At 43.9% G+C, this 252,353-nt stretch overlaps 10 protein-coding genes, 1 long non-coding RNA gene and 1 pseudogene across 20 annotated transcripts; 8 read left to right on the forward strand and 4 right to left on the reverse strand.

Moving 5' to 3' along the window:
* The first annotated feature begins 5,059 nt into the window (after positions 1–5,059).
* Positions 5,060–29,337, forward strand: MTCH2 (mitochondrial carrier 2). Its single transcript, XM_027837872.1, has 13 exons — positions 5,060–5,222; positions 11,307–11,391; positions 11,581–11,687; positions 18,494–18,520; positions 18,746–18,817; positions 20,408–20,465; positions 20,733–20,784; positions 21,225–21,284; positions 22,556–22,649; positions 24,610–24,657; positions 25,442–25,509; positions 27,528–27,603; positions 29,126–29,337. Exons 1-13 carry the CDS (start codon positions 5,136–5,138, stop codon positions 29,210–29,212), a joined length of 921 nt encoding a protein of 306 aa, XP_027693673.1. The 5' UTR covers positions 5,060–5,135; the 3' UTR covers positions 29,213–29,337.
* Positions 29,338–47,821: 18,484 nt separating this feature from the next.
* C1QTNF4 (C1q and TNF related 4) lies at positions 47,822–49,030 on the forward strand. Its single transcript, XM_027837665.1, has one exon. It carries the CDS (start codon positions 47,822–47,824, stop codon positions 48,836–48,838), a length of 1,017 nt encoding a protein of 338 aa, XP_027693466.1. The 3' UTR covers positions 48,839–49,030.
* Positions 49,031–49,478: 448 nt separating this feature from the next.
* On the reverse strand, positions 49,479–53,552 carry FAM180B (family with sequence similarity 180 member B). The gene is made up of 3 exons (XM_027837880.1): positions 53,269–53,552; positions 51,954–52,024; positions 49,479–51,611 (listed from the first exon to the last, which is right to left on the reverse strand). Exons 1-3 carry the CDS (start codon positions 53,453–53,455, stop codon positions 51,210–51,212), a joined length of 660 nt encoding a protein of 219 aa, XP_027693681.1. The 5' UTR covers positions 53,456–53,552; the 3' UTR covers positions 49,479–51,209.
* Positions 53,553–54,518: 966 nt separating this feature from the next.
* NDUFS3 (NADH:ubiquinone oxidoreductase core subunit S3) lies at positions 54,519–60,560 on the reverse strand. The gene is made up of 6 exons (XM_027837744.1): positions 60,302–60,560; positions 58,561–58,658; positions 58,115–58,264; positions 56,930–57,055; positions 56,707–56,826; positions 54,519–54,757 (listed from the first exon to the last, which is right to left on the reverse strand). The coding sequence occupies exons 1-6, from the start codon at positions 60,558–60,560 to the stop codon at positions 54,590–54,592; spliced, it is 921 nt and encodes a 306-aa protein (XP_027693545.1). The 3' UTR covers positions 54,519–54,589.
* Positions 60,561–60,695: 135 nt separating this feature from the next.
* On the forward strand, positions 60,696–64,403 carry KBTBD4 (kelch repeat and BTB domain containing 4). Its single transcript, XM_027837663.1, has 4 exons — positions 60,696–60,727; positions 61,053–61,670; positions 62,192–62,298; positions 62,796–64,403. Exons 2-4 carry the CDS (start codon positions 61,082–61,084, stop codon positions 63,654–63,656), a joined length of 1,557 nt encoding a protein of 518 aa, XP_027693464.1. The 5' UTR covers positions 60,696–60,727; positions 61,053–61,081; the 3' UTR covers positions 63,657–64,403.
* A 119-nt stretch (positions 64,404–64,522) lies between these two features.
* PTPMT1 (protein tyrosine phosphatase, mitochondrial 1) lies at positions 64,523–70,487 on the reverse strand. The gene is made up of 4 exons (XM_027837664.1): positions 70,095–70,487; positions 68,595–68,675; positions 66,029–66,220; positions 64,523–65,075 (listed from the first exon to the last, which is right to left on the reverse strand). The coding sequence occupies exons 1-4, from the start codon at positions 70,266–70,268 to the stop codon at positions 64,911–64,913; spliced, it is 612 nt and encodes a 203-aa protein (XP_027693465.1). The 5' UTR covers positions 70,269–70,487; the 3' UTR covers positions 64,523–64,910.
* Positions 65,082–67,125, forward strand: LOC114024618. The gene is made up of 2 exons (XR_003566930.1): positions 65,082–65,272; positions 66,527–67,125. It is a non-coding gene; the product is annotated as an uncharacterized LOC114024618 (long non-coding RNA).
* A 6,664-nt stretch (positions 70,488–77,151) lies between the features above and the next one.
* Positions 77,152–190,122, forward strand: CELF1 (CUGBP Elav-like family member 1). 6 transcript variants are annotated; one of them, XM_027837854.1, is made up of 15 exons: positions 77,152–77,195; positions 131,644–131,683; positions 167,607–167,794; positions 169,572–169,654; positions 170,128–170,176; positions 170,624–170,758; positions 171,077–171,156; positions 171,480–171,641; positions 173,957–174,032; positions 179,153–179,281; positions 179,696–179,809; positions 180,292–180,477; positions 183,499–183,642; positions 183,865–184,031; positions 187,242–190,122. In XM_027837854.1, the coding sequence occupies exons 3-14, from the start codon at positions 167,617–167,619 to the stop codon at positions 183,990–183,992; spliced, it is 1,464 nt and encodes a 487-aa protein (XP_027693655.1). In that variant the 5' UTR covers positions 77,152–77,195; positions 131,644–131,683; positions 167,607–167,616; the 3' UTR covers positions 183,993–184,031; positions 187,242–190,122. The 6 variants fall into 6 exon arrangements, with proteins under 6 accessions (XP_027693655.1, XP_027693656.1, XP_027693659.1 ...); XM_027837855.1 differs by having other exon boundaries at positions 179,699–179,809; XM_027837858.1 differs by having other exon boundaries at positions 173,969–174,032.
* Positions 159,294–159,921, forward strand: LOC114024731 (annotated as a pseudogene).
* Positions 190,123–196,080: 5,958 nt separating the features above from the next.
* RAPSN (receptor associated protein of the synapse) lies at positions 196,081–203,190 on the forward strand. 2 transcript variants are annotated; one of them, XM_027837847.1, is made up of 8 exons: positions 196,081–196,352; positions 196,842–197,180; positions 197,735–197,893; positions 198,006–198,104; positions 198,256–198,378; positions 200,865–200,918; positions 201,335–201,534; positions 202,293–203,190. In XM_027837847.1, exons 1-8 carry the CDS (start codon positions 196,161–196,163, stop codon positions 202,363–202,365), a joined length of 1,239 nt encoding a protein of 412 aa, XP_027693648.1. In that variant the 5' UTR covers positions 196,081–196,160; the 3' UTR covers positions 202,366–203,190. The 2 variants fall into 2 exon arrangements, with proteins under 2 accessions (XP_027693648.1, XP_027693647.1); XM_027837846.1 differs by lacking the exon at positions 202,293–203,190 and adding an exon at positions 201,794–202,053.
* A 4,424-nt stretch (positions 203,191–207,614) lies between these two features.
* On the forward strand, positions 207,615–216,835 carry PSMC3 (proteasome 26S subunit, ATPase 3). Of its 2 annotated transcripts, none has more exons than XM_027837907.1 (12): positions 207,615–207,747; positions 212,093–212,176; positions 213,323–213,448; positions 213,819–213,923; positions 214,033–214,095; positions 214,358–214,495; positions 214,845–214,988; positions 215,146–215,294; positions 215,666–215,762; positions 215,987–216,132; positions 216,444–216,525; positions 216,638–216,835. In XM_027837907.1, exons 1-12 carry the CDS (start codon positions 207,721–207,723, stop codon positions 216,746–216,748), a joined length of 1,272 nt encoding a protein of 423 aa, XP_027693708.1. In that variant the 5' UTR covers positions 207,615–207,720; the 3' UTR covers positions 216,749–216,835. The 2 variants fall into 2 exon arrangements, with proteins under 2 accessions (XP_027693708.1, XP_027693707.1); XM_027837906.1 differs by lacking the exon at positions 207,615–207,747 and adding an exon at positions 211,635–211,734.
* Positions 216,836–223,224: 6,389 nt separating this feature from the next.
* Positions 223,225–231,135, reverse strand: SLC39A13 (solute carrier family 39 member 13). Of its 3 annotated transcripts, XM_027837908.1 has the most exons (10): positions 231,052–231,133; positions 228,919–229,230; positions 227,436–227,549; positions 227,015–227,139; positions 226,431–226,532; positions 226,237–226,326; positions 226,034–226,084; positions 224,982–225,114; positions 224,660–224,759; positions 223,225–224,320 (listed from the first exon to the last, which is right to left on the reverse strand). In XM_027837908.1, exons 1-10 carry the CDS (start codon positions 231,116–231,118, stop codon positions 224,245–224,247), a joined length of 1,170 nt encoding a protein of 389 aa, XP_027693709.1. In that variant the 5' UTR covers positions 231,119–231,133; the 3' UTR covers positions 223,225–224,244. The 3 variants fall into 3 exon arrangements, with proteins under 3 accessions (XP_027693709.1, XP_027693711.1, XP_027693710.1); XM_027837910.1 differs by lacking the exon at positions 224,982–225,114 and having other exon boundaries at positions 231,052–231,135; XM_027837909.1 differs by lacking the exon at positions 226,431–226,532.
* Between the last annotated feature and the right edge of the window lie 21,218 nt (positions 231,136–252,353).

The following is a 252,353-nucleotide window of genomic DNA, read 5'->3' on the forward strand; positions in this document are numbered from 1 at the left end:
ATTCATTTTAGATTGTCCTCATCCCTTCCATTCTTTGGTGATGATAGCAGATAGTGAAAAGGGGGGGAGGATCCAGAATCACAGTTTTTGGACCATTTGTAACTTGGCTGTTGCTACTCTAAATGAGAGAATATAACCTAATGACCAAGTGTACAGATTACTGGAGGAACTAAACATATCAATCTTCATATTCTCACTGTAAACAAAACCAGAAGTTGTAATTAAATGGGAGAATGGCTCATAGGTTCTCCTTAGAAAAGCACTTAAGGAAACTAGACAAGCTGGTTTTATTCTGCATCCAAAGACAGTAAGACATCACTTCATGGGACATGTTGTCATCTTACTGCATGTTATATAAGTTTTTGCAAAAAGACTACCACAAAAAAAATAACTGCAGTTTATGCACCAGTGTCTTATACATGGTGCAGAAATTCTAATAGAATTCAACAAGTTTCCCTGTCCCCCAGTCAAATCAATATATACTTTGGTATTTGGTAACTTCAATGCAAAGGCAGGCATAGGTGAGAAATGTATATGGGAAAACATGCATCAGGAAAAAGGAATGAGAGAAGTCAAAAAAGCCTCACACACATCATGACTACTTCAAGAAAATAAGCAGCAGGCATTTGACAGCATGGCAAGCACCTAAGAAGGTCCAAGAAAATGAAATTGCTTATATTTTAATAGACAGGAAATGACATTATTGGTATAGAAGTCCTACCTGAGTGAGCTATCTGGACATAATCAGCCCACCTACTTATCAGAGCAACCATCAAAATTGTTACAAAGCTAGAAAAATCAAAATGAGACAAACATAATGGCACACAACTTAATCCTGCTGTATTCAAACAAGCTACTGATAATGAAAAATGGATAGCAGATAGAAAAAGGATATAAATAAGTCTCTAACAATCTCATACAGAAATTTAGCTGATATAAATCTACTTCAATAATAAGAAGTACAAAAGATCTTTGAAAAGCATCCTAGTCAACAAACAATTTACTTGCCAAGAAGAGAGACCTAGTAGCCAAAGGCAATACTGGTTTAGGCTACAAACTCACTTGTAAAATCTAATAGAATAGGATGCGGGAAGATCACGTGTACTATCATCTCTGTTTTAACTGAGAAAAGTTATGGAGAAAGTAAAATTAGTTTAGAGAAAGCTCAGAAAGTGATCCAACTTTCCAAAAAAGTTGGATCCAAAGTTATCCCAAGGGCATTTAAGGATGAAAATGGAAGGACAAGAGGGGAAAAAAAATTAATATCTGAAAAGTTTTCATTACAAACTGTCATCATCATTGTGGACAGCACACTTGGATTCTAACATCAAAGTCCCAAACGTATTCCTAGAGTAGAAATGTCACTAAAGGGAACATAGATGGGGAAATCAGACATATCAAAACTAAGGGTTTTAGATATTAAAGAAGAAGATCTATGTTAGAAGTGACACACCTTTGAAAGTGCTGAAGGATCAATTCACATATATCTGAAGGGAAGGAGGGAAACGTAGTTGAGGTATAGAAAAAAAATCCTAGAACTTATTGATACAAAAAAAAAAAAAGAAAGAAAAAGGCAACTGAGAAAACGTCGGCTACCAACCTAAATGTGTACTTTCCCATGTATATTAAATCTCCAGGAGCCTATTCAACACATACAGTTGAAGGCATCCTTGATGGATGCCTTGATGAGGGCATTAGCAGAGTAGAGACAGGCTTTCATGAGCAATTTTACACAGCAAACCACATCTCCACTGCCATAAAATTAACACAGAGATAGGAAGATTACAAGATCTCACTGTACTTGATGATTTTAAAACATTATTTGACCTAGTAAAGTCAGAGACTATTCTACTACGATCTCCCACCCATATGTCAAAATTACTGTACTCAAGATACATAATTTTATTTGCTAATGTTCTGTTGTTACAGCTTTAAAGGAATCAACTACTGCTAAAATTAAAACCTTGATCATTAATATCACAATCTTTTAAAATGATCATTAAAAGCTTGTCTGCTGATGACTGTTAGGAACTACACAGAGAACTGCAGACTGACAGTATGTACCTCTTAGACTGACATTATCCACCTCAGCACAAAATAGTCTATATTAGCCAACTATAATATAGGACAAATAGGTCAACAGAATGGAGACATAAATAGAAACACAGAATAGAGTATTTATATCATATTTACTCCAAAGCCAAGTACACAATGGAACGGAGAGGCAAAGGAATGAAATCAAGGACCTCTAGGTTTGGACAAGGCAAATTCAGAAAAAAACGGACACCTACTTTGGTCAGTCTGGAACAACATAATGGAAGAAGCAGAATGAAGTATTACCTGCTAAGCTGGGGGTTCTTAACCTTTTTAAAAAGATATTTTGAAACTCTATTTTAATATGATCGGTTTCATCTGTAGCCTTATATGTAGCCTTTACATTCAAAAACATGATTCTGAGTAGGGGTTGCCAGACTGCCAAAGGGGTCAATAACACAAAATAAATGAAGAGTCCCTGATCTAAAACTCTGTCTTCTGAGAAGACCTTGACTTTGAAACTGTTGACCTTTCTAGAAATTTTCTTTTAGCTGACTTCATGGTCACTTCACTATCCTGGTTATCATACTTGTCTGAATGATTCTCTTATAGCTTTAATTGGCTTTTTTCCCTCCCCTTGCCAAATAAATATGTGTTGGCCAAGTCAGGCCTCAGTCATTGTGTTTTTTTCACTCGCAAGGTTTCACTTGTCACCTCTATGTGGGTAATTCCCCAAAACAGCCTTGAGCAGCTCTGACATCTAACTAGAATACCTGCTTACCATCCCTTTCCTCAAACTAGTTAGCTATGGAAGCAAAATACATGGAGTCAACATTATAGAATACTGCCATATAAACCTCAGCTGCCCTTTTTCACCTTTATAAGAGGCTCTGTACCCAATTCAGCACTCAGTAAACATTCAGTGAAGGAAAGTGTGGATTAAATGGCAGTCAAGGCCACAATGGAGAATCCTGAAATTTGGAGTAGTACTGGTTCAGTACTATATTGTTTGGGGGTCTTGGCCAATATCCTGGTGATGAGCCTCTCCAGGCCTAAGCTGTTCTTAAGACAACAGTCTGGGTCCATACTTGAAGACAGTCTAGCTCAGTCAGCACCCTGCAGTCTGGGAACCCAGGATCACTTTCACAACACACTAGGTCATCAAAGGACTCTTGAGGGGATATTGCCAGGTATCTTGTTTTTTGCGTTTTAGTCCCCTATCTCCAATTCTGGGGAGCTCCATAAACTCTGCAGAGTGGGGACCAAGCCTTCTATTTCTCTTTCCTACAACAGTGCTCAAGATAGGGCTGAGAACATGAAACAGACAAGAAAAGGCTTTTACAGTGGAGGGCAAATGGGGGAAGGTGAGAGGGAACGAGTGAATCTTATTCCCATAGGATTTGGCTTAAGGAGGGAATAACATACACAATGGTGTATGGAAATTTATCTTACCTTACAGGATAATAAGGGGGGAAGGGGACAAGAGAGTAGGGGGTTGACAGAGGGGAGGGCAGATTGGGGGAGGGGATAATCAAAAGCAAACACTTCTGAAGAGGGACAGGGTCAAAAGAGAGAATAGAATAAATGGGGGGTAGGATAGGATGAAAGGAAATAGACTTAGTTTTTCACAACAGGACTACTATGGAAGTGTTTGCATGACTATACATCTATAACCTGTATTGAGATGCTTGCCTTTTCAATGAGGGTGGGTGGGGAGGGTGGAAAGGAAAAAATTTGGAACCCAAAGTTTTAAAAACACATGTTAAAAACAAAAAAAAAAGAAAAAGAAAAAAAAAAGATAGGGCTGAGAACATGGGTTACTATGTGTCCATAAATGATCCTGGGGTGCTTGGTCAACCAATCACAGTAACACATCTAACCGACCTTTTCAACCTTATTTCCATTATTTCCTCTTTATATTACTACAAAACTGGATGACCCACTGTTTCCCAAAGTTGACACATCATTTAACCCGTTTGGATCAGGTCCCTCATCTGTGCAGCTAAGTGGCAGGCCTAGAATCAGGAAGATCAAAGTTCAAACAGGTCAGTGGCTCACTAGCTGCGTGACCTTGGCCAAGTACTTGTGTGACTTCCTCACGCCTGTTTCTTCATCCCAAAGAGGGACACGTGTGGTACCTTCCTCCCAGGGTGGTTGTGAGGATCAACACTTCGGCTACGTAAACACTAGATTTCTGGATATTAGTAAGCTCACGTGATACTTCCCTTGCTCCCATCTTCCTAGCCTAGGCCATCCACTGCGAACCTCTCACCACCGACGGCCTCGGCGGCCCCAAAGTCCCGAGTTCGACTCCCGCCTCAGACACTGACTCACTTAACCTCTCGGCCTTGGCTGCTCGCTTTGCCAAGGGCTAGTGAGTAGCATCAGGAGGCCCTGCTCCGGGCTCCGCAGCCTCCCCCTCGGCCCCTGAGGCTCGCGTCCTCAGGCCTTCTCCTGACACGGGCGGCCTGGGGCAGCGGGAGGAGCTTGCCTCTCGCCCCGCTCCGCGAGGTGAAAGCTCCCGCGTCCCTAGCTTGGCCGAACCCTCTCCCGCCCTCAGTTTGCACAAGTGTGAAATGGGAGCAACACAGGCCGCGCCTGCGCCCAGCGCGGACCCTCGAGTAAGCCCACGGACTGATTCCGGAGGAAGGAGGCTATCTCTGTGATTCTCCGATGGTGAGGGCTGGGAGCTGCCGAAGGACGGTCAAGAGCAGCATCCCTCAAGCTTTGTGGGCCTTAGCTGCCAGCTTAACTCTCCCGCCAGGGCGGTTCCGGCTCCTCCTTCTCCTTTGACCTCGTCCCGCCCTTCGCTGCCCCGCCTTCTGCCTCACCGGAAGCCTGGGGCGTGGTCAGACCCAGGGGGCGTGGTCAGGCCGCGAGCGCGGCCCTGCCCCACAGCCCTCGCCTCCTCCTCTAGGCCCGCGAGGCGCTGCCGTTTCTTCGGGTCTGCGCGCGCGCCTCCGCCGCCGCTCGCGGAGGGCGTGCGTGCGCGCTCCGCGGGTCAGTGAAGCCGCCGGCCCCGGCACGTGACCCGGGACCCGGTCGGTCGGTGGCTAGGTCCGCCCGTCCGCTAGTCCGTCGGTCCGTCCGTGGGTGCCATCATGACGGAGGCGGCCAGTCAGGTGCTGCTGGGCTCGGGCCTCACTATCCTCTCGCAGCCGCTCATGTACGTGAAGGTGCTCGTACAGGTAGGAGGAGCCGCCGCCGCCGCCAGCTTAGTCCCCGGCCCGGGCCTGCTCCGAGCACTCGGCGAGGCTCGGGGCCCCGGTCTGTGGGGCCGGAGGATTTCTTGACTCATCCCCTGGTTCCCTGGGCCCCGAAGGTCCCCTCCTGTGGCCCGAAAGTCAGTTCTGAGGGGACCTTGCAAAGTGAGACGGGACCGCGGGACACGCGGCTCTGCCCGGGCCCTTCCCTGCGCCCGTCCTCCCGGGCCTCCTGTCCGCTTCTTCTCCGGCCTCTTCTCCCCTTCCCTTCTTCTCCGGCCTCTTCTCCCCTTCCTTTCTTCTCCGGCCTCTTCTCCCCTTCCCTTCTGCTCCGGCCTCCCCTTCCTTTCTTCCCCGGCCTCTTCTCCCCTTCCCTTCTTCTCCCGCCTCTTCTCCCCTTCCCTTCTTCTCCGGCCTCTTCTCCCCTTCCCTTCTTCCCCGGCCTCCCCTTCCCTTCTCCGGCCTCTTCTCTCCTTCTCTTCTTCTCTGGCCTCCCCTTCCCTTCTTCTCCGGCCTCCCCTTCCCTTCTTCTCCGGTCTCTTCTCCCCTTCCCTTCTTGTCCGGCCTCTTCTCCCCTTCCCTTCTTCTCCGGCCTCTTCTCCCCTTCCCTTCTTCTCCGGCCTCCCCTTCCCTTCTCTGGCCTCTTTTCTCCTTCCCCTTCCCTCCTTCCCTTCTTCTCTTGTCTCCCCTTCCCTTCTCTGGCCTCTTTTCTTCTTCTCCTTCTCTCCTTCCCTTCTTCTCTGGCCTCTTCTCCCTTTCCCCTTCTCTGGCCTCTTTTCTCCCCTTTTTCTTCCCAGCTCCACTTTTCCCCTTCCTGTCCTTCCTCCTCCTTCTACCCTCCCTCCCTGGCCTCTATTTTTCTATTTTCTCCTCCTTTCTTGGCTCCCCCTTTTTTCTCTCCCCTGGTCTCCCTTTTCCCTGTTCTTCCCTTTCACTCTTTCCTTTCTGGGCCCTGGAGTGTCTAAGCCTCAATTCAGGACGTGTGATCAGTTCTCTCCTCTCCTTTCCCCTTCCCTCCTCTCTTCAGCAAAATAAGTGCTAAAGGGATATTTCCAAGATAACAACAGACCATGGGACATAGTTATGACTTGAGACGAATGTATTTCATGACTCATTCCTGATCCCCTCCCCAACAGCCCCAGTGTGGTTCAGTCCCCTTTCCCATTTTCCCCTCCTCCAAACCTTTTTCAAACCTTTCTCTGCCTCCCTTCAGTACAAAAGTGCTAAAGTGACTTGACATTGCACGAGGAAACACAGATCCATGGGATATTGTTCTAACTTTGTAAACCAGTAAAATACAGTCTTTTGGATTTCCAGTTGAGTGTCTTGATTCCTTCAGACTCAAAAGAAAGTTCCCAACTAAAGGGAAAAAGCTTCCTCTTTGCCTCTTTCCATCCCCTTCCTCTGCCTTTCAACAGAAGTCATATCTACAGTAATCTTCACAGTTATTGGAGGGGAAATTGGTAGGATTTCTTTGGGGCTGCACTGGGGAGGTGTTGTTTCTTTTGCTGCTGCTATTCTGTAGCAGATTTTGGAACCAGATACCTAGTTAGACACAAGGAGCTCATTCAGAAATGATAATAAGGTGATTGGGAAGGGTTGCTGAATCAAGTTTAATCAAGTTTCTGAAGAAATCTGTTCTGAGGTTCTGATGTGGGACCCCATGTGGCTCATGACAGGATGAGCATCGCCTAGAACTAAAAAAAAAAAAAAAAACAAAAAACCAAGTTGTTTGAAAGCTTTTCGCTAAGTTTGAGTGAATTGATAAATTCTTGTAAAATAGTTTTCAAATGGTATTCTGCATTTATAGAATTGTTTACAGTAATAGGCTTGTCAACATGCAGATTGCCTCAATTGAAGCATTAAATATTTTGAATTTTTTCCCCAAAATTTCTCCTTCGCTGATGCTGCCCAGCACTTATTGCTACAATTGGGATCCTATGGCGTTACTTGACACTGTTTTTCCTTGGTTCTCCTCCTACCTGAGTGTTTCTTCTCAGTCTCCTTTGCTGCTTCATCGCCTCTGTCAAGCCCACCAGTTGCATATACCCTGAGACTGTCATGCAGACTGTCATTTGTGTTCTCAGTTTTTCCTGCACTCTCACTTGGTGACTTCATCAGCTCCTTTGGGTTTCATTGTCATTCCTGTACATGGACAGATCTATATACATGCAGCCCTAGTCCCAAGCCTGTCCAGCACTGCCAACTACTGTTTAAATATTTCACATTAGCTAGCCTACAGGCATATCCAAAACAGAACTCGTTTTCTTTCCCTGCCTCACCCTTCTCATGAGCACCTCTTTTATTGTCAAGGGTACCACTGTCTTTGTAGTCTTCAAGTTCAAAACTTTGATGTCTTCAACTCCACACTCTTGCTCACCCCTCATATCCAACCAGTTTCCAAATCTTGACATTTGTGTCTCCACATCTCAAGTGTTGCTTGCCTTCTCTCTTCTATCCCGTCCACCAGCCTCATCACCTTTCTCCTAATGCTATTGCAGTAAGTGTCCTAACTGATCTCCCTACCTCAAGCCTCTCCAAACTGCTGTATATCCCCATACATGCCCCCACATACACCCAACTCAATAAATTCCAGCGACAGTAATTAGAAAAATGCAAATTAAAGCAAATCAGAGGTTCTACCTCACAACAAAGGAAAATCACAAATGTTGAAATGGCTTTGGGAAAACATACACATCAGTGCACTGTTGGGGGAGCTGTAAATTGATATGGTCTTTTTGGAAAGTAGTTTGGAACAATGCCCAAAGAGTTATTAAACTGTGTACAGTATACCCTTTGACCCAGTAATACCACTAGGTCTGTACCCCGAGGAAACAAAGGCAAGAGGAAAAGGTCCTGTATGTACAAAAATATTTGTAGCAGCGCTTTTTGTCGTGGCAGAGAGCTGGAAACTTAAGGAAGGGCTCATCAATTGGGGAATGGCTGAACAAGTAACAGTGCATGAATATAATGGAATGCCGTAAGAGGTGAATGAGATAGTTTCAGAGAAAGCTAGGAAGACTTTTATGGACTGCTGCACTGTAGTGAGCAGAATCAGGAGAACAATTTCTACCAAAACATCAACATTGTAAAACGAAGTTTTGAAAATTTTAAGAACTGATCAATATAGTGATTAATCAATCATGATTCTAGAGGATCAGTGATAAAGCATGCTGTTCACCTCCTGACTTAGAGGTGGGAAACAGGTACAAAATGAAACACACATTCTTGGACATAGCAAATATGGAAACTTCTTTTGCTCGATTGAGGTTATTATAGGGATTTGGTTTTTCGTTTATTTCAAGTAAGGGAGAAGTATGTGTGTTGGGGGGGAATCTTGATAATTGAAAAAAAAATAAAATTGGGGCAGCTAGGTGGCACAGTGGATAGAGCACTGGCTTTGGAGTCAGAATGACCTGAGTTCAAATTTGGCCTCAGACACTTGACACTTACTAGCTGTGTACCCTGGGCAAGTCACTTAACCCCAATTGCCTCACCAAAAAGCAAAAATAAAATAAAATAAATTCCATTGATTCCTTATTCCTATTAGGATCAGATAGAAACTATTGTGCTTGGCATTTAAAGCTCTTCACAACTTGGCCTTTCCTACCTCTCCCCTTGATAAACCAGAAAGTCTAACTGTAATACTGTTTTTCACACAGGAAACTTCGCCTCCATTGTCTGGGCCTTTGTACTAGCTGTTCCCCCTTCATAGAATGTTTTTCCTCACTATCCACTTCTTGGAGTCCCTGGTTTCCTTTGGGACTACAGCTTAAGCAATATCTTCTACAGAAGGCCTTCCTCAATGGCTTATTAGTTAGTGGTTTTTGTATGTCTCTTGTATATACTTATATATTCTTGTTGTCCCTGTTTGTAGAGAGTACCAAGGTGGATGGAAATGGGTCGTTTTTGTCTTTATGTTTCCTGACACTCAGAGAAGCGTGTGCTGTATGTTGTAGGTACTTAATATTTATTGCTTACTAGTTAGATTTGACATAACTGATAACTCACATTAAGCTCCAAAGTATACAAAGTGCTTTCCAAGTTAGAACAAATCATGTTGATATTCATACCTCTTGCGAATATGAACTTGAGTTCCATGGGTGATACTGGAGAGAATCAATTTCAACATTCTTTTGCTTAAGCTGAAACTAATCCAGATTGTCTGTCAAAAGTTGACATTTAGATTCCACAGTTTCAGAGTTTGTTTGAACCAGTAGGTAGATTCAGAAGAAAAGATTTGAACTCAGCATTATCTTTGAAACTTGCTATATACAAAATCACAGAACATTTACAACAGAATACTATGTAGGTGGAAGTGACAGCAGTTTGCAGTATATTTGCTAGCAGCTGAGCTAACAGAAAGGCCTTGGAGGCCCTCTCTTGAGGTTGGTAGCTTCTAATTGACATTCATGCCTCTGGAATTAGAACATTACTAACCTGGATTTTACAACATTTGTGTTGCTAATTTTCTCAAAAATTTGGTGAAATTCTAAATTATTGGTATTTATTTTTAATATTAAATTTTATTGATGTCTTTGTTTTTACATCTGTGTATCCAAACATATTCCTCTGTTGCTTATAATAAATGATAGAAAAAGAATAAAAGGAATTCAGGAAAGCCAGCCAGCACATTAACCATGTCTGACATTATATATGGGGTATTTTATACCCATAGGATTCCCACCTTTGCAAAAAAGGGAAAGATTGCATATTTTCTCTTCCTTTAGTGGGACAAGAGTGGTCTTAATAATTACACAGTGTTCAGGTTTGGTTTTTATTTTTGTGTCCATTGTTGTCCTTATATACATTGTTGTCTTACTTCTTTCAGCTTTATTCTCTGCATCAGTTTATATTCCTCTCATGCTTCTCTGAATTCTTCATATTCATAGTTCCTTATAGTTCAGTAAAAATCCATTACCTACACACTAGATAAGTTATTCCAACTTCTAACAGGGCGTGTCTATTTTATTTGTATTTCTTTGCTTCCACAAAAAGGGTTGCTATTGTTGTAGAAAAGACTTTTATTTCTGTCTTTGACCTTGGGGGAAAAGCCCAGCTGTGGGATCTATAGGTCAAAGGATATGGACATTTTAGTCACTTTCTTAGCATATGGTAAAATTGCTTTCCACAACGGTTGGACCAATTTACAGCCCCACAATTGTTATCTTTGTCATCAAGTTGGTTATGAGATGAAACCTTAAGGTTATTTTGATTTGCATTTCCCATGTTCTTAGTGATTTGGAGTAGTTTTTCTTATAGTTGCTCATTATTTTGTAATTCTTATTTTGAAAATTGTTTGTTTTTATCCTTTGACTACTTATCCATTGGGTAATAGTATTCACTCTGAAAAAAAAAATGCTTTGCTGTACTTTTAGGGAGACAAAAATATTTAGCAATCATGATAGTAGAAAATGAGACCCATAGCCCACAGTCTATTTCCTCTCAGTAATAATCCTTTTGGCACTTTTTAAAACTGAACAGATTACAGAAGTGAGATAGTAGTCCACATTAAAATTACCTCCTCTACCTCTGGTCACAATCTGCCCTTGAGGTTTTGTGGCTGTGAGTCTAGTCAGTTTTACTGTCTTGCTCATTGAATTTGAAATTCATGCTCTCATTTCTCTAGTTGACTTAACAGTTGTTTTTTGTTTATTTTGGGGTTTTTGGTTGTTATTTCAAATGCAAATGACTCTCCAGATTTTCTTTAGAGACTCATTGTCACATTTTCTGAAGTCCTGTGTACTTTTTTTTGTGAGTCAAGTGGGGTGAAGTGACTTGTCCAGGGTCACACAGCTAGTACTGTCAAGTGTCTGAGGCCTCATTTGAAATCAGGTCCTCCTGACTCTAAGGCCGGAGCTCTATCCACTGCCACCTAGCTGCCCCAGTGTACTTTGTTGAAACAAAATTACTTTCCCTCCCGTCTAAAGTGCTCCATTACTGGTTAGAAAAACACACATCTCATCTTTAGTTGTATAGCAGCATTCAAACTTAGTTCTACTCTTTTCAAGGCCATGATAACATTTGTTTTTTTTCTTTCTTTCTTTTTTTTTTTTTAAACTCTTGAAGGTGGGATATGAGCCTCTTCCTCCGACTTTGGGAAGAAATATTTTTGGGCGTCAAGTCTGTCAACTCCCTGGGCTCTTTTGTTATGGTAAGTTGGTTTTATTTACTTTGAGATGGCTGGCTGTGAAACTTTGTTGCATGTTTGTCAGCTTAAGGGAGTAGAGGGTAGAATTTAGAATTCCTGAAATGATCATGAAGATTCCCTTCTCTGAAATTTTTTGTGTATAGGTAGTAATCCCTTCAGGTTGTGATCTAAGTATTTGGCTTATTTTCTTAGCTCAACATATTATGAGTATCGATGGAAAAAGTGGGCTCTTTAAAGGCTTAACTCCCAGACTGTGTTCTGGAGCCATTGGAACTGTGGTCCACAGTAGAGTTTTGCAGGTAAGTGAACTCAAAAACAATTTTCACATATATGTAAACAGCCTTTTTTATATAACTTATGTTATTGATCCAGTGGAGACATTGTTATGTGTATACACCCTGGGGATATGTTTTTAACCATGACCTTTTCCCCTTTTGAGTTTCTTCTGCCATCTGTTTAACATTTGTATGAAATATCTATTCCCCTTTTCACTTCCAGTGACTGAAAGACAGTTATCCACTGGAGAATAGCTATCTGTCTTCTATATTTAATTTCCCTATGTATCTTGGGTATTAGAAATGAAATTATAGATCATAGATTTAAAGCTGGAAAGGACCTTAGAGGCCATTATTTTACAGACGAGGAAACTGAGCCAGTTTAAGTTATTTGTCCAGATCACAGGGCTAGTAAATATGTGTAAGGTGAGATTTGAAGCCAAGTCTTTCTGATTTCAAGACCAGTGCTTTATCCACTACTCCACACTGCCTCCGCAAAATACTAGATGCATAGTTGTTTTTTCCCCCGTTCATGCAGTCCCTCTGCCGCATTGGTTTTGTTCTTGCAAGAACTTTTCAATTTCTTTGAATTTAAAATGATGTAATTTATCTTTTGTGATCACTCTTGTTTAGGTTAGAACAAATGGTAGTCAAAACCCTAAAAGATGCTTGATGTAGTTCTCTTGTACCATTTTCTATGGTGGGTTCTTTGATAGTCAGATTACATTTGCATTTGGGACTTATTGTGGCATGTGTAGTCATAGGTTGGCCTAAGTCTAATTTCTGCCAAATTACTTTCCAAGTTTTCCAGCAGTTCTTGTTAAAAGGTGAATTATTCCCTAAGTAATTGATATTTTCAGATTTATCAAACACTGAGTTAACTGAATTCACTTTTTCCTGATTTTTCTTTATCTAGTCTGTTCCTCCCAGGTGAAGAAACTCCTGTTGCCAGTGTAGAGCAGCAGTGTCTCTCTTCAGCTTCTAGTCTTAAAGAATTGCCTAGAGTACAGAGTGGTTAAATGTCCAGGGTCACACAGTATGTGTCAGAAATGGATCTTGAACTCAGGTTTTCCTGACTCCAAGACCAGCTGTCTCTCTACAATATCACATTGCCTCTTGGTGATTATTTCTTTATAGTAAAATTTGAGGTTGAAAGGTACTATTTCCTCCTTCATTGCTACTTTTTTCATTATTTCCCTCAAGAGTCTACAGCTTCAAACTTCAGTTCCTCCAAATGAAATGTATTATCATTTTGTCTAGATTTGTAAATTGTTTCCTTGAGAGCTTAATTGGTATAGCAGTAAATCTGTCCACTTAACTGCCATTTTTTTTTAATATATTGACCTGGGCCAATGATAGCCAATGAGTCGTCCTTTAGGTATTCAAGTCATTATTTCTTTGAAGTATGTTTTGTAATTGTATGTATCTATGTCTTGAGTGTGCCTTGATAGATAAACTCCCAGATATTTTTGTATATTGTAAATATTTTATATGTAGATATTAATTTTATATTTTAATTTGCTTGTGGAATTTGTTACTATATTGAAATGCTAGTGATTTGTTTTATATTCTGTTTCTTTATTGAAGCTCTTAATTGTAATTAGTTTCTGTGCTAAAGTTCTCTGGAGTTTTTGGAGCAAACTGTCTTATCAGCAGATAAAGATGGTTTTATTTCCTCTTCTATAATTTCTTTTGTCTGGTTTCGATTACATTTCTAGAACTACAGTGAATAATAGTGCGGAAAGGCTGTATCTTTGCTTTATTATTGCATTTATTAGGGAATTGGTGTTTTCCTGTTGCAAATAATGCTAGCTTTTGGTTTTAAATTCTTTTTATCATAATAAAAATAGCTTATGCTTTGCAGGGATTTTAGCATAAGTGAGTGTGCTTTGTCAAAGGCTTTTTCTGTGTCTTGATGTAATTGTGTGTTTTAGGTATTTTGTTTTTAATATTATTAACCTAATTATGCCAATTATTTTCCTAACATTGAACCATTCTTTCATCCCTGGTATAAATCCAATTTTATCATGAAAAGAGAGGGGGAGAGAGAGAGAGAGAGAGAGAGAGAGTGAGAGTGTGTGTGTGTGTGTGTGTGTGTGTGTGTTTGTGTGTGTGTGTGTGTAGCACACACATGTAGCTATAGTCTTTTCACTTGGATTTTGTTTAAAGATTAAAATGTAATTAAAATGCAGTTAAAATGTTTAAGAAAATAAATAAAAATATAATAAAACAGATAATGTTAGTTTGTGGTTTTCTAATTCAACATGCAGCCCCACAGAGATCTATATCTATTTGAGTTTGACACCACTGCCTTAGATGATGGCCCAGTTAAGTGTCAATGTGGTCAGTGTCCAAGGCAGCGTTGGCATCAGGGAGGAAGAAAAACCTCTGGTATCAAGTAATTTTCAGCCTTTACTGTTTTATACCTAGACCACGCACACATTGAAATTAGGCCAGAATGATGCAAATAAATAACTTTCTAAAAAAGGAAAGTCCAGAAATAAACAGGAATTTTTAGACAGTCAAACTATTAGAACATAATCTAGGGAAAGAAGAGCAAGTTTGACAAGAAACCATAACTCCAGTTAATCTTGACATTTTTCTTTCATCTCTGGCTTCTGTTATTTACCTTCCTCCAGTTCTTATGAGGTAGAGGAGAAAGAGGACTGACCTTGGGTTTAGAAGAGGCTCAGTTTCAAGTCCTAGCTTCAGTGCTGACTAACTCTTAGCATGAGCATGTTCTGCCTATGGTTCATTTTTCAATAATAATAATAACTAGCATTTCTATGGTGCATTAAGATGTGTGAAGCTCTTCAAACATTATTTCACTTATTCCTCACTGCAGCCTAGTGTGGTAGGTGCTATTCTTATGCCCATTTTTCAAACTGCAGAGAGGAGAGATTAAGTGATTTGCCCAGGATCTCAAAGGATCTGAATTGGGGTTTTCCTGATTCCAAATCCAGTACTCTATCTAGAAACCTTCACTTACTATGCCTAAGCCTCAGTTTCCTCATTTGCAAAATAAAAATGATACTTGCACTGCCTGTCATTGTATTCTTGTGAGAAAGGTGCTTTGTAAACCTTGAAGTACAAATGTTACCATTTTCTATTTTTGTCAAAGCTGAGTGTTTGTGACTTTAAAGAAATAAGTCCAGTTTTCAAGGATGACTTGATTATTTACTTGGTGGCCAAATGATAATACCTCTTCAGTATTAGGCCTCTCATGGTGTCATTTTAAAAGTTGTCTTCTTTGTATGATGTCCTTTTTCTTTTTTTTTTTTATTTATTTTATTTACAAAGTGCTTTATGGTTATATTCATATAGTTCCTGTATCTGTTTTGGCAAGTATGCTTTCAGGTATTTTGGCCTTAAACAATATTGAATAATATGGCTGACACATAATATAGTTTCCCTATTTTTCTCTTTTGCTTAAATCTTTTTTAGCTTTAACTGTGTCTGAAATCATGATTACTACTCCTGCTTTTTTTATATAATAAATTCTACTCCTTTATTTTATATTTGTGTGTATCTCTCATTTTTATAGCATTTCCTGAAAGCAACATATTGTTGAATTCAGATTTTTAATTTGCTATCATTTTCCATTTTATGGGTAAATTCATCCCATTCACATTCTAAGCTATAATAACTTGCATATTTTCCTCCTTCCTATTTTTATTTTTCTCACTATCGTTCTCACCCTATTCCTATCCCTCCTCACTCCTCTGCTTTACTTCTACCCACTACCTTGCCGTCCTATTCCTTAACCTACCCGCACCTCCAGGATTCCCTCCCTTATCCTCTCCCCCCACCCTGTCCCCTTGCCCTCTTATTTCTTTCTGAGAATAGAAGACTTTTATACCCTTCTAGATAGATATGTTGTTCCCCCTTTAACCCATTCCTGATGAGAGTAAGGCTTCAGCATTACCCACTCTCCCCCCTACTAGCTTCTTCTGTTATCAGTTTTTCCTTTTTTGCCTCATTTGTGTGAGATAATTGCTCCTTTTTATCTCTCCCTATACAGTTTTTTCTTTTTTTAGAATTGCCCCATCATACCCAACTCAGCCCACGCTTTTCTTTAATAAATGACTGTCATAATGGAACTGATAATATTTTCATATATAAGAAGTAAATTATTTGACTTTATTGAGTTCCTTATAATTGGTCCTTAATGTTTATGTTTCTCCTGGATATTATATGTTGAATTTTCCCTTAAGTTCTGCTGTTTTTGTCACAAATACCTGAAAGCCTTTCAGTTCATTAAATGTTCATTTTTTAAATTCAGGATTATTACTTTGATGGGTAAGTTACTCTTGGTCATAACCCCAGCTCTTTTGTTCTACAAAATATAGTATTCTAAGACCTACGGTCCTTCAACATAGTAGCTATTGGGTCTCGTGTGATCCTTATTGTAGCTCTACAATATTTAAATTTTTTTTCTTATTGCTTCCAATATTTTCTCTCTAACCTAAGAGCTTTGAAACTTGGCTATGATATTCCTGCAAGTTTTCCTCCTGGGATCTCTTTTAGGTTGTGATTAGTGGGTTTTTTGTTGTTTTTTTTTTTAATTTCTGCTTTGCTTTCTTGTTCTAGAATTTCAAGGCATTTTTCCTTGGTAATTTCTTGTAGTATTGTATCAAGATTCTTTTTTTATCATAACTTTCAGGCACTCTAACTATTCTTATATTGCTTCTCTATCTGTTCTCCAGATCAGTTGTTTTTCTGATGAGATGTTTCATATTCTCTTCTATTTTTTCATTCTTTTGATTTTGTTTTAGTATTTCTTTGTGTCTAAGAACGTCATTAGCTTCCCTTTGCCCAATTCTAGTTTTCAAGGAATTATTTTCTTCCTTAAGTTTTTGGTTCTCTGTTTCCAGTTGGTTGACTTTCTTTTAACAATTTTCTTGGTTTTCTTGGATTGCTCTCATTTTTTTTTTCTAATTTTTCCTCAATCTCTCTCACTTGATTTTTAAAGTTCTTTTTAAGTTCTTCTGAGAAATCTTTTTGTCAAATTAATCATTTGACATTTCTCACTGAAAAAGGAGTGGTTTTTTTAGCTCCATTATCTTCCTCTGAATATGAACCCAGATCTCTATCCCCATAGTAGCTATCTGTGGTTGGGTTCTTTCTTCTTTGCTTGCTCATTTTTATTTATTTTGTTTTATTTTTATTTTTTTTTTTTTTTGCAGCTATTAGTGTGATCAAGTTCTATTCCTGAGGTATGGGGAGTAATGCCCCAAGCCTCAGATCCTTATTACTATTATTTTCTGAGATCTGGCCCAGGGCTCAACCTTGGGCTCTTCTCTCCTACTCCTAAGCCCCAGCGAGAGCCCCAGGTCACTTCCGCAAATGACCTTACTCCCTGTGGTCCCTCTGGTGGCTGCATACTACAGCTGTCCTCTCTGCCCAGGAGCTGAAACCAGAGAATCTGCCCTCCTACCAGTGCCCACAACCAGCAGGGTCCCTGCCCCTAGCTCCTGCACTCCCCACAAGCACAGTCCAGCCCAGGATGTGTCTGATCAGCACAACTGTGCTTGGCATCCTTCCAACAGTGGAAGGTCCTTCAGTCTTGTCCTCTGTGGTCAGACACCCACACTGATGGTGAGATGAAAGTTTCTAAGACTGAGGCTGCCTCCTCCCAACCCCAGCTGCCTCTAGTGCTTATTGTTTGTTGATTCCACAGAGTTGGCCTGGACCTGTTTGTACTTCACTCTGGCCAAACCTCTGCCTCTGGAGGTCAGGTCTTTCCTGGGGTCTTTCAGGTTGTCTTAGGAGAACAACTGCTTTACCCTGACTTTTGTATATTTCTGCTGCTCTACATTCTCTCTGAGGCAATGTTCTGTCTTCTTCTGTGGAGGAAATTTGGAGAGCTAGAAGTTTTCTGACCTACTCTGCCATCTTCCTAGAATCCTCTGATGTCTTTTTTCTTTGTAATTTTTTCTTTTGGCATGTCTAAATTTATCTTTATAAAATCATATTGAGAGGAACTATACCTAATCCTTCTGCACTGCTTTCTCCAGGAGTATAGTCACAGATGTTGGCCTCAGAATTGGAATACCAGAGTTTGTGTGCTGGCTGGCAATACCCATGTGTGTGACCTTAGATTGGTCTTTTGTAATCTGAACCTTGTAGAGCTGTTTGAAAGATCAAAAGAAATAATTATATTATGTGTTTTGTGAATTTGTAAGTTCTGTGTGCAAATGTCATTTTTTTGCTTTAAAAACTTTCAGGTATTACAGCAATTTAAATAGTTCTATGATTTCAACTGATCAGACTTTGGAAAGTTGATGTTCTTATAGCCTTGCTCTTTGGTATCTATCCTATTATTTCCAGAAGAAAAAAATGAGTTTTGGGGCAGCTAGGTAGTGCAGTGGATAGAGTACCAGCCCTGGATTCAGGAGGACCTGAGTTCAAATGCAGCCTCAGACACATAACACTAACTAGCTGTGTGACCCTGGCAAGTCACTTCACCCCACTGCCTCTCCAAAAAAAAGAAAAAGAAAAAGAAAGAAAGAAAAAATAAAAAAGTTTTGTTCTATAATTCTACCAGCTTTTTGTACGTGTGTCTCACCTATCCTATTAGCATTATTGTTTCTGTCCAAGACCCATATGCCAAATTTGGCATTATGGTTGGTCGGTCTGACAGAGCTTGTTCCCAGCTACTTGATTGGCAATAACCATTGATTGAATGACAAGGGAAGATAAGTGGTCAGGAGACCTAGATATGTGGTCTTACCTAGCCCAGTCACCACCAATACAATTTGTGTTTTGAGTCTTCTTTCACAGGATTTTACGATAACCCAAAACCTCTTTTTCTTTCCTCTCCTCTGTAGCGATACCAGGATTGTGACAAGGCTGAGGTATGTTGAAGCTGATTTTTATGCATGAACCCTGTCCTTTCAAATTTTTACTGCTGCTTGACCCTTTCCTTCAGGGAAAGGCAACATAATTTAAGTACTTAGTACTTAAATACTTAAATAAAGTACTTTAAGTACTTAGTGAACTACTGGCCTATGGAGTAGACACAAGTCTGAATTATTCCATTTGAAGCCATAAGAAGCCTGACTCTCTTATTCTTTTCACAGGAGTTAAAACAAGGACCTCCACCTCCTGAAGAAAAAGATGGCCCATCCAGCTTTGACAGAGTTATTAAGGAGGTAGGAGATAAACCTAGATATTTAAAAAAATTTTCCCTAAATTAAACTCAAGGTGCTATAGTATATATAGAATGTATGTATAGTAAACCCTCAGACATATGTAATCAGTGTCTGATTCAAGGGCTCAAGTTTCCCTTTGCCTCATTTCTTGACTTTAAGAATAGCAATTGTTTCATTCTTTGTGTTTGGATTCCCAGTGCCTCGAACAGGAGGCACTCCTGAATAAGTGCTTCTTAATTGTTTGTAATTGTAATATCATTCATTAGTCTCCTGTTGTTTTTTAAAATGAAACCATTAACTTGATTTTGACATAGCTGTGCTACTTTACATCTTGTTTTAGGAAAAAAGATGCATTCAACCAAAATTAACCTTGAAGAGACTCTCTTGTCTAAACTGTTAGAATTATGTTGCTACTGAAATTGTCCTGAGAGAGCCGAAAATTTTCAAGAAAAGGTTAAAGATAGTATGAGGCCCAAGGCATGCTAATTGTCATAGCTCTAGGAATGCTTTTGTAACACTTGGCTAGTTTGGAATATAGTTTGAGATCTCCCCTTCACTACTGCCCATTCGCCATCCCTTCTTCCCCTAAGGAAATTTCCATTTTGCCTATCCATACTCCCAAAAGACTCCTTTTGTTTGGGTATTAGGTATTGTCATAGAGTTAGGTTTTAGCATTCAGCATCTAAAGTTTAAGACTTTGGAGTTTATCAAACAAATGATTGGCCTGTTTTTTACGTACTCTGTTTATAAAATTTCATTAAAAAAATTTTTTTTTCACTTCACTTTGACCCATTTTGTATTGTACAATCTTATTTTGATAAATTCACATTTATATTTGGGTGGTCCCAAAATTCTTCCGTTTTGGGTGATAGTGACTCACAGAGACTGTCTTCTTATTAATACCAAGGACATATCCCTGTGCAAAAAGTTATAAGACAAACTTAGCACATTCCAAAACTGGGATTTTTTTACATAGGAATTATAGTTTATTCTTCTTTGCTATCACCACACGGTGCCCTAGACTAGGAAAATGACAGCTATACTCAGCAACTCCAAGTTTCTTACTTTTGTAGGGTTGTAGTATAGCCCTATTAAAAGTTACTACATCTCTTGCTGAAGAGGCCCATGAAATAATGCCTGCATGATAGAGGTATCTGGATTGATCTGAAAGTCACTCAGAAAAAAAAGAAAAAGAAAAGAAAGTCACTCAGAATGAGAGCATGACCTTATGCTCTGAATTCAGGACTCTTAGTTTTTCTTCCAGCTCTGTGACTGCCTGCTGGTGACCCTCCCTGTTTTTTGCTTTTGTTTTTCTCATCTATAAAATTGAGAAAATAACGGGAACCGGCCTCGCAGAGATATTTTGAGGAATAACTAAAAAAGAACATTGAAATCCATGAGTGAAAGGTATGCTAGAATGACGAAGTATTCTGTTGTATCTTCTCCACGCTACTGTTCCTGACTACAGGGCTGGAGCACTGTTTCACCTCACACCCTTTTCATATAGTACAGTATTCACCCACATTTGATCTCATACAACTTTTGAATGTCAAAATTTAGGTTTTAGAAATATGTGTCAATTCTTTCTAGACGACTCGTGAGATGATGGCGCGTTCTGCTGCTACCCTCGTTACGCATCCCTTCCATGGTATGTTTCTTGGTATGGCACGGTAACAGATCAGCTGGTGTGGGACATAGTGTGCATTCCATTAATATTCCTGTTATGCATTGACCTCTCAGGAGGGTTACTGTGGGACTTCATCTAGGGATTTATTAGTGGTTTTGTTTGGGGGGGGGGTTGTTTTGTGGTTTTCTTTTTACCCTAAGTTATCCAGATAGCTAAGTCTCTCTAGGTGGAATAAGCTATTTTTCAGTGTTAGTGTCTACCAGTGCCTTTCTTCTCTCTGTCCTACAGTGATTACCCTGAGGTCTATGGTACAATTCATTGGCAGAGAGACCAAATACTGGTAAGTGCCTCACACCACACATTCATAAGATGAGGTTGAAAAAATAGTTTTGACCAGTAGAACAGAGACTCCACGTGAACATTAGACTGTGAGCTCCTCAAGGGCAGGGACTGTTCTTTGCCTTTTTTGGGGGGGGGTATCCCCAGCACTTAGCTTACATAGTAAGCGCTTAATAAATATTGATTGATTGATTGACCACATCATGGGAAAGTGATGCTTCTTTACTGCTGCTTGTACACCTACAGTCAGCCCTGTTTTCTGTGTGTGAACATGCCAAAAAAGGAAGGTATTTTTTTTAAAGGAACTAACTTAAGAGGCTTAGGGAATGAGGAGGTGTGTGGAGGAGGACCTTCGGCTTCATCAGTGTCAGCAACATAAGTGCTCTTCTTCATATCTCCAAAATAACAAAACATTTTGCTTTTTCTCTTTACCTTGTCCAGTGGACTGTGTGACTCCATAGTAACCATTTACCGAGAGGAGGGCTTCCTAGGATTCTTTGCGTGAGTTGATGTTGAAGTTATTTTGCTTAAGTAATTTAAGTTCTGAACTTAAGAAACTCCAAATAAAATGAGGTTTGTACTTAAAACCATGAAAATCTATAGCTTGCTTTTCCTTTTAAGATATAATAAATTCCTTGTTACTTTCAAAGCTATTTCGCTCATTTGTTTCCTTCTAAACTTCTTTCTGTGCATTTTAAATGCTTCAGTGACTTCTCTCTTCTTCTATGTTTTTTGACAATACTGTTGATAGTCCCCTTTCCTTCATTCCAGTCCCCGCCCCCCTCCAAAAAACTTGAAAGAAAAAAGAAAAAGGAAAATCCTTATAACAAGTCTGCATAGGCAAGCAAAACAAACCTACCCATTTCTGGCCATTTCTGAAAAGTTAGGCCTCATTCCACCTTCAGAATGTACACTTGAGATTGAAATTACTTCAAGCACCCTTCCAACTCATATTCCCATTGACCTAATAGTCCATGATTTAAGCTTTTTCACCCAGAATTAATCCTTTTGTCCTGGGTAAGTATGTATTAAGTAATCTCATCGTAAATGTCAGCTTGCCCCTTTCCAGTAAGGGTTCCTCCAGGTAGGAAGAAGAAGGAATTTGTCCTTCTTTATTAGCAGCATTTGTTTTTTATTCATCTAGAGGAAGTGAAAGATTCTAAAGGTCCATTTTACCTAGCTCTTGTGTCCTTGCTGGAGAATTTACCATTTTCCTTCTTTAAAACCTTCTAAAGGAAGACATTCTAAGGCTCATGTGGACCCCTCACGGTATCACTTTAAAAATCATCCTCTTTGCACAATGTTCTTTTTCTTCATGATTTTTCTTTTGCATTTCTGATTTTATAAAATCTTGTTGAGCAGAAACCATATCAGATCCTCTTTTAATCCTCTAACAGATTTTTTTGACTTCAGAAAATATAGTGAATAGTAATAAACATGATAGACCAGTAGGCAGAGTATGAGGAAGCTACTTCACCTATACTTTTAAAAAATGGAATTAAGGGCTTTGGAAATCAACATTCAATATTTTGACCTCTGTCTGTTCCATTTCTTGAAGGGTGAATTAGGTGAAGATGTGCTCAGTTTGTGATTACATTCTGGTCTTTGGTTTCAGATTTTTTAATTACTCAAAGTTATTTTATTTCTCTGAATTTAATTTTGAAAAACTCAAAACATTATCTGAAGTGTGGCTACACAGAATAGATTTTTGTATTCCTTGGTCTTTATTCTAAACTCTTACTTGTTGTTTTTTGTTTTTTTTTTAACGGCAGGGGCCTTATTCCTCGCCTCCTGGGGGACATCATTTCCTTGTGGCTCTGTAATTCATTGGCCTACCTCGTCAATACCTATGCACTGGAGAGTGGGGTAGGTTGTGTTCGACCTGCAGAAACTATGACCTGACCCAGATTTTAGGTCTGGATAATAGCTAGTTTAGTAAAAGAGAAATATAATGGCTGGACTGCCATGAGCTAATGGAGAAGTTTACACTCTTGACCCTAGTAAGGCCCTGTGGATTTCCAAGAGTTTGCCATGATGTAGGATTGGTTCAGGATTATGCAAATAGTAGCTAGAATTTCTGTAGCACTTTTAAGGTTTGCAAAGCACTTTGTAAATATTATCTCATTTTAGCGTCACAGTGACCCTGGGAAATAGGTGCTCTTATTATTGCCATTTTACATCAAAGGAAACTGGGACAGGCAGAGGTTAAGTGACTTTCCCAAGGTCACAGAGCTTGCTAGTGAGTGTCTGGGGTCAGATTTAAGTTTAAGAAGACCTGGGTCTTCTTGACTCCAGGTAGAGTACTCAGTGTACTCTACCACCTAGCTGCCTCAGCAACCAGTATGAAAAACCAACAGGTATATGGGGGAAGCCTAGAGTCTGGGGAGAAAAGAATAATAAGATGATTTCAAGAGCCCAACTCTTTACTGCCATCTGTCCAAACCACTTGTGGCTGAGCTTCCCCATAATATTAAGGAGAAATGGAGCAGTTCCAGCATACGTTGAAGTTTTGGTGCATTTTGAAGGAGTCCTGAAGAACCTCTCACTTCCTCAGGTTACTTTCAAACCTCTCCATGAGAGGAGAGGTTCTGGCCTTTTTGTGTTGTGGCCTCCTTTGGCAGTGGTGAAACTAATGGACTCCTTTTCAGAATGTTTTTAAATGCATAAAATGAAATCCCTAAGATTACAAGGAAACCAGTTAGATTGAAATGCAGTCATTCAAATATTAAAAGTTCCGAGTTCTTAACTGCCCTGAAATCTTCCCGTGGGCCCTAGCTGAAGAGCTCACACTCTGCATGACGGAGATTGGGGAGCTGACACCACCTGTGTACGCTCTCCTTTTGGTGAGAGTGTGTGAGTGAAGTGCCCTTCTGTGGCGTGATGGCACCATGGCAGTTTCCCTGTTGTTGTTCAGTCGTTTCAGTAATGTCCCCATTTGGGGTTTTCTTGGCAAAGATACTGGAGTGGTTTGCCATTTCCTTCTCCAGCTCAATTTACAGATGAGGAAAGTGAGGCAGACAGGGTGAAGTGACTTGCCCAGGGTCACACAGTTAGTAAATATCTGAAGCCAGACTTGAACTCCTGAAGAGAAGTCTTCCTGATTCTGGGACCAGCACTTGATCCACCTAACCACTTAGCTGCCTGGTTACCCCTTACCATGAAGAAGAACAGAATGCCCAGTGGCTATATGAGGAAATGCCAGTCAAAGAGAATCCACGGTCAGACACCGTTTGGATTTGTATGTCACTTGAAGAAAAGGGCCATGTGATGGATTTCCCTGCAGTGGAACCATATGTCTTTAACTGAATACTCTATTTTAGAGGAATCATATTTCTAGTCAATAGGAAGGAGAGGGAACAGTTATCTGCTGTGGGCCAGGCACTGTGCTAAGCACCTTACAAACATCTCATTTGATCCTCACAGTGCCCCTGGACACAGATGCTGTTGTTAATCCCATTTTACAGTTGAAGAAACTGAGGCAGAGGGCGATTAAGTGCCCTGCCCAGGGTAACATAGGTGGTGTTAGGCTAGATTTGCACTCAGGTCTTCCTGACTCCAGGTTATCTGTGCTCTATCCACTGTGTCACCTAGCTGCCTCTAGGTAAAGGTTACCAGTCTTTTTAAAAATCTGTCCTCATTCTTCTGTACCTAAATCACTTTGACCTAATGTGTATTATTCATCTACTTCTTTGTAATACTTTTATAATCTAGTTGGAAGACTTTACAAAGAAATTGATAGTGAGGTGTGGGATATATTGATAGTCTCAGCTGTTGTTAACAGCAGCGGAATTTTCTCATTTGTTCTAAAGGTTTTCCCTTTTTTTAGGTTTCCACCATGAATGAAATGAAGAGTTATTCCCAAGCTGTCACTGGAGTAAGTTTGATCATCTTCCTCTCATCAGCCTAGGAATAGACTTTTGTTTTTATCATCCAGTCTTGTTGAGAATATTTGAAGAAGTCATCCACCACATCTCTAGAGGGCATTTCCTCCCAAGTTTATTGATATTTTGTAGGTGAATAGTGGCACCTCGATTTCTTAAATCTTATTATTGAATCCACACCATTTCTGAAAAGTCAGCCTGTCCACCTCTGTTAGCCTAGTGGTAGAGCTCTGAATGGCCCTCTGGCCTGAGGGAGCGAGCTTCCTGATACTTCAGTGATGAAGAATTTTCATTATCTTGATCTATGTGGTACCTTTAAAATATCACCTAACTAAATCAGCATCCTTTTGACCTGGAAACGGTAACCATATTTGTGTATTTAGCTGAGAGACTCTGAAATTTTCATTTATTTCTAATTATCTTTGTATATGGTTTTACCCCATGTATTACAAAGCCTTTTTCTCTATATGAAACTGTTGATCACACAACCAGAGTGAGAGGTCTATGTGAGGAAATACAGAATTTGGTCCAAGGACTAACTTCCTGCCACTAATGGCTAGAATTTAAAGGTTGTATTGAATGTGCATTGGGAGGTTCTATATTTCTCATCTCCACACTCAGAACAAATACTTCATCATTTTTTCTTGTTTACTCCAAGTCTAAATAATATACCCCTGAGCCATTTGATAGAGAGAGAGAGATAGAGGCAGAATAGATGGTGGAACATTAAAAGTTGTCCTGAAAGCTTTGCCATCTTCTTACTCTTTGGTGTTCTAGTTCTTTGCCAGTATGCTGACCTATCCCTTTGTGCTTGTCTCCAACCTGATGGCTGTCAACAACTGTGGGTAAGTAACCATTGGTTTCTTTCTCTTGATTGTCAGTTCTTTTTACTCAGAAGAGGTGGTCCTAATGGGAATTTTGGAAAGGACAGTATTTTTCTCCCAAAGCAACAGTCTTCCTTTTGTAATTGAATTGTGTTGTGAGTTCTGGTCCCTGATTTGGTATTTATGCTATTTTTAGGTGGTGGTTGTGTCTATCTTAACAGGTAGCACATTCAGTGAACTTTTAACAATTACTTATAATATGCTAGGTGCTGTATGACATAAAACAAATTATATGGTCTGTGCCCTCAAGGAGCTTCCACTCCAAAGGAGGCAAGCTAACTGTTGAATTCTTCTATTTTTCTTATCGACTCAGGTATGCAAACTACAGCTGTATCCCTTCTGATTGAGAAAGAAGGAGGGAGTTATTAGCCACTTTGTGTGTGTCAAGCACTGTGCTAAGCACTCGAGATACAAATAGATAAGCACGATAGCCCTGCTTTCAGGGAGCTCCGATTCTGGTGGGGGAGCTTACGGCACATAGGGACAATATCAGCTTCAGCTTTCAAGTCAGATGGAAAGGTCCCGTGGTCCCCTAGGTGCAGTGGCAGAACAGATGCTAATACCCTTTAATGTCATTTCCATGGACAAAATTATATCAGTTTTTCATGTTAAGCCTTCGACAGGGCCTTTGATAACCAGAACTTTTCTGGGTCTTCAGAAGGTGTAGCTGGGCTGCATCTCCACAGGGGCTGCTTCCCAGGATGAAGGCTGGAAGCATGACTCTGCCCAAGGTTCTTGGTCTGTCTCCATTGAGGTCCAAGGGAAATGGTGACTAGTTTGACTTGCCCAGCACATACTACCTCCCATCTCTCCTTCACTGCCCCGCTGCTTCAACTCCCCTGGCTTGCCTTCTGTGGGTCACAATCGGTGGGGCTAGCTGGCACCTTCTCCATGGGAGTCACCCCTTTGGGTGACGGGAAGGGCTGGTGATTTGTTTTTGTGGATGTTAGGTTTCAACTTCAATCAGAAAGGACTTTGTGGAAGGACTGGGCTTGAAAGGAAATACATTTGGCAGGTTCATTTTCATTGCCTTTTCTCCTCTTTCCCTTACATTGTGTCACTTCAGGGCTCCGTAATTTCATCTGAATGGACAGTCCCTCCACTCACACAGATTATAATGTCTACATCTTTGCAGATAGTCCCTATGAAAAATTCATTTCCCCTGGCCAGCCTGGTGATGAGCCTTTCCTTCCTGGTCCTTGAGAAGATGGGCACACCCTACCCCATTGGGCCTAGGCTCTTCACCCTCTTGCTACTTTTCAGGGTTATGGTGTCGGAGGAGAGCTTTGACAGAGACCAAAATACAGATGTACAGCTTTTGCCTGCTAAAAGTGCCCCTCCAGAATGTGTATTTCTCACTTAGTAGTAATTTGCACCTATATTAATTCTTCATTCTATCCCTGTGCAGTGCCTAATGCAGAGATATCCTTGTCGACATGCCGTTCATCAAACAGGATGCAAGCTGAGGACGTGGGGTGTTGGTGTTCAGGGCCCTTTGGTCCATTGTTATTTCTAAGGCAGCCCAGAGTAGAAGCACACATGAGAGGAAGGCTTTGTGAACATTCTCCCCAGATATTGCCAGAGCAGAAGTGGCTGGTGTCTGTTTGAACGTGGAGAGCACGGCTCCCTGGGTCTCTTTGACAGTAACCGCCGTGCTTAAGTGTTTTCAGAGCCTCCTGCAGGATCTGCCAGGCAGGGCTCCCAAGGGCTGAAATTTCCCCTTTTCTACTGCCGTTGTACAGTGCTCCACTTAGTGAAGGGGGACGCAGGCAGTTCTTGAAAGAATGAAGAAGAAAACACAAATGAACCCAGTGTCTGCTAGCCTGTGGATTCAGCTGCCTCTCTCCCTTGCTTCAGTGAAGTTTGTTTCCTCGCGACAGGCATCTCTTCTAACTTACCTTTGTGACCGGGACCACAGGCTGGAGGGTGCCAAGCACCACAGAGACGTGGGAGGATAACTGAGCTTCTCTCTCTTTCAGGCTTGCTGGTGGAAGCCCTCCTTATGCCCCCATTTACACTTCCTGGTTAGACTGTTGGTCTATGCTGCAGAAAGAGGTATGGTTACTCTTTTAAAAGTTTTTTGAACTAGTATTTCCAGGTTTTTAACTCAGTCCCTCCTTCTCACACAAGTTTGATCTGCAGCTACCAATCTGTCATTTGTTTAACTTGAATGGCGTTCAGTCTGCCATTCTGGCAGAAGGGGACAATGTCATGCTTAGAAACCAGAAACAACAGATGTGAGAAATAATCCATAGAATATTTTTTTAAAAATGCATTAACCTATAAAGGGTCAGTTCATTGACTGTCCAAGTTATTGAAAGGGTCTTGGTTACTAAACACTTGTTTCCCTCCCACTCTGAATCAAATCTGCAATCAAATGCAGATTTAGATTTTTTTTTCTTACTTCTTCAATAGTTATTAGAGGCTAAGTATTACCCCGCGTTGCAGGTGAGGGATTTCTGGCACTGGAAGTTACATTAATTTGTTGCTTCAGATCAGTGACAGAGCTCGAATACTTGGGCTGCATTGTCTCTGAGTAAAATCTAGTGTGCAGGGTAACAAATGGCCTTTTAGACCCAAAGTTGATGCGTTGGGATGCTGTTTGAGCAGTGATTTCTTAAGTCTCTGACCTCACTGTAACCATGGCCACCATTGAGCATCAAGCCTGTTAAAAAGCAAGTGATTGTCTGGCCACCATTGTTTTTGAATGTTTATAAGAAACAAGGTCAGGAAGAAAGGAGATAAAAGTTGTTTGTTGCATTACTTTGTGGCAGTTGTGATAGATGTGAGAGCAAGCCGTATCTCACAAAGCTCAAGATTAGTATGTAAAAAATGAGTAGGAGAGACTGAGTTCCACTAGGCTGGCCATGTCCCACGACAGAAGTCCAGGGACCTTCTCTGAGAATAAAAGGCTACAATGTTTTGCTGAAATAACCTTCGTAGTAACTTTTTACCCCTACTTTCAGGGATCACATACCTCTTCCCTGCATTAGGCAAATGAGTTTCCTCAACACTTCACCACAGTCACTGTTGTCCCCAGTTTAGGGAGAGAGAATTTATTCGTGTAGTTACACCCCTTTCTCTCGAGCCATCCCCCCGAGATGGAAAAGGAAGAACGGAAGCCTGAGTTCTGCATGTGGCTGCTTCCTTTTTACCTCCTCAGAGTGACCTGGGAAATGGAGCCAGCTCCAGAAGAAGATGCCAGGCCATGCCTGTAAGGAGGGGAGCACAGGGGGAGCCCCTAGTTGGCTTCTTGCTGGGAGCTAGCGCAGATAGTAAAATTGGACCATGCATAGGTCAGACATGCCCCTATATCACTGACAGCTTTATAAAGGCTGGGAAGATCCTCTTCTTGCCCTCCCTTCGAGGCAGAATGGCATTTCATTTGCATTTGGTGATTGGGCTTGGCACCATTAGGTGTAGCTTTCTGTTCTGTGGAAGTGGATTATTTGTATGCCCTAACCATTTAGTTGCATTTCCAAGAGGTCTGTTGTATCTTTTCTCATTTTGCCAATTGGATTAACTGATCTCATGGCCTTCGCTATAAGTTTTATTTATCTGTTTGATTTTTTTCCAGGGAAACATGAGTCGCGGAAATAGCTTGTTTTTCCGGAAAGTCCCCTTTGGGAAGACATACTGTTGTGACCTGAGGATGTTAATTTGAAGATGTGGGGCAGGGGCAATGACATTTCTGTAGTCCCAGATGCACAGAATTATGGGAGAGAATGTTGATTTCTATACAGTGTGATGCGCTTTTTTTTAATAATCATTTAATCTTGGGGAAATGGAGGTGTTTGGTGTCTGCCTTTTTTGTTCATTTCCCAATGCAAGCTGCTTTACTGCTGAGATTCCCCAATGATTCTTTTTCCTGAAATGGGCAGTTTTTGCTTTGGGTTTAGATATGATTTACATAAAGCAAAATTGCACTTTTCTAGAGGAATGGGCAGGTTATTATGGAGTTTAGGCCTCAATTTTAAACTTTTTAAGAATGAAGAATCGTTAAATTCCGAACAGGAATAGAAACAACTTTTGAAATGTCAGAAAAATTAATAAAGCAACTTTCTAGGAGATGAATAAGATGAATAATTACTGTCCTCTTGTGGACTCTAAGGAGATGGTAGGATCCCCATGGAGCCTACTTCCCCTTATATGGCTCTGAATAACTAAGTTTCTCTGGCCCTATCCCACATTCTGCACAACTCAATGGAAATAAAAGGGAGTTTTGAGAAGGACATGTTAACAATAGCAAAGATTATTTTTAAATTCCTTTAACCAAAATGAAGTACATGAAAGCTGACTTGGTAATGACTTCAACCCTCCTTCCCTATAAGCTCCACAACAAACCCTGTAAAGTAGAAAACACAAATTAGAAAAATACTGCAGTGTTGACCTTGGCCCTCTCTCTGAGTTGAGCCCTTGCCATACCCAAAAGTGCATTATAATTTGATTTTAACTGTACATGATCTTTTTATTTTTCTTCTCTTTCCCTCCCCCGTTTTGTTTAAAGGAGGGTGGGAGTGGTTTAGTTTTAATTTCTAATGACACTCCTTTTTAAAAGGATTTTGATAATTCTGGGTCTGATAATGTAGATTTCGTTCTTCACTACCAAGATTTTCTTAGCCAAAACATAAATAGCCTGGCATGGTGTGACCCACAACCAAATGTGTTACAGAAATTTACAGAACAAAGAAAATTTTAGAAGGAAATGGAAAAATAAAATTCTAAAAAACTTAAACTCTTTTTTTTCCTTTTTTTTTTTTTTTTTTGAATACATCTAAAAGATCCAGAAAAATTCACTGAAGAAAATTCGATGTTACCAGTGGTGTCACGTGTCTGAAAAATGTACTTGGTCATTGCCAAACCAAAAAAAAAAAAATGTGATCTTAGCTCTAGGAGCAATCTAACTGTAGCCTTTTGTTTTCCACCAGAGGGCATCTAGGTTTTGCTATCTCACAAAAAGTTTTTCCTGTATCTTATTTCCCAACATTCTAAATGGGATTACATACAAGGTATGTACTATTTTATAAAGCTAGCTCCAGAATCATAAGCATCCTAAACCTTTAATCGTATAGGAAGCCTCAAGATAGCACCATGAAAAATCTGAGTGTTTCTGGAAACATGAGTTCTGATAACTACCCTGCAAATGCAGTTTTCTAAAAATAACGGACCATTTTAGCACAATATGTATGGATAAATCTGAGTAAGATAATGAGCCATATACTGGAATCTGCTAGCAAAATTCTGGGGTTTGCTGCAGTTTTTCATTGGCAGTACAGGCTGAAAACTGCTGAGATGGTGCTGCTTCGGTAGTGGGATATTCAGCGCAGAATTGATTGACAGTTATAGAAGGCCAAATACAAGATGCTTGCCTTCCTGAGGGAGTGTAGTGTCAGGGTACCATGAGATCAAGCTCCAGATTAAACTAGAGATCAGTGGAACAGAGGTGTTGTCCAGCCTTCTTTCCATCTTGGAGTCCAGGCCTTGCCACAAAGGTCACACCTAGCCTCTTGAGTCATTTCAAGACCAGGTCTCCTGCCTTATCTCTGCTGGGCTAGTGGTGGTCTAGTGAGAAGAGCCACTTGAGTACTATGAAATCATGGGTCAGGTGGGACAGGTAGAAGACAAGTGAGCAAAGCCCAGCTTTAGGTGCTATGACAGTTATGAAATTATAATGAGGAGAGAGAAAACTGCCTAGACACATATAACCGTGAAGCTAGCTACTATGGGCAGGGCTTCTTAAACTTTGTCCATTCACAACCCCTTCAGCGCTTCTTAAACTATGGGTCACAACCTCATATGGGATCGCAACCCACAGTTTAAGAAGTGCTGGGAGAATATCTGTGCTATAGGGGGTTAATAGCTGACATAACCGAGTAGTTTGCAGGAGACAAAATTCAAGAAACAAACCAGTAATAAGTAAAACTTGTAACCTCAACTGCCACTATACAAATGTCTATTTGGGCCACAAGCAAGACAAAACTAGAGGTCCCAGCACAAGAAGGCAAATTGGTCCTCATAGGTATGTGTCACTGAGACTTGGAATGAAACCTCTTTGGAATGTGCTTCTCAGTGAGCATACATTATTCAGGGGAAAAAACCCAGGTAAAAGGTGGTTGGAGGGAAATAGTATTATGTACTTGGGTGTCCCAAAAGTCCTGGTGCAGCTTTAAACTTTAATAACTGTAGAAGTGTAAATACTACAAGCTAACTAAAAAAAAATTTGAAAGTTTGTTTTAAATTTCTTTTATCCCTATTTAGTTTTGTGAATTTCAGTTAATTTAAACAAGATAGCGTACCCTGTCATTCTGCATTGTGTATGGTAGTTTCTGATTTACACTTTTTCAGACTGGAGGATTGGTAGAGGTGGTCCTTTGGCTTAGCCGCCTCAGTTACCCGACCGATCTCCCTTAGACTTTTTTCTTGTGGGGTCTTGTCTAAAATGTCCTTTATTCATCACAATCTTAAGTCTGGGATTACAAAGGCAGTCCGTATAGTTGGTCAGGCCTGAGCAGCAGCTGATGAAAGTTTTTTACAAAGTCCAAAAATTGATGAGTGGGCAGCTAGATGGTTCAGTGGATAGAGCACTGGTCCTGGAGTCAGGAGGACCTGAGTTCAGATCTGGCCTCGGACACACGATATTTACTAGCTGTGTGACCCTAGACAAGTCACTTAACCCCAGTTGCCTCACAAAAAAAAAGAGACATAGCACAAGATAGTGGTTATATTGAATTTTAACAGGCATTTTAAATGATCTTTCAAATGTTTTTAGAAGTTTGTAGCATTTATACTTACAAAGTTGTTAAAGCTTAAAACTGCATTCATATAGGGACATCCTATGTTACTAATGTATATTCATGTGAGGAAATGTAGGGCTCAAGGGGCAGAATGGAGAGCATTTGTGTGAATATCAGTGGAGGGACGGGAAAAAAAAACTGTCATCATAGTCTACTATAGATCGCTTGGACAGAAAGAGTAAATAGATGAGTTTGTGAAACACCAGGTCTGGCCCAGGGGCCTGGGTATGATATGTATGACCAGAAACTTGATTTATTGATACAGCTGCTAGATCCCTCTGCTTTAAGTAGAGGGAACAACAGGGGGGAATTATATGCATCTGATTTTCACAGGAAAAAACCTTAAGGGGAGGTAATCATTCCTTTCCATGAGTTTGTAATAGAGAAGAATGCCGGGCAAAGTCTTCAATGCACCCTAAATTTGAGGAGTGGATTGCAAAAGGTACAGAAGGATAAGATTCTGCTGACTTAAGTTCCGTGAGGGAAATTGGCTAATTAGGGGTAGGAACTCAAGAATGGAATGAGACACAAAAGGATGCAATTCTGATAGAGGGGAAAAAAATGGGAGTTATGGAACTAGTCAGTCTCAGGAATCCCCAGGAATTCACCTTTCAGCTCAGATTTTTTTTCAAGGTAGGTACAGAAAATAGAAAGCAGAACAGGTAACAAGTACAAAAATGCTAGAGCTCTAAAGAATGCAGTGAACTGAGCCTGGCAAGGAATGCCAAGGACAGAGGACCTGTGTATGTGTGTGTTGGGGTGGGGAGGCACGTTTAGTCTTGTTGGAACAAAGGAAAATCAAGGAAGGGATAGGACTGCTCTGAGCTGGGGGACAGGTGATAACAATCAGAACCGTTCAGGTAGAACTATACAAATTTGATCTGTTTTCTCTGCTAAGGAGAATGGCCTTGGGACTGAAAAGGACAAAACCCAAAATGGCAACCAGGTAGTTAATACCCAATAGAAATAAGGAGCTAGCACCCTCCCTGTCCATGATAAATTCAAGTCATCCAACCCAGCTGAACTGCATCCTCAGCTATTGAAAGAATTGTCAGATGTCATTACTGAGTCATTGTTGGTGATCTTTGAAAGGGTCCAGAGAATGAGGAGTACTATAGAACTGGAAAGGGGCAAATGCTTTCCCAATTTTCAAAAGAGAAAATAGGTTTTGGCCGCTAGTGAAGGTGACTTCAATTGCTGACAAAGTAGTAGACCATAATAGTAAAGAGGAAGCCAAGTCACAAATGGGCAGCATAGGACAGGGTATGCCAATTAACCTCATTTCTCTTTCTGACAAGAGAAATGGTAGATCAGAGGAGTGCTGTGGATCTAGTCTACTGAGATTTTAGCAAACCCTTTGATGAAAGTGTCTCATGCTTTCCTTATGAAAAACGTAGGAAGATGTGAACTAGACAATAATAGAACTTGGATAAATTTGAAACTGGTCAATGGTCACTAGTGGTCTGATGTCAGTTTAAAGAAGATCTTCAATGGAATGCTGAGGGACCTGTGTTTATCTTACCACTTAACATTTTTATCAGCAACTCAAAGACAAAAGATAGTATGCGTATGGCATTTACATATAACACAGAACCTCTCTTTCTTCTCCCTCTTTCTCCCCCCCTCTTTCTCCCTCTCTCTTTTTCCTTTCCCTCCCTCTTTCTCCCCCTCTCCCTCCCTTCCTCCCTCTCTCTGTGTTTCTCATCTCCTCTCATTCTCTCTTCCCTGTCTCTTTCCTCCCGTCTCTCCCACCTGCCCACACTGGTGCATTATTCATGCTGCCTCATCAAAAGGTCCTTAGTCTTTCAAACTTTTTGGCTTCTCCTTTGACCACTTCATCAGTTTTTTGACCAGCACCTTGAGGAGGAAGGATGACCTGAAGTTTTTGAAACTTTAGGTCAGCCACTTAAACTGTAGTAATATCTCCTTTAATTTTCTTTTTTCCCTTCTATCTTTGTATCTTATTTTCTCTACAGTCCAAAATAGGGTAAATTACAATTTCAACAATGGTTTTTTTCCTGTGAAGGAAGCTTTCCTCTTGACATTGACTTTTAAAAATTATTTTTCTTCAGGAAGAAACCTAAGAGAGAACAAAGAACACAATGTCTGCCATGGTTTGTCCTCCCATAAATTATGGCCACTTAAAAATAGCAACTGAGAATAATGTTGATAGCCAACATACAGCACCTGTTATGTGCTAGACACTTGACAAATAATATGTTCTTTGATCTTCACAATAACCGGGGGAGGTAGGTGGTATTATCATCTTCATTTTACAATTGAGGAAACTGAGGCAAATAGAAATTAAGTGATTTGCCTAGGATCACATAGCTAGTAACTGAGGTTGGATTTGACGGGTCCTCCGGACTTTAATTGCAGAGTGTGTTAGGCCTAGAGTCAGGAAGAGCAGAGTTCAAATCTGGCCTCAGACACTTAATAGCTATGTGACCTTGGGTAAGTCATTTAACCTCTATTTGCCTCTGTTTCCTCATCTGTCAAATGATAGTGTAATAGTACCTACCTGCTAGGGTGGTTGTAGGGAACAGATATAGTAGGACACTTAGCACAGTGTCTGGCACATAGTGCTATATAAATGTTAGCTAGCTGCCTAGGTTTTTTACCTAGATGTTTTTACCCTTGCTATCTTTCTACCCTTCAAAGATTTTTTCTCTGCCTCATTGTTTTGGCCTACAATGCAGGTCTGATCTCAGTAACCTCGATCAATAGGTATTGTATGCATAGCACCTCGTCTGGTACTTGTTTCTCAATTTCTCATCTGGACTGTGGGATTCAAGCTTGGGGTAAAGGCAGACGATGCCCACCTAGAAGAGAAGTCAGAAACATCCCCCACATGAGCTCTGATTCTGTCCTTTAAGTGTGTTTTTTGTCAGGTACCTGTAACCAAGGTTTTCAGTAAACCTCAGAGGTTGAAGAGACCAGGAGTTTGAATCTCCGTGGCTTCTGGACCTCCTGTTGAGCCTCTCAAGAAGTTGCCCCTGTCAAAAGATACTGATGCTGAGGGGATGTCATCAGAATAACATTAAGAACCTTTAAAAGGCATCCAACCCTTTCCATCTACTTAAAAGGCCTCTGTTCTAGGTACTCCAGCCTTGCTAATTGCTAAGCCTCCCAATTATTCTTCCTGCCCCAAATTCGCTCCCAGGTCGTCTATCTTCCATTCAGCCACAGTGATGTTCCTAGAGCACATTCCTGACAGTTCATTCCTTTGCACAAAGGTGTAAATTGTAAAATTTACACCTTGTAAGCTCCAGTGACTTCCTGTTACTTCTAGAAAAAAGGGTGCTTAACCTGAGGTCAATGAACTTCAAAAAAATACATATATATAGATGACTTTTAAGTATAATTGAAATCCTATGCATTTTGTTTTATGCATTTAAAAATATTCTGAGAAGGGGTCCAACAGTCTTCACTAACCTGCTAGAGGGGTTCATGACACATAAAGGGTTAAGAACCCCTACACTAGAATCAAATTCAAACCCTCTGTTTGGCATGGAAATCCTTTACTACCCAGACTCCTACAGCCTTCTGTCCTTTTATCACGTACTCTTTCATCCAGCCAAAATGGCAGCCTTTCTGTTCCTCACATGTGACATTCCATCTCCCATCTCCATGCCTTTGAACAGACTGTTTCTCATGTCTGAAACCATCCACTATCACCTCAGACTCTTAAAATTCCTTGTTTCTTTCAAAGCTCAGTTCAAAAGCCACCTTAATTAATGTAGCCACCTTCCACTTGAAGTGTTGATTGGTCTATCCCAGCTTCTCATGCCTGTTCCCTAAAATTGCCTTTTAAGTGGCAAAGTGAATAGAGTGCTGGACCTGAAGTCAGGAAGACTCATCTTCCTGGGTTCATATCTGGCCTCAGACGCTACTTGTGTGACCCTGGGCGAATGATCTGACCCTGTTTGCCTCAGTTTCCTCATATGTAAAATGAGCTGGAGAAGGAAATGACAAACCACTCCAGTATCTTTGCCAAGAAAATCCCCCCAAGATGGGTTCACGAGTCAGAAATGACTAAACAGTTGTGTATACTTCTGTGTGTAGTGCTATCTCCCCCTACAGAATGTAACCTCCTTGAGGTCAGGGACGATTTCATGTTAAGAATCTTCAGTAACTAACAAAATCCCTAGCACACTAGGTGCTTAATAAATGCTTGATTGATTGACTAACTTAACCTTTAAGCAGAGTTGTTTTGGGCTGTGCCTGACTCAAACTAGCATCCAGGTCATTTACGTTCGATATTGGAATGGATTGAGACACTAAATCATTCAACAGTTAACAAAAGGAGCTTTACTTAGCTATAGCAGGAGGAGGATATTCAGGAACGTGGGCCCTAAGAACACCTCAAGTTGATTTGGCTGAGCTAAGCTCCTTTGCCTGACTTGGCCACTCTTTTCCAACCAGGCATCAAAGCACACCTGTCCACTGTTTTGTAGCCAGGCATCAGTATGCCTTGAGCTCCTTGTGCCCATTTTTCTCGAGTGGCCAAGAAATGATGTCAACAGCCTGAGACTTTAGTCCCCTGAGCCAATTAAATCTCAAGAATAGTTTTTAATACCTTTGAAGGAAAAACTAGCCTAACTTGGGGGAAGGGGTAGGTTATTGCTCCTACCACAAAAGGGTTTTTAACAAGGAGTCTGAATATTTTTTTAATGATAACTATTTCAATATAGTTGGTTTCAATATAGTAGGTTTGCTGTCTTGAGTATTTTATGCATTTATTAACATTATTCTTGGGGCAGCGAGGTAGTGCAGTGGATATAGAGCTCTGGCCTTGGAGTCAGGAGGACCTGAGTTCATATCTAGCTTCAGACACTTGACACTTACTAGCTATGTGACGCTTAACTCTGATTACCTCACCAAGAAAAAATAAAAATAAAAAAAATAACATTATTCTGAGAAGGGATACATAGGCATCACCTGCCAGAGGGGTCCATAACACAAAAAAAGATTAAAAATCGCTGCTATAAGAGACAAAGACCAGCAACCTTGAGGGTACTGGAGGCAAAACTGATCAATTTTTCTCAAAGCAAGAATAGGAGGTGACAAAAGGGAGTTAAGATTGGACAAAAATTTTATATTACTGGGATAAATAATAAGTGACTGGGGAGGGACTTCTAGTTGAAGGTTTAGGTATTCCCAGATGAGACACTGTCCCTATTTGGGAACAGTTAGGCAGTTGGGATCGTATGATGATGATAGCAGTAGGAGCCCCTAAGGACTTGGTTTGCCTTGGGTATAGCTCAGTCTCAATTCTCAGGCATTCTGGCTCCAGATCTCAAGCTGGGACTGCTAAACATTTGTTAAATTTGTGTTAAATTGCAACTGTCCTGGAATCAACTTACTGCAACCCTGAAAAGGAATATTTATCAATTGTGCCAGATTGGAAACTCAAAGCCAAGAAAAGACCAAAGACCCTGAAGGCATCCCAGAGAGGCAGGAACAGGGAGAAGTGTGGCCAACATTCCATGGAGACAAAGGAGGGAGATTTTGGCTTTTTTAACTGAGATAGGAATGTAGAGGAAAAAAGGCAAGGGAGGGGGAAGCATTTCCTGGAAGTATCCAGAAGGATCAGAGGACAACTATGTGCCCCCCCACACACACACACTTGTCTTTGTCTTTCCCACTCTTAAGTCTTAAAAATCAGTGGGAGTCAGAAGCATGGTGGATGAGAAAGAGTGCTTCACTGGAATCAACCCCAGCCATGAAAAGTCAGCCAAAGGAAAGGAATGTTTTCTGGTTATGCCACATTTCTAGAGAAGATCTCATCACATCTGTTCATTATAGCACCAAGTGAAGGAAGGATAAATACCGGAACAGGAACTTAATGATCAGAGGTTGACATAATATGGGGGACTTAGGGGCACATCTCAGATCCTAACTTTAGAGACAGCCAGATGACCCAGTAGAGAGAGCTCTGGGCTTGGAATCAGGAAGGCAAGTTCAACTCTGACCCTAGACACTAGCCTGGTGAGCCTGGGTAAATCATTTAACTTGTCTGCCTTGGTTTCCATTATTTTGGATTTTTAAAATAATGCTTTTATTATTGTTTCAATATAATTGGTTTCCTTTGCAATCCTGTGTGTTTGATTTTATGCATTTAAAAATATTCTAAGGGTTCAGAGGTTTCTCTGGACTGCCAAGGGATCTGTGACATAGAAAAAGATGAAGAATAGAAACTTCCCTGGAAGTTAGTAACTTCTTTCTCAGCCCTTCCTAGGGATGCTGTGCTCTCCACAGATCCAAAACATTTAATAATAGCACATTCACATTTACAAGGACCTTTTATACAATGTGTTCTAAAAGTCTTTAACTTTAACTTTAAAACTATTCGTTAAAACTGCACTAAGACTTTTGGAACACCCTGTATGCATTATCTCATTTGAGCCTCACTACAAACCTTCAAAGTGACTACAATAGGTATTATCCTATTTTACAGATGGAGAAACAATCACAGGTGTGGTGATTTGCCCAGGATTGCCCAGCTAGTGTTAGGATCTAGTATTCCACTCAGTCTCTCCTTACTCCAAGACTAACACACTTCCCATTACTCATAAGGCCCTCTGAGGTGCAGGAATGTCATTACAATGGAGTGAAAAAGAGTTTTCTGGAAGGGAATGGAGGCTGACCACTGACCCCAGGATTCCCTCCCTTCTTCCTTGCCATCTAGCTGCAATCCCTGCTGTTGACTCATTGCGTCCTCCTACTGGCTTCTCACTGCTACCATTCTTCCTTCGGACCTGGGTTCCAAGGTCCAGGACACATTAATTATGTCCCTTTTTTCATCAGGACACCACCTTTCTTTAAGTTTTTAAGGGTGCTTACTTCTCAGCAAATACAAGAGGATATTGTGTGTGTGTGTGTGTACACCTGTGATTTTACTGGTTAGTCAATAAATAAACATTTATTAAGTGCTTGTGTGCCAGGCACTGTGCTATGGACTAGGGATACAAAAAGAGTCAACAGATAGTCCCTTTGAGGAGTTCACAATCTAGTGGGGGAGACAACAAAAAAACACGTGTGTGTACATACATACGTATATATACATATACATATATATGCAAGCTGTGTACAGGATAAATAGGAAATAATTCAGAGAGGGAAGGCACTAGAAATAAGAGGTGTTAGGAGGGCTTCCTGTAGAAAATGGGGTTTTAGTTGGGACTTCAAGGAAGCCAGGGGAGCCAGTAGGTCAAAATGAACAGAGGGATCATTCCAGGCATGGCAAAGAGCCAGAGAAAATTCACAGAGCCAAGAGATGCAGGCAGTGTCTTGTTCATGGAAAAGCCAGGAGGCCAGGGTCATTGGGTATTTCAGGTTGGGGAGTAAAGTATAAAAAACTGGAAAGGTAGGAGGCTAAGTTATGAAGGTCTTTGAATGCCAAACAGAGTATTTTGTGTTTGATCCTGGAGGTGATAGGGACCCAACTGAAATTTATGGGAGGTAGGGGAGAGGTGACATAAGTAGACCTTCACTTTAGAAAAATCACTTTCATGACTGAATGGAGGATGGGTTGGAGTGGGGAGAGACTTGAGGCAGGCAGACCCATCAGCAGCTATTGCAGTAGTCCAAGTATGAGGGGATAAGGGCCTGCGCCAGAAGTGGGGCAGGGTCAGAGGAGAGTAAGGAGCATATTTGGGAGATGTTGCAGCTATGAAATCAACAGACCTTTGCACCAGCTTGTATATGGGGGTTGAGAGAGTGAGGAGTCCAGGATGACTCCTAGGTTTTGAGCCTGATGGACTAGGAGGGTGTTGCCCTCTACAGTAATAAGAAAGATAGGAGGAGGGAGAGGAAAGAAATCAGAGGCATCTATTGTAGACAATCTTTTCAAGGAGTTTAGCCACAAAGAGCAGAACAGATCTAGGACAATAGGTTAACAGGTAAGGTTTTTTTGAGGGTGGGGATGACACGTGTTTGTAGGCAGCAGGGAAACAGTCAATAGCCAGAGAGAGATTGAAGAGAAGTGAGACAATGGGGATAACAGAGAAAGCAATCTGTTGGAAGAGACAGGATGGAATGGGATTCCTTGAACAGGCAGAGGGGTTAGCTTTGGTAAGGAGTAAAGCTGCTTCATCATGTGAAACGGGAGGAGAGAAGGGCAGAAGGTGTTTGAATGCTAGGAAATGAGGAAGAGGGGAGAAGTGGATGCTCACGGAAGATGGCCTCCATTTTTTTCTGTAAAATATGAGGGGAAGTTTGAGAAGAGATGAGAAGGTCTGGAAGTGTGTGGGAAAGCGAGTTGATATAAGGGAGGTGTAGTAGGATTGCCCAGCAGCAGTGAGAGCCCAGTTGAGGTTGTATAACCAGCCTATACAGAACATAACTTCCCTGTAATTTACAGTCTTAGTTGCCTGGGAACATTGAGAGAGAGGTTAAATGATTTGCTCAGAATCATACAGGCAGTCTAAGTGACAGAGGCAGCATTTCAAAAACCCAGATCTTTCTCACTCCAGGGTCAGCTCAATATCTTTTGGGCAACCCTACCTCTCTACCTTGACACGTACTTGATTTCAAAATAACAAGAGGAAAGTTACAAAGTCACAGTTGTCTTCCTGGTCTTCTGTGAGAAGGTAAAAGGTTCTTTCTCTGTGCTTAACAAGGGGCCTTCATCTAGATCCTGACCCAGAATCAGCCAGGCCAGTCTTATATTGGTCTTACATCAGGCTCCTGGGTTTTTAAGACAAGCTAGATTTTGTTTGACAAGACTGCTAAGTGTCTCATCCCTCCTAGAAACTACTTCGTCACCATAACTCCTAGCTTTGGCACACTCCACCCTCTTGAAAAAGGACTCCTCCCTTGGTTTTTAAGCTGCCCTCCTCTGACCTGGTACCTTCATTTTCTGGAAGATCTCGATATATTCCATAAGTGGAAATCCTCTCTTGCCCTTGACCCATTCCTTTCTGTCCTGGTTTCCTCTCCCTAGAGAAAGTCATTGTTGTGGAGAAGAGAAAGGACCACATGGTTCAGAACCCCAAGGCAGGCTCCTGCAGGGATTTAATTAAACTGTCTGGAAGGACTCCAACCCTTCCACCAACTGCTGACCCTTCCTACCCTTGTCTCTGTCATCCATCTCCTCCAGCTCCCATCAAAGAAAATGTTCAGGCAGAGCCTGAGTAACCACCCCCTCCTTTCAGGTATCCCATAGGGAGAATTCCTGCAGGGAGCTTCTAAGATCCTTTCCAACAGAGATTATCTGAGTGTAACTTTCTGGGATTTGTTTCTTCCTTAGCTCCTAGTAGCCCAACTTCTAAAGAGAAGCTATCTATAGCTACGTGTGTCTCTGTCCCTGTTTCTACTGACCCTTTCCCCTACCTTCCTTCTCATTTGTAATTGGGCCTGAGCAAATAACCTTATTACCTAATTCTACCTTGCTTTGAACCCTACTCCTGATGGGCCTGCCCTCTCTGTCTGTCTCTGTCTATCTGTCTCTCTCTTTTTTTTTTTTATTTTTAACATGTTTTTAAAACTTTGGGTTACAAATTTTCTCCCTCCCTCCCCACCCACCCTCATTGAAAAGGCAAGCATCTCCATGTAGGTTATAGATGTGTAGTCATGCAAAACACTTCCATAGTAGTCATGTTGTGAAAAACTAAGTATATTTCCCTTTATCCTATCCTACCCCTCCATTTATTATATTCTCTCTTTTGACTCTGTCCCTCCTCAGAAGTGTTTTTGATTGTCCCCTCCCCTCTATCACACCCCTGCTCTCTTGTCCCCTTCCCCCCTTATTTTCCTGTAGGGTAAGATAGATTTCCATACCCCATTGTGTATGTTGTTCCCTCCTTAAGCCAAATCCTGAGAATAAGATTCACTCATTCCCTCTCACCTTTTCCCATTTCCCCTCCACTGTAAAAGCCTTTTCTTGTCTGTTTCATGTGAGATAATTTACCCCATTCTACTTCTCCCTCCTTCTCCTAGTATAATCCTCTCTCACACTTTAAATTTCTTTTCCAGATATCACCCCTTCATCTTCAACTCACCCTGTGCCCTCTATCTAGCTATACATACATATAATTTTTCCCTCCTACTACCCTAATACTGTATCTGTCTCTCTCTTTACACACACACACACACACACACACACACACACACACACCCTCCTAGAAGAAATCCAGGATGATTCCTTCATGTGGCCAAGTTTATCTTTTGTCCCATCTTAATCTGTCCCAACCTCTTCAGATTTATGATGAAGAAGTCTTAAATGAGTACTTACCATGTGCCAGGGCACTGTGTTAAGCCCTGAGGCTAAGATGAAAAGCAAAAATACAGACCCTGCCCTCAAGGAGCTCACATGCTAATTCAGGGAGAAAAGTTGCAAAAAAAAAATTGCACATTCCAGATCTGTGTAATGTAAATGAGAGAGCATGTCAGAAGAAAGGCATTGGCAGTGTGGGGAGAGAAATGACACTAGAATGTAAGATTTGAGCCAAGTCTTAAAAGTAGCCAGTGAAACTAGGAGGTGGAGGTAAGGAGGGGGAGTGTTACAGGCATGTGAGACAGGCAGTGAAAAGTCAGGAAGGAGAGGGAGTGTTATGTTCAAGGAACAGCACAACCAGTGCAGCTAGCTTACAGAGGGGAGTAAAAGTTTAAGAAGGCTGGAAAGATAGGAAGGGGGCAGATTGTGAAGGACTTTATATGCCAAGCATTTTATATTTGAGCCAGGAGGTAATAGGGAGCTATTGGAGCTTCTTGTGTGAGGGAGCAGGACTGTTGATGGTGGTATGTGACACGATCAAGCCTTGGCATTAGAAAAATCACTTTGGCAGGCGTATGGAAGTTGTATTGGAGGGAGGAGAGACTTGAGGCAGAGACCAATCGGAAAGCTGTTGCAAAGTCTGGGCATGAGGTCATGAGGGACTGTACCCAAGTGACAACTGGGAGAAGAAAAGGGATGGAAAGGAAAAATGTTGGATCTGTGGCACAAGAGCAAGTCAGGAGTTGAGGATGATCCCCAGGTTAGGAACCTGGGTGATGGAGAGGATGGTGCTGCTTTGGTCAATAATCATTTAAGCCCTCTCATCCCTTATTCTCTTATCTCAGACCTTCCACCCTCATTTTTGTCTCCTCTCTCCGATGAGCTTCCTTGCTTAGATCTCAAGCCTTCAGTGGACCCCACTCCAGTCCAGAACTGAGTTTTAGCCAAGCCCCTTATCTCACTTTGACCTTTGGTAAGGTATTTCATCACTCCAGCCTTGAATTTCCTCATGATTTCGATACTTCCAATCTGAGTTTGGTTGGTGTGAGTGGCTCTCTCCACCAATGCAGATTGCAACCCTTCTATGATTTAGTGGAAAGCTGGTGTGACTGAAAAATACATCACCTGGTCTGTGCTCAGCCAGGTAAGATGTCTCACCTGAAGTAGTCCAGTCCTCAGACCACCACTGGAGCTCTACTTGGAGCCTTTCCAGCCTGGGGAGAGCTCATGCCCCGATGGCACAGCCTTGTCTTAGAGAACCCAGCATTCTTTGCAGGAAGACTTCAATAGAGGTTTCTGGGGTAGGACAGGAGTAATAATAACTGTTCTTTGTAGGGAGATCTTGATGATCCAGCAAAGTCAGGGAAGAAAGGAGAACCCAAACCCTAATCTTAAGTCCTGTCTCCTGAATCCCCCATACCCTGGTAGCTGGCCTCCCTGTATGATCTTCCTCACCTTCTTTTGCTAATGCCTATGCATTCATCCTTGGATACTTCAAAGGATCTTGGGGAGCCCCTCTAACCCAGAAACCTGCCTTTGCAGATTCCAGCCCCTCTACAATTCTTGTCCCTTTGTTCCCACACATGCCTCATACCTTTAAGAAGAATGTTTGAACTCGGTGGACTCTTTGCTTACTTCATGGTACCGTTGGACCACTGGGCAGCTCAGCTGTTATCTGTCGTCCTCACCCTCACCAAATGGCCAGCCTGCCTCCCCTTCCCTCGTGCATGTCTTCAACAATGACTTTCAGCCCACTTTTTTGCTTGCAAGTAACACAGTGACATTTATAGAACATCGAATGTCAGCCCCGCAGGGGTCTTGCATCCAGTTCAAGACAGGCCCATCGCGGTGGAGTGATTTGTCCAAGGTCACATGTGTTGGTTTATTCATTCAATAAACATTTATGCAGCATCTGCTGTTTGCACCCCGCACACACCCCTTTTCCCTCTTCCTTTCCAGCCTCTCTTCTGCATTTCCCTTCCTCGCCCACCTGCAGTTTCCCCTCTTGGTTGTCTTTCCTCCTCCCCTCCCCCCAGCACCTCCTCTCCCGCTCATCCCTCCCTCCATCTGTCCCCCGCCTTCCCAGCACCCCAGCCCCGATCGCCCCCACCGCTCGCTCCCCCTTCCCTCTGCCCCCTCCCTCCTCTGTCCTCGGTCCCCCGCCCCTTCGACTCCCTGCTGGCCCGCCTGCAGCCACCAACCACCGCAGCAAGCGCTCGCTCGAGCCTTCCTCGGAGCTGTCCGGACTGTCAGTGCGCAGCCCTGGTCGGCGGCTGCTCCTGGAGCCCGAGTGGGATCGAGGGATCGGGGGATCGCAGAATCGCGGGATCACAGAGGGCTCAGGCACAGCCAGGTGAGGCTGCCTGTGGTGGTGAGCACCCTACGGGGCCATAGGGGAGGGGGCCTCTTCTTTGAAGGGGGGATTCGGGAAGCCCTTTCCGGGAACGCAGAAAGAACGAAAGCTGAAAGCTTAGCTGGTGGAAGGTGGTGAGATAGGAGAGGAGGGGAATGCTCTGGGTAGCAGAGGGTCCCCAGGTCCTCTCCTCCGGAGGGCTCCTTCCCTGGAAAGGGGGGCTATTAGTGAGGTGGGGGGCGCAGGGGACAGTCAATCAAGGGCTTTTATTCTCCAGGGACAAGAGGGCTTGCGGCCCCCGGTGTGGCATGCACAGGTAACGGGGAACCGCTGGAGCCATCACTACTGGAGATGGGGCTGGGGTAGAGGTCTAGGGCCACGCTTTGCTTAGGCTCAAGTGAGCTGGAGGGGGTGGGGGCTGTCTGCCTGGGCTCAGCTTGCTGCATTTTCCATTCCTTAGTGTTGTCTGTTTGAGCTGCTAGCTCCTGTTTCTCTGTCCCAGTTTCCTCTCTTTTATTGTCTTCTATTTCAGGCCCCACCTGGTAAGTGAAGGGAACAGTCTTTTAACTCACGGTCCAGTGCTGCCTCACATCTGTCCTAGGTAGCACCCACTGGGCCTTGGAGGGGTTGGGCTCAGACTTTGGTAGCTCCAGATGGCACTGGACATGCTGGCTGATGGAAGGTGGAAGGGCATGCAGAGATTGATTCTACCCCCACCACATCCACCATCCTCTCCCCTCCCCTCCTACAGAAGCTGCCACACTGGATGGAGGATGGTGGATGAGAAGGGTCTCAAACTGGCTGCACCATGAATATGGGAAGAATCAGGAAGAGGACCCAGGGTGGGGGGATAGAGGAGGTGAGAGGTCAGAAAAGGCTACTGCTGGTACCCCGGTATTGGACAGAAGAGAATGGAGTGCAGTGGAAAGGGCCCTGGCTGTCCAGTCAGAAGACCTGAGTTCTGGCTCTGGCTTTGCCACTGGCTAGTCATGTTACCTTGGGCAGGTCATTTCCCTTCCTTCCCACTTCCACATTTATAAAATGATGAGTTGGACTGGCTGATCTGTGAAGTTCCGCCCACTCAGAAACCTCTAAAAATAGAAGCTGAAGGGGCCGGGCCGAGCAGAGCAGAGCAGAGCAGTTTCCCTGTTCCTTAGGGTGAAACTGTTGAGTTTGGAGTATTGTGCTTGCTTGTTTTTTACAAAGGGTTCCACCGCTCTAGCTACTTCACATCAGACACTTGGATACACTTGTCTTCCCTCCAGTGTGCGAAAGGAGAAACTGAGTCTGAATAGACATCTTCTGTGATTTGCTCCAGTTCCATCCTCCCCGGAATTTCTAAGTGACAGCATCCCTCTTCATCTGGGGCTGGACTGGAGAGAAGCAGAGTAAGCAGGGAAAGACCTGACGTGAGCCAAGAAGGTAGCTGGGAGGCTCTGGAAGGGGAGGAATCATCACGTAAATGACGGGGATGAGGCTGAAGGGGAGGGAGTGATGGGGAGAGAGCTGTCAGGCTACTCAGTCCAGGGGCAGGGATCAGAGCAGCTGGAGTTAGACAAGAGACTAGGACGGGTAAGGCCGGTGAACTGGCTTCCCTCTCTTCCCATCTTACTCTCTGGTCTGGGCTTGGGGCTTTTTCCTGGTGGTCTGTGGCCCCTTCTGCTCATAGGTTCCCTACTGTAATCTACTCCCAGGCCTGCCTCAACTCCCGTCGGGCCTTTGAAAGCTCCTCAGAGGGCAGCTAGGTGGTACAGTGGATGGAGCACCAGCCCTGGATTCAGGAGGACCTGAGTTCAAATTTGGCCTCAGACACATAACACTTACTAGCTGTGTGACCCTGGGCAAGTCACTTAACCCCATTGCCCAGCCAAAAAAAAAAAAAGAAAGCTCCTAGGAGCCATCTACCTGGGAGCTGCCAGTTGGGAGAACAGGCAGGCACACAGTCAGCCCATAGCTTTGGGCTCCAGAATAAGGCCTAGACCACCCTCTACCTAGTGACTTACTGCACAGAGTATCTAAAGACTCAAGCCCTACCCACCACCCCCCCATCCCCAAAGGATGATTCTTTCGGTTCCCACCAGGCTTCCATCCAGGTTACATGGTATGTTACCCAGAGTGCCTTCCTCTGTACTATGTGTTAGGCATGACATTATGACACTATGTCTTATACAATATGTATATTATGAAAAGCAGGAGTCCTAAGCCAGGCTCTTGGGTATTATACCCTATACTGTGTTTGCTCTCTGGAACCCTCTCGGATTTTGTGTCTTGTAATCAGGGCTGACTTTATAAGTAGGTAGTCATATGGTACAATCTGAGGATACTCAGAAAAGCTCCTCCATTAAACAATACCTCCAGAGATTCATTCCTCGAGGGTGGGCATGGTCTTTTCCAGACTTTTGTATTTAAATGCCAATCTCCCAGGGTATCATTAAGTTCAGACTTTAGAGTGAATCAGTTTATCAGAGTTTTTCATTGAGACCTGAGGCCTGGGCTGCCAACAAGGTACCAGGTACATGTGAACCAGGATTTGGGTGTAGGTGGGCCATGGAAGACCAGCTGAATCCCTTATCACCCACCAGGCCTGTTCACAGATTTTGAGTGGGAAGGGACGTTGAGAGATAATCTAGTCTAAAGTGCTCATTATATAGAGGAACTGCCAGAGCCCAGGGAAGGACTGTGCTTCTAGAGCGCCCCCCACCACATTACAGGCCTAGCTTTCCCTCTCAGCAGCCCCTCCTGACTCTGCCAACACTCCATCCCTCAGCCACTAGCCCCAAGGCTGGCACAGAAGGGAGCAGGCTCAGAAAAGGGGAGGGCCCTTCATCCTATCATTCTGCCTTTCACTTGAAGCCAAGCTGTACAGGCCTTCCTGAAGGACCTTCGTTCCCTTCCCTTACAGGGACCATGTCACTGCTTACCACTGGGCTTCTGCTGAGCCTGCTTGGCCCTGTGGCCTGCTGGGCACTGGGTTCAGGTTCTGAGCTACGCTCAGCCTTCTCCGTGGCCCGGACCAGCAGCCTGGAGGGTACAACAGAGATGGCAGTGACCTTCGACAAGGTCTACGTCAACATCGGAGGTGACTTTGACCCCGGGACAGGCCTGTTTCGCTGCCGAGTTCCAGGGGCCTACTACTTCTCCTTCACTGTGGGTAAATACCCTCAGAAGAGTCTGTCAGTGATGCTGGTGAGGAACAGGAATGAGGTGCAGGCTCTGGCTTTTGATGAACAGCAGCGGCCTGAGCGCAAGGCAGCCAGCCAGAGCGCCATGCTGCAGCTGGACTACGGGGACACAGTCTGGCTGCGCCTCCATGGGGACCCCCAGTACGCACTCTATGGTTCAGCAGGGGGGCCCTGCACCACCTTCAGTGGCTACCTCATCTATCCAGACACCTCCTCCTACTTCCATAGCCACCACAGCCTCCCTGCTCAGCTGCCTGGAGCCCTGGCAGCAGAGCCCGAACCCGATCCCCGCTCTGCCTTCTCCGTGGCCCGCTCTGAGAGCCTGGTAGGGATTGATGAAGCACCTTCTGTCAGACACAGGCCACTGACCTTTGACACGGAATTCGTCAACATCGGAGGAGACTTTGATGCCGCTTCAGGGATCTTTCACTGCCGCCTGCCTGGCGCCTACTACTTTTCCTTCACCATCGGCAAGATGCCTCACAAGATGTTGTCAGTGAAGCTGATGAAGAATCGGGACGAGGTGCAAGCCATGATCTATGACGATAGCCCTTCAAGGCGGCGGGAGATGCAGAGCCAGAGTGTGATGCTGGCCCTGAAACCTGGAGACACAGTCTGGCTCCACAGTCACCAGCACGAAGGCTATGGGGCCTATAGTAATCATGGCAAGTACATCACCTTCACTGGCTTCCTGGTCTACCCAGACATCCCTCCAGGCCAATTCAGCCCCCAGGACCCCTGATCCATTCTCCAAAGGGGGGCCCTGTGGAGACAGAAGACACAGCTGGGTATGGGAGGGGGAGGGATGCATGCTGTGGATACATGTGTCTGTCTTTAGTGCCCAGGTGGGCTCAACTGACATGTCGGTGTCACTGTGTGAGCATGAAAGCTGGAAACGCTGCAGGAGCCAGTCAGTGGGGATGGGGTCTGCACTTGGGCCAATAAAGCAGGGCTCCAAACAACTCTGGCTGCCGGGATCTGAGCTGGAACTCTGTCTTGGCATGGACTGATTGGGTTCTGCCCCAAGGTGAGGTGGGGCAGGGGTAGGGAAGATAACAACTATTGTCTGTGTCTGGGCGGGGGTCAGCCACGCTCCAGGAAGAATCACTTAATTCACAAGCATTTATTAAGTGCCCGGAATGGTGCTAGATGCTGGCAATAGAAAGACAGAAAGAAAAGGGAATAGAAACTCTGCTCATGCTATAGGCCAAATCCTTTAAGTGGAAAAGAGGTACTCTGGGGGCAGTTGGTGGCACAGTGAATACAGCACAAGCCCTGGAATCAGGAGGACCCAAGTTCAAATCCGGCCTCAGACACTTACTAGTTGTGTGACCCTGGGCAAGTCACTTAACCCCTAACTGAAGAAAGAAAAAAAAAAAAGGTAGTGCATAGAGATGCTAGTTGGGACTCAGCCCCTGTGCCCTAACTTCACTTCCCATCCACCTTGACTTCTGTTTTAAGGTCCTATTTAGGCATCTGACCTTGTCATCTAAGCCTGATAGTCTGACTTCCCCATGATTCTTGGGGTCTGACCTCTTCCCAGTCTGATGCTCCTGTCACCCCTGATTCCCCTCTAACTGGGTTCCCTACCTGACCCTCTTCATCCCAACTCCTCAGTGTTCAGCCAGACACACTCCTTGGTGAACCTCCTTAGCTAACCTCATCCTGCCTTTGGCCCAACCCTCCTTCCACGTGCCCATTTTGTTAGATCCCTTTAACTGACCCAATGTCTATGTCAGACTTTCTTCTAAAATACCCACCATCCAACCCTCCTTCGAATCTCTGATTCCTTTTCATGGCATTGAAGAGGATGGTTTATAGGAGGTGGGAGAATGTGAGCTTCAACATAGGGTGATGCTGAGAACAGCCACTTGCTCTGACATGGACAAACTGGTGCAAGGAATAGAGGAGGAAAGGGGACGTCACCCATGCCCACAGCAAAACGTTATTACGGAACAGATCTGCAGAGTATGTTAGGGGAAGGTTGGCAGAGGTTATGGTTGCTCTTTAGACCAGGACCCTGGGACGACAGAAAGGGGGTGGGAGGCTGGGATGGCTCAGCAGTCCAGATTCTGCTCCTCACAACACTTATGTCCAACTTGAAATTTCCCAAAAGGAGGATTGGTCTAGATACCTCCTTCCCTACCACCACTACACCTTGGTTCCTACTACTTCCTGAGCAAAGGATGGGGAAAAAGGAGAGCCCCATTCTGACCTCTGGCAATTGACCCAGGACTTTGTAATAACCAAATGACTCACAAGAAGAACTTGTCTTTGCATCTTAGTCCCTGCCTCAGTTCTCCCACGAAGGTGGGATGGTCTCATTAGGACGGCGGGAGCAGCATGCCCTGCTGAGGCTTCCCTTCCTGTGGCACAGGGCCCCGTACCCCTCATCATACCCACATCAGATCTCACTGACATTCAGCGAGCTTCCTGGCTCCTTCCTCCAAACCTCCTCTACTTAATCCTATTGTTGAAAGATTTTTCAGGAAGCTATGGGATTGGGAGTTGGGATTATGGTGAAAATTGTGATTTCAAAGTCACGGTCAAGTCTAGGGTTGGGAAAAGTTCTTTTTCTATCCCCAGCCTTGCCGGTCAGTCAGGAGGCCCTTGGAGGATTCTTGATGACTCCACAACTCTCTGTCAGTCAGTCAATAAACATTTTTAAAGTGCCTACTATGTGCCATGCACTGTGCAGTGCTGCCCAGGGAAGACAGATGGTCCCTCTGTGTCCCCAGGTCCGATCGCCATGTCCCCTAGTCCCATCTCTGCAATTGTTCTTAGGGCTGCTACTCTCATTTATATCCCCTCTATAAATACATATGTGTGTATGTATACATACATATATATTGCCCATGTTGTGACCCTGTGCCAAAGGACTTAGAGGTGAAAGGGACATTAGATATCATCCAGGTCAACTCTCCTTTTACAGGTGAGGAAACAGGACCAGAGCACCTAAGTGACTTCCCCTGTGCTTCCTGGGGACCATGGGTCTCAGAAAGGGGCAAGAGCAGGAGAGAGAAAAGCCACGCCCCCAATGGCAGGGGGGCTCCCCCAGGTGGAGGGGAGGGAGCTGGAAAGAAGCAGGAGATGCCCACCGCCCAGGGCAGGGCCTAGGGGCTGGAGTGCTGTTGAGATAGCTCACTGGGGAAGGCCCAAGGACTCAGCAAGGGGGTCTGACCCTGGGGACAGTGGTCCTTGCACAGGTCCTGGAGTATTTCCTGTCCCAAAAGGGAGAAGAGCTCAGCCCAGCGAGCCCTCTCCTCTCCCTCGAGAGCTGCGTGGAGGCGATAGACACAGGCCACACCGGTGAGCAGCAGCTGCTGGAAGCTGGCGGGGCTCAGGGGAGCTGCCTGGTGCCACTGCCGCAGCTGCCGCTCAGTCCCAGCCAAGGTACTGGGGACCCAGTGCCGGAGGAAGAGGGTGAGGCGTCGGCCAGGGCGCGTCGACGCCAGCTCCTCATCCCGGAGGTGGAACTGTCCCATGGTGTCCAGCTTCAGCCCTGTCCACAGGAACTAAAGAGAAAGAGGGACTTGAGGGGAGGAGAGCCAGGGGGAGAAATAACGATCAAGGACCCAGACTAGCCAGGGGGTAAACATGGCCCTAGTATCAGGACTGGGACAGGGGACGTGTGGGTCTTGGGAAACAGGACGGGTAGGGCTTTGGCAAGGTGTTACAGGTCAGTTGGGAGGGGACCTCAAGGCAGAAGGTTGAATTGCAGTGGACACCCTCAGCAGAACATGGCTCTCCCAGGGCTTAGGGACCCCTGTTATTCTCCCCACCCCAGAGTCTGGCCTTAAGTTCCTTCTTCAATCCATCCCACCACCACCCAGCAAGTCCTGGCCCTGGTCAGTGACCTCAAACATCATGTCCAGGTGCTCTGGCTCCAGGGGAACACCGCCCACACCAGCACTGTCCATAGGCTGTCCTGGAGAACCAGAGACAGGTTTCAGGGCCTCCTCCCCCTTCTTCTGTAGCCATGCCCCTCGCTACAAGCACCTATCTGTGGTACAGGAAGCCACTGACAAGGCGGAGACATCCCAGACACCCTGGCCCTTTAGCTGCTCTGCTCGAGGGCACATGAAAAGATCATGGGCTCATGGATCTGGACCAGGAAGGGGTCTTAAAGACCACTGAGTTAAATCCCCTCACTTCACAGGTAAGGAAACTGAGGAACAGGTTTGAAGCAACTTGCCCTGGGTCACTCAGATAGTAAGTGGCAGAACTGGAATTCTGAACTCAGGCCTTCGGCCTCCAAATAGATCCACTGCTTTTCCCTAACCTTCGCTCAAGGCAAGGAGCCTAATGCGAGGATAGACTCTGTCCCATCTGCCACAGCCCCCCCGCGCCCCGCCCCCCCCCCCAAGCTCCCACTTCTGGGGGCCGCGCTTGGTCCTACCCTAGTCCTCTTCCTATAACACGCCCAGTCAAGCTCTCTGGGCTCCTCCACCCCAGCCATGCATTCGGGGAGGGACTGTCCAGTAGCTGACCCTAGCACATGACCCCCCACCCGCCCAGGCCAGGAGCTTGTCTGGGACCGGTGGGGCTTTTTTCCACAGAAGAAAGTTTTCTGGGCTTTGTCTGGGACAGAGGGTCCCTTTTGGGTAGGGAGGACATGGCCGGAGTGGGGTGTCCCAGGACAACTCCTGGGACAGGGAAGACATAGCCACCTCACGCCACTGACAGGATAGAGCATTGCTCCGAACTCGCTTGGTGCCTGACTGGCACGATGGCTCCAGGAGAGGAAGGCAACGGACAGTCCTCTGGGTCCTCACCACCCAGGTCAGGCCCTCACTGCTCCCGTGACCAAAATAAGGGAAAGCCGTCGTGGCATGTTTAATCCAGGCCTCTTTCAGCTCCGGCTGAGCCCTTCCAATCTGGGAGGCTGAAGGAGGCCTGTCCATGACCTGGAGTCAGAGGGACTTTCTGGGCTCTACCTCTGTTAAGTCCAGGATTGTCTAGGGCTTGGGCACGGGTCAGGGGCGGGGGGGGGGGCAGGTGGGGAGGGAAGAATAAGCAAGCATCATCGCATCTACCAGTACCCTGACAGCCTCCTATGCCCTTCCACTGTCCAAAAGCAGGGCGCCTGGGTCCAGCGCCACAACCCCGAGGCTGCCCCCTTGAATTTAGGGGAGCCCCGCCTTTCTTTTGCTCCTCTTTCATTGGTCTTACCTGTGTGCCATCGAGATGCAGCCCCCACAGGAAGGGAGAGGCACAGGATTGCCCAAAGCCAGCTTCGGAGCTGCAGATCCAGGGCCATGCCACGTACAATGCTGCCTGACTTCCCCAGCTTCCTAGTTTTCCCGTCTCCACCACAGCTCCAACTTTCCACTGGAACCGGTTCTTCCTCACTTTCCATCTGTCTCCAATGTAGAGCAGGGTGGGGCTGGCTGGAGTCTCCATTGCTTCCCAGGGGGACTTCTCAACCCCTGAATTTAGGGAATTTGCTTTTTCTGGCAGTCAGAGCCCCATTTCCCTGACGTCTGGGGCCTTTTCCCTCTGCTTATGCCCAGTTGGCTGGGATGTCTGGTTAATAGGAACAAGGTGTTTGGTAGCAAATAGTTACTGCACAACACTCCCCTAGGGGTGTGTCAGTGCCTGGGTCCTGTGACCCCACAATACTTCTTGTGCTCATTCTGAAAACATCCTACAACTGGTCATCACTGTCCACCAAACACAGCCAACGCCTCTGGGACTTTTTCAGCAGCCAAGACTAACAGTTAGTTACTCAGAGGGTGGGCTTTGTGTTAATAAGTAAGTTTAGACACCAGTCTCAAACTCCCTAGGATTCTCTCTGGGGAAGGCTGACCCCTAGCTGCAGGCTCCCCAAACACCCGATTCCTCACCCCATACCCTGGGACTCTTCTTTGGCCCCTCAAAATCTTTCTCAGTGCAGTTCTGAAGGTCTGGCAAGCCCCAAGACCCATTTAGCTGTCAGGATAGCCCCATGGAACAGGAATGTGTGTTCAATTCCCTAAAAGGAGCAGGCGCTCCCGTCTATCATCACGTTTGCAGCATGAAAGAAAGGGTGGGTGGGGCAAGATGTTTCTCGTTGGACCTAAACAAGGTAGTTTCCCAGCCAAAACCCATAACTCAGAACTGCTCGGTCTTTAGAGACAAATCACTGCAGCCAGGGCCAGTTCTGGGGTCTAACCAGACCAGTCACAGTCCAGGCAGCGTCCTTGGTCAATGCTAGTCCACTCTTTGGCTCCTCTCCAGAATACAACCGAATCTTGCCTGGACCATGGCCGACTGAACCAGGACTGGATCCTGTTGGACCCTTGGTGCACGGCTGGCTCATTTCAACCTGCTGAGACGGACCCCCAGCTTTGTCACTTCTTCATGTGCATCAACATCATTCTCTAAACAAAGGACACTAGAAGGTTCCCCTGGGCTTTCATATATACCAATGAAGAGGAAGCTTCAAGTCCAGGTACAAGACTTTATTTACATAAATAGTCAGTTACAAGGCAGGCTCAGCTCTTGCCAGAAGCTATTTTGCTTCGGGTTTCTTATCTCCAGCCTCGAGTTTAGGGCTCTCGGGAGGCTGGCGAAAGGCAGGGAAAGCCTCCCAGGGGCTGTTCAGATCAAACTTCCGGAACTCCTGGGCCAGCTCCACCGGCTCTGCCACAACTCGCTTCACCTCATCATCGTATCGGACCTGCAGAGAGCAAAAGGCCAGGGGCAGGCTTGGGGTGTGGCCACCTTGCCCAGGGGCAGGAGGGTCATACCCTCCACCTAGCCACAGGGGTGGCCCAACTTCAGCCTCTAAGATCCAGAAGCCAATTCTTCTCTGATCACTACCCTCTCCTTTCATCCTCTGTTCATGTCAATGACCAACAAGGTACCAACTTGTGCTAAGACTATTGCCTGCCTGGCATCCCCAATACCACTCTGTCTCAAGATCAATGACACCACTGGTCTTTATGCTTCAGCTGATGTGGGACTGAAAACTAGGCAACCAAGCTGAAGATCCCAGGGCTGATGACGCACCATCCTTCACATGATGGACACAGTGCTTGACATGGTCAAGTACATTTGACACGGATGATCTCCTTTGGCCCTCACTACAACTGAGTGTGGGAAGGATTCGAATCGTTATCTCCATCTTACAGAGGAGGTAACAGAGGGGTTGATGCAGTTGCTCGGGGTCCCAGAGCTAGGTAATGTCAAAGAATAAAGGTCTTCTTTAGCCCAATAGGCAGATGAGACTAGTGGCCACCTCCACAGGGGAGATGCTCTGATTTCTCTTGCTGTACTGGAGGAATTGGGTTAATCCATCTACACTCTGTTGTCGAGGCCCTTTTGTAACCAAACCCAATCTTCCTTTCTGGCTTCTCTGTATAAGACTCCGACATCGTACTCCAAAATCCAGCCAAACAGCCTCCTTCCCATTCCCTACTCCCTCTCCTGTCTCCTGCACTGGCCATGCCCCAGCCCAGGACAACACTACCTCCTTATCCTTGATGCTTAGAATGCTTCTCTTCCTTAAAGACACATGGTTCACGCACCACTTTCTACATGAAAGCCTTTCCTGACCTCCCCATCTCTTGGCTCTTTACTGTCAAACTCTAATGAAGTTAAATACTTTGTATTCATTCTCTTTCTACTTATTCAGTTTATACTTATATGTGTCATGTTGTCTCTCCATTTGAAGCTAAACTCCTTGAGAAGAGATTGTTTCATTCTTTGTATGGGCATCCTAGCATAGTGTTCAGCACATCGTAGGCAATTAACAAATACCTGTTGATTCACGGACTGTGTCTAAGTTTTGTCCCTCCAGTAGAATGTAAGCTCCTTGAGGGACTATTTCATCTTTTTGTCTTGGCATTCCTGTGCCTACCACAGTGCCCTGCCCACAACAGGTGCTTAATAAATATCTGTTGTACCATGGTTGATATAACAGAGCCGGGAGAAGTTGATTTGCGTTGCTAGCCTACATCCACATAACCCATTAGGTGGCAAAACAACAGGTGTGGGTTCAAGTGTATGGAGTCTCCACCAGGGCAGATGACTAATGCTAGAGTCTGACTACTCCTTCTGCCCTCAGTAGCCTCAACAGAGAAATTCAGGGTAGAGAAGACCAGCAGCTTTGGAGCCAGAGGGCCTGAGTTCAAAACCCAGCAGCTCTGCCTGGGGGACTAAGGCTAAGTCAAATGACTTCTCTGGGCCTCAGTTTCCTCTCCTGTAAAATGAGGGGATTCAACCAGATGGTCTGTGAGGTGTCTCCTGAGGCCAGGCTGGAAACGACCTTTGCTTGGGAGGGTTCAATGCAGGGTGGGGGTGAGAGAGAAGCAGGGAATGATTGGTGAGTAGAAAATGGAAGACCAGGGGCAGCTAGGTGGCGCACCGGATACAGCACTGGCCCTGGAGTCAGGAGAACCCTGAGTTCAAATCCGGCCTCAGACACTTGACACTTACTAGCTGTGTGACGCTGGGCAAGTCACTTGACCCCATTGCCTACCCAAAAAAGAAGAAAAAAAAAAAAAAAAAAGGAAGATCTCCATGACCTTCTTTTGGAACGATCTTGGAGGCTCTGTCTCATGGTGAATGTCTTCTAGGCTTGACAGATCATGGAATCACAAATGACTAAACCCAGATTCCCTGTACCTCTACATATCCAGAGAGGGGGAAGTCCTTCCGGAAAGGATGTCCCTCAAACCCGTAGTCTGTCAGGATCCTCCTGAGATCCGGGTGATTGGCAAAGTAGACTCCAAACATATCCCAGATCTAGAAGACATGAAATCCAGACGCCAGGTTCACACTGCCTGCAATGCCTTTGCGTAGGGTTGTTTCCGGGCCCTCTCACCGCTTCACCGTTTTCACAACTCACCTCCCTTTCATACCAATTTGCAGCTCTGTGCACCGACAGCACTGAATCAATGGGAGTCAGCTCATCCGCATACGTCTTCACTCGGATCCGAGTGTTGAAGCGCAGAGAAAGCAGGTTATACACAATCTAACACCGGAACAGAAAGGAAAAAGCGAACTGGGCTCCACCGGGGGCTCCGGCAAGAGCGACGAGGTTGAAACTGGACAAACATGTGGAGTGACGGGGTCATAATATTCTCATTTTCAAGAGCTACCGTGCCCTCCTTCCCTCTTCAAGCCCCAAACCTCTAGGCATCCGGCTGCATCTGAATTCCCAAGCGCAAGTGTGGCCCGCTGTACCGTAGCTGCCTGTACTTAGAGGGGCTGTAGTGTCCCTGAGCCCAGACAAGGACAACTGTAGGAGACCAAGCTCTTGAGAGCTCTTAGCAATTCTTGAGTCCCACCCTACAATAGGTGGTGCTACTCCCAACCTTGCTCATGGTTACTACGAGGCACCCATATCTATCCAGGCCGGCATCCAGAAGTAACTGTTCCATGAGACAAGTCTGATTTCAGGATGTGACCCTAGTACCCTCAGAGATGCATACTATATAGAATGACTTCGGTGAACTCCATGGCAGTTCTAAGTCTACAGGGACGGGTTCTGTGGTTTCAAAAAGCTCCTAATTTTAGGATGAGTAAAACCACAATAACGTAATAGAGGCCTAGTTTGCCAACATTTCAGGAACAGAAGGAACAAGGTTGGTGGCATTTTCTAGCACGTGCACTAAAGTGGGCATATTTTGCCTCCCACGTTGTCCAACACTCGCCTAATTCAAGTCCTATTCTGACGCCTCTTTGCGGCAAGGAAGTAACCTTGCTTTGTCAAAGCCCAGGTCCGTTTGGCACAAGGTCATCCAAAGACTGACTGGGCTAAATCCGAGGAGACTCATCTCCAGGACACTGCCTTGTGGTGGCTACCACCACCACTCGCAGCACTGTTTCCTAAGGCAGGGAGGGGTTGTGGTCTGTGCTGACGGAGGAAATGCACACCCAGAAACAATAACAAGTCCCTGAGTAAAGGAATACATAATAATGCCACAGTGACAGGGATAATGCTCACAGTTTTCAAAAAGCTTTCACCAACACAAGGAGACAATCCATCTCTTCTTTTAACTCCCCAAACTTCTTGATTCTCCCCACCTACCTCAAAACGGTTCTGCCGGGTTGGCACATCAACTGCTCCCAAGTCAACCAAGGACTTGAATTGGGCATTGGTGTGATCTCTGAGGAACGTCAGCACAGGGATGACTCCTTCGGGATGGATACAGATCTCTAGTTCATTGAAGCACGATACCTAGGAAGCAAGGAAAGGGAATCCAGAGCTGCTGAAAGGAGGCTGCAATGGGGTTTAACGCATTTCATCTGGGGCAGGGCAGGTAGAGGTTTGGAATGAGCATGTTGCGATCCACTGAGTCAAGGAAAAATCACTGCTCAAGTGCTTACTATTTGCTAAGTCCCTTGCTAAAGTGGGGGTGATAAACACGCAATGCTTTCCTAGCTCAGCCCTCAGCCACTGACCCTGAGGAAGTACTGACCCACAGCCCAATAACTCCACTGGCCACGAAAATCATCTATGCCTAGTAACCATACCTGAACTTGCTGGACGTATTTGGGTAAGATCTCAGCCACATATTCTCCAAAAGCAGAGAGTTGCTTATGGGTCACTTCATCCCACTGTTTAACCGTGGCTAAAAAGCAAAAAGAAAAAGAAATCCCATTTTACAGAGGGCAAACGGAAAGGGAATGCATGCAGAGAAAAGAACACTGGCTGGCTATGGCATTTTAAGGCCTTACTTGGAGCCTTCTTAGCAGTAATTCAGAAGAATCCCTGAAAGTTTCAAGACTTGGCCCTTGGGAGTCAGGAAAATCATCCTGCATCCCAGAAGGTGTTACCATGAAATGAACACAGTGGGAATGCTTAGGCTGGAAAGCAATTTAATGAAAAGATTCATAGGATTTAGTCTGGGACATGAGATTGAGACCAAGGAAATTAAATGACTTGTCCAAGGTCACCCAGATAGTTAAATCCCCTGTTGGTCCTCTGATTTAAAATCTAGTGATCTTTCCACAACAAAGTCTCGTTTTGTTTTGTCAATTGGGATTAAGTCACTTGCCTATGGTCACACAGCCAGTAAGTATCACGTGTTTGGTCTGAGGCCACATTTGAACTCAGGTCCTCCTGACTTCAGGACCCGTGCTCTATCCACTGTGCCACCTAGCTGCCCCTAACAAAGTCTTGTTAAAAGCCTTCTCTTTCAAGAAACCTTTCTTGATTAACACAGAAGAATGTCTTCTGTTCATAAATCCCACAGCTCTGGTGAATGAATCAAGAGCTAACCTTCCCAAGGCCCAGTGATAAGGCATCATAAAGAACAATCAACTTGTAAACTTCGAGACTTGGGTTCAAGTCCCAACGCTCTGCTCAGTTGTGGGGTCTTGGGAAACTTCATCATTGGGCGTCAGCTATTCATTGTCAAAGGGAAAGGTCTAGGACTGTATGTCCTCCAAAGGCTTCTTTTAGGTCAATCAACAAGCATTAACTTAATGCTTAAGATGTGGCAGGCACTGTGCTAAGGGATAAGGATAGAGTCACTGATTTAGAGAAGTAAAGGTTCTTGAGAAGTCACCAGTTCAAAACACAGCAGTGGGGTGGAGCGGTAGATGGAGCAGTGGGTGATCTGAGTTCAATTCCTGCCTCAGACCCTTAATGACTGTGGGACTATGGGACAGTCGCTTAACCCTTATTTTGAGGTTAATCTTTAAGCTAATGGAGGCAAATGCCTCAATTCCCCATGGTAAAATGGGGACACACTGGAGAAGAAAATGGCAAATCACTCCAGTAACTCTGGCAAGAAAACCCCACGAACTTTGTCAGACATAACTCAACAACAGTTCAAACCACTCGTTTTTTTAAAATTTACGGAAACTGAGGCCTGGAGAGGTTAATTGACTCTCCCACAGGTCACACAGATGGTCAGTGGTGGAAAAAGGATTTGAACTCAAGTCCTACGACTGCAAATTCAACACTCCTTCCACTGCGGGAGTACCCGTAGTAATGACAATTAGCATCTACTCGGACCCTTACAGATATTATCTCACTCGGTTCTCTCGAGGAAAATGCCGTTATCGCCCCCCATTTTACAGACGAGGGCACCGAGGCGACCCTGGGGGGCAGCCGGCTTCCGGCCCCTCCGAGCCCCAGCCGCCCCGACACCGCCACCGCACAGCAGGGGGGGGACCCCCGCGGGGCGGGGCCCGGCTCCTTCCCCCTCCCCCCCCCCCTCCCCCCCCGCGCCTCAGTTTCCCTCTCCAGGGCAGGGGCGCTACTCACGCTGCTGGCTTCCGGCCGCCGCCGCCGCCTGGTCGCGGGCCCCCGGGCCGCTCTCCCTCCGCACGGGCACCAGGGCCCCGGCGCGCGCCGCCCCTGCAAGCACAGACGCGGCCTCAGCGAGGCCCCAGGCGGCCTCAGGCGACCCCGGGCGTCCCCCGCCCCCGGCCCGCGCCCCGGCCGCCCCCCGCTCACCCCGCGCCCGCGCTCCGGCCGCCCCCACGAGCCCCCGCAGCAGGCTCCGGGCCGCCGTCGCCGCCATCATGTCGCCAGGACGCCGAGCCCCAGAACCAGCAGAGGGGACGAGACAGGACACGGAGCGCCAAGGGCACGGACCGGAAGCGGAAGGACGCGGCGGGCGCTGGATCCGGGGGAACGCGGGTGCCGAGCCAGAGGTTCCGGGGTACGGGATGAGAGCTGGAGGCGCAGGTGAGCGAGCGAGGGCGAGGCGGAGCAGCGAGGGCGGGGGGGTGGGGTGCCGGGGAGGCCTCCACCTCCGGCCCGGCGGCCCTGGGGCGGTGTCACGCTCTGGTTTCGGGCGCCCCCCCCCCCCGGAAGAAGCAGGCAGAGCCGGAGGTCGGGGTCAGCAGGCCGGGGGAAGCCGCGATGACAGATGGGAGGGGGCCGGGCCGGGGGTGGAGGGGGCCGCGAGGCGCTTAAAGGCCCGCACCTGCGAGCCCCGCCCCCGCCCGTGGCCCGGCTCCCTTTAAGCCGGCGCGTTCGGGCCGCCCATCCTGGCGCCTTTGCTTTGCAGACGGCCCGAGCTGAGAGCAGCCCGCCGCGATGGAGTCGCCCGAGGAGCCCGGGGCCTCGACGGAGGAGAACTACTTCGTGAACTACACGTTCAAGGACCGGTCTCACTCGGGCCGCGTGGCCCAGGGCATCATGAAGCTGTGCCTGGAGGAAGAGCTCTTCGCCGACGTCACCATCTCGGTGGAAGGCCGCGAGTTCCAGCTGCACAGGCTGGTCCTGTCGGCCCAGAGCTGCTTCTTCAGGTCCATGTTCACGTCCAACCTGCGGGAAGCGCACAACCGCGTGATCGTGCTGCAGGACGTCAGCGAGTCGGTCTTCCAGCTCCTGGTGGATTACATCTACCACGGCACGGTGAAGCTGCGCGCCGACGAGCTGCAGGAGATCTACGAGGTCTCCGACATGTACCAGCTCACTTCCCTGTTCGAGGAGTGCTCCCGCTTCCTGGCCCGGACGGTGCAGGTGGGAAACTGCCTGCAGGTGATGTGGCTGGCCGATCGGCACAGCGACGCCGAGCTCTACGCCGCGGCCAAGCACTGCGCCAAGACCCACCTCGCCCAGCTGCAGGACACGGAGGAGTTTCTTCATCTGCCCCATCACTTGCTCACCGACATCATCAAAGGTAAGCGCGGCGAGGAAGACCTGATACTTAAAACGTCTTTGTTCCCATCTACCTGGCGTACGGGGCTCCAAGTTGGAAACCGGAGCCGGAGCCAGGGACCCAGCAGATGCTTGGGGAACATCTTTCCGTAGGGATCTGGCTCGTGCACGTAGGTGCTGGTCTGCCATATGCCTGGAAGGCCCTGTGGACCTGGCCGTGTTTAAATGTTTAGGATAAATTATCAAACTACTGAAATGAAAATTTTAAGAATGAGTTGGCTTTGGGTGAACGCGCTGGTTCTTGGAGATAAAACGGAAACCTTGCTTTGCACATTCATGATTAGAAGTGGGAACATTAGGTGGAAGACTAGGGCATGAAAACCCATACTTTTAGCATACAAGGTAGATTAATTACAGGCAGGATTTTTTTTCCCCCTAAGAAAAAGGTAGGTAAATGTTGTGGTTAGTGTCACTGACACTTCTGGCTGTAACTTACGGAATGATTGTGCCAACCTTCTTCCTATGCTCCACCCCCCACCCCAGATGGAGTACCACGTTCCCAGAACCCATCGGAGGCAATAGAAACCTGGGTCAACTTCAACAAAGAAGAGCGAGAGAGCTTTTCAGAATCACTCAGATCCAGCTTAAAGGTATGAAATCCCTAAGAGACCTTCCATAATAATCCCCCACATACTTAAGTCACCCTGGCTTCCCTAATGTAGACAGTAAGGATGAGGAAAGCCAGGCTTTAAGGACTGTAGTAGGAGATTGCGCAGGAGGATGTGTTTATTGTCCCAGTTGGATGAAAAGCAGTCGAACTCCGGTCTCCTTCCGGTTGTTTTTTTTTTTTTGTGCCTATTACTTGTTTATCCATGCAGCTACTCTTTAAGTGTGGTCTTTCCATTATGACTTGAACATTAGCAAACTGACACAGACCCTACAATTAACTTACAACCACAGTGAAGCAGTTGGAGATCTGAGTGCAATTAAAAAACAGTGATAGGAGGAGAGTCAGGCTGAGGCTCCCACAGCCACCAGATGGGGGTGAGTTTGAGCAAGACAGCAGTGGGAAGGAGAGCTTATTGGGATCAGGTCTTCCTCAGTCAGAATCCAGGAATGAGTTTCTGTGTTTTAATTGTGTGAACAGGAAATCGGAGAGAATGTACACATTTACCTGATTGGGAAGGAATCCTCTCGCACTCATTCCCTGGCTGTCTCCCTACGCTGTGCTGGGGATGACTCTATCAGTGTAAGTGGCCAGAACAGCTTGTGCCATCAGATCACAGCGGCCTGCAAGCATGGCGGTGACCTGTATGTGGTAGGTGGGTCAATCCCCCGCCGGATGTGGAAATGCAACAATGCAACCGTCGACTGGGAGTGGTGTGCTCCCTTACCCCGTGATCGGCTCCAGCACACCCTGGTCTCTGTGCCTGGAAAAGATGCCATCTACTCTTTAGGTGGCAAGACCCTACAAGATACCCTTTCCAATGCTGTTATCTACTATCGAGTGGGAGACAACGTCTGGACGGAGACTAGCCAACTGGAGGTGGCGGTATCAGGGGCTGCTGGGGCCAATCTCAACGGGATCATCTATTTGCTAGGGGGTGAAGAGAATGATCTGGATTTCTTCACAAAACCTTCTAGGCTCATCCAGTGCTTTGATACAGAGACGGAGAAATGCCACGTGAAGCCCTACCTGCTGCCCTTTGCAGGCCACATGCATGCTGCTGTACACAAGGACCTGGTGTTCATAGTAGCAGAGGGGGACTCCCTAGTGTGTTATAACCCACTGCTGGATAGCTTTACCCGGCTTTGCCTTCCTGAGGCCTGGAGTTCAGCTCCCTCGCTCTGGAAGATTGCCAGCTGCAATGGCAGTATTTATGTATTCCGAGACCACTACAAAAAGGGGGATGCCAACACCTACAAGCTTGACCCTGCCACCTCAGCTCTAACGGTCACCAGTGGCATTAAGGTGTTGCTCACCAACCTGCAATTTGTATTGGCCTAAGGCCCTGCAGAAAAAGAGTAGACAACTACTCCTCCCTCCTTTTTCCCAGGTCACTTCCTTCTTTTCCTCGCCCTAGCCTGAAAGGCCTCATAACCCACTATTCCAAGGAATCCTGTCTCTAAGACCACTATGCTACCTTCTGCTGCTCACCATAAGCTATTTCTTAGAGCCTTTTTCCAAACTGGAGTAGGCTACAGTTCTCCTTGGGGCTTTTTACACAGAGGCATCTCCGACCCCTACCTGGAGTTACGGGTGGACTAGCCTGCTGTTTGAAATCCCTGGGCATTTTTGTGCTTGGTTTAGACAGAACAGCTCCTAAATCTTTTGGCACAGCCCTCCCTCTATCTGAACAATGTTAAACGTGAGGGCCCCTCACCCTAGGGCCTTTTCTTTCCAGGAAACTGAAGCGGTAGAAGGGATACTGTTTCCTTGTGACCTAAAGAAAACATAGTTTGCAGTTTTCCTTCAGGCTCTGATCTGTGGTTTTAGTGAGGGCTTTGGCCTTGGCTATTGCTTGGCTGCTCTTTAGGCACCACAGTGACAATCTAGAATTCTAGGAATTCTCTGTAGTGTCTTCTCCTTTGTCAAAGTAAATGGCACTTATTTCTAGGTGACCCTGTGACTACATTTGAGGCAAAGATTTTGTTTCTGATCCATAGCAGAAATAGCCTCTGTTCTTGTAGAGGCTGTGAACCCAGGCAAAAGCCAGGACTGTTATCATAATAAAAGTCTTTGGTGGGATGTGTACGTGTTTGTGTCTACCACTGAATGGGTCACCTCCTAAAGCCATGTGACTTCATGCCCAAGACTTGCCCGTGTGACATTCTCTCTCTCATCCAAGATCAAGAGTTGTAAAAAGACATCTGTGAAGGTCAAGAGCTAAGGTCTTTCTCTTCCCCTTTCCCAGGATTAAGATGCTTTACAGTGACAATCCTAAGAGGAAAAATGTTGGGCACATGGGGCCTCAACATATACTTATCAAATGGAGTTTTTTTTGGCCCCTATGTAGTAAAAGATAAAAATCCTCTGAGACCTGAGGTTACACTTAGTTTCTGTTGTAGCATGAACAGTTTTCTGAGACTGGAGCAAAACAAAGCAGACAAAGAGGATGGTTATCCATCCTTTGCCACACTTCTGGTAGAGCAGAATGTTTTTCTGTCTATTATGGGTTACAGCCCCTAAGGTCCACTGAATGCACTTCTTTATTCTGTAATGAGCAGCAGAGTCTTAAGAGTTTTTTGCAGTCCCCCTACTTCATTCATGACGTGGTACTTCTTGGGAAGCCTTAGTTTTTTCTGCTTCAGCCATAAGCTGTCTGTAGAATTCCTTGAGGACCTCTACCTGCCCAGGTCGGATGTGGATGTGGGAACGGATCCTGGCAATAGCATCCACGGCCTCCTCTGGATTCCACTTGTACACCTGGAGTAAAAAGGAAAGTGAGAAGGCATGAACGAAGGCAGGAGTGTCTCTGCCCAGGCCCCAAGACCAGGTGCTAAGGGTCTAAGGACCACTATGCTCTCAAGTCATTTTTGAACCGAACTTTATGTAGAGGTATTTTATGTTGCAGCTTTCTCCTTGTACACAGTTTGAAGATTGTCTTGGATTTCCCCTGAGAGGTAAGTAGTCATTGTCTCTGGTTTCATAAACTTGTTCTTGCTTTAACAAACCTCTTACAGGTGGGGTAGTGCTGCAAAGCAAAGTAATGTGCCCGAGTTGTGGAGAGGAGCCTGAATTGCCAACCAGCTCCCTCCAAAATGAGGGACTGAGAGTTTCAAGGACAGCCAGACAAGACAGGAGACATTTTTGTGAAATTCCGCGAGACAATTAAAAACAACTCTTTCTGTCATTGCTTTACGTCAAGGCTGTTGCATTAGATTAGAAATGGAGAGAGGCAAGATCCCTTGGAAGTCTTGGCGTGACAGTTCAGGCCTTTGTTCTTCAGGCCTATATTGTTCTGAAACTCTTGAGCAAAGCATATGTAAAGCATCACACTCCCACCTACAGTTCATCAGTAGTACCAAAAGAAACCTGTACTCCTGGACTCACTGCTGCCCAGAAAACACTGTTCTCTTTCTTTGTTCATGACATAGAAACACCTTAGTTCACTGAATAATCATTTGTTGAGTGACTTATATGCAAAGCACTAGTAGGTACTAGGAGAGATACAAGAGAAGTCCTCAGAATTTTCCTCTTTCTACCACGAGAGAAGAAACCTGAAGTCTGCTAGAAGGGACAGGCTATATCTGTCTATGCTAGATCTCTGACTGGTTCCCTTCACTTCTCTTGCCACAGTGGTCTATTAGTGGGCCAGTTCTGAACTCTGTGACGGAGTCCCTGGAAGGGTCTGTATTGAACTCTGCCCAATCTCATACCTGCATCAAATAGGCTGCCACCATGGTGGCACTTCTGGAGCGCCCAGCCTTGCAGTGAACATAGACACATTTCTCCAGTGCCATGTACTTTAGTGTGAACTGGACACCTTTCTTTAGGTTTTCCAAAGTTGGGACTCCAGTCATATCCACTGTGCTGAGACGCAATTGCTCTACTCCAAGGGCTTTCCATTCCTGGAATCAATTCCGGCAGTAGAAAAAGAAAATGAAACAGTGTGGGTGGTATGAGGGTGAACACGTGAGATTCGGCAGAACAAAACATGATAATTACCAGGGTTAACTTTAACATCATCTGAGTAAAACTGAACATTCCTTGTTCTATAAAACAAGCCTTCTGCATAAAGGTCTCCAAGATGGCTGATCCTATGTTGTTAATATTTAATGAAAGAAGAGTTGCTCTTTTAACAGTGGAAACATTTTAAAGATTTAACACAATCTTTTTTTAATGCATCTCTTGGCTATTTTAATTTTCTTTTACAGAATTTTCCACCACAGGATATCTAACAGCTGTAGAGTTGTGTGATTCTGTCTTTGGGTCGTCCTGGCACCTGAGTGGTTTCCTGGGTTTATGGAACTACCTTTTTTTTTTTTTAATTTTCCACAAGAAATTAAAAAATTTTTTTTAAGTTTTCAAGATTCACTTTTTTAAGATTTTGAGTTGCAAATTTTCCCCTCCCGCCCCCAGAAGATGTCATGCAATCTGATATATGCCATACATGTACAATCCTATTAAGCATATTTTTATGGAACTATTTCACAGTTTCTCTAAGCCTGTATAGAAGTATTCCTGGGGGGGGGGGTGTGAAATAGGGGTAGGAAAAGAAGAGTGCATAAATTAACTAGGAAATTGAATTTTCAAATCAAAATCAATGCACCAGTACTTGCATATCATTATTACTTGAAAGAAAAGATGCAAACGGGAAGGGTTTTTATGGTATCCTGGCAATTTTATTTTTGCCTTAAGACTTCTGACTGTGGAGTGTATACTTAATCAGGTCTCAGTTCTACTTGGAAAACCCTAAACCATGCATAATGGCCATAGTTTAAAAACTTTGATTAAATGAACATAAAGCCATAAATATAACGTTATTTTGGAGATTGATTTTAAAAAAAGTCAATATTTATGTTGCCTAGGGTAATCATGCTTTGTTTCCAAATCTAAATTTGGCAAACATAATTAGGGCATACTTTGTAGAAATTGTATATCCCTCACTTGCTCTACAACTGACAGACTAATACATATTTTAAGGTCTGGCTAATGATCTTTGAGGCAAATGCTCTTTAAGAAATCCAAGAAGAAGGGGCAGCTAGGTGGTGCAGTGGATAGAGCACTGGCCCTGAAGTCAGGAGGACCTGAGTTCAAATTGGGCCTCAGACCAAACACGTTATACTTACTAGCTGTGTGACCCTGGGCAAGTCACTTAACCCCAATTGCCTAAATAAATAAATAATCCAAGAAGATTTCAGAACATTCAGAAATGTGCTTTAAAATTACTTGGGTCTTTTGAAAAGAAATAGCTTTCCCTAAGAAGTAAGCAAGCCAGAAACAATTTTAGATTGCTAATATGCTTATGTTAAGCACTCTCCAAATGGGTAGCCCAGCAAAGGCTCTAGAGCAGGGATGGGGAACCTGTGGCCTCAAGGCCACATATGGACCTCTAAGTCTTCAAATGAGGTCCTTTGAGTCCCAAGTTTTATAGAACAAATCCTTTTATTAAGGGGATTTGTTCTGGTGGATTCAGTCAAAAGGGATTCTTGCGTGAAGTTTGGATTCAAAGGACTAAACTTGAGGACCTAAAGGGCCACATGTGGCTTTGGAGTTGAATGTTCCCCACCCCTGCTCTAGAGCATTTTTGATTTAAAACATTCTCCGTGAACTCGAGTTCTCCCAAAAACTAATGTGGAGTAGGTTAGCATTTTATCACTTTATTATCATGAAGACATGTTTCTCCAGTATAGGATCTACAGAAAGTCCTTGGAGAATCTTCAAATGTTTTAGTAACTTGGGTTGTAGAGATGATAGAAAGAATTTGTAATCTGTCTAGTAAGAACATGAATCTTCTTTTACCAGCCAGCATGGACCTAAGTTTTGTTTAACAAAGGACCTGGTTTATGTTTTCATCAAACAGTGCCAATTTTTTCACAGGATCTGAAATAATATTGCATTGTGTACAACTCTGGAATAAATGTGGTCATTTTAAACTGTAATAAATTTGCTTTCAAAATGCCATTTTCAGATTATTCCTCTCCTACTTACAATCTGAATTAGTTAAGTTTAAAAGGGAACAAGGACTTTTACACCCTTGATTTCTGTAAGGCAGAAGAAATATCTAACTGTATGGTCCAAGGTCAATCTGCACAGGACTATTCAATTTCCCATAGTTCTGCAGGGTCCTATGGCCCTGAACAGTCTCCAGACCCTGTAGATGTCCCTTCAGCCCACCTTTTTCTACCTCTGTCTGAAAAACACTTACAGGGTCCTGAGTGCAACTTGGGTAAGAGCTGTGTTTGGCAGGTTTTGGTGGGATTTATTTCCTGAAGCCCTCACCTCTTTTGTGTTACACAGGAACCTCGTCTCATATTCTTCATTCATGGTGATCACTCCCCCAACATTCTCCTTCTCTATCAGCTGTAGAAAGAAAAAAAAACCCAAAAAATTTTTCAAATTTTCCTCCAGCATTTTGTCTATCTTTTTTTTTGATCCCCTACTATATACTACCATGTGTTATCTTTATTAAGATTGTAGAACTTAGAGCACTAAGTCCAATCTCATTTTGCCAATGAAAAAACTAAAGCCTGTAGAAAGGATGTGACTTGTCCAAGGTTACACCGTTTAAGTAGGCAAAATTGAAAGCCAGGTTTTCTGACTCCAAATCTGATCTTTCCCTGCACACCAGATTGCTTCTTTTAAACATTCATCTCCAGCACTAGCCTTGCCCACAGTAAAGGGTTAATAAATGTTAACAGAATTTGAATTCGATGTGACCTCACAGGTCATTTAGTACACTTCAGACCCGAAGGTAGAAATATACTTGACAAGTAAATGTTCTTCCAGGAAGACCCACATTGAAGACCATTACTTCAGAAAGTTGGGTGTTTCACTTTGACAGCTCTCAGAGAAATTTCTGGATGAGTTTTGTTGATTTCCCAGTTGAATGTAAAACTCTACAAGGACAGAGACTCCCCAACCATTGCCCCTCCCCCCCATCTGTCTATATCCCCAGTGCCTTGCACAAAGTAGGTATTTAATAAACTACTTATTCTATTGAATGGAGATGCTGGCAGTCCCAGGTGGCAAATGAGATCCGAGGTTCAAACCCCAGCTCTGTTACTTAAATATCTGTTTGACCTGGAGCACTAGGCTCTCTTTTGCATGTGCATCCCTCATCCCTAGCACAGAACCTGGCATAAAGTAAACTTAACGCGTTTGCTGATTGACCCAGTACAAGTCATTTCCCTTTTCAGGGCCTCTAAAAAAACGAGAGAATTGGCCTCCTTAGGAAAGTGTAGTGATTGGATGAAGCCCTGAATTCAAATCTCCCTCTGAGACCACCGCTATGAATTTGAGCGAATCATTTAGTGTCTCTGAACGAGGGTTGGGCTAGATGACCTTTAGGGTCCTTTCCAGCCCTACAGCGAAGACCTTGTCTTTAAAGATCCCGGTTTAGTTCCAGTCCTAGGCCCCTTCAGGTAACGCGGGCTTCTCCCGATCTGCCGAGGTTGGGGAGGCCCAGGTCCCCGGTGGTCCAGCTGCCTCGGCGCGGGCTGGCCCCCCCACTCTCCTTCCCCGGCCACCGCGCCAGGTTCTCTGACCACTTCCCCACCCCCCGCCCGCCTCCATTCCGCTCCCCATCCGGCACGCGAGGAGGTCGAGGAGAGGTCACGCTCAGCTCAGGCCCCTCCCCCTCCCACCGGCTCAGCCGGCGTGTGAGGCTGCGCAGTGACTGCGCCGGAGCAGGCCGGGCGCGGAATGGGGGGAGGCCCGGCCGCGCTCCCTCCGGCCCCTCCCTCCGTCTCCTCTCTACCCCGCCCTCCCTCCCCAACTCACCCGGCGCGTAAGGCTGCGCAGCGGCAGTGCGCCCAGCAGTACGGTGGAGTCAATGCGGTGGTACCAGTCGCGGTGCCCAGGTCCCGACACCTTGACGCGCACCAGCGTGTACAGCAGCGTCGGGTAGAAGAGGATCCGCGCCAGGCCGGCGCCCAGCACCGTCGAGGCCGCCATGCCGGTGCGGGCCCAGCGCGAGGAGCCCGAGTTCTGGCTTGGCCTCGGACCGGGGTTTAGGCTCCCCGGCTTGAGATCCTGGCTCCGGCTCCGGCCCCGGCCCCGGCCTTGTCTAGAGACCCGGCTCTGCCGCCGCCCCCGCTCCTTCAGAGCCGCCTCCTCGCTAAACCCGGAGCTGCCCGATGACGTGCCCGGGAGCAGCGGCAGCAGACGAGGCTGAGACGAGCCGTCCCAGTCAGCGGCCGAGCCCAAGACCAGCTTCTGGGCGGCGGCCCCGGAGGGGAGCGAGGAGGCGGGCACCGGCGGCATGGGGGCGGGAGCCGGAAAAGGAACGGACCCGCCTCCCCCTCCCCCGCCTCCCCCCCACCCCGCGGCCGCTCGTGTGCTTCGGCCAATGGGGAGGCCCGCCGGGAGAGCCCGAGGGACACAGGCAGGCCCACGGGCCAATCGAGAGGAAGAAAGGCGGGGCACTAAATGAAACCGAGAGAAACTGATGGCCCAGTACGGGCAGCGGCGTGCGAAGGAGAGGAACGAGAGGTTCCTCGACTCCCCGATCAGGGTTATGCAGGTTTCCTGGAAGGTTTTCATTAAGGGGAGTCTCTTTCCTCCAGGGATGGAACACGCTTGGGGATGGACTTCTGCCCCGGCTCTCACAGGCCATGAAAGTTCCCTCCACAGCTCCTGCTTTCCTCTCTGTGGCCAGGCGCAGCAGATGTCTATTTCTTCCACTTAGTAACTATTCAAATACTTAAAAGACATATTTTATGTCCCCTAAGGGGATAGCCAAAGAGTAGCCCTAGGTTAAAGCACTTCGTCCTGGTTACCCTCCTCTGAGTGCTCTCTAGTTATAACCATCATATCTAAAATGTGGGCAACAGAAAGAAGACAAGCATAGAGAGAAACGAGACAAAGGACCCTTTCTGAACTTTCTGTGTGCTAGACGAACACTTTCTGCACACGAGCCACAAGCTGGGTGCTCGGAAATGCAGAGAGAAAAAAATAACAGTGGCACCACCTCAAAGAGCGTGCATTTTACTGGGATGTGCTTTGTAGGAATGTCATTGGGGGTTGAGGGGGAGGTGGGAGAGAGAGCTACTGAGAAAAGGAGAGATCCAACATGGTGCCCAGACATGGTTCTTGCACATAGGAGATGCTTCATTTCTTTTCTGTTGCATCTTACCGAACAACAAAAATTCAAACTTGTTTTTATCTTTTAAAATGTTTTTATTGAAGCTTCCCTTAATAAGAATGAGTATTCAAAAATAGGAACAAAAAGTGAAAAAAAGAACAAAGCAATCAATAAGCATTTACTAATTGCCCATTACACAGCAAGCAGTGGGATTACAAAAACCACCAAAGGTCCTGGTCCAACAGGAGCTTATATTCTATCAAAGGAGACCACAAAATAAATAGAAGGGCAAAGAAAGAACTATCAATCAACCAATGAGCATTTATTAAATAACCTATTTTGTGCTAGAGATACAAGCACAGAGAATGAAGCAATCGCTATTCAAAAGCCTTCTTCCTAGCAGCTGAAGTGATGAGGCAGGGCTTTTCCTAGAAATGGCTTTTAACCTGAGTTATGAAGGAAAAAGGGATTCTAGGAAATAGAGGCTTGGCAAAAGAAAAAAAAAAAGATTGCAAATGATTGCACGTCTGTGAACTCATTTCCCTAGAAACATAAACTTATAAAACTGAGAAAAATGATTAATCACAGTACAAAAAAAAAAAAAAGATTGAGTCCTTATGATAGCACCACAGCATTTTAAACAGGACTAAAAAAAAAACAAGCTCCAAAACTTGATCCAGCAGCCTGTTAGCACTCTGGAATCAGGACACCTGGGTTCAAATGCTCTCAAAAGCCTATTGCCCATGTAATCTTGGCACATCATCTCTGTGGATCTAAGTTTCCTGATCAATAAATTGAGGAGTGGGGGGTGTTAACTACATGGCTTGTGAGTCCCTTCCAGCTCCAGAAGTATGGACCTGTGATTCAGCTTCTTTTCAGACAGTCCATGAATAAAGAGAGTGTGCAGATTGTGTGCCGCACTGCATGATACTGAATGGACAGGCTCTCTCATGATTCCAGTCCCAAGAGCACACCTGCCTTTGGTTTAGCAATCTTTTAACTTTGAATCCTAGGATTTGCCCCTAGGAAAAAAACTTCAGAAATTCTCTAGATCAGGGGATCTGGTCCCCTAAGTGTCATGGACCCCCCTGGCAGTCTATAGACCCCTTCTCGGAAACATGTTCTAATTACCTAAAGGAAATGCTAATTTTCTGTTACAGGTTACCGAAGATAAAGATGAAATTTTTTCACACCCAAATTCATAGATCTCCTGAAATCTATGCAACGACCTCTTTGGTGAAGCCCAGGTTGCTGTCTGTAATCCATCCTCATCATTTCACAGGGGAGAAAACTGAGACCCAAAGAGAATGGGAAACCTCTGGCTCTGGATCACACAGCTTTCGGGGGCAGAGCCAGGACTAAATGAGAGGATGGAGAGTTAGCAGCAAGGTTCTTAGAAATCACTGATTATTAGCCCACAGCTGTTTTCCCCGCAGGTCCTGTCCAATGAGAAGAAACAGCAAGGTCTGAACACATACAAGTCCGCTTGTTCAGCTTCCCACCTCACTGGCCTCGAAAACTCCTCTTCTGGTTCTGGTCTGTTCCCCAGCAGACCTCGCCAACCACTGGTCATGGGAGGCCAGCTGCCATCACTGTCCCATCCATTGCCCTCTGCCAAGGAGTTGCAACAGGAGCACTCACCGGAACCTGCGCTTGAATGAGCGTTTTCTTCGGAGCTGAACGCAGGTGGTTTAAGAAGCTGGGAAAATGGTTGCAATGAATTCCGCAAAATGGTTCCCTAGAAGCCAAGCGAAGTAGGAGGAGCTCTTATCTCATAACACAAGCCCCGCCCCGTCTCTGGACCCTCCCACCACCTTCCCAGCCCTCAATTTTCTCCCCCCTCCCGATAAATGCGTCAGGTCCTCCAGCCAAAGGGACTCAGTCAACACGTCTGGGGTGTGCGTAGACCTATCTAGTTACATGTTAAATATGTAACATTTGATTTTTCCCTCCCTGACTCCCAGTTCCGTAAGTGAGCCTTTGATGACAGGCGGGTTAGTGCCCTTCTCTTCTTCCCACAAGGTGATCCTTTCTATATAATAGACCCAGCCTAACTGACCTCCTGCTCCAGGCTCCTGAATCCCCTGTCATAACTGGCTTTATCTAGTTAAGGGTAAAATATTCGGTTTCCTTTGTTGTATTGTTAAAATATCTGGGAAATGTGAGGGTAACTCTTCCTTGCCAGCTTTCTCCCCGTACCTTCCCTATGGCAAAAGAGGAACAGAGAAATAAATGAAGGGGAAAAAAATCAATTATATGGTCCCTCTGAGATATCTTGATCTTGGCCAGGCTACGCGTCATTTGTTAGTATATGCTCCCCTAGGCGAGAACTGAAGAGGAACCCTTACTATTCACAAGTGAGTCTGTCCGTAAATGAGCACTAATGAGGACTCATCACCTTGTAAAATGGAGGTGAAGGCAACACCCTGTATCGTAAACCAGAAGGCTCTCCTGAGCCACGGCAATTCAACCCAAATCCATCAAATATTTATGAAGGACCTACCATGTGTAAGGTACTATGCTCGGTGTTGGATGTACAAAAATAAAACAAAAAAAATGAGAGAAACTTCCTACCTTTGAGGAGCTTACATCTTTTAGGGGGAGGGAGCAGAGATATTGAACATAAGTATATATATATATATATGTGCATATATGTGTATGTGTGTAAATATATGTATATATGCATAAATATATTACACTCATATACACATGCATTAAATACATTACATATGTGTGCATATGCATATGGTTATTTAAGAAGGGTGAGGACAGTGAGAAGCTGGAGACCCATGATCCGCACTATGAAGAGAGCCAAGGATCCTAAGATGCACAGGTAGAGAGAATGCATTCCAGCCAAAAGGAGACAGTCTAGGTGAAGGTACGGAGGTGGGAGATGTTTAGGGACCAGCTTAATAAGCCAGTTTGACTGGGATGTAGAGTAAGTGAAAAGGATTCATGTGAAACCAGCCTAGAAGAGCAGGACAGAGCTAGATTGCAAAGGGTTTTAATGCCAGTCAGAGGATTTGGGGTTTTACCCTACAAAATATAAGGTAATGTAAAATAATAAATGTTACAACAATATAAATAATAAACCTAATTATATATGCTATATAATAATGATAAAAAATAGTAGAGCCACTGAAGTTTTTTGAACAGGGAGGTCACATGATCAAACTATACTTTAGGAAGAATAATTTGGAAGCTATTTAAAGGATGGATTGGGGAGGGAAGAAACTGGGAGCTGGGAGTCCAAATAAGATAATGGAGACCACTGCCTTGAATGTAGTAGGCCTGTAACTTTTGTTGAACTGAATTAAGTTGAAGTGGATTGAGACTTGCTCAGGAGCAAATGAACCTAGTGTTTCTTATATCTCACTTCAGGCTTCTTTGCATCTAGACTGAATGTGTTTTAAAGATCTTGAAAATTTAAAAGTACTGTATGAATAACTGCAGGTAGCATTTATGTAGCACTTTCAAGTTTGCAAAGCGCTTTACAAATATCTCATTTTATCCTGTCAACAACCCTGGGAGGTAGGTGCTATTACTATCCCCAGTAAACAGATGAGGAAACTGAGGAAAGGAGATGTAAGTGATTTGCCCAGGGCCACCCAGCTACTAAGTCTGATAAGTCTGAGGCAGACTTCCAAATGCAACTATTTATCCAGTAGCTGCTCTTTACTTTGTAAATAAATCATGAAATTAATTGTCTTCCTTATTGCGTTGGTTTTCAGTCCCTATGATACACATTCTATTTTCCCCCTTCCTTTTGGGCTATAACTGTTTGGTCAGCAGAGATGGTTGTCTCTACGAAATGCTATGGACTCCTTGGAAACTAGGCTGGAAAAACAATTTAATAGCCCACTGCCAGGAACTCATGTTTTTGCTTTTTCAGACAGTGGGAGCCCTTGATCATCACTGTACATCAGGGATTCTTAACCTGGGGTCCATATAGAGGTACCATGAATGTGGATGGGGGAAAGATCTCATCTTTATCTTCACTATCCTCTAACTGAAATTGAGCATTTCCTTCCATTGTGCAACGTAGGCAACAAATATTATACCCCAAGGTGTCCATGGCACCAAAAAGGTTAAGAACCCCTGTTGTAGACAGATGCAGCCATTGGAAAAGAAGGGAAGGCAGTTTTCTCTCTTTGAAGTCTGATTGTGGGAAGGATGGCTATATGGGGGCTTTAGTCCCAGTTGATCACCCTAGATGCTAGTGCCTGACCTCTGTGATCATCTCCAATTTCTGGGGTATCTTGTTTGAATACCTGTTTACATGTTGTTCTCCCTATCTGACAGTGAATTCCTTAAGAGTAGGGACTTCCTTGCCTTTCTTTGGTCTCTGGCACTTTGCACAGTGGGTGCCCCATAGTAGACAATACTTACTGAAAATGGGGGTCCAACTAAGAGATATTTACTATGGGCTTATTATGTACTTAGCATTGTGCTGTTTTAGAAAAGTCTTGTAAAGTTTGTCTTGAAAAGTCTTGTAAAGCTTCGGGGAGGGGTAAGTATATGTTAAGGGTTATTCCAACTTGGAGATTCTCTAATTCATGCACTCTTCTTTCTTGCTGTTGTCTGTCGCTCATAAGGTAATCTCTATTTCCTATCTTCACATCTTTCCCCACACCCTCCTCACCCACCTGTCTTAGAATTCCTAGTTTCCTATAAAAGGTGAGTTGAAGTTCCACCTTCTGCTTGAGGCTTTTCCCCATGCCTGAAGCCCCCTCCTTCCCCATTACTTTGGACTTGTTTTGAACGTACCACTACATGTACATGTGGTCTCCCCATGGAACTCATTTCGGGCTGAGGTGACAGAAGGAAGGACAAATTCCTAATAATAAAAGTTATTAAAAAAATACAGTAGTGGCAAGTATTATACCCTCACAGGCAATGGACTAAGGAAGTAGGAGACATATTTTTGGACATGGCCAGTGTGGGAATTTGTTTTTATTGACTATGCTTATTTGTTGCAGGGGCTTTGTTTTTCCTTTTTCCTTTTTTTCTTTTTCATTAAGGGAGGAAGAATGGGAGAGAGAGAGAGAGAGAGATTTTTTTTTGCTTTTTTGATGGGCAATTGGGGTTAAGTGACTTGCCTAGGGTCACACAGTTAGTAAATGTTATGTGTCTGAGGTCGCATTTGAACTCAGGTTTTCCTGACTCCAAGGCCGGAGCTCTATCCACTGCGCCACCTAGCTGCCCCGAGAATAGTTTTTAAAACGTAAAAAAAAAAAAAAGACTGGGTTGTCTCGCTAGGTAGTGAGCTCCCCATCACTGAAAGTCTGCAAGCGGAGGTTGGACTGTCACTTGTCGGAGATTCACGATCAACAGCAGTTTGGACCAGATGGTCTCCATCCAGTCTAACCAAGACCCACTGTGAGTGTCCGGGGTTCGGTGACCCCTGCCTCTGGAGACCCGAGCTCACTCTCTCTGTTCCAGTTGCCCAGCATCCCAGTCCAAGAAACTGCTTCTCCACTCCCCCGCCCCAGGGGGAGCTGCAGCGCTCTTCCACCCCCCCCACCCCCGCCCTTTCCATTCAGCCCCGCGCGGGGGTGTACAGAGCTCAGGGCGGCGCCTCGGTGGTTCATTCCTTTCACCGCACCCCCCCCTCGTCTCCCGGTGGTAGGCGCCGGAAGTGCCGCCATTTTGGGGTGTCCGGCTCCGGCGGCGGCGGTGGCGGCGGCGGCGGGACGCGGAGGCTCCCCGGGGACTGGGCCTCAGCGAGGCGGCGGCGGCGGCGGCTGAGGAGGCGGCGGCGGCGGTGGCGACGGCGACGGGCGCAGGTGCAGCTGCAGGTGAGCTTGGCCCGGCGGGATAACGGGCCTCGGCCGGGCGGGCAGCGGGCCGGCTGGCGGGTGTGGAGGCGCCGCGGGGCGGGTCCGGGTCACGGGGCCTCCCTCCCGCCGGCCGCTCCTCGCCCCCGGCCTAGCTGGGGTGGGCGCCGCGTGCCTCGGCCCCCGGGGAGTGCTGTCCCCGTCCCCCCCTCGGGCCTGCCGGGCTTCGTGCCCGCGCTCCTCCCCCTTCCCCCACGTGAGCCGCTCCCCACCCCTTGGCCACGCCGTGACCCCCCGCGCCGCCGCCGCCTCCGCTCCTCCCGGCCCGGCCCGGGTTCGGCGCCCGTGTTGGAGGAGAGGTGGCTGGGGCCTCTGGGACCCCAGCCTTTAAAATGTTCCTGCCCACCCCGCACCGGCGGTCGGCCACCCAGTCCCGGCCCCACGAGGCCGGCGGAGCCCTGGGCCGGCTGGGGGACAGTTTGTTTTCGTTCTGTTTGCTTGGTGGCCCCCCACTTCCCGCCCCTAGTGCTTCCCTGAAGTCGACTCCCCTCCTCCTCCAAAGAGGGGTGCGGGAGGGAGGCAGTTGGGGGGCCGCCGCGGAGTTTTGTGCGGGGTTGAGAGCGGTGTGTTTACAGCCTGGCGTGGGGGAATGGGATCCTCCCAGCCCCAGCCCCAGCCCCAGCCCCAGCCCCAGCGCTGCGAAGGACGCTGGTGGGAGTTCGTCCTCCGAGTTGGAGAAGTGGGCCGGTGGGATTTGATGTGGTTCTTGTTTGGGGAAAATGGCTTCTCTTGCGGATCGAATCATTCAGCCTTTCTGGGCTTGTGTTTGTTACCGTATGTACATAGCCTTGTATTTGGTCCCCAGATTTGGATCTCTGTAACCGGAGGAATGGATGCAAGGGCTGGAACGCTGGAGCAGCGATGTAGATTTGTAGAAGTGGTTCATTTGTAAGTGTGAGCAGGAACGTTTAAAGTGTGAGAATAGGAACTTTAAAAAAATGCCTACTATGTTCCAGACACAGTGCTATGCTCAGGGGATACAAAAGACATCAAGACAGCCAGTTCTCGGAAGGAGCTCACGGTCTAATGAGGGAGATGACATTTATTAAACGCACAGAGTAGGTACTTGTTAAATAATTGCTGACTGACGTTTGAAGAAATTTTGCAGCAGGATAGGACTGGGGGAGTTTCTTGTTTAAGAGCACTTCCAGGGCTAGGGAGCTGAGGAGATGATCTTTTTAAAATACGCTTCATTAAATAAGAGTTGGCTGCATACCCGAATTAACTACCAGCTTGGAAACTTGGTCGTTGTCAGTGAAAGTAGAGGGAGTGAAGTGAGTAGAGAGTCATGAGTACCATACCTCTTCTTTGTGACTTCTTGACAACCCCTTAATTTTTTTCTTGTGAGTTAGGAGAATGCCTTGAAAGGGAAAATGTGTTTAGTGGAAGACCAGGATGTCAGTTGCCCCACGTGCCCTCTCTTCGGTGGTGGTGAGGAGGGAGGGAGGTTTGATTCACTCTCGGTTGGTGGAGAATATAGCAGGACAGGAACGTGCAATTCAGTCCTCCACTTCCTTCTAAGAAATGGCTTTTTCCTACTGTTTACACCACCCAAAAATGAAGTTGCAGGTGTAAATCTGGTATAGACTTAATGTGTGCTATTTGCACAGTATTACATATGCTGGTAAAACGATTCCTAGCTATTTTTGTGAATGCAGTTAGGTCATCTTTCATCCATTCACATTTTTGTGTTTCTTGTTGGTGTGAAATGAAAACAATCACAGTTAATAGAATTGGTCCTATTGGAATAAATCTTGTGTTATAGCAATGCTGCACAGTCTTTTATATATACATTTTGTATTAAATAAATATTTTGTTTGCAAAAATAAAGCCTTATGTGATTATAAACCCGTTTAGTAACCTGATGTAGCCGGTAGTTACAGATTCATACACATACAGGGTTTCTAAATGAGTTTTGTCAATAAGGTGTTCATCATTCAGTCGTTTCAAGTTCCAGTGTGTGCAGAGCACTGTGTTATTTCCTGGGAGAGATGACAGGATCCCTACTTTTCGAGAAGCTTACAGTCTAGGTGGTATTTGGAGGCTTCTTAGAGGCGATAATATTTGAATTGGCCTTCAAAGGATGGTGAAGAATTCATATTATGTACAGATAAGGAGGTTGTCTTATGGCACCTTCTGAAGGCTCTCAGCATATGTGACGTGGGTGAAGATTTGCCATCATCGCTAAGATTTAAGAATGTTATTGAGTATGCTGATTAGGCTTGGGGGGAGGGGAGGAAAGGAATAGACATGAGATACTTTCCAAAGTATACATGGATCATTTTGTGAAATTTTCAGAAGATCCTTACCTAATGTTTGACGTGCTCCCCTTTTTTTTTTTCCCCCTATCCTCTCGGTATTTCCCTTTGGTTATTGAGATCAAGAGGGAGGAGGAGGTGGACTTGGAAATGTTATTCAGTACCTTTACCCCCAAAGAGCTGAGTGGAACCAGAAAAAGATATGCTTTAATTTTTTTTTTTTAAAGATATGCTTTTAATGAGAAATCATTCTTAACATTTGTGTGACAGATAGCTTTCACATTTGACATCCTTCACCTAACAGTATTAGTTTCATTTTACAGTTGCATAAACTGAGGCTCCGGTGATTAAATAACTTGTCTAAGGTCACACACCTAGGAAATGTCAGAGGTGGGATTTTGAACAGAAGGCTTCTGACTCTACATCTTGGACGCCAGAGGAGATGGATACTTAGCAAAGAAAACCTTTTTTAAAAAAATCTTTTGTTTTTCCTCTGTGTATCCCTCCTTTCTCAGCTGTCCTGACTTACAAGAAAGAATTTTTTTAATGGAAGAAGAAAAAAAATGAGATGCTGGGGAAAGAATAATGGATTTGCTTCGGAGAGGCCAAGTTTGAAGCCCAACTCTGCCAGCTAAGGTGCCTGTTACCCAGGGTTAGTTACTTAACCTCTCTGGGCCCCAGCCTACTCACCTGTAAAATGAGGGAGTTGGGCTACAGCACTTCTAAGATCTTTATGAGGTGCTGTTTATGGCCTAAATTCACTTTGCCCTTTTTGCTTCTTGAAACTGAAGCAGTAATGCGATATCATTGATTCCTCAGAATCCTAGAAAAACAACTCCCCCCACCCCCAAATCCTGAACCTCCAAGCAATCTCTTTAAACCATAGAAAAACTTCTTTGAAACCTGAATGAAAATGTTGTTCTTGGTTATTTGTATTAATGATGACCAGTGGTAGCATGGACAGTGCAGGTTCCCAGATAATCAGAAATGTAATTTGAACCAGTACTAGTACTCTGTGAAATCTTTGGTACATTTCTTAATAAATGGTGAGATGGGCTCAAGGTAAGTGGAGAAAACAAAGTGGAAAACTTCCATAATCCTCAGGATTGGTTATGGTTTTGTTAAGCTCTTTAAAGTAGAAACTTCTGCTTATCAAGCATTCTCACAGAAAACTGTATTTGTAACCGTGGTACAAATCTTGTTTTTGCCAGACCGTCCACAGGTGTTTCTGCTTGTGTAGATTCTATATAGTGTATTCAGTGTTCTTGTGTAATACACAGAAAATGTATCTATGGTTAACTACATCTTTTTCATCGTTTCAACTTCAGTTGAGAGAAGACTTGCTGATGGGTAAGGGGTTATTAATTAAGGTAGGTTTTTCTTTATGTTCATAGAAATTAGAGAATTTATATAGATAGTTTGTGTTCGACTAGAAGGGAAACTTGGCTCCCTTCCTAGTTTAATTAGTCGAGTGACCTTTCCGAAGCTGTTTTCAAATAACAAGTCCCGTTATAGGATGGTTGTAGTCCAGGAAGACTGTCATCAGTTTGGGTCTTTGCTTTGTACTCTGTCAGTGTCTAAAGAACAGCATTCATTGTTCTAGGAGGTTGTGGTTGGTTTGCCTGCAGAAGTTTTCTTCGCTTGATGCAGCAGTTGTACTTTCAGTTATGAACAAGTTACTGGTATTCCCTTTGCCAAAGTCTTGTCTGTCACTTCCTTGCTTTATATAATCAATCATCATAACTGATCTATAGAGGCATTATTTCCTGTCTGCTTTCTTCCTCGTGTGAAATGTCATGGAAGGTGGGGGCCTTCGAAACATAAATATGGCTGTGGGTCCAATATCTTGGTATGTATCCTACTTTATTTGGCATGTAATATATTTTATTCTCCCAGTGACGATGTTAGGTATTATTGTCATTATACAGGTGAAACTAAGGCAAAATGTGTCTAATAGGGAATATCTTTAATCTGAGAACATCTCCGGCTTCCTTCCTCATCTCTTGCCAAGTTTCATATTGGCGGGGAGCCTTGTCTTCCTAACCTGGGGGCCTAGAATTCATTTCTTTGATTCCCCTTTATTAGGCAACACCTATGCACTATTTCAGAAACATTTTATTGTTTCTCCATATTAAACTTCCACATCCTTCCCTTAAATAACCTTTTTTCGAAAAATTAAAATTTAGAAATGTAATCATGGTACTTTCTGTTGCTGCATACAGGGTGTAAGAAACTTTTTTTAAAGTGTGATAAGCCATTCAGTTCAGGATTTAAGTCTATACTATCATTGGTACTATAATAGGTAGGCTACTTTTCCACATATTTCTCCATTTTCTGAATAGCCTTTGGGTTTCATGAACTTGGATTTTTTTGTGACTAATTTGCTTGAATTTTTTTTTTTTTTGTGAGGCAGTTGGGGTTAAGTGACTTGCCCAGAGTCACACAGCTAGTGAGTGTTATGTGTCTGAGCACGGATTTGAACTCAGGTCCTCCTGACTCCAGGACCTGTGCTCTATCCACTGCGCCGCCTAGCTGCCCCTAATTTGCTTGAATTTTAAAAGTGATGGAAGAGATATACCTTTAACTGCTTCTTTATACTTCCGGTTTTTAAAGATCATCTTGGAAAAGGGTCCTGCAGTGCATTTGGTGACTTCATATGTTTTACAGAATGGTCTTTTCCTCTCATTTGGATATAGTGGCAATTCAGATAAAGCATATTACTTAGGTGCTTGACATGGTTATTAATTTTCACCTTGCCACTAGAAGATAAGTGGTAAATTATAAAAAGGGAGTGGTTCTCTGAGGTATAAAGCTTGCATTGGGAATCTTATAAATCTCCATTAACTCAATTTTAAACATACCATTTCTATGGTGGGGCAGCTAGTTGGCAAAGTGGTTAGATTGACATTCCTGGAGTCAGGAAGATGCATCTTCCTAAGTTCACATCTGGCCTCAGACACTTAGTAGCTATGTGACCCTGGGCACGTCACTTAACCCTCCAATATCTTTGCCAAGAAAACCCCAAATGGTGTCATGAAGAGTCAGACACTACTGAAATGACTCTACAACATCACCAAAAATTTCTGTGGTGGTATAAAAAAGCCAGATATGCATCATTTATATAGCCTTGTTAGTCCAGAGCATCAAAACTTCAAAATTGGAAATGTTTCCGTTTTCATATTGCCCTATCTTAAATTCATTTACTTCCTTTGAGAGTTTGGATTGGGCTCTTTCACTGGCTATAGGAATGCAATCAAGGAATTCTTGTAAATCAGTGATGATGCTATGATACTCTACAGTAAATAGTCTCAGATATGTTGAAAAATGGTGATAACTCTGGATCCAAACCCAGGAAGACTTGAATTCAAATCCAGTCTCAAATACTTAGTAACTTTGTTACCCTAGGTCAGTTTCCTCAACTATAAAATGGGGATAATAACAGCACCTATGCACAAAGTGTTTTGAGGACCAAATGAGATATTATTTGTAAAGCATTTAGCACAGTGCCTCGTATGTAGTAGGTGCTTAATTCATACTTGTTCCCCCCCACCTTTAAAAATCCATTATTTGGACAGGTTCTTTTTTCCTACAAGTTTCTCTTTTGTACAGATAATTTCTTACCAATGTTTCCCAGCCTCTTTGTGTCTTTTGTTTGATTGTAGGAAGTGTTCTTCCTTAATACTGTTCTTTTTGGGCTTTCCTCTTGTCTTCTCTCTTCAGCTGTCCCCCAACTCCCATTCCTGAAGTAATTTCATTGCCTTGTGAATGAATTTTGTATTTATGATATTGTAGCTGCTAACCTTTTAAGTTGGGTGGGACATAGCCAAATAAAAAATACATACGTGTTGACTGTTTGCCCTTTCAAAATAATGTCAGTTCTTGCTTTACATAAATTCTCACTATGCATATTCAGCTTTATATAAATAACTTTACTGTATAGTACTAACCCCCCCCATTGCCTCTGCTCCTACCCTTCCATTTGGTGATCTGCAGCCTCCCACCCTTACCCAAATAAATTTTTTTTTTTTTGAACCAACCAATCGAATGTAGAAGAACCTCTTGGAATCAGAGGCTTGGCTTGAAACCTCTGGTGCTGAGAGAGGAGACTTTTCCCCCGCTCTGTCCACCATTGGCCCCCATGTGTCTTCCATTAGTCAGAAACCTTGTATCTGTCCCCCTCTGCTGTTGACCATCCTTTCCTGTCTGGGTCTGGATCTTGCCTAGCCATACTCGCTCCCACCTATCTGGACTTGGTCCTGGCCCCCATGTGTCTTGTGTCTTTAAACTGTGCCAGATCCCTTCCTCCACAGGCCCATGGTCCCCTACTTTCCTCATGTCTTTTGACAAATTCGTATTAGATAAAAATCTTTTTTTTCCTTTTTTCTGCTTTTTGGTGAGGCAATTGAGGTTAAGTGACTTGCCCAGGGTCACACAGCTGGTAAGTGTCTGAGGGTAGATTTGAACTCAGGTCCTCCTGACTCCAAGGCTGGAGCTCTATCAACTGTGCCATCTAGCTGCCCCTAAAAATCATTTTACAGAGAGGTCTGCAGAATGGTCCGCTTAGGTAATCAAGAACTATCTGTACAGTGTAAGATTTTAAATTTGGGGACCAAACACAGTCCTAAGTCTTTTTGACAAGAAATGTTTGTTGAGTGGAAGTGCCTGTTATATGTATAGTACTAGGCATAGAGATCCCTGCCTTCATGGAGATTTTTATAAGACTGACAGTTTGTATTTTCCTTTGAATCCCTACCATTTTAGTACTTGATACATAGTTAAGTGCTTCATAAATGTTTGTTGACTGACTTGACTGCTTGCATTCACTCTACAGTTCAATCAGGTTGGTAAGTTGTTGATCCTCCCATGCACCCTGCCAGGTGGTCCTATCTCTTTTCACTGGCTGTGCCTCTTTGTGCCTCTTGGAATTCCTAGCTTCCTTCTCAATTGATAAGTGGTCAACGGATATGCAGGAAGAAATATGAATAGGAAGCAAGCTAGTTGTTGGAGGGGCTACAGGAGAACAGGCATACCTTAGTGTTCTTGATTGAACTAGGAATTGCTCTAGCCATTCTGGAAAGCAATTTTGAAGCATGATCAAAAAGTTATTTTAACTGTGCATACCCTTTGACCCAGTGATAACACTACTTGGTCTGTTCTTCAGAGGTCAAATGATAAAAGATCAAAAGGACCCTTAAGTACAAAAATATTTATAGCTGCCCTATTTGTAGTGGCAAAGAACTAGAAATTAACACATCATTTATGGATAAGTTATGATACATAAATGTAGTGAAATATTATTACATCCTTAAGAAATGGCAAAATAGAGGTAAAACTGGGAAGACTTACATGAAATGATGCAGAGTAAAATGAGCAAAACAATTTATATAATACAAGGTAAAAACAGTTTAAGAATTCTGAGCAAGGTAATGATCATCCATGATTCTGTAATACTGATGATGAAACGGATTGCCCACCTCCTCACTCAAAATTCAGAAGAGAACTACATTTTTGGACATGGCCAATGTGGGAATTTGTTTTGCTTGACTTGTTACAAGGGTTTGATTTTTCAACTGGTGGGGAGGAGGATAGAAAGAAAGGAGCCTAGGGTTAGAGTTCTCTTTCCAAATGAAAATAGAAGCAGTCATAGTCAAGCAGGACAGCTTTGTTTTTGTTTTTTGGTTTTTTAGGCAATTGGGGTTAAGTGACTTGCTAGTGTCAAGTGTTTGGTCTGAGGCCGGGGTGAACTCAGGTCCTCCTGACTTCAGGGCTGGTGCTCTATCCACTGCGTCACCTAGCCTGCCCCAAACAGGAGAACTTTGAAAGTTAGATGTTGATTACATGAACTGATGCTGAGTGAAGTGAGCAGAACTAAGAGAACATTGTATACAGACAGTAACAGCAACTGTTCTGTGACCAACTTTGATAGACTTAGCTCTTCTCAGCAATGCAATGATCAAAGACAGTTCCAAAAGTATCATGATGGAAAATGCTATCCACATCCAGAGAAAGAACTATGGAGTCTGAATGCAGATAAAAGTATACTATTTTCTCTCTTTTTTGTTTGTTTTTCTTTCTCATGGTTTTTCTCTTTTGTTCCGATTCTTCTTTCACAGCATGACTAATGTGAAAATTGTTTAATATGATTGTACATATATAACCTATATCAGATTGCATGCTGTTTTGATGAGGGGAGAAGGGAGAGAGGGAAAATTTAGAACTCAGTCTTATAAAAGTGCATGTTGAAAATTAAAAATAAATTAATCTTTTAAAAAAAAAGAAAGGTATATGTTGATTTTATTATATACCTAATTTTGGGGTAGGCAACAGCAACTGGGGAAACTGGCTTTCAATAAGACGTGAACTTTGAAGAAAAGTGTGTGAACAGAAGGATACGAAACAGGGGCAAAAACCAAACAAAGGAGTTTGTATATTTTCCTAAAGGCAGTTGGGAGCCACTGGAGTTTCTTGAGCTTTGGAGGTTCTTGGTCAGACCTGTGCTTTTTAGTATTATCACAGCTGTGTGTGGAAGATGATTTGGAGAGAAGGGAGACACTGGATACTAGTGATTATTATCAATTAACCCTCCCCCCATCTCTACCCCATCACACAGTGAATTTTTCCATACTAAATTATATTTAGTTCTTGGCTTATAGCCTTTCTCCCTGCCCTAATTCTAGGGGACTTCAATGTAGAGGGCCCTTCAAATACTTTATCCACAATTTGTTCTCAGATCTTGATATTTCTAACCTCATAGCATCTTTATTTAACCAGTTATCAAAATATTTTTATTTGCTTTTTCCTGATAACTCAGTTTTATTTTATTTTCAGTTCTAAATTCTTTCCCTCTTCCCTTTCCCCAAGGCAAGAAAAACAAAATTTCTTACAAATATGTATAGTCATGCCAAAAAAATTCTGGAATAGTTATGCCCCCCCCAAAAAAAAGAAAGAAAGAAGAAAATATGCTTCAGTCTGTACTCTGAATCTATTAGCCCGCTCTCTCTGGAGGTGGATAGCATGTTTCCTGAGTCCTTTGGAATTGTGGTTGGTTGTTGTGTTGATTAGATTTATTGAGACTTTCAAACTTGTTTGTCTTTAGACTATTGTTGTTACTGTATAAATTGTTCACCTTGTGTGGTACAGCGACTCTAACACAATTAAATTCAGAGACTTCTCAAGGTGGAAGCAAAAATTACTCTTTATTACAGTCTCGAGAGAAGGGGCTTCTGCTCCTCCAGTACACTACCAGCAGGAGAGAGGTGAGGCACAAAGGACAAAGCAAGGTTATATATCTTAATGCAAACAAGAAACTCCCACCCGGCCACTATCCCTTACTCCCATGGGCTGGGAGGCGGGCTTACATTCTAGGCTCGAAAATCTTTCCCATTCCCAAAGAACAAGGAAATAGGGTATAGACAATCCAAACATACGTGTTCTTATTTAGTATACCTAATGCTGACATGGCAGTGGCAGTCAGGAGAGGGTTTAGGGCCGAATTAAACTTAGGGCCTGTTCATTCTCTCAGAGCCTATCTCTGGTTTCGAGACAGTCTTTTCATCACCACCCTGAGGAGTCTTCACAGAGGTTATATCTCATTCAATCTGATTCTACTTATTTCACTTTGCGTCAGTTTATACAAGTTTTCCTAGGTTTTTCTGAAACAATTCCTTTCATCATTTCTTATCACAAATAGTATTTCATTGAATTCATATACTATAACTTGTTCAGCCTTTCCCCCAATTGATGGGCTTCCCCGTTCAGTTTCCAAATCTTTGCCACCACAAAAAGAGCTGCTATAAATGTTATTGGTTTGGTTTTTTTTGTACTTTTGGGTCTTCCTCTCTCTTTGATTTCTAGTGACAGTATCAATAAGTCAAAGTATGCAAAGTTTAACAGCTTTTTGGGCATAGTTCCGAATGTTCTTTAGAATGGTTGAACTAGTTCGCAGCTCCACCAGTATTGCATTACTGTACCTGTTTTCCCACACCCTCTCCAGCATTTTTGGGCAGCTAGATGGACAGAGCATTGGCCTTGGAATTAGGAAGACTCATCTTGCTGAGTTCAAATCCAGAGCCGTGTGACTCTGAGCAAGTCAGTTGGCCCTGTTTGCCTTAGTTTCCCGTCTGTAAAATGATCTGGAGAAGTAAATGGCAAACCACTACAGTTTCTTTGCCAAGAAAACCCCAAAATGAGGTCACAGAGAGTCAGACACAGATGAAACAACTGAACTTTAACAACTCCAGCATTTGTCATTTTCCATTTTTGACATCTTAGCCATTCTGATAAAGTGGTACCTCAGAGTTGTTTTAATTTACATTTCTCTAATAATTAGTGATTTAGAGCATTTTTTCATATGCCTATTGATACTTTAGATTCCTTCCTCTGAAAACTGCCTATTGATGTGCTTTGATCATTTATCAATTGGGGAATGGTGCTTATTCTTGTAAATTTGACTCAGCTCTCTACATATTTTAAAAGTGAAACCTCTGTCAGGGAAACTTGCTGCAAAGATACACCCCCCCCCACCCCCCCCTTTCCCCCCCCCCCCCAGTTTCTTGCTTTTCTCCTAATTTTCTCTACATTCATTTTGTTTGTGCAAAAGCTTTTTAATTTTAAGTAATCAAAATTACCCATTTTACCTCCTGTGAACCTCTCTTATGAACTCTTGTGGTTATGAACTCTTCTCCATCCATAGATCTGACAAGTAACTTCTTTCATGTTCCACTAATTTGTTTATGATGTTACCTTTAATGTTTAAATCAGGTACCCATTTTGAGCTTATGCTGTGTGAAATGTTGGTCTGTACATAGTTTCTTACAGACTACTGTCCAGTTTTCCCAACAGTTTTTGTCAAATACACATCTGCCTCTTTACTCAGCAACCGTCTTCGTATAGACCCCTCATCGCCTCTCCCACCTGGACCATTGCAATAAACTTCAACTCATTTACATGCCTCGTCTCTCCCTACTAGAATCCATCCTCCATTTACCTGCCAAGGTGATTTTTTTAAAAGATACATTTAACCATGTTACCTCCTACTTAGTAAATTCTAGTGGCTCCCTTTTGCTTCCAGAATTAAATATAAAGCCCTCTGGCATTTAAAGCCTTTCAAATTCAGACCCCTTCCTCTCTATGGATGCTTCTTAACATTTTCTTTACTCTTCTCTACCCAGTCTGTGATCTAGCTACAATGACCTTCTTGCATTTGCTAGCACCCTACCCTCCATCTCCTTTGTACTGACTCCTCTTCCTCCAGTCCCCATGACTAATGTTCTGCCCTCTCACAAATCTCTTCCCTGACTTTTTTCGAGACTCCTGGTTTCACACTGGGTGTCCTAGAGACATCTTAAACTCAATATGTGCAAAAACAAACTCATTATCTTTCTCTAGAAACCCTCCTACCTTCCCTATTTCTGTAAAGGGCAACATCATTTTCCCGGTCTCTCAGGCTCTTAACCTAGGAGTCATATTTGAATCCTCATTCACTCTCACACACACTTCCTGCCAACCTCCAATCTCCAATCAACTTTGTGACCTTTTCTGAATATGCCCCTTTCTTCTCCTGACACTGCCCCTACTCTGGTGCAGGCCCTTATCCCCTCAGGCCTGGACTATTGTAGTAGTTTGTTTGGGGTGGGTGGGGGTGGGAGGGGTCGGTAGGCCTCAGGTCTCTAACCATTTCAGTCCATACTCCATTCGCCTTCCATTCAGATATAGGAAACGTTCAGATATGACAGTGTCAGCTATGCCTCAACAAACTAATGGCTGTCTTTGCCTCTGGTATCAAATACAAAATCAATATAACCTAGCTCCTTTCTACCTTTCCAGTATTCTTAGCCTATACTATCAAGTGACCCTGTCCTTCTGGCTGGTCCATGAACAGGTGCTTTTTCATCTCTTGGCTCTGGGCATTTTCTCTGGCTGTCCCCCATACTTGGAATGCTCTCCCCACTCATTCTTTGCCTACTGGTTTCTCTGGTTTCTAAGTCCCAACAAAAACCCTATCTTCTACCGGAAGTCTTTCCCAACCCCTCTTAATTCTAGTGCCTTTGCTCTCTTATTTCCTATTTTTCTTGTATATAGCTTGTTGGTACATGTTTGTTTGCTTGTCTTCCCCATTAGATTGTCAGCTCCTTGAAGATAGGGGACTGTCTATTAACTCTTTATCCACAATGTTTAGCAGAGTCCCTGGCACATAGTAGGTGATTAATAAATTTTACTGACTCCTCTGACGTCCCACCTTCTAAGAAGGGGTCCTTTCCTGATCTCTTCTCTCCCTCCTCTCCTTCTTCTAAGTTCTCAAAGGGCAGGGACAGGACTTTTGCCCTTTTTGTGGGGGGGGGGTAGTATTTTGTGGCTTAACAATGACTGAGATATAGTAAATACTTATTAAAATGTTTGTTGATTGATTGATAAAAGTTTACTCCTGTACTACAGGTCCAGTGTTTTTTTCTGAAGCCTTCATGGAAATAAAGAATTGTGTAATAATTCAATGATAGAGATCATTATGATTTCCAGAGCATTTTCCTTGAAACACCACTCTGAGATTGAACAGATATTATGCCAAAATGCAGGTGAAGAAGATATTTCAGAGAAGTTTAACACCTAGGTTTTCTGACTCCCAGCTCCCATGTTGTTCCCACTGTTCATTCAATTCTGCCTCTAAATATTATCTGCCAAATCATTCCCTGCTCAGTATATTTCAGTGAGTCTCTGTTATCCCTAGAGACCAATACACACTCCTCTGTTTGGCATTTAAAGTCTTTGACAAACTGGCTTCATCCTAGCTTTTCAGCCTCATTAGAGTTTATTTGCCTACATCTACTTCAGTATAACCCAACCCTCCTTCTTGTGGTTTCTCACTTTCCCTCTCCCCTTAGAGCTCTTTCTTTAGAATCCCTAGCTTCCTTTGGAGCCAGCTTCAAAGGCCACTTAACGGTTGCTTGATCATCAGCAGCCCTTGGTTGACCATGAGGATAAAGAGACCAAAATGACAGTGTCCTACCCTTGAGGAGCTTCTACTTTGTTCTTTTTAAGGTTCATCTGCACCTCGCTGCATGCATGGCCCTTCTCCCAAACAAAAGTGCCTTGTCTTATTTTCTATGTACTTGTGTATACTTCTCCTCCTAGGGAATGTGAGCTTCTTGATGGGCAGGGATGTTTAATTTCATTGATAATAACTGTAGTCAACCTTTATAAAAACTCTTTAGAGTTTGCTGTATTATATCACATTATTATCCTCATCATCACTATTTCACAGATGGGAAACTGAGGCTGAGAGGTTGTGATTTGGCCTAGGTCACAAAACTTTTAAGTATCTGAGGCAGAATTAGAACCTGAATGTCCATTTCTAGCTCCAATTCCATGGCCAAACTTCTTTCCTTTATACTACCTAGAAACCTTTGAAAGCAGGGATTTACATCTTGTTAATTGACCTGTGATTTTCATTAGGCAGGTATGTGGCGCTGTGATTAGAGGGCTGGACCTGGAGTCAGGAAGACTCATCTTCCTGAGTTCAAATTTAGCCTTAGATACTTACTGGCTTTATGACCCATGGCAAGTCACCTAATCCTGTTTTCCTCAGTTTCCTCAACTGTAAAATGAGCTGGAGAAGGAAATGGCAAACCATTTCATTATCTCTGCCAAGAAAACCACAAATAGGGTCAGAAGAGTCAGATGCCACTGAAATGACCGAACAACAATAACTATGATTTCATTGGTTTGAAGAGATCCAGAAGAGGAAATTCCTGTACCCGTGCAAAGCTGAAACTTGGGCCATTTACAGCTAAGAGAGTAGCCTTGGGGCACAGAGAGGTTAAGTAAATTGCCTGATCTTGAACTTGGGTATAGGTGACTGGGGGAAACCTCCTCTGACTCTAACCATAGATTCACCTCCAAAATTAATGTAATCCATTACTATACCATGATGCTTCTAACACTACAAAACACACCTTTTTTTATTTTTTTCTGTCTTTCTTTTTTTTGAAACACACCTTTTACAATCAGATTCTTATAAATAGAACAACAGTAAAGCCCTTAATTTCAATATAAATAAACCTCATTTTAAGAATTAAACAGAAGCAGTTTGTTTTGCTTTAGCTTTCTGCTTTGTTACAAGGGGGAGGATATGTCGTTGGAAAGTGACACTGATGTAAAAAAATTAATAAAACATTTTTTAAAAAATCCTCAGTTGACCCAAAAGAGAATCTGGGGCACACTACTCAAGCAATTTGCCCATATCTCATAAAAGACTTTTCTCCTGTCCAAAACAACTGTTTACCTATAGATTATGGATGTACCATAGTGTTTTGAGACCCCAACCCATCATCATTTGGAAATCAAAGTAGGAAATGGGAGCAAATTCTCAAAATCTGTTAGCAAAAAGATATATTTTTACCTTAAATAAGATAACCAAATTCAATAAAATTGCCTTTTACCTGCTTTTTAATCTAATTTTGAAATGTATACTAACTCAGGTTCTGCTTTATCTCCTCTCTTTTATGGGTAAGCTCTGAGAATACCACTTACAATCTATGCCTTCACTTCCTTTCCTCCTACTCTCTTTAACTTTTTGCAGTCTGGCTTTTAACCTTACCATTCAGCTTAAACTCTTTCCAGAGTTACTAATTGCCAAATCTGATGGGCTTTTCTCAAACCCTCTTTGACTTCTCTGCAGCCTTTAGCATTGTAGATCAGTGGGGTCAAAAAATTAACCCTATAAAAAGATCCCTGAGGATATTAACATTACTTTTTTGTAAAATTTTATTGTATCTTTATTTTGTTAAACATTTTCTAATTAAAATTTAATTTGGTTCGGCTAACGGTGGAAGTTCCCCAAGACTCTGTCTTCTCTACTTCTATATTATTTCACTTGGTCTCATCAGCTCCCACAGTTTCAATTATCATCTCTGTGCAGATGACTCAGATTTATTTATCTAGTTCTATCCTCCCTACTGACCTCCAGTTTTACATTCCCAATTACCTGTTGTCCTGTAGACATCTCAGCCTCATGTCCAAAACTGAACTCATCTTTCCTCTCAATTTTTCTTCACTTCCACACTTGCGTGTTACTGTTGACAGTACCACCATCCTCCCAGCTCCTAACCTAGGTGTCATCCTCAAGTCCTCAAAACTCTCCCCCCACCCCCTCTATCCAATCAGTCTTTAAGTCCTGACATTTCCGTTCTGCCTTCTCACCATCTCTTAGATAAATTCTCTTTTCTCCTGACGCTAGCACCACCCTTGTACAGGCCCTTATCACTCCACACCTGCACCATTGCAAAAACCTATTGGTTAGGCTCCCTACCTGAAGTCTCTCTCCACTGCAATCCATCTTCCACTTCCTTGTCAAGGTAAATTTTTCTAAAACATAGATCTGACTTTGTCATCTCTTATTCACTAAACTGTTGATTCTTATTACCAGGATCAAATGCTTTCAAAGCTCTTCATAACCTGACCGTTTCCTTTCTTTCCACTCTTCTTGCATCCCCCTCAACATACTCAATGACACTGATTCTGCTGTTTCTCACACAAGACATTCCCATCTGGTGACACCAATCATTTTCACTCCCTGTTCAAGCCCCTACATCTCTACCACCTGACTGTTTTGTAATCTCAGCTAAAGCTTTACCTTTTTTTTTTTTTTTTTTTGGGGGGGCCAGGCAGTGGGGTTAAGTGACTTGCCCAGGGTCACACAGCTAGTAAAAGCTTTACCTTCTTCAAGAAGCATTTCCCAGTCCTCTTTAATCTTGGTGTCTTCTTTATGAGACTGCTCTCATTTAATCCTGTATCTATCTTGTATGTAGTAGTTTACATTTTGTTTCAGCCTTTTAGAGCAGGGACTGTTTTTTGGCTTTCTTTGTATCACCAGAGCTTGGTACATAGTAAGAGCTTAATAAATACTAATTTACTTGACTAGTTTTACTAATTTACTTGACTAGTTTATCAGAATTATAATTAGGAATTTTTCATCTAGGAAGAAGACCAAACTGGGCCTGGGCGAGTGGCACTAAAGACACCCTCAGTAGGGGTAGGCAGAGGAAGAGGAGGCAGACCCCAGGCCTTAAAAAGGCTGCTGCTCTTGGGAGAGTTGCCCAGATTCCCTTCCCACCTAGTGATTGATTAGGAGGTTCCTAGTTTAGTGTAGTTATTTCTTAGTAACTACATGCTAAAGTCCTGTTGTGTCTTTGTACTTGCTGAGTTTGAGGGTAGAAGTAAAGTAAGGGGTGGAACATCTTAAAGCCAATTTGGCCTCCATTCTTAAATGACTTGATTTAACAGTTAAGGAAATTGAGATCTCCCCCCCCATAGGGGAAATGACTTGGTCAAGGTGTCACATTCATCCAGCTCTTAAATTGAGACTGTGCTAAGGTGGAGTCAAATGGAGTCCAAACCTCACAGACTATTAGGGCCCAGGCACAGATATGTCTCAGGCCTGAGCACCTTAGTTCCTACCCCCGAGCTGGAAAGTATAAACTGAAGGAGGGGGGAAGGCCCTGAGAATGAAAAGGCTCCATTTATATGGATGTTCTTCCTCCCCTCCCCCCTCTTGTAGTTAAGTTCCACTGGGGCTCAGGATTCTTGAATTGTACCCCCTAACCCAGGCCTGCACAACTTGCGGCTCGCCAAGGGATTTCTGGTAAGTTTGTCAAAAAAGTGGAGGAAAACATCCTTTATATTTTTCGAGGGCCACCCAAACTCCTGAGTGCTGCAAGTTCCCCTCGAGCCTTGCAGGTCTGCCCTAATAAGGCAGATAGCTATCTAGACTTGAGACCTTGTTCTCCCGGTCAGCCTGGGCCCCAGGGATTGAGAACTTGTCAATGGCCAAACAACAGCAACAACCCCCCAAAAGCAAAAACAACAAAACTTCAGGAAGAAATCCCCATTTTAGAGTCCAGGGAGGCACCTCCTGCAAGGGTGGAGAAACCAAGGCTGAGATTATAGGCTCACCTCTCTGAACGTTTCCCTGGGCCAGGATTGTAGAGCCTTCCTAGCCTGTTAATGCTACCCAGAAAGGCACTGAGCACAGTGCCAGGTACATAGTAGATGCTTAATAAATGCTTATTGACAGACTGAAAGGCACGGGGGCATTTTCAGAAATGAGGGATCTGGTTTGTTTGGCAAGATCCTTTATGCCTTGACCTTGTCTCTCCTCTCTTACGCCTAGTCAGGGCCATCTTAAATTCTGATTCAGGAACTCTTACCATCCTTTCCCAAGCTCTGTTACTACCAGGCTCCTGCTCAGACTTTCTCTTGTCATAGAGGTGAGGAAGAAGGCTACAGTTGGAGGTGGAGAGTGAGAAAGGGGTTAAATAAAGGAGAAATTTTCCTTTGCCCTTGGCTAAATCCTGAGTAACCCTGCCCCACCCTAGTTATGGCCCTGGAAAGCAGGTTTGGAAGGGTTACTTTTACATTTAGCTTTCCATTTTCTGACACCACAATCTATAACCAAATTAGCTCAGTAAAAATGCTTGCTACTTTTTTTTATTATACTTGTAAATGCATCCAGAGGCTATTGAGCAGTGGCAGCAGCCCGTAAATATATAATAAACTTGGTGACTTTCCATGAATATTTCCCATAAACTTAAAGGGGAAACTTGAAGGACAAGCCTGGGGGATCCTTTTGCCATAATAGCTTGATAACAGAGACTGTTAGAGGCAGAAAAAAGAGTATCTATTATGCTTTGGGACATGGGAATGGCATTATCTGGAGTGCTTTGCTCATTTTTACTTCTGGTTTATAATTTCATTGCTTTTATTTTTAAATTTATGTGTTGGCCCCCCCAAGAGCAAAGCGATAACAAATTGCTTACAACACTAGATGCTCCTGTGCTTATTCTTCAGAACTGTGAAAAACGGCCTGGGCAGCAAGGTGGCACAGTGGACAGAATGCTAGGGCTTGAAGTCAGGAAGACCCTAGTTCAAATTTGGCCTCAGATACTAGCTGTGTAACCCTAGGCAAGTCACTTAACCCTGTTTGCCTAAGTTTTCTCGTGTGTAAAATGAGCTGGAAAAGGAAATGGCAAACTACTCCAATATCTTTGCCAAGAAAACCCCCATAGGGTCACAAAGAATTGGATACTATTGAAAACGATTAAATGACAACAGATGAAAAACAGCCAGGATAACAAGGAAGGATTTTGTGATTACAGGTGCTCAAAGGGAGCTTTTCTTGGGCAAACATTTAAATCTCTATGTAAAGCCACTTCTATTTCTGTAGAAAGTTCTTGGTGTTTATAAACTATTTGAGAGTTTGAGGATTTTTTTTTCTTAGAAAGTTAAGATAGCAACAAATAGAATGAAACCAAGAATTCATAAAATGTACATTTAAATGTGTTCCTGTTCTGAGTCCTTCAAGCTATCTTGAAATAGCAGCAGAATGTAAGGAACCATCTCCCTAGATGTAGGAGAGTGAAAAACACATTGATATTCTTTCAAGTTATTTAGTGCTTGCTAGGTGAAAGGCTTTCTGGTAAACCCTACCAAGTGAAGGTACAGATTGATACAGTTAGACCCCAAACTGTGCTTGGCTGCCATATGCCATTGCTCTTACTCAGTTACACTTAAGATTATGACTTGACCTCTTTTTTTTTTTTTTTTTTTTAAGACAATCAGGGTTAAGTGACTTGCCCAGGGTCACAGCTAGTGTCAAATGTTTGGTCTGAGGCCGGATTTGAACTCAGGTCCTCCTGACTTCAGGGCTGGTGCTCTTATCCTTTGTGCCACCTGGCTGCCCCTTGACTTGCTGTCATCTGACAGATGCAACTAGAGATCTAGAGGTTCCCTCCAACCCGGAAATTTATTTTTGTTTATTTATAACCTTCTTTCCCTCCACCCCAGTCTTCTTATATTTAATGCCCCCCATCCCTTTGGCATTTAAAACTCATTACGTATCTTCACCTTTTCCAGTTTAGTTACATTTTACACCTTTTCTAGTTTCTGTAAAGTGCTCCTCCAATCAGTGACACTGACCTCCTTGCTGGTCCTCCCAATAGACACTCCATCCCTCGCCACTGGAGATTTTCTTTGCTGTACCAGAAATGCTTTCCTTTTTCATCTCTGCCTCCTAGCTTTTTTCAGGTCCCAATTAAAATCCTGCTTTCTACTGGAAGCCTTTTGCAATCCCTCCTATTCTACTGCCTTCCTTCTTTTCCTTATTTCCTATTTATCCTGTACTTAGCTTGTTTGTACATAGTTACTTGCACGTTGTTTTCCCCATTAGATTGCAAATTCCTGGAGAGTAGGAACTGTCTTTTGTTGGGCCCACTGTGCCTAGTAAACACATAATGTGGGCTGCTTAATAAATGTTTATTGACTGACCCACCGATAAGGAAGGGCAGCTAGGTGAAGAAGTACATAGAGTGCCAGGTCTGGAATCAGGGAGACGGAGTTCAAAAATCTGCCTTCAAATTCTAGCTGTGTGACCCTGGGCAAGTCACTTAACTCTGTTTGCCTCAGTTTCCTCATCCATAAAATGAGCTGGAGAAGGAAATGGCAAACCACCTCAATAACTCTGCCAAAAAAACCCCAAAAGGGGTCATGAATGGTCAGACACAATTGAACCGACTAATAAGGAAGCTCTCTATCAACTAGACACAGAACCATTCAACATTACCCTTTGTTTCAAGTCTTAACTGCTGTTCTTCTGATATTAAGGTATTCCAACTATTCTCAACTAATTTTAAATGAAAACACTTAAAGGTTGTAACTTTCCCAGAAATTTATATAGAACCTGTATTGTGTTTTGTGTAATAATACTTTGTTTAAGCATACCTTTGTTATCTCATGGGCCTTAAAAACACAATTAAAAAAAATTAAAATCTCATGAAAAACTCTTTCATCAGTTGAATGACTTTTAGATCATGGTTTTTCGCAATGGCTGAATCAATTCACAGCTCGCCCAGCAATGGAATTTTTCTCAGTTTCTCCAGCATTTGTCATTTTCCTTTTTTGTCATTTTTGCCATCTGATGTGTGTGTGAGGTGGAACCTCAAACTTGATTTAATGTACATTTCTCTAATTTTTAGTAGTTCCATAAGACTTACGTTGAAAGCTGTCTTTGTATCCAATGACCACTTATCAGTTGGGGAATGACTTATAAATTTGAACCAATTCTTCCTATAGCTAGGAAATGAGAGCTTTATCAGATGAGCTTGCTGCAAAGATCCCCCCCAACTGATTCCCTTCTAATTTTAGCTATTTTGGGGGGGGAGGATTGTGCAAAAACTTTAAAAATTTTATATAGTCAAAATTGTCCATCTTCTGTGAATCCTGTCTGTCCCTTGTTTGATTTTGAACTCTTATCATTATGTCTTAATTTTCATTTCTTCTTTGCTACTTTAATTTGTTTATAATGTCATCTTTTATGTCTAAATTATGTATCTATTTGGAGCTCATTTTGGTACTCAGTTTCTGATGAACTGCTTTCCAGTTTTCCCAGCAATTTATACTGGATGGTGAACCTTTAGCTGGGTTCTTTGGGTAAAGCAAACTCTGATGTATGTTTCTGCTTCTATATGTTGTGTACCTAAAGTATTCCACTGATACTCTTCTCTCTCTTTCTTTCTCTCTCCTTCCTTCCTTCCTAACTTAAGATCTCAGATTTAAAGGCTGCCTTCATTCCCATTGTTTTCTTTGAGTATTCTTGATCTTTAGTTTCTCCAGATGATTTCATTATAATTTTTTTTCTAGTTCTGTAAAGTAATCTTTTGGTAGTTTGGTGTGTTACTGAATAAATTAATAGTATTGTCATTTTCATTTATTTTGACTCAACCTGCTCATGAGCAATTAATGTTTATTTAGATGCATATTTCGGGAAAGAGTTTTTGTAGGTGTTTTCATATAGTTTTTGTGTATATATTTGGTAGATAAACTCAGTTATTTTGTAGTTATTTTCAGTGGAATTTCTCTTTCTCTTCATAGTGGATTTTTACAGAATATACAGATTATACAGAAGCTGATCATTTATTTTATGTTCTGCAACTTTGCTGGTTTTAATTCTTTCAATTAATATTTAGAGTTCTCTAAGTAACAGTCTGCAAAAAGGGAAATTTTCTCTACCAATGCTTATTCCCTCGGTTTCTTGTCACTTACCATATCTAGTATTTAAAATAGTGTATGAAATTATAGTGTTAATAAGGGACCTTTTCTTTACACTTGATCTTATTGGAAAAATCTACGTTATGTATAATGTTTGCTTTTAAATGTTAAGGAAAAGTCCATTCATAGGCTTTTCAGTGTTTTGAACAGAATGAAACAGGTATTGGGTTTTGTCAAGCCTTTTCAGTATTGAAAACAACTGATTTTTTTATTATTTTTGTTATCAATATGATATGCTTATGTTTTTTCTTATTGAACCAATTGTGCATTTCTGGTACAAAACTAATTTAGTTATATAGTATATGATATTTTTCTTGTGTTGCTGCAACCTCTTTGCTAATATTTTATCAATTTATTTTACACTGATACTGGTCTGTAGTTTTTTTCTCTTTTTTTGTAACTTATTTCTCTATTAAGACCATATTGGTATTGTAGAAGAAATTTGACAGTATCCTTTCTTTTCTTATTTTTGCAAATAATTTGTGCACTACTGGAATTAATGTGCTTTGAATATTTAATAAAATTTGCTTTTAATTCAATCTGGCTCTGGAGTGATTTTTTTTTTTTCTCTTTAAGCGCTCATTTATGGATAGTTCAGTTCATTTTTATGAAATTGATTATTTAAGTTTTATTTCTTGTTATGTTAATGTGAACATTTTATTTTATTTTTTGTATACATCTATTTCATCTGAGTCATCTGTTGGTATAATTGTGCAAAATTTCTAACAATAAATTATAACAGCTGAGTTCTCCTTTACATTTTTGATACTGGTAATTTTTTTTTAAATCAAATTCACTAATGGCTTATTTTAAAAAAATCTTAGCTCTTAGTTTTATTAATTAAATGTCTTGTTAATTTCTTTGATTTTCCAAATTTGTATTTTGGTGTTTAATTATGGTTTTTAAAAATTAGTTTCCTATTCTAATTTTATCTTCTAGTTGTTGATTTTTGATTTTTTTTTTTATCTCATTGATTTTTTTTTTTCCCCCTTCTTGTTGATGAAAATAATTAGAGAAGGAAATTTTCTCCTAAAGACTGTCTTGGCTGCATCCCACAAATTTCTGGTATGTTGTCTCATTGTCATTTCATGTGATGAAATTATCTGTTGTTTTTATGATTTGTTTTTTGACTTACACATTCTTTAGGATTGTTATGTAGTCTCAAATTATTGTTTCAAATAACTTTCTTCAGTGACCCTTTACTGAATATACTAGTGTTTATTGCATTGTAGTTTACTAAAGGATATGTTTAATATTTCTGCTTTTCTGCATTTGTTTGTGAGATTTTTATGCCCTAATTCATAGATTAAGTGATTTCTTCAAGCTGTCGCACAGGTTGCAAGTAGCACAGCCAAGATTCAAATTCCTGTCTTACTATTCCAAATCAAATGCTCTTTCCACTTTAACAAAGCAACTTAAAACTACTGCTTTTTTTCCAAAATTTTTCCAGAATTGTGCAGTGCTAGGTAAAATACTTAAATGCGGCTTGAAATATAAAAATTAAAAATCAGATTAAGCCTTAATTGAAGAGTCAGAACATTAAAATATACTTAGACAAAAATATTAAGAGCCTGCTAGATCCTCCATCAGAAATTTGAGTAGATCCCCATAGTAACAGCTGATTTTCTTAGAACATGTCACTCTGTCACTGTCACTGGGGTTCAAAGTAAATCCAGCTTTTAAAAACAGGCATTAAGTTACTCTGATAAGATATTACAGATTTTCAAAAAGTCAGAAATATTTCTGGAATTTTTTTTCATAGATGTTTGATGAAAGTTGCTTAATTATATGTTTGACTCAGCATATATAGCTTAGCTTCTTTAATGAATTGAAGGGAAAAGGGAAAGAAAACTCTAGATAAAACTATTATGTCAGTGCTCAGATTTTAAAGCTCTTTTTATTTTCTGTATTTCTCTTATAAAGAGCAGTTGTAAAGCATATTTAGAACAATTTCAGCATGTATGAAAGTGTTTTCCAGTATGTGTTTATCTTCATTTCACTGCACATTCCATCCTGGCTTGGGGATTGTGACAGAACACTTAGCTGGAAACACATCTTTAATAGAATTATACCATACATGAATTAGGAGAGGGAGAATTCTCAGAATTTAGAAAAGATAATTAATACCTTTTGAAAAACCCAGCAGATTTTTTCTCAATAGATATGTAGGAAAGGAAGATGATGAATTATTATGTTAAAAGTACTTAATGATGTACTTAATAAAAAGGAAGTGATGATAACTGGTTTAGCTATAAAGAAAATAACATAAAAGGGAAATTGAAATTTTAAAATGTGTTGATCATACATTTTCATAGTTTATATGTGAGTTGCTGCTTTTGTTATTGTTGAATGTGTGTATGTATTATATTGCTTTCTTGGTCAGAATCCATTTTGGGGAAGCAGGAGATTACAGATTTCATTTGTCACAAGACCTTTTTTAAGCCAATTTTTGTATGTATATGGTTTTCCTCTATCAATGTTGTGTAGCTCCTATTTCACTTAGTTCTTTTGGAAATTCTTGAAGGACTCTTTGGATATGAATGTAAGAGATGATGAAGGGGTGGTTTCAGAGAAATCTGGAAAAGCCTATATGAACTGATGAGAAGTGAGGTGAGGAGAACAATTTATATAATAACAGCAGTATTGTAAAAACAAATAACTTTGAAAACCCCAGTAAGTTTGATCAACACAATGACCAAAAACCATTCCAGAGGACTCAAGATGAAACATGCTATGTATCCACCTCCATATAGATAAGTGATAGACTCAGAGTGCAGATTGACTTTTTTTAAAAATAAACATAATCGTTGTGGGAAATTGTTTTGCTTGACTATCCATGGTGGGGATTTTTTTCCTCCTCCTTTATTAGTGAAGGGGAAGGGAGAGAGTTCAATACTGAAAAGGAAAGAAAATTGAATTTCAAAAAATAGAAAGGGTCTTTGAGTAATCAAAATTTTACTGTCAGCCAATCAAACATTTATTGTTTGTTAAGCCCTTGCTATATGCTAGGTACTGTGTTAAGCACTAGGAATATAAACAAAGGCAAAAAGAAACCACAAGCCCTGTCTTTTAGGAGCTTACATTCTAATGGAGGAAGACAGCACTAAGAGTGGAGTGGGTTTCAGGTGGGGGCTTGCTGGAGGAGTCTGGATTGTAGGTGGATAAGAAGTGCACAGAGGTGCCTGGCCTGGAGGAGCCATCCAATCCGATGGAGAGGCTGAAGTGCCCTTCCAAAATGAAGTGTCTGCTGAGCCACAGGCTGTGGGGCCTGTGTCCCTCTGTGGCCCAGAAGCACACCATGGAAGTCTCTGAAAAATAAAGCATGAAGACTGCCAAGAAGACCAGGGAAAGAGAAGCAGGCCACAGTGCTGAGCCGGCCACAGAATCTCCTCCAAGAGCCAGGCACCCTGAGCAAGAGCAGGAGGAAGAGAGCGCCACAGGTCCAAGGCTGAGATCCTTGTGTACTTGAAGACTTGAACCTCAGAAAGGGGCTGATGCTTTTCTCCAGAGACAAACAGGCTTTTTGTTTTGTTTTTGTAGCACAGCACTGTTTTCTGTGAAGAATTTATCATTTGAGTTAAAAGCAAATGTAGGAAATTTCTTTTTGAAAATGTGTCTTTTGGGGGAGGGGGGGCTAGGCAGTGGGGTTAAGTGACTTGCCCCGAGTCACACAGCTAGTGAGAGTTTATAGATTAGAAATTTGATGTGAAAGGAGGTGAATGAAGTGTTGACAGGAATAATTTGAACTCTGGTCCTTTGACTCCATAATTAAAATAATTGTGTATTTGAATCATTGAGTTGTTCTGATCTGAAAGGAATCTCAAATCCTGGTCTGGAGAAATAGCACTAAATGCTCTTTTATTGGCTCCAAAGTATACTTAGTATTTGGTGGGTCTGGTGGATCTTCCCATTCGCAGGGTTAATTCAGTCCCCTCTTGCATAAAAGAGTATCCAGTCAAGTCAACAAGCATTAAATGCTCACTTGATGCCAGACACTTTGCTAAAGGCTGGGAATACAAAGACAGACAAAAGTAGTTCCTGATCCCGAAAACACTAGGTATAAACAAGATATATATGTACAAGATAAGTTGGATATCTCAGGGGAAGGTACTAGCATTAAGGGAGATTGCAAAAAGCTTCTTGCATAAGGTGGAATTTTAGCTGGGACTTGAGAGAACCCAGGATGTAAAGATGTGGGAAAGAGAGCATTCCACACTTGGGGGTCAGCTAGTGAAAATGCAAGGAGTTTTGAGCTAGTATCTTTTGGGATAAATAGCAAGGAGGGAATATGGGGTGGGGGTAAGGTAAAAAAAAGACTCGAAAGGTAAGAGGGGGACTGGGTTATGAGGGCTTTAAAAGATTTAGTATTTGATCCTGGATATAAGAAAGAGGCACTAGCATTTATTGAATACTAGGGGTGGGGTGGGGTTGATGTGGCTGTGCTTAGTCCTGTGGTTTCGTAACATCAGTTTGACAACTTGGTAGAGGATGAAAATCAAAAAATTCCCACATTAGAAAATAGGCTTTTTGTTTTTAATGAATGATCTAAAGTGCTATAGAGCAGTTAGATGGCACAAGAGAGTGCTGGGCCTGGAATCAGAAAAACTCATCTTCTTTTTCAAATTTGGACTCAGAACCCTGGCAAGTCACTTATTCCTGCTTGCCTCAGTTTTCTCATCTGTTAAATGAGCAGAAGGAAATGGCAGACCACTCCCAAATGGGGTCATGAAGAGTCAGACACAACTGAAATGACCAAACAACAACAAAAGTGGTCTAATGTTTTTAATGTAGTATATAACTTTTTAAAGCATTTTATTCTTATTAGCTGTTGACCACTGTAGTAGTGTAACTTAAGATCTTTCTCTGATTTTCTGTGGTAAATCCAATGTCTGACCCTTTTTGCTAAATGAAGCCAGCAGAAAAAAGCATTTCTTTCTGTTGCTGAACATTGTTAACTACATGCTGCCATCTTAAATTTTCTCTGTCGCTCCAATTAGGCATTATTGGCTTATGTGATTTAGTATAGTTTTTGTTTAACCATACCAACTACTTTATTATTTTTTTTTCTCGAGGGAATCAGGGTTAAGTGACTTGCTCACGGTCACATAGCTAGTGAGTATCATGTGTCTGAGGCCAGATTTGAACTCAGGTCCTTCTGACTCCAGGACTGGTTCTATATCCATTGCGCCACCTAGCTGCCCCTCCTTTTTTATTTTTAAATGAAAAATATTATTCCAGATGTTTGCATTTGTATGGGGAGAAAGTAATTTTCAGTGATCTTGTGCATGACACTACTTAATCTACTATTTGTCACTTCAGCTAGGTTTTCTGTCTAAAACTGATTTAAAATCTAATAGAATTTTAGAAGAGGCCTCATCTAGTCCAACCCCTTTATTTTACAAATGAGAACATGAAGTCCAGTGCTGGGAGGCAAATTACTTGAGGTCAAACAAGTATGTAGTAGTTTCTCATTGGAATAGGGGAGCATATTGATCTTGCCTTAAACCTATTGGTACAGAAGCACCTAGTATTTGTATAGTTCCTATCTCTAAGGAGTTGAGAGCATTTTATGCTTTTTTATTTTTATTTCTTTTGTTGTTTTCATTTTATGCTTTTTTAAAACAAATTTTTAAACTCTGCAGAATTTCTATTCACAAATATGGAAACATTGAATCATAGCATTTTAAAACTGCAAGGGTCTTTAAAACAGTTATCCCTGTTGGATCCTAACCAGACTTTTTGATTACAAGGATCTCTGTTTAACATCAAAATTTGGGATAGAGGAATTCTTTCATGTGATAATGGTAGTAATGTTAGTTAATTGAGAAAATACATGATTAAACATGGACCTTTTGGAACTCCTAGACATAGAGGTTGGGAACCACTGGTGTAACTCAACTTGTCTACTCAGTGCAGGCTCTTAATTGCGCAACAGGATGTAATATACAGTGGATCATGGAAATGAGCAAGGAAAATAAAGGCAATACCTTCATCCAAAGGACCCTCTTGGAGCCATGCCACACGTTTTCCTCTTCTTTTCTTTAGGGGCATGGTAAACATGAGCTAGAGTAGTATCCATAAAGCACCCTAGAGACATGAAATTTGAAAAACAAAGGTGCTTTCATAAGTCTCTGGAGGCTGATTCATAGTTGGAGAGATGTTAGTAACTTTCTTTATAGTCAACCTAAATTTTCCTGTCTTTCATCCTTTTTTGCTTCTATTTTTGTTCTTTGTACCTCCTCTTCCTTGAGTTTGCACCTTCTGCATAGCTTTATTATATCATCATTGAGGCTGCAATATGAAAGTTTGAAAATTTCAAAGTTAAGTTCCCAGAATAATGTTATCGCCCACATTGCACATGTCGCATTTATATTTACTAGTTGGGCTTCTAAATGTGCACTTTATATACAGTATATGCAGTGTGGTATCTGAGGTTGCTATGAGAAACTGAGCTGCTTTCATTTTAACTTTTGTAGCCTAAATGTTTCAGTAGCAGAAGCATATTATATCTTTTATCATCTTAGATCAAGGCAGATTGTTGTTACTCTTTTACCCAAAAATTCATTTTACAAATTGCAGCTTAGCTCTTCTCAGATATTGGCTCTTTTGCTTACAGGATGGGTAGCTTCTTTGTTTGCCTGCTTGCCATCATTCTTCAGTCCAGTCTTTTAAGCCCCAGTGTTTTGCTCTTTCCGGTCTCCTTTTATTCTCCCTGTTACAGAGTAGTAATAAAAGTAGGAAACTAGAAGCTTGGCTATTTTTTTTTCTTCTGATGTTCATGTTAAGCAAAGAGCACCTTATTGCAAATATGATACCCCACACCACACCTGGTAGGACCTAACTTATCAAACGTCAGGGGTTCTGTTTCGATACAAGCTCTGAGGGGAATTGAGTAATAATGATAAACTGAAATTTGTTTGAAATATTTTATTTCCAGTGATGAGAAGTTAATCATTCTCAGTCCTCTAGAACCAAATCAGGTTTAAGTAGGAATAAAAACAGATTGACATTTTGACAGGCCTTGGTGAGGCCAGTTCATAGCTTGGGGTAGTAGGCCTTAGAGTTGGGAATCCGTAGATTTAGGTCCTTCCTCAGACATAATATAGGTGTGACTCTGGACAAGTCATCTAACCTTTGTGCCCTAGATGACTTTCTTTTTTTTTTAATAATAATTTTTATTTATTTTTTTGTTTTCAACATTTACTTCCACAAGATTTTGAGTTCCAAATTTTCACCCCATTTCGCCCCTCCTCACCCCAAGATGTCATGCATTCTGAATACCCCTTCCCCTAGTCTGCCTTCCCTGCTGTCTCTCCCCCTCTTCTCTTATCTCCTTCCCCTTCAATTTTCCTGTAGGGCAGGATGGATTTCTGTACCCCATTTCCTGTATTTCTTATTTCCCAGTTGCATATGAAAACTTTTTTTTAAACATGTGTTTTTAAAACTTTGGGTTCCAAATTTTCTCCCTTCCTCCCTCCCCACCCACCCTCATTGAAAAGGCAAGCAACTCAATATAGGCTATATATGTGCAGTTATGCAAAACAGTTCCATAGTAGACATGCTGTGAAAAACTAACTCTATTTCCCTTAATCCTATCCCACCCCCCCATTTATTCTATTCATTCTTTTGATTCTGACCCTCCTCAGAAGTACTTGCTTCTGATTACCCCCTTTCCCAGTCTGCCCTCCTCTCTTTCATCCCCCTACTCTCTTGTCCCCTTCCCCCTCCCTCCATTTTCCTGTAGGGTAAGACAGATTTCCATACCCAATTGAGTGTGTATGTTATTCCCTCTTTAAGTCAAATTCTGTGAGAATAAGATTCACTCATTCCCTCCTGTTTCTTTTCTGGTTTTTTTTTTTTGGTGAGATAATTTACCCCATTCTGCCTCTCCCTTTCTCCTTCTCCTAATATAATCCTCTCTCACCCCTTAATTTCATTCTTTCAGATAGTCCAATAATTTTTAAATTCTCTCTCCTGGATCTATTTTCCAGGTCAGTTGTTTTTCTAGTGAGATATTTCACATTGTTTTCTAATTTTTCATTCTTTTGGATTTGTTTTACAGTGTCTTGATTTCTCATAAAGTCACTAGCTTCCAATTGCTCTATTTAGTTTTTAAGGAAGTATTTTCTTCAGTAATCTTTGGACTTCCTTTTCCATTTGGCCAATTTTGTTTTTTAGGGCACTCTTCCTCATTGGCTTTTTGGACCTCTTTTGCCATTTGGGTTAGGCTATTTTTTAAGGTGTTATTTTCTTCAGTATTTTTTTGGGTCTCCTTTAGCAAGCTGTTGACTTGCTTTTCATGATTTTCTTGCAAAACTCTCAGTTTTTCCTCTACTTCTCTCACTTGCTTTTCAAAATCCCTTTTGAGCTCTTCCAAGGCCTGGGACTGATTCATATTCTTCTTGGGGGCTTTGGATGTAGGAGCTTTGGCTTCGTTGTCTTTTTCTGGTTGTATGTTTTGATCTTCTTTGTCACCAAAGTAAGATAATATAGTCTGATTCTTTTTGTGCTGCTTACTCATGATCCCAATCAATTACTTGAGTTTTAAACTCTTTTTTAAGGTAAAAATCTGTTTCCAATGTGGAAAATGTACTGTCCCAAGCTTAGGGGGTTGTACAGCTGTTTTCAGAGATACTTCTAGGGACCTGAAAATTTTCAGTTCTTCCAAGGTGTTGTGATAAGGGGCGAGGTGTTTTCTCTCCACTGCCACAAGAAGCTTCACCACACCAGCATTCCTCTTTGCCCCACGACCGCCCCTCAGAACTGTGACCCAGATCCACGCATGGGTAAAGCAAGAGATTCCTGCCTCAGCACTGGCAAAGAGATCCCTGCAATCCCCCTCTTATCAGCAACTTGATTCCCCCTCAGTCTGTGGGCCAGAAGCTCAGTGAACAGCCGAGGCCCCGGGGGTGGCTGAGACCTAGCTCCTTCTCTCACCGAAGTCACAGACTTTTCCCACTGACCTTCCAAGTTGTCTTTGGCATTCGCTGGTTGAGAAGTCTGGAAACTGCCACAGCTGCCCGAGATTCAGTCCTCTGAGGCCTGCTCCAGGTAAGCTGCAGCCTGCGCGCCCACAACAAACTGCACTCCTCTCTCAGCTCGGTGCGATATACCTTTTCGATCAACCATCCGGGCTGTGTCGGACTGGAAATTTGTTTCACTCTTTCTTTTTGTGGGTTCTGCAGCTTTAGAATTTGTTTAGAGCCATTTTTTATAGGTATTTGGAGGGGTTTGGGGGGAGAGCTCAAACAAGTCACTGCTTTCCCTCCACCATCTAGGCTGTGCCCCCCTAGATGACTTTCTGGAGATGAGTTGCTGTTCTGCATTATTTCAGTTTCTATGTCCTGTTGAAGTTATAGGATTAGAGCCCCTTTCCTGGCTAAAAAAAAAATTCAAAAGGAAAGAAAAAAGTGAAAGGCATTGTTGTAGGTACTGGGGATACGAGGGCACTGCCCTCTAGGAGCTTACATTTGACTGACGGAGGGATAGTAATCAGTTAGCAGACAGCTCCCTGATATTGCCAGGGGTTGGCCATGATACAAAGACAAAAATGAGCTCCTGATCTCACTTATGGAAGACATGGACATCTCTGTGTGCACCTGGGAAATATAAATAGAAGGTCGTTTAGAGAGGGAAGGCACCTTAAGTTGGGGACATAGGAAAGACTACGTAGAAGGGAGCACTTGAGCTGAAGAATGAAGTAAGAAGGGAATTCATTAAGGAGGTGAAAAGAGAGTGCATCTAGGCAAGTACAGGGGACAGTGCTGAGGCCCAGAGATCAGGACTGATGGTGAAGTGCTTTTTAAGCCCATCAGAGAAATTTAATTCCTGACATCCCTTCCAGGTTACATCTCTGATCCCATGGTACTAGTGGCCATAAGGAGCTGTTAAATTTATTGAGTAGGAGCCTGACACGGTCAGACCAAAGCTTAATAAGGATCACTTTGGAGGCAGAGGTGAAGCTACATTGGAGTGGGGAGAGAAAGAGAGAAAAAAATTAATGAAGCCATTACAATATTCCAGGTGAGAGGTGACAAGATGGAAAGTGGGTGGTAGTGAGATGGATGCAAGAGATAGAAATGGCGTGTAGAAATGACAGAATTTGGAAACTGATGAGCTGTATGGGGTGGAGGATAATACTATTTTGGATATGTTGAGTGTGAGATAACGATGGGACTCGCCATCTGAAGTGTTGGTGGTGGGGCATTAGAGCTCTGGAGGGAGATTAGGGAGGAGTAGAAGGGTGGCTTCTTTTGCTTTAAGGGCTTGGTTGAGATAAAGGCCTCAGAACCTAATGTTTGTAGTATCAAAATACTACAAATTGTATTATTTGTATTAATATATTACTAAATCTAAATTTTCTATTGAATTATTTTGCTAATTTAAGTTTTTTTTTCCACTCTTCATTAATGACTAGTTGTAGTTTCATTTTGAAGGTTTGTTTGCTTTCAGTTTTGAGACAAGGGTTTTGGTGAAGTTAAAGATGGAAATGAGAGGCAGCCTGGCATAATGGATAGAGAGCTAGAAGCCAGGAAGACTCCGGTTGGAGTTTTGCCTCTGTAACATCCTGGGCAATTCATTTAACCTCAGAGCTCTAGGCAATTTTGAAGACTTTCCTTTCCATTGGTAGGGGTTTCCTCACCTGGGAGTTCTCTCTACCAGTGAAAACACAGGTCCAGTCCCTGTCCCTAAGAGATAGAACTTGATTTAAGTGAAGTGTTTATGTCATGTAATTTCTAACTGCACATATATCTATTCATTGGTAAGAATGGAAAGGAACCTTTGCTTATTTATTTGGTATGGTTAATAACCAGAATTCCCAGAGTACGTTAACAGAAAAATTAATTTCTTTTCCTGCCTCTTCCCTATCACATTCCTGTAATTCCTTGTAATTGTCTCATATGTTGGTTTTAATTTTCTCCAAGTCTAAGCAGGAAAATTTGAGATTTCAGTAATTTTTAAAAAATTTGTCAGGTGTCATTGTATTCTTTTAAAAGTCATTCCTGGGGCAGCTAGGTGGTGCAGTGGATAGAGTACTGGCCCTGAAGTCAGGAGGACCTGAGTTTAGATCCAGTACCAGACACTTGAGACTTAACTAGCTGTGTGACCCTGGGCAAGTCACTTAACCCCATTGCCTAGTGCCCCCCCCCCCCAAATCATTCCTTTAGTTCGTTCATCTAAACGCAGAAAATACACATATTTTTGCTATTACATGCAGTGTGGTCTTTATTTCAAGGGAGAGTGATGAACTTGCCCTAGGTTTAAATTATAACCCAGATGTTGATATTGGCCAGGATTGGACGATGGTAAGTTGTCTTCCAGACTAAAATTTTGGAATTTTAGAGCCAGAAGAGACTTCAGAGATAATCTGAACCTTTCCTTCATGTTAGAGATGTAGGAGCAGAGGCTCAGATGACTTGACCAAACATGCCTAGTTAGGAAAAATTGGGACTTGATTCTCATTGTAGTGTTGTTTACACACTCCTGAGCTATTCCCCCCTCTGCTTTGTTTTTTTTTTTTTAACCTTCTCAAGATGACAGAGCCCAGAGTGAAATGTTAGCTTAGTGATAGCCACTTTGGAATTCTGCCTTCTCTACTGACCCCAGTCGCCTTTCTCAAGCTTGCAGTAGTCTTCTTGGCTTCTTTCTCATTATGAGCGTATTGCCTATTGATTGCTTCAACCTTTTTTTGTGGGCAGCTAGGTGGCAACATGGATGAAGTAGATAAGACTTGGGCCTGCAGTCAGAAAGACATGAGTTCATATCTGGCCTCTGACACTTAGTAGCTGTGTGACCTTGGGCAAGTGACTCAATTCTGTTTGCCTCAGTTTCCTCATCTGTAAAATGAACTGGAGAAGGAAATGGTAAACCATTCCACCATCTTTGCAAAAAAAAAAAAAAAAACAAAAAACAAACAAACCCAAATGAGGGCATGAAGAGTTGGACATAACTGAACAACAACTTTTGGTGTATCTCTATTAAGTTCATGTAGAAAAGACCCCTGTGGGCAGCATATTAACTTAGAAAACCATAAATTGACATCATCTATGTTGTATTTTAATTTTATTTATTTTGCTAATAAAATTTTCAGTTGCATTTTTAATCTTGTTTGGCCCCACTTGGGAGTACTGTGGGTCACACTACTTTGAGAATATTGCTCACTGCTGTTTTGGGCTCCATTCAAAAGGGTATAAAAATCATGTGGTTAGTAAACATTACAGTAAAAACAACTTAATAATGAAAACTATAAAGTACAAATATACTTTTAAAAGTAATTTTCAAAAATTTTGATTTGATACTTTTACATGCTCAAAACCAGACTTTTTATTAGATAGTTTTAATCTCTGTAGTTTATTATTATAGGTCTTTTTTCCCCATTTGCACTATTTTATTTGACAGATGTTTCCCTTTTTCTTTGTGTTCCTCATGTCATTGTTTGAAAAAAATTTTAAATTGATAACTTTTGTTTTTACATCACTTTCATTGCTCAAAATGTACTTTCTGCCATTTGCTCCTCCTCCCATAGAGAATTAAAATTTTTTTAAAAAGAGTAAAAAGGTAGGAAAAAAACGTTCAGCAGAGCTAACTAGCTTGTCAGACGTGTGTATTGCCCCACACTCATAGATCCATCTCTTCCTCACGGCCAGGCGCTTGGTTATTATATATTTCACAGAATTTAGTTTCAGTTGCTTTGTTCTTATTCCATTTACATCATTGTGGTTTGTGTGCATTGTTTTTCTGACTGCTTGCTTCACCTTATATTAGTTTATATTGTTCTTCCCATGCTTTTCTGAATTCTTCATCTTCATTGTTGTTTACATTATGGTAGTATTCATTAACAATTGTCATTAAATATCTACATAGAGCCATAGAACTAGAGCTCGAAGTGGCCTTAGAGGTCATCTAATTTAATTCAGTCTGTGACTGGTTCATAGCTTTTTTTACTGGAATATTTTTACATCACAGTTTGCCTATTTCCTGAATCACAAATGGGAATAAATGGAAAAGATATTTAATAAGCGTTATGTGCCAGGCACTGTGCTGAGTGCTGGAGACAAAAATACAAAATCGAGATGGTCTTTACATTTTAATGGGAGAGAAAATGCTAAAAATAGTAGCTAGGGAAAGGTGTTTGGGTCTAAAAGATATTAGGGATGCTGATTAGAACAACAGAGAGCAGCAGATAGTTAATTGACAGCTCTTTTCCAGAAAGTGTTGATGACAGTTCATTGGAAGAGGGTTCAGGAGTAGAGGATAGTATGCAAACTGGGATTAAGTCAGGTAATAGCAGAAGTGAAGAAAACATAGTCTGGCCTGGAGCCAGCTAGAGTTTGTGACATCTTTACACTGACCAGGGCATCTTGGACCCAGAGTACGTAAGTGGAAGGAGGGAAAACCAGTCTTTTGATGTCTGACGCGTCTCTATTAATGTTTCATTTTTTCCGATGAAAAGTTGTGCACTGTTCATATAACTGCCCCTGGGAGAGAGAACAGTAATCTGTAGTTTGTATTACAAAGGATTTAACACCTTATTGAAAATGTGTTTGGTCTAATCAAATGAGATACTTGTAAAGCACTTAGCACAGTGCCCAACAAGTAGTAGGTGTTTAATAAATGCTCTTCCCTTCCCTTCCCTCTGGTCCTTTCCATCTTCACTCCTGAGAACTACTCAGTGAAAGGAGAGAGTTTGAGGTTGCTGAGGGAGAGGGGAATGAGAGGGGCCACTTGACCTGAAAGGGAACAGCTTTCCTGTGAACTGATCCTGAGCACTTGGTGTGGGTATGAGTGAGTGTTTCCTTGTGCTCGAAAAGCCCTGGGCAGTTTGAATGGCAGAGAGAGGGGTGGGAGAGGAAATGTTGAAAGCAGAAAGGCCTTTTCCCTTCTCTGAACATCACTGAGCAGCTCAGTAATTATTTGCTGCTGCTTGATTTGTATGTTCAACTTATTTCCCTGGATATATTTTAAAAAGACTACATCTTATGCCATGTCCTTTACAATGTAAAGAATGCAGTGGCTACTCAATAAATTTGAGTTGGCTGATTGAATAAGATAGAAGAACCAAGGAACACAGCAGAGTAAGGTAGCTTTAGGGTAGAGCTGGTGTCTCTCGTGGGCAAGTCACTTCTTAGTGCCCCAGGTAAAACTTGCGGAACAGCTATTGTTTTGCTTTGACACAGGAGTTGCCCTTCAGGGAACCTCCCAACACCAACTTGGACCAGAAGGAAGGAATGACCAGAATTTCTAGTGAGCTGTGTAGCTTTGGATCCCTTGTTGGTCATGAATTGAGCTTTCCCAGGTTCATGATGAGAATAGACTGAATTGAATAATCAAAATAGTTACACTTATGGAACATGTATGTTTGGATTCTCTTTATATAGTCTTAAGATTCATCCACCTAAGTAGTAAACTCATTAAATCAGAACTGTAGGTTGATCACTCACTGATAATTTTTTCTTCTTTTTGGCCATGGAAGTTGATAAAAACAAAGCTGTGCCTGGAGAAGTTCATCAGTATTGTATGTCAGTTTGCTTGCATGGGTTCTGGATAATAGACAATGTTCTTTCACTTTTCTAGTCACTAATGGAATGAAGCAGAGCTATGTGCTTGCTCCTGTGCTTTTTAACATTATGTTTTCAGCAATGTTGTCAGACACCTTTAATGAGGGTGAGAATGGCATCAAGGTCAGATACTGAACTGACTAAATCATTTAACGTGAAAAGACTACAAGTCAAGACAAAAGTGGAGGCAGAGTTGGTGCACTCTGTACACTCAGTTCAGCCTCTGAGGCTGAGATGCAACAGAGTATGGATTGTTTCTCCGTTGCTTGTGCTAATTTTGCACTGACAAGAAACCAGAGGTTCTCCACCAGGCAGCACCACAGCATTCAGTTACAGCAGATGGAGAAATTTTGAATGCTGTGGCTAAGTTTGGCAGTATACTTTCCAAGGATGTACACATAGATGATGAGGTTGATGCACACATTGCCAGAGCTCACTCAGTGTTTGGGACGCTCCAAAAGAAAGTGTGGGAAAGAAGAGGTATTAGGCTGCCTACCAAACTGAAGTTCTACAGAGCCGTTGTGCTGACCTCATTGTTGTATGCATGTGAAATCTGGACCTGGACAGTATACCAGTGCCATGCCAGAACACTGAATCTCTTCCATTTGAATTGTCTCAGGAAGATTCTGAAGATTGCCTGGCAAGATAAGGTACCAGACACAGATCTTTTTTTCAAGCTGAACTACCAAGTATTCATACACTGCTAAAGAGAGCACAACTCAGAGGGGCAACCGACATTGTTTGAATGCTACCTGTACGTTTGTTTGTCTAAAAGACTATTTTATGGAGAAACTCACAGCAAGGACTCACATGGAGATCAGAAGAAACAATACAAGGACACATCCAAGGTCTCTCTGAAAAACTTTGGAATCAGACTGTGAGACATGGGAGACACACAGGAATTGTCCAGCATGGTATGCCCACAGAAGTGAAGGCACTGTGCTCCATGAGCAAAGCAGAATTGTAGTAGCTCAAAAAGAAACATGTGATACACAAATTTAGAGATATTTCCACTCCAGATGTTCATACGGACTATTTGTGCCAGACCTGTGGTAGAGGTATTGGTCTGATCAGCCACAGTTGGACACACTGTACCTTGATCCCAACATAGTAATGTCATTTTGGTCCTATTTGAACACAAAGGACAACCTAAGTACTTATTATGTGCCAGAAACTATGCAAAGAAAAAAATTACCCTTAGATCTATGCAGCCCCTTCTGCTTCTGTGATAGCCGAGTGCCTGTCAGGATAGCAGAGAATGCTGAGAATCACACAATTTATAGACCATCAATAATCTTTTAATTTTACTGCTAGTATTGTAAGTGTGAGTGCCTTGTTTAATGACCAGGGAATGAACATGTTGCTAGAAAAGCTGAGTCATATCAAACTTGACTTTTCTTGCGTAAATGAAACCTGAAGAATGAGGGAAATTGCAGCTAAAAGAAAGATGGTTCATAAGGGCTCTTCAGAGAGGCAGAGGCAGTAGTTTGCAGTGTAGGTTTCATAATATTTTGTTGTTTGGTCATGTCTGAGTCTTCAGGACATCATGGATCAACTGTCCATGGGGTTTTCTTGGCAAAGACACTGGAGTGGTTTGCCATTTCCTTTTCCAGTTTTTTATTCAGGCAGGAGGTAGGTGACTTGCCAAGGGTCACACAGCTAGTATATGTCCAAGGTTGTATTTGAGCTCTAATCATTCTGACTCCAGGTCCTGTGCTCTATCCACTGCACCACCTATGCCCAGAGGCAACAAGAAATATTTTATGGTATATTTGGTCAGCATGAATCGAAATACTAATGATAAGTTTTTGCAAAAAGAACACGATGAAAATAATTGTACCTTATGTGCCAATGTCTGATGCTGTGTTAGAGAAACTATGAAAAGCTTGATAGGGCCCTCCAAATCAGCAGGTGCTTGGTCTATTCAGTGAATGGGAGTTGGGGAATTAAGGATGGGAGAAATAGATGGGAAAGCATGGTTTAGGAAAAAGGAATTTGAGAACTTAAAGACTTCATAGATGACACAAGACCCACATACTTCTATAACAGAATCATAGGTTTAGAGTTTGATGAATAGGTGCTTCAAAAAAAAAAAAGTAAGCACTTGGGCATGTCAAGTTGAGAACAGCACACAAAGAATGCAGTAGATTATATTTCTACAGAAAGAGAAATACTTGCTTTTGATGTGGCAGTTATCCCCATGTCAGCTGTCCAGTCAGGTCATTTACTCAAGAAAGCTCAGATCAGAATTAGTAAAACCAAACAAAAAACAGGAATAATGAGAAACAGATTATGGTGCATGATTGAAATGATTTCACCTTGAATTATTTAAATGAGTACTTGAAAATGAAAGATGGGAAATGGATGACAGAAGTGACATTGATACAAATTATAATTTCACCCATAGGCTTAATAAATGTAAATTAATTGTCACAATAAGGAGACCAAAAGAGTCCCCTTAATTGGCCATGTGACTTAAGAGGAGAGTGGTAGATGCCAAATGTAACACTGGATTATCATCCAATTTCATTTGTAAAACCTTCAGAAAAAGGATGTTGGATGATTATAAACAGTATCATCTCATAAAGTGGAGAGAAATAGTGGAAGGTTTAACCATAAAGAAGATTCAGCAAGATGAGCTAAGCAGAGTCATTCCAAGGGCATTCAAGGATGAAAGGAAGGATTACAAACAGGAGAAAAATGTCAAAAGATTTGTAAAAATCATTTTAAAAAAACTTCCTAATGGCTAGCATTTATATAGCTCTCTAAGATTTGCGAAGTGCTTTAGAAATATCACCTCATTTTATCTTCACAACAACCCCGGAGGTAGGTCCTATTATTATTATCTCCTTTTTACAGTTTAAAGAAACTGAGGAAGCCATAGGTTAAGTGACTTGTCCACAGTCACACAGATAGTCTGAGGCCAGATTTCCTCAAACTTGGGTCTTCCTGACTCCAGGTTTAGTGTTTTATCTTCTGAAACACCTTCCTTCTTCTCCATCCAGGTCACTGGAAGCATACTCTTGAACACTTCACAATCCTACAAATGCTTATAGAGGAGGTAGAAATGGTATTTAAGGTTACTATCAGGAAAGGCACCCTGATTGGACCAAGTACATATGAAAGAAACTGCCCTAGAGGTGATACAATTGCTAGGGTATTGAGGATCAATATATAAAGTGTGTAAAGGAGGGAAAGATAAGAAAGGCATGGGGGAAAAAAGTGACAGTTTATCAACATTGAGAAAAGGCTGCTGAGAGAACATCATTGCCTGCTTTCCTATATGCCTTCTGTCCCATCCCTACAAAGTCTTTATGGGAGTCATTCATATAAGAATCCAGGGCATCCTCAGTGAAGGTATTAGTAGGGAACAAGCAGGCTTCCACAGGTGATAGTCAACAATGCACTGCTTTCTCCGGGCACTGCTTTCTAATTAACTGAAAGATATAGGCAGTGTAAGATCTGCACATTGTTCTTATTGTTTGTTAATTATGGAAAAAACATATGACTTGGTGAAACAAAACTTCGTCTTTTGTCCAACAGAAATAATGTATAAAATGGCACTGTGATAAATGACATTAAATGAGTTATAAAACAGGGAGATGTATGCCTGGCAAAAGTACTCATCACTGTTATGGAGGAGAGCCAGCTTACAGTCCAGGTGGAAGAAGGATTGATTTTCTTTGTTTGGAGTGGTCTTCCAGATGTTCTTTTTTGTGGATGATATTGTATTGATTGCATCAAATGCCAGAACATTGCAGAGCTTCGTGTAAGAAATTTGTAATGATTCAAAATAGTTTGGCCTGGCTGTCCACGTAGCCACGATCAAGGGATAAGTAAAGTCTCTTGTCCAGATTTCAACGTGTATTTGTGTGTAAGCAGTGGATTGGGTTCAAGAGTGAGTTGGATTGTTTGGGGGAAATTTTAGAACCCTTTTACTGCCTTTTGAGAGCAAAGGCCCAAACTTTTAAATATAATCATATTACCAGTGTTGCTATATGAAAGTGTGACATGGAACAGCATTATTTCTGAAGAACTAAACATGAGAACCACTCAGTGGGCCGTGGAGAGGGTGAGAGCAGGCTGGGCCATGGAACAGCAGAGGAACTCTGAAGAACAACAGGAGGTACAAGACCTTATCAAAGAATCCCACCTGAGGAAGAGAAGATGAGCTTACCACATGACAAGAGTGAGGTAGGACAGGTGGTCAACCAGAGTGAAAGTGACGAACCTCTAGCACTTTGATTTGTCCATCTAGTGAGATTTTGGAGTCCTTGGGTAAGAAGCACATGGGATAGGCAGGCAGGGATGGGTTGTTATCCATAATTTTGAAGGGAACACATGAAAAGAGATGACAGGTCTATTTGAGTATATGAGTCTGAAACAAAGCTGTATTTTAAATTGTATTTACATGTCTCTCCCCAAAAGAATAGAAACCTCTTGCAGACAAGGAGGGTTTTAATCTTTGTTGTTGTTTCCCCAGAGCCTAGCATAGTGCTTGGCACATAGGTTTATAAATACATGTTGAATAAAAATGTGCTGCTAGAACCTTTACTAGAAGCGAGTGGGTGGCACAGTGGATAGAGTACTGGGCCTAGAGTAAAAAAGAACTGAATTGCGTCAAATATAGCCTCAGACCACACACTAGCTGTGTGACCCTGGGCAAATCGCCTTACCTGTGTTTGCCTTAAGTTTCCTCAACTGTAAAATCAGATGTGATAATTGTAAAGTGCTTAGCGTAGTGTCTGGCACATAGTAGGCGCTATATTCCTTTTCCTCCTGTCCCCTTTCCCTGCTAGAGAGACGTATAAAAAACAGCACAAAATTACGTTGGTTTAGTTGTTAGACAATCTCAGTGAGTTTGTAATAGGTCATTTAGAAGGTGGAAAAGTGAGGGGGTTGAGCAGTAAGGTTTGGAACCAAACTGAAATCCACATAAATGGGGATAATTTTTTTTTTTGGTGCCATTCTGTAAGTCAAGGAATGAAATAGTGAGGCTAGCCTCATAGTTACTGTAAAACTGATGATAATAATGTGAGCCTATAAACTTCTAATAATGCCTCTTTGCCTACCATTCTTTGGTGGAATTGATAGTATACTGGTAATTATTGAGATTACTATATTTTGAAAATCTTTTATTGAAGTAGAATCTGTTGAACCTAAATTCATGTGTGTTTCCTCTTGTTAGTTTCTGCTTTGTGTCCACATTTGTTTAATACAGAATGCTTGTGTTCTGGAGAATTGGGCACTCACTGATGGCCCTCTTTCAGCAGCCATGTATGGGTAAAGCTGTTCAGCTGTGTGCTCCTCCCTCTGAGATCTGAACAGAATCTGTTCTGCTGAAGTCGCTGTTCCACTTTTCTGCTTTCTATATTTGTGCAGGAGCAGCAGCAGCAGCAGCAGCCCTCTAGCTGGCGAGGCCTTGTTGCTGCCTGGCCGTGTGGGCCCATACGCAGCTCCCACACCACTCGATTGAGAGCCAAGGCTTGCAGTCTTTGTCCTTTCTTGTGCGCTTTAGTCCATTTGTCTGTCTGTGTGCTTTTCTGTGGAGGACTGATTTTTCCAAGGGAAAGAGGTGTGACCTGTTTGTCTTATTTCTTGTTTTGTCAGTTTTTAGTTGTAGAAAAAATGTTTCAGAAGCTGGGAGGGAAGGGGAAGAAAAACATGTAATTGTCTGCCTGTCAGAATGTACAAAGTTTACTGGTAAAATGTATAAAAAAACATAGACATCTACCAGAGAAATGGTATTGGGACCCATTGTAAACAGTTTTCATCGAGAGATTTTTACAGGTCAAAAGAACCCTTCCTCAGAAAGACTGGGACTGTTTTCCTTGCTTAACAAAATGTTTGGTAGCGAAGGGCTGATTTCCTACTTGCTTTAGGGTGAGATGACCTGTTGACCTAGTCTAAAGCTGAGAAATAGATTGAGTGAAATACCTGGTTTAAAAAATGGTTTGTTGAATTGTGTTTTGTTCAGTTTTTTGCTACTCTATTGCTGTGCTTTAATCCTCAAAGTTCTTTTCTATGTAGTTATACTTTAACATTTAAAAAATGCTTCTAGGTGTTATCCCTATTAATGAATTACCTTAAAAAACTTAAGAGAAAAATTTTGTGGATACTTGCACTCTCAAGGAAAACCTGATGTCAAATTGATACTTTTAATAAGATCTGTGTTTTTCAGGTTATTCTAAATAACCAAAAGGAATGAAAACTCCATACTTAATACTGTAAGATCCTCTTGGTTTTTTCTTTATGTTGCAGTTGACTCCCTCCCTTTCCCCCTTCCAGTCCTAGGGATGTACTGTTGGGAACAGTTCTTCAGTGGAAAAGAGGAGGTTCTGTCTGTATTTATAGCCATGCCTGGATAGGAGAGGTTGATGGTCTTAAGTGCTGGATAAAAACACCTTCCTAGAGACATTCTCTTTCCATGGAGGTATGGTGATGCTACAAGAGTGCCATGTAATTATTTGCTGATGTGTTCTAGTTATGTTTAGAAACATCCTAGCCATCCTGTGGTTTCTCCATGTATATTTGTACATACATGCATACGTACATACACACTATGAAGTGTAGTCCTAGGCACTTAGTTGATAAGAATGCTCAATTTGTTGACTTTATTGATTTTGAAAAACTGTTCTTAGAACTATTAAAATTCCTGCTTCCTTTTCCCTATCTTTTTAAGCTGTTGATTTCTCTATGACATTTCCCCATCTGTAATATAAATCTTTTTATACTCCCTGTGGGGAAATCATTGTAGATGACAACCGGGAGAGCTTCGTTGTTATGTAATATGAATTTTAGTCGAAAATGAAATAAATGGTTAAAGAGTTAACCATAAAAGTCAAGTTTGTACTGAGATCTATCAACATTGTTTGGTGATCAAGTATTATTTTGGTCTGTCAAATAGTCTGCCACTATCCCCATGCTAAAAAGAGAAAGTTATTTGTTTTTATCAAAGGGAAACCACCCCATTTTGGAGTGAAAAGGGAGATGACCCAAGCATGTCTTTCTTTGTGTCTTCCAAGGTGCCATACATTATACTGTATACAAGTAGGTGCTCAATAAATTTGTTGATCGAGGAACTAACCTGAAATATTTTGTAATTAATTTGAATTTTGAACAAAGGGTTGCTGGATTATGTATCATTTCGTCATTACAAGATTTCTTTTACTTGTGCTAGGAAAAACCCATTAATTCTATTTATGTATACTATATGTAATTTTTAATTACCTATGGTAATGGTAGAAATGTAGAGTGTGTATAAAGAATCTTGAAAATTTATTTTCATTAACCAATTTCAGCATTTTTCCTCATTACTTTTTTTAAAAAATTAGAACTGCTGAAAGTACAATTGTTTTTAATTTAATCCTCTAGTTCTCACTTTTTGGGGTGCAGTTGAAGAGTGAATTAACCACAAATGGTCTATAAAAGGGAGAGGACAAGCAAAGGACCACCTAAACAATAAGTTGAATAATTAGTTCCTATATTATGAAGTTGATGGTTTTGAATGACATGTTTTTGTGAACTGGAAGATGTATTGGGTCTCTAGATGAAGAATAGTTGCAGGAGGAGCAAAAGACATAGGTAGAGACTATTTTTATGATCCAGATGATGAAATAGCCTAAAGATTTATGTTATTAACAACAATTCAGAAACAGTTGGTCAGAATTGATAGCATCTTCTTTCTGAACACTATAATTAATATTTGATTCTACCTTATCTCTAACTGCTGATTGTGCAGGTCCCATCTCTCTAACCAGATTTTAAATTTATTGAAGGCAAATAAATACTGAAATTTCTTCCCCGTAAATCTTTCGCGGGGCATATGCTCAAACTCTTGATTTAATAATTTTTTTCATTTTCTAAGTTCTCATTTTATAAACCAAAATGAAATCAAAGTAAGTACTGACAGGCTAAATGTGGAGAACAGGAGGGATTGAGGAGCAGCTGGGGTTTTAATGAGTTGAAGGAAATACATGAAAACATGTTAATGGGTATTTAAATATGAAATAATTTTTAGAAGGGTGGCTTCAGAATGGTGAAAAGGGGTTGAAAGAATATAGTGATGCAAATTCATCTAACTTCCTTGTTATCATTAGGTATCTAGAGCTTGATTGGCTTAGGATTGGATGATTTGATCATTCTTTTGGTGGCAATTAATCTGACTTTTGGCTGAATTATCTGTTTTTCCTTGACCTACTGAAGTGTATAGTGATGGAGGAGGAGGACTGGGGATCTGGTGGTGTTTTTGTTCTGCCTTGCACATAAAGCTTACAAATATGTGTGATACAGATGGTAGAAATGTCATCACATTCTACATACCGGACTTTTGTTGTTTCTAGTTCAGTAGAATTATGAAATGTAAGAGTAGAAAGGGACTGAATAAAGTTTTCTGTGTTTTATCAGAGCTGGACAAACCTCCTTAGAAAAGACCATATGGAACAATACTGCTTGAATGCCCATGTGCGTGTTTCCTTGCTCTGGGTTGGTGTTAGGACAGATGGTGCAAGTAGGGAAGTTGGCTGCTCAGTCTAGGCTGATAGAGATGATGATGATTAGAGATGTAAGATAGTCTGTAAAGGGTTTTTCTGTGCTGGTCATTTACGTAAGTGGGAAAGGAGCCTGGCTGGGTATGTGGAGATTAATGTATAGGAAAGTGGAAGAAGGAAGAGAATGGGGAGACGATGACCATTAGGTGGTGGTGAATTTGTAGTAGCATATAGACTAACCTCATCTGGAGATTAGAAAGAAGGACAGGGAGACAAGATAGTAAGGTGAAAAGGATAATTGTAAAGCCCCTAAGATCTTCTGTTTGGAGTCATGAAGTGAAAAGTCTTGAAGACATTTCAGATTGTTAAATTTTCTATTCAGACTTGAAGTTGTTTTGATTCCTTTCTGAGATATTAGGCCAATAGCTATATTTATAGAACTTGTTTTGACATGATGTCTCACCCTGGCCCTTGCCTTCCTTACTGGAATCCAGCTAATGTTGCATTTTGGCGGACTGGAAAGGTTATTGGAAGAAAATGTACACAGAGATATGCATTTGTGTGATCAAAAAGGGGGTTCCAAATTTTGTTATGAAGTCACCTTCACTGTTTACCCTGCATGCTACGTGAACATGAGTTGAATGTCTGAGAGAATTTAGGAAGGTAGGACATGATTATGCAAATTGCATTTGGGCTACTGTTAGGACACAAATTTCACCTAGCATAAAAAGTAGAAAGCAAAAATCTTGCTTTAGAGGAGGGGTGGTTTAAACCTCTTTTGATTTGTGGTCATTAGAAAATTTTTCTTTTATACACATTTGGACTTAACCTCCCCATTGAGGAATAAGCAGGGAAAAAAGATGCTTATAAGGGAGATGAAACCACTTCCTAAAACCATATTGAGAAGGAACTTGACTTGAAATACCTTGAGATCCAAGCTATCAGGGCTAGTAACCAGTATTTTTGGAGAGCAGATAATATTCCAAGAGTATAAAATAAAAAAACCAGCAACCACCTAAAAGCAGCCATTTGTTTTCTATTTATTTATTGTATTTATATTCTTAGCATCTAGCACAGGGCCTGGCACATAGTAGGTAGTTAATGGGTTTTGAATGTCAAATGTGATATGTATTTAAAATCTTTTGGAGAACTTTTAAAGATATTCTGCATAATTCCTATTAGTTGCTTTAGTTGCCAAACTTTGGTAAATCCATGATCTCATCTATGAGGAGAAACCTTTCACTTGTGCCTTCTTATCTTGTGTAATTCTTATTCATTCCTTTCCTTCTGTAAGACCAGGTGGAGGAGAATCTCACCCAATGGACCTTTGTGGTTTTTTGTTTTTTGTTTTTTTGTTTTTTTGTTTTTTGTTTTTAAGAACAGCATATCATGAACATCAGCAATCCTTGGGGCTTTGTTATCTCTTGCTTTTGCTGCGTGACCTGCCCACCTCTTTTTCTGCTTATACAAGTCATATTTGTTTTTAAAATGTCTTCTGCACCACTTCTAAACTAGAGGTCACAGTTAGGTGCTGAAGCCTCAAACCTACTGTGCATTTATCTATTGCCCTTTGGGTCGCCATCTATTTTGATTCTTTGGAGATGATTATATTCTTTTAAAAAATTTTAAAATTTCTATCTGCTTAGTTTTTATAATCACCTTTTCCTCCACTTTCCCCTTTCCATATCCAGAGAGTCTTTCCCTGTAATGAATAAGAAAGAAGGAAAAAAATTAAGCACAACTAATCAGTGCATTAGCTGAGTCTGACAATCTGTGTACTGTTCTGTAAGCTGGATCCATCACCTTTGAGAAGTAGAAAGGGAGGTACAGGTTTTCATGGTTTTTTTTTTCTGGACCAAACAGTCATTATAATGACACCATGTTTCAGGGGAAAACCTGTTCTTTCTGTTTTACAGAGTTGTAGTCATTGTGCATATTGGGTAGGCTTATTTCTTTTGCTATCACTTCATGGATCTTCCATGCTTCTCCATATTGATTGTTTCTTACTGCACAGTAATATCCCATGACATTAGTATATGAATGAATGGAAGACATTTATCAAGCACTCAGTATAGGCCAAGCATTGTGCTGTTTTGGGAATACTTGCACAAAAAGGAAGACAATCCCTGACCTTGTTGTTGTTGTTCAGTTGTATCTGTAGGGCCCTGTACACCATAGTACACCGACACTGTCCATGGGGTTTTCTTGGCAAAGAAACTGGAATAATTTACCATTTCCTTCTCCTGTGGAAGCCCAGGGTCACATAGCAAGTAAGTGTCTGAGGCTGGATTTGAACTCAGATCTTCTTGACTCCAGGTCCAACGCAGTGCTCTATCCACTGAGCCACTTACTGCCTTTCCTGACCTAGAGAAACTTAATTTCTCATGGGGAAGACCAAATACTAAAACAGAGTGGAGGTCTTGGGAGTGTTTTGGCTAGACAAGTAGAAGGAGTGGTGATTAGAATCATAAGGGAATTGATTGAGGTATCCTTTCTATGAAATACAGAAATGGTAGTGTTGATTTGAGTACTCTTTCCACTTAGAAGTGGAAAGGGGAGAGGAATTGTATATATACTGTCTCATGGGATGAAGATGTCCAGGGTGCAGTAAGCAACATGGTGGCTTTAGTTATGGGCCATGAATGGATATCCAAGTGATGCTATAAATATTTTGCTACATATGGGGCTTTTTCTCCTTTTACCTTCTTAGGGTATGTGCCTAATAACAGGAGGATATCTCATAATGTTTGTTTTGCAGCCATAAAGCATTACTGAGTGACTATTAATAGTTGAAAGGGGAAACAAGGGAACAGATTTATTAAGTGCCACCAAATTGTCTCATTTGATCTTAACAACAGTTCTGTGAAGTTATCCCCATTTTAGAAAGTTGAAAAACTGAAGCATACATGCCCCAGATCACACAGTGACTAAGTGCCTGAGGCTGAATTTGAGCTCAGGTCTTCCCCAGACTCTACTGTGCCACCTGACTGCCTCAAAAAGGTTTTGTGTTAGGGTGCTGCTTGTGATCAGTGATTCAGAAAATCAATATTATGTGGTCCTTATAGTAATTTTCTACTTTATGGTTATTCTTCCAAGAACCTTTTCACTTGCTTGATTTTATTTCTAATGTCAATATGTTGCAAATCATTGCTTATTTGCCAAATAATGTATCTGTGACTATGGAACCTTTGGTTCCAGGTCCCACCTGGATTTCCAGGTAACTCACCATTGCGTTAGTTTCTTTATCAGTAGGATACTTAGGAAAATACTGAGTTTAATCTGTTATGGATATTTTGGGTAATAGCTGATAATTATGAAGTCTTTCAAAATATTAAATGTTGTAGAAATTCTTAATAAAAAAATCAAGGTTATATGTTTCTTTGAAATTTTATCACTTTTAAGTCAGTGCTCTAGAAAAAGTTGTCACATTGTGCCTACATGGGGCTAACATATGGTATAGCTGAAATGAGTTGGAGAAGTGGGTTGAAATGAAAATGTAATTTGAGAGAGTAGTGTTTGGTGACTCATTGGATAAAACAGATCTGGCCTTATGGCAGGGCAGAGAGACTAAGAATGCACCAAATTTGAGTCAGTAATATGTGAATGTTAATGGAAGAGTCAAATGAATATTAAGTTGTTGTGTCCAGGTAGCCTAGCCATTCAAATGGAGAAGTTACAGATTTCATGGATTCTGAGGCCCTTGTAACCATTGCTGTTTTTGTAGAATGGAAGTCCACATAGTAAGTAGTCCTCTCATAGTAGAAGATCTATTGCTGCCCCTTAACTTATCTGCCTTGTCAATCTCCTTTTTTGACAGGGGTCATGAGCAGTAGTGGCCAGATAATATATATCTATATAGCTAGAGTGTTTGGTGAAAAACTAGTTAGATCCCACTGCATAAGTAATTTTGCAGCGCCCAAAGCTATTAATTTGTCACTCCTACCATGTATGAATACCCATCTGTGCATCTAATAACTTGCTGCTTTCATTTCAGGCTCCCTACAATGCCACTATGGCTGCCAGGGTGATGAGAATAAAGGAACTGAAGTAAGCAGATAGAACTAAGGACTTATTTTCCCTCCCAAATCCCAATTGCTGTCTTCATTGTGTCACTTTATCTTGACATCAATCAATAGACATTTATTAAGCACCCCCTGTATGTCATGTAAGCTTGAGGATACAAAAAGAGGCAGAAGCAAGTCCCTGCCTCCAAGGAGCTTCCATTCCAACAGACAACATGCAAACAGCTAGATAAAGCAAGCTTCTTGCAGGATAAATAGGAAAGCATTAAGACCGCAAAGGCATTAGAATGAAGAGGGTTTGGCAAAGGCTTCCTGTAAAAGATGAGATTTTCCTTAGGATTAAAGGAAGCCATTAGGTGAAGATGAGGGGGGAGAGCTGAGAAATGAAGCAGCAGCAGCCAGGAGGCCAGGGGAAGATGCAAGAAGACTGGATAGGGAGGAGGGGTCTAGGCTGTGAGGGGCTTCAAATGCCAAACAGAGCATTTTGTGTTTGATCCTGTGTTTGAGTCAGGGAGCCACTGGAGTTTATTGAGGAAGGAGGTGACGTGATCTGACCCACACTTGAGGGAAATCCCTTTGACAGCTAAATGGAGGATGGATTGGAGCAGGGAGAGACCTGAGGCAGGCAGAGCCACCAGCAACAATTGTGGTAGTCCAAGCTTGAGGGCATAAGGCTCGACAGAGTGTGTCGGGGTGTCAGAGGAGAGAAGAAAGGGGAGTATATATACAGGAAATGTTGCAAAGGTGAAAATGACAGGCCTTCGCAACAAATTGTGTATGGAAGGACATTTCCTGGAGGTGCGTGCAAGGATGAAAAGGTCTGAATACCATATACCTCAACCCACAGTTACACACATTATGTTTACACACACACACACACACACACACACACAGAGCGCCGTGCAATCTCAACATTTATCCAGGTACAAAAGAGTAGAAACAAAATGAGATATTTCTTTTTTTCCTGTAAGAAAGAAATTGTTCATAGGAGGGGAGGAGAGTTGGGTAACTAATGAGGATTCATGAGTTACTTTGAGGGGAGAGAGTGAAGAGAAATGTATTTTTTCCTTTTTCTTCTTGATCTGGGAACCTGTAAAATAAGATACTTTACATATGATATGGCACCTTGGATGGATATGTACAGTAGAGTATAGAATATTAAAATGTGTAGACTTTTTTAAGCATTCATCATTCATTCACTAAATGTATACCATCAGAAATAAAAAATGCCATTTCTACTGTTAGTAAATAGAGAGAATAAGAAATCTATCCTTAGTACTTGGAATTTGATTTTGAGTACTTGGAATACTTTTCACTAATATGGGAGTCTTAAAAGGAACATCTTGATGTTCCTTTGAGATATAAGATAGACTTCTTAATTGTGAAGTCTCTTATAATTAATTCTCTTAATATCTTTGGTCAGTTTATGTGGACTGCTTTTTTTTTTTTTTTTTTTGCTTTGTTAATTTAGTCAAATAGCTAAAATTTAAAGGAAAAATCTTACTTTTTACTGAGTTCAGATTTTTAATGTACTGTACAGGTATGCTACATTTTAAGAAAATCTGATTTCTAAACAAAAGGATTTTAAATTATAGACTTCATCCTAGAGGCAGTGGGAAGTAGGGGAAGTGCCAGGGAGAAGGGAGAGGTGGAGACCATTTAGTCAAGGGAGAGGTAATTTGGAGGCCTGAATTAGGGTAATGGTAGTGTGGGAATGAAGAGAAGGGATGCTGAGCTAGTGGGAATTGAAAAGACTTGCCTGGAAGGTGAGTGAGAGAGGAGTCTACTATGTCTATTAAGTTGTGTACTGTCTAGGTGATAAGAATGGTGGTTCTCTTTGAGAGAAATAGGGAAATTTGTTAGAGGTTTGGGTTTAGGAGTTTAATTTAGATAAATGTTTTGCAATAAACAAAAAAAAATCCAGTTATTAAACACTTATTTGCAAAACGTGGCAAAAAAAGACAGTCCCTTTCCTTAAGGAATTAACTTAGTGAATAGGGCAAGACAGTGCCTTTTTTTTTCTTTTTTTCTGCTTTTTGGTGAAGCAATCGGAATTAAATGACTTGCCCAGGGTCACACAGCTAGTAAATAAGTGTCTGAGGCGAGATTTGAACCTCAGGTCCTCCTGACTCCAAGGCCAGAGCTCTATCCACTGTGCCACCTAACTACCCCCAAAATGGTACATAGAGGAGAGTGAGTAGTCAGGAAGGGCACATTTTGGTCAGGGAAGCCATTGACTCTGAGTGGTGATTATTGAGCTAAAGAGAGCATTGAAGGGGCAAGCTCCTGGAGAGGAGAAGGGATAGCTAAAAGGCATTAGGAGATGGGTTGCCATTGGTAAAAGAAGAGCCCAGCGCATCCTCTGAGCCCGGAGGTCTACAGAATAGATAGCTCTTTTTGGCAGAAAAGACAGAAACTACACACACACACAACTGTATCACTCTGCCTTCTCTCTTTTGGTGGTTGCCATTGTCCTATCTATCCTGAACATCCTTCATGTTGTCTCCTCTGGAGGAGGAACAAGAGAGAGATGTGCTTTGTGACTTGTTTCTAGAGGTTAACTAGTGTTCATTTTACACATGAGCATAACTTGCACAGGGTCACTCTGATATGAAATGATAGGAAGTGGGAGTATACCCAGCTCCTCTTAACCTTCATCTTTACCTTGAGGCTACAATAGAATAGTTGACACATTCACTGATAAAACCAGAATTGTTCAGTAATATAAACTAGTCCAGAGGCTAGTTAAGTAGGATATTTCAGTAACTGAAATAGGCTCCATCAGGAAATAAGAGATTATTCTTTCATCCCTGGGGGAGAGTCATAAATACTATTGAGCCTCTTGCACCCCTAGGATTTAGCTTTTTCTATCCAGTGCTGGCTGTCAGAGCTAATGGTGGTGATCTCTTTTATTAAGCCATCGACATTATAAAATTATAGGAGTTGAATGGAAATGAATAATTATCTCATTCTTTGCTGTCCTCAGTGAGAGCCTTTTACAGTTGCCTGTTCAGCAGTCCACCATAGGAAGGTATAACCTTCCTTAGGAAGACTTCAACATTTATTCTATCTTGTTCGCCTACATGTATGTGGATTATCAACTTTGTGAACAGTATTTCATCTCAGTCTTATTTTGTTTTTTCAAATCACCAAGGAAATATGAGTTGTTAGGTGGTTTGTTGAACTTAAACTGATTTTAATGTCAATCAAACATAAGTAGCTAAGTGCTCTGTCACAAATATACATACACGAATATCAGTGCTAGGTATGAGCTTTGGGAAGATCATCTACTATTTTGAATTACCTAGGACCTAAAATCTAGGTCATTGTTAACGCTCCCTTAGTATTATAGAAGCATTGTTAGAAAAATCTCAACTGCCTAGGAAGTGAACACCTATTATTATTAGCTGTTCAGTTGCCTTGGTTATATCTTAGATCTCTTGTCCAGATCTTATTTGTATTACTCTTTTTTTTTTTTTAAGGTATTCGGGATTAAGTGACTTCCTTAGGGTCACACAGCTATTGTGTCTTTGTGTCTGAGACTGGATTTGAACTCGGATCTTCCTGGCTCCAAAGTCACTGCTCTCTCCACTTTGCTACCTAGCTGTCTCTTCATTTGTATTACTCTTACAGTATTCATCTATTTGTACTAATGCTAATTAAATATTTTACTTTGCCTTTTTTTCTCCTCCTTTTTTTTTTTTTTGGAAAGACTTGTTTGATCAGGTTATGTATGAATGAAGAGCAGCATAATAAATGCTGGATGTGCTTTCTCCATTGCTTGGCTTAGAGTACCATGGCAAGTGAGAAGAGTTTTATGAGTTCAGCTCCTTTGTTGGCCAGTTAGCTTTAGGCTTCCACAGCCAGTATTTTAATAATGGGTGTTTAATATTATTATTATTATTTTGGTGTGCTACTGTTTAGGAAGATGTGACTGATACTACTGCATCATTCTTTTTAAAAAGTTTTATCGCTTTGTTTTATTTACACAAGATAATATGACCAAGAATCAATGCTTTTTATCTTTGTAAGAAAGAAGAGCAATTAAACATAACTTAGGAATAGAGTTGCCAAGCCTTTTAGCATATATGCATTCTGTACCTGTGATACACCTTTCTAAGGAAGGGTGGAGGGTACATTTCCTAATTTCTTGGAGTTGGGGGGGGGAGGTTTGTTATGGTTAATAGCATGACAATTGCTTTTATTATTCTTTTCGTTTATGTTATTATAGTTGTATATATAATTTTTCTAGTTCTCTTTTTATATCAGTTCTTTAAAATCTTCCTGTGTTTCTCTCGATATTAATCTATCTATGTGATATAGTGAAATAGTCTATTCCACTGGTATTATTTGTTCAGCCATTCCCCAATCAGTTGGTGTCCACTTTGTTTACCTGTGCTAAAAGTACAGAAAGTACTGCTATAGCATTTAAGCTAAATATAAAATATACTTGATAAGTAACAATAATAATAATAATTAACATTTGGCAATTACTACGTGCCAGGCTGTGTGCTAAGCCCTTTACAATTATTATCTCAGTTTGTCCTCACGACAACCTTGGGAAGTAGGTACTATTATTCTCATTTTATAGATGAGGAAGCTGAGACAGCAGAGGTTAAGTGACTTAACCAGGGTCACACAGCTAGTACATATCTGAAGCTGTGTTTGAACTCATCTCTTATTGTAGACTCAGCACTCTGTCTACTGCACCATCTCAGCTGCTTCTAAAGCCCAGAAGAGCCTTTCTGGTTATCAATATCATCAGCCTTTGGTCATATATACCAGGCCCTGGCTTTTCTGACGACCCCCTTTCTTATTGCCCAAGGGCCTCTGGTTGACCTCTTGTTCAGTTCTGGCGTGGAAAGAGTCAGTTTTACATTGAATTTCTTGATAATGATTTGGTCTAGTACGAATTTCAGCATTCTTTCTGGAGTAGCAGTGTGGGAGTTGGGTTAGATTACCTCCTTCTCAGGCAGCCATCCTGGCAAGATTTCCCCCTGCTTCTTCAAGAGCTCTGTACTGGAAAAAGTATTGCTTAATATTTCCCACTTGTAAAGCATGTTTAGTATTAGGATAACATAACAAGTTAGCCTACACCTGAAAATTAGTCAAGAAATTAACTCATTTTCATCATAACTATCCATATTGTCAAGTGTCTTTTACTTTATTGCTCTGACGAATATCTTTTTTAATTCTTTCATAATTTCTGTAGTAGAAATTATTGTCCCTTTGTAATTTTAAGCTGTTTTTTACTTTCACCAGAGTAAGCTAGGCATAGATAGCAACATCAGAAATATTGCTGTTAATAGTTGATGTGAATACAAATTTGTGGGATTTCTAGCAAACAGTTTGGCCTTGATCCTTACCCATAAGAGCTTTATTTTTAACATTACTGGACAGACTGGTTTTGTGGTTTCTCAGTTTGCTTTTTACCTTCTATTAACTTTCCCATCTTGAGATTTCTTTGGTTTCTGTGGTATACCACTAACTCTGGGGTCTCTGAAATTCATTTACTTAGGCAAGAACTCAATTTCTTTCTGGTAGTCTGGTAGGACTTGGGAAAATTGCACTAGGAGGCTTCAGATAGTATCATTAGTAACACCATGTTTTTTATATTCTTATTATTGAGAAGAGAGTTTTTTCAGATTCCTAAGAGTAGATTTGTGATCTAGAAGATACGTGGTGGGGACTCAGAGTGTTGTCGATTCTTAGTTTTGGGCAGGATGACTTTAGGCAGTTTCTTCAACCCATTGGTTCCCTTTTATGTTAATTTATTGATTTATTTATAATTATACTTTGATATATTAGGTGGTATTATATATATCCAGAAGAGTGAAATGCTTATATTTTCCTATCCTCTGCCATGATGGTGAAAGGGCTTTTCTTCAGAAGGAAGCAATATATGTGAAACATGGGTTGTGGTATCAAAGGTACTTTGTTGGACATGGAACACTTACTCATTCTTATGTGTTTTCTTTGTTTTCTAGAGTGAAGACAAATCCAGAGAAGAGAAGTGTGAAACTACAGGTATGGGCCTGATGGAAGTTTTCCTATTGAATAATCCTCAATTTGTACAATACATAGAAAAACTGCCTTCAGAAAGATGAAAGTGTCCCTCTTTTATATCTTAAGACACTTGAACATTTTCTTTCATGCCTTCTTCTATTTACAGGCATATTCTTGACCTTTTTTCTCTTTCTTTGAGATAAAACTGCATAGTCCCTGGCATATAGGAAGTGCTATGTTAATGATTGTTCTCTCCTTCCTTTCCCAAAAGGCCGTAAGCAAAGGGGCCTCTTGCCAGGCATGTTATAGAAGGTATTTTTGTTCAGCTTACACTGGATAGCTTATGCAGTTCCCACTTCTGATTGTCAGCCTGGTTGTGGGTGGCCCCAGAAGGCACAACTAGAAGCATTAGTGGGAATTCCCAGAGAGAAACATAGTCTTTGTGTACAGAAAGCACCCTGATGATAAGAGCTGTCCAAAAGGACATGTTCTCCAGGGGTCAGCTTGCTCCTTTTACGGGTCTTCAGTCAAAGGCAGAGGACCACAATTCTCAAATTGTAGAGGGGGGATTTCATATGTGTTATGGATTGGACTCTGTCTCTGAGATCACTTTTTAAAAACTCAGATTCAATGGATCTTTGTGATCTTTTCATTTCTGATTTTATTTTTAGCTCTGTGATCATCAAGCAGACCTATTGATTCTCCAGCTTTCTTTGTTATAGTTATGTTTTTGTTTTCTTTTAAATTTTTTTATTAATTTTTTTTGATTTATCAATAATCACTTCCATATGCTTTTGAGTTTAAAATTTTTCTCCCCCTTCCTCCCCACCACCCTCCCCAAGATGGTGCACAATCTGATATAGGCTATACATTTACATTCATATTAAACATTTTCACATTAGTGGTGTTGTAAGTAGAAATTAAAATCAATAGGAGGAACCATTGGAAAGAGGAAACAAAACTCAACAGAAGAGAAAAAAAATAACAATTCGGCTTCCATAGTTTATAGTTATGTTTTCTAAGATCCTCTTAGTAAAGCAAGGTTGTTCCTCAATTTTTTTTCTCAACTTATTTCTTGTTTATACTTGACTTAAAAGGTGACTTTGTAGACTTCTCTCAATTTTCACTTGACCTGTTTTTCCTTTTGGAAGAAACAAAAAATGCCTTTTATTTGACCTCTCCTTTTAGCTTTACTTCGAATTTTATTTGATCAGTTGTCTCTCTGGGGTGTTTTGTTTTTTTTTCTTTCAGTCTTGACAAACACCCATTGAGCTGTTAAATTTTCTCCTAAGGAGCCTTCTGTAAATTGGTTCGACTGTACCTCTCAGTTTTTCCCCATTTCTGCATTTTGTTCCTTTCTCTAAGATTGAGTAGCTGGGACAGATATCTCTGGTTTTCCTTTTTCTACTGAGATTTTGAATTAATAGACTCTCAAACATTATTGAGGCAGCTACGGAATAGTGGCTAGAAATCTAGACTTGGAGGTGGGAAAATGTAGATTTAAATCTTGTCTCTAAATCATACTGATAGTTTTACTGGACAAATCACTCTGTGTGTTTTAGGTAAGTCTAAGACTGAGTTGCAGATTAGGTGCAGATTTGCATTGGTAGAGAAAGTTTCCTTATCAAGGATTCCTCTATCAAGGAAATCCCAGGTCTGGCTCTTCCTCCTCTCTTTATGCTCCCCTCCCCCATATGTACAGTGTCTGTGCTAGAAAGAGCCTGCTCCAGCCTTCAGTGTTTTACAAGTGAGAGAAATTGAAACTATGTCTTTTGTATATGCTTACTTCTCTCTTAACACTGCTAGCCAAAATTACCTTCTGCCTGAACTATTTTGTAGGCTGCTAGTGGGTCTCTCTGCCTTAAATCTCTTTCCACTTCAGGCCACCCTCCACCCAGCTTTTAAAGTGATCTGAAAACACAGATCTCACCAAGTCACAACTCTTTCTTCCCCTCCAGTCCCTTTCAATAAATTCTAATTGGCTCCCTTTCTACCTCTAAGATAAAATATAAAATGCTCCGGCTTTCAAACCCCTTCATAAAATACCCACCCACTCCCTTCCCAGACTTCTTGTCTTACTTTGCCATTTGGTGACCCTGCTGTTCTGCATATAGGACACTCCCATATTCTTGGAGATGCATTCTCAGTGGCTATACCCCAGGCCTGGAATTCTCTCCCTCCTCATCTCCAACTCCGACCCTCCCTGGCTTCCTTCAAGTCCCAGTAAAATCCCACCTTGGACAAGAAGCTTTTTTGATTGTCTTTTATGCTTATAACTTCGCTTTGGTGACTGTCTCCAGTTTCTCCTTTTGGAACTTGTTTTTACATATCTATTTGCACCTTGCCACCTCCTTTGGCCTGGGAGCTCCTTGAGAACCATCTTTCTTTGTATCCCTAACTCTTAGCACAGTGTCTGGCACATAGTAGACATTTAATAATGATTACTGCCCAAGCTAAATTCATGATCCACTTCTCTTTATTCTCAATCCAATTCACTTTATGCTATGTGATGCTGAATATAATAAGCAACATTTATGTAGCATGTTAAGGTTTGCAGAGTATTTTATGCATTTTATCTCTTGATCTGCACCACAACCATATGTGAAGTAGTGCTTTTTACATTACATTACAGAAGGGGAACCTGGGGTCTAAGATAGGTTAAGTGACTTGCCCAGGGTCATAAAATCAGTAAGTGACTGAATGAAGCAGGATTTGAATTCAAGTCCATTATTCCTTCCATTATACCATAGTGCCTTCCATTTTAATTTTTTTATTAAAATTTTATTGTGAGAGAAAGATTTTTTTGTAAACAGTGAAGTACTTTGTATTCACTCTTACTGTTACTTATAACTGGTATCCAGCTTATTCACAAAGAAAAGTTATATTTTATAAAATATTTTTCTTGTAGTGTGATTTAACAATGCAAGTTCACATCTCTTTAGGTGCCTTCAACTTCACAACATACGTTCCTTAAAGTAGCCCCAGTAAAACTTGTTTATTTTTATTTATGCAGTTTGGTTTCTTATTGCAAAATAACACTTGTTTTCAAAATCTCCCTCTCCTACTCTTTTTTTCCTGTGAACTTTACGTTGTAACAAATATTAAAAAAGAGAAAAGAAATAGCAAAACCAAGTAAAGAAGCTGCGCGTTAACACGGTCTCAAAAGCAGTGTTATCATTTCATATTCATTGTCTTCTACCTCTGTCATGGAAGGAGGCAGGTGCCTTTTCTCAACTCTGGCATTTTGTTTCTTTTTATTATTTTACATTGCTGTAGTCATTGTGGGCATCATCTTCTTGGTTCTGCTTATTTCGTTCTGTGTCAGTGCTTATAAATCTTGTCATACTTTTTGAATTGTTCATATTTCTATGGATAGTTGTAGTTCTTTTATGTAATTATGCACCAACATTTCATTACATTCATGTAACACAATTTGTTTATCCATCTTCTACTCGAATGGCATCCACTTTGTTTCAGTTGTCTGCTACTACAAAAGGGCTGCTGAGAATATTTTGAGATAAAAGAGAACTTTGTATCTTTGAGCTTCTCACGTCCTATACCTGTGATCTCTGACTTCCCTCCCTCCTTCCTTTCCTGTATTTCCATTTGTTTTTTAAAATAGACCAATTTATCGTCCCACCAGCAGGTTTCCAGTGTGGCTGTCCTCACAGAACCTCCCCAGTATTGACTGTCCACATCTTTGAACATTTTTGGCAAATTGTTGAGTGGAGAGTTTGATTTCTCTTTTTTTGGGATGATTTGGAATAGTCTTTTAGTGCTGGTTGATGTTAGCAGTTCTTTTGAGAACTGTTTTTTCATATCACTGTTTTTTACCACTTCTCCCTTAAGGGTATGGAGTGCCTTGGTTTCACATATTTCTGTTAAGGGTAATATTCTATGTATTTTAATGTCAAACCCTTATCAAAGATAAGGTCATAGGGTATCCAAAAACCTTCTTCCCAACTTTGGCTTAAGGTTTTTTTTTTTTTTATTTTTGTTTTTGTTTTTGTTTGTTTTTTGGCTTAAGGTTTAAGCATGTAACATTTGCCACATTAATTTTCATAATATATGTATATAAGGGAAAGCTTTCCAATTCACTTAACAATGTTTATTCTTGTATGCTTGCTGCTGATCCTGAGTTATTTGGCATCTGGATGATTACTTTTTCAACAGTATTTTCTTATTGACTTTACTAATAAGTGGAACCAAACAACTCTATATAGAAGGGGTCCTGCATTGCTCTTTGTAGAGAGGAAACCAGGGCAAAGAGAAGTAATTTGATCAGTATGATACTGGGTGAAAATAGGGTTTACCGTCTGCTGTCTTACAGACAGAAGTCTAAGGTGTGCATAGGGGAAAGGGTGCAAAGAACTTCGCTTTATGGTTCTAGCTTGCTCCTGAGGTGTTACTGTTCAACCGTGGTCATGATCAGAACAGCTGTTAGGATGTAGCATTAATGCTCCTGCTCTAAACAATTTCCAAATAGTGAGCCAGAAAGCTCTAGAAATTGCCCCCTCCCCCAACAAAAAAACAAAACAAACACAAATTGGAGTTGTTACTTTGTCTCCCAATTTGTACCAGGACTAACTGAAGAGTAGACGGTTATTAGATCTTCCTAGGTCAACTCCCACCTTTCACTTTTATGAGGTCAGCCTCATAATCCCAAATTCTTAAAGGTTTCCCATTTTCCCTCTTAAGGCAGAATGGAAAGGCCTTTGTTAGAAATCCAGAGTGAAATGCAGTGTGTTTTACACAGCTCAGAGATAATGGTAAGAGGCAAAGCAGTACTGGCTATAGAGTGTGCAATCGAGAACTTCAGGTAAAACTAGAAAGGAGCCTGAAAAGTTCTCAGAATGACTTCTTACTCAGCGTCGTCTTAAGTAAGTCAGGGCCTAAACGTTGAAGTCCTTTGTTGCTCGGAGGACCATAGAACAGAAACAGGAACATCACATTTGCCTGATATTTATCTCTGCTGCTGATCCATATTAGAATTTTTATGTGTGGGTTCTACACATCCCAGTTCTGTTAACATCACTGATTGAACCCTTTTGTCCTTGAGGATTCATGCCTTTTTAAAATAGTTACTGATATGTTTATGTGAAGGTGTTTTCTTTTTTAAATTAAGACCAACTGAAAAACTGAATAAATATTATTAAGAAACTATTTTAAAAACAGAAGATTTAATAATATTGACCTTGTGCCTCACAATCATACAGAATCAAGGGTTTTTGAAAACGGCTGTTATTTACTAATAAAGCGGAGAGATACAACCATTCTCCCTCCCCTAAACATCCCTACTCCTTTTAGAAGCATGTAGTTGACTCATTTAGGTAGGAGGATCACAGAAATTTAGAACAGGAAGGGAATGTAGATGCCATTTGATCCAGTCCTCTCATTTTACAAGTAGAGAAACAGATACTCAGATCGGGAAGGTACTTGCGCATGGATCCACAGGTAGGAAGGAGCAGAGGCAGGATTCCAGCTCAGCCCTCAAGGCTCCAGATACACACCACACCTTACTGCCTCTTTGAGTTGAAGGGAGTGTTGTCACTGACTGGAACACCTTCCAATGTGTGGGGGGAGTTGTGTTTGCTTTGGCCTTCTTATTTACTTGAGACACTGGAATACATAAAGGACCTATGATTTCATTGTAGTTACTCCCTTAACCTTAGGTGATAGTCTTCCTGAGTTGCTGTGGAATGAAAAAAATTAATTGGTTTGATGACTAGACTCATGATGAAAAGTCTTTCCAAACAGCTATACTAATAATCAGGAAAGAGTTTATTGTTGGACTCTTGTTTGAAGCATTATAAATTAGGCAGTTACTGCAAGAACTTAAAGAACCTAGGGTCACCTCTGCACCATGATACGAGGCATTAGAATAGGACTTTAGTGGAGAATTGCCTGGGATGTATGACCATATATAGTAGTTAGTATCGTACCCATTGTTAACCCATTCAGATAAGGGCTGTATTTATAACTCAAGTTAAAACAGCCAGAATTCTTTCTCTGTAAAATATTTGAGGCTGCAACAGATCTTAATGATGAGATTATTGGTTCAGGTAATCCCATGCTTTGGGGGACTTTGGGAACTGATGTTTAGAGGAAGGAGTTTGGGGAATGAGAAACAAGTCTGTGTTTCTTCCACTCTGTTACCCATTGCTATCTTCATGGATCTGACACTGTTTATCTGACAGTGCACTTAGTACTGCTTTGCCAGGGAAAACCACACAAAACAAGCCTACTGCATCAGCACTTTCATTGTGTGTAGAGTGAAGCCTCCTTTTACATGGTTACAGCCCCTTTTTAATCCATTACTCTCTTGCCCCTTTCCCATCCCATCCTGTGTCTGTGTCATTTACTGCTGGTCTTCCTGAGCTGCTTCTACTCTTTCCAGTTTGTTGTTGTTGTGAGGCTCAGGAGTCTTAAGCTCTGTACGTTTGTTGGTCAGACAAATATAGCAAGTTTAGGATCGTCAATTTTGAACAGAAGAGTGAGGCGATGGCTGCATTTAAGTTGGATTTCCTTCCAGAAATGATGGTGGATCACTGCTCTTTGAATGCCAGCCCTGTGTAAGTATAAATATATATATATATATATATATATATATATATTTTTTTTTTATGGTCTGGTTTTTATTATAAGCAAATATAATGGATTGTTTTTCCTCTTCTTATTTCCTTCAACTGGTCTCTTCCAGAAGGTTAAAGAATTGAAATTCGGGGAGAGAAAGAGTTAACCCTTTTAAGACAGCTGTCTTTGTATCCCCAGATTGGTTCTCTTGTTAGTAAATGCTGCCTAGGCCAAAGTGCTCTTCATAGAGTGTGCTCTATAGAGCTCTAACCCTATCAGCTAAATGATTCTGTTTCTGCAAACTGTACTCTTTCTGTATAGATTGTATAGTATCACATGGTACTTTGGAACATGGTAACTTTTTTTTAAGTACCTGTAAGAAGCCTATTACAGTGGATTCTGTTGGTAGTTCATGCCTAGTATAGGTCTACATATTCCTGCTCAGCTCACATTAAAATTAAAAACTTTTATCTGTGGTAGATGACAATCAAATAATCAAAACCTTAATTCTGAATGGAGTAAAATTTGCACAAATAAATTGAGTAAGAATCAAAAAAATTATCTTTTAACTGATAATGTCAGAAGTGACAGCAACATGAACACTGCTGAAATAGAGACAAGGTTTTAAGTTGTCTGCAGGGAATGCAAACCTGGCCCTTACTAGTATTGCAGAAGGGACACATTTCTAGCCCTGTCTCACTTGCCTTAGCATCAGTCACTGAGGCACATGTAGCCTGCTCTTAAAAACTGGGAATTTCTATCTACCAGGTATAAGGAACATTGTTCATATAGCAGGTGATACTGAGCTCAGGTCTTCTCATGCACACTAGTGGTCTGTGTTATCAGTATAAGAACCAAATCCCTTTTTTGGGAAAGGAAAACTTTTATGATGGTTAGGGGAACCCCTGAGTCAGAGGGACTTGTTCTTTTGAAGCAGATCCTTTTCCTATGCTGTCTTTCCCATTTTTTAAAATAATTGGATTTTATTGTATTTTGTGTGTCTTCCCCTAAAGGTTCAGCAGTGGTATTCGGGTAAAGTCAGAGTATCTTAACAAATCTGTAATCATTTACAAAGGTTTAAAAAGTGCTTTCCTCACACCCACCCTGGATGAGGATGGTAATTGGGATAGGCACCAGACCTGTGGTTTCATTAGTGTCAGGTATTCCTACACAGTTTCTAAGTCTTGAAGAGTTGTTCGATGATTTGCATGGAGTCCCTTTACATCTGTGGGTGGGCAGTGACCAGCCGACTGCCCGAGATCTCAGCAGACCCCAGAGACTTGCTTATCTTGCTGCTCCGCCAGCTGCTAGTGTGTGTTACAGGCAGGACTTGGGCCTACGACTTCATATGAAGGCTTTATGAACAGCCTGTGTTCCAGTGTGCCAAATTGCCTCTCATTCTGATAATAAAAATAACGGACGTGGAGTCTATTAGAGACATTGTGGAACCTTTTTATGCATAGGCCATGGATCCAGCTGGAGCTTTCTCTCGCTTACTCAGTGTTCCCCCTCCCCATCAGCTGTTGTTGGTGGTGGTGGTGTTCAGTCGTGTTCAACTCTTTTGTGATCCCATTTGGGATTTTTCTGACAGAGATACTGGGGTGGTTTACCATTTCCTTCTCCAACTCATTTTATAATAAGGAAACTGAGGTAAATCGGGTTAAGTGACTTACCCAAGGTCATACAACTAGACTGTGTCTACAGCCAGATTTGAACTCAGGAAGGGAAGTCTTTCTGACTCTAGACCTGGTGCTCTGTCCACTGAACCACCTTGCTGCCATTCACCATTGATGGTTTTCTTAATTGTCTTTTTACTGGTAAATGGCATAAGGTGGTAGTCTAAATCTTTTTTTAAAAAAACTTTTTTTTTAGAGTAACAAGTATTGGTTCTCCTTGCTACCTCCCTTCTTGGGGGTGTGGGGGAAGCACAAACTCTTGTGACACGTGTAGTCAAGCAAAACAAATTCTTTCTTTGGTAAATGGTATAAGATGGTGGTCTAAATCTTTTTTCTTTTTTTGCAATCTTTTTTGCTTTTTAGAGTAACAAGTATTGATTGTCTCTGCTTGCCACCTGTCCCCCTGCCTCCCTTCTTGGGGGTGTGGGAGAAACAAAAACTCTTGTGACATATGTATAGTCAGGCAAAACAGATCCCCTCCAAACCTTTTTCATTCTGCGTCTTAAACCCTCTCTGTCAGGTGTGGTCCTCTGGAATTTTTAGATAATAATTGCATTAATAGAGTTCTTCGGACTTTCAAAAGTTGTTTTTCTTTACTGTGTTGTTAAAGTTTGTTCTTCTTACTTCACTCTGCATCAGGTTATACCAGTCTTCCCAGTTTTCTCTGAAATGACCCTTTCTGGTATTTGTTATGGCCCCCAAAGTCACCCATACCATGTGGATACCATACTTTATTAACCATTCTGCAGTTGATGGGCACCCCTTAGTTTCTTTTTCTTGACCAAACAAGTGATAGAGAGGGAAAAGAGTTAACTATATAAATGTTTGTATGGAAGAGTCCTTTTCATCTTTCTTTAACCTCTTTGAGGGCTGGGCCTAGTAGTGGTATCAAGTCAGAGTATGTATAGGTGATTGACTTATGGGGCATAGTTCCAAATTGCTTTGCAAAATGGCTAAGCCAATTGCTAGCACTACCATTTTTTCCCTATTGATGATAGCTTATATTTTTTCCTTTGAAAACTAAAACTACCTGTTCATATCCTTTGGATGTTTATTGGTTCTTATTCTTAAATTTTTGAATCAATTCCTTATAGATCTTAGAAATGAGACTTTTATCAGAGAATCTTGCTGCAAAGATTTTTTTCCAGTTAACCGTTTCCCTTCTAATTTTAGCAGTATTCATTATGTTTGTGCTGAATTAAAAAAAAATTGTTATCAAAATATCCCAGCTTATCAAGTCAACAGACATTTATTAAGCACTCAGTCTATATCAGGCCCTGTGCTGAGTGCTGCATACACAATGATGCAAAAAACAGTCCCTGCTGTCAAGGAGCTCACAGACTAATGGAGAGAAAACAGCATATAAACAACTCTGTGTGTGTGGGTGTGGGTGGGTGTGGGTGTGTGGGTGTGTGGGTGTAAATTTGAAGTCTTCTCTATCCCTTATTAGGACAAGAGTTTTTCCTCTATCTTGTGGTTTACTTTTTACAGCCTTTCTTTCCCTTTGGTTATAATGCTTTTAGCTGAGGTTCTTACACTAATAAAAACATAGATCCTGCATGTAGTGCATTTGACTTTTTCGAGGTCCTTTGAGGTCTGTGATCTCATTTTCTTCTCCTAGACTTCTTGTGATATAAGGGGGCCAGGTAGAATCCTTTATTGTAGCTAATACTGGAGGAAATAATGAGACCAGGGATTCTTAACCGGTTTTTCATATCATGTAACTCCTTAGGCAGCCTGATGAAGCCTATGGACTTTATCTCAGAATAATGTTTTTAAATGGGTAGCTAGGTAGTACGCTGGATAGAGTGCCAGGCCTGTGAGTCTAGCCTGACACACATAACAGCTGTGTAACCCTGGGCAAGTCACTTAACCTCTGTTTGCCTCAGTTCTCTCATTTGTAAAATGGGGGTAATAATGGCACCTATCTTGTAGTGGGATTGTGAGGATCAAATGAGATGATAATTGTAAAATACTTAGCGCATTTCATGGCACATAGTATGTACTGTATTATATAATAGTTAGCTATTATTAAGTGCATAAAGTACATAGGTTTCTCAAGGAAACCAATTATATTTAAATAGTTACTAAAATATTTTTTAAAAACAAATTCACCAGCCTGGGTTAAGAACTCCAGACTAGCCCAAGGTCATTTAGCTCATGAATGCAGAGCTGAAGCTATGTTAAACTGAAAATTTAAGAGCTGGAAAGAACTTTCAAAGCTTCTCATAGTACAGATGAGGAAACTGAAGCACTGGGAGGTTTCAGTTGGCCCAAGGTCACACAATTAGTAAATAGCTCTCTGTCTCCAAATCAGCTGTTCTTCAGAAAATAATTTTTGTAACTGAACAGAGCACCAAATAAAATGGTTATTTTCAAGTGTATTGTAGAACAAAAAAAAGATGATTATGCATGAAATGGTAGCTCTCTATCTGGTATAGCTTGCTTTTCTTTTTAATTATATAATATATTCACATAACATTTGATGCGCTCCTTGTCTGAGATTCTTTTCCTTATGTTCTCCTAACGGGGGTTTTTTAAGAAGATGCATCAGTTTTCCTTTTTATTTTTTATTGGCCTATTCCTATTCCTTCTCTCTTTTACTTCCTCTCCCCTCTTACATAATAATATCAAGTCTGTCATCACTCTTTTAGTAAGTGGGTAGCTTGCTTCGTCAATAGTCTTCTGAAATCGAGGTTGGTCATTGCATCGATCGGGATTCTTTGGTCTTTAAAAATTATCTTTTCAGTGGTGTTATAAATTGTTCTCTTGCTTCTGCTCACTTCATTCAGGATCAGTTCATGCAAGTTTTCCCAGGTTTCTCTGAAAGTTAAGACAACAAGCATTTGTGATTTTACTTATAATGTATCAAACACTGTGCTAAGCACTTGGTATACCAAGAGAATCAAATGAAACCTTTCTCTCAAGTATTTCATGATGTGATGGAAAAAGACAACATAAAGACAACTCTGTATTCACAAGATCCTCCCAGAGGACAGGCAGTAGCATTAAGGCTAAGATTTTTAGCTGAGACTTGAAGGGAGCCTGGAGGTAGGATCAGAAAGGAGAGAATTCTGGACATGAGGGGCAGTCGGAAAACATGCCCCAAGTTGGGAGGGAGAGCACCTTATTTGAAGAAGAGCCAGGACCCCAAGGTCACTGTATCATAGGGTATGTTGAGAGGGCAGTGAGGTGTAAGACGGAAAGTGGGGAAACTACTAGGTTAGGAATGACTTGAAAAGCCATTTGTTACCAGTACACTGCTTATCCACAAAAAAGAAGCTGTTATTTATAGAACACTTTTCTTTTCTTTCTTTTTTAAAAATTTTATTATTTATTTTGATTTCTCAATAATCACTTCCATAAGCTTTTGAGTTTAAAATTTTTCTCCCTCTTCCTCCCCACCAGCCTCCCCAAGACGCACAAATCTGATATAGGCTATACATTTACATTCATATTAAACATTTTCACATTAGTGATGTTGTAAGTAAAAATTAAAACCAATAGGAGGAACCATCAAAAAGAGGAAACAAAACTCAACAGAAGAGGAAAAAAATAGCAATTCGACTTCCATAGTTCTCTCTTTGGATGTGGATAGCATTTTCCATCACAAGGCCTCTGGAGATGTCTTAGATCCTTGTATTGCCAGGAAGGGTTAAGTTTATCAATATTAGTCATTACACAGCGTGGCTGTTATTGTGTACACTGTTCTCTTGGTTCTGCTCACTTCACTCAGCATCAGACCATACAAGTCTTTCCAGGTTTTTCTGAAGTCAGCCTGTTCATCATTTCTTATAGCATAATAGTATTCCATCACATTCATATACCACAACTTGCTCAGTCATTCCCCAATTGATGAGCATCCTCTCGATTTCCAATTCTTTGCCACCAGAAAAAGAGCTTCTGTGAATATTTTTGTACATGTAGGTCCTTTTCCCGTTTGTGTAATCTCTTTGGGATATAGCCCTGGAAGTGCTATTGCTGGGTCAAAGGGTATGCACGTTTTTATAGCCCTTTGGACATAGTATAGAACAGTTGTGTCATTTAACAATGGCAGTTCACGTATCTAGGAGGGCTGTAAACTTTACGGTGTAGTTTCATGTACAACTTTTTCTTTATGTTGTACTTTGTATATGAAAATGCTCATTTTGGTTGATGTGGAGTTAAGTTGAGACTTTTAAGAATGGAAAATAGAGAGGAAAAAAATAATTCTTTAAAAGAAGAAGAAAGTGCTGCTTAATCCAGGGCAGACCCGATATAGAATAGAACATCATGTTACATTCTGGGCACCACAGTTTAGGAAGTACATTGATAAGTTGGGAAATATCTATGGGAAAGCATTCACAATGGGAGACCATTGAAGAGCTCAGCCTTAAGATCACAACATGAGGATTGGCTAAAGGAACTGGGGAAGTCCATGTGAGAGGCATCTTGGTTTGAACCGTTGTCCCCTGAAAAAGGACAGTTCTCATCTCCTTGGCCTCTGAGGATGGAATGAGGAACCCTGAATAGAAGTGGCTTAGAGGGAGATTCAGCTTGAAGTAAAGGAAAGGAGGGCTTAACCAAAGCAAAAAGGCTTTGCTGTTTGTGATAGTGGCCATGGCCACTACAACAGGGTCAGGGACTTGGTCTAGCCCCTTCCTATTGTTCCCAAAAAGTCAGGTCACCCAAAGAGTAACAGGAAGAATGTTAAATTTATTAGATAATTAAAAAGAAAAATAAACTGTCCATAATGGAGACTCCCAGTTTCATGTACATGACTCTTCCGTTATACTGTGTACAAAGAAATCACCAGTGATTCCTCCCACCACTTAATAGGATTTCATTTTTTTCCAATTACATGTAAAGTTTTCAACATTCACTTTTATAAGATTGAGTTCCAGATTTTTCTCCCTCCCCCCTCCCCAAGACAACAAGCAGTCTGTTATAGATTATATATACATGTACAATCGTATTAATCATATTTCCACATTAGTCATGTTGTGAAAGAAGAATCAGAACAAAAAGGAAGAACCATGAGAAAGAAAAAACAATAAAACTGTGAAAATAGTGAAAAAGCTTTGATCTGCATTCAGACTCCATAGTTCTGTCTCTGTATGTGGATAGCATTTTCCATCATGAGTCTTTTAGAATTGTCTTTGATTATTGTATTGCTAAGAACTAGTTCTATCATGTTGATCATCCCACAATGTTGCTGGTAAATAGTGAGCATTTGATGGGAGATTCTGGCCCCAAATCCAGTACCCTTTCTAGTGTACTCCATTGCCAGAAAGTGAGCTGACCAGTGGTTGAGCCTGCCGCAAAGAGCATCTTTCATTAAGTATTATTGGGACCCGATTGCTTCTGAGAGCCTTTCTACTTCTGCTTAGGTGGCCTCTAACGCTAGTTCTAGGTTAAGAAATTAGGTATTCTGTGTTCTGTGGAATCTTGTTCAAATAGAGCATTCTTATAGAAGTTATCTATAGAGTTGTCTGATCTATCAATTTGCCTTCTTGTAGAACTGTTATATAATAAAAATCATCCAGGTCAAATGGATACATTTCTTATTAGACAGTGATTCCAAAACTTTCTTTGGTCACCTTATCTTTTGTCTAAACACCTCACTGAAAAATCTTCATATCTCAACCAAATCACTTTCCCTATGGTTTACTCATTCGTTTTTTTTTCCCACAGCTGTTTTGTAGCCTTTAGATTAGTGTTTCTCAACTTTCTTTCTGACTTACCTCTGATGTCCACATTTTCCATCGCATATGAAATATACAGTGCTGGGCCGGGAGTCAGGAAGAGTTCAAATCCAACCTCAGATACTCACTAGCGATGTGACCCTGGGCAAGTCACTTAACCTTGTTTGCCTCACTTTCTTCATCTGTAAAATGAACTGGGGAAGGAAATGGCAAACCACTCTAGTATCTTTGCCAGTAAAAGCACAAATGGGATCATGAGTGAAAAACAACATGAGAAGGTGACAACTTTAATTTGGTAGAGCAAATCCGTACTAGCGCTCCCCATAGCAGTGATATTCTAGGTCTACTCGCTAAGGGAAAGGAAAGAGCATTTGTTAAAATACCTACTCTGTGCCAGGCACTGTAGTAAGTGCTATACAAATATTTCTCGTTTGATCCTCACAATATCTCTGGGATTTAATAGCTATTATGATACCTATTTTATAGTCAGAAACTGAGGCTGACAGAGGTTAAGGTTCTTCCTTAAGGCTTGAGTCTGAAGCTGAATGTGAATTCAGGTTTTTGTAACTCTAGACCTAGCCCTCTGTCCACTGCGCCACCTAGTGGCCTGTACGGCAGAGGAATCTTTGAGAGTTTGTAAACATTTTGTTGAAGCTTTCAATTATAAGCCTCCAAACAGTAGATTTTGGTAATCAAGCTTAAAAAAAAAAAAAGCAAATAAATGGAGTGGCGAGAAGACGAGACAATAAAAAGGGGGGAGGGGGAGAAGAAAATGGGGAAAAGACCCGAAAAGCAAGTCTGGAAGAGAGGAAGAAAGAACCTGAAGTAGAGCCCCTTAGTGTATCGGGAAGAAAACGATCTCTGCTGGCCATTCTGCGCCAGCATTTCCCCGTCTTGTCTCAGAGCCAGTAGCACTTGGCATCTTTTTACAAAACCAGTCTACCTTCTTGCACTTGGGGAGAGTCATGGCTGCTGCCTTTCCTCCCACCAGAAGAATCAGAATAAATGTAGAGAGTTGCTAAGGATGATGCAGTGGAGCCTGAAGCCTGGAAGATCCAAGGTCAAAACCCAAACTGAGTGTGACCCTGGGCAAGCCCTTTGCCCTCTTGGAGCGTCAGGTCCTTGCCTTTCAAATGAAAGGGTTGGACTAGATCAGAGGCTCCCAAACTTCTTTGGCCTACTGTCCCCTTTTCAAAAAAGAAATTACCCAGCACCCCCCTAGGGTTAGGTTAGGGTTAGGTTAACCCTTTTTTAAGCTACTACTGTCCCCTGGGTCGTTCTAGTACCCCCCTGGGGGCATTACCATCCACTTTGGGATCCTGTGCACTAGATGGTCCCTAAGATTGCTCTGACCTAGAAGTATGTGTTGCTCTCTGTTAGTCAGTTCCTTTTCCCTAGGTCTTTATAAGCCAATCCCTCCATATACTCTAACTCATGGCCACCCAACACCCGTCAAAGTAGAGGTTAGGACACAGGGTGAGTTGAAGATGAAGGGGTCATATCTGGAGAATAAAAGTAAGGGGTGAGGGAGGATTATACTAGGAGAAGGAGAAAGGGAGAGATAGAACAGGGTAAATTATCTCACAAAAAAAAAACCAGAAAAGAAAAGGCTCTTACAGTGGAGGGGAAATGGGGAAGGTGAGAGAATGAGTGAATCTTATTCTCATAGGATTTGACTTAAGGAGAGAATAACATACACATTCAATTGGGTATGGAAATCTGTCTTACCCTACAGGAAAATAGGGGGGGAAGGGGAAAAAAGAGTAGGGGGATGATAGCGAGGAGGACAAATTGGGAAAGGGGGTAATCAGGAGCAAATATTTTTGAGGAGGAACAGAGTCAAAAGAAAGAATAGAATAAATGGGGGGGTGGGATAGGATTAAGGGAAATAGAGTTAGTTTTTCACAGCATGTCTACTATGGAAGTGTTTTGCATAACTGCACATGTATAACCTATATTGAGTTGCTTGCCTTTTCAATGAGGGTGGGTGGGGAGGGAGGAAGGGAGAAAATTTGGAACCCAAAGTTTTAAAAACACATGTTTAAAAAAAATGTTTTCACATGCAACTGGAAAATAAGAAATACAGGAAATGGGGTACAGAAATCTATCCTGCCCTACAGGAAAATAGAAGGGGAAGGGGATAAGAGAAGGGGGGGAGAGATAGCAGGGAAAGCAGACTAGGGGAAGGGGTATTCAGAATGCATGCCATCTTAGGGTGGGGGGAGGGGCAAGATGGGGTGAAAATTTGGAACTCAAAATCTTGTGGAAATAAATGCTGAAAACTAAAAATAAATAAATTTTATTTAAAAAAAAAGTTGAGGTTAGGTACTGCTTTTCTGAAGCTTTGGAGCATATCCTCTCTGTGGGAGATTGAGATACATTTGTGATTTGAAACTAGAATGTTTTATTATTAGGTGTTTAATCATCAGTCAATATAATTCTTCACACTAACAAGCAGATACCTTTCTATTACCCTCAGAAAACCTTAAACTTTCAAAGTATGTTAACTTGAACAGGGTTGTAATAAAATTACTCTACTTATTTCCATGTCTTCTAAACATTTTTCTTTTGTATATTTTTTTCAGTTTTTGTTGTAGCTGTCATTTTTTTTAATTAAAAATTTTTTTTTAAAAATTTTTAGGCAGTTGGGGTTAAGTGACTTGCCCAGGGTCACACAGCTAGTAAGTGTCAAGTGTTTGATCTGAGACCGGATTTGAATTCAGGTCCTCCTGAGTTCAGGACCGGTGTTCTATCCACTGTGCTACCTAGCTCCCCCCGAAGCTGTCATTTTTACAAAGTTGTAGTCAAGTGTGTATATTGTTTTGTTTTTGCTTTCTTCACGCTGCATTACTTCATGTACGTCTTCCCATATTTGGGTTCATATTTGTCATTTTTAAGGTGCAGTATTACTCCATTGCATTTACATACCAGCATTCAGTCATTCTGAAATCACTGGATATGTGGATTATTCCCCTATTTTTGCTGTTAAGACTAATGTTGCTACAAATGGTTTTGTGCAGATTGGTTAAATTGACCAAACAGGAAATAACCTAAATCAATAAATCAGACTAAAGAGAACTTTCAACAAGCCACTGGACATGTAAAGTTCTAAGGGCCAAGTAGAGCAAGTGAATTTTATTAAATATCTAAAGAATAATCACTGTATTGTGTAAACTTATCAGAAAATAGAGAAAGAAATAATTTTATCATTTTTTTGTGAACTGAATGTTTCTAATACCCCAACTAGGTCAGGTTAAGGTAAAGAGACAAAAAGGAAATAATTGCAGCCCTCGAGGATACCTTCTAATGGAGGTAGGGAGAATGACCACATATATGTAGGGATAGGGCATTGAATCGATGATTTCATTAGTGTAGGTTACTTGCAGATGAAGAACCTTTTTCCACTAATGTAGATTGTCATCTCTTCTCTGACAATTTGAGAGAATTCTACAATGAAGTGACTTGCATGGGTCTTATGGCCGGCAGACATCCGAGGTGGTGGGTACTTGAGCACAGGTCTTTGTTGCTTTGAGGCCATCTCTCTGTCCGTTATGTTACATTGTTGTTCATCAGCATATACAAAGAAAGACAGCTAATATATAAGAAATGATTGCTGGTGCCTGATGGAGGGACTCACACTGAATAAGATGAAGGGCAGTTGAGTACCAGTCTGCCCCTGGGTCAGAAGGATATGTGAAAGGGTAGGGCAGAGTTACAGTGGGATGAAGCCATATGGGAGAGATGGGGCTGAGGAAACAGAGAGTGGGAGCCAGGGAAAGAAACTTGAACTTGACGGTCAGTGCCTTCTTCATAATAGCAATAATAATAATGTTGATTTGATTATCAGTCCTTGAATAAGTGGTGGAATACATGTGGAGCTATAGGGTTATGAAGGTAGTGTTTGAGATACACATTCCCCAACCCCTCAGTCAGGTTCAGTTGTTCCATAGCATGGTGAAGGGCGTGGACTGATAGTGTGATGGAGGAGTGGCTGCTTTGTACATGGAACTTCTTGGTCCTGCCTGCTGCTGAGGCTTCCCCATCCCAGCTGTCTCTTCAGTCTCAGCAACCCTGTGATGGTAAGTGTTAGGGATATTTCCCCCCTGTTACAGATAAAGAAACTGAGGCCCAGGAAGACTAAATGATATGCACAGGGTCCTAGAGCTTTTAAGTGTTGGAAGTAGTATTTGAACCAGTACTTTTTATTATAGCATATTGTTTTGTTTTGTTTTTTGTTTGTTTTATCAAGTAGCGTTTATACAAGATATACTAAGGTAATTCAGTGTTAGAAATACCATCAGTATAATCATATCATAGAAAGGCAAGGTGATAAGATAGAGAGCTTATCTTAAAAGGTCAGGAAAACTTGGATTCAAGTCCTACTTTTAACACATACTGATGATGTAATGGTGGGTAAGTCTTAATCACTTAACCTCTCAATGCTCTAGGCAACTAAGACTATAATTTGCAGAGAAAGTGCAGACTTGCATATTAGTAGAGTGATTCCACTCACTCAGGAATTCCTTATACCAATGAAATTACAGGTTAAGTTCATATCCATATAATCAAATCATGAAAGTTTTTTGAAAAAAGAAATCTGTTCATATTTAAAAGAACAGTAGTACAATAACAGTATAATAATGGAAGGTTTTTACTTTATATGGTAAATTTTTATTTGTAACCAAAAATTTCAAATTTTAATTTGAAACCATTATATCTAATGCCTTTTAAGGTTTCCTGTTATGAATAAGGGAGCTTTGTCTGCTTTTACTAGATAATATTTAGAACAGTTAATAAAGAAAAGGTGACAAGAATAGACAGTTAAAACATCTTTATTTGTAGATGATTCAGTAACAAAATTTCATCAAGATTATAGCTTCCTCAGAATCGTGGGGAGTAGTATAAGTTGACAGAAATTCATTAGCATTTCTGTATATCAGTAATCAGATTTAGGAGAAATGAATGGAGAAATATCACTTACAGTAATGATAAGTATATCAAATACTTAGGCATTAACGTACCAAGACACAAGATCTATATAGAGGCAACTGTAAAAAATTTTTTTGTACAAATCAAGGATTTGAATGATGACGGTAGGTTCAGCTAACATATGAATAATAATTAGTTTTCAGTTTTAAGTAATGACAAAATTTATATCACAACAGTCAGTATTAACAAGGGAAATGATCAAAGGAAAGGAAAAATTTCCTAGGAAAGTGGTCCCTATTTCATAAGAACTGCTGGAGAAAAACTATAAAGTAATCTAGTAGATTTAAAAAAAAATTTTATTATTTAATTTAAAAGAAAAAATGTTTTTCAATCATCAAAATCCACTTTCTTCCTCCTACCTCCACATTTCCCCTCCCCATTGGTAACAAAAGAAAAGTAAAACTCCTATTACAGAGGTTAAGCAAAACGAATTTCCACATTGGCCATGTTATATACATCCGTGTACTTGTGTGTATGTCTCAGTGTCTCATTTTGTACTCAAGTCTTCCCCTTTTCTATCAGGAAGTGGGTAATAGATTTCATTATTAGTCCTCTGGAATTGTGGTAAGTCATTACACTGATCAGACTTCCTAATTCTTTCATTTTATTCTTTATCAGTTCACGTAAGTCTTCCTGAGTTGCTCTGAAAACAACCCCATTTGTTCCATCACATTTATATACCATAATTTACTCGGCCATTTTCCAGTTTACAGGCACCTGTTAAGAGGCCTATTTTTTAACACCTCAAAAAGAGATATAAATATTTTTACATATCCTTAGAGTTTGTTTTTAGGTATTAGTATTAAGGAACAATTAAGTGGAATATTGGTATTAAAGGAGTCCTCTCCCTTAATCTACTGTCCCTCTAATTTCGCCTTTTCCCTCCTGTTTTCTTGCTGAGTAAAATGTATTTCTTTACCCAACCTGCGTGCGTGTGTTCTTCTCCTTTGACTTGTTCAGATGAGTCAAGCGTCAGCTCTTCCCCCTACCTCTTCCTTGACGATATAGATATCTGCTTGCATACTCTCATTATATGAGGTAATTTTCCATAATCTTCCTTTTACTTCTACCCATACTAATTCCTCTTTGCCTCTTTTTTTATTCTTCTCTTAAGATCATCATGACACAACAGAGCGCTCTCAGGCCTTGTCTAATTAAACTCCCTCTGTGGACCCTCATTATGTTAGGGTTCAAAGATAACATGTATCATCTCCCCATATTTTAATATAATCTGTTTATCCTTGTTTAGTCCCTTGTGATTATGTATTTATTTATTTATGTTTTTCTTAACTCTTGTGTTTGAACTTCAAAGCTTCTATGTAGCTCTGGTCTTTTCATTGGTATTGCTTTGAAAATCCCGTTTCATTAAAGGTCCATTTTCCCTCTGTAGGATTTTGCTTACTTTTGTTGGATAAGTTATTATTGGTTGTAAATCTGTCTATCCTTTGCCTTTTGGAATATTGTATTCCATGCTCCCTGCTCCTTTATAGTGGTGGCTGGTAAATTGTGTGTGATCCTTACTATAGTTCCTTGATACTTGAATGCTTTCTTTCTGGCTACTTGCAATATTCTTGCTTTGACCTAAAAGCTGTGGATTTTGGCTATAGTGTTCCTTGTAACTTTCTTTTTGAGATGTTTTTTTTTTTCAGGAATTGAATCTGGAAGAAATTAAGAGAGCAACATCTTAAATAATATTTTGCAAAAAATTTTAAAATGAACCTGGTGTAGATATTTTTTCTCTTCTTTTTTTGTAATAATTTTCTTTTCTTTTCTTTTAAATTCAATTTTATTTTCTGTTCTGAATTATATACCTCCCTCCCTCATTGAGAAAGCAAGAAAAACAAAACCCTTTACAACTATATATAACTATATCCACAAAACCCCCAATATGCTGCACTCTGAGCCAATCACCAGTCTTATCTGAGGTAGATAGAATGCTTTATCATGAGTCTCTGGAACTGTGGTAGGTTGTTGTTGTATCCATCAGTGTTCCAGTCTTTCAAAATTGTTTATTTTTACAATATTATTTTTACTATAAAGTTTCCTGGTTTAACTCACTTCACTTTTTATCAGTTCCTATGGGTCTAACCAAGTTTTTCTAAAACCATTCTCTTCATCATTTCTTATAGCACATTAGCTTTCTATCACATACACAAACCATAACTTGTTCAGCCGTTCCCCAATTGATGGGTATTCCCTAAGTTTCCAGTTCTTTACCTCCATGAATAGAGGTGCTATGAATATTTTTGTACATATTTGTACATTTGTATCATTTCTTCTCTCTTTTGGATATATTCCTAATAGTGGTATCACTGGACCAAAGGATATGCTTTCCAGGATGGCTATACTGAATACCAGCCCTTTCACATAATGTTACCTTCCTTGTTGTCTACTTTGCCAATCTCATGGGTGTGAGGTGGAACCTCAGAAATGTTTTTTATAGAAGTAGGTATTGTATTTCGTAAAAATCCTTTTAATCTATTATTAAAAATACTCTTTGTTCATTAATATGGCCTGTTTTTATAGTTTTTCTTATATTGAAGTTTGCATTCCAAGCATTTAGTTGGGGGTTTTAGATTTCCTACTTTTCTAGTTTTTTGAGTTTTTAAAAAAATCTCATACCAATTCATTGTTTTGTCTCCCCTCACCTCACCCATTTTAAAAGAAAGCGTTTAGATAAATTTTACCCTGAGGACTGCTTTAGCTGTATCCCATAAGTTTTGATATTTTTGTCTCATTCTAATTTTTTTTTGATGAAATTTTCTATTATTTCTATAATTTATACTTTGACCCACTAATATTTTAGGATTAAGTTATAGTTTCCAATTAATTTTAATTTCTTTTTTCTGAGGTTCTTTAGGGAATATAATTTCTATTGCAATGTGGTCAGTAAAAGATGTATCTAGTAATTCTCTTTTTCTTCATTTTTTGGTGAGATTTTATGGTAAGTTTTTGTAAATATGTCATATGCCTGAGAAGTATACAGACTCTTTTTTATTCTCATGAAGTAATCACCGCAGAGCTAGCATCTCTATTTTTCTAAAGTTATTTAATTTCTTTCTTACTTTTTATTATATTTGTCTAAATCTAAGAAGAGTACATTAAGGTTTCCCCACTCTTATGGCTTTACTGTATTTCCCTGCAATTCATTTGACTTCTTTAAGTATTCAGCTGTTCTGCCATTGTGGTGGGGGGGGGGGTATTGATTTTGATTCGTTAATATCATGCCTTTCAGCATAATGTAGTTTCCTTGCTTATTTCTTCTTATTGTAGCCTTGATTGAAATCATGCTTTATATTCCTGATTCTTGAGTCAAAACTTAATAGGTTTTGCTCCATCCTCTCAGTTTGACTCTGTCTAAAGGTTTTGTTTCAAGTATATTGTTTATAAACAACGAGTGGTTGGATTCTGCTGTCTCTTCTTGTGTGTGTGTATTTTTTTGTTTTTTTTTTGTGAAGTAGTGAGGGTTAAATGACTTAACTTAACCAGAGTCGCACAGCTAGTGAGTGTTATGTGTCTGAGGATGGATTTGAACTCAGGTCCTCCTGACTTCAGGACCAGTGCTGTATCCACTGCACCACCTAGCTGCCCCTACTATCTCTTCTTTAACTTAATAGGTGAATTCATCCCATTCATATTGGCAAATATAATTATTGCATCCTATCTCTGTCTCCATCTTTAAAAAGAAGAAAGTGGTTTAAAAAAAAAAAGGTTTACCCTAATACTTTTTTATCTTTTAAAAGATGAGGTTAGTTTGTTTCCTTCTTGTCCTCTTCCTCTTACCCTGTCTGCATCATAGGTTTTTATTCTTTATTTCCTTTTAATTCTCCCTTCACACTCCTTTCCTCTGACACTGGAGTTTATCTTCCTTATGACTACTCCCTCACCTGTCTTATCTTCCCTCTTAAACTTCCCTCTTCCACTCCCTGGCCCCACTTAACATTTTATTTCTACACCACATTTTTTGTGTGTATATGAGGTACCTCATTTGGTCTGAGTGAGATGAAAGTGAGGTTCAGGGATGTTTGTTCCCCCTTTCCTTCCTCCATGTTTGTGCACTCTTCATCTCATGCCTCCTTGTTAGGCATAAGTTAGTGGATTCCATTGTGTTCCTCTTCCTTTCTTCTCCACTGTAGTCCCCTAGCCATCTGCCTCCATCTTCTCAGCCTTGCAAACAGTACAGAGCTGCTTCTGGACCCTCTGCTAGGATAGCAGGAAACAGAGTCCTGGAGTCAGGAGGAACTGAGGGAAATCTAGTCTCCATCACTTTCCAGCTCTGGGACCCTGGGGAAGTCACCCCACTTCCCTGAGCTTGAGCTCCTCCTCTGCAAAATGAAGGTAATAAGAGCATCCCTTCCTCCCCTCCTACCCTGCTTGTTGTGAGGATCAAATTGAGAAAATATTTTCAAAGTATTGGCAAAACTTCAAGTGCTGGATAGATGGTAGATATTATTATTGCTATTGTTACTGTCTCGTCCAACTTTCTCTGTCACCCTTAAGGAGATTAGAGGTCTGATTTCTCCTTTCCCGCCCCTGTTGAAACATGTGCACCTTCTTATGTTTCTCTTTTTTTCCTGTGTTTCCATTTCAGGGGAGTCTATACATTTCTGGCCTTAATCAGGAATGCTTGGAAATCCTCTATTTCATTTAAGTTCAATTTTTCCCCATATAGAATTATAAGCAGTTTTGTCAGATAAGTTATTCTATCACCTGAACATCTAGGTGTTCCTGGGATTTTTTGCTTTGGAGTTTCTTTCAGGAGACATGCTTTTGGTTTTGTTTTGTTTTGTTTTTAATTTTGCTCCTTGGTCCTAAGAGAGCTATTCGATTTCAATTTATAATTATTTGAAATATGGTATCCAGATTTTTATTTCTTAAGTCATCCTTTTGAGGTAGTCCATTGATTCTCAGATTATCTCTGCTTGTCCTATATTTGAAGTTAGTTGTTTTTGATAATACATACCTTAAATCTTCTTGCATTTTTTTCAGTCTTTTTATTTTGTTTTACTATTTCTTATTGTCTCACCAAATCCTTCTTTCCTCTCTTTGGCCTGTTCTAGTTTCAGAGTGAGGCTTGCCACTGTTCTATGCCATTAATTCTACTTTCTTTCCTGCATAGATATCTTGTTCTTTATCATTAAATTCTGTGTATCTTCTTTAGTTTCTTCCAGGTGCTCTTTGTGTTCTTTGAAACTCCATTTGAACTTGATGTGAAATTATGCTTCTGGGTTTACCTCTTGGGCCTTTCTCAGTCCAAAATACTTTTTCATTAGGTTTGATAATTTTACTAATTTACTGTTTACTAATGCCTCGTTTGTCAATTTCTGTATTAAATTTGTGCTTGAGGGGCAGCTAGGTGGCGTAGTGGATAGAGCACCAGCCCTGAAGTCAGGAGGAACTGAGTTCAAATCCGGCCTCAGACCAAACACTTGATGCCTACTAGCTGTGTGACCTTGGGCAAGTCACTTAACCCCAATTGCCTCACTAAAAAAAAAAATTTGTACTTGAGTGTAACTTCACCTTATTATTTCTGAATAGTACAATTAGGACCTACTTGGGAGGTGTGCAGGGCTGAGACTAGGCGTTGCTAGTGGGAAGAATTATCTGGCCTTATAGACTTACTGCTTTGGTCCTTTCTCCTGCTATTGGGATTGATGCTGTGACCTTCAACTTCTTTCTTCCCTGGCTTGTCTCTGCTTTGGGCTTCTGCAGAAATCTTCTTGTAGTCCTCTTGTGCAGCCTGAATTGGAGGGAAGAGCTCGTAGTTGATTTTCTTTATCGTTGGTTGTTTGTTCTCATGTATTTCAAGTGCTTGTGCGGAATCTGGGCTTCTCTAGGGCCCAATATACTACTGTCCTCTCTCAGTTTTGCCAATAACAAACATTTTAACAGTAAAAACCTAGTTCAAACTCGAATAATAAATAGACTATTCTTTGTCTACTTGTATATGCTGTGTTCTGTACCTGTAATCTCTGACTTCATAGATAAAAGAAAGAAAAACCATTTTCTTATCTCTTTTCCAGGGCCACTCTTGACTATTATAATTAGATTATAATGATTGTTTGTTCTGTTTACATTGTTGCAGCTAATGTTACCAGAGAAAGTGCTGTCATGAATACTTTGGCATACATTCAGATTTTCTGTGTTCTCCTTCAACTCTAGGTCTAGCAATAGGATCTCTGAGTGAAAGGATTAAGGACATTTTCATCACTTTTATTTCCTAGCATAATTTCAAATTACTTTCCAGAATAGTTGGATCAGTTCATAGTTCCTCCAATAATATTTTCATGTACCTCTTTTTCTGCAGCCTTTCCAGCATCAACTATTTCCACCTTGGATCAGCTTTACCAATCTGCTAGACTTGATGACCAGGTGCTCTTATTTTTAGTATGGTTCAGTGAAGAGATCCTGAGGTTTGGTTTCAAATCTCATTGCTGACTTTATGTAACCTTGGGCAAGTCATTAATCTTTCTAGATCTGACTTTCCTCATCTGTAAAGTGAGGGGCTTGCACTAATAACCCTTTACACCTCTTCTATGTATGTATCTATCTTGTGATCGACTGGGATACACTGTCTCAGTAGGAATCTGGTTATACAAGAAAGTTGAATGTGAATCAGAAGATTATATAGATATATATCGATATGTGGCTTGTGATTTTCCTTGCACTGTTGTTGTTCACACAGTTATTTTCTAGGGTAAAATATATCAGTTAAATGGGTTGTATGTATGTATGTATGTATCTGTCTTGTGATCTACTGGGATACATTGTCTCAGTAGGATTCTGGTTATACAAGAAAGTTGAATGTGAATCAGAAGATGAATATATCGATATGTGGCTTGTGATTTTCCTTACACACAGTTGTTGTTTACACAATTATTTTCTAGGGTAAAATAAGTCAGTTAAATGGGTTGGAACATGATTGGCTAGATGGTATAGATATGGTTTAACCTGATTTTTCAAAAATTTTCTAAGAACATAACGAACATTGTGTGTGAAACAATGAATCTACCAAGTACAGCTTGGTTTTCTAAAAGAACGTATTAAAGATAATTGTACTAGCAACTCTTTCGTTGACACTCTTCTCTCCTTTTTTAATATCACTATAACATTCGCCCCCATTCCTTCCCTGTAGTGAATAAGTGTAATCAAATAAAGGAAATATGCTTTTTTACTACCTATATTTTTGTGTGTGTGTGTGTGTGTGTGTGTGTGTGTGTGTGTGTGTGAGAATTGGGGACTTGCCCAGAGTCACACAGTTATTGAGTATTATGTGTCTGAGGCCGCATTTGAACTCAGGTCCTCCTTACTCCATGGCTGGTGCCTCTATCCGCTGTGCCACCTAGCTGCCCCTCTACCTGTGTCTTAATTGTCTAACTTCATCCTCAGTTTTCTAGAGTTCTAATTGGCCAGTTCATTTCACTGATCAGGTTTCTTAAAGTCTTTCAGAGTTATTTTCCTTTGCATTGTCATAGTCATTGTATAAATTGTTACCTTGGTTCTGTTCAAGTCTACCTAGATTTTAACAAAGCTTTCTACAAAGTCATTCATTTCACTCTTGAAGACTAAGTGGTGATAAAGTGATGGAATAATGAAGTAATGGATTTGGAGTTGTCATATGGCTGCACCTCAAGAAGAATGTTCTCCCTGACCTCTTTGAAGGAGATCTCCAATGGAGTGTCAGTAGGCACTGTGTTTAACCATGGCCACTTACATGATGACAGTGACTTGGATAAATGCGTAGGTGGTATTTCTCTAAAATGTGCAGATAACCCAAAACTAGGAGATAAATCTCTGATATTGGGTAACAGTTGTGATTTCAGAAGATCTCAACAGGTTGGAACATTTTAAAACTTCATGTAACAAAATTTTGTAGGTTTTCCCTTCCCAACCCCTTAGTTACTGCAAACAGACTAACTCATGCAGTTATTTCAGAGTTATATGACCCCAAAAGAGTTTTCCCTAGGCCACTAAGAAAATGTGTTTTCGCTAGGGAACTTGAGCTGTCCTGTTATTTTCAGATGAAATTGACCATTCACTCTGGTCCTTTGGGAAGCTAACATCAGATTAGCTTTGTTTTCAGTTTTTTATCTAGATTATAGGTTCTTCACCTTTTTTTTTTCTGTCATGGACCCCTTTGATGAAACTCTTCTTCCAAAAATGTTTGTAAATGCATAAGATAAAATACATAGGGTCTCAAAGGAAGCCAACTGGATTGAACTATAGTTATAAAAGGAGTGAAAAAAAGTTCGGAGATCCCAGTTGAAAAACAAATCGACAGACATTCATTAAGCACTTACTATGTGCCAGGCCCTGTGCTAAATGCTGGGAATGCAAAGGAAAAAACAACAACCCCTGCCCTTAGGGAGCTGACATTCTGATTGGGGAGACAGAATGCAAACAGTTGTATATAAATGACACGCATACATAACACATGTATTTTAGAAGTTGAGGAAGAAGAAATAAGAATAAATTGAAAGCAATCTCAGAACAATGGCATTGGCATTAATCAGGGCAGGGAGAGATTTTATGCAGAAGGTAGGACTTTAGCTGAGACTTGAAGGAAGTCAGGTTAGGCAAGAGACAAGTTGAGGAGAGTTCTAGGCAAGGGAGATAATCAGTGAAAAGACACAGTGTTGGAAAAGGCTTTAGAAGTGGAACAGCCTTCGTATTCGGTGGTGATGCCTGTGAGGAGGGCTCTAAGCAGCCATGGCGCCCAGCCAAAATGACATGATTCTGAAGCTCCATTTTCACAAAGACTGGCAAAGATAAGTTACCACATGGTTTAACTAGACAGCCACGAAGATGAGAAGATGAAATGGCCGTCAAGCAAGAGCCTGTCAAATTGCTCCTCACCCTGTATCTGGTCCCTTCTGGCCAGTCATGAGGTTCTCCACTATCCCCACACCAGAGTATGTGCTAGTAAAGGATTCACCTTGGAAAAGCTCTGGGAGTGGCTGGTATCCATACAAAAGTGGCACGGACCATTGGTATCTCTGTGTACCCTCGTCATCAAAATAAGTCTACAGAGTGTCTCTAGGCAAATGTGCAGCAGCTGAAAGAATAGTATTCCAGACTAATCCTCTTCCCAAGGAAAGCATCTGCCTTTGAGAAGGGAGATAGCTCTGCTAAGGTTAGCAACACAGCTTTCACTACCAGTTGTGCTCATCAGAAATATCTGTGAGAAAGAGAAATCTCATGTCATTACAGAACATTAGAAGAATTTCAAGGCAGTTGCTAGTCTTCGTGCCAGTTAGCCTGGGCCAGTGCTAGTCTTTTTGGATTCCAGGCAAAACAAGCCAGGGTAGCTTCAGAGCAAGATGTGAGGAAGAAGTAAACAGCTTCTGAGAACTTTCAACAAAATAATACAAAACAACAACAAAAGTCAGAATTTTATATTTGTTCCTGAATATTCCTTACTTTGTCTCTTTCCTCCCTCCTTTCCCTCCTTCCTTCCTTCCTATCCTCTTCCCCCCATACAGATACACAGTTAGTACACAATGTTAGCACTGGAAAAGGTACTCCCTCATTTACAGGTTAAGAATATTGATGCTTGGGGCAGCTAGGTGGTGTAGTGGATAGAGCTCTGGCCTTGAATTCAGGAGGACATGAGTTCAAATCCAGTCTCACACACATGATGCTTACTAGCTGTGTGGCCCTGGGTAAGTCACTTAACCCCAATTACCTCACCGGAAAGAAAAAAAAAAGAATATTGATGCTTCACCAGAGGTAAGTTATTTTATCTCCTGACACTGCCACCACTGTGATACAGTTCCAAATTCATCTCATTCTTGGACTTTTGTAATAGCCTGCTCATTGCTATCTCTGCCTCAAGTCTTTCCCCACTTGAGTCCACCCTTCACGTTGCTGGTCTGCCCATTTCTGTCTGTCCCTGTCTCTACCCCCAACCCCCCTTGCTCTTCCTTTACACAAGACACTCCATCTTCTTACTTGGTATTGTCCCCTATGCCTGGAATTATTTCCTCCTCCTCCTAAGTTCCTTCAAATCCCACCTGAAATCCTACCTTCTGCAAGAAGCCCTTTTGTTCCTCATTAATACTAGTGCTTTCCCTCTGGTGATTTTTTTCCTAATTTATCCATTGAATATCTCGTTTATAAACAGCTGTTTGCATGTTGCCTCCTGCGTTGGACTGTGAGCTCCTTGAGAAGAGGGACTATTTTGTTTTTTAACTTTCTTAGTCTCCTCAGCACTTATCACAGTGGCTGGTACAGAGTAAGTACAAAATAACAGTTGACTGACTGGAAATAATAGAGAACCAATGAAGCTGATTGAGTAAGAGGGCTACATTATCAAACCTACTCTTTAGGAGGATCAGCTGGCAGCTTATTGGAGGATTGATTGGAGTGGGGAAAGATGAACCAGGTACACCAACTGGAAGGCTGTTAGTGGAGTAGTGCAGGCTTGAGGTGTTGAGGGGTGTCCTGTACCGGTGGAAGGTATGTATACAAGAAGTATTGGAAAGATGAAATCAACAGGACATGACAACAGATTGGTTAATGAGAAGTTAGAGGAGTGATGAGAAGAGAGGGTGACATGGTATGAGTCTGGGTGACTTGGGAGTGTGGTAGTGCCCTTTATGGTTATCAGGAAATTAAGAAGAAAGGAAGACATGAGGAGAAAGATAATGAGTTTTGGAGAAGTTTAAGGTCTGTAGGAGCCATCCAGTTCAAGTTGTACAATAGGCATTTTGAGTTGCAAGACTGCTGGAGGTCAGGAGAGAGGTTATGACTGGATAGATGGATCCCAGAATCATCTGCATAGAGATGATCATTGACTTCTCTGGAATAATAGTAGCTGGAGAGAAGAAAAGATCCAGGCCAGAGCCTTGGGGCACACCCACGATGAAGAGCCAGCACAGGTGATTGAGGACTAGCCAGACTGGTAGTATACTGCAAGATAAAGAAATTATATGGAAAACCTAGAGAGAACAGAGTATTACCTGAAAGAAAGTGATCAACAGTGTCCGACTCTGCAGAGAGGTCAAGAAGGATGGGAGATTGAGAAAAGACCATTAGATTTGGCAGCTAAGAGATCACTGGTAACTTTGGAGAGAGCAGATTCAGTTGAAAGATGAAGATGGATGGAACCCAGATTGCAGAGGGAGTAGAATGACAGGAAAGGAAGTGGAGGCAGCATTTATAGATGGTTTTCTCAAAGGGCTAGAAAGGGAGAAGAAATATAGAATAAACTGTGGAGGGATCATTAGAACACATAAAGGTTTTTTAAGAATGGGAAAGACATCAGTCTGTATGTAGCAGGGAAGCAGCCAGTAGAGAGGAAGAGACTGAAGATTAGTGAGAGAGTGGGGATGATAGCGGGCAGTTTGCTGGAGTAAATTGGATGGAATGGGATCAGAGGTGCATGTGGTAAAGCTTTCCTTGACAAGGAGACAGGCCACCTCTTCATGTGAAATGGGTGAAAGAGATCTGAGTCATGTGAGATGAGAGAAGGAAAAGGGAGGTTTCAGTGTTGGTCTCCAGTTTTTCGCTGAAGTATGAAGAAAAGTCCTTACCTGAGGGTAGGAGAGAGGTGCCATGGGAGACAAAGATTTATGAAAATGTTTGGCATAGCTACTGTGGTGAGTGGGAGAGTGAATCAGTTAGAGTTATAAAAGGATTTCCTTGCCCAGTAGAGATTATGTAACATAAATTTGTATTGAACCCATTTGGCACATTTTTGTGATGTTATCTGGCTCCAGTCAGCAGCATATGAACAAGGGCGAAAATAGTGGATGATAGGTTATGTAAAGTTGGGTTTGAGCAAGCTATGGTCAGCGAAAGAGCAAGTAGGGGCAAGGGATCCAAATGCAAAGAATAGTGTAGAGTTGAACTGGTTCACCAAGGTTTCAAGACAGGGGTGAAAGCATCGCCATTGAAGGACTGATACACTGGGAAAATCTGAGCGTGGAGGAGTGTGATGGTCACAGTGAGAAGGAAGAAAGGAGTGTGAGTAGAGGGGAGAACAAGAATCTGGTTCAAGGGGCCAGAAACATCTGAGAGGGGAAAGACCAGAATGGAGGCCTGCCCTAGTTGGATCTTAGCAGGGTCGAGGGGACGGGCCTTACCATAATAGCCCAGTTCAAGAAGGTGAGAAGGACCCAGGCACAGAGGGAAGTTCCACGATAAGACAGTGACAGAGGGGTGGGAAAGGAGTGAAGGCCAGTTTGTGCCTCATAGGAGGGATTCTACAGTGGGAGAAAGAGGCAGGCTTTATAGGGGGGATAGTCCAGGTTGAGAACCCCTGATCTAGGTGATGATTGATTATCTTTGTTATTAAGGAAGCCATGAGCAAATTTTTGCAAGGTGAGAAAATAGCTTGGGTCTATATATATCCTTGGGCTAAATATTATTTTCAGGCATCGCAGAAAAAAAATGCATGTCCCCACCTCAACTTCCTTCTGCTTTTCTCTGCATATATTTTTACTGTTTCGTTGACACTCTTTCCTTTCTTTGCTTCTCCTTCCTGCCTCCCTGTCTCCCTTGCAAAACCCTTATGCCATTCATGCATACAGTTTGGTTCTAGAACCCCAAGTTGGTCCTTAGTTAAATCTTTGTCCCTTTCAGATTTAATAATTTGCCACTCTTCTTTGAATATTTCAACTATATGAGTCGAGAGGAATATGGCCACACTTTACTTTTGTGTTATATTTAAGCATGGAGAATAAAGGTTGTTTAGGGGTGAGTTATCAAAAAGAAGGGGGAGAATCACCTCTTTATTTTATTTTTTTGGGGGGGGAGGTTGAGGCAGTTGGAGCTTAATGACTTGCCTAGGGTCACATAGCTAGTGTCAAGTGTCTGAGGCCAGATTTGAACTCAGGTCCTCTTGACTCCAGGGCTGGTGCTCTATCCACTGCTCCACCTTGCTGCCCCACCTCTTATTTTCAAAGGACAAAATCACTTTCTTCCTGCTCTGAGCATTGGGTAGTGAAGTACATTGTTTGACTAATCATAGGCCCTTTTTCACACAGTAACATATGATAGACTCCAGTACCTAAACCTTTTATCTTTAACCATGTACAAAATTAAATAAATTAAAATCTGTAGAGTTTTAAACTTTTAAAGTTTTAAATAAACAACTCTTAGGAAAAATTAATTATTAGGGAAAATTTTAAAGCTCAGGCCAGGATAGCAAATACTTTGGGGAGATACATGAGAAGGATTTGTGTTTCAGGACTACCTTTTAATATAGGTTTCTGTAGATGGGGGTCAAATAACAAGAGAGGATTAAAAAGGGGGGAATTATCCCAAAGTCTTATGATGAAAATAGACTCAGCAAATTATTAGTCAGTGTCCTTGAAAAAATTCTAAAATGTATGATTAAAAATATGGCTGTTGATCTGTCAACATGCATTTATTTTATGAGTGCCTACTATGTCCCAAACACAAACACCTGTTTGTGAATGGAAGTGTAGAATATGTAGAGCCAGCTTACATCATACTGACTTTTATCTTTTATTGACAGGATGACTAAATTGGTACATTTGGGGAATATTGGAGAGACTTTACTTGGGTCTTAGAAATGCACTTGACAAAGTCTTTAATTAAAAGATGCCAAAATATCGGGCATTTGATAGTTAGATGTATTCAGCTAGATGGTTGAATGAGCAAACTCAGAGAGATAGTCAGTAGTTAAATGTTAGCTTGTTAGAAGGTCTCAAACGAGATGCTCCCAAATAATGTGTACTTGATTATGCGTCAGTGAGCCAAAAAAAAAATCTTGATGGGTTATATTGGTCCAAATCTAATAATGTGAGGATAAATGTGAAGTCTTAGATTTGTATTCAGAAACTTTGCTTCCTAAGTGAAAGGTGGAGATGGGGAAGACATGGTAAGATATCAGTTTGAAAAAGATCTGGGAGTTTTAGTGGACTTGGACTCCATAGGTCAGCAATATGATGTGGTTAAAAAATAAAGCTGATTATATTTTAGGTTGCATCAAGAGAGGCATAGCTTCCCTTTTGTGGCATTCTGTCTTAGACCAAATATGGATTATTAAGTTTGCTTCTAACTGCCACAGTTGAGGAATATCATTGATAAGCAGAAGAATACAGATAGTTATCACAAAGTAAGTGGACCATTCTGCAGACCTCTAAGGAAAAAGTGACTTTGATGTAATGCAAATTTGCCCAGGGGCTTTAGGAAGGGAGGGAGGCTGGCAGGCAGGAAGGGGACTGTGTGCCTGTAGAGGGAGGGGGCCAGCACACAGTTCAAAGACAATTGAAGGCTAGAGGCAGAAAATGGAGAGCAGGAGGAGGAGCACGTGGGGGCCAGAGCCAGCTATGTAGGGGCCTGGCTGGAACTGAGAGAAGGGATATGGGGGCCAGGTACAGACAGGAGAGGATAGGCAACATATTGTGGCCAGGGTCAGACAAGTGGTAACTGAGCAGACACACAGGGCTAGAGAAGTGGGCAGATCTTCTCTCAGTGCCAGATGTCTCAAGCAAAGTTCCTGATCCAGTGGTGGCAGTTTCTCTGGGCTTTCTTTCTTCTGCTTTTGTTTGGAGGATTGGTTTTGGTTTTTTTTTTTAAGGTTGTGGTGTTTTAGGGTTCTTTTGTTGTTGTTGTTTTGGTGGGGGCATGGGGCATGGGAGGCCATAGAGTGGAGAGAGAGAGAGAAAGAGAGAACACAGTAGTATACAGTAAAGTAGGTGGGGGTTTGGAGAATGCAGAATTCTTTATGTAAAGTCAAATTGGTGAGTTTACTTAAAGTGAGAACTGTCTGTATCCAGAAGAGAGAAGAGCCTGATGATTGGTTGAAGGAATGAGGGCTATTTATCTGGAGAAGTCTTAGTGTATCTCCTCACTTGGGGTGTTGGACTGGATCTCTTTGGCTTCAGAGACAAAACCAAGGGCCATGAGTACAAGTTCAGAGGCAAAGTGAGGTTTGGCATTACAAAGACTTTTCTAATAGCTGTCTAAAATTAGAGTCAGCTTTCTGTAGAGGGGGTTGATTTATTCCTCCTGAAAATTCAAGCAAAGGGGAGGTGGGTTTGTTGGTGAAGGGATCTTTCTGAATGGATGGCACTAAACGGCCTCTGAGGTCTTCCAGTTCTGAAATTGGTGAAATATTCATTGAAAGGCCTTTGGGCGACTGCTAATAAGCAGGGTTGGAACAACTGTTGTACGGCTGCCATGCCTTTGAACACCTGCAGGACGTCACAATTTGACTCTTAATAAATTAATGTGCTCAATGTTTTGTAGTTGGTCTTAGACTGAAAAAAGATAATTAGCTAGAAAGTCTTTAGTGACTGGAGAACAGTGCTAGTCAATGAAATGACCAATATTAAAGTGCATGGAATTGAGAGACAATTGAAGTAGAAGTATTAAAACATTTTTATTTTAAGTAACAAATCTGAAAGCTAAGAGGAAACAAGGCAGAGGAAAGATGATTGGAGGAGCAAAAAAAAAATTGTTTAATATTAGAAGGATTATAGAACATGGTTAAAGACCATAGGGGAAAGAACAAACTCCCACAGATAGATTGGTGAAAAAGTTTCAGGCAAATTTGATAAATTGGTAGGAGAGGTGATTTGAAATTTAATTGTCTATAAAGGAAATGAAAAGAAAATAGCCTATAAGATTGATAAAGAGGAAAGGAAAATAAAAGGTTGATAATGATAAATTGTGTTGCTCTGTAATTCTCTCAAGATGCTCTCCAAGAGTCCTGGGGGAGTTTGGGTTTTGGTGAAATGGCATTCATTAGCACGGAGCTAGGTTGAGTAGCATGTCAAAACCAGGTGAGGATACTGAATCTCAAGGTAACCTAGAGATGGTAAAATTAATACATCTGCCTAAAGTGATGGTAGAGAAGGAACTTTGCATTTGACAGAGTGCAGTGTTGAAAGTTGGAATCAAAGGATCTGGTGGAATCTGCCTCTCTCTTCCTGTGTGGCATGGGACAGTCCTGGTCACTGCTCTCACTTTCAGTATACCAGTGTGGAAGTTGAGGAGGTTTAACTGTATGATCTAAGTCCCCTTTTTGCTCTAAATTATGATGGTACTCGTTTTTACTTTTTTTTTCTTTTTCTTCAAAGCCTACCTCTGCTGTGTGAGCCCAGGACTCAGAATTATTGGGATTATTATTAATCGTTTTTGTCGATATTTTAACTTGTGCCTTTTTCTTGTGTAGGAAGTCGAGGACTTGTCTTTGGTCCAGGGTTTTAAAAGTTCTCCTTTATGCAAGTCAATTACTCTTGCTTTTGTGGAATTTTTATTTGATTAATTAAGTACTTTGGAAGTTTGTTTAAAAGTGGTCATATTTTGGGTAGGCTTACCTATTTGATTCTGCTGTGAAATTCTCATGCTCAGAAAAGAGCATTATCATTTCCATGGCAACAGACAATGATGTCCTCAACACAGAATGGTGACTTCACTGGAGGAGCCAACAGAAGGGGAAAGCCATGGTGGGAGGGACAGCAAAAGAACAGAAAGAACATGCTTATCAAGTAGACTTTCCTTTCCCTGTACAAGCACTGCTGGAGGTGGGGAGGGGGGAGTAGATGATGAGGGGGAATAGCACTTCAGGCCTCTTGGCAACGTTAATTCCATTATTCCATTTCCAAGTAGATGCTAACAGCTCCTGACTGGTCGTCTTCCTTTGCCTCTTAATGTAAGCTCCTTGAGAGCAGGGATTGCTTCATTTATTTATGTGTATGTTTGTTTGTTTTGGTCTTTGTGTGCCCAGCTCCTAGCCCAGTGCCTGGCACATACATAATTATGTGATTAATAAATGATTATTGTTTGTTTGATTGATTGCCTTAGCTCTTGGGGATGTGCTCAGTATAAGCAAGAGGAGCCTTTCTGGTTCCTTGTAATCCCATATATCTAAGGTAAAAAATTTCTTCCAGGTCTCTGGAGTATATAAGTGTACATTTAAGGTACTAGAATATACTTAATGTAGTTCCCGATGAGGCACTTCGGTGCTGTACTTGCTTAAAAGAAAAATCTTCTAGGTTAGTCTGATTGGATCGTGTAATGGAGGCTTCTGTTTATCTCATGCAGCTCAAAGAAAATGAATGGAACACTGGATCACCCAGACCAACCTGACCTTGACGCCATCAAGATGTTTGTGGGTCAGGTTCCTAGGAGCTGGTCTGAAAAAGATCTGAGGGAACTATTTGAACAGTATGGTGCTGTCTATGAAATCAATGTCCTGAGGGATAGGAGCCAAAATCCTCCCCAGAGCAAAGGTGAGGACTTTGGTTCTTTCTCACTTATGAGAAAAGATTTAATTTTCTAGGTATAATTCCTGTCACGTAGGATCCTATGATGATTGATCGATCAATCTTAGATACATGTTTTCTCACTGCTCAGTTGCCTCTGCTCTTAGGAAAGAAGGCTGCCCTTTTAGCTAAACTTCGCTTGGTTTAGTGCCTGGCACTTAGGAAGTACTTAATACTTGTTGACTTGGAAAAAAATTAAAAGTCACTTAAGAAGTAAATGACTGAGGATGATAAGAATGAGGATAATGTCTGATACTCATTTCCCTTCAGAAGATATTTTATGAAGTGTTTCCTGTGTGCAAGGCACAGTGCTTGGCATTGTGGGTACACAATGAGGCAACATGGCTTATTGCAGAGTCCTCCAACCTTGAAGACACACCCTCATCAATTTTTATTTGTGGGATTCTGGGCTAGTCAGCAAACCTCAGATTCTTTATGTTTATAACGGCATGAATCATGTGTATAGTTCCTAGAGAGGAAAGTCTAGGTTTGATACCCTGAAAACCTTGCCAGTAATTAGACCTACCTAGGAGTGGAATGGGTGGCCTTGAGAGGTCTTCAGATAGAGTTTGAATGGCCGTTTGTCAAGTATGTCATAGAAGAGATTCCTTTCAGGCAATATTTGGATGAGATGGCTACTGAGATCCCATCTAACTCTGAATTGTGTGATTCTGTCCTTTATACCTTAAAACATTATGGAAATTTCATTATTGTTATTAGTATTCTCATCATCTGCTTTTATTATTGCTGCTGCTGCCTCTGCCACCTCTCCCCCCCCATTAAAAAAGACACAGTCCATGCCTTCAAGGAGCTTAAGTCTAATAAGTGTGATAAGACAAGAACACTAGTATGAGTTAGAATAGAGTGACTGCATCAGAGTGGTTTGAGAGGAAGAGGGATCATTTTTAGCTGGAAAAATCTGAGAAATCTTCAACTTGGAGGTGGTACTCAAGCTGGGCCTTGAGGGAACAGAAGGATTGAACTAGGTTAAAAGGGAGAATCTCTTGGGGAAAGTTCCCTCCTCGCATAGTGAGATATGCCCAGGGGCAGGGGGAAAGGCAGGAGAAGAGTAAGGGAAATCTAATAGGGCAGAGTGTAGGCATGACAGTTGGTGGAGTTGGCATCTTAGCCTGGGCAGTGAGAGAGCAGGGACATGAAGCTGATCATACAGGTGCTTTTGGAATACATTTATTCCCCAAATACTTACTGCGTGGGCAAAGCACATTTTCTACACCTGGTGCATTACTAAAGAATAAAATGAGAAGGAAAATGGCATTTGACCTTTGCAAGTTTTTAAAAGAAACTGCTGAAGAAGTTTGCAGCTAGGTTCAGTTTGATCTCATAAGAGTATATTTAGTGGTATAAGAAACTGTATCAATTTCAACATAACCTTATTAATTTCTTATTTAGATAGGGCATTTAAAAATTTAAACGATCTTGTGAATTGTTTATTTCTTTCTCCATCTCCTTGCAAGAGTTCTGACCGTACGCTGTTCCTATCTGGAAGCCAAGTTGTCTAAAAATTATTTCTTGGGGGCAGCTAGGTGGCGCAGTGGATAGAGCACTGGCCCTGAAGTCAGGAGGACCTGAGTTCCAATGTGGCCTCAGACCAAACACATGATACTTACTAGCTGTGTGACCCTGTGCAAGTCACTTAACCTCAATTGCCTAAAAAAAAAAATAAAAAATAAAAATTACTTTCTTGCACAAGAGCAGTCCTAATCATTTAAGTTTGTGATTACAGGGTGCTGTTTTGTTACATTTTACACCCGGAAAGCTGCACTAGAAGCACAGAACGCTCTTCACAATATGAAGATCCTCCCAGGGGTAAGAAGAGAGAGCATCCATTCTATCAGGAAGACTTAGAGTGGTATTGACAAGTATGATGAGCTCCTGGGCCCAGTACCAAAGACCCTTTCCCAAAGAGCAAGCTCACAAGGAATTCCACAGATATCTATGAGAAATTGATGAGAATGTTTTCTGTAGCCTTGGGCCTTTGTTATCTTGACTCTCTGTTGTCTGAGCCCTAAGTTTGGGATAAAAATGGTGCTGTAATAGAATAATCAAGAAAAGCTTCCAAGACACCAGTGTTATAATTCACTATCCCAGAAATGTTAGTATTTTATACATTTGACACACAGACCTTAGATGCTTAGTATGTGCAGTGTACTATAATGCAGTATAATATGATATATACTATAATATACACCGAGGAGATTTTGAGATACGGTTTCGGCCCAGAGTCTTGAAGAATTCATAGCCAATGTGTGAGTAAAAGTGGTAGCATTTTTCTTTTTCAGATGCATCATCCTATACAGATGAAACCTGCAGACAGTGAAAAAAACAATGGTAAATATATTGTTGATCTTTCCCCTAATCAGGACAGTTCTCTAAGCTTTATTATTATCAAAATTTCTGAATTACAGAGGGCCAGGTGGGTTGGGCAGGAAATGGATGATTTTCTCAATTTTTCTGTATTATAATAACAAATAGTAAGGCAAATGAAAGAAATTAGAATTGGTAGCAAGTTGAGTAGACTATATTTAAGAACTGTTAGAATTAATTGGAATTTCTGTCTTGATGGTCATAGGCCTTATGGTCAGGAGAGAAGGGAGACGGCAGAAAAGGTAGGGGGTGGATTTTAGCCATTAGAGAGTAGATGGAAAAAGACAACTGGACAGCAAGACCCAGTGAGAGACGCCTCTGTTCGGCCCTCAGTAAGTGTGGACACCTTCACCCTTTTCTCCTTGTCTTTCAAAGTAACATTTAGAAGCCTTTTGTACTTTGGTCTCTTAGCAGTGGAAGACAGGAAGCTGTTTATTGGTATGATTTCCAAGAAGTGCAATGAAAACGATATCCGAGTCATGTTCTCTTCCTTCGGACAGATTGAAGAGTGCAGAATATTACGAGGTCCTGATGGTCTGAGCCGAGGTATGAACACTCTGAGCTCTTGAGGTATTAAATGTGAGGTGCTTTTTCTCTTAGTTGGTAAAAGTGAATGATCCCTAGACAGCAGGACTTAATCCGTGTGACGAGGTTTGGGGTGCCCCTCTCTTAGGCCATATGTTTGCCTTTATATTAAAGCTGATCTCCCCAGCCAGCTGTGCTGGAAGAGCCCCTGAGCATCCCTTCGTCCAGATGACCAGCACACCACCTTGCTTTTTAGCATCCAGCTAAAACTCTTTCTGCTTTTATACATGAGAGATCTTTGGACTCTCTGAAGACCGAGGATGTTCCTTCTTCCACCAGGTTGTGCATTTGTGACATTTACAACACGAGCCATGGCACAGACAGCCATCAAGGCGATGCATCAAGCACAGACTATGGAGGTAAAGACCCCTTTGAAAAGGGGGAAATCCCATAAGGTAGAATACGGAGAATTGGTCGTTCATTGGGCCAGGATGCCAAAGTGTCAGGGCTTGCCTCTGCTCTCAGTAGGGAACTGGTTGTGTAGTCTGGAAGTGCCTGCCAGCGTAAAGGAAGGGCAGTTGTGGCTCTCCTTTGATGGCAGCTTCCCACCGCGGTTGCACGTCTGCGGCAGCTAAAATCTGCTACCTCACCTTTGAGCCTTTAGCTCCCTCCCTGTTTGATACTGGAATTAGGGAACAGACTCATTTTTTTTTCCTTACTTTTCCCTTGGTTGCCTCTTTAGGGCTGCTCCTCTCCCATCGTGGTGAAGTTTGCAGACACCCAGAAGGACAAAGAACAGAAACGCATGGCCCAGCAGCTGCAGCAGCAGATGCAGCAGATCAGTGCTGCATCCGTGTGGGGGAATCTCGCTGGGCTGAACACTCTGGGACCCCAGTACTTAGCAGTGAGTCTTCAAGCCTGGCTCTTTGCCCATGGAGTAGGACTCCTGGGCAATTGGTTCTGAAATAGACGCCAGCGAAGCAGGCGCAGTAGTGGGCAGATGCCAAAATGGAGTCACCAGGCATCTGACTGGCTTGTCTGTCTGTATTTCTGTCTGTCTGTTTATTCTCTAATTGCACCTGAGGCTTCCTTCTGTGACAGTTAGGCAGAAAACTAAATTCTTAATCCATTTATCTTGTACTCTTTTCTCTCCTCCTCATATCCTGGTGCTCCTGTTGTGCTACCTAATATTAGATACTTTCCAGCTGGATACAGAGGTTTCCTCAAAGGTTTCCTGAATTATTCTCTCCCATGAGAGCAAGAAGCTGACACGATTATTATAGGAACCCTATAGATGCATTTCCCAAGGATGCTTTGTTGTATGGAAGTGGCGTGCTTTGTGGCACCCTGCCTCCCATCTTTCTGTTCCAAGGTCAGCAGCATGAACAGACCCAAATCAAGCACCACAGTAGTAAGTGTCCCAGAAGGCTCTTGGAGCCAGCCCTCCAGAGAGGCATAGCCAGTAGAGGAAAGGAGAAACACTGCCCGTTTGAAATGGGCAGTTTCTAGAGTGCCCGTGGAAGAATAAAAGCAGCATATAAGAAATACTGTTCGGTCTTTTTGCTGTGGAAGAGCTGAAAGAAGGGACAGCTACCACCATTGGTTTCCAAACCTGAGGGAAGTGGGCTGGGTGTTCTTAGGCCCTCACTGCACTGCGGCTGAGGGATGACAGCTGCTTATCACTGTTGTAAAAATGTTCAGGGTGCAGATTTGTTATAACCTGATAACACTTTCAGTAACAGGAAGACTGTTTAGTGTGATTGTTTCCTCCACTCCTGGCTTTCTTCGTGGGCTTACTTCACCACTTTGATTATTTAAGCAGTTTAGCTTGGGCTAAGATGGGCTTGTTACCAGAGGTTTCAGTCCTCATTCTGCTGAAAGCTCCTTCAGGACCTTGCATGATGCCTTGGAGGGCTGAGGAGAAACAGCACTGTGGGGAACTCCTCTACTGATGCAGCTCCCTTGTGACTCAAGGCTGCTAATGTGTCTGGAAGACCTGGGTTCAGATTCTGCTTCGAACCCTGAAAAACTGGGTGATCCTCGGCCAGTTTAACCTTGGAGCCTTAGCTTCCTCGTTTGTAAAATGGGAATAACACCTGTTTCTGGAGTTGTTGCGAGGAGCAAGTGACATCGCAAATATAATGTGATTTGGAAACCTTAAAGACCTATATCTGTGTGAGCTAATGTTATCTTTGGGACCCTCACTAATACTTTAGTTTTGGGGCCTTAAAGGGCATTCTCCTTGTCATCCTTATCTATAGGCTGGGTCTGTGTCATTGTATTAAGGGTTGTGGGGTTTCTGTTTGAATTGGTTTCTGCCATTAAAGTTGCAGGTTTTACTAAAGAAGTGTCTAACAAATGTGATCAAAGTAAGTGGACCTGTAGCTGTAATATGCGTGCAGAAATGAGGGTCATAGGGGCACCAGTGGGGAGTGTCATTACTAGCTTGGTCTCATGAATGCCACAAAGTGACCTAGAAGGGGGCAGGTTTTTTTTCTAGGCCTATGGGACAGTTTGTATAACAAACTCTCGAGGCAAGAAAATAAGCTTGATCCCCAGGGATCTGTCAGTGTAGGTTGGCTTGTATGGAAAGGTTCTTGTGGTTGGGGAGGGTGTAGCCAAGAGAAAAGGGTCCAGCTTACTTGGAGCAGAATCAAGGTGATTGTAGGAAATGTTCTAGAACTGTCAGAACTTGCAATCAGGGTCTCTCTGAGATGCATGGTAGTAAAGATGGCAGGCTATCCTGGCCAAGATGAAGGCTGTGGGGCTGCCAGCAGCAGGGGCAGGGTCTCTAGGGAAGAGTGTTTGTGCTTAGGCAGTTTTCAGATGGCAGTGAGGCATCTAGATGGAAATGACTTGGGTGCACATGGGGAGAGAGGTGACCCTGAAAACCTAAGGGAGAAAGCCTGAAGGCAGAGGCTTCAGCTGGGAGGTGGCCTGTTACAAGAAGCGGGGCCTGCCTCTCAGACCTGGGGTTTCCCTCATTCCCTGGGGCTGTCCTTTGGCTATACTGTTCTTTGATTGCTTCCTTGTTGTCTTGGAGCCTTGGAGGCTCTTGCTGAGCCGTGTTGTATTGTGCTGGGCTGTGCTGCTGGACTCCTCCCCCTCCTCTCTTGGGGCCTAGGCCTGTGTGCTCGCTTTGCTGTGCTGTAGAGTTCTCCCAGACGCGGAACCAGCCCTCACTCTCACTCTTGTTTTGTTTTTTGGTGTAATGTCTAGCTTTATTTGCAGCTCCTTCAGCAGACTGCCTCTTCTGGGAATCTCAACACCCTGGGCAGCCTCCACCCAATGGGAGGTGAGTGTTTTGTTGGGTTTTTTTGTTTGTTTGTTTGTTTTTGTTTCATTCGCCCGTCTTCAGCCAAATCATGAGACTTGGTCAGGTATCAGGTTAAACACTTTGTAACATCTAATCCTCATTTTAAAGGGAACTCATCTTGGAACTTCTTGTTCTAGGGGTATTTTTCCATGTAGTACTAGGGTAGATTCTAGGCTAGAATTAGGATATTTGGAGCAATCAGGAGTAGCTTTGCACTCCAATTTTAAATCTTCACTAAAGACTTCCACCTCCCAGTATTGTAAGACTGAAATGGATCCACCCAGGTGAAGAAACAGACTCAGATTGTGGTGATTCTTCATGACCAGGCTAAGACCCTTCTTTCATGGAGAGAGCACTGGCGGAAGACCCAGGTTAAATCCTGCCTTATACCCTGGGCATGTTACCCAACTTCTCTCCACTTCAGGTTTCCTCATCTGTGAAGTCAAGGGGTTGGATATGATGGACCCTAAAGTCTCTTCCAGCTCTAATTCCATCATCTCATGATCATTTCAGCCTCATAAATTTATCAGTGCATTAAAGTAGTTGATACCAAATGCCTGAGGTTTTTCCTTTGGTCTATCTTAGAGAAACTATTCATTTCTATAACAAAATGTCTTTTCCCAACCCATCTGGATAACTCCCCAGAAACCTGCATGGCCAGCCATCTTCCTGTGTGATTCTGTTGTCATAGGGGAGCCTTTCATGTTTTGTGGCTAGGGGAGAAAGTTTTTAGTCGTCTTTATCTCTTATGTGTGTTGTATTTTTAAAATAATTTAACCTTGAAATTTTTAGTTCTGTAGGAAATGTGCCTTAAAATTTAAAAAATCAGGAATCCAAAGGTCTTCACCATTTAATAATACAAAAATAATACCACATTCTCCCTGAGATAACTCCCCAAAGGCTAGCATTGCCTGTGGCACTGTCCCATCCAGTGGGCAAAGTATCAGAGGAGGGCCTTTAGGGAGCTGTCGTGGCAGATAAATGTTCATTTTCTTTATTTCATGGGATAATAGTCAAAAATAATTTCTTCTTCCAAATGATCCACAGCATCTTCAGAGTTTGAAGGGACTTCAGTGATGATCATCCATTCCAACCTATAACTGAAAAGTCTCCCCCTGTAAATTGTCTGACTTGTGGCTGTGCAGTCTTTGCTTGGCAACCTCCTAGGTGAGGGAGCTGCCGCCTCTCTGGGTAGATCACCCTGCTTTTGAATCTCTCTCTTGGTTGGGGAGTTTTTCCTGACATCACAACTAAATTGGACTCCTTACAATCTCCATCCCATCATGCAGGTTTTGCCCTTTGAAATCAGACAGAAGAAATATGACCCACCCACCACATGGCAGCCCATTAAATAGTTGAAGAAGGCTATCCAACTTTGTTTTTTCCAAGTTAAAAATCCCCAGGTTATGTTTTGAGCCAGAGAATTATGTTAGCTTGCCCATTTTTGCTTCCTAGCTCTCATTCTACTGTGTTACTTCTTATTTATCCACCAAAATCAGATTCTTCCTTTGGTATGTTCCCATCAGATTTATATTTTCCTGGGAGCCAAGATGACAGATGAGCAGGATGAAGTATATCTCTTCCCTCCTACCCTCTTCCTGTCCTCCCATATCTAGAAAACCTTCCAGCCCAGGCAGGCATATGGAAACAGATACCTGTGGACACTGGGGACTGAGTCTGGCCAAGAGCACAGTGCAAGGAGAAATAAAGTGCCTGACCCTGCATAAAGTTTGCCTAAACTTGTGTAGGGTGCAGGGTGAGGATGGCTCTGTGCGCCAAGCAAGGAGAACATTCAGCAAGTGTGGCTTGGAGCCCCAGTTCTGAACTCCAGCCCAAGTGGAAGCCTGCAGAGCTTTCCAGCAGGCTGACAGAAGTGGAGCCCAGCAGTGCTCTACTGAAACTCCAGGGCTTAGACCAGTGATGTCATGATGAGACTTTTCAGACCACTTTGGGAATAATGAAGGCTTATAGATCCCCAGCCTGATGTGTTCTTGTGATCCTAAAATAGCACAACACTCAGTACTCCAAGAAAGCAGCAGCAGGACAAGCCTATACATTTCCTCCAGAGGCTGGACTAAGCATAAAGTCTGCAGTCAAGAAGGAGGTTAGAAGAATGAGCAAACACAATCTGACCATTAAAAGACTATTGTGGGGCCAGCTAGGTGGCATGTGGATAGAGCTTCAGCCTTGGAGACAGGAAGACCTGAGTTCAAACCTGGCCTCAGACACATAACACTTACTAGCTATGTGACCCTGGGTAAGTCACTTAACTCCATTGCCTAACCAAAAAGCAAAGTGAAATAAAAAGAGTAATCCTATGATTAATTTAGGGGGCGGCAAGTTGGCACAGTGGATAGAGCACTGACCCTGAAGTCAGAAGGACCTGAGTTCAAATCCAGCCTCAGACCAAAACACTTGACACTTACTAGCTGTGTGACCCTGTGCAAGTCACTTAACCCCAATTACCTAAAACAAAACAAAAAAAGGCTATTGTGCTGACAGAAACGCCTGACAAAACCCAGAAGAAGAGAGTGACTCCAAAATCTCTACAAGCAAATACACAAAGAAAGCTTGGGTACAAATTCAACTAAAATTCTGAAAGAAATAGAAAAAGTTTGAAAATATTCTTTTCAAAGGAATGAAAATTATGGGGAAAAAAATCATAAAGGGAATAAATAATTCCTTGAAAATTAAAATGGACCAAAGAGAAGCTTAATGACTAAGACTAGAAATATTAAAACAAAGTCAGAAGACTAAAGAAGAAAAAAAAAAAAAGAAAATGTAAGGCATCTAAGAGAAAAACAACTGACCTGGAAAACAGATCAAGGAGAAAAAAGTCAAACAATCATTGGACAACCTTAGAACCATGATCGTAAAAGAGACTAAACAGAGTATTTCAAGAAATCATAAGAGACGACTGCCTGATCTCTCAAAAGCAGAGGGCAAAGTGGAAATAGAATCTACCAGTTACCTCCTGAAAGAAATCCCAAAATGAAGACTCCTTGCAGTATTATAGCTAAAATTCAGAACATTCAAATTAAAGAAAAAAAACACTGCAAGAAGCCAGAAAGAAAGGATTCAAGGACTGAGGAGCCAACAGTCAGGATCCCATCCAGTTTAGCACTCATCACTATAAAGGGATGGAGAGCTTAGAGAATAATGGTATTCTAGAAGGCAAAGACTATGGGCTTATAGTCAATAATAACTTACCCAGCAAAACTAAAGAAATAGGGGGAAGGAAGGAGGAAGGCAGTAAGTATTTTTATATAGTTCCTCCTATGTGCCAGGCACTGTGCTAAGTGCTTTTTACAAATATCTCATTTGATCCTCATAACAACCCTTTGAAGTTTAAACACGAGTTAAAGAGAAATATAACAACGTAAACACAAGTACTCACAAGGGACTAAACACTAAAGGCTAAGTTGCTTACATTCTAATATGGGGAAATCATGCATGTGTCCCCACAGAAGCCTACTGTTGGGAATCATAGATGGTGTCCAGTTGGACAGGAGGCTTGGGTGTAGTTCTGTTTTGTCTTGATGATCTTAAAAGAAGAATGGAAAAGGAGGGGAAGCAAAATACGCCAGGGGTGAAAGGGAGAAGCATGTTATGGAAAATCATCTCACATGATTGGGGTGTACATGTAGAAGTCTCTATGAAGGAGGTGGTCAGGGGCAGGGGGGTGACTGACACTGGAGCTTCCCCTCTCATCTAAACTGATCAAAAGAGGCCAAACACACATTTGGCTACAGAAATAGATTTCCTTTAGTAGAGAAACAAGAGGACGGAAGTGTGAGTGCGAGTTTAGTGGAGCACTAGCCCTCAGCTAAAGACACTTTGAAGTGTTTACAAAAATATTTATAGCAGCTCTTTTTGTACTGGCAAAGAATTAGAAACTGAGGGGATACCCAGCAGTTAAGGAATGACTGAACAAATTATGGTCTACACCTGTGCTGAAATATTGTTGTGCTTTAAGAAATGAAAGGGATGGTTTCAGAGAAACCTGGAAAAACTTACATGAACTCGTGCAGAGTAAAGTGGACAGAACCAGGAGAACCTTTTATATGGTGGCAACAGTATTGTAAAGACAATGCACAGTGAAAGACCTGGGGACTCTGACTAGCTTAAAGACCATACATGAGGGACTGCTAAGTGGAGCAGTGGATAGAGCTCCGGCCTTGGAGTCAGGAGGACCTGAGCTCAAATCCTGCCTCAGACACTTAACACTTACTAGCTGTGTGACCTTGGGCAAGTCATTCGACCCTGACTGCCTCATCAAAAAGCAAAAAAGGAAACAAAACAAAACAAAAATCATACATGATCCCAAAGGAGTAATGATGAACCATGCTACCCACCTCAAGAGAGAAGGGAAGAACACAGAGCAAAATGAGATCTTTTTTGGGACGCGGCAAATGTGGAGATTTGTTTTACCACATTTAATTATGAGGGACTTTTCTTTCCTCTATTGGGGGATGAAGGAGGTGGGAGAGGTAGAGAATGATGATTTTTGACTGATTAAAAAAATAAATTTAATTTTAAAATGTTTTCCTTTTGGTCTTCTGTCCATGATTCTTTTTAGTTTGTATCAATCCATTGTATATGCTATGTTCTCAAAAGTAACTTACCCAGCAAAACTAAACATAATCCTAAAAGGGGGTAAAATAGACCTTTGAGGAAATAGGGAAGGGAAAACCCTTTCATTCTGAATTAACCTTCTAGATCTAGTTCTCTTATATTTTCTGTTCATGTATCTTTCTTCCCGAAGAGCAGGAACTCTGTAAAGGGGCCCTCAGTTTTTATTTCATAGATGCTCCCAAGCTACCTACCAACGGTAACTGGTCCTTCTTTCCTGATATATACCTTAAATATTTCCTATTCCTGTAGCTAATTCTTGAGCTGAGATTATGTCTTGTTGGATTCAAAATGTGATATGAGGAGAAAACACAGAAAATCCTTCTTTAAAACGTTAAGCATAGCTAAAGTCTTTGGAACCTTAAGATGAAGCTGACATTTTCGATTGTTAAGGCTACCATTCTGTCAATTTTGTTTGCATCGATGGGATCAGTCTTTTGTCTGAAATGTTGCTTTCAATTTTGCAGGACTAAATGCAATGCAGTTACAGAATTTGGCTGCTTTGGCGGCAGCTGCTAGTGCAGCTCAGAACACACCAAGTGGTACCAATGCTCTCACGACATCTAGCAGTCCTCTCAGTGTCCTCACCAGTTCAGGTAAGGCTGACCACGGGGCGGGGGGAGAAGCAATTCTCTCTGAGGGTCTGATCCTAACTTTGCCCCTAACCTCCCAGGTTAATTTGGGCTCCATTACTTGTCATCCCATGTCTGTCAAAGGACATTTGTTGTTGTTGTCTTTTGTTATCTTTTCTAATCCATGTATGAGATGAAACTTCAGAGTTTTCATTTGTTTAATATCCTATTTTTAAAGGTAGGCTAATAACAAGTTGTTTCCAAGGCTTTTCTGATTTGAGTTCCCATTTCATTTTGTGTTTCCTCCTTTTTCTTTTCCTAACCACTGTGGAAAAGATGACAAAACTATGTAACTGGACTTGCCTTTGCAAATAGAATGCTTTCTGACTGTGGATGGGATGTGGATGGGCCTGTGTTTAAGTCTTTCATTTTTAATAGCAGGGTCCTCACCAAGCTCCAGTAGCAGCAACTCTGTTAATCCAATGGCTTCCCTCGGAGCCCTGCAGACCCTGGCTGGAGCGACTGCCGGCCTCAACGTTGGCTCCTTAGCAGGTAAGAGACAGACAGGAGTTCCACAATAGGGGCTGGTGGAAACTTAAGAAAGTCATGAAGTGACTATTGTGGATGTCTTCTGCATGACTGCCCATGTATACTGAATTGTTTGCCCTTTCGGTGAGGGGGTGGGGAAGGAGGAAGGGAGGGAATTTGGAACTCAGAAGTTTAAAAATGAATGTTAAAAATTGTTTTTTTACATGTAACTGGGGAAAATGGAATACTAAAAAAAAAGTCATAAAGGAAATATCGATAATGCAGAGTAGGCATAAAAGTATGATGCTTTTCACACATCTTTGTGCCCCCAGAGAGCCAGTGGTTAAACATTTACCTGTATAGTCCTGTATACATGGGAGTTAGTCCTTAAAGGGGCTGTCCATTTCATAACTTAGCCAGGTTTCAAAGAAGAATGATGAACACTTTCCTTGGGAAACCAGTGGAATGCTTTTTCCCTAATAGCGCTGTTGTTTTCCCGCATCCAGGGATGGCTGCCTTAAATGGCGGCCTGGGCAGTGGTGGTCTTTCTAATGGCACTGGAAGTACTATGGAGGCACTCACACAGGCCTACTCTGGAATCCAGCAGTATGCTGCCGCCGCACTCCCAACACTTTACAACCAGAACCTGTTGACACAACAGAACATCGGTGCTGCCGGAAGTCAGAAGGAAGGTAGGCTTAACCCCGAGATTTTAGGGCTAATGATGGGGAGTGGAGGTGGCGGGGTGGGGAAGAGGAGGCAGAGTACAACGAATGTCCAGAACTTGGCATGGTATCATACTGCTGAGGTCTGGGGTTTCCTTGGCATGGCATCTCCCTCTGCTGATCGAAGCTGCTATTCCACACGTTGTTTGAGTGATGCTTTATTAGAAAGACTCATCACCTGGTGGTCACTTTTCTTAGAATGATTCTTTCCCTGTAGCTAGGCTAGTCTGGAGATAGTAGACATGTGGTCTATTGCTAAAACTTCAGGTGAAGCTTGGTAGGGCCTCTGGGAGTTTGTCCTGAGCTGGCACAGCCTTAAGGAACTAGAGTTTCCTCCATGCCATGATGAGCTGTCGGGAGGAGGGGACGAGGATCATTGTGGTGGCCAACGTGCAGCCTTGTCGTGGAACCTTAAGCTCTGTGCACACTAGCCAGCCCCCCCTTAGTCTTCAGGGATGACAGTGATACGCTTGTGCAATATTCTTGATCCCTGAACAAATCAGAATTCATCTTATTTCTGACATTTTGATCTTTAATGCTGAACCTCCTGAAATTGGCTCACTTCTCAGATGAAGAAACAGGTACAATCTGTGGCCTTGTCTAAAACCAGATGAAAATCTTAGAAGTCCACTCTTATTAGAAAGTTATTTCTACAGTGTTATTTATGGCTGTGTATTCCTTTTTTTTTTTTTAAAGGCAATTGGGGTTAAGTGACTTGCCCAGGGTCACACAGCTAGTAAGTGTCCAGTGTTTGATCTGAGGCCGGATTTGAACTCAGGTCCTCCTGACTTCAGGGCCAGTGCTCTATCCACTGCGCCACCTAGTTGCCCCTTGGGTATTCCTTTTAACTGTGTCACCTTGCAGGTTCTCTACCTCAGATTTAAATTTTTCAAAACGAATTCGATTTCATTAACAGAGTAGACAAACCAGGATGTAATGAGTTAGGAAAAGAGCAAGGGAGTGAATTGGTCTGGTAATTTGAGGAAGGATTGATGAAGTAAAGAAATGGAACTTCAGTGTAAGTTTTATTGAGTTTCGGAGGCTCATCCTAAGAGTAAGCCGGCTGTCACTTAGACATTGCCTGGGGAAACAAGGACTTTTTCTAGCATTGCGTGTTCACATTGGACTGTGTTTTTGTAACCCATTGAGAGTTGGCATTGTTTAAACATTATAATTATGAAAGAGGCAAGCATTTCAAAGCACCAGCAGTAAGGGAAGCACTTGACACTGGGTTTGCCCATTTTTCCAGCTGCATAGGCAGGATCCACTTATTAATAAGCAGGTTGTGTCCCCAGTATTCATCTGTAAATCAGTTGTTTACAACCTGAAGCACATCTTATGGCAACAATCTTAGGTTAGGTTCCCAAGCCAGCTCATAGGAGATCATAGGGTTCTAGTTTAACCCATAGTAAGCTTCACTCTTGTACTACTGTAGTACTAGCTTGATTTCTTAGTGCCAGAATGGAATTGAAGGAAAGGTATTTTTCCCCTTTCTTGAGTGAAGGGCCAGCCTTGGGCAAAATTGTAAAAGAGGCCAAAAAAAATTTTTTTTAATCTTTCCGTTTCCTTTCTATACCCTTCTCTCCTTTCAGACAGTCAGATATTTATTAGATGCCTCCAACACACCATATATTGGAAATCTACGTGCAAAAGTTAAGCATCTCTTACTGTCCTGTGCCTTAATTCTTCCTAAGGCTCTCTCCAGCAGTGCCCTTCTGAGACATGCTTATTCCCTAAGGTTTATGATGGTCCCAAACTACCATCCTCCTCTGCCCGCATTTATAAGTCCCAGTTCAGTGTAGCTTCAAGTAGGTATGCCTGGCTGCTCAAGTTATTACATATATACATCTGCCAGAATGAACGAATGAATGCCTCTTTGTGATATTGACTCATCTTGTTAATAAACAAAAGCATTAAATATACCAACATAAGAGGACCTAATCTCTGGGGACAGTGTGTGCTGTCCTCTTCCCTGTTCCTACCCTGCTGGAGTGTCTCTCCCCAACCCCCACATCAATCACAAGCTTGCGTTGACAGTCCTCCCCACTCATTCGTCTTTCCCTGAATTCATCTGCTCAGTTAGATAGGCTCTTTGTACCCTTAAAGGTGACTGACTAGTGGCTAATCTGCAAATGGGTAAAAGGCTGGAGGCATTCTGCCCAAGCCTCTCTCCAGTTCTTAGGTCACATATGCATTCTGGAAACAGTAATTATTTTATATTTATTTTAACTCGCATAAATTAAAATATAGTGTATAACAACAACAGCAACAAGAACACATTTTTTCTTAAATGGTTAGGAAAGTGGGACACATTGGAAGGAAAACAGTCGTTAACTGTGTAACTAGTTGATAGCTCCGCAGGTCTCTGATTTGTCTTCTAAAGGGGAATACTCATTGACCCACACCTGTCTTAACCTCCTCAAATTTCAGGCAGTGTGAAGCAAAGTGTTTTTGTGAATGGGAGCCCCTGGAGCCTGCCTGCATCAGCAATTCCTGTGATACTAGTCATAGTCTTTTTGCTCTCCTTCTCAAACTCCAGGTTCTTTAAAAAGTTGAAACTTTTTCACAATTACTTACAGGTGGTTTATGTCACGCTCTAGAGGTTTTATAAGTAAAGTGAAAGCCTGGACTATATTCCATTGTCCTGAAGAACTGCGTGCCGGCAGTCTTTTGTCTCTTGCCTAAGCAGTCCACACTGACCTTTTAGGTAGCCGACTGACTCACCCATCATTGCCAGTACCTTAGAGATCTAGCAGCATCTAGTCGAGTTACTTACTCTATGCAGCGTTCATCAGAGAGTAAGTAATGGGGTGGAAGAGACAACAGAGCTAGGAGACAAAGACCCTTCCTTAGTAAAGGGAAAACCCTCCTTTGGTGAATAGATGGCCCACCGGAGCGCAGGGCTCTGGTGACTCCAAGTTGTACAGACTGTTTGCTGGGATGGGCGGCTGCTCTGGCCTAGCTGTTTAATCAGTGGGTATTTTGAAGGTCCAGAGGGAGCCAACCTGTTCATCTACCACCTGCCCCAGGAGTTTGGAGATCAGGACCTGCTGCAGATGTTCATGCCTTTTGGAAATGTTGTTTCTGCCAAGGTTTTCATCGACAAGCAGACAAACCTGAGCAAGTGTTTTGGTATGTTGACTTCTGTTTCTCTGGCATTGGAGGTGAGGGATCTGGCCAGGGGTTACTTGGTGCAGTGAGCTGTCAGTGCCCAGGTTCTCATCGCAGCTTCTAAAGGTACAGGCCTTGCAACAGCCACAGGGTGACGTGGGTGGGGGTGGGGGAAGGTATTGGGGTCACAACTTGCCTGCCTCTTCTTCACCCCCTCACGGTGGTGTGCTCTCTCGTCCACAGGGTTTGTGAGCTATGACAATCCTGTTTCAGCGCAGGCTGCTATCCAATCAATGAACGGCTTTCAGATTGGCATGAAACGACTGAAAGTGCAGCTCAAACGCTCCAAGAATGACAGCAAGCCCTACTGAGCATTCTCCCCTCTGGGACTGGAGTGAGAGGGTCTTCTGGTAAGTGGGGGAAGGAGCGCCCGCCCTTAGTGATTCGAAGCCCAAAGGCTGCGTGTTGGCAGCCCTGGACCCTGACCCCGCCACTCTCGCTGGCACCTCTTGCCCTGAAGACTCGGCTGCCGCCTCCTGTGGGAGTTCAGCTTCGTGCGGAGGACGAGTTTGTGCTTTGTTTGGTTTCCAGTGTTTTACTTTGGAGTTTAGGTGCCATATCGCGGAGATTTTTTTTTTCTTTATTTAAAGTTTGCTGTGTTTGTAAACAGTGTGTGTTGAGAAGGACCAACACCAGACCGCCTTGGGGTGGGAGGGAGGAGGGGAAGGAGCTCCAGAGAGCACGGACAGATTGCCCTGGGGACAAGTCTGGAGAGGCAGGGAAAATAGCACTGACTCTGGAGGGTGGGGTGATGAGACAGACACCAAGGGTCCCAGAGCTCCTCCTCTCAGGGGCTGTCTGTAGGACGATTCTTTTCAGCTGCTTAGAGGAAAAACAAAACAAAAACAAAAAACAGCTTCAGAGATTCTTGCCATCCATATTTAGGACCTTGTCTTTTTGCCTCTCTTTGAAAAAGGAGCTAGCAAGATTCTGGGAATAAAGCACCTGCTAACTTAGCTAGAAATATGCACTAGAGAAACAGATGTTATCACTTAGCAGCTTTCATCGCATTTGGATCCATTGAAATAGATCTGGATCCCTTGTGCCCTTGCTGGATAGGACTAGACTTAAAAAACAGCCATTCTATGGTCCCTCCTTTTTAACACACTAAAAAGTGTCCATAGCCGATTTTACATGAGCTTCAGTAAGGAAGGGGCTAGTTTAAAGTGGGCCAGCCACCTGATATTTTCATAATTCTGTCCACTGAATTTTTGGAAAAAGAGAATGTCCTTCTGTCTTATCCTAAGTGTTCACTGAGGCCAGTTTCTAGCTCAAAGGGCAACCGGCCAGGAGCACCTTATCTAACCTGGCCAGAGTAAATCATTGGCCCTAATTGTTTGGTGTCCCCTTCCCAGTGCACCAGGGCAGACAGCTGGTCCCTGCAGCCTAGTGTCCTGCTTCTGACCAGAGCCAGTACTTAGTATTTAAGAAGAATGAGAAGTCTGCATTTACACAGGGTCAGATTTTCCATAGTCTTTCCATGGATGTTGGTGGCAGTCAGACCCAGCTCTTGGACATTTCTGAGGAGCCGTTGTGGGTCCTTGCTTAAACCATCAACACCCCACCTTCATTGGTGGCAGAACGTTTACACACTCTACATAGTATTCATTTCATTTACCTCAATTTTTATCTTGTCCATTTCATGTCCTTTGTGCTGACCCCGTGCAAGTTAGCATCTTAGCTGCCTCTCACCCCATGTCATTCCCTTCCTGGGCCTGTAACCATGAGCAGCCCCAGGCTCTGCCTCTTCTCCACAAGGTGAGGTGGTTAGCTGAGCCTGAGAAAGGAAACGCTCTTCAGAATGCATGCCTTGCAGGGGCACTTGTGTTACCATTCGGAGTGAGTGTTGGCCCGCTCTTGGGACTGGGACTCTGGATTCTTAACCTTCAGAAGTACTAGCCTTGAACCATAGCATCCACCAGCAGTAGGAAGTCAGGTGGGGGCCTTCTCTGTTCCATACTGGCTGTAGGGATGGCTGGTGAAAAGTCATTAATGGGTGAATACCTGCTACCTTCTCCAAGTAGTAATGTGGGTCTGTGTCCTCTAGGGAAACACGTAATGTACACCTCTTAGGCTGAACCATGTAAACTTGAATTCTGTGCACTGGGAGAAATGTGTCCTGGTTTTCAGAGGAGAAAACTGTTCCAAAGGCTTCCAGGTTCATGGTGGGATTTTTTTTTTTTTTAAATAAAGAAAAAAATAATAAAAAGAGAAAAAAATGCGAGGTTGGGAGGCACTGTTCTGAATCCCTACCTGCTGGAACTGAGAATGTCATTTCTATTTTTATAGAAGTTTTATACAGCTCCAGGGTGGAGAATATTTATTAACTAAATTATATCTCTGGAAAAGGCCAGGATTTTGTAGAATCCAGAATGTGATTGTTTTACACACACAGGATGCTGTGTATTATTGAAACTACTGATTTTCAGTGGCCCATTTGCAGCCTGACTAGCCCGCCAGAGGGGGAGAGGATTGATGCTGTGACTTGGTAGAGGAGAAACCTGTGCTCCACAGAGCACTGCACTTATCACAACTTCCCTCTCTGCTTCCCTCCTTTGCCACCACCCTACAATGAGTTACCCAAAGCCGCCTTGCCACAAGGGCTCATTTGCCCTTCTCCCCCAGTGTTTCACCAGCACCCAGCCTCATGGGGCCAGCCTCTCATGATCTGAGACACCCCAAAGGCGGATACAATCCCCCTTTCAGTGTTGGGATCTGTGTCCAGTTGCATGCCTGTGTCAAAGGGCTCCGCTCCCTTGAAGAAGGAAGGTCAGGGTGTGAGGCAGCTGGAGGCCGAGGCCTGCAGCTCTCTGAGCTGTCCCCTTGGCCCTTCTTTGTCCCCTAGTCAGGCTTTGCTGTTAACCAGCCTGGAGCACAGCTCTCTCCTTGGGCCAGAAATGGGTTTTATGGAAAAGCTGCTCCGTGTTGGCGGAAAGGCTTGGCCCAGGGCCAAGCCAGAACTCGCAGTTAAGTCTTAAGTGGTCCTTTCACTCCCATTGTGTCGTCTGCTGTAATCTGTTTCTCAGTTACATCATGGAAGTGAGTTTGTCTTGAAAGCAGCCAGACCTCCAACCTCCCTAAGACTGGGCCAGACCCAAAAGGAAGCTGAGAGCTTGGATTTCCCAAACAGAGCACTTTGGGAAGAGGGCTTGTGAGCATTCCCAGCGTCTACCTGTCAGGGCAATCCTCGCCAGGACACCTCCTGCTTTTTTCTGGGGCTCATGACGCTGTCCGGCCAGGGGTGGAAGGGGTGTGGGTGATTTGACCCATGCATTGGGTCTGGTCGAGTCTGCTGAGAAATGTCAAAGGAAATCCAGGCCTTGGTTTCTGTTTTGCCCCTGGCAGTCTGATGTCTTCTTGGTGTCCTCCGTGTACTTTGACTTTCCCCTGTGTCCATCGTTAGCTTGTGCGAAAATTCCCTGTCACTTGCCTCCCCCAGAGGGCCTCCTTGTTTCAGGGCTGTACACACATTGAGTGTCCCTGTTTTCTCTCTCTTTGTTTGGACGTATTGCTCTGTGTAACTCAGTGGGTCTCCCTCTTTCTGGTTTGTTTTTTTCTAGATTCCTGCCGTTTGTTCATCGTTGTGCCTAAAGCATGTCGATGTGGCGTCAAGTACATCGTCCAAATCCTTGTCTCTTCAGCTTCTCTGATGCTTGAACTCTCACCTTTGACCTTGTGTTGACCTTTGATGCTGATGTGTATTTTTTATTATGTTTGTTTCTTTCTTTGTTTTTCTTTAAATTTTTTTGTGCTGCCAAATTGGTTTTGCTAGAACGACTGCTGAAGGGGAAATATTTAAACTTGCATTTGAATATAAAAAAATCTATTTTTCTAGAACTTCATAAGATAACCACTTGATTTTGTGATTCCAATTCTTTGTAATTGTCTTCAGAGCAGCCCTACTAGCACATGCCGTGTGGTGTTTGTATTTCTGTGAACACACAGCCAGTCCGTTTCTAGGCTTTGTTTTTCTGTGTGCTTAGTTTTAAAGCAAAACTTTGAAGCAAACAATGAAATAAAAGACGTCACTAAACCTTTGAGGCTCCTGAGCACATTTTGCTGATCTAGTTTCTGGGGCTTGAGGAGACAGCATGTATTTTTTTTTTCCTTGAGTTCTTAACTGCAGAAAACACTTGAACTCCCTTTTCTGTGTTGATAGCAGGCAGCCTTCTGGCCTTCCCGCCATGGTTCTCCACCTCCATCTTCGGTGAACTTTTGGATCCACATTGATGTTGTCCTGTTTCATTAACTCCCATGCTTGTTTCTACAATCTCCTCAGCAAAATGTGATGCTTTGGTTTTCCTTTCCAACTCAGACAATGCCCAGAAAACCCACGTTTTGCATGTTTCCTGCTGATTTCTTCACACCTTCGTATATATCACCTTCACCTCTCTGTTTTCTATAGTTTGCGCAAAAACTGACTGATTTAAAGGGTTTCAAAGAAGCTGTTTCAAATTGTTGTGGGGTTGATTTTTTTTTTTCTGGATTGTTTTTATTTTTGATGTGGCAAATTTCTCCTCGGTTGCCCATAAGATTGCTTGCCTGTGCACTTGGACTGTCTCCTGATTTGGCCTCCAGGCCTGGGAGGGAGCTTCTGGGAGGCTGGTTGCACACTGGTCAGGTAGAAATGTGAGTGTAGGGGGAGACCTAAGGATATATGGAAAGGGGAGAAGAGATGGGAATCCAGAAGGTGGCTGTGGGTGGGACACTTACAGCAACATTTCTTTGAAAAATCCCCTCACACAGAGACCTCCTTAGGAAGTTTGTGCCTTTCATTGACTTCCTGATCCTTTGAGAGATAGGGAGCCCCATTTAGCCTCCAAGGAAAGGTTCCATTTCTTGTCTCTCTGTTGGAAAGAGCCTGTAACCCTGCTGGTGACACAAGTACCAGCTCTTTTCCTAGGTGACAAGCACAACACCAGTCTCCCTGCTGTTTACAGACCTTGGGCGCTACTCTGGCTCTTCCCGCACTCCCTGTCTCCTCTCCCCGGAGGAAGAGCCAGCAGCAGTTCTGCCTGCCCTTCATAGGGGCCACTTTCCCCAGTCTCCTGGGATTCATTGGACAACCCATTTCAATAAAAAGTTGAATTGTGTAGAAGTGAGGTCTGGTCATTAAGAGTTGGAAGGATAAAGAGAAGGATTGAAGAGTGACCAGTTGGTGGAAGATGGAAATTATATAAAGGAGTGAGTGTAAGGATGGCATCCAGACATGCCAGAGGCTTCTGGGGGCCATGGGGAGATAAAGTGTCCTGATTCTCCAGGACTTTGGGGGAGAAATACTGAAAGGCCTAGAAGGAAACATTCAGTGCCGCTGGAAAGGCCTGAAGGAGCAAGGCCCAGCAGTATTCCAGTTCTGAGGGTTGGCATCTTGGAGAGTGCTACCCTGTAGTAAGCAGGAAGGGGAGAAGTGGGCAAAAAGAAGGGGGTTTGCATGGAAAAAGGCCAGAAGCCCCTGATCCTCGGGCTGTGAGCACCACAGTCTGACTGCACAGAGCGCCTTTGGAGGCAGAAGGCCCGAGTGAGACCCTGCCCCCTCCCCGCCTTTATCCAGAGAGAATCTATGTTTTGCCAATCTGTTTTGCTTTTGATTCCAAAAGGAGCTCTGGGGAAACCTGTGGATAAAACCAAAATGCCAAACGTTGATGTTATTTTCCTTTCCTTTCCTCTCTTTGATTGTTTTAGTTGTTCTGTGGTGGTTTTAATGGATTTGAGACCCTGGGAACGGCAGCTGCCTTTCTGATTTCCAGCTGCTTTTTGTGAATAATTTAAAAAGAAAAAAAAAAAGAAACTTTCCATTTTGGAGACAAACCTGTGTGAGTTTTTTATTGGTACAAACGTTGTATTTAAACACTAGGGGTTTTGTACAGTTTTTTGCCTTTTCTACTAGAAAACAATGTAAAGTGATTTCACAATGTGAAGAGAAAAAAATTGCCACTATGACCAAACGTACAGTCTGTTCTGCAGCAGCAATGGGGTTCAATCAACTCGAAGTCGTGATTCAGTTGTAGAGATGCTTTCCCCTTAACCTTGTTCAAGCTTTTCCTTTCTTTTCCCTGTTTTGATTTGCAAAAGAAACCGTCTCTTTTGTGTGAAATTGTGTTGTACTCTGTAGAAAATTATGGATTTTACTTTAATCGTTAAAAAAAAATTAAAAAAGAATAAAAAAAAAAGCAGCAGCAGCAAGAAGAGCCCTGGTCGCTTTTCTGGCCTGGTCGCAGAGTTTGTGTAGTGGGTTTAAAGATGAAAAGATTGTTATAAGTTTGGAACAAACGAGTATGTGTTAAAAAAGGAAATTTCCTTCCTTTGTGTGTTTTTCCTTTTGTCCCAATGGGGAACCTAAACCTGTTTTAATTGCACAGACACACGGACAAAAAGTCATTTTGTATCTGCCAAGTGTGGTACCTTCCTTTGTTTATTTGCTATTAAACTGTTTGAGAAGAATCTGTGTCATCTTTGTTTTCTGATGCTGTTGGGATGGGAAACTCCCCCCACTTTCCCCAGTGTCTGCCCTTCTCCCTACAGAGGAACGTGACGAGAAGGCAGAGCCTTGCTCCTGTAGGACATGAGCAGAAGCGTTGCTGTGTGGCCTGCCCCAGGGGTGCTCCAGAGCCCCGCAGTATTGCTGTCACAGACCACACGCTTGTAGCTCCTCTCAGAGAACTGCCCACACAGCCTCCTGGCCTGTTCTCTTCCCAAGACGAACCCCACACTCTCCCGCTTCTTCCCTGGACCTCAGTGAAGCTCACAAATCCCCCAATCCCATCCCCCCAACTGAGATGTGACACAGTCAGGGAGTCTGAAGAGCACGCTCCAAGGTCAGTAAAGTAGACCCACATGTCTGCGAGTAGCATTGGGCCTGCCTTCAACACTGTGGTGAAATCCTGCCCATAGCCTTTGTCCTAATGCCACCACCAGCCTAGAGGTACAGACCCTGCCCGTGGCCACAGAGGCCAGACTGGTGCTGGGGGCCTTCCAGCCAGTGTCACTGTTTAAAAAATGTTCAGAAGTAGATACGCATTCAGCCAGTGAACACATTCACTAAGACCTGTATGTGGAAAGGGTCTGGTGCTAGGTGTTGGCTAGAGGCAACGCCAAAAAGGAAAGTGCCCTGTCCTTGTTGTCCTCTGGGATGGGGTCTTGTATGTACTCAGGTAAGGCAGTGTGTAGGAAGACGAAAAGCAAAGCACAACGAGGCCTGGCTTAGATGTCAGTGGAGGGCATGGAATTGGGAATTGTACCATACGGGGCATTTCTGGAGAGCCTTTAGACTTGATTCGCTCTGACATGATGGAGGATCAGGGCCCCGACTTAGATCCATGGTGCCCATTGTGTGGGGGACAGGCCAGCCAAGGTCCAGATCAAGCCCTTGCCGTCTCTCTCATTCATCCGAGTGCTGTTGCGTAGCACAAAAGGCAGGAGTTTGGAAACCCAGCTTCTAGTTCTGACTCAGTAGCTCTCTTCCCTTACCCTCGCGGGGGTTCAGTTCTCTGCCTACCTCATGGGGTCGCTGTGGATGATGTGAAAGAAAGTATGTGAAAAGTCTTGCAGAGGACAGAGGGTACTATGATCCCAACAGCTGGGGAGGCTGAGGCTGGGAGATCACTGGAGCTTGGAAATGCTGAGTTGCAGTAAGGCTGAAGTGTTTGGCGCCAGAATGGTGGGCACCCCAGGAACAGGGGTCTCAGGAGGGGCAGACACGCCTCGTTTGGAAACAGGAGGAGGTCAAAGCTGTTGGGCTGAACAGCAGTGGGTTTGGGTCCTTCACTGGTCTCTGCAACTTTCTGCCTGGGTGGGGCAGGAGACCCAGACTCAACAGAGTGGAGAGGTAGAGAGGAGGAAGAAAATGCCACCGGAAAGTTACTTATGAATATACAATGAAGTTATCCAGATCCTGCTGTGTCACTAAACAGACACACAGGTCCACCTCTTAGAGATCCTAAGGAAGGCCTTGATCGATGCTAACACAATGACTCCTTGTGGCACTCGTGGACTCAGAGGACACAGGGCGTGGGAGACACAAACCAGGGCTTCCTGCACATTTTCCTTTTGAGTCTGACTTTTTCTTTCATTTTTCCTGAAGATTCTCCCAAAAATGAGGATTTTGGATTTGTCGTATACTGTTCAGCCAACTGCCAACATTTCATAGACTTCCAATTTCCTCTTTGACAAAGTGCTTAAATTCTCCCCACCCAGAATGTTAGGCGGCAGTCATCTTTACAAGATCCTAGAAAGTATGTATTTTCATTGGTACCTAGTACCACAGGATTTAGAGCTGAAAGAGACACTGACACATAGTGCTTTAAATTTGCGAAGCAGTTCACCCGTGTTCCCAGTTGGGCCTGACAAGAGTCCTTTCTAGTAGGCACTGCCTGTATTCTTTAGGTTTTACTGATTAGGGAAGAGTTTGAGAGGTTGGCACTGTCCATGGTCCCAGAACTTGTAACGAAGGTAGGCCATCCCCATCTCAATCATGAGGGGTCTAGTCACTTGACACCTACCCCAGCTAAAACAGGCATCTGGTATGTTACGTAGGTTAGCTTTTTAGTCATTCCCTTTACATTGAGAATTCTCTGAGAAATTTTGGGCACAGTAAAAAATCTTATGCAAAGTGATCGTGAAGGAGAGGATGGGTCATCACTGTAGTCAAGAAGCCAGGACAACCCCTTGGAACGTGAAAAGGGAAGTTTGGGGAAGCAAAATAAATGCCCATACATGGTGGAAAAATAAGTGGGGCCAAGAAAGGAATGCAGGGGAGTGGAGAAGTGCACAGGGACCTGGGCACATCCCCTAAAATGGAGATTCTGGGAGGACCTGACCCTGTCAACAAAGGGACTGTGGGGTTGGAGTGAGAAGACCCTAGGAGGGTTCCCACTTCCACCCTATCAGTTTATCGAACCTGCCTAGCTGACCATGTCTGAGCCCCACTCCAGCCACACCGATTGCCCTGGCCTCACCTAGATCTCTGTATTCAGAATGCACCAATAGTTTCTTCAGGAGTCTTCCCCTTTACCCCCAACTTCTCCTAAGCCCACCCAGCTGCATTTCTTGTCCATGTTCTGGGAATTACCTGGCGCTTCAGCAACCTCCCAAATAATTTCCCTGCTTTCTGGTTTTCCACAGTTTGTTCCTTTGGATGAAGCTCTGCTGCCTGCCCAGCTTTAAACTGGGGGAGTCATTTCATTCCCCAAAAGATTAGCAGCCATTTTCTTTCTAGGGGATTTCCTGTTGTATCACAATGCTGACTTACTGAGGAGGGCCGGATGGGCTCAGAATAACCCCAGGTGAGAGTCAGGAGCTACTCTCAACTAGACAGCAATTAAACATGGAAAGAAAGGTGCTCCAATTACATCATCATCTGATTTTTGCAAAAACTTTCTACCCTTTATTTTTTCTCTGTCATTTAAGTGTGGTACTAATCTTACCATAGCAAGGACTCTTCCTTCCTGACATTGCTCAGCATGTTATTTGGACACCTATGGCCAGGCAAGATGGAAAGGGAGTCCTTGTGTTTAGCCCCAGCTGTCAGATTTTCCCACTGGGCTAAAGTCACTTGATCAGTTGTTTCAGACTCTCCGTGGTCGCATTTGGGGTTTTCTTGGCAAAGGCACTGAAGTATCTTGCCATATCCTTCTCCAGCTCATTTTACAGATGAAGAAACTGAGGCAAACAGGGTGAAGTGACTTGCCCGAGGTCACACAGCCAGTAAGTGTCTGAGGCTAGATTTGAACTCGGGTCTTCTGGGTCAAGCCTCTCTGGTCTCTGGAATCCAGGCCCCAGTGCTCTATTCACCGCACCACCCAGCTGCCCCAGAAGTCACTTAATCATGCTCAGATACTGTATCTCCTACAGCTATGTTTTGTAGATGGCAAACCTTCCTTTCAGTTTAAAAGGGTTACGGTTAGCACAGTGTAGAAAGAGCTAGAAGGACCTCAGCTGGAGTACATATGCTGTCGATTCGTACCTGTATAACGTTGGGTAATCATGGAACTAAAGGGCAGACAGATGTCTGCTGCTCTCAGTAATAAATACCATAATCTTGTGAGGAACAGCTTCCTACAGAAAGTGAAAAATAATTTAGGAGCATCAGAAATAGGATCTTTCTTCATTACTCCACTAGTCCATGTAGTTAAGAATAGCTAGCATTTATATAGTGTTTACTGTATGCTAGGCACAATGATAAACATTTTATAAATATTCTCTCTTGATTCTCACAACAACCCTGGGAGATAGGTGCCATCACTGTTCCCATTTTACAGATGGCTGGGACAAGTTAAGACACTTGCCGAGGCTGGGACTCCAGGCCGGTGGTCTATCTACCATACCACCTGCCTGCCTCTAGTTCCACTGAGAAGTGGTTTATGAGATGGTGAAGTAATAAATTTCTAATTATATATGCACACACGTGTATTTCTTGTTCATTCAACACATGTTTGTTGAATACCTACGTGGTAGGCACTGCTTGGTGCTGGCAGTACAAAATTATCATCTAAGCCTTTCTTGAGATTGGTTATTACAAGCTTTTACCGTGATGCTCTTGGATGAAAGAATTTCGTAAATTGTCTAACCTCTGTGGAAAAGGAGGCCTCTGTATAATTCTAGGTTGCTGGAAATTGATGAGTGAGTCCATTTTGCTGCATCTCTTTCTCCTTAGTCTCTCACCTTATCTAAAGATATTTATTTAGTGCCCACCCAGAGTCCCCTGTCCTGTACAAGTTTCTGGTCTCTGGTTAGTCATAGGTCAGTACTGTGGTAATGGGAGGGACTACTGTTGTCTCTAAAACTTGATCCTTAGAGTGAGGTCCCGGGGGTCTGTCTGAGCAGCGGTACCACCCAGCAGGCCAACTAGACACCATCTGTGCACAGCTTTTAAATGGGAGAGTACCATTATGTTCACCGATGAAGCCATGACTTCTTTTTTCCCATGATGCTGTACATTAGGCAGCTAGGTGTTGAGTGAAAGACCTGAAGTCAGGAAAATCCCAGTTTGAATCTTACCTGCAGACACTGGGTAAGTCACTTAACCCCTGTCAGTCTCAGTTTCCTCATCTGTAAAATGGGTAATAGCACCTTCCAGGGTTGTGAAGATCAAATAAGTTAACATGTGGAAAGTGCTTTACAAATCTTAGAGCACTTTATAAATACTCTTATTATTATTATTTATAAATACTCTTATTATTGTTACCTTTGTGCCTGGAATTTTTTCCAATTTATTTTTCAATTAAAAAAAAAAAACCAAACACCGAACAGACAAAATAGGTGGTAAATAAATGTAAAATACAGAGTTGGATGCCTCTGCCTCCTACCTTCTTCTCTTTGCCTTCCTCCTTCCCTCTCCCCTTTCTGGTCTCTTTCCCTTCCTCCCTCTTTTTCTAATGGGAGGGGTCAGGCTCAATGACTTCTGCAGGCCCTCCCAGGTCTAACATGATCCTGCGATCTGTGTCCACGGACCCCCTCCCCCCAGGAACCTCCTCTGTGGCTCACATCTCTGCGGGGTCTTTTGCTACAAAATGCAAGCTCTCTGTACAAGCTTATCCCAGTAGGTGGACGACAGGGAGCTTTATTCAGCTGTTCCCTTGTGGATGGACACCTCTTGGTTCTCATTTCTTTATGACCAGAGAAGCCTTCCATAAGAATTTTTTTTACGTGTAGGTCTTCTTCCTTTTTTCAGCTGAGCTTTAGAAAATCTTTAATCTATTTTTAGGATTGGGGGGAATCGGAACTAGAAGAAGCTTCAGCAACCATCTAGTCCACTCCACCTTATTTGACAGATGAGGAAATTGAGACCCGGGCTGGTGAAGTGAGTGCCAAAGTTGTCTGGCCGGTGAGGGGCACAAGCATTGTTCAGCCCCAACCCTCATGACTTCCGAGTCTAGCATTTTCCACTGTGCCCCTGGGATGTCTGCACAGCTGACATCTACATCACCTAGCTAAGTTTGACTTCCTTAACTCAGCCCATCTATCCTTGGTCCCTCTCTCAATTCTTGTGACTCGATGAAGCTTTCCAGCCATCCCTCGTGCCTCTGAACCAAAGAGAAGGGAAGCGGAGGGAAGGAGTCCTCCAAAGAAGGGGTCAGGGCTTCTGGGTCAGGCCTCTCTGGTCGGCAAGGTCTCAGCCGGGTGTCGGCGTTGAGCATTTACCAAGGCCTCAGACGAAGCAGCTTCCCTGGCAGCAGAGCGGGGTCTGTATGACCTTGGAGCTGACATTTTTGGCTGGCCATGTGGCCTGGACTGGCAGTGACAGCTGCAGGCTGGGTGGGGGCTGGAGGAGCTCAGTTCCTCGCCCAGGTTCCCTCTGCCGCCTCAGTCCTTTGTCCCTTCAGCCGGGAAGAAGCCGACTCTTCCATCTAACAGGAGATGTGTTCCTAGGGGACTTGGGAGGTGAGATTGTGTATGGCACTAGGTTTTGGGCAGTCAGGTTCCACTCTTCACTGAGGGACCGTTACTCTTTCTGGTCACTTAGGGGTGGGATTGAGCTGGAGATGGGGCAGGACCAGTCTAAACAACAGATTGAGAAAGGCCTTCAGCTGTACCAGTCAAACCAGACTGAGAAAGCCCTGCAGGTGTGGATGAGGATGCTGGAGAAGAGCACGGACCTCGTAGGCAGGTTCCGAGTGCTGGGCTGCCTGGTCACTGCGCACTCGGAGATGGGCCGTTACAAGGATATGCTGAAGGTAAGGAGGGGCTTCTTGGGGCCAGGCAGAGTTGGCACCCCCCCACCTCACCACTGCACTGCCCTGAATTACAGTGTTCAGAGGAAGCAGAAGTGCCAGCCTTTGGGCTCTTGGGCTCAGTTGGATAGGGTCAGGTTAGTAAACAGGCCTAGGACTGCCGGCCTATGGGAGGAGAAGTGCCTCCCTGCCTAAATCAAGGAAGGTAGTGACGTTTCGGGGAGCCCGTAGCAAGCCTGTAGCAATCTCCCTCTCGGACGAGGTGTGAGTTGGAATTGGGGAGTATCTGTCTTGATCTCCCCCCTTGGCTTCAAACCAGTTCCCCACCCACCTTACCCAGCCTATCTCACTTTCCCCAGACTTGCTTTGGCCCTGCCCTGGTGAGTCTGTACTTCCACTGGGCTATATTCCACCCCTCAGTGATGGTGGGCCCCAAACTGCTCGGAGGTTGAGCCTCTAGGGTCTCGGCTGAGGGCGGGGTCTGGGTGGCAGTTTGCTGTGGTGCAGATCGACACAGCCCGTGAATTGGAAGATGCTGACTGCCTCATGGAGAGTTACCTGAACCTAGCCCGAAGCAACGAAAAGCTCTGTGAATTCCAGAAGACCATCTCCTACTGTAAGACCTGCCTCAGCATGCAGGGTACCCGGGTGGGTCACCAACTGAACGGGCAGGTCAGCCTGAGCATGGGCAATGCCTTTCTGGGCCTCAGCCTCTTCCAGAAGGCTCTGGAGAGCTTCGAGAAGGCGCTTCGCTACGCGCACAACAATGACGATAAGATGCTGGAGTGCCGGGTCTGCTGCAGCCTGGGCAACTTCTACTCCCAAGTCAAGGTTCGTGGTGTCCCGGCCAGGTCAAGACAGGGGCAGGCATTTGGGGCAGAGCCTCAAGGTAGGCTGTGGGCTGAGAGGGCACTGCCCTTAGATGTAGAGTGAATGGGGACTTCCTGGGCAAAGCAAGCCAAGCCATTCTCAGGGCTGCGTCCTTCTGGTTCAGAAGCTGGGGCTGCCTCTGGGAGAAGGCTGTTTACCGGGCAGGGGGCGAAGCTGGCGCTAAACAAAGACCAGGAGGCACCAACTGAGGGTGACTGCTTGATCGACTTGCCCTTCTGAAACATCCCTCCCTCCTTCAAGGCTGCCTTATATTCATTTTACTCTGGTTCTCCCTCCAAAAACAGTGTGGTAGGGAGGGGCACAAAGAATTTGATAGATGCTGCACCTTATACCTTCCTAAAGATGGCCCTGATCTGGGTTGGAAAGGGCAGTGTTAGGCCCAGATAGCCTCTGACTGACAACTGTAAGGGTCCTCCTCCTGCCCTGCCCCTGAGACTTTGGCCAAGCTAGGTTGCCCCTGTTTATTTCCTGTGCCTGCCCCCCTCCGGCTGCAGGACTACGAGAAAGCTCTGTTCTTCCCCTGCAAAGCTGCTGAGCTGGTGAATGACTACGGCAAGGGATGGAGCCTCAAGTACCGTGCCATGAGTCAGTACCACATGGCAGTGGCCTATCGGAAGCTAGGGCACCTGGGCGATTCCATGGAATGCTGTGAGGTGGGGCTGGGACCAGGGGAGGGAGGCTCGGTTTCGATGGGGTCCCCCCTGCCTTGTGCTTTTTGGGTGGGGATGAGGGCGGGCTTTGGGATTGAAGGCCTCTGTGTCACAGGAGTCCATGAAGATTGCCCTCCAGCATGGGGACCGGCCTCTCCAGGCCCTCTGTCTGCTCTGTTTTGCTGACATCCACCGAAGCCGCAGAGACTTGGAGGTAAGATAGCTGAGTCCAGAAGGGCCCTCAGTGGGGAGGGGAGTTGGCTGGAATCAGTGGGAAGGAAAATGGGTCCTGGGATTTGCTGATGGGGGAGGAGTGGACCTGACCCCAACTATCTCCCTGCTCCCTCCTACCCCCCATCCCACAGACAGCCTTCCCTAGGTATGACTCTGCCATGAGCATCATGACGGAGATCGGGAACCGACTGGGGCAGGTGCACGTACTGCTGGGCTTGGCCAAATGCTGGGTGACCAAGAAGGAGCCGGAGAAGGTGAGGGTTGTCGCCTGTTCTCGTACCCTCACCCCAGACCCCTCTCTCTCCTCCTCCTAATAGTGCCTGCCCTGGGATTGGCTTTCCTGTGGCCCAGGCTCACTGTACCCAAAAAGGCAATAGGGGGATCCATACAGGCTCTTCCTTTGAATATTTCTAACATTTTAGGGGTATATAGGCAAGGTATTTTTGCTAGACCTTAAGAATGAAAAAAGGCGAAATGAAAGTCCCCTATTTCTGCCCACAAGGAGTTTATATGGTACAAAGGGCCTACAAAATGTTCCTCCAAATAAATGAAATAGGAGGTAGCGTGTAATGGGAGAAAGAAGAGGTCAGAAGTGCATTAGGAAATATTGAGGCAGGAAAGAACATTTCCGCTAGAAAAATCGGGAAAGGCTTTATGGAAGAGGTTGACTGACCTCTGACCCTTGAATACAGATTCTGAAAAGCAGAATTGAGGAGAGCTTGAACAAAGAAGTGGGCAGCGATGCCACGTCTACCTCAGAACAGCTAGTAGTCCATCCAAGACAGTGCACGGAGGGAAGAAACATTAAATGAGGCTGGCGAGGTGGGCTCCAGATGGTGCAAGTCCTGAAATGCTAGCCTGCAAGCTATCTCATTCCATAAGGAGCCAACCGCTGATGGTTTTTTAATAGAACAGCAACATAGATCTGTGCCTTAGAAGGGTGATTGTGGCAGCTGCATGAAGAATGAATTGAAGTGGGCTGGGACCAGAGGCTGGGAGACCAATTAAAAGAATATTGCTGTAGTCTGAAGGATGAGGAAGTCAGATAGTCGACAAGCATTTGTTATGTGCAGGTATTGGGGATACAAGAAACTCAAAAAACCCTGCTGTCATTGGGCTCACTTTCTAATAGAGGAGACAAGCAAACATGCAGATAACTAGGCACACACGATGGATGTGGAGAGTGTATGTGCAAGGGAGCTTCATCGGGGTAGGCTCTAGCAGGTCAAGGGAGGGAACAAGGCCTCCCTGCTGTACAAGGTGAGATTTGAACTGGATCTTGAAGGAAGCTGGGGAGCTGAAAGGCAGAGGGGAGGAGGGTGGGCATTCTAGGCATGGGGGACAGCCTGTTCAAAGCTGTGCACGTGGGAGACAGGGTCATGTGCAAAGAACAGCAAAACGGGAGGAGAATGCATTAAAAATATTGAAGGTGCTATATTGTGAAGGGCCTTGAGTACCAAAAATGAGTTTCTATTGATCTGGAAGGTACTAGGAGCTGCTGGAGTTTACTGGATAGGGGGTGACATGGTCAGACCTATGATGTTAAAATATCAATATGGCGGCTGTGTGGAGAATGGGTTTGCATTGACAGGTTTGTGGCAAGAAACCAATGAGGACATTAATGCGGCAGTCTCGATAAGAGATAAGAGGGAATGTTAGGAAGGTAAGGATGATTGGATATGAAGGCTGATGGGAAGAAAAGTCAAAGGTGATGCCAAAGTTTCAAGCCTAGTGCTTAGGAGCAGGGTAGTGGCCATCAACAGAAGTAGGCAAGTGAGGAGGGGCAGGCTTCAATAACACACCTTAAGCTGGAATCAGTCTTTGGCAATCATCTCAGCCAATTTGCCTCTTGCATCCCCTCCCCCACCCCTGCCCCTATTTGATCGAGGAGGGCACCAAAGCTCAGAGAGATTGAGATCAGTTAGCAGAGTCGTCCAAACTCACATCCTCCAACAGCCAAAGCAGTGCCCTTTCTGCTATGCAATCCTGTGGAGGGAACAAGGAGGAATAGGTTTCATTGAGTTTTGTACAAGTTGGCTTTGATACGGGAGTGGAACTGTGGAGATACCTCAGGGCTGGAGTTCAAGGAGATTGAACCTATTGATAGATGGGTAGAGAGAAAGAGAGGGAAGGAGACCAATACACATTGGAGAATCATCTGTAGATGAGTAATATCGGAACTCGGGAGAATCAGTGAGATCACTAAGAGAAAGAATAGACAGGGGTCCAAAACAGACTCTGAAGATTCTCATGGTTAAGGGGGATGTTATAGAAGAGTCAGGGAAGATGAGAGCTGAGAAAAAGCTACGGGAATTAAGATATTGGTGGGAAGAGAGCTGCTCGACGCATATTTCATTTTCTCTGCCAAAGAAAATTACTTTTTGGTTTGAAAAGAAAGAACAAAAATGGCCCATGTAGAGGTGAGACCTAAGATAAAGAGCTAATAGCTGACTTTGGTGACTGCAGCTCCCCTCACCCAAAGGAGTCACCCCCTCAGGCACTGGAGTCCCATCAGTGACCAGTTGGAGCTATCCAGAGGCAGAATGTCTAGGCTATGTCTGGAGTCACTGGACTCCCCGTTACTAAAAGCCTTCTAATGGAGGAGCCAGATGACAGCCTGGGTGGGGGGTGTGGTGTTGAGGACGGATTCTCAAGCAGGTGGCCACAGAAATCCCTTCCCACTTTGAAGTTTTGACCTTTAGCCCGGGCTCACATCTCTTTTCTTTGAACCTCTGCTCAGGCTTTAGATATCATTGAAAAGGCCCAGGATCTGGCCGAGGGACTGGGGAACAAGGTAAGACTGGTTCCTTCCCTCTGATCTAGAACCCTTCCAGCTCCTTCAGAATCAACACCAGAGCCGAGTTAGAATGGGGAGCATAGGACATTAGTGCCAGCAGTAACCTTAGCCCGGCTTAGCACCCTCAACATTTTAAGATGAGGGGAGCGCAGGACGCAGACGAGGAGGGGAGTTTGGGAGGGGGTGGAGGGTCTCCCCCTCTGTCAGCCTGTTAAGCAGCAGACCCCCTCTGGTGAGACCCTAGTCCCCTAGCCGCTGCACCCTGTACAGCGTTGCTGGATAACTCTAAAGGCGGAGTGGGGCGCTGCTGACAGCTGTTATAATCCATCACCCCAGAGGTTGAGGGAAGCTCCTGAGTGGTCCCCATATCGATCTGGTCTCCTTTCCTCCGCCCCTCTCCTCTCCATGTCCAGCTCAGTCAGCTCAAACTCCACTGCCTGAGCGAAGGCATCTATCGCAGCAAGGGACAGCAGCGGGAGCTCCGGGCTCACGTCGTGCGCTTCCATGAGTGTGTAGAGGAGACCGAACTCTACTGTGGGCTCTGTGGGGAGTCCATCGGGGAGAGGAACAGCCGGCTGCAGGCCCTGCCTTGCTCCCACTTCTTCCACCTCAGGTAAAAGGCTGGAGGAGGTCGCCAAGTGGCGCTGATGGAGCATCTGCACCCAGTGGCTAGGACCAATAGAGAGCATGGCGCTGCCTGTGCCAGACGGAGCTCTCAGGACCAGGCAGGGGCACATCTCTGCTGAGGCATCCTCAGGGAATGCGTTTTCTGGTGCCTGGGCTGGCTGGCACCCACAGCCAAGGGGGGCAGTGCCTGAATGCAGATGCCTCGCCTTGGCATTGGCCTGGTTCTTGTGTTTCTGCACTTCCAGGAGGCTACTCTTTGTAGACCCCCAGGTCCCTTGGGCCCTAGTCCCCACCTTGACTTCTTCAGCCTTCCCTTCACCCACTGCTCTTCCTGAACACCGACTGAGGCCCTGTTCTGTGTAGGGTGCTATGGGGGATCACAAAGGTATACAGAAACGGTCCCGGCCTTCCAGGAGTCTAGAAGCATGTAGATCATCATAGACAAGATAGTGTTTTTAAAGGGGCAGCTGTGGGAGGGCTCTGGGCAGTGGCCAGGACAGCATTTCAGAGGGGGAACTGGTTCCAGCTGAAGGATCAGGGAGGGCCTTACCATATGACCCCAGAGCCCCAAGCCAACCAGACCATAGTGTCCTCTGGTGGGGGGATTAAGGTTTGTGTTGGATGAGAATGGGCCCCTGGGGAGGGGCAGTGGAAGGGGAAGGTCATGAAGTTCAGGGGTGACAGTGTGTGATTGGGGGCAGGGGAGCAGCCAGGCCATGAGAAATCCTCTTTGCCACCCTCAAGGTGCTTACAGAACAATGGCACCCGGAGCTGCCCCAACTGCCGCCGCTCCTCCATGAAGCCGGGCTTTGTGTGACGGTGGGACTGAAGCTCTGTTACAAGCCTGGAGGTGGCGTGAGGGAGAACTGCTCCAAACCAGACTCTGGACACAAAGGGGGCCTTCCTCCTTCCCTCTTCCTCCCCTGTCACGGCCGGGCCTCTCGCATCTGCCTGGGTGTGCTGAAGTCCTGGACCTGCCAAGGATTTCCTTGCCCAGTGGGACCTCACCATCACTAATTAGCCTATCTAGAGCTTTCCTTATCTGAACTGTGCCAAAGCCACGTTGCCATCGGTTTTTTTCCCCTTGAATTCCACATGTTAGCTTTGTTTTAGAAGGGGCCCAGCGAAGTCCAGCTTCATTGTCCATATTATCCCCACCCCACACACACCCCTGCCCCTTACACTGTCCTCCAGCATTCCTGGCTGCCATGTTTCTGTCCTTGACTTAACCCCACATTTGTTCCCTTTTCCCTGTATTACCCCACTTCTGCCCAATTTCACCCTTCAAGTCCCTTGAACTCAGTCCAATCTATAGGGAAAGTTAGCATTCTGGAGGCCAGATTCCTGTCTGTGGTGGTAGCAGTAACTGGGGTTATCCCACCCCTTTCCTGGCTTGGGGACTGCCTTACAGCCCTTCCCCTGGCTCTCATACTCAACCCTGGGATTGGGTGCCTGACTTCCCCCACAAGAGGATACAACTACTTGGGATTCTTTTCTTTGTCAGGCCTGCCTAGGCTTGGGACACCCCCCCCCCCCCATCCCCGCTGCTACCCAGAGGATTCCAGCCAGCCCCTGATGCCACCCTCCACTTGTTTGTATTCTGATCTTTGTAGAAAAATAAAAAATAAATCATTTCTGTCCAGCTCAGAGTAAATCTAACATATCTGTTATAGAAAAGTTTAAGTCAGTCATTTCTACCCAGGTCTGACTAAATCTAACATCCTATGACCAAGACATATGGGTGGGTTATGCTGAAAGTTATGTATTGATGAGGTTGGTTTGTGAACCTGTCCCAAAATATTCATTCAGCAAACATTATGCATCTACCGTGTGCAAAGCAATTTGCTAGATGTTGACAAAAATACAAAGTGTAGATAAAACTGGTCCCTGACTTTGAGAAGTATATACTATAGTAGGGAGATGACACACTGATTAGAATATTAAATATTACATAATATAAGAAAGATCTCAGTGTAGGAAAGTAGTAAGCATGTATTAAGCACCTACTATGTGCCAGGCACTCCTAGTGTGGAAACGCCTTCTAAGGCAGTCTGTTGACGACCCAAATAAATCTCAGGAAGTTACCTGAGAGGCACATAAAGGTTAAGTAGCTTGCTTAGGCTCACACAGGTACTGTCAGAGGCAGGTTCTAAAAACCAGGTCTTACTGACTCAGTCCAGCATTCTATCTATCCTATTCTATTACCTCTCATATCTATTTTATCTGTTCTAATACCTCTGTATTCCATGTGAAGTTTACCAAAAAAAGAATTACAAAAAGAATGGCTCTGCGAGGTTCGGGGTGGTGGTAGGGAATTATTATAATAGCTAGCTAGCATCTATATAGCACTTCAAGGTTTGCCAAATACCTTACAAATGTATCATTTTATCTTCTCAACAGCCCTGAGAAGTAGCTGCTATTATTAACCCCATTTTACAGATGGGGATAGGGAAACTGAGGTAGACAGGTTAAGTGAGCTGCTGAGGTCATACAGGTAGGTAGTGTCTGAGACTGGACTTGAACTCAGGTCTTCCTGATACCAAGTCCAGCACTCCATCCTCTATACAACCTAACTGGCCTTTGAGTTTTATTAGAGATTAAAAATTAGCCCTAGAACTGTGCCCAAAGGGCAATCAGCTGTGCAGACCCTTTGACCCAGCAATACCACTACTAGGTCTGTATCCCAAAGAGATCATAAAAACTAGAAGAGGACCCACATGTACTAAAATATTAATAGCTCTTTTTGTGGTAGCCAAGAATAGGAAATTGAGGGGATGCCTATCAATTGGGGAATGGCTAAACAGGTCATAGTATATGAATGTAATGGAATACTGTTGTGCTATAAGAAAAGATGAGGGGCAGCTAGGTGGTGCGATGGATAGAGCAACCACCCTGGAGTCAGGAGAACCTGAGTTCAAATCCAGCCTCAGACACATAACACTTAGTAGCTGTGTGATCCTGGGCAAGTCAACCCCATTGCCTAGCCAAAAAAAAAAGAAAGAAATGATGAGTGGGAGTGATGAGGTCAAGAGGTTTAGGGGTGCTGGGACCCGACATCACAACACGCGGGTCCTCCCCAAGAGAATTCGACCCAAGCCTTCTTTCAGCCAAAGATAAGGTTTATTAAACATCCGCCAAACTAGCCAAACTCTTAGGAATCTGAGAGTCTAAGGTATTGGCTAGATTCTAAGAACCTGAGCATGTGGCTAGATTTTAAGAATCTAATCACCTGAATGGAGACAAGATGGACCTTATATACAGAAAGACTATGGGAGGGATCTAGGAGTGGCCAAGCAGTCTGTGACATAGTAGAACTCCAGGGGTGGCCCAGGGAGAATGGATTAAGGGTAGAAAGTGGCCTGGGACCTTGGGGAGGTAAGACAACGGAGGGCTAGGCTAAATGAAGGATAACAGAATTGGGAGATTGGGTGTAGCCACAATGAAAGGCCAGTTGATTATAGCCTCAGGTGAACAACAGAGATTTGGCCATGTGGGAAAGTCCAGGGTTCTTCCTTTTCGGGGTTTAGATCCCATCCTCATCAGGAGGACTTCAGAAAAACCTGGGAAGACTTATATGGACTGATGGTGAGTGAAGTGACCAGAACCAGGAGAATGTTGTAACAACCATGTTGTTCGATGACTAACTTTGATAGACTTAGCCCTTCTCAGCAATGCAAGGATCTAAGACATCTCCAAGGGACTCATGATGGAAAATGCCATCCACATCCAGAGATAGAACTATGGAGTCTGAATGCAGATCGGAAGATACGATTAGCTAATTTTTTTCTTCTGTTTTATTTTGTTTTCTCTTTCTTGTGGTTCCTCCTATTGGTTCTAATTCTTCTTTACAACATGACTAATGTGAAAATATGTTTAATAGGAATGTATATGTAGGGCCTATATCAGATTGTGCGCTGGCTTGGGGAGGGAGGTGGGGGGGGAGGGAGAGAAAATTTAAAACTCAAAAACTTATGGAAGTGATTGTTGATAAATCAAAATAAATTAATTTAAAAAATGATGAGCAGGCAGACTTCAGAAAAACCTGAAAAGACATACATGAATTGATGCCCAGTGAAGTGAGCAGGACCAGAACACTGTATGATAATCAACTGTGAATGATTTCACTATTCTCAGCAATGTTCCAAGACAATTCCCAAATGAAAAATGCCATCCACATCCAGAGAAAGAACTATGGGTTCTGAATGCAGATCAAAGCATACTATTTTCACCTTTTTTCATTATATTTTCCTTTTACAAACTAATTTTTTTTTGCAAACTGTTTCTTCTTTTATAAGATGACTAATATGGAAGTAGGTTTTGCATGATTGCACATATATAACCTGTTTCAAAGTGTTTCCTGTCTTAGAGAGACAGGGAGGGGAGGGAGACAGAAAACTTGGAACTCAAAATTTTATAAAAAAGACCAGCCCGGGATAGAAACCTGTTTGCATTCTCCTTGAGAAGTGCTCGCGCCCATCTCTTGTCAATGTCAGGGAATGATAAGGGAACAGGCCTCAAGAAAAATGCAATAGCTCATTGTCTGTTCAATGATAGGAGAGTATGAGAGAGCCCTTTGCAGAGCCTGTGAAAAGCCAGGCCCAGAGCTCTGCACCTCACCCTCCCACCCCTATCTAAGCTGGTACCAAGGCCCATGCATCTCACCTCTGCAGCATCTCTCCTCTGACACCCTTCCCTACTCCACAGAGCCTTATGCCCTCAAGCTTGGACTACCACAATTGTTGCTGGTGGCTCTGCCTGCCTCAGGTCTCTCCCTGCTCCAATCCATCCTCCATTTAGCTGTCAAAGGGATTTCCCTCAAGTGTGGGTCAGATCACATCACCACCTTCCTCAATAAATTCCAGTGGCTCCCTGACTCCTCCAGGATCAAACACCAAATGCTCTGTTTGGCATTTGAAGCCCCTCACAGCCTAGACCCCTCCTCCCTATCCAGTCTTCTTGCATCTTCCCCTGGCCTCCTGGCTGCTGCTGCTTCATTTCTCAGCTCTCCCCCCTCATCTTCACCTAATGGCTTCCTTTAATCCTAAGGAAAATCTCATCTTTTACAGGAAGCCTTTGCCAAACACTCTTCACTCTAATGCCTTTGCTGTCTTAATGCTTTCCTATTTATCCTGCAAGAAGCTTGCTTTGTCTAGTTGTTTGCTTGTTGTCTGTCTGAATGGAAGCTCCTTGGGGGCAGGAACTAGCTTTTGCCTCTTCTTGTATCCTCAAGTTTACATGGCATACAATAGGTGCTTAATGTTTGTTGCTTCTACAACCCCCGAATATAGCTTGCTTTGTACATGCTGTATGTTTGCTTGATGCTTCCCCCATCTGACTGGGTGCTCCTCTAGGGCAGGGACTGTTCTTGCCTCCCTCTGTGTGCCCAGCCCTTGGCACAGTTCCTGGTATACATTAGGCGCTTAATCAATGTTTACTTAGTGACTGGTGCATCCTGCCGTGCGTGCACGCCGTGCCATCCCTTGGTCTGGGCAGCTCCAGAACCTACTGCGGCTCCTTAGGGAGGATGCGGACTCAGGAGGGCCTTGGTTCCACCCCGGGCTTCCCTGTGCCTCAGTTTCCACATCTGTGAAATGGGAACGATGGCCCTTGGTTCCGGAGGCCCGCGCTCGCCCACCAGAGGTAGGTGCCTGGCAAGCCACGGAGGGGCAGCACCGAATCGTGGCCTTTGTGTTTTCTGGTCAGGCTCCACCTCCTCCAGACAGCCTTCCTGGACTGCTCCAGCCCGCCTCCTTGAGGGCCTGCCCCCTAGCGCTTCTCGAGAACTACGAATCCCGACAGGCCGCGAGGCAGCGTAGCCGGTTCCGACCCTGACGCGCCGCCGGCGGAACCAATGACTGTCGTGATCCCGCCCCTTCCCGGAAGCACGAACGGGACGAAGGTGGGAGCAGCGCCACGTGACCAGCGGCCCGCTCCCTCGGTTTCCTTTTTCGCAGCTCCCAAACGGCTCCGCAGATTCGCCGGAGCCGTCTGCCCGGAGCGTCGGCTTATTGAAGCAGGCCGCCCATGCTGCCCGGGCCGCGGGACAGGAGGCCGGGTTAGGCGGCGCTGGTCGGTGCGCGGTTCTGGGTATTTATCCTCGCCCCACGGAATCCCGCGGCCGAGTGTCGAATGTGCGGCCGGAAGTGCGGGCCCAGTGACTCGGCAGGAGAAGATGGCGTCCGTGTGGGACGAGGCCGAGGTGAGCGGCGGCGGCGCCGGCGAGGCCGGCCGGGGCGGGCAGGAGAGGGGCGGCGGGGGGCGAGGCCGGGCCCGTGGACGGCGACGGGTGCTGTGGGGCTGGGCGGAGGCCGGGGGGACTGACTGTACCAGCGGCCGGTGCGGAGCGTGGGGAGAGCTGGGTCTGGCGGGGAGCGGGCATTGAGTAAGTGCCTGCTGTTTGCGGGGCCGGGGACCAGAGCGAGGCCAAGGTGGGAGGGCGCCCTGGCTTCGAGCGGCTTCCCTTCCCTTGGGGCCTCCGTAGAGGGTCCGTATGAGGCAGCTCGGGATGGGCGGGGTGGGGGTGGGGAGGCCCCCCGCCGAGGGTCCGAGGGCTGTCCAGAAGAGAGGCAGGGGTGGCGTGCACTCCAGGCGGGGGGCACGGCCAGTGCAAAGGCACCGAGCGTGGAGATGGGCTGTCATAGGGAAGGAAGAAGGCCAGTTTGGCTGGATCATAGAGTGTGGGAGGCAGCTGGAGAGACGGGGTGCAGCTGGGCTTTAAAAGCTAAATACAGGAGCTGAAGTTTTATTCTGGACGCGATAGGGAGGGAGCCACCGGAGATGCTTGAGGAGGGGAGTGACTGGGTCACGTGTGCATTTAAGTGTGGAGGATGCACAGGAAGGGGAGAGACTTGGCAGGAGCACCATCTCGGAGTCAGCTGCAGTGGCTAGATCGTTGGGCCTGGAGGGAGGAACACCTGAGTTCAAATCTGACCTGTGTGACCCTGGGCAAGTCACTTAACCTCTGTTTGCCCTAATACGCTGGAGAAGGAAATGGCAAACCATTCCAGTGTCTTTGCCAAGACATCCCATGTGGAGTCACAAAGAGTCAGACAGTACTAAAAAACAACAAAAAATGAGCATTTTGGCGATGCAGGACTGGCCTCTAAGAGAGCTTAGGGCTGGGTAAAGTAAAGGAGGTTGGGAGAGAATAAGCCTTTATTGAATGCCTCCTATGTGCCAGGCACTGGGCTAAGTGCTTTATTAATATTATATCATTTGCTGGATCTGGGAGTATCTTCCTAGAGAGAATTAAGCCATTGGAAACAGATGAGGTTAACCAGGGAGAGTGTGGAGAGAAGAGGATAGAACTTTGGGGAAGACCCACAGGCAGGGCTCATTGGATGGATCCAGCAAAGGAGAGAGGAGGACGAGGGTCCAGTGGTGTCATGAATAGCCAGGAAGGAGAATAACTGGGAGTGTCAGGTGCGGACTGTGCAAAGTATGAGGACTGACAAAGACCATCAGATCTGGAGATTACCAGGTGCTTGGTAACTTCAGAGAAAGCAGTTCCAGATGGGTGATGAAAGGGAGGAGAGATACAGGGTAGTATCCCCTTGAAGGGATGGTGGGGTCTAGTGAAGGTTGTTTAAGGATGGGGAAAGACTTAGTCGTATTTGAAGACAGGGCAAGAACCAGTATGTAGTTGTTCAGTTGTGTCTGACTCTTCGTGATCTCATTTGGGGTTTTCTTGGCAAAGATACTGGAGTGGTTTGCCGTTTGCTTCTCCAGCTCGTATTACAGGTGAGGGTTGAGTGACTTGTCCAGGTTCACACAGCTAATAAGTGTGTGATGCCGGATTTGAACTCGTGAAGATGAGTCATCTGGACTCTATCCACTGTGCCACATAGCTGCCCAGTAGATAGAGGGAGTTTGAAAATGGGGAGGTAATGCTTGAGGGCAATAGGGATTTGGAGCCAGTGGACCAGGCTCAGGTCCTGGCTCTGACAGCTAGTATGAGAGTCCTTGGGTAAGTCCTTCTCTGGACCTCACTTTTCCTATCCATAAAATGTGGAGAATGAACTGTTACCTCTAAGATTCCTTCCAGCCCTCCTATTCTATAAGACTCCATAGTCAGGTGAGAGATACTGTTCCTTTCCAGCAAGGCAGTTGTGGGAATTGACTTGTTAAGCCCAGACGTTTAGAGGGTGAAACATTGTCAATAGGAAAGAGATCCTGTGGTAGTTGGAAAGCCCAGAATCGACTGCAAGGAGAACTCCAGGCTCACTGCATAGTACCGTGTCTGTCAGCCTTTCTTAGAGCAGGAGTTCTTAGCTTTTGTCCTAGATCCCTTTTGGCAGGTTAGCGAAGCCTGTGGACCCCATTGGCATAAATGCATGATGCAAATGCGTAGGATTGTCCGAAAAAGCAATTTTATGGTAGTCATCAGAATACTTTTTCTTACGTTTGTGGACCCCGGGTTAAGAACTTCTGAACTCGATGGTCTCTAACATCCCTTCCAGTTCTCACATTCAGATTACTAAGTGCCCTCTTAGCTCTGATGTTCCGTGAACCTAGATTGTAAAAATAAATCTGTTAGAAATGCGGAAGGTAATGAAGGTTGATTTCGCAAAGAATGGAGGCTCTGGGATGTTATAGAGAACACTAGAAAGTCAAGTAAAAAACTTGTTGGAACAGCGAACAACTTTAGCAAAGTTATAGGATGTAAAATAAGCCCGTACAAATCATCAGCATTTCTATATATTACCAACAAAACCCTGAAAGAAGAGATAGAGAAATTTGATTTAAGATAACTGCAGACAGTCTAAAATACTTGGGAGTCTACTGCCAAGACACACACAGCAACTTTGTGAACACTCTTCACACAAATAAAGGCAGATCTAAATAATTGGAGAAATATTAATTTTTCATGGATAACTTACTTATTCCCTTGCCATACCAATCAGACTACCAAGGAATTACTTTATTCATCTGGAGGAACGAAAGGACAAGACCGTCAAGGGGATCAGTGAAAAAAGGGGAGGAAGGAGACCTAGTGGTGCTAGATCGAAAACTCTCTTACCCAGTGGTCGTCATCAGAGCAGTCTGGTCCTGGATGAGATCAGTGCGATGGATTAGGTACGCACGTCCGTGCAGAAGCAAATGAGCACAGTAGCCTAGTGCTTGAAAAACCCAGAGATCCCAGCTATTGGTACAAGAACTCATGATTTGACAAAAACTACTGGGAAAACTGGAAATCTCACACCAGAGACCAAGATAAGCTTAAAATGGATACAAGATTGAAACATAAAGGGCAATATCATATGCAGAGTCGTGGAACATGGAAGAAATTACTTTTCAGGTTTATGGGTAGGGAAAAAGTTTATGACCAACCAAGACGTAGAGAGGGTCACAGGAGGTAAAATGGATGATTGCAATTAAAAAGTTTTTGCATAAACAAATCCAGTGGAACCAAAATTAAAAGAAAATGAATAGAAAAATGAGGGAAAATAAAATGAGTTTCTCTGATAAAGATTTCATTTCTGATACATAGAGAACCAAGTTAAATTCATCACAATAGGAGTCATTCCCCAACTGATAAATGGCCAAGGATATGAACAGAGTTAGAAATCAAAGCTATCAACAGTCATGAAAAAAGCTCTAGAGAAATGCAAATTAAAATGATTCTGAGGTACCACCTCACAACTGTCAGATTGACTGCATGACAAAAATGGAAAATGACATACTGGAGGGGATGTGGAAAAGCAGGGACACAAATGCCCTATTGATGGAGCTGTCAACCAGTGCAGCCATTCTGGAGAACAATTTGGAATATGCCCAAATGTCTATAAAACTGTGCGTACCTTTTGACCCAGTAATATGGCTACTAGGCCTCTGCCTCAAAGAGATCAAAGAGAAAGGACCCACATGTACAAAAATATTTATAACAGCTCCTTTTGTGGTGGCAAAGAATTGGAAACTGAGGGGATGCCCATCATTTGGGGAATGGCTGAGTAAGTTGTGGTGTATGATTGTGATGGAATACTATTGTGCTGTAGGAAATGATGAGCAGGATGATGTCAGAAACACGTGTGAACTAATGCAGAGTGAAGTGAGCAGAACCAGGACAACAGTGTACTCGGAAAGGCAGTATTGTAAAGATAATCAGCTGGGAAAGACTTCATAATTCTGATCAATGCACAGCTCCGAAGGACTGTCCACTTGCAGACAGAGAACTGATGGACTCAGAGTACAGATTCAAGCATTTTTTTTCTTTATTTTTTGCGCTTTCTTCCCCCCAATTTCAGAATATGGCTAATGTGGAAATATATTTGCATGACTTCATATGTATAGTGGGTGTTGTATTTCCTGCCTCCTCAATGGATGGGGGAGAGGCTGGAGGGAGGGAGAGAATTTGAAACTGCAAATAAAAAGAATGGAGTCTTTGTAGTGGGAACACACAGGAATAGTATCCAAGAGGTCTGGATCTGCCATTCAGTGCCTGTTAATCTCTGGGAATCATTTTTCTCATCTCTAAAATATTGGACTAAGTGATCCCCAAGATTTTTTCTAGCTCTAAATCTCAAGGTCTTGTGGTTTCTTTACAGCAAGATGGAATTGGAGAGGAAGTGCTCAAAATGTCCACAGAGGAGATTATTCAGCGGACTCGTCTGTTGGACAGTGAGATCAAGGTAAGGGGTGTCCTTTTGGTTTCTATCCAAAGAGGTGCTTAGAATACTATTATACTAATAATAGCTACAGTAGCACTTTAAAGTTTGCAAAGCCTTTACAAATATCTCGTTTTATCCTCATGACAACCTTGGGAGGTAGATGCTGTTGCTGTCCCCATTTTACAGTTGAGGAAACTGAGGCAAACAAGTGACTGGCCCAGGGTCACACAGCTAGTAAGTGTCAGGCTGGATTTGAACTCAGGTCTTCCTGACTCCCAGGTGCAGCGCTCTAACCAGTATGCCACCAGCTGCCTCCTCTTTGGAGAATCCTTTCCCTGCCCCAGCACAGATTCAGTTGAAGTAACTAATTGAGCACCTACTATGTACAAGGCACTGCAGTCAGCCTTGTATGAAAAATGAAAGATTCCTTCCCCTCCAATAGTTTCTAGTTCAGTACGAGTGATCTTATATCTATGTATGAGGGCCATACAAGGTGGAGTGTGCTGGAGCCATGGAGAGATACAAACCGGGCAGTCTGGGAAATTTGAGGAGGGAGAGATCCCTTCAAGGGAGGGACCTGGGGGTGGGGGGAGGGAGTGGCTGCTCCTGAGCTCGGCCTTAACGTGAAAGGAGAGATTTTCACAGGCTGTAGAAGTGAGCACCTTTGTGAGTGAATGTAGGCAGAAAGTAACCTGTTTCCTTTGGGGAACAGCAAGCGGTCCAGTTTGGCTGGAACCTAGAGGAGGAAATAGAGTGTAAAAGGAGGCTTGTGGAGAACCTTGAATCTTAGGCTCAGGCATTTAGATTTTTTTCACACCAGAGGTTTGTTGGACTTTCCCAGGGCTTCCTGAGCATAAGTGAGTGGAGTATCAAAGGCCCAGGGATGATGTTTTCTCCCCTTCTTCCTCTCTCTCCTCCCCGTCTCCTGAGAGGCATTTTTTTATCCTTTCACATTGAAAGTGTGTGGGTTGTGCTGGGCTTTGCACAGCACAGATGTCGGCTCAAACTGTCTCCTTGAGGCAGAGGAGGAGAGGAGCGGAGCAGGTTCACTCTTCTTCCTGAAGATGAGCAGTTTAAGGCTAGTGGGTTTGAGTGGATCGCATAGCCCCCCCGGCCTAGGCCGGGGAGGCCTGTCCCTGAGCTGGACTACGTGTGCCTTTGTCCTAGATCATGAAAAGTGAAGTGTTACGCGTGACCCACGAACTGCAGGCCATGAAAGACAAGATCAAAGAGAACAGTGAAAAGATTAAAGTGAACAAGACCCTGCCCTACCTTGTCTCCAACGTCATCGAGGTGTGTGTGTGCGGGGGAGGGAAGAACCAGCAGCAGCCGGGGCTTGGGGGCCACAGGGCGGCAGGTTCACATTGGGAAGAGGCTTCTCTTGCTCCCCCTCTTCAAAGGGAAGATGGAATCTGTTAGAAGTTTATGTCTTTAAGTACTTTGAGATCTCGAGGCCCTCCTTGTAAGTGATTATTAGAGTTAGATGCAGCCTCCCTCTAATGCTCATCAGCTTATTAGCATCCAGGTGATTGTGACCTTAATACTTTACATAATAAAGAAGTGGGGCTTTCCTGCTCTGTAATAGCTAGGAATGATCTTAGGGCCCAAGAAATACTGGAATGGCTCCTGCTGTGAGAGGTCTGACCAAGTTTCCTCTTCCCAGCTGCTAGATGTTGACCCCAATGACCAAGAAGAAGATGGTGCAAACATTGACCTTGACTCCCAGAGAAAGGGCAAATGTGCTGTGATCAAAACCTCCACCCGACAGGTGAGAGCCAAGGACCCTGACTCCGTAGTTGGCCTGAGCAGGAGCACTGGTTGGGAACTGTTGGATCAGGCTGCTGAAAAACTCTTTTCCCCCTCTTCCCCATTCGTAGACCTATTTCCTGCCAGTGATTGGTTTGGTGGATGCAGAGAAGTTGAAACCTGGAGACCTGGTGGTGAGTGACCTTTGACTCCTAGGGAGAGCTCGCTCCTGTCTGGTCTTTGTAGCACGGCCCCTCGGGTCCCATGGAACCCAGCCCTGGCCATTTCTGGCTTACCTGGCAATCATTGTCTCAGACCTTTTTAGAGCGTGCCTCGGGGCCTTCTTCTGGAGAGAAGGCCCGCTGCTTGGGCCTCGCGTGGCTTTTGCCATAGTCATCATCTAGCCCGTTGTTCTTGGCACTGGGAAAAGCTAAGTGTCCAGTACTTTGTCCTCAGGGAGTAAATAAAGACTCCTACCTGATCCTGGAGACCCTGCCCACTGAGTATGATTCCCGAGTGAAGGCCATGGAGGTGGATGAGAGGCCCACAGAGCAGTACAGTGACATTGGAGGACTGGACAAGCAGATCCAGGAGGTGCGTGTGACTGAGACTCCAGGGGCAGCCGCCCCCTGCACAGGAGAAAGCCTTATAATCAGTATCCCATTGAGGCAGGACTTCCTTCTGGGGGGAGCCCCTGGAGCTATTCCCCCATTTTACAGATAAGGAAATTGCAACCCAGAGAAGTTGGTGGAGTTGCCTAAGGTTCCTAAACAGCCAGGATTAGAACTCAGATTCCTTATTCCAGAAGGGCCACAGCTGGTAATTCTCTGAAACCCAGAAAGAGAAATACAGGCCTTGGTTGAATGTATAATAGTTAGAGACTGAAGTGTGAAGGGGAGGAGCCCAGGGGCCCTCTTAGTTACTTTGTCCTTTCTTTGAGCAGCTCGTAGAGGCTATTGTATTGCCAATGAACCATAAAGAGAAATTTGAGAATTTGGGGATCCAGCCTCCAAAGGGAGTATTGATGTATGGACCCCCAGGTACTGGAAAGACCCTGCTAGCCCGAGCATGTGCCGCCCAGACCAAGGTGAGTGTCTTGGCCAGACCCACAACCTGTGCACTCCTTTTAAGGGACTCGTTAGGGGCCGGGAGCCGGGGCAAGGCAGTGGATGGGAATCCAAGTCATGCACAGACCTGGGAGAGCAGAATCACTTTCTCCTTGGTTCTACCTCTGCTCCATGTAGGCCACCTTTCTGAAATTGGCTGGACCCCAGCTGGTCCAGATGTTCATCGGGGATGGAGCAAAGCTCGTCCGAGATGCCTTTGCATTGGCCAAAGAGAAAGCTCCCTCCATTATCTTCATTGATGAACTGGATGCCATCGGAACCAAGCGGTAAGGCCTTAACCTTGGTCTTGACTCGAGTTGGCTTGGGGGAACAGCAACAGAGGACTCCATGGAGGGGGGCCCGGACAGGCAGTGTGGGGTGCGCAGCCTGCCCATCCAGAGCAGAGGCCCAAGCAGCCCAGAGGAACCTGCCACAGGATTGCGGCTGCCTTCTGCTCTGGCGGAGAGAGGATTGGGGATGACTGAGGAGACCAATGGGGTGCCTCTGGGCAGGGGAAGATCGCTGTGATAAGAGCTAACATTTATGCAGCACCTACTGTGTGCCAGGCTAAGCCTTTCACAGTGACTCTCACTGGCCAAGAACTCTGTCGGTCAGGAGCCCTTTACCGGCTCTGTCTGTGGTTTCTCCCCATCCCCAGCTTTGACAGTGAGAAAGCAGGGGATCGAGAAGTTCAGAGGACGATGCTGGAACTCCTGAACCAGCTGGATGGATTTCAGCCTAACACCCAGGTCAAGGTAATAGGCCATCTTGAAGAAGCCAGGGCTCTTGGGGTTCCTGTGGCTTACCCATGAAGGGTGGCTGTTGGGGTGGGCGGGCCGCCGGTGGTCCAACGCCATCTGCTGAGTCTTGGACTCCAACATTTCCTGCAAGAGAGGAATGGCCAGGAGGAGGCCTGAGCTTCGAGAAGGGCCCGTGGCCTGGCTGGGCTCCGTGATGTATTTGAGTCTGCTCTCCCCAGGTGATTGCTGCTACAAACAGGGTGGACATCCTGGACCCTGCCTTGCTGCGCTCTGGTCGTCTGGACCGCAAGATTGAGTTCCCCATGCCCAACGAGGAAGCCAGAGCCAGGATCATGCAGATCCATTCCCGAAAGATGAACGTGAGGTGAGGGGTGATTGAGAGAGCTCTGGCGAGGTGACGGAGGTCTTCCGCAGGGTCCTTCTACCTACCTAGTGCTTCCTGAAGCCCACCCAGCTCCTTTCATGTGCGTCCTTCGCAGGCCCTGGCTGTGCTGAGAGGCCAGCAGAGCCCTGGGGCACCTTCACACTGGGCCAGAGCCCAGGGAAGGGGACGCTCTTCTGGCCCAATCTGGGGCAGGCTGATTCCAGGGTCTGGCATCACTGCCTTGTTGGTGCTGGAAGTCCAAGCTCCCTGGGCTGAGTGGCTCATCACCTGCCTTCCCCCTCCTTCCGCAGCCCCGATGTGAACTACGAAGAGCTGGCTCGCTGCACTGACGACTTCAATGGGGCCCAGTGCAAAGCTGTGTGCGTGGAAGCGGTGAGTGTGCTGGGCGCTGAGCTGAGGGAGGGGGCCTGGCTGTCCGGGGTCAGGGCAGGCACCGAGAGCTGCACAGGGGGGCCTGGCCTCTGACCCCGTCTCTTGGCTGTAGGGAATGATTGCGCTTCGACGGGGGGCCACTGAACTCACCCATGAAGACTACATGGAGGGCATCCTGGAGGTGCAGGCCAAGAAGAAAGCCAATTTGCAGTACTATGCTTGACAGGGCTGCGGAGCCCGCTGGCCCCACGCCTGGGTCTTACCAGTAAAAGTAGTAACAATAAAGGAGGTTGGGGTTGTTTTCTTGCAATGGGTCTGGTGTGTTGGTTTCGCCCTGGCCCATAGAAAGAAGAGGGAAAGTTGCTTGTGAGGTTGGCACTGCTGCCTTAGAGCTGGGAGAGGCGGCTCTTGGCTCGCTTGCTGTTTGTCTGGGACAAGACTGCCCAGCTGTTGCTGCAATTGTGTGGATTCCTGGGGCTTCCTGCCAGCGGCAGCCACACACGGCTGCTGCCCAAGGCTGCGGGCCTCCAGCCTTTGTGCTGCCCTGTTTCCCTCGCCCAGGCTTACTGAGCTTTAAGATGCAGTCTTTGGGCCCTGGAACAACTCCTTCCCTGTGCGGGGTGCACCTGCCACACGCGAGGGTCAGTGCTTGGCCTTCTCTTGCCCCTACCTGGACCGCTCACATCTGTGCAGATGATGCCCTGCTGAGGCTTTACAGCTTGAGCTCCTGGCTCGGGCCTTCATGCACCTGCTGGGAGGTCAGCAGTCAGGGGAGCGGCAGTGATCTGTGTGTGGGATTCAGCCTGCAGGGATCAGTCCTAGAAATGGGTGCCATGGCGTGCGCACTTGTCCCCTCCCCTCGATCCTCTCCTGGCCTCCCTCACTTCATCTGTCCTGGCCAGGGGTTGGCCCTCCTCAGATCTAAGCCAAACCTGTCCTTAATTCCCCACTTCTCCTCAGGGCCTGCACTCCGACGGCTCGTATTTGTACAGGGCGTCCCAAAAGACACCAAGACTTCAGGGATGCCCGTTGTATTACCTCTTCTTCAATGCTGTCCACAACTGTGAGAAATAGCTGCTCTTACCCATTTTATAGATGAGGAAACTTAACTAGAAAGTTAAGTGACTTGCCCAGATCACATTGTTAATATGTATCTGAGGTAGGATTTGAACTCAGGACTTCCTAAGACAGTCATCTTCAGCTTTTTCCCCATCACCAAGTGCTGTCAGTTCTACAGTTAACATTTCTCAGATGATTGTGGTATAGCAGAAAGCTCTAAGCCAGGGGCTCTTCACTGGGGTCCCTGAGCATGTTCTTGGAACATTTGGGTGACTCTGTTTCCACATGATGGGTTTCCTGGATAATCCCATAATGCCTTTTAGACATGATGCTGAGAAAGGTCCGGAGCCTTCCTCAGGCTGCCCTGGCACCTAGGACACAAGGGAGCTCAGCCCCTTTTGCCCTAGTCCAGATGGAAAGAGCAGATTTGGTCACAAACTCTGTAGCCTTTGGAAGTCAGCCTCCTGGAACCCAGACTTCCACGTCTGTTAACAGGACTGATCTATGCCCTCTAGAACCGCCTTATCATCGGAGAGCTTAGACTGACCTGGGAGGTTGCCTGAGGCCCATCCCCTTATTTTACAGAATTGTAAACTGAGGGCCAGGGAGGGGTGACTTAGGATAAGTATCCATAGAATAAAATAATAACCAGCATTTATTTAGTCCCTACTATGCACCAGGCACAGTGGCTCCCCACAACCCTCGAGGAGGGAAGTGCTTTTTATTATCCGCATTTTACATACAAGGTAACAGGCAGAGCTTATATGACTTGCCCAGGGTCCCTGGCTAGAAAGTGCCTGAAGCTGGATTTGAACTTGGGTCTTCCCGACTCCAGGTCCAGTGCTCTGTGGTCTCTGGTGCCCTGTAGGCTATACAGGATTGAAACCTGCGTGATCTCATTTCAGACGCAGTGCTGTACCCACTGTGACCTGGCAAGAGCCTTGAATTCGCTGTTCCCACTGTATCTTTCACATGGATACTGGAACTAACTTGCTAAGGCATGCCGCCCCCCCTTCCCAGGGACAGGCACATAGGCACCGTAAACCTTTGAAAAGCTCCCAACAAATTCCACACTGGCATTGAAAGCACCCATGGGCTTGGCCTCAGCCTTTCCACTGCTCTCTGACCTTGTACGACATGCCAGCCAGGCAAGTGAGCCTTGAAGCCCAGACCCAGAACAAATACCCAGATTTCTGCCTCCTCTTAATGGTGTCTGTCCCCTTCCTGCCTGTCCTCAAGGTTGAACCCTGCTGCCACCATGGATATCAGTCAGCAAGCATTTATCAAGAACCTACTATGTGCCCAGTGCTGTGCTCGGGCCTGGGGGTGCAAAGACAAAATCTCTATTCTCAGTGAGCATTCGTTGTCCTGAGGGTTTGGGGTGGAGGATTGCTGCGTGGATTACCACAGAGGTGGTGCTTAGGTCCAGGATAAATACAAGGTAGGTAGACAGGCACCAGCAAGTGAGGATGTGGGGAAGGGGCCTTGGGTGGGCGGCAGCACTGGAGCTCAGTTTGGAAGGGAGCCGGGGATTCTGAGAGGCTGAGGGCAGGAGGGGGCCGCTGTTGTGTGGGGGCCTTGAATTCTAGATGAACCCAGCTCCAACCTTGGCAGCCTCAGCTCGGGCAACAGGGCTCCCCCAGGACAATGGCACCTTTGGACAGGCCTCTGGCCTTCTGCTCCCTGTGGTGAACTCTGGGACCTTTTTTGTTTCCCCAACTAGACTGTAAGCTGCTTGTGGGCAAGCAGCTTGTCTTCTGTTATCTTCACCCACCCTCAATAGTAACTTGCACCCAAAACTTAGGTGCCGCACATGAGCTTGGGAGGGTTCACAGACCTGGGGCTCATTTGGCCCAATCTCAGTCATACGTCCCAGAGGTGGAATTACGCAGGTCTCAGAGCAGCGTGGGGCAGCACGTTGCATAGAGCTCTGGGTCTAGGGTCAGGAACACCGGAGTTAAATCCAGCCTCAAGCACTTCCTAGCTGCGTGACCCTGGGCAAGTCACTTAGCCCTGTTTGCCTCAGTTTCCTCATCTGTAAAATGAGTTGGAGAAGGAAATGACAAACCACTCCAGTATCTCTGCCAAGAAAACCCCAAATGGAGTCACAGAGTCAGACACGACTGAAAACCAACTAAACACAGGTCGCGTGGCTAGTTAGCATTAGACCTGGGATCTGAACCTAGGTTTGAGGCAGTGTGGAGGAGTGGACAGTGCACAGGGATATGGAGTCTCAAGACCGCTGGGTGGCTCTGGACCCTTCCTTGATGGGTAACGACTACTATAGATGAAGAAACTGAGGCTCGGGGGCATACCTTCCATTGAACCAAATGTTTCCGCAGCAGCAATGCAAGGCAGGGGTGGCAGCCTATAGAAGGGGTTTGGACCTTGGATCATCCTTTCACTCTTCACTCTCAGCTCAGTTTCCCTGTCTGTAAAAGGAAGGGGTTGGAATGGTTGATTCCCAAGACGCGAGCTCTAAATCCTGTGACCTTCTGTACTGTGACCTGGCATCAACGAGGAAACAGTGGGCCTCCTGCTTTCTGGACTGGACCCCTGCCCCATACAGCCGTGAGGGTGATCGGAAACCATTACCCCTTGCCACCCCCCCCCTTTTTAATAAGGAGCAATTTGTGTGTTAGCTGTAGGATGGAATGGGTAAAGTCCTGCACTTGGAATCAGAAGAGCCTGATTCAGATCCCACTTCATTAGCTTAGTAGTTATGTGCCAGTAGGCAAGTCACTTACCTCACCATGCCTCAGTTTCCCCTCCTGTGAAATGGGAATAACGCCTATCGCACCTACCTCCCTGGATTGTCCTGAGGCTCAAATGAGCCCCCGGGTGTAAAGCAATGCCTGAGTTTTTGGTTATCGAGGTGATTATTATTGGCTTGTTCTGCCTTGGGGGAGGGGAGCTGGGAGATAAACCTCTGGGCATCAGGGGAGAGGTAGGAGCGGGAGGAGGAGGGTCCTTGAATGGAGTCAGGGAGGAGGCAAAGCTTGGAGAGCTGCCAGGGAGACTGTAGCTGATCTGATGATGAAGAGGAGGAAAGCATTTCTATAGTGCTGTAAGGTTTGCCAAATGCTTTGCGAATATCTCTTATCTTCCCAGTCCTTTATTGAGTGTCCCATGAGCCTAGCTCAGTGTTAGGCACTTGGGAATGAGGAGGAAGGAGCAAAAGAATCACAGATCACAGAATCTTGGATTTGAAAAGGTCCGCAGAGGTCAGTCAACTAGTCCAAACCATGCCCAGAAAGGGATGTCCTCTTATCATCCCAGATGAAGACACACACACACAAAATCTGTTTGTCTGTCTGTCTCTCTCCTCTCTTGGAACTCCTTTCCCAAGAGACCTGTCTTAATTTATAATTAAATCCATTTCCATGTAACAACCCTTGAAATTATTAGCAATTAATTCTGGGGGCAGCTAGGTGGCAGAGAAAACCGGCCCTGGAGTCAAGAGGACTTAAGTTCAAATCCAGTCTCAGATACTTGATACTTACTAGCTGTGTGACCCTGGGCAAGTCGATTAACCCCATTGCCTAGCCAAAAAAAAAAAATATATTAATTCTGAACTTAAATACCAAATAAAACAAACATAATCCTAAGTAAAACAGAAAAAAAAGATTTTCCTGAAATCGAAAATCTCTGTTAAGTACAGTCTGCTTTTATAAGAAAACATAAAGCAACATGATAAATGACATGACATGACATACATGTGCAACATGGCATTTTAAACCTATCAATTTTATTGATAGCTTTTGTTTTTATAATACCTAAATTCCTTCTCCCATCTCCTCTAATCCCATATAACAAAGAATTATTTTTAACAAAAAAAAAGAAAAGGAAAATGTCAGCAAAACCGATCAGTTAAATTGTGGAGATGTGACGATATGTGGAACGTTCCACACCCGTGTACCCTTCCTCCCTATGTAAAGAAGTCAGGGAAAATGTCTCAGATCTCCTTCTTTGGGAGTGAAACTTGTTTAGGATTTTACAACGTTAATTTTTTATGGCATTGTCATTGCTCTTTCCATTTCCAGCATCGCAGTTATTATCTGTGTTGTTTTCTTGGCTCTGCTTACATCACTTCCAATTAGTTCGTGTAAGTCTTTTAAAATTTATATTGTTCAGCTAATGAAAATCCTCTCCCTCCTCCCATGGGAAAAAAGAAAGAAAAACAAAGCTCTCATAACAGGTGTGCAGGCAAAGAAAATAAATTCCTGCATTGGCCACGTGTGAAGTGGACGTTTCAGTCTGTGCTCTGTCTGTTCGGGAGGTGGGCAGCATGCTGCTTCCGCGTCCCTCTGGGGTGGTCCCGCTGGACCTTGGGCTCTTCTCAAAATGATTTCTTTTTGCAGGGTTGTTGTTATTGCCTCTAAATGGTCCTGGTTCTGCTCACATCACTGCACCAGTGCATACGGGTCTTCCTACGTTCTTGTGCTCCCATCCCTTTCATCATGTCTTACAGCCCAATAGCATTGCATTGCATTCACCTGCCCTCCCTTGTTCAGCCATTCCCCGACCAGTGGCCAGCCCCATAGCTTCCAATCCTTTGCTAAATAAGATTGGCTGTAAATTTTCTTGCACACGTGGGTCTTTCCCTCCTCCTTTGGTCTCTTTGGAGTATTGACCTGGTAGTGATGTTGCAAGGCCAAAGGGCGTGCTCAGTTTAGTGACTGTTATTGGGTCCCCCATCCCCCATATCTTCTCCAGGTTCAACATCCTCAGTTGCTTCAGCTAGCCCTAATGGATGCCCTCCAGTTCCTGGGACGGCCTGTTCACTCTCTTCAGGATACCTTCGTGTTTGTCAGGTCCCTTCCTGACACGAGCCCCAGAAATCATAGAGGGTGGGGCTTGGAGTCCTAAGCTTAAATCTCCCTATCTCCCCTACTTATCAGATATTTCACCATGGACCAGGGGTGGGGAACCCTCGGCCTTGAGGCCACATGTGGCCCTCTAGGTCTCAAGTGTGGCCCTTTTATTAAGGGGATTTGTTCTGTGAAGTTCGGGTTCCATCAAAGGGCCACACTTGAGGACCTAAGGGGCCACATGTGGCCTGGAGGCAGCAGGTTCCCTATCCATGCCACAGACAAATCACTTAACCTCCATGAGTCTGTTTTCCCATCTGCAAGATGTTTTTAAATGCATAAAAGATGGGATTACAAAGGAAGCCCATTATGTTGAATCAATGACCATGGATCCCAGGTTAGGAAGCCTTGCACTGGAGGTATTCCCCCAGTAATAACTGTGCTCAAGGAGCCGACAGGCTTGGGATGGCTGCAGGCTGAGGGTGGGAGGAATCAGGCCCAGCACCTTTCAGCAGGCCTGCTGAAAGCCACGTGTGGCTCCTCCAGGGCAGGGGCTATATCTCCCTTTTGTCTCGATTTTACCCCAGAGCACTTCAGTGCCTCACACGTTATCCCACTGTGGAGGAGATGCAGTTATTGTCCCCATTTCACAGATGAGGCTGTGAACAGCTAAGGGAGTCCAAGCCCAGTGCTCTATGCCAAGGGCCGCACTGCCCCTTGGTGAAGGTGCCTGAGGACACATGGGGTAAGTGTGGGGAGGCGGAGTCCCCTTTCCTCCCATCATCCCACCCCCACTGGGGGCCAGGGTCCCCAGTGCAGAGGAGACCAATTTCAGGATAAAATAAGATTTATTTGCATCTTATCTATGGAATAGGTAATTTTACAGATTTCTGTTGTAAAACCAAACAGAAGACGTCTCTGCAGCCACTTCTTCGATTGTCCTCTAGGGGGCGACAAGGCTCCAGACCTAAGCCTGAAGCAGGGCCTCTGGCCCAGGCTCCTGGCCCCTGTGGGGGCAGCAAGTACATTCCTGGGTACTGAGCACATCTTCCCGGCATCCTCCCCGCCCTCCTAATGAAGCTACTAGAAGGTCCCGGTCCCCAGCGGGGGGAGGAGCTGGGGAGCCGGGTGGGGACCGGCTCTCTCTCCAGCACTTGGTGCTGAGTAAATACTTCCTTTGGTAGCAGGAGGGGAGAGTCCCCGAGCAGAGCGGGGCCTCCAGCTGAGCAGTAGAGGCAGGAGCCCAGCAAGGCCCCAGCTGCCCCCAGGACCGTCCGTCCCACGTGCTCCTCGGCTCCCAGGCGGAGCAGAGGGGTCAGGGAGGGATGGGCGGGGACTGAGACCATCACTGACTTCGTACCTTCCCGTGGGTATTGGATCATTGGGTCTCCCTTCTCCCTCTGCTTGGGGAACAGGGCAGCTTGAAGATGAGGAGCCCAAGGGGGAGGAAGAAGCCAGGACAGCTCCCCTCATCACTTGGGCCCTGGCATCCTGGCAGAGTCCAGGGCCCCTCCTCCCACTTTCCCCAGTCCTGAGTTCACCTCTGGAACTCTAGGTCCTGGCTGTCCTCTCTATGTCCCCTCCCTAAGGCCCTTCACACACACCCACACACCCTCGCACACACACAGCCGCTGATGCTGCTCCTCAAAGCTTATTTCCCAGAAACCAGCATGACAGCTGGCCGCCAGAGTGGGGACCAGAGGGACAGAAGCACCAGGCTCGGACAATCTGCACACCCAGACAACTCACACACACACACACACACACACACACACACACACACACACGAGGTCACAGGACTAAAAGGAGTCTCTTATTGCTGGAGGGGCTGAGGGTAACCACAGGGATGTCACTCAGCCAGGAGCGAGAAGAGCACCATCATCACAATGCCCGTGAACAGCAACAGCACCTGCTGTAAGGAATTCCTGCAGGGAGAGAGGCCTCTGCTCAGGGGCCACCCCACCCCCACCTGCCAGGACACTCGGCCCCCCCCGGCTGCAGGTACCAGCCCCCCCCCACCTGCCAGAACACTTGGCCCCCCATGGCTGCAGGTACCAGTCTGGGCTGGGAAAGGTGGGAGGGCACAGGTAACATGAGGCTCCGTGATGGCGGGTGTGAGAGGAGGCAGTTATGGGCCTGAGCCCTGACACATACTATGGGCCTTCCCAGCATGGAGAGTCGCTGGGCCCTGGTGAGTCCCCTATGCCCTCCTCCACAGACACAAGAGAACATGGGCTCTCTGAGGGCAGGCCTGCATCACTCACCAAGGGTTCTCTTCCTCCAAGAGGTCCGGCAGAACATTGACCAGAGCAATGTAGAGAAAGCCCCCTGAGGTGAAAGGGAGGATCCAGGCAATGGTCTCCCCTGCAAAGAGTGAAAGAAACCCCCCCGGTGAGGGGAGAACTCCACTACGTCATTCCCCAAGGCCACTGGTGCTGTCTGCCCAACTGGCCACCGGCCTCTGGGAAGGGCAGGGCTTGGGGAGGAGGCCAGATTCATTAGATAAACCACCCTGGGCCTGGATGGGGTGAACACATGCTCTTACCAGGAGTTCCCTCTCTGGTCCCACATGCCTCGGCTCCCTACCTGCTCCCTTGGGTGACTGGGCACAGATGGCAAAGCAGGCCCCCAGGATGCCCCCCAGCGCCGTCCAGAGCTGCAGCTTGGCTGCACTCCATCGGTCAAAGCCGGCCCGGAGCAGGATCGCAAAGTCACCTACCTGAGGAGAAGGCCGGGCAGGGCTTACTCTGGGCCCCTGGACCCCAGCCAGCTGCACTGACCCGCCCCGGCCCACACCCGGCTGCTCTCACCAGCCGTGGCACCAGCATTTGGCCCTCTTTTTGGACCCCCATGCTTAGCACAGTGGGGGGCACCTAGCAGGCACTTAAATAAATGTAAGCAGTGCTGGGAGAGGGCGGGGTTGGAGCCCTCACACCGAGGCCAGAGTCAGGATGTTCACCAACGCTTTGAGAGAGCTGCCATCTTGGATGCCATGGCCCCTTCTTCTTCTGCATCGTCACCAACGTCCCCAGTGCTACTAACGCCTATTCCTTGCTCCTACCCAAATGGGAGCGCCTCTGCCCCATCTATCACCCAAAGTCCTTAAGTGGCAGAATCTATAAGTCCAAAGTGAAGAGTCCAATCTCTATGCCTTTGCACCCGGCAGTCGTCCCCTCCCCACCTTCTTTCAAGATCAAGCATCATCATCTCTACTTGAAATCTGTGTTCACACCCTTTCTCCTTCACCTCCTGATTTGCATTCCTTTTGATGATTTATTCTGTATATACTTTTTATGTCCTTGTTGTCACTCCCATTAGAATGGAAGCTCCTTGAGGGCAGGGACTGTTCTGTTCACCTCGTATGTGCCCAGTACATAGTAGGTGCTTAATAAATATCTGCTGCGTGACCAACCACGGATAGTGTCTGTGTTTTTGTCTTTCTTTATATCCTTTATATCCCACACAGGGCGTGGCACACAGTCCAGGCCTGTGGATAAACCGACCACGCTCCACCTGATGACCCCTTGCTACGTCATCACTGGCCATTTCCCCCTGAGACAGAGCTCTGCTTGTCAGGCGGTCCAGCTGCCCTCTGCACCCTACTGCCAGAGGTGCCCTCCAGCCCCAGCAGCACTTACCTCATGAGGGATCTCATGGAGGAGGATGGCCATGGTCGTCAGAAGCCCGATCTGCACAGAAGAGGGAGTCTGTGAGGCCAGAAGCAGGGCAGCACAGCAGCCAAGCCCGGCCACGGATCCCCCTGCCCCTTCCAGGACGTGTCCTAGGGTGGCAGCCAGGCCCCTCCTCCCGGGGAAGCCCCTCCTGGGCCCAGGGCACTCACCTTCTTGCTCACTAGAAAGCTGGCAGCTACAGCTAGCCCATGGGTGAAGTTGTCAATGGTGTTTGCCAGCAGATTGAGATAGCCACTGATCTGGAGGGTGGGAAAGAAAGGCAGAGGAGGCTGAGTCACGCTGAGGGGGCCGTGCAGGGAGCACCCTGGGGCCGAGGGAGGGGGGCCGCGATCGGGCCACTCACTTTGATTTTCTGGACCTCAACGCTCAGGCCTGCTACTGCAGCCGGCAGGGCCAGGCAGCGGCCTCCATTGCGCACGGCAGCAGCTGGGTCTTTGATGGGGGCCTGAGTCCAGGAGAGTGAGGGAGAAGTGGCCGTTAGACGCCCCCCACCCCCACTGAGAGAGACAGAGACAGAGACAGAGACAAGGCACCCTTTACTCCAGCCATCCTCTGCTGGTCCCTGAAAAGCTGGATGCCCTCAAGCCCCTTCCTCCCACCTAGAGCGGGTGACTCCAGGAGATCAGGCCAGTGGCATCCTCTGACCCCAGCTTCCCCTCACCACCAGCTGGGTATGCTGGAGGTCTTCCTGTCCTCCTCAGAAACACTGATGGGGGACAGAGTGAGAAATGGGGGGGCACCCCTTTGTTCAGGGCTCCTAGGGTCTAAGCAGCAGGATACCTAGGAGGTACGAGGAGGGCAGAGATCCAGGGGGCATTAGGGGGCAGAGACCTGGGGGTATGAGGAGGGCAGAGAGCTAGGGGGGCATTAGGCGGGTGTACTGCTGAGCTGGGGCCCAGGCTTCTGCCCTCTCTGCACAGGGCTCACCTGGCTGGGGCAATCCTTCTCTCTGCTGTCTAAGAACATCTTCTCCAGCCCCAGGAAGGTCAGGAAGCCAGCAATGACCCAAAGTCCCAGGAGCTGTTGCTGCTGAAGGCTCTGCCCTCCCCCACCTGCAAAACAAGGGAGGTCACAGCCGGCCAGAGAGGAGAGGGGGGTTTGTGAAGGGGAACCATGGAGGGGAGACAGAGGCTGCCCAGAGGCCAGGGTGCTAGGCCTGCACACCTGCTCCATGGGCCAGTGCTATACCAGATGGCCAGAACCCCCAGTGACCTACTCTCACATTTTCTACCCTGTGTGCTCCTAAATTCCCAGGCATTCCTAGCGGAAGGTTCAGCGGTCTGCAGCAAAGTCCAGTGGGCCGACCCTCTCATCCCTCCTCATCAGAGCTGCCCCCCATGAGCCTTACCGGTGGCGGCACTACAGGTGTAGGCCCAGGCCTCTGGCAGCAGGTGCAGAAACACATTCCCCAGGAGCCCTCCCAGGGCAAAACTCAGCAGCTGCTTCAGGCGGTGGGATCCAGCTGCAAAGCAGACAGAAGGCTCAGGTCAGGCCCCTAGGGAATAAAGAGGAGGCTCTGGCCTGAGGCCACCAGCCCTGATTCCTTGGGACAGCCTGAACCTGGCTCTGACGTTTGCCTTCTCTGGGTACCTTCCTCAGAATCCCCAAATCATGCCCGCCCTAGACAGCAAACAGTAGCTGGACAAAGAATGCCTTCTACCACACTGTCCAGAGGTCACCAAGCCTCTGCCTGCTGACACAGCCATGATGCTCCAGCCCACAGCATTCCATCGGGGGGTTGCCCTCTAAGTGTTGAGTTTTTCTTCCTATCTGACTGACACCTGCTTCTATACACCTCCCCCCACTGCAGCTAGTTCTGCCCACTGGGCCCAAGCAGAACAAGGCTGAGAGGCTGAGCTTTCTCTTTTGTGATGGCCTCAACACCATTCTCATCCCCTTCCAAAGGGTTCTTTAATCCACATGAAACATCTCTGATTCCTCCCCTGATCCTCCAACAGCTTGGGCTCCAAGGTCCTCACTGTCCTGGCCACCTCTGTCTGGGTGCCTTCCAGACGGGGCCTGCTGCGTTGGGGGGGGTCCCAGCCGGACTCTTTCGACCTCCTGGGAGAGGTGACAGAGCACTAGGGATCCCTGGCCTCCTTCCAACCAATGCTTGGGCACCACCTCCCACATGAGGACCTTGCTGTCCCCCACTGGAAGTGCTGGACTTCCACATGTGGGGGCACACACATCACAGCCCCTCCTGCCCCCTTATGTTCTCGAAGAGTGGGAGTCACATTTTTGCCTCCTAACCTGGCACCTAATAGAGAGCCTGTATACCACAAGTGCTTAATGTTTGTCTGTTTCTTGTATTGTGCTAAATTTCCCAGACTTCTAAATCAGATGTAAACAAGTTCTCTAGAGCAAAGCCCAGGTCCTCTCTTTTATCTTCCCCATAGCACCCAAAACTGCTGACTACCAAGGGACTGGACTGGGCCCAGAGGGGCTCTGGGGCCTCCAAACATCAGACAACTCCCAGGCAATTGCATAATCCGACTTCAGACATTTACTGGCTGGGTGATCCTGGGCCAGTCACTCAACCTTTGTCTGCCTTAGTTTCCTCTTCTGTAAAATGGGGATAACAGGAACATCCAAGGAGCCAATGGGATAAGCACCACGTAAATGCTGGCTACCTTTGTCATGAAGTCATGTACATAACTCTGCAGGCCTCAGAGATCACTTAAGATGGGAGCATCATAGAATTCGCCTAATCCCTCCCAGCAGAGACGTGAGGGGCCTGGCCCTCCTCAGAGGCAGGGCTGACATCCAGGGCTACGGGCCACTAAGCCCCAGGAGCCTGGGTCTGGAAGGAAGAGGACTGGGGAACCTGCCTTCAGAGCGGAGGGCAGCGCCCATCTCCAGGGGAATGACCAGCAGAGGAAAGACCCCGCTGAGCCCCACCATAAGTGAGCCAAGGAGGGAGCAAATCCAGGCATCCAGCCGCTCTGCACTCAGCAGGGCCCCCCAAGATTCGCTCTCGTTGTCATCCAGACGACAAGCTGCCGCTGCTGCCCCCCGGCCCAGCAGGGCCGGCTGGGCCCCCCAGGCCACCCCAACGAGCCCCAGGGCCAGGGTGGTGAGGAAGAGGAGGCTTTGCCCAGTCATGCCAACGCCAGCACAGGGGCATCCAGGCGAATCACGTGCTGAAAAGAGATAAGAGACTGGAATGAGTCCTCTATGTGCGCCCCAAGGCAGGGCACCTGCTCCAAGACACAATCTCAGGGGGCTGAGGGTGGACTCAAGCCCTGCTTCCTGTGCCAGTCTTCCCAGTTATGCTCACTTCTGACAGGCACTGCCCTGAGGCCCAAGGGCTCCCTGGAAGGTAGGACCCTTTCCTTCCTCTGAGCACCAGACAGACAGCTCTGCTGCCCTGAGGCCAAGCTTTCCTAATGAAAGGGTGAGGCCCTGGCTGGGCTCAGAACACCCGCCCAACAGGGTGCCTCCTGCTGCCAGGGGGCAGGGCCCAGCCCCACAGGACTCTACAGAGCAGAGATTCATTCCCCAGGGCCAGGAGAGCCCAGCAGATAGGAAAAAGACAATGGCCACACTTCCTCCTCTTCCTCCTCTCCACCCCCAGAAAATCTAGGGGAGGGGGTTGTGCGAGGGAGGGAGAAGGAGAGGAAGGCAAGGCTCCATCCATCAGGACAGGACATGCCCAGGACATATGGAGATAGGGAGGACTAAGTTGGGACGGACCCCGGAGACCACCCAGTCCAACCCTCTCTTTTTACAGATGAGGAAACTGAGGTCCAGGGGAGTGAAGCTGTAGGCAGTAAGTGGTAAAGCCAGGCTTCCAAGCCCAGGTCCTCTGACTGCAAAGTCAGCTGTCTTTCCACTGAATCACCTCTGGGCCAGCCTGCAGCAGGCAATGAGTCAAACAACAGAGATGTCAAGCTGCGACTGGAAGCCGGGGTTGGGAATTCTGAATCCCAGCTCTACCTCTCTAAGCTAGTTATTTCCTTTCTCTGTGCCTCAGTTTCCCTCCACCTCCCTGGTGTGAGTAGGGCTTCAGATGCTGCCAGCTCAGGAAGAGAAGGAAAAAGAAGTCCCGGGACCCAGTTTCCAAGTGAAAAGCAAGAGCCCACCCTAGAATCTCAGAGCCCCGACTGGGGACTCACACTAACCACTCTCCTCTGCCCACGTCTGCCCACGTGGAGCACCGCCACAGCCCAGAGAGGTAATGGGCCGGACAGATGCTCCATCTGCATCATCAGCCAAGCGGAGACTCAGGGAAAGGGAAATGTTACTCATAGGATGGGTCGGGAGGGAAGCCTCCAGGCAGACAGCGAGAAGGCTGGGCTTTTACACCCACAGAAATCACAGACTTTCAGCATCTCACAGTGGGATGGGACCTCTCCTCCGGTCCAACCCGTCCCGTCCCTGAACAAGAATCCCTTCTAGAACATTCCAGGCCAGTGGTGGGTCCAGCCTTTGCCTGAAGAGCACCAGTGAGGGAAGGGGGCGACCCATGACCACTGAAGGCAGCCTGTTCCACCTTGGGACTTCTTTTTTTTTTAATTTTTGGAAAGATTTCCTGCTATCAAGCCTTTCTTTGCTGCCTCTTCCCCATCCCATGTCACAAATTATACTATAACCCAAATAAACCCAGACCCACCCCTCCTCCCCTCACCTCAGAGCAAGAACCCAGGGAACCTACAAGGAGGTGGGAGTAAGGGATAGGGGCTGGAGGAGGAGCCAGGATCTCATCCCAAGCTTGCCTGGGTCCTCAGGCAGTGGGGGTCAACCTGCCGGCATGTAGATTGGGAAGAGGAGGGGGATGTAGCTCTGATGGCACTGATTCCTCCATTAAAACAGACCCGATCCCCTGTTTCTATAAAAGAAATCAGACGGACTAGGTCCTTCCCAGCTCAGTATTGAAGGTTCTAAACTCGAAGACTCCTGACAGGCCTGCCATCCTATGTACTAAGCTGGGATCCTAGGTCTGAAGATGGAAGGGGCCTTACAGCAGAGAATGTCAGAGTCAGGACGGACAGACCATAGGAGGTAAAAGTCTGAGTGGACAGCTAGCATCAGTGTGGTCAAGTGACTTGTCCAAGGTCACAGAGTATTCTTCCCATGTCTGGGTCTGTTTCCTCCTCTGGAAAATGAAGAGTTTGGACTACGTGAGCTCGAATTTCCACAAATACTGGAGGGGGATGGACCAGTGAGCCAATGCCCTCCTGTGGGAGCCTGCTCCCTGATATTTTAGGGTCAGTGGGAGAAGCAGGGCAGGGGAAGGGGGTCCAGCTCCCTGCTATTGGGGGTCAGTCTGAAGGGGGAAGGGTAGGGGTCCAGCTCCCCACTCTTTGGGAGGTCAGCCGGAGGGGGGCAGGGTAGAGGTTCAGCTCCCCACTCTTTGGGGTCAGAGGGGTGCAGGATAGGGGATCAGCTCCCCACTCTTTGGGAGGGTCAGTTGAAGGGAGCAGGGTAGGGGATCAGTTCCCCACTCTTGGGGGGGGTCAGTTGAAGAGGGCAGGGTAGAGGTCCAGCTCCCCACTCGAGGTCAGTCGGAGGGGGGCAGGGCAGGGGGTCCTGCTCCCTTCTATGGGGAGGGTCAGTCGGAGGGGGGCCGGGGCGGGGGATCCAGGCGGGGGTCGCGGGGCCGGCGGACGCGCCCTGCCCAGCCCCCGGCCCGGCCACTCACCGTGCGGCGGTGGCGGCAGCGGTGGCAGCAGCGCGGCTCCGGGCGGCCCCTGCCATCCAGCCCCAGACGCAGCGTCTCTGCCCCCGCCCCCGCCCGGGCCCGGCCTCGGCCCGGGCCCCGGCTCCTCCCGTCCTCCGCCCCCTGCCAGACGGCTCCGCCTCCCCGGAGCCCGGCCACGTCAAACGCATCCCGAGCCCGGAACCCGAAACACTCGGGCGCCGGCACCGCAGGGGAGCGCTGACGGCGGGGAACGCTTCCGCCTGTCGCCTGCCCGTGGGGGAACCCGGGTGGGGGAGGCGCACTTCCGTCCCGCTTCCGTACGGCCGGAGGGAGAGAAGGAAGGCCTCTGGGGCGGAGCCTCAAGCAGAGGGGCGTGCTCCCCCGCCCCCTCCCGCAGCGTTTGTGTTGGGGTGGAAGGGGTGGGCAGCAAAGAGGTGGGACGAGCGCCAGCCCCGCCCCTCCGTGCTCCATTTCTCCGCCCCGCCCTGCCCCGCGGGTCTGCGCGTGCGCTTCGAGCGCCTGCCCTTCCCCGGCTGGCGGTCCCCGCGCGGCCGCACGGTGGCGCCACGGCTCGCCTCCAGGTCACGCCTCTGCTGGGGAGTCCAGGCCAAGGTAGCCGGGCTCGGCGGGGGCTCGCGCAGGCATGCGCAGTGCGGGAGCTCCGGCCTTCAACCACCGTGCTTGCTACAAGTTCGGGCAGGGGCCAGGCGGGCTCTGACTCAGCCTGGAGCCAAGCTCGGGCTTGTAGGGAAAGGGGAAGTGGGGGCCGCAGGGAGGGGCGGGCCAGGAACCTCAGAAGAGGGAATTTTATTCTTACTCATCGAATTATTTTTGTGTTTTGGTTTTTCGCTGGGAGCCTGGTTTCTGTCTCCAGGACCGGTAACCCTTTGGCTCCCGGCGGGCGGGTGGGCACAGATCCCGGGCGGCCCCTAGTAGGGGCCGGGGTCAGCCTCGGGGGAAAGCCAGGGCTGATCCCGGCGCATTTATGTAGCGCCTACTGTGTGCCGGCAGCAGTGAGTGCAGAGCCAGAGTTCTGGGCTCCAAGGCCAGCCTTGCCAGTCACTGCATGACCTTGGTCAAGTCAGTTAACCCAGACCCCCGAGGGGGGTTAGATTAAATCAGCGAGTATGTATGAAGTGCCAACTGTGTGCCCAGGTGCTGTGTCGGGGGCACAAAGGCATAACCAGTTCCTGCCCTCAAGGAGTCCACAATCTAAGGAGGGGAACAACGCACTATGTCCCAATAAGATAGGTCATATGGGATAAATTAGAGGGCGTCCTAGAAGGAAAGCACTAGGAGTAAAGGAGGCTTGACCGTCTCCACCCAATTCCATGCTCATCGATGAGGGCATGGGAAAAGGTGAAGTGGAGACCTGGGTTCCAAGCCTGGTTTTGCAGCCAGCTGTAAACTAGCTCCAATCTCTTCCAGGTTTAATTAAGCATATCACTCCCCCCTTCCAGCTCTTCAGTTGGGTCCAATTACCCTTCTACTGCTTCTCGTGAAGGACGTTCCCTCTCCTCCTTCCTGCTCCTTAGACTCTGTAGGGCCCCAATCTACCCGCTGTAATGAGGCCTTTCTTGGCCAACTCCAGACCTTCATCAAATGTGAACTCTCCTCCCTGAAATCACCTTGTAGTTACTTTGTAACTATATGTTAACATAAGTATATTATATATATATACTAACTATATATTAACATACCATTCATCTACGTCTCTAGAATGGAAATTCCTTGAAGGCAAAGGGTTGTTTATTTTATATCTATGTATATCCCAGTGTCCTGCCCATAATAAACACTATATATACTTATGGATTGATTATTTGATAAGTCACTTATTACTTATTATTATAGGGACAGCTAGGTGGTGAAGTGGAGAGAGCACCAGTCAGGAAGACCTGAGTTGGAATCTAGCCTCAGACACTGACTAGCTGTGTGACCTTGAGTAAGTCACTTAACCCAGTTTGTGTTGGTTTCCTCATCCAGACAATGAGCTGGAGAAGGAAATGACAAACCACTGCAGTATCTTTGCCAAGAAAACCCCAAATGGAATCATGAAGAGTCCATCACGACTGAACAACAACTTATCATCTGGGTGGCCTTGGGCAAATCTCAATTTCTATGGGCCTCAGTTTCCTTATCTGTAAAATGTCAGGGATGGCCTAGACCTCTAAATTCAACAAACGTTATTTTGTGCAAGACACTGAGATACAAAGAGTTTACAAAATGACAGATGGTCCTTAATGAGCTATCTACTGGATGACCCAACATGTAAATGCAAGATAATTTAGGGAGGAAGAGAGCTCTGTGTGTGGGGGGGAGGGGGGGTGGTCAAGATCGGCTTCCAGTAGGAGGTAACACATGCATTAAACCTTGAAGAAATAGACTGATTCTGAGAGACAGAGGGGAGGATGGTGGTCATGGACAGCCTGTGCGGAGGAAGAGGCTAGGTTTGGCTAGAACACTGAGTACGAGCCAAGGGGGTGATGGGAAATCAGTCTGGAAAGGTGCAGAGGAAAGTCCTTTCCTGCTCTAGCTGTCGGTGATCCCAAGTCGCCTGCCTAAGCTAGCCCAGAGAGCCAGGGCTGGAATTCCCAACCTTTCTAGCCGTTGCCAGAGGTTTCCATTACAACTGAGAGCAGAATCTGCTCTTGGAACCTTGTAAGGAACAGCAACAAGGAACCAGCCTCCACCAGGTCTCGGGCCTACATTCTCCGCCGCCCGTCCCCTTTTCTTCTCCCTGGGCTCCGTGGGCACACTGGGCAGTGGAGATTTCCAAACCTGGTGGATGCTGTCCTGCTGCCCCCAGACATTTACCACTACCTGACTCTCTCCATTTCCTCCCTTCCCCTGCTGGGCAGTTTTCAGGGAGACCTCCAGAGGCTGATTTACCTATCCTCTGGCAATAATCCAACTGTTCCCCTCTGAACTTCTCCCCAGCCCTGAAGACTCAACATCTTGAAAGCCCTGTTCCTCCTCACCCTGCACACCACCCTGCTCTGCTCAGGGCTCCCACCTCTGAGACAGAAGATCCCAGGTTGACTTCCGGGTGGGAAAGGAACATGGCAGGAATGCGATTCTGGGACCAGAATGCTGGATCACTGCAGCCACCTCTATCCCAATCCCTCAGCATGCAAATCATTGAATGCCAGGCTTGGCAAATCAGCTAGTCAGCAAAACCAGCTTTTATTAAGTATTTGCTCTGGGCTAGGCTTGACTTCATAATATACAAATGATTTCATAATAACACTGTCAGCATTCTGAAAGCAAATATTTCTGTCCTTGGCCCCTGACCCTGACCCTGACCACTGAGGATGAGGGACAGCACCTAGAAGCTGTATCCAGGACTTGTGAGGGCCTCCCTCCCCTACCAAAAATATCTCCCTCACTGAGCTCCAAATATTCTCATCTTCTGCCTGGTCTGAGATTCCTACCCATCAGAGCCACTGATTGGTAAGGATGTGAGAAGGGCTCCTGTGGGAGGCTTCCTGAATCAGCAGATTGTTGACCAAATTAGCTCTGTCACTTGGACATTCTAGAATTCACCAAGCACCGACAGGATGAAATAGAGGGCAAGAGTCTTCAGTGAGGAAGGGTTGGGATAGAGCAGGGGTGAAGATCCTGTGGCCTTGAGGCCAAATGTGGCCCTCTAGGTCCTTGGGTGCGGCCTTTTGACTGAGTCCAGATTTTGCTGAACAAACTCTTTTATTAAAGGGGTTTGTTCTGTGAAGTTTAGATAGCTTTTCTTCCGAGGAGCATGTGTCTTTTAATTTCATGGCTGCAGTCACCATCTGCAGTGATCTCTGAGCCCAAGAATATTGTCTGACCCTGCTTCCATTTCTTTTCCTTCTATATTCTGGGAAGTTTGAGATCAGTTGCCAAGACCTTAGTTTTTTGTTTTTTGTTTTTTTTATGTTAAGCTGCAAGCCAGCTTCTACACTCTCCCGTTTTCACTCTCATCAATATATTTTAACTGCCAAGGTTGGTGTGTTGGCTAGTTTTGCTGAACTGTTTCTCCCCCCTCCCCTCCCTGCTTTTCTATTCTTTGTGAATGGCTCTCTGGGCCCCTGAGTGATACATTCAGAAATTTAAAAAAAACAAAAACAAAAGAAGAATAAATCTTACAAAAAAAAAAAAACTACTGAGGTCTGAGGGAAAAATTTGCAGTGGACAAAGACTTGGAGGTGAGTATTTGGAGATAGATGACCCAATTTAAATCCTGTCTCTAGCACCAGGCAAATGACTTAACCTTTCTGGGACTCAGTTTTTCCATCTATAAAACAAGAGGGTTGGATTAGATGATTTTTGAGGACACCCCCAGATCTAGAGCCATAATCCTATGGATTGGTGGCTCAGGGGAGGCTTCTTGGAGGAGGTGGCATTTGGCCTGGGCTTTAAAGGATGGGTAGGAATTCATCAGGTGCAAAAGAAAGGAGGTGGCCATCATTGCAGGCAAAGGGGCAGCCCAAAGCTTGGGTGATAGAGCAGGGCGAGACATAGGATGGGGAAGGGGGAGTGATGGAATTGAGAACACTACCCCAGCCTGTTATGCAGCAGGCTGAAGTGTGTAGAGGAGAATAATAAGGAATAAAATAGACCCTTACTGGCAGGGGGCGTGGAGGGCCCTGAATTCCCAGAGAGACACCTAAGGGGTTGAAGAAATAGAAACTAAGCCTGGTTTCCTGCTGCTTCACAGGTAGGCTCAGGATCAGTCCTGAGGGTATGCTTTTCATTCATCCATCCATCCATCCATCCATCCATCCATCCATCCATCCATCCATTCATCCATCCATCCATTCATTTATTCACTCCTTCATTCCTTTCTCTCCCTCCACACCCTGCCATATCCCTGCATGCTGCAGGCTGAATAGGCCTGGGATTCTGGGTGATAACAACAGTTTCCCACATTCCAGGTGATGATGACCCAGAAGCCATTCCACACTTGCTGAAGTCACAATTACCATTAATGGTATCACACCAGCTCCTTCTGCCACTCTCCAGCTAAAGTCCAGCTCTGGGGTTGGGGGTTGAGATTAGATAAAAACAACCCTGAGGCATCTGCTTCAGTGAGAATCTTGTTCTCAGTCTGATCTCTTGTCTAGTCCTGTGGAAGCCTAGGGGTTTCCTGCTGCCAGGAAAAAAAAAATGAATCCATTTTCTCTTACATTTCACAGAGAGCAGTGAAGAGTGAACTTGGACCCAGAAGAGACCCAGGTTCAAATCTCGATTCTGACATTGAGGTTTTTGTGAGCATGGGCAAGTCCCTTAACCTCTTCACACCTGTCAAGATACTATAGGAGGGGGGCAGCTAGGTGCCACAGTGGATGGAGCACCAGCCCTGAAGTCGGGAGGACCTGAGTTCAAATCTGACCTCAGACCAAACACTTGACACTTACTTGCTGTGTGACCCTGGGCAAGTCATTTAACCCCAATTGCCTTAAAAAAAAAAGATACTATAGGAGACACCCCATTTTCCAGAGCTAAGGCCCAGCAAGCAAGCTGTGCCCTGAGCTTGGCATAACAACAATCCTTTGAGCTCACCCTCTTGGAGGATCTCAGCCACAGCAAAATCCCAGAATTGTTTCACAGAATCAATGCATTGCTTTGACTAGCACCAGGTGTTCTCCGAGCTCGACAAGCCCCTGCTGTATCGGTGTTCAGGTTGTGAAGCTCCCTATGAATCAAACTTGTCTGGTTGTTGCTGTTAGCCCCCATTGTCAGGGCTCCAGCTCACTATGTATCCACGGGTACAAGTGTTGAGATTTGCCCACACTGAAGTAGATCCTGGCACATGTGTCTAGATCCCTTCCTGGCCTGCAAGCCATTTCCCTCACGATAGAAAATAAACTTCTGTCTTAGTGTCTGCACAGTTCTTTTTGCCTGTTCTGTTCGGCTCCGGCCACTGCAGGCCAAGAGGTTCAGGCCGGTTGACGGACTCAGTTTCCTTGTCTGTAGAATGGGGACGGTGATACCCCCGGTACCTATCTTACAGTATTATTGTGAAAATCGGTGTATATAAAGTTTTTTGTAAAACTTAAAACATAATGGAAATGTCAGGTATATTTTTGGAGGGGGCAAGCTGCCATGATTTTTTTGGTGAGGATCCCCAAATGTCTAACAATGGAAGTTGGTAACTGTTCTGCATCTTCTGTACCTGAGGGAGTTGTCCAGGGTCACACAACTAGTAATTCTGAGGCAGAACACGATTGAGGACGGGTGTCTGTCCTCTGACCGGACTCAGGGGCCGAGTGTTTAAATTTCACCGATGACCCTATCTACCCATGTGACGTTGGTAAGACACCATTTCCCAGGCTGCAGTTTCCTCATCTGTGAAATGAAGGGGATAGACTAGATCCAGGCCTGCAAGGTCTCTAACAATTCTAGATCTATTATCCTATGACCTTGTGAAGCCAGCTCTTGACGTATCCCCTATGCCATACTTGGAACCATCCTTATCCTTCCTCATCCACTTTCCTTCCAGGGCCAAAAATCCCTTCCAAAAATCCCTCCTAGGCTCATCTGAGGAGTAGTCCAGGCTTTGGACCATGAGCCCTTGCTCTTCAATCGCGGGGTATGTGTGGGAGGCTGCCACACCCCACAATCTTACCAGTAGTATCAGCATCTTCCTGCAGGGAATGCTGGAGGCTGGAGAGGCTACCTGGAAATGGACAGACAACTGGAATGAATGATGAGAAGGCAAATCAAAACAACTCAGAGGTTTCATCTTGTACCCATCAGATGGGCATCAGAAGATGACAAAAGTGGAAAATGACAAATGCCAGAGAGGCTATGGGACCACAGGCATCCTGTAGAGCTCTGCATTGTCCAACCATGCTGAAAAGAGATTTGGAATTGTGCCAGAAAAGTGACAAAATTGTACATCCCCTCTGGCCTCTAGGCATGTACCCCAAGGAGGTCAAAGATGCAGGGAAAAGGCTTGAGTATAAAGGTGTTATAGAGGCACTCCTGGGAGGGGCACAGATCTGTGTAAGAGCTGAAAGCGTCATCGAGTCCAACACTCTCATTTTACAGATGCAGAAACCGAGGCAAACAGAGTAAAGTGACTTGTCCAGGGTCACATAGCTGGTGTCTGTGGCTGGATTTGAACTCAGAAAGATGAGTCTTCCTGACTCTAGCTCCTGCACTCTATCCACTGAGCCACCCAGCTCAGCAAATGAGATATGTAAAAAAACCCCAAAAGAACATTAATAAAACTCTAAAAAAGAAACCCAAAGAGTTGGAAGGAAGGTTGAGATTCACATCCCCTCCACACCACTAAGCCTTCGTGTGACCTCAGGGAAGTCCCTTCCCTCCTCTGGGCCTCAGTTTACTCAATGACAAAATGAGGGGGTTGGACCAAAGATCCCTCTCAGCTCCCCTGAACAGTCAATGTGTGATTCTGAGGGGCTGGTCCCCAAGGAAAAGCCTGATTGTCTTCTGCAGGCAGCACGATCGATCGACTTTCTATGGGTTTGGCATGCTAAGGAGGCATCTGTAGGTCTGCTTCTGGGCCTTCAGGTCACAGTGACTCTCATCTGCCTAAAAATCTCCCCCCACCCCCAGCAGTCCTCCAAGGCCTCCACCCGCCTCTTGCTGAGTCTTGTGTTCAGAAGTTTTTTCCTCACCTGAATCTGGGGGCTGAATTTTCATCCTTCCCTCTCCCCGTACCCTCCCACTCCAGTGTCCATGCCCTGTGGTTCCCCTTCACTTCACCAGCTACTGCCACCCTCTCCTGGGTCCTTCAGTGTAGGTTAGGCCAAAGGAGGCAACTCTGGGTGGGCAGGGCCCAAGGGGCCCTGTGGTAATGGGTGGGGATCTCACTGCACGCTCCCCAACACCTCTTTTCACCCTGTGCAGTATGATATCTAGTTTAAAAGAATGAATAAATGGCCTGGGGTTAGGGGAGCGATTTCTCTCCTCCCTCCCCTCATTTCCTTTCATTTTATTTCTCTTCTACGTAATAATAACTCCTATTTCCACGGGACTCTCAGGTTTCTGAAGCCCTTTGCTTCATAGGTAAATACCACTGGCTTTGAAAGCTGAGAACGCAGGTTCGAATCCTGCCTCTGTCGATCCCTGTGAGATCTTGGGTAGGTCCCTTCACTTCCCGGGGCTTCAGGTTCCTCATCTGTAGAATGAAGGGATCAGACTAGCGGTCCTCTAACTGTCTCCTCTAGTTCAAAATCTGGTTCCAATGTTCCCATTTTATAACTAAGGAAACTGAAACTCAGAAAGATAAGCTAGAACCCAGGGTCACGCAGCTAGAAAGTATATGCTAGCCAGGAGATTTTGTGACGCCCAAACCAGTGCACTTTCAACTGTCCTATCGTGCTCCCTGCCTCGTGCCTTCCAATAGCTCCCAGGGACATCCCGTGTACTCAGTCCTTCGGGGTACACTTAGGACCTGTTGATTCACACTTCTCCCAAGTGTTGGTGTTACTCAATCATGTCCGACTCTTTGTGAACCATTTTGGGGGGGTTTCTTAGCAAAGATAACCAAAGTGGTTTGCCATTTCCTTCTCCAGCTCATTTTCCAGATGAGGAAATTGAGGCAAGCGGGGTTAAGTGACTTGCCCAGGGTCACACGGATAGGAAGTGTCCCAAATACCCTGAGGGAATCTTCCCTTCACCCTGAAATCACCTCATTCCAAATCTTACCTCCTATTTCTAGCTGACAATGTGTCTGTTGGGTTTCTACAAGACTACTCTAGAGAGAAGATGGTAGGGGGCTTTGACTGGGGATGAAGTGGCGTGGGCAACAGCTAGTTAGTTATGCTGGGAGCTAGCTTGAAGACTGCCACACTCAGCAGGGCAGAGAGAAGTTATTTATCACTTCCGGCTTCTCCACCTGGGGGGCTGGGCCCCCTCTTCGCTCTGCTGGGCAGCAGCCTCTCTGGCCAGCTCCCCTGGGGGAGGAGGAGGACGGGGCCTGGGGGGAGGGGTGTCTCCAGCCCAGTGCCCCTGCAACCCTGGGAGGCCAGGAGGCAGAGATGAGGGTTGTGGTAGCTGACGGAAGCTGCTGCTGGAGATAAGGACCCTGGTCTGCCCTGCGGTGAGACAGTGTGGGGATGGGCTCTGGGTCCACCCTCCCCACTCCACTACATCCCTCCTCTCAGTCCCCCCTTTACATATATCACCTCCTCCCCATACAGGTCCCCTGGGAACCTCTAGATGTAGCCCCCTATTCATTTTTTTTGTTAATAGCATTTTATTTTTTCCAATTACATGCAAAGATAGTTTTCAATATTCATTTTTATAAGATTATGAGTTCCAAATTTTTTCTCCCTCCCTCCTCCCCCCCCTCCAAGATGGCAAGCAATCTGACACAGGCTTTACATGTGTAATCATGTAAACATATTTCCACATTAGTCACGTTGTGAAAGAAGAAACAGAACGAAAGGGAAAACCACGAAAAACAAAAAAGAGAAAATAGTATGTTTTGATCTGCACTCAGACTCCATAATTCTTTCTCTGGATGTGGATAGCGTTTTCCATCATGAGCCTTTTGGAGTTGTCTTAGATCATTGCATTGCTGAGAAGAGCTAAGTCAATCATAGTTGATCATCGCACAATGTGGCTGTGACTGTGTGCAACGTTCTCCTTTTTCTGCTCACTTCACTCAGCATCAGTTCATGTAAATTTTTCCAGGTTTTTCTGAAGTCTGCCTATTTATCATTTTCTCATAGCATGACAATATGCCATTACGTTCATATACCACAACTTGTTCAGCCATTCCCCAATTGATGGACATCCTCTCAATTTCCAATTCTTGGCTACCACAAAAAGAGCTGCTATAAATATTTTTGTACACGTGGGTCCTTTTACACACCTAGAAGTAGTATTGCTGGGTCAAAGGGTATGCACAATTTTATAGCCTTTTGGGCATAGTTCCAAATTGCTCTCCAGAATGGTTGAATCAGTTCACAACTCTACCAACAACGCATTATTAGTATGCCAATTTTCCCACATCTTCTTCAACATTTATCATTTTCCTTTTCTGTCATATTAGCCAATGTGATAGGTATGAGGTGGTAACTCAGAATTGTTTTAATTTTCATTTCTCTAATCAATAGTGAGTTAGAACATTTTTTTTTCACATGACTATAGATAGTTTTAGCTTCTTCATCTGAAAACTGCCTGTTCATATCCTTTGATGATGTATCAATTGGGGAATGACCTATATTCTTAGAAATTTGACTCAGTTCTCTACATATTTGAGAAATGAGGCTTTTATTAGAAACACTTGCTGTAAAAATTGTTTCCCAGCTTTCTGCCTTCCTTCTAATCTTGGTTGTGTTGGTTTTGTGCAAAAACTTTTTAATGTAATGTAATCGAAATTATCCATTTTGCATTTCATTATGTTCTCTATCTCTTGTTTGGTCATAAACTCTTTCATTCTCCATAAATCTGACAGGTAAACTCTTCCTTGCTCTCCTAATTTGCTTATGGTATCACCCTTTATGTCTAAATCATGCATCCATTTTGACCTCATCTTGGTATATATATTTATGGTGTGAGATGTTGGTCTATGCCTAGTTTCTGCCATACTATTTTCCAGTTTTCCCAGGAGTTTTTGTCAGACAGTGAGTTCTTATCCCAGAAGCTGGGGTCTTTGGGTTATCAGACTGTAGATTATTATAATCATTTCCTACCATGTCTTGTGTATCTAACCTATTCCACTGATCCACCACTTGATTTCTTAGCCAGTACCAAATAGATTTGATGATTGATATTTTACAGTATAGTTCTAGACCTGATATGGCTAAGCTACCTTCCTTTGCATTTTTTTCATTAATTTCCTTGATATTCTTCATTTTTTATTTTTGCAGATGAATTTTGTCATTTTTTTAGCTCTATAAAATAATTTTTGGTAGTTTGATTGGTATGTCACTAAGTAAATTAATTTAGATAGAATCATCATTTTTATTATATTAGCTCTGCCAGCCATGAGCAATTGATATTTTTCCAATTGTTTAGATCTGACTTTGTGTGAAAAGTGTTTTGTAATTGTGTTCATATAGTTCCTGGGATTGTCTTGGCAGGTGGACTCCCAAATATTTTAGATTGTCTACAGTTATTTTAAATGGAATGTCTCTTCCTACCTTTTGCTGCTGGGCTTTGTTGGTAATATATAGAAATGCCAATGATTTAGGTGGGTTTGGTTTATATCCTGCCACTTTGCTAAAGTTGTTAATTATTTCAAGTAGTTTTTTAGTTGATTCTCTAGGATTCTCTAAGTGTACCATCATATCATCTGTAAAGAGTGATAGTTTTGTTTCCTCATTGCCTATTCTAATTCCTTAAATTTTTTTTTCTTCTCTCATTGCTATAGTTAGCATTTCCAGTAAAATGTTGAATAATAGTGGTGCTAATGGGCATCCTTGTTTCTTCCTTGATCTTATTGGAAAGGCTTCTAGCTTATCCCCTTTACAGATAATGCTTGCTGATGATTTTAGGTAGATACTACTTATCATTTTAAGGAAAGCTCCATTTATTTCTATGCTCTCTAGTGTTTTTTAATAGGAATGGGTGTTGTATTTTGTCAAAAGCTTTCTCTGCATCTATGGAGATAATCACATGATTACTGTTAGTTTTGTTACTGATATGGTCAATTATGCTGATAGTTTTCCTGATATTGAACCAGTCCCGCATTCCTGGTATAAATCCCACATGATTATAGTGTATTATCCTTGTGATAAATTGCTGTAATCTCTTTGCTAATATTCTATTTAAAAATTTTGCATCAATATTCATTAGGAAAATTGGTCTATAATTTTTTCCCTCTGTTTTGGCTCTTCCTGGTTTAGGTATCTGCACCATATTTGTGTCACAAAAAGAATTTGATAGGACTCCTTCTTCACCTATTTTTCCAAATAGTTTGTAGAGTATTGGAATTAATTGTTCTTTAAATGTTTGGTAGAATTCACTTGTAAATCCATCTGGCCCTGGAGATTTTTTCTTAGGGAGTTCATTGATGGCTTCTTCTATTTCTTTTTCTAAAACGTGTAGTCCCCTATTCTTTCAAGCAACTGACATTAATTGAAACCCTTGCTAGACTAGGGGTGGGGGAACACAGAAGGATGACATTTAGTCCCCATTGTCTAGTGGGGGAGACTGCAGTCGGGTCCATGAAGCAATGCTAATAGCAACATGGGCTTTTGAACAAGATCAGCTGGCCCAAAGCATCCTTTTTATAGGAAACTAAGACCCAGGTTGGTTGGCACATGCCCAAGATCATCCAGCTCAGTGGGGCCAAGCCAGGACTGTGCCCAGGTTTCTGGTTCTTCAGCACCCGTTCTACTGCCCGGTAGCTGCCCGTGAGAACTCTGGGAAAGCCTCCAGTGAAAGAGGGACCCAAGGGCAGTAGATGATGGTGCTCCAAGGGTGGCCCAGAATTCAGAAGAAGGATTGAGGCAGACTTCCTGGGCCCCCCATTCTCATGCACAGCCACTTTCCTAGGGAGCAGCAAAGGGGGAGGAGAGGAAGGCCAAGGGACTCCCTGGAAACTGGGCTTCATTGCATTTTTGCAGGCTGCAGGGATGCTCAAAGACGGTGGTGTAATCTTAGGGTGTGGCTGGTAGTCACCGAATAATTATAATAGCTGATATTTATATAGTTCCTACTATGTACCAAATGCTTTACAATTATTATCTCATTTGATCCTCACAACAACCCTGGGAGGGAGGTGCTATTATCCTCATTTTACAGATGAGGAAACTGAGGCAAACAGAGGTGATATACAGTGTCACACTGTAGTAAGTATCTGATGCTGGATTTGAACTCATCTTCCTAGTCCTGGCCCATGACTCTACATGCTTCCCCCAATAGCTGCCTGATCACAGAAATTACTCTTATTTATATAAATGGAGAAACCGAGCGCAGAGATGTGCAGTACTTGCTCAAGATCATAGGTCCTGAGTTGAGGAGTCTAGATTTGAACCCAAGCCCTCTGATTTTAAGACCAATGTGGCATAATTCAAATTTTCTTTCCAGAATGACTGGACCAGTCCCTAGTTCCACCAAGAGCGAATTAATGGGCCTGTTTTCCCATAGCCCCTCCAGCATTTGTCATTTTCCTTCTTTGTCAACTTTGCCAATCTAATGGATATGAGATAGAATCTCAAAGTTGTTCTAATTATTATTGTTTAATAATAATTGCTCTAAATATCAGTGATTTCAAGCATTATTCCATATTAATAGCTTGGATTTCTTCATTTAAAAACTGCCTGTTTATATCTTTTGACCATTGATCATTTATCATAGCTTGCTGCTATTTAATGTTTTATCAATGAATTGAATGAGTTATAGACAAATCCAGCCTCAGAGGTTTCCTAGCTTTGTTATCCTGGGCAAGTCACTTAACCTCTGTCTGCCTCAGTTTCCTTATCTGAACAATGGGGATAATAATGGCACCTGTCTCCTGGGTTGTTGTAAGGCTATAACGAAATATTATTTATAAAGCTCTTTGCAATCTTTCCAGGGCTATATAAATGCAAGCTATTACTATTATTATTTGCAGATGAAGCAAAGCAAGAAAGAATAGGTAATCTGTTGAACACCAAGACTGAAGACCCAACAGATCTCAACAGGGCTAATGCCAGGAGCTGAAGTATTTCAGGTGAAATTCATCCAGCAGGAACGGAAAGCCTTGCCCTTGGGCTCCAAAAATCAAGGTCGCCAGTGGAAGATGATAGTAGTGTGGCTAGACAGTCATGCAGGTGAAAGAGATCTGGGTGTTTTCTGGGATGAGTTTGATGGGCCATCTGGCAGCTCTCCAAAACACTCATTTGAAACCAGCCTCCAATGAGGCACAGTGTTCTCACATTTACATAATGCTTTAAAATTTATGAAGTGATTTACTCATTTGATACAACAACCCTGTGAGATAGATGCTATTAATATCTCCATTTTACAGGTGAGGAAACTGAGACTTAGAGGTTAAGTGATTTTCCCAGAGTCATACGGTTAGCGTCTGAGGTAGTATTCGAATTCAAGTCTTCTTGACTCCAAGGTCCTCTAGCCACCACCCCACCTAGGGTGCTGATAGCTCCCCTTGGTCAGACACCATCTGGTGAATCATGTTTGTTTCTGGGCACTACATTTTAAGAATGAAATTGACAAACTGGAGAGCCCCCAGTGGAGGGTGACCTTCAAAACTATATTGCATGAGAATCAGGTGAAAGAACTAGGGATGTTTAACATGGAGAAGAGAAGACTTAGGGAAAAATGTGATCACTGTCTTCAAGCATTTGAAAGGCACTCATAAAAGGATAAGACTTGTTCTGCCTGGCTCCAGAGGAAAGAGCTAGGAGCAAGTGTCAAAGAAGCAGATTTTCGTCCCACATAAGGCAGAATGATTAGAATGGAGGGCTTTCCCAGAGTGCACTGGGTAGCCTTGAAAGGGAGTCAGTTCCCTCTTCACTGGAAGCATTCAAGGGAAGGCTAGGTGACTACTTTGGGGGGATGTTGCAGACAAGAGTTTCAGTCGGGGCAAGTTGGGTGAGGTCGTCTTTGAAGTCCCTTCTAACTCTGAGAGATAATTCCTTAAGCCTTTTATCAGCCAACTGGGCAGTACCTTACAAAGTCAAGAGTAGAGCCCTCCAAAGACTGGGAGTCAGGGGAGGTACCTGGCTAGGGCATGGGGAAAGAGTAGGGGCATGGAGGCAGGGAAGAGGATTGATGAGAGGGCTTCAAAGACAAATCGGGCCTACTTTAGTGTCTCACCTTGGGATAGAATCATGAAACAGAGTGTCAGAGCTGAAAGGGACCCTGAATATAGCATGTCAGAGCGCAAAGGGACTTTAGAACCCAGAATAAAATATTAGAGGGGTGTATGGGATATTCAGGGAAGACTAGTACCTCTGGTGTGAGGGCTTACTGAGCCCATTTCAGGGCTGCTTATCCACCTTTAGGGTCCACCTGATTTATCCAACTCTCTCCTGTGGCTCCAAGAAGCTTTGGCATGTGCAGTGGCCACACCTCGATAAAACCTCAGCAGATGGGCTAAACCAGGTTGAGGGTAACTGGCAGGCCTCCAACCTGTCTATGAGTTAGAGGGATGTCTACCCCAAGCATGTGAAGACTTCCCGTGCTGAAATGGGTGGATGAGAACAATTTGTTTCAAAAGCCATGAAGGCGGCTGAAGCAGGTGCTCTGGAGCACGTAGAGCTTGGTTGGACATGGAAGACGCCAAGGTCACCCAGTGCACGCCAACCGCTGCCAGTGGTCCTGACTTTTGTCTTGCCACCAGACTTTGATGACCCTAGAAGAGAGTGAAGCTAACAACTTTGTGCAGCTGTGTCTCACTTAAATCCAATTCACACACAAGTCAAGACGTCACCCCATGATGTCACTGGTCCTCTTAAAAACAAAGAACAAATAACAAAATATTGGAATTAGAAGAGACTGTAGAACATAGCATGCCATAGGCAGAGAATTCCTCAGAGGGCATATGAGTCAGAGGAGAAGGGACCCTTGGGACCATAAAGCTTTAGCCGTTCCTTATCCTTCTAATTCATAGAATTATATATCTTGAATTGGAAGGAACCTTAGAGGTCACCCTAATCCAACCCCCTCGCTTTACAGAGGAGGAAACCAAGACTCAAGGAAATTAAATGACTTGTCCAAGGTCATACATTGAGAGGCAAAGTCAGGATTCAAACCCAGACCCTTTATCTCCAAATCCACTGCACCATACTATCTCAACTCCTCATATGACAAATGGGGCGCTAAGGAAGGTCCAGAGGTAGCTTGCCCAGGCTTTCCCAGCTAGTTACCGCTATAGCGGTGACTAGCACCCGAGTCTTCTGACTCCCAAACCAGTGGATCTCACCACTGGACTCCAAAACTTGTGCTCCAGCCCAAGTATCAGTGGTCACCCTCAGGCCTGAACGCTGTATTCTGGCGACCCTCATCCTTCACACAGTCATTTATTTATCTGTAGTAAGTGTTATGTTCCGGCCAAAGTGTGAGGAGAAACCAGCTTGATGAAGTGGTAGAGAGGGCTGGCCCTGGGTTCAAGTACTGCGTCTGACACTGACGAGCCCAATTAGATCAAGGTCAAGTCCCTTAACCTCTCAGTGACCTATGCCACTCTCCCTAAATACTATAAGTTATAGACAAGTTTTTTATCTGTATCAGAGAATGGTGTTTCATAAGATCATGAATCACAGATTTAGGGCTGGAAGAGATCTTAGAGGTCACCAAATGTGACTCCCTCATTTTACAGATAAGGAAACTGAGGCATGGGAAGTATAATTGTAAATATTAGCTATCATTATTATCGTGGTTAGTGACTTGCCCAGGGTCACATGGCTATTAAGAATCTGAGGTTGGATTTTAACCCAAGTCTTCCTGACTCCCAGTCCGTGCCCAATCTGCTATGTTTGTTGTTGTTCAGTCGTGTCTGACTCTGGGACCCCATTTGGGGTTTTCTTTCTTTTTTTTTTTTTTGGTGAGGCAATCGGGGTTAAGTGATTTGCCCAAGGTAAAACAGCTAGTACGTGTCAAGTGTTTGGTCTGAGGCTGGATTTGAACTCAGGTCCTCATGACTTCAGGGTTGATGCTCTATCCACTGTGCCACCTAGCTGCCCCCAATTTGGGGTTTTCTTGGCAAAGATCCTGGAGTGGTTTGCCATTTCCTTCTCCAGCTCATTTTACAGATGAGGAAACTGAGGCAAACAGGGTGAAGTGACTTGCCCAGGGTCACACAGCTAATGAGTGTCTGAGGCTGGGATTTGATCTCCAGTCTTCCTGACTCTGAATCTGGCACTCTATCCACTGTGCCACCTAGCTGCCCTGCTATACTTCTGCCTTTTTATACCAAGAGCTCCCTACACAAGTCAGAGGTCTTCACAAAACAGAAAAAGACCGAGTGGCCAAAAAAGCCTTATGTGATGTTGGACCACATGAGAAGAAATGTGGTCTGGTGAAAATGGTGCTGTCAGTTGCACTATGCTTTGCCCTGGTCAGGGGCAGCTGAAGTATTATCTTCTATTCCAGATGCCCCATTTTAAAGATGATGTTTACAAGCTGGGGAGGGTCCAGAGGATGTCAACCAATATGGCAAAGAGTCTAGAAACCGTGTTATGTGGTAGAGCTGTAACAAGGAATCTTAGGGCCCTGGGGCAAATTTGGGCAGGATGACCAGGTAGGGTATAAGACCACATGAGGAGAGAGATCTGGGCTCCTGCCCCAAGATGGGAGACAGGGGCAGCACACTCCTGGGGGCGGAGACCCTCAGACACAATAGGGGCAGGAGGCCCTAGCACAAAGACCTCAATGACGGAACCCTGGGAGTGTTGCTGGCTCCAATCAGGCAACAGAGAGGTGACAGCCATACAATTTGGGGCCACTTTTGTCTTCTCGAAGATCATAGTGGAGGGAAAGTGTCCTCGCCCACATTGCAACTCCCTAGTTGCTGCGCCCTAGTTAAAGGTCTTTATGCAATACAACCACCCCTTCCACATCATGGGGGACACTGTGCCCCCAAGATCTGGAAAATCCACGTCGACCCTTCACCTTCATTTTCCTTTAGGAAACCATAAAGGACTTGGCCTTTTCTCCTACAATGCCAGCGTCTACTGGAATGCCTTTTTGTTTTTTTTTAAATATAACAATCCTGCATTTCTGAGTTTCTAAACTTTATCTGTGTCATCTGCGGCTTCCACAAAACTCTTAAAAAATTCCTATTTCATTTCTTATACCGACCCACGATATATGAAAACTGCGATGGGGACAGCCTCAATGTGGAAGAGATAGCTGTAAATAGTTAAAGGACCTGGGGATGTTTAACTTGAAAAAGAGAAGATTTGGGAGGTGGGTGGTGGGAGCGCAATAGTAGGGGGAGGGGGACAGAAGGGCAGTCACTAAGGTACAATATTTGAAGGACCGTCATATGCTTCACCTAAGACACTCAGTCTCCAGAATCTGACCCCTTGGTGGTCCTCCCTACCTGGCACGCTTTCCCTTCTTTCCACCTCCTAGCTTCCTGCATTCTCAGCTAAAACACCATCTTCTGTGAGAAAGCCCTCTCATGGCTGGTGCCTTCCTTCCCAGATTACCTCCAATATTTCCTTATGTATTTTGTTGGCACGTACCAGTAGGTGTGTTATCTTGCTGGTTCGACTGTAAGCTCCTTGAGGACAGGGGCTGTTTTTTGCCTTTTTTGGTAACTCTAGTACTTAGCCTGGTACATAGTAGGCCCTTGATAAATGTATTTGTTGACTGACTCTAGGATCCAACTTCTGGTACCTCTCTCCCAACACTTACTTGTATTTATTTTGGTTTTATTCTGAATATCCTTGTGCTCATACTTGCATCTCCCCCATTAGAATGTATACTCCCTGAAGGCAGGGACAGTCATCCTTGTCATTGTATGCCCAGCCTAGCACAGCATAGCAGAATTCCTGGCACTTACTACATGCCTGTTGATTGATCGATTGGAAGAGGGAGCCGATTTATTTTCTATAATGCCAGTGAAATGGGGAGGCAGTCCCATTTCTGGCCCATCTCTAAGGAAAAATTTTCCAAGAAATGAACACTGTCTAAAAATAGAACAGACTGTCTTGTGAGGCAATGACTTCTCTGTTGTTGGAAGTGTTCAGGCAGAGTGTGAATACTCTCATCGACATTGTGGAAGGCATGATGTGGAGGGAAGAACCCTAGATTTGGAGTTGGAGATTGGGAAGTGTAGTCGTTAAAATACTAGCTTTGTTACTCACTACCTGTGTGACCAAGGTACCTTAGTTTCCCTCTTAAGAGGGTTGAACCAAATGATTTCTGATGAATGGTCCCTACAACTGTAATCTCTGTGAATTCTCCCATGGATTCCTGCTTGGGGGTGGGAGATTGGGCTGAATAAGGTCAAAAATCTCTTCTCCTAGGATATCGTGGGATTTCTGAGGATCCTTGGGGATGGGATAGCTGATGGGAAGGAGAGGCTCCTTCCTCTCCCCACCTCCAGGTGGGGGTCTGTGGGCTGGTAGGGGGGAAGCCCCATGATGGGAGGAGAAAAGAACACAGCTGAGCTTCTCTAGTCTCCCACACTCAGACTCGATTTAGAGGTGCAAGGAAGGTGAGAGGGAGGAAGTGGTGAACGTGGGGAAAGAGAAGAAAGGGTCCCTGGGAACCTGAGGGCTTGACCCCAGACTGACCCTAGGGAGTCAGTTTAAACCATTTGTGAGCAGGGCCCTGCTCTGTCCCCAGGGGAAGAAGAGGAATTCAAGGTCCGTAGGACATGAGGTGGTAGATTTGAAGCTGGTGGGACTTCCGGGGTCATTGGGTCTAGCCCCCTCATTCTACAGATGATGAAATTGTGGCAGAGGAAGGAGGTGATTTGATCAAGGCCATGCAGGTGGTAAGAGGCAGCTAGGTGGTCCAGTGGATAGTGTTGGGTCTGGGATCAGGATGGACCCGAGTTCAAATTCCACCTCAGATCCCCACTAGCTGTCTGCCTCAGTTTCCTCAACCGTCAAACGGACATAATAACAGCATCCACCTCAAAGGGTTGTCGTGAGGATCAAATGTAAACTGTCCAGCCCTTCGTAAATCTTACAGCGCCATGTAGATGGCAGCCAGTCTTATTAAAGGGTAGACCTAGGATCTAAATCCTCCCTTCTGATCCCAGATCCATTCTTTTTCCCTCCTGGCTTCTCTTTGATCCAGGAAACTGCCTTAGTCCTTGTCTGTCACCAAAGGAACAATATTTTTTAAATGGATGTCCATGCCAGGGCCCTCCCACAGCCAGGCTCTCTCCACTTCAGGGAGGGACAAGCATTCAACCCAGTGGGTCGTATATTTAGAGCTGGAAGGTACCTTAGAGGTAGGCCTCGTTTTACAGTGTAAGGAGGGGTTATTTCATTCATTGAATTTGTATCCCCAGTGCCTAGCATAGTGCTTAACACATAGTGGGCATTTAAGAAACATTTTTTGGTTGGTTGGTGGTGGGCATGTCACTTAACTTTTCCCTGCCTCAGTTTCCCCATCTGTAAAATGAGGATTCCAGCCTCTGTGGCTGGTTCTCTTCCCTGACCACCACCCACACATGTATTATGGAATGTAAGCTCCTTGAGGGGAGGGGCTGGCTTGATTTTAAAATTTTTATCACCAGCTTTTCTTCTAGTGGCTTGTAGCACATAGTAGGCTCTTCAAACATGCTTGTTGATTGATTGATCATAGATTTAGAGCTGTAAGGGACCTGAGAGGCCATCTAGTCCAATCCTTCCATTTTACAGGTGAGGAGACTGAGGCCAAGGAAGTGAGCAGATTTGTCCCAAGTCTCCTCAGGAACCAGGGCCTGCTGGCCAAGGTCAGGGGGAGGGTGTGCACAGGACGTGTTTTTAAGGAGGATCTGCATTTGTGACTGTTTTACTCATCATATTCTTAAGTCTAGACCATGACAAAATGATCAGTCAAACCCTGATGGGTAGCAAGGGATGTTTTCTGAGGAGTCTCCTGTAAGAGCCGGCTCTGGGACACTTTCCCTGCCCAGGCAGCAAGTGGTAAAGCCAGGAGCTGAATCTGCTTTCCCTAACTTTAGCTCCAGGGTTCTATTTACTGCAGTGAAATGACTCTTTATGGAGGAAGGAAGGAGGGAGAGAGGAAAGGAAGGAAGGAAGGGAAGGA

Source organism: Vombatus ursinus, unplaced genomic scaffold, assembly GCF_900497805.2.
Source record: "Vombatus ursinus unplaced genomic scaffold, bare-nosed wombat genome assembly UNPS02014822.1, whole genome shotgun sequence".
Classification (NCBI taxonomy): Eukaryota; Metazoa; Chordata; class Mammalia; order Diprotodontia; family Vombatidae; genus Vombatus; species Vombatus ursinus.

What these genes read in the sequence shown, in the direction of transcription:
- MTCH2 (XM_027837872.1), top strand. Translation starts at nt 5,136, where the DNA reads ATGACGGAGGCGGCCAGTCAGGTGCTGCTGGGCTCGGGCCTCACTATC. An exon ending in TTGACAGAGTTATTAAGGAG is followed by an intron (nt 18,818 to 20,407) that starts GTAGGAGATAAA and finishes AATTCTTTCTAG; the next exon opens with ACGACTCGTGAGATGATGGC. An exon ending in GGCTTCCTAGGATTCTTTGC is followed by an intron (nt 21,285 to 22,555) that starts GTGAGTTGATGT and finishes TTTTAACGGCAG; the next exon opens with GGGCCTTATTCCTCGCCTCC.
- C1QTNF4 (XM_027837665.1), top strand. Translation starts at nt 47,822, where the DNA reads ATGTCACTGCTTACCACTGGGCTTCTGCTGAGCCTGCTTGGCCCTGTG.
- FAM180B (XM_027837880.1), bottom strand. Translation starts at nt 53,455, where the DNA reads ATGGAAAGTGAGGAAGAACCGGTTCCAGTGGAAAGTTGGAGCTGTGGT. An exon ending in TGCATCTCGATGGCACACAG is followed by an intron (nt 52,025 to 53,268) that starts GTAAGACCAATG and finishes CTGGTTCTCCAG; the next exon opens with GACAGCCTATGGACAGTGCT. An exon ending in ACCTGGACATGATGTTTGAG is followed by an intron (nt 51,612 to 51,953) that starts GTCACTGACCAG and finishes CTTTCTCTTTAG; the next exon opens with TTCCTGTGGACAGGGCTGAA.
- NDUFS3 (XM_027837744.1), bottom strand. Translation starts at nt 60,560, where the DNA reads ATGGCGGCGACGGCGGCCCGGAGCCTGCTGCGGGGGCTCGTGGGGGCG. An exon ending in CCCGGCAGAACCGTTTTGAG is followed by an intron (nt 57,056 to 58,114) that starts GTAGGTGGGGAG and finishes TTCCGGTGTTAG; the next exon opens with ATTGTGTATAACCTGCTTTC. An exon ending in CAAATTGGTATGAAAGGGAG is followed by an intron (nt 56,827 to 56,929) that starts GTGAGTTGTGAA and finishes CATGTCTTCTAG; the next exon opens with ATCTGGGATATGTTTGGAGT.
- KBTBD4 (XM_027837663.1), top strand. Translation starts at nt 61,082, where the DNA reads ATGGAGTCGCCCGAGGAGCCCGGGGCCTCGACGGAGGAGAACTACTTC. An exon ending in GCTCACCGACATCATCAAAG is followed by an intron (nt 61,671 to 62,191) that starts GTAAGCGCGGCG and finishes CCCCCACCCCAG; the next exon opens with ATGGAGTACCACGTTCCCAG. An exon ending in CACTCAGATCCAGCTTAAAG is followed by an intron (nt 62,299 to 62,795) that starts GTATGAAATCCC and finishes TTGTGTGAACAG; the next exon opens with GAAATCGGAGAGAATGTACA.
- PTPMT1 (XM_027837664.1), bottom strand. Translation starts at nt 70,268, where the DNA reads ATGGCGGCCTCGACGGTGCTGGGCGCCGGCCTGGCGCGGATCCTCTTC. An exon ending in TCCTGTGTAACACAAAAGAG is followed by an intron (nt 66,221 to 68,594) that starts GTGAGGGCTTCA and finishes AATTGATTCCAG; the next exon opens with GAATGGAAAGCCCTTGGAGT. An exon ending in TGGCAGCCTATTTGATGCAG is followed by an intron (nt 65,076 to 66,028) that starts GTATGAGATTGG and finishes TTTTTACTCCAG; the next exon opens with GTGTACAAGTGGAATCCAGA.
- CELF1 (XM_027837854.1), top strand. Translation starts at nt 167,617, where the DNA reads ATGAATGGAACACTGGATCACCCAGACCAACCTGACCTTGACGCCATC. An exon ending in AAATCCTCCCCAGAGCAAAG is followed by an intron (nt 167,795 to 169,571) that starts GTGAGGACTTTG and finishes TTGTGATTACAG; the next exon opens with GGTGCTGTTTTGTTACATTT. An exon ending in ATATGAAGATCCTCCCAGGG is followed by an intron (nt 169,655 to 170,127) that starts GTAAGAAGAGAG and finishes TTTCTTTTTCAG; the next exon opens with ATGCATCATCCTATACAGAT.
- RAPSN (XM_027837846.1), top strand. Translation starts at nt 196,161, where the DNA reads ATGGGGCAGGACCAGTCTAAACAACAGATTGAGAAAGGCCTTCAGCTG. An exon ending in ATTCCATGGAATGCTGTGAG is followed by an intron (nt 197,894 to 198,005) that starts GTGGGGCTGGGA and finishes TCTGTGTCACAG; the next exon opens with GAGTCCATGAAGATTGCCCT. An exon ending in CCGAGGGACTGGGGAACAAG is followed by an intron (nt 200,919 to 201,334) that starts GTAAGACTGGTT and finishes CTCCATGTCCAG; the next exon opens with CTCAGTCAGCTCAAACTCCA.
- PSMC3 (XM_027837906.1), top strand. Translation starts at nt 211,681, where the DNA reads ATGCACAGCTCCGAAGGACTGTCCACTTGCAGACAGAGAACTGATGGA. An exon ending in TGAAACCTGGAGACCTGGTG is followed by an intron (nt 214,096 to 214,357) that starts GTGAGTGACCTT and finishes CTTTGTCCTCAG; the next exon opens with GGAGTAAATAAAGACTCCTA. An exon ending in GATGCCATCGGAACCAAGCG is followed by an intron (nt 215,295 to 215,665) that starts GTAAGGCCTTAA and finishes CCCCATCCCCAG; the next exon opens with CTTTGACAGTGAGAAAGCAG.
- SLC39A13 (XM_027837908.1), bottom strand. Translation starts at nt 231,118, where the DNA reads ATGCTAGCTGTCCACTCAGACTTTTACCTCCTATGGTCTGTCCGTCCT. An exon ending in TCCATGAGATCCCTCATGAG is followed by an intron (nt 225,115 to 226,033) that starts GTAAGTGCTGCT and finishes CCTTCTCCTCAG; the next exon opens with GTAGGTGACTTTGCGATCCT. An exon ending in TTGGAGGAAGAGAACCCTTG is followed by an intron (nt 224,321 to 224,659) that starts GTGAGTGATGCA and finishes CTCTCCCTGCAG; the next exon opens with GAATTCCTTACAGCAGGTGC.